Here is a 227,103-nt window from a genome sequence, read left to right as displayed (position 1 = left end):
ACCCCAAGGTCTTTTCCCCTTTCACTGCCAACAAGTTCAGACCCCAGTAGCCTATTCTTGAAGTGGGGATTTTGTGTCCCAACGTGCATCACTTTATACTTACCAACAGTGAACTTCATTTGCCACACTGTCGCCCACTCACCCAGTCTGTGCAGGTCCTCTTGGAGCTCTTCACAGTCAGCCTTGATTTCCTCATCCTGAATAATCTGGTGTCATCTGCAAATTTGGCCACTACACTACTCACCCCAGATCACTGATGAATAAATTAAATAGTACCAGCTCCAGGACTGATCTTTGTGGGATCCCACTACTTCCTTGCCTCCATTACCACCTTTTGGCTGCTCAGCATTCCGGTCTCTTCTTTCACTGTAGTGGTTAAGAACGGCATCTTCTAAGCTGGAGAGCCAGGTTTGATTCCCCACTCTTCCACATGCAGCCAGCTGGGTGACCTTTGGCCAGCCACAGTCCTGTTAGAGCTGTTCTCCCAGAGCACTTTCTCTCAGCTTACTCAGCCTCACCTACCTCACAGGGTGTCTGTTGTGTGGAGAGGAAGGCTATTATAAGCCACACTTTGGGCAGTGAAAAGCATGGTTTAAAAACCAACTCCTCTTCTTGTCATGACCTCATGTTCCTTTGCCTTTAGACTTCTGAGTTGTATCCACAGCCAACTCCCTCTCCCATGGCCATCTCCAATGCATCTCCTCTCCCCAGTACTTCTTCCTCAAACACCTGCCTGTTCCATAGGTCCCTGTTTCTCAGCAGACTGCCTGCTGCGATCCTTCCTTCAGCCATCCTGTAACTGTGCTGTCCACTCTTGTTTCCTCAGTCTTCCAGGACCACCTCCTCCCATTGAGCTGCCCTCTCTTCCTGCTTTGGCCACACTGCTCCTCCTGCCCTGTGCAAAGAAGTTACCCTTCATTTCAGCTCATGAAGCTTGTCATGTACCAATGTTCTAAGACTGTGGGCCTGTTGGTCTTAGAACACCATCTTGGGTTCCCCGTTAGGGATAAGAGTAGGACAAAAATAAAAACATGATAAAAATGGGACTGGGGGACAGATCAGCTAAAAGTGAGCTAGAAGCTTCCTAGGACTGCTTAAGGAATAGGCTGCCTAAGGAGGTGGTGAGCTCCCCCTCACTGGCAGTCTTCAAGCAAAGGTTGGATACACACTTTTCTTGGATGCTTTGGGCTGAACCTGCGTTGAGCAGGGGGTTGGACTAGATGGCCTGTGTGGCCCCTTCCAACTCTATTTCTATGACTGCAGAATCTAATGATTGCTGCCACAAGATCCCATAGAATAGAAGGAGAAAAGCTAGGGTTTTTGTTCTCTTCTTTTTACTACCCAAGGGAGTCTCAAAAGCAGCTTACAATTACCTCCCCCCCCCTTTTCCCCACAACAGACACCCTCTGTGAGGTGAGGCTGAGAGAGCTCTGAAAGAACTGTGACTGGCCCAAGGTCACCCAACCAGCTGCAAGTGGAGGAGGGGGGAATTAAACAATCACTTACAAAATAGTTCTGATGTTATACTACATATAGATACAATACGAAACCTCCTCTCAAAACAACTTTTTAGAAAGCACTCCAGACTTCTGCCTAGACCAGCCTTTCTCAACATTTTTATCCTTGAGAAGCCCCTGAAACATTCTTCAGGCTTCGAGAAACCGCAGAAGAGGTGTGATTGTGCAGAATACGGTTGGGAAGCAGAGCTGTGTATGCATCCACCTGGGGTCTCTCCTCTTCCCCCCCTCCAGGCCTATCATTGGCCAGGAGGGGGGGGGGTCTGACATGACCATATATGGTCATATCACCAGATCAATATTTAACAAATTAAAAAAAACACATTAAAATTAATTGACTCCCACCTATTCAAGAAACTCTTCCAGCGTCATCAAGAATCCCCAGAGTTTCATGAGTCCCTGGTTGAGAAAGCCTGGCCTAAAAGCTGCAATCACTTCTGCAGAATGAGAACGCTGCCTCCCATGCCAGTGCTGGCCAGCATGGATTCTGGTGCAACCTCTCCAGCCCCCACAAACCATCATTCACAAACAGAAAATACATGGGAAAACAAACCGAATGAAAATAGTCATGCAATTTTTGAAGGAAAAGAAGTAGATGCTCCTGTCGGGGAGGGGCGGGAGGGGGCATTCCAGCAGATTTGGCCCTAACAACCTCACCAAAATCCTAATTCTGGGAATCAGGTGCCCTGTTTCAGCACTTCTCTGCTGTCCAGATATATGGATTGCTTGCAGCAAACTTGTTCCCTATCTTGACAGCTTGCTTTGCCCCCGTCTCTGCTAAGCCCTCAATCAAAGCCTTTCTGCAGCATGAGGCTCTTGCTGTTCATCACCTAACAGGCTGCTAAAATCTGCAATTTCAAGCATTTTTATGAGATGTGAAAAACTCCAGATACAGGCGCTGGACTGGTGTCAATCCATCATTCCAGCTCTCTTGGCTGTGTGCCTGTGACAGGGGAGCTCGGGTGCAGATAAGAGGGCACTTCCCACTCACGGCCTGGCAGCCTTTTCATTTCTTTTTGGGTCTCCTTGACCTGCAATTATGCTGTGAGGAAGCAAGTAACTTTACTCGGTGCTAAGTTTTTGCTAAATATTTTAACTCTTGAGGGGACAACGCAAAATGCCCTTATCCCTCTGCTCATGAGATGGCTTTCTCAAACCATTCGGTACATAAGAACGAGCACTGACTGGTATGCTTGCACTTCCTGGTTCTGAACCTTCTTGAAGACACAAGAAGCTGCACCCTTAAGAGCTATCTTAACCAGGCAGAAATTGTTTCGTGGAAGAGGGTGAGCAGCTGAACTGATGCCCCTTTCCCCATTCGAGGAGAGTACGGCTGATCTGCACTTTCGATCTCCATATTGTGCGGCTGCAGCTTTGCTTCAGAGCACTGCTGGGCCCTGCGCTCGACTTCTCTACCTAGCAGGAAAAAAAAGAAAAAGGTTACACATTCTGCTTTGTCTTTCCCCAAGATCCTCAGCTAACATGCTCTAGGGTCTTGTGTGGGATTTCCCTTCGTCTTTCCTTTTCAGTGTCTTGGGAAGAACAGCAGTATCCAGCAGCATCCATCTCTGTGAAAAGAACGCTTTAGGCTCCAGCTACTTGTCCCGTGTGATGGCACGTAAGAAGGTTATGGCCTCATTTCAACATAGAAGAGCGGGAGGAAGGAGGGGCTCCTCCCTCATCCCTTACAGCTCAGTAGCTGCTGCTCCCCTTAAGATTCATGTGCAGGAAAAAGCAGTCTGAGCAGAGGAGCCGCAGTGGAATAGCAAACAAATGGTTAAGCACTTTTGCACCTCCCTGCTGAAAATCACCTCCTCCCGAAAGAAACTCTGTGTTTGTGTGTATGTTGTCTCTTAGATATCCCTTAGTTAACCCTAAGAGGCAGAGACTGGGAATACACCACCACAACCCAGTAGCTAATATAGCCTGTATTCTTCAGATTTCTCAGATATGCCCTTTGGGGCAGAATTTAAAGTCTAAAGTCTCCATTCTCCCCTGCTGACATACCCTCAGGAACATTGCTGGCTGCAGTGCTAGTAAACTGGCGACGGAACTCCTAGCAACACTCTTCTGAGCGCCACAGGATTGTTGTTAAAATGCACAAGTGATGAGGGTGGCCCAGGACATGCAAAGGCACTCATGAACCCCTGCACACCAGTGGGTGCTTGGCCAGGCCCGAATTCAGGCAGCAACTGCAGGGCTTCAGAGCCACTTTGCACATTCATTAGAAGGCAGTGCTGAGTCAGCCCCACCATCCGCAGAGGGATGCAGCTCTCATTCTCAGGGCAAACCGTCCACTACAGATGACAAGATTCTCTCCCTGCTGTGTGGACTCTTATGCAGGCTGAAGCTCTGTCTGTGACCTTGGAGGTGAGAAGGGCAATTCCTCACCTAGCATGTCACAACACTGAGCGCCCTGTCATAAAGCATTCAATATTTAAGGCTGTAAGCGGAAAGTAAGTTACAATGAACAGAGTGTGTGGCTGGGGTTATAAAAGGACAGGAGTAAATTCCTGCTCACTGATTAAGTCGTATTCCATGGATTTACAAGTCGTTCCCAACCTAATCTACCTCAAAGAGAGAATAAGTATTACCCTTTTTAGTATGCAGAAAAGAAATGATAAAAAGAGAAGTTGTATTCGGTATCCCATTGCTAGGGTCTCTAGAAAGAGACCAGGCTGGCGCCTGAAAAAACAACGTTCAAAACAGCAGCTTATGCATTATAAATAAACATGAGGAAAAGCCAACATAGTGAAGCATACATTTAAAAGAAAAAACATGCACAGGCATAACCTCCCAATGAAATAAAATTAAATCTGAGCTGATTGGAGAGACCTTACTCACTGTAATAAATGTAAATTATAAGCTAAATAAACAAAAAAATGAATGACTTTATTGAGATTGAGCAATTCCATGGCCTCCTGCCGAAATTCAAGATAGCAGACTCTTCTCGGTCAGCGCTCGAACTCTTTCATGCCACTGATGGCCTTACGCTATTAACTTTGCCAGTCGGCCAGTCGGCAACCTTCACAGTCTCTGAGGAAGTGAGAACAACCAAGAGGATGAAGATGCCTGGCTCCTGGGACACATCATACAGGTGCAGCTGGAAACGTCTGTCCTTGCGCTGAGTCAGAACAACGACAGGAGGGCCAGCTGTTGGAAGGAGGTGGGAGAGAGAATGCAAAGGGGGCCCTGAAAGCTTAAGCACAAGTTCCAGCACCAGTTCCACAGATGCTTGGCTGCTCTCCTGTCCTGGAGGAAGTTCTGGAGGGTACAACAGACCTTGCTGCCAATCTGAGTGTGGCTGGGAGCGTGGCGTCGGTCAAGGTGGCTTGTGTCTTTCTTACAGGCTGAAGCACTGAACTTGTGGCTTGTTCTGTTGTTTAGAGTTAAACCCTTCACTTCGGAAAAGAAGTGCAAGCAGGAGCTGAAAGAAGCAGAAGAAAAAATGCAGTGAGTGAGGCGCACACGGATGCAAGAGTTTCCCTTCACCTACATACACACCCCTTAATCATCACACCCAGCAGGGTCCTTTGGGACAGTTCTGACAGCAGTCCTTGGAAATGATGCTGCAGTGCTTCTGACCCCAGCTTGTCCAGACTGAAGGACAGAACCTACTAGTCTAGAGGGCTGGCATGGATCAGGATGGCTTTGGAGTCACATGGCTGCTGCCACACACACTAGAGGCCCACGGACAGGGACACCGACAGTTCCCTCCCTATAGCACAGTAAGCTTGTTTCAAGATAGGGGCACAGCAACCAGCGTGCACTGTGGGAAGATGTTGTCTGGACATGTCCTGGAGATAGAACAATATACTAAACCTGCGTGACAAATGCTCCCTGAAATACGGCATGTGACTGCATCTACAACACCTCTTCAACATAAGTGCAACAGTTGTCATAAACAATCCCTCCTTCTTTATACAAAATGTATGCTCTTCCTTGCCCAGCTTCTTGCTTCCTTGGTTGCAGTATAGGTCAATCTGGTCTGCCCCTTTCACTTTGCCTTCTTCTAAATTGAGAAGGTTCAGGGGTGCAGGCACTATTCTTATGCTGTCTTCAGCATAACTCAGATAGATATTTTCTGCAGTTTCAACTATGTTACTCCTGCTACTTTTTATAACAATATTTACTTGTATGGAGAGTATCTTAAATATAAGTCAAAGCTCACTTCATCAGATACAAGTAGGAATGAAATCTCTACTCTTACATCCAGGTCAAGAAGGTGGGAAGATTGATACAAAGAACGTCCAGTTGGAGTGATGATGCAGAGTACATTTTATACATATCAAAATGTAAACAGCTTGATTAGAGCATGGGGATATGCATAGAAGTGGAAAATGAAGAATGTAGATCCCATATCCCTGGCTGAGGCCCTGGAGGAAAGGTTCATTGTCCTAGTTAATGAGTCTTGCCTATTATCCCTTTGAAGCTTCTTTGTAGGAGAACTGCCATGCTTTGGTCAACAGTGGAATGTCCTGGAAGATTAACATCCCAATTTCCTAAGCAACATGATGCGTTTTATGGACAAAATGTGCCCTGTGCATGTAAGAAATCCATGTTTTGTTTTTTAACTGTTGATTTTTGTCCTGAGTAACATTTGCTAAGCGTTGAGTTGTTAAAAATATTAGAAGCAATCTACAAAAACATAACTGCTCTCTCTAAGTGCCAAGCATCACACAAGCATGTGGGATTTGGAATCATGTCTAGGCTGTGATGGTAAAGACACTTATTGGTGAGCAAGTCCTGTGGAATTCAGTAGAACTAGCCTATGCGCTATAATAATTTTTAAAAAACTGAAACCTGGGCCATTCAACAGAAACCTTGGGAAATTAACCCACTACAAAGCTGCCTGCTTTTGAAGGCAGATTCTCATGTTACTCACATTCTCATGTCACCCACATTTATGCTCAAGAAAAACTCTAAACTGTAACCCAAGAAAAACTATGTTTATATTTTGGTCCCAACACTTGCATTAGTAACCCAATCTTACATTACTTTAATATAGATTCAACAAAATAAGTATCTACAACATCTATGTGCAAAGAATGTTAGCAGTTAAGCTGAGAACCTATGGGTTTCTTATTCTTACTGATGAAAAGGGTGTGTGTGTTGAATCTCGCTACATTATTATAACTATGCATCAATGAACATTTGCCTCTCTACAGACTTATTCTATTTGTAGGTTTTGAGAATTCATGACTTTCCTGAGCCCAGAGCTACACCCTACATTGTAAGCTTCACTGGCATACTCTTCAAAGTCACAAACACAACATATGGTAAATACATATATTCATATTTACACAGGAATGAGACAGTGCCTACTCTAAGATGCCACTGGAATATCCCTGACAGTAGTGTGGCACCACTGCTACCCCTGTGCTTGCTCTATAGAGAGAAAATGGGTGACAGAAACACCCCTAGCCAATGTGCCCCCACCACAAAGATGAGAAGCCTGAATGTTTTAAGCAAATATTGACCAGTGACCAATACCATCTTTTTGGACTTGGGCATTTTAATGTATGGTGTAAATGTATGGTGTAGCCAACTGAGGACCGGAATAGATGAAGACTGTGAAAGAGGCATTTATGGATCTCCTTACTGCAACATTTGAGAAATAAACAATGCTCTCTTACTCTGTTAGTGAGTGACAGAGAGAGAGAGAGAGATAGAGATGCAGATTGAGTCTGTCCATTCGAAATAGGAGAATCCAGTGTGAATTAAGAGTGCTGGGACTAGGCTCTGGAAGACCCAGATTCAAAACTCCACTCTGCTATGTAAGCTGGTCACTCTCTCTTTTAGCCTAACTTATGGGCTGTTTATGATTCTATGCAGAGGAAGGAAGAATGCTTTTAGTTACATTGTCCCCACTGGCAATACAGGCAAGACAGAAACATCTAAAGGGGGGAGGGGGTGAATGGATCCTTTTCCCATGCACCATTTTCCCATCTTCAAATGAAATGAAGTAACACGTGGTCAAAAAGAGAACACTGAACATCCACCACTGTGCTAGTTCCTTTGGACATGCAAGGAGATTTTTTTTTAATGGAAGAACTTTTTTTTTAAGGATCCCTGGTATAGCCCAGAATTCTACCCTTCCATTTTTCACAATCTGTAGTGCTAATGTTAGCTCAGGGAGCTGGTCTGTTTCTCTCACACTCTGGTGTTCCACGCATGCTTTCCATACAGGAGAAATGTTCCACAGACTGACTATCCTCTTTGTAACAGGCAACCAGCGGATAACAGGAAACATCTTCTTCCTCTCAGAAAACAAAGACAAAGAGGCTTCCCCAAAGTACTAAAGAGCAGCCTGGCCATTCTCCTATGCGGAGGATTAAGTCTCTGCCCACTACTCTCGAGATGGGAGCACCAACCCTCAGGAGAAGCGGCTGCACAGTTTGTCGTCGTCATTCAGGAAGGGCTTTCAAAGAACGTGGCCTTCAGAAAGCAGCTCCAAAGTCTGCTGGAACTGCAATGCCTCTCTGAAAACCTTAACCGCTGGGCACAGGTCTACCTGTTCTTCAGTTCATCATTAACACACGTCTACTGTTTGTCCTGTGCATATTTAGGTATCATCCAGCCAAGCCCTCCCTCCAAATTGGAGGGCCATAAAATCTAGCAATATGGCCAGTTTATCAAAAATTCTGGGGAATCAGGTTAGAGCTATGGACTGTTTGAGCTTCTGTTGTAAGCTTTGCTTTTGGTGAGCTATCCTATTACTTTTCTTTAGTGGAAGTACACATCTCAGTCCCTCATTCCTTTTATTCGCCTTTTTAAGCATCCAAACAGACCTCTTCTCTTTTCAATGAAGGACAGTGCCTACCAGCGGGTTCTTCTTTCTCTCGGTACACACTATGAAGCTGCTCAACCAAGGCTACAGAAACAAAGCAAGGATTAATGCTTTTCCTACAGACCTCTCTTTTGAAAAGGGCCCATAACTTATTCTCTCCAAGGTTCTGACACAGAGTCCAAGATGTTCCCATGTTCAACATGGGTGTTTGGCAGCATGTCTCCATATCCCCCCCCCCAACTTCTCTGAATCCTCACACACACCCATTTTGCACCTCAGCTCTAGTGTACGACAGATACATTACAGGTTTCCACTCCTTTTTCACTGGACATCTTTCATCAAAGGGCCAAATTAGATGTGGCAGCAGCAGTTGGGCCAACTCATGCCAGTTTAGAGAAAATTCTGCCATTTCAAAATTGCCACAAGGGCCCAACCATGGATCAGCAGCATCAGGCAATCTGTGTGCCCCCCCCCCCATGCCTTTAAAGTCTCAAAACAGCCCATTTTTGCACTTTAAAAAGCCTGGTGTGGGGAACAAGCTACTGAATTGCCACTTGGAGCACAGTACTATAATATCTGTACACCGCCCGTGGCGCCACGGGCACCACGGACTAAATAAAAGAGTAAGGCGTTCTGGGGCGGGATGTGTCCAGGAAGAGGAGGGGTCCGGATTGGACCCTTCCTCATGACAGACAATCGGAGGGACCAATCGGCAGGCGCAAAGCGCCTGCCAATTGGTCCCTCAGATTCCCAGCCCCAGCAACTGCGAGCCGCTTGCAGATGACGATGCTCCCGGCCTGACGCGGCGAGAGGCACGAAGCACCTCTCGCCGCATCAGGCCGCCGCCCGAGGGAGCCCCCGGCAGTCGCGCGGAGCGCGGCTGCCGGGGGCTCCCTGCCCGGCGGCCTGATGCGGCGAGAGGCGCGAAGCGCCTCTCGGTCCGTTAGGCCGCCGCCGAAAGACCAGGACTCCAGCCACTCACTGAAAGACCAGGACTCCAGCCGCTCACCAGCCGCTCGCCGAAAGACCAGGACTCCAGCCGCTCACCAGCCGCTCACCGAAAGACCAGGACTCCAGCCGCTCGCCGAAAGACCAGGACTCCAGCCGCTGTGGACGTGCTGCCAATCCCGTTGCCTGACCTCCAAAGCCACGGCCTCCGAGGCTGTGCAGCCGCACAGGTAGTCCCCCCCCATACCCACTCTCACTCCTGGGGGCTGCTAGAGCCCATTGCATTTTTGCGTGCAATGGGCTTTTTGGCTAGTAGTGAATAAAGCAGTTATTTGGCTACACTTGTAAACTTACCGTGAGTGCCACATTTGTAGCCATCAGAAATCCAAGAAAACACGAGTGTTGTAATAGCCTCGCCGTGTAGTCAGAGGATGGACAGCTTCCCATTTTTAATTTACTTATTTATATACTTGACTGCTTTTCTCTCTGAGACTCAAGACAGATTACGCTACAAGTCATAACGGGGGTGAGGGATAAAGAGGAGGGAGTACAGTTTATCTGTGGCTATCCCCTGGACAACACCAAAAATGCAAGGATCCTCCCCGCATCCTACAGCTGTTACCCAAGTTCACAGGGAGGGTGTTTCAAAGAGGGAAGGAGTCTGGAGAAGGCTTTGGGATTCAGAAAGATAATAGATGGGTTTAGAAAGCTAATTTGGAGGAACAGATGGGAAACAAAATACTCTGTATCCCAGGAAGGCCTCTAAACTTTCACAAAGGGAAGCACAAGAGAAGATATTGTTGCTTCTTCAATGCATTGCCATGCGTCTTTCCATACCCGTGTGACACAGGCAGATCGCATTTCCTGCTCTCACCTTACAACTAAAAGACCACCAGAGCATCAGCAGCAGCAGCTGGCCAGGATGTGGCTCTACTAGAGAACTTACTGTTTATGTGCAGAATGAGAGCTGGAGCATTGGTGTTGCAAGCAGCCTATTGAACTTTCAGATGCCCCTACAGTTCTCTGACAGCCAGCTGGCATAATCCTAACTTCATTTTTTTTAAAACACTGGGACCAGTGAAGTGTCTTCAGAAGTAGCTTCCTGGTGCAATGAGGTATTTCACACCTCTGCAGCAGCCAACAGAAGGGAAGGCAGAGGTCATTTGAGGTGCTATTGGAAGTATCCTTGCATACTGAAGGACACTTGTGCAGTCAACTGGGACAAAGAGGTCCCAGAAGGAAGGAAATTAATGAAATTACTATGAAAGGAGAAGAGATTTAGTAGTATACAAGAAATGAAGGGATTGCTATGCCCAGATGCTCCTGCTTTTATTTCAGAGAGCCAGCTTGGTGTAGGGGTTAGGAGTGTGGACTTCTAATTTGGTGAGCCGGGTTTGATTCCGCACTCCCCCACATGCAACCAGCTGGGTGACCTTGGGCTTGCCACAGCAATGATAAAGCTGTTCTGACCGGGCAGTGATATCAGGGCTCTCTCAGCCTCACCTACCTCACAGGGTGTCTGCAGTGGTGAGAGGAAAGGGAAGGAGATTGTAAGCCACTGTGAGACTCCTTCGGGTAGAGAAAAGCAGCATATAAGAACCAACTCTTCTTCTTCTCTGATGGAAGTCTGCCAGTGATCTGAGTGTCTAGAGACCATTTCTGTACTGGAGGCTTCGTGCCACGCTGCAGGCTGGAGTTTGAGCCAGGGCAGGTTGCCCCACATTTGGCCTGATGCACCTCGTTCGCACTGGATTTGTGCTCCCACACAGGGCAGCAAAGTTCCCAGAGTAGAAACGGTCATCTATGTCTTACCTGATGCCCATTTCTGGCGCACTTGCACTTGAATCCCTTTCCCGTAAGAACAAGTGATGCAGCTCACTTGATATGTTTTTGCCCTGAAAACTCAGACTATTAAAATTGGTTGAATATTTGTGAGATGGTGAACATCTACAGTGCTCTGGTGCCTGTTTTCTAGTAAACTATGACTATAAAGATGTGACATATGCACACCTTTCTTGTATGCACAGCTACTCTGACTTCTGACCCAGTAACACCATTCTTAAACTGAATTATCAAAGCAACAAAACAGGGTTGGCTAAACTGAATAAGTCATCTCTAGGTTATTGCCTACTTAAAAAGTTTCAAAAGAGTTCTGGTTAAGTCTGATGTGATTAATTTTTTGGGAAGAGTAAGATAGAAAAAGATCTTAAGCTATAACAGCCCAGGGAGGAGGGGGCATAAAACAGCCTATTCCACTGCTATGGCAACATAATACTAGAGTGACTTCTAATTTTCAACTATGCTGAGCATCTATTGAAATAAATGGGACCCAGAGGAGAGCAGTATTGCTGACAAGGTAAGTCTATTTATAGTACTCCATACAGAACCTTATTGAATCATAAATCTTATCAAGAAACTGGCTTAATTTTCAATCTATGCACTGACTGGTGCTTGACTTATGTTGCTGCGTTTCCAGCTACATCGAGTGCCCTGAAAATCTGGCTGCAGAATCAGAGACCAAAGACATATAGTAAGCAGTTTTTGCCATTTGTCAGAATTGCTCCTGGCCCAGATGTCCTTCTGGCTAGAATACCTCCTCACTCCAACTGAAGGACAGATTGCTGAGTCATAAGTGCAACTTCCTATGCTGCAGTGGGCACTTGGTTCCAAACTCAAGAGTGATGGCCCATCGAGGATTAAATTTCCTACTTGGAAATCGCTCTCAGGCAGCATGCTAACGCTAGAGGATTTGCTGCAACCCTCCATTTCACACCAAAAATCTCAGGTCTTCACTTACCCCAACAATAGCTCTTTAGCAGGGTTAGTGCAATTGTTGTTAGTGTGGGAGAAGAATGGCTGGAGAGCACAGAAGTACCTGCTGTTACCTTAGTCTGGCCCTGCCTGCACTGTTCTTTTCTTTTTTTGCCCTACAACAATGTCAATGGTGCTGGATCGGCTGGATAAAGGTCTAGATTTGGCGAATATAATCTGGGGACCAGCTTCAAAAGGACCTGGAAAATGGAAACAAGAGCTTAGCCTAGGACTAGTCTCCTTACTTCTTTTTACCAAAACACCATCTTCTCTTTTGACTTGCTATCCACCCATCCCAGAAATGGCAACAAGAGCCCCTAGGAGAGATCAAACGGAGAGGCTGATTCTGTGAAGGTTCAAAGGAGTGGCAGGTTACAGTGGATGAGCGATAGGGTTGTGAGTGTCCTGCATAGTGCAGAAAGTTGGACTAGATGACCCAGGAGGTCCTTCCAGCTCTAAAATTCTATGACTCTAAATATCACCTCCACATAACACTTCAACATACTCACCAGTTCTTAGTACTGGTGTTTTGGCTTTTCAGGACTGAGGAAGACAGTTCCAGTGCTTATGTGGATTCAGCTCTAATACATATGAATGAAGTGATATTATTGGCTGTTTTGATCATTTATCTGCTTAAAATGCAGAAAAAGATCAACTAAACAGAGCAGGAGTGGAGGGAAATATCTTTACAAACACATTCTATGAATCTCTCAAAGAAAGGGGGTAGGTCGACTCCATACTGCAAAAAAAAAAAAAAAAAAAAAAAAAAAGGGAAAAAAAGAGTCCCCTTGACTTAGGGAGTCATTTCAATATCTTGGATTTGACCTGCCTTCTTTCTTTAAGAGATTTCAATTCCAGGATTCTTAGAATTTGTTTAGAAAGATATTTCCCACCACTATTCTGCATGCTAGGGTATACGTATGTTTGGGAGGCAGAGAGGGTGGGCTGGCTTTACAGGTGTTTTTAACAAAAAGAATTCGGAATTGTAGCTGTAGTTTTCCCCATCTCTTGCCTTTCAGCCATATTGCTTTTAGGAAATTAAATCTCCACCAGTAAAACTCTAGCCCTCCTTCCAGTCATGTGGTCCTAACCATGGCAATGACTGCAAAGTGATCTTATCAGGACTTAAATGTGCAAATATGAAATCAAAAATAGTGGTTGACAAAATGCCTCGATGACTTTTTTGAATCTCGTTTTCTCACCTGCAGAGTTCGTTAGTGGCTCCCAAGATGTAGCATTCTTAAGGCTATTCTGGAATCCATTCAGTTGTCCTTCTGTAGAGGTTGCTCTGCCATTCAAAAACAATGAATCAGAAGTTTAGACATGAACACAGAAAACTCAGATTTGGATTAAAAAAGTCATCTCTAAGACCCATTATGCACGGGGGTTTTAGCGCACATTCGGGGTGGAATGGCGGCGACTAAAATCACGGATAACGCACGGAGCCGGCTGCAACCGGCTGCAGCTTCGGTGCATGCCGCCGAAAAAGCCGCGTCAGTGAAACGCGGAAGAAAGCGCAGCTTCCGGGTGAGCGGGGCGCAACCAGAAGCGGCGCCCGGATCGGCGCGTGCATAATCGGTTACTCTGGGTTTTGCCGCCGTGGCGCCCCGCCCCGTGTATAACCGGTATGCGTCGCATCTTCCCCCTCCGCGTTTTCCATGTGACCCGAAATCGCCGTTTCGGCGGCCGTGCATAATGGGCCTAAGAGACAGAACCATTTAAGCTTAACAGGCAGTAGCTTTCTAGAAAATTTATGCATGTCCATTGCTCATTTGTTATGAGCAACAGTTCCTTCAACAGAGTGCTTCTAGTGCACATTTATTGCATTTTGCTGGGACTATTAATTATCAAGCAAGAAATTACTGAAATGGCGGGGCAGTACGAACAGAAGAGGCAACCCTGCTACTTGGGGGGGGGATTTAATTACTTCTGGTGAACCAACTGAGCACCATTTGAGCAGTGCCATACTGAGCACATAAACAAGCCCGCATAATAGATAAAATGGTCACTATCACTTGCACTGGCATCAAAAACACTGCAGTAGGCACCCAGGAACTACAATAATCACACATCACACAACATTTGTGATAACTGAACATGCTACAAGAGGAGCAACTGTATTTGTTTTCAGCAACAATACTGTTCTAGTAGACCACAACAAAAAGAATGTATCTAGTTCCCATTCTACAGTATGTTTATTGTACAGAACTACTAAATTTTCATATTCAATCAAGAAAGGTATATTTTTTCATTATGGGCCAAAGAAATTTACTGGCAACAAAATGATGCATTTGTGTATATGCCAGGCTTCCATATCTTTTCTGCAATCCTTATCAACACTGCATTGCTCCCAACCTTTGGGGACGACTGTGATAAAGCCTGGGCACCTGTGGCATGGTAGGCAGAGCACTTCAGATTTCCCCACCCCCACGGCAGCCATTTCCCCTGACATTGTTCCTACAGCAGCCATTCCCTCGGGAAAGGGGGGGGAGCTTTTTAAAAAATCAGCAATAGAATATCACAACTGGGGGCCCACAAAAATGTACAAGTCCTTACCCATCTGCCTGGCTCCTTGACGTGCCACTGTGAGGATGAGAATAGGCAAAGTTGATTTGGGGCAACCATATGGGAGGGGCCTGGATTGTACTCAAAGTTTTCCTGTGTGGATTAGCTCTCCGTCTGAAGAGATGGCAGCCAACAGAACAAAAGAATATTTCCTGTAGACTCAAGAGCCACAGACTCAGAAATTTTCTAAAGGATGTACTTAAAGGGAGATGTCTCTTGTTTGAGGGGGGAAAAAACTAAGGAAGAAGCTTTTTAGAGAAGGATAGACTTGCGTGAGGAATTCTAGTGATGACTTGAAAACAGAGAAGCCAAGATATGATCTGGCTGAAGTGCCATCATTAGCAGGTCACAAAGGAATGAAAGATTTCCTTCTTTTAAGTGATTGCAATAGATGGGGAAATTTTAGAGCTACAGAGACCAGACAACATTTCTTGCCAATTTTATTGTTTGCATAACTATGCTTTCTTTCTTTCTTTCTTTCTTTCTTTCTTTCTTTCTTTCTTTCTTTCTTTCTTTCTTTCTTTCTTTCTTTCTTTCTTTCTTTCTTTCTTTCTTTCGAACAATTATTACACAACTATGCTTTTGTTTTTAAAATCAGTCAGTACAAATTATTTTTTTTAATCTGAATTGCTCTTTTGGTAATCTGTCATTCCTCACATAGAAGACTACTTTAATCCATGCTTACCAAAGTACAAAGAGAACATGGGGAAACAAAGATCATTTTCCCATGCAACTAAACCTGTCACAAAGATAGGACAGAAATGGGCAGATATGTCATCCAGGAACCCCTGGAGTTCCTGAACCACCACATGCTCTTCACCAGAAGAAGTGAACTGAAGACAATTCAAGCTACATATATCTGACCATGCTTATCCATCATAACTTCACAGCTAGATTACTGTAACATACTCTATGTTGGACTGCCCTTGAAGACAGCCCTGAAATTATAGCTGGTGCAGAAAGCCCAATTATAATCAGGGGTTGGCTGATGAGGACGTATGTTCCTGATTTTGAAACAGATACATTGCTGCCAGTTTATTCCTGAGTCCAATTCCAGGTGCTAATTATGGCCTTCAAAGCCTAGGGCCTATACAACTTGAAGGACCATTTCCTTCCATATGCTCCCAGGTGCCATTTATTGTCTTTTGGTGGTTGCTGTTCTGCCACCCATAGCCTGAGCCTTTTCATAGAATCACAGAATAATAGAGTTGGAAAAGGCTCCATGGGTCAACTAGTCCAACCCTCTGCATTATGCAGGACACTCACAACCCTAACACTCCTCCACTGTAACCTGCCACCCCCTTGAGCCTTCACAAAATCAGCCTCTCCGTCAGATGGCTATCTAGCCTCTGTTTAAAAATTTCCAAAGATGGAGAACCCACCACCTCCAGAAGAAGCCTGTTCCACTGTGAAACCGCTCTGTCAGGAACTTCTTCCTGATGTGTAGACGTAATTTTTTTTTAATTAATTTCATCCCATTGGTTCTGGTCCATCCCTCTGGGGCAAGAGAGAACAACTCTGCTCCATCCTCTATATGGCACCTCTTTTCTGCCAAGACATGTCTCCCCCCCATCCTATATTGGTGTATTTGGTTTTTCCTACCTAAATGCAGAACTTTACATTTGTCCCTATTGAACTTCATTTTATTCAGTTTAGCCCACTTCTCGAGCCTATCAATTACACCAGAGGTTTGCTACCTCTACAGGAGCAACCCCCTGATCAATTCTGTTCTGCATAATTTGTGAAACAGTAGAAGGTGGATACCTTTCTAAGAGCTTCAAGGTAGACTATTCTACAGTGCAGGAGCCACCACAAAGACGGTGTATGAACAAACAATTGCCAATTTTACCTGTTTGCCAAGTAACATCTTTAGAAGGCTTTGCTTGGCAGGGCAGAACTGCCTCAGCTCATTCTACCTTTTAATCACTTTCCTATATGCCTTAACCTCAGATAGTACCTTGTTCCTTTCTTATGACCGTCTCTTCACTGTACACTCCGGTTCCTACTGCCCAATCAGGCTACATCTCCCATTCTAGGACATCTATTCATTCGGTTTCCATTTTCTATTCTGTGAATACAGAAAGAGAATGAACCAGGAGAGGAAGCCGTAACGGTAGCAAGTGTGACTCACACCCAAACTGCGGTCTGAACTCAGGACAGTCAGCAGCTGTAGAGAACCAGTGCCTGTTTGTCTTTGTTGCTCTTGTATGTGATATGTGGCCAGCCAATAGCTTTAGGTCTAGTGATCCCTGCTGTGGCAGGGTGTTAAATCAAGGTGCTTCTCTTGGATGCTCAGAAATTGCTGCCAAAAAATCTCTAAGGGTCAAGCAGACTGATTAACCCAGACACTTATGAGCTTAAAACAACAAACAGGCCTCATGTTAGAATAAGGAGAGAATGAATAGGAAATTTTTGTCTTCTAAATTCCCACTCTTTATCTGCAGGACAGTCTTCATACCCAGGATATCATCTCTGGCTAGTTGGAGCCAGGCCAACTTCTGACTGACTACACCAGGAACACCAGCTCTCTGACTTACCAAACTAGAACTAGATAATGCAAAAGTTAATGAGTAGCGATCAACGGTAGAAACTAAACTATGAAAATGCTTGTGTTAGAGCTAGAGGTGTGCAAAAAAGCTCGCCTTGGTGCTTTTTGAGTTCAAGTATATTGGACCCCCAAAATACTGATATTTTCTGATATCTCCAAAACCCAATGCCAGTATGGAATTTGGTAAATATTTGGGAATGCTGAATTTTTGTGGCTCTATGAATCCAAGGTATTTAAAAGTACAGAGATTTTTTTAAATACAATGGATTCAGAGTTCAGTCCAAGCTGTAACTTCACGGCTTGTAATACAGAAAGCATTTAAAGGGATCTCCAACTGCCTCCAACTCAGATTTCACTCCTCCAAGCCAAGTGGAAAAGGCATTTAAATGAAACTCCAAGGCAGCTCACACAGAGCTATAGCTTTAAAGCTTGATCTTGTGTTTAAGTAACACTTGATCCTCAGAGACTTCCTGCTAAAAGAAATGTGCACAAGTCTTACAGCTCAACTGTTTTTACTCTGAAGCAAGTCTCACTGAACTCAGTGGTACTTACTCCTACATAAGCATGGATAAAGATTACTGCCAAGGAGTCTAAATGAGATCTCTCTTTTCTTCTCCACTCTGCCTGCAAATGGATGACAGTTTCCCTGTCCTCCAGTCTTGTTATTGCAAATGAGGGAGAGGCTGACTGGATTTGCTTTCTTCTTGCACAGTAAGAAATACCAGCCTGGTTACATGCATATTTATCAAGGTGGTTCTCTCCCACATCAGTGTGCATGGGCTTGAGGAAGGCAAAATCTCCTGTTCAGGTTCTTGGCCCACTGTTCGGAGCCACAGACACCAGCTAAGTGCTGGGACTCATCAGTGTGACGGGGAAGGGTGAAGGGTCTATACACTTTAAAAAATGGCTGCAAGCCCTTTGTCTTTCAAGCCATTGTTCATGCCCAAGGGCTGCCAAAGCTCTCCTAATCCCCAGTCCAGAGGCACAACTCAGTCTACTTCAGCAGGAACCCTGAACCAATTTCAAAGCACTTTTTATGGATGTCATTGAACCCCAGAATGGCTGCGGCATCCAGCTGCCTCTCCCAGCCTTCTCTGTGAGGCAATAAACAAGTCAGCCTGCAAGCCAGCTGTTGCTCCTGCTGATAGGTAGGGAAATAATGCACCTGCTGCAGGAGTTGTCCAGGGAAGAACCACTGCTCCTTACAAAGTTTCCACTTTGCTTTGACTAGACAAAAATATCCCCGTTCTCTGCAAGAGTCAGTTTGGAGTGAAGTCTGCATAATGTTTCTTTGTCCCACCCACCCCTTTCACCCTGAAGACTAGTGTTTCCCCCCCCCCCCTGTAAAATAGCTCTAAAATATCAATAGATTGCTTGAGCACTGACAATAAGATTTGAAGGTCCTCTGAATGGCCAGCTTTCATTAAGGAAAAAAGAAAGTCTCTAGCTCTTTCTCTTGCAGAGCTATAAGGGAAAAGATATATGACTATGAACTAAAAGGATAGATTTTTTAATGAAAGCTGGGAATTCAGATAACCAGATCAGCCTATTGTTACATTTTCTATCAGTATTTTAATATTTTAGTGCATTTTTTAAAGAAGAGGGTGGTATAATGCCATCAACGACAACACTAATGACAGCACATGCTCCCTTGAAAATCTTCATTATTGAAGGCATGTGCTGAAGGAAATTAACTGACTCCACAATGGTGAAAATACAGAGAGAGGGCAGATGTGAAGAAGTACCTTACTCAAACCTGTTATAGCACCTGTGGATCAACTGCCAAGAAAATCAGGCAAATGTTGACAAGGCAGAAAATCCCTATGAGAATTTTACACCAGTGGTTAGCTCTTTAAAGCTGTGCTTTTATATGAGTTTGTATATAGAGATGGCAGCCCACAAACAAAGCAAATAATTTTTTTGAAAACTTGCCAAGAAAAGGAAATTGCCACATTACCACAGCTCCACTGGAAAGGTGGGCAGATAGACTTATTGTCCTATTCCTGCTCTGGTCATCCAGCCAAGGAAGGCAGGCAAGATAGAGGATGTTAGTGGATACTGCCCAAGCTGGCACAAGACTCACTGCACAGCCTGCTTCCAGCTATCCATGCATGTTTTGGTCTGTCCGGTCAGTTGAATTGGAATACACACCTGGACTTGTGTGTTTTTGTTGCTATGCTCTCTGCTCCCAGCCAGATGAGTGGGGGAGGGGAGAACAAGCTCTGCAGCTGGCTCCTGGAGCCCCGTGAAAGCTCGAAATGCCTCTAAGGCAGCCAGCTCTAATGCGGTCCTTTCTACATCCCCAAACAGGGGGGGGGGGGGAAGCTACTTCCTGCCTAGAAACATTCTCCAGCAGGAAAAGGCTTTCCTTAAAGAAGAAAAAGGAACCCCAAACAAGCAAAAAGGTACAAGAACCAGAAAGAACAAACTTGAAGGAGGCTCCTAAGAGACCTTGCTTCCTAGGGGCCTGGACTGGGAAGCTAGGGAGTGCTTCCCACTGATGCAGCCCGTCTTCCAGCCAGTGGGAGATGAGCAGGAACTGCTCTCTAGTAAGAGAAATGAGTCCCAATAGCAGCTGAGTATTTGTTCTGCTCCAATGTTCTTTTGGGCATTTTCTTTGGGGTAGGTTATACCCAGCACAAGTCAGATAATTTATTTTTGTCAAAGGGCATTAGTCTGGGAAGAGCAGTATTAAAAACAGAAGAGCAAACATCTGAATTAGCTACCTTTTCAGATTCCTGGTGCTATTTTATTTCAACAAACTGCTTATATTTATGCTCGTTCATCTAAATCCTCTGAATCTGCTCCCATGACCTCTTTCTATCCTGTACATTCTGTTCTTTTGTAAATTAGGAAGACGAGAAATGCAAAAGAAATACATAAAGATACAAGCCTACTTTATCTGGTTCTTGTTACCTTTTAAAGTGGGAAAATGTTGTGTGAGTGGTGGAATGGGGAAAAACCCCATCCATAGGAGTTTCTCAAGCTACTCAAATAGTTTTTGAATTAGTAATATTCATCTTTAAGACGTCTATAATGTATTCAGCAAATGTTTTCTGTCTCTAGTAATCCTTTTCACCTCCTGAAGGTCAGATGTGGTCTCGTTGAGACTGCAACAATGATACAGTTCAGGCAAGCAATAATGATTCTAGGTTTACTCAAAAGGTCCTTTCCAAGAAGAAATTCTCCCAAAAAATTTAAAGAGATTCACTTGCTATGCTAAGAGAATGATGCTAAGCTAAAATGAAGCAATAGAAAGGAAAAGGAATAGAAAGTGGTTTCCAGAAATTAATTGGGGAAGGGGGTCAGCACCAAGTTCTGAGACTGGAATTCCACAAAATGAAGTTAGTTCTCAGGAATTTAGTTTGTCCTCAGCTACAGAATTCAGAACAGACCAAACAAATCTAGAGGCCAATCTCCTTCTCCAACTTTTTGTTGAGAACCTTTTCAGGGGAGGGAAATTATAGGCAGCTTGTTCTGTTCGTAAAACGTTAGTTCTCTGGTTCTTCTTATATCTTTATAGTATAGTTTGCACAGAGGATTTTAGTAGCATGACAAAGGAAAACTTCAAGTCTGTATAGAACTTTTTTTCCTGCTAATGAGGATTTTGCATTGTGGCAATTTTTTTTTAGAAAGAAATACATTAGGGAATATTAAAAAAACACAGAAATCATTCTAATTTAACAGATGAAGACCTGAGACTGAAGGTAGTGAAGCATTTCCTCACATTTTCTACCATGGATCTAATGGAATTTTTGATGGTACAAAGGGGGTGGGGTGCAAAGAATAGTCAGTAGCTGAGATTGAACAGAAAATTTGGACTTTAAACACCTAACAAATATTTTCCACCTGAACTGAGACTTTCAAGAAATCTCTCCTGCCTGTAGAAAACTTGTTCCTCCCTCACTCCCACTTCCATCCTCTTCAAAAGGCAGACTGCACAGGACAGATCAGAAGCACAGATTGGGAAGAAGTTTGGAGGTAGTCAACCCCTGATATCCCAGACTAACTGAAAACTCTTATTTCCATGTCAGCGAGGGAAAATTACTATAAGATACCACAAATGTTAAGAATAGGTTTGGAATCTATTGCTGGAATCTGAACAGCAACTCAGAAAATATTTCCAGAATGACTACTTGCAGCCTTTGATAATTGGACTAGGTTCTGAAATTGTGAAGAAATCTTTTGCTTTCTTCCCCCTTCTGAACATTTTTGATGTTGAGCTTTTTCCGGTTTTCCCACACTCCTGCCTGTCACAGAGCAGAAACCACAAGAACTCAGCAAAGTGAAGTCTGTCCAAGGAGATGCAATTCCATCTCACGAGAATAAACATCCCCCTTGCCAATAAGTGAGCACAGCACACCGGCATCTTCAAATACACATCTTGCTGCTTGGCAGCGGAGCTCAACGAAAAGACTTGTCACCTGAACTAACAGGCACCACCCGCAGTACGGGGAGAAGACTCCCCCCCCCAAAAGAATCAGCAGTGTAGGCCCATCACAATTGCTTCTTCCATATGTACATATTGAGGTGACCACCTCAGACAGTATGAACAGCAGTTCACCTTAGCTTAAGAGTTCATGGTAGGCAAGAGAAAATACAGTTAGATCAAGTAAAAGTAGCTCCTTCTAATATGCCAACAATGTAAAAATTCCTTGAAAATTCAGTGAATAAGGGAACGATAGCCTTGTGCTAGTGTCCCATCACAACCTGATCCACTGTGACACTGTACTAACTAATCAGGGTGACAGAGCACCTGACAGAAATGCTGATTCTGTGAACTTAGGCGGATTGTAAGTGGGTGGGTGGGCAGAAGGGATTGTGTCTGAGCTTATCTCTTGGAGCCCTTACTTGCATGCCCGGGGAAATGCTGACTGCCACTTTGAGGGCAGAATGTGAATTTCCTCCAGAACAGACCATGGATTCGGGGTGGGGGGGTGGGGCATCATCTGAACATGGAATTGAGGTCACCGTGTATGGGCAGGTAGCTGTGAATTTCTCGCATTGTGCAGACGGTTAGATTAGATGACCCTGGAGCTCCCTTCCAACTCTATGATTCTATGAGATGTGGCAGAGAATTCTTCTCACCAAGAGAGCCATCTTGGTGTAGTGGTTAGGAGTGTGGACTTCTAATCTGGTGAGCCAGGTTTGATTCCCTGCTTTTCCACCACATGCAGCCAGCTGGGTGACCTTGGCCTCACCACAGCGCTGATAAAGCTGTTCTGACCGAGAAGTAATATCAGAGCTCTCTCAGCCCCACCTCCCTCACAGGGTGTCTGTTGTGGGGAGAGGAAAGTGAAGGCGACTGTAAGCCACTTTGAGACTCCTTCGGGTAGAGAAAAGCAGTAAATAAGAACCCTCTCTTCTTCAGTAATATCAGGGCTCTCTCGGCCTCACCTCCCTCACAGGGTGTCTGTTGTGGGGAGAAGAAAAGGAAGGCAACTGTAAGCTGCTTTGAGACTCCTTCGGGTAGAGAAAAGCAACATATAAAAACCAACTCTCCTTCTTCATCATCTTCTTACTTCTTCATAATCTTAGTGTGTATAAGGATTTGAAATAGGATTCCTCAATCTACTTGTGTCAACAAATCCTCAACTTTATCCCCAAGTTTTATACCTTTTACTAATTAAACTTTAATTCAATTACTTTTAATTAATTACTGTTGCATTTTACTCAATCGTTATGCAGTATGCTATATCAAGAGATAAATGCTATAAGTACCCTTACTCTTAAAGGGAGTAAAAAACAGAAAGGAACCAAATTCAGAAGATTAAAATGGTACAGAACCAGGAATATTCATAATCTGGTTTAACAAATACAAATATGGATGACAATCTGAAGAAAACCTTAGAAGGTTCCCGTATTGGGAGAGATAGACTGTCCAGTTAACTCAGACAGAAGCTGGAAGAAATATGAGGAAAAGTCACAAACTAGCAAATGGTCACAGGGCTACCAACTATAGTCTATAAGAATTATTTTTCTGGCTCTTTCTTTGGCTTATTAAATATCATCTATACTCTAGCACAGGATGTCTGAATCACATGTTACTTTTTTAACAAATAAGTCAGCTTTTGCTATGTTAATAATGTTCATCATAATATACAGCAGAGATACAGACATCTTCTTTGCCTCTAAAAGGCACATTTGGAAGCTGACACATTAAGTTGCTTCCCAATATATACTGCGAGGGGGTGCATGTAGATGTTAAATAACATTGGTGAGAGTATTGCCCCCAAGTGAGGGCCTGACACTGGGTGGTCCCCCCTAACACCATCCTCTGTCCCTGACCTTCGAGAAAAGATTGCAGCCACTTAAGGGCTGGGGTCCCCATCTGAATTTTTCAACATCAAACTCCTCCTTGAAGAATGAAAACTTACTTGGAAATCCTCTGGGATGCTACCTTTCTGATCATGGCCTGTCTGTGGCTGGCTGGAGGCTTGGGGACCAAGTTTGAAGACGCACTCTGAGATGGCATAACCTTGTACAGGCTGGGTGCCTTTTGGTTGCTAGAGATGGAACTTGATGTTCTGCAGGCACCAGAAACAGATGTCAGGCCTATCGGACTGATGCTGGATGGCGGAAAGTTGGCAAACATTGCCTGGCAAAAGAAAAAAGGGGGGAGGGATGTTGAATTAATGTATTTGCCCTTTATGACAGTCTGTGTGATTAGAAAGTTTAACCAGACTTCTGTCCCAGAAATGTACCGAGATTGTTTCCTATTGCATCATGCATTACAACATGAAGCAGTGCCTGAATTTAAAGTTTTTTTCTCTCACCCCCATTGATAAATCATAAGAATTCTGAAGTGTGCAAGATTGTTGGTTGGTTTTGTCTCTTTATCTTCCTTAATTGCACACAGACAAAGAGTTCTGACACCCAGTGGGAATAGTCAACACAGCCTCTTCTAACAGCATGACTATCAAAGTCTGAAGAAAGGTCAGGACTGTTTTTCTTGGGGGTAGCAAACATCCAAGAGGCTTTTGTTTTTGTGTTGTGCTGTAATATGTTGGCTGCTCTTCACTCTAGCCAAGATATAATAAAGACGAGGAACCAACATTGACCCAGAGCTTCTGGATTCAGCTTCAAAGGAAAGCTATCCCACTGTGAACCCTCTAAGCATATGCTGGGAAGGCAGGAGAAGCTACTGAGCAAACAAGACTGCCACAAGAGAGGTCAGAGAGTTTGACCACACAGAGAAAGGAAGTAAAGCTGGGAAAAGATTTTGACACAGATCTATTCACCGCTCCCTCCCAAAAAGAAAGATTTCATCTGTCCTGGATCAGGTGCAGTGGGGGTAGGAACATAAGTGAAATTCAGATGCTAAACATCCAGATGTGCACACTATTAATAGCCTGCTCAACACTGTTGCAAAATGCCAGAGGTCTATATTGGCTTTTGAGGAGGAAATCTGTGTGGAATAAATATATTATTATTATTTATTATTTATTTGATTTGTATGACCGCCGCTCTCGGAAACCGGCTCGCGGCGGTTCACAACATTTTGATACAAATACAATATATTAACCATTAAAATTCCCCATTAAAACCCCATTAAAACCCCATTAAAACAATGACTAAGTCACAATGATGGCGATTAAAACTATTCCCGTACAGGCCCACTGGATGAGCAGAAGGGAACGGAGGATAATTGGGCATAGGATGGAACACTCTGGGGAACCAGGTCAGTTTAGTACTGGCCTCCCCCCTCCGGGGAGAGGGGTCCGATCTTAGCCCCGGGCCATCACCCGGCCTTAGACAAACGCCTGGCGGAAGAGCTCCGTTTTGCAGGCTCTGCGGAACTCAGAGAGCTCCGACAGGGCCCGCAGCTCTTCAGGGAGCTCATTCCACCAGGTAGGGGCCAGGACCGAAAAGGCCCTGGCCCTTGTCGAGGCCAGGCGTGCCTCCCGGGGTCCTGGGATCATCAGCAGATTCTTACCCGCAGAGCGAAGTGCCCTGCGGGGGGCATAAGGAGATAGGCGGTCCCTCAAGTATGCAGGACCCAAGCCGCGTATAGTCTTAAAGGTTAGTACCAAAACCTTGAACCTGATCCGGAAACAAACTGGCAACCAGTGCAGCTGCTTCAGCAGAGGCTGAACATGGGACCTCCAAGATGATTTAGTGAGGACCCGTGCAGCTGCATTCTGTACCAGCTGTAACTTCCGGGTTAGAGACAAGGGTAGGCCCGCGTAGAGCGAGTTACAGAAGTCTAATCTAGAAGTAACCGTTGCATGGATCACAGTGGCCAGGTGTTCCGGGGGCAGGTAGGGCGCTAGTAGCCGAGCTTGGCGTAGATGGAGAAACGCCGTCCGGGCTACCTTAGTGACCTGGGCCTCCATGGAAAGTGAGGCATCCAGAATCACTCCCAAATTCCTGGCTTGGGGCACAGATGACAATTGTACCCCGTCCAGGCAGGGAAGACGCGCTTCCTGTTCCTGCTCCCTTCGGCCTAGCCAAAGGACCTCCGTCTTAGAGGGGTTGAGTCTCAGGCGGCTCTTCCTGATCCATCCAGCCACTGCTTCCAAACAACTGGCGAATTTTTCTGGGGGGAGATCTGGCCGGCCATCCATCAAGAGATAGAGCTGGGTATCATCAGCGTACTGGTGACACCCAAGCCCATAACTCCGTACCAGCTGAGCCAGGGGACGCATATAGATGTTAAATAACGTGGGGGAGAGCACCGCTCCCTGTGGCACCCCACATGGGAGTGCAAAGGAGTCGGATAACTCCTCCCCCACAGCGACCCTCTGTGATCTGTTCTCTAGAAAGGAGGATAGCCATTTAAGAGCCGCCCTTCCAATCCCAGTATCAGCGAGGCGGTGAACCAAGAGCTCGTGGTCAACCACATCAAATGCGGCTGACAGGTCTAATAGCACGAGAATGGCCGACCCGCCCCGGTCCAACATTATTAAATTGGGAAATCAGAGCCCTAGTTGGCAACTAAGATAAGTAATACACTGGATTTAACGCAGCTAGTCTTCTTTCTCATGTTAAATACCCACGCAACAAAAGTTTCTGATCTATTGCTAATAAATATGCATGTCATGGTATAACAAAGTTTCATACATAAAACTGCAAATTAAGGTTTTGCAGAAAGTCAGCTATTATTGAATGAAACTATTCTGAGTAAGCCTGAATTGTTCAAATGAGTAGCCGTGTTGGTCTGAAGTAGCACAATAAAATCAGAGTCCAGTAGCACCTTTAAGACTAACAAAGATTTATTCAAGGTGCGAGCTTTCGAGTGCAAGCACTCTTCGTCAGACTTGCACTCGAAAGCTCACGCCTTCAATAAATCTTTGTGGGTCTTAAAGATGCTACTGGATCTGATTTTATTGAGCATGAATTGTGTGATCTTTAAAGTAAACCTTTCCAGTAAAGATCAAGTTGCTATAGGATCGGGATGTTATTGCTTTATGTTATTTCTCATGTGAAATGATTTGGGAAACATTCTAACGAGATAGATTCATGCAACTGATACAGTCTATTCAGATGGAATAGGAACTTACATTCGCACAAGAGTCTACCCAGTGGCCAAAAGAACAATTTATTAGTAAATAATTCTGAACAATTATCAGAAGCAGATTATTTATTAATTACAATAATTTGAATTGATATTATTTCTTTTATACCAGATTCTAGGTGGCTAGAACTAACAAGTATGCAGATTACACTGTCAATAATGTGGCCTTTGATTTCATCTTCCCTTCTCAGTTCTAGAACTCCTTTAAAGATCCTCTCAGTGTAACAAAGTTAGTCTTGTCACCAGTGTTAAGTTTAACAGAATTCACCGTTCATTGTCTTCTCTTTTAAAGTCATGTCCTCATCCCAACCCTTCTGCTGTTTCTGAAAGCCCATATCCTACGACTGAATCCACTTAGCGTTGTTCAACATGTCTCACGGCAAATACCAGAAGCTTACCTATAACTCCACAAGTTGGTAGAATTTTAGCAAAAACTAATATGAAGCTGTCATTTACATGTAGAGACATTGTTTCCCCCATCATTCTCAACTGCAGCTTTCAACTGAGAACGTCAAACTCCTTTAGAGCTTGGTAAGCCCCCTGCATATGTGATGTACCATCACCTCTCTTTTCATACCATATGATCCAAGAGGCTATCCTCTACAACTCTCAGAGTTGTACAAGCTGCCCAGAAACTAATGTTGGACTTCAAAAAAAATCAGGCCCTTCCATTTTCCCCATGAACTTGTTGCAACTTATCTAGTCCCTCAGAACATGGACCAGTGTTTTTGATCAAGCTCTAGCTCTCGCTTTTAACAGTGTCAAGCAAGTGCTAATTTTAAATGAAGATGGCGTCAAGAGGGCTTTCTGCAGATTGAAAGCAGATAAAGCCCATGTTAGGACATCCTCTCATTTTTATTTCCAGCAGCAGCAGCAACTTTGGCAATTATTTACACAAACAGCAACTAAGCTACTACGGATAGAAAGCAATATATGAGGAAGGGCACCCCTGCAAGAATGAGGAGTATTTTTATTTATTCATTTATGTTAGTATTTCATATGCCCAGGTTCTGACAAATGGACAAACAGGCTAATTTAAACCATACCTCCCAGCAGAAAGCGATTCCTCTCAACATTGACACTTCTGGACTAGAATGAGCCGTCTCCCTTTCTGTAAGAATCAGCACACCATCAGGGGCCCACCTCCCTGTCGAGTCTCACCCCTGGAATTCCAGAACAGAGGCAATACCAAGGAGGAGCAGTTTTTGCCTGCATTTTATACAATGGCAATGCTGTTACTTGCTCACATGCTGCCGGTGGACAAACAAACAAACCCAAACCACAATTTACATGGAGAACAGGAAGGAACAGCTCATAGTCCAGGGCTTCAAGGCACCTTTCGACATAATGAAATACCAGGGATATTCCCATGAAAGCAACAGCATCTGAGCAGCTGGGGAGGGGGGGGGGAGAGATGAATGCCCCACCAGGGCACTTCCCACTTAATATTTGAACAGGAACACCACCCTCTGCACAATCTCAAGCCAAAGGCATGCCTGTGCTTCGACTTCTATGCTGCCAAAAAAAAGGTCAAATTCTCTGGTATTTGTGCATCTCAAACAACTTTGCCAGGGTAAGCCAATATAAGCTTGGGCAACTAAAATATACAGAGGGGATAAAAACTGTTTAGTAATATTACTGACTCTGTGGGAGAGTCAGAAATAGAAACTTTTTTGCCACAATAAACAGAATCAAATGGAGGATGAGGGCTGCAGGGTTTTTGAGCAAGCGGCTTATGACAGCAACCCTCTCAAGGAAGGGCTCTGACTGTCCTGGGAATAGGGAGATATGGTGGCCTGGATGGATCACCCTGATGGGCCAACTTCATAACTTAAGGTAGTCCTAGACAGAATGATGTTCCTAGAAGACTGGGTGGCATTTAAGGTCCCTGGACTTCAGTATATCCAGGGGCCCAGTGAGTGGTCTGGAAGTACCTGGGAGCAAGGTAAGCAGATGTGAAACTGATCCATAAGGGAGGTCAGAGACCACAGGGCAACTTAAAGTACAATAAATTATGCTTATGCTTTAAGATATGAATTTTAAAAGCCCTTCAAACTGGTGTGCCAGTTGTGTTCTCTCCTGAACAGCACTGAGGTCAGTTTTGTCTGCTGTGATGGGCAGCAACTCTCAGCCACAGGGTCTCAGGCACAGATCTTTCATATTACCTGGTACTTGACCTTTTTAACCGGGGATGCCAGGAGTGAAATCTGGATCCTTCTGTATGTCAAGCGGAATACTCTACCATTGAGTTATAGTCCCTTGACAAAACATCCATTTTTCAGGAAGGCCTCTGAATCTTTCTGTGTATTTTATTTTGTACTACTGAGCAAGAGGCCTATGACGTCACCCGCTACATTTTATTTTGTAGCTATTATAGATTTATTTGAGCATGACTTTGAAAAGGAAAGATTTACGTTGCTAACCTTTTAGAATTCCCAGGAAAGAGACCTTGGAAAGAAATAATGGAAAGCTTGCTGAAAAATGTCAGTTCACTTTATTGCAGTAATGGAAAGGGCCAATTTAATGTTAGGAAACGAACAGCAAGCATCATAATGCCATTATCGAAAAAAAGGTCTTAAACCATGTATAGAATCTGTGCGATTTCAGAAACTGGATAAAGTTCAAAAAGAGATAATTTACTACAGTTGACTAACAAACGATGCAGTGCTGGCCATCAGCTTACATAACTTTTAAAGAATTATTTAATGGAACATCAATCTTTCATCTGTGATACTAAACATGACAGCTAAGTAGAATCCCCATGTTCAAACTTTTGATGATTAGACAGAGAAATCTTTGAACAGCCCTTGTTATTATGTCTTGCTTGTCTATTGGTATCTGGTTGACCATTACTGAAGTAAATGGGTTGGACTAGAAGGATTACTTGCCTTATATTGAATCACACCACTGGTCCATCAAGGAAAGCACTGTCTACTCATACTGGTAGTGGCTCTCAAGGGACCCACGTAGAGATCATTCACATCACCTTCTATAGGGTCCATTTAACTGGAAATGCCAGGGACTGAACCTAGAACCTTCTTCTAGTGTGATGCGGTAGTTAAGACCTGCAGACTCTAAAGAACCGGGTTTGCCTCCACACTTCTCCAAAAGGAGACTGCTGGGTGAACCAGGGCCACTCAATTCTCTCAGAACTGTTTCAGCCCATCTACCTCACAAGGTGCCTGGTGTAGGGAGAGGCAGGGAATGTGATTTGAGGCTCCTTAAGGCAGAGAAAGTGGAGTATAAAAACCTACTCTTCTTCTGCATTCAAAACAGAGGTTCGTCCAGTGGTCTACAGCAGTGGTCCCCAACCTTTTTATCACCGGGGACCATTCAACGCTTGACAATTTTACTGAGGCCCGGTGGGGGGGGGATAGTTTACTCCTCTACTCTCAACCACTACCCTAACGCTCTCTGATCGCTATGGTAATGTTTAAACATCCCTTCAAAATAAGATACAGACAAGCCACAACAACAATGAACATAAGGAACATTTTATTTTCATGGAAATTTTAACTCATGACAATGACAAATCAATGGGAACCCTGAGCTTGTTTCTCTACAACGAGATAGTCCCATCTGGGAGTGATGGGAGACAATGACACCCGAAGTGTGTTGTAAAGGGCTGGGGGGGGGAGGCGTCCTTTGCAGCCCACCTCCAATTAGTCGACGGACCACATGTGGTCTGCGGCCCACAGGTTGGGGATCGCTAGTCTACAGTTCCTCCACAAACACTATCCTTGGAGTTGTACTTTAGTATATGCATCGGCTTATTTTCATGCGATATCCCACTGAAACTGTATTTTAGTTTCCTGTCTGCAACTTGATACTCCTCTTCTACATCTTCTAGCAAATATACTCTCTTTAAAGAGCTAGTCATCTTTTCATGCTGTCCATTCTTTTTGTCTGGACAACTGCAATGGAAAATCATTCACCCTGGCCAAATTTATTTAAAATCTTTATGCACCCTCTTGCTCAGTTGGTGCAGAGGTTCAGGCTGGGATGTCATCAATATGCAGATGACACTCAGCTCTTCCTCCTGATTGATGGCCACCCTGATTATCCTCCAGAAGCCTTAGCCAGATGCCTGGAAGCAGTGACCAGGTGGCTCAAACAGAGTCATCTGTAAATTAATCCTTCAACGACAGAGATCCTATGGCTGGGAAGGAAGGATCCAAGCAAGGAAGTGTGATTGCCCAACCTGGATGGGGTACAGCTACCAGTGGTTCACTCCACCAGGAACCTGGGCGCGATCCTTGATGGCTCCTTCTCTATGGAGACACAGATCACAAGAGTGGCTGGCATTCTATCACCTGCACCAAGCCAAACTACTAAGGCCCCACTTAGCCCCAGAACACCTGGCCCCAGTGATACACATGACGGTCACCTCTAGGCTGAACTTCTGCAACTTGCTCCATGGAAGCCTACCCTTAACCTTAATCCAGAAACTACAGCTGGTCCAGAATGCAGTGGTCAGGGTCTTCACAGGAACACAATGGAGGTCCCACATTTGGCCAGCTCACCAACATCTGTGCTGGTTACAATTTTAATTCCAGATCAGGCTTAAGATCTTGGTAATCCCCTTTAAAGCTATACACGTTCTTGACCCAGTGTATGTCAGGGACCACCTCACTATCTATAACCCCAAAAGAGCTCTTCTGGGTCCTCAGAATCCCCCTCCCCCCTGAATTGAATCCCAAACCAACCAAACTATGGGACCATAGTTCACAGGTTAACATTGTCATCATTAGTACTGGAACCGTTATATGGAAATGTTACCGGAATTGTTATCATTAGTTATGGAAACCACTGTTACTATTGTGTTCTACTTGATGTTACTGAATTACATTTTACTTATATCTGTGTTCCATGTAAACTGTTCTGAGCCACAAGGGAGGGTGGTATATAAATCCAATAACTAAATAAATATAAGTGAATAGGAGTCACTGAGTCTATACTAGGGCTACTCCTCTGATAGGATGGAAACTGAGAGTGGTGGTGCAACAGCATGTATTCACAACAATCTTCCAGGGGGACAGCAGCCTGACCACCTACCCAAGGCTTCCAGTATTAAAATATGGAATTATATCAAATTATCCCAAAAATTTCTGAGATTTGTAAAGAAGCACATCTACCTGTGTACACATCTACACTTTTGTAAGAAAAAGAATCCTAAAATGGAATGAGAGGTGGACAAAGAAGCAAAAAAAGACCAAAAAGAACTCCAATAAAGGAGTGCTGATATCTGGTGCTTTGGTGCCCCTAACTTTCACATTTTTAAAGAGGAAATGTCTTCCCCAGCACTCAACTGGAAATCTCCACCCCTTAGAAAAAGTCCAAAATAAATTTGGCTGGTTATTGTTGGCAGCTCCTCTTTGGCTATGACTAGGTTTGAGCTATCACTGCTCCAAATTATGGTTCTGGCCAATAAGGCAGCCATTAATTATTGGTTAAAAATGATGTTTTGTGAATTCTCAGGGTTTTAATTCTGACATATGGACAGATGAAATCTAACTCATGGCAATGTCTTATACTGAATTTAGTGGCCAAAATGGGATTCTCCAAATAAAAATTGTTGAGAGCCTTGGCTTCTTTACAACTAAACTTGTAGTAAAACAAAGATTATTCATGTACTCGAGATTAGCGATCCCCAACCTGTGGGTGCGGACCACATGTGGTCTGTCGACTAACTGGAGGTGGGCTGCGAAGGACGCCTTCTACTCCCCCCCCCCCCGGCCCTTTACTTCATCCACGATCCGGCAGGCGCACATGGGACTATCTTGTTGCAGAGAAACAAGCTCAGGGTTCCCATTGATTTGTCATTGTCATGAGTTAAAATTTCCATGAAAATAAAATGTTCCTTATGTTCATTGTTGTGGCATGTCTGTATCTTATTTTGAAGGGATGTTTAAACATTACCATAGCGACCAGAGTCAGAGAGCATTAGGGCAGTGGGCCTCAGTAAAGCATTGAGTGATCCCCGGTGATAAAAAGGCTGGGGACCACTGCTCAAGATGATATGGCCCTTTAAGGCACCTTGAGAATAATTCCTTTGTATAAGTACTTCTCTACTCTGCCCTTATCTCTCCCAGCTTATTTCACTGATTTAATAAGCATTGATCCCAGCAAGGCTTTTACTAAGGCACATTTGGATATTTTGCCATTAGCTGTAAAAAGACGAATATAGTTGGATTCCTGATACTGATACTGTGATTATAGGAAGACTGAGGAGCTGATTCATGTGACACTCCAGTGTTCTAGATATGCTCCAGAACATAAACGACTCCTTGAGTCCATTTTATCTCAATTTTATGGAATGCCAGATGAAGCTAAACTAATATCAGAGTTAGCAGACAAACTGACTACTTTTATATGATAAGGTTTATCACATTTGTTATGATGGAAAATAACTGGTCCAAAACACAGTTACTTATTAGACTAATGGTAACCACTTTGGGATGTTTAGTACTTCATACGTGATATTTATATTCAGTATTTGTAATTATTCAATAGCAGATTGATAATTGTTTTTTTTTTAATTCTGCAGTGTGCTATTAGCTAGGTTTTATTTTAATCTTCGTGAATTTTATTTATGATTCAGGCGTGTATGCAATTTCAGTTCTCATTTATGGTGTTGGAACTCTATGGGTTGTTGTGGTTTTTGACCTACTGCAATAAAACATTTGATAATATCCCCTTCTGAGGATGAGGACTATGACTGCCTTGTCTCAATAATATCATCAGAACTCCATAAAAGAACGACAAGAACCCTTATTTCATACTTATCTTCTAGGCGCCACAGAAAATTCAAATGACAAAAAAAAAACCCTGAGAGTCAGTGATCTACTGGGGAGAGAAGCAAGGAGGTAAAGAAATAAGTGAAAAGCAGTGAGGCAGAAAGAGAGAGACAGACTGGAAGGAAGAATCGAACCAGAAGTTCTCAAACTATGAGCCACAGAAGTCAGCTCTCATTACTCCTTCTCAGCTGTTACACTAAAAATACATTAAATACATTCCTGGCATGATTTTTCGATGTGGATGCCTAAAGTCATTTCCAAAATAAGTTGTGGCACAGTGAACAGACAGGCACAAGGACCCTGAATATGGCAGATGAGAAACATCAAAGGAACAGTCAGAAAAAGGAGCAGGGGGTGGACAGCGTGGTTAAGCAAGCACTAAGTGTTAGCATACATGCAGCCCTCACTAAAAGGTATTATGGAATATTATTCAAGCAGTAGTAGCAGCTGTTAATAGATAAAGCCAGATAGATACAGAATTTCTCATATTTTCTAATCAATCAGTGTCAACAACCCTTTCTAGGGCCTCAATCCAAGCAGAAAATGTTACAAGAAATGTGATCTTCTGTTTTAGTGGACTTTTCTGTAGGGCAGTGTTTCTATTTTGTTTGTTATTGAAACATGATTTGAGAAGTCAATATTTGTGGGTACAGCAATGGGTACAAACAGGCACGTTAGAGGGTCAGGAATATTATCTTGACCTGAGATTCATAAAAGGAGCTACTATGATAGACATTTCTTTGTGAACAATTAAGTGACGTGACCAAGGTTGTATTCAAACATCATAAGGAACCAAGACTAAGGACAAATGTGCATAAACCCAGCTTGTTGCAAACTTGTATATGCGCTTCTCTCAGCTCTCCTCTCTCCCTTCTAACGTGAAATTGTGGTAAAATGCTATCCCGCCCTGGTAACCTATGAAGGATATTAAATATTGGTAGACTTGTGATAAATATCCTGAAAGTTAGCAGAGTGCCTTATTTATTTACTATTTATTTATTTATTACTCGGAATAAAGCCCATTTTAAAGGGGAATAAAATGGGTGCTAGGGCGGGCGGGAGAAGGCTGCGCAGCCCCCCCCCCCACCGGCAGGTCTTCCGGAGGCTTCTCCTGGCCGCTGGAGTGGCCTGGCTGGGGAGGGCCGGTGAGGCTTCTGCCGGCCCTGGGCGCTCCTTCGCTGCGGCGAAGGAGCGCCCGGGTCCGGCAGAAGCCAGAGAAAGGCGGCGGTGGGCGGGGGAGGCTTCTGCCGAGCCCGGGCGCTCCTTCACTGCCGCGAAGGAGTGCCTGGGTCCGGCAGAAGCCGGAAAATGGCGGCAGTGGGAAAGGAGCAGGGACGCCGCGTCATCCCTGCTCCTTTCCCTAGTGGGAGGAGGGCGGCTGGAGGACTCACCGGGCAGGCAGTGTCTTCTGTCTGTCTGGTGACTCCCCAGCCAGGGCAAGCGAGGCTCGGGCAAGCGGCCAATGGGGAGCCGCGCGATGGACACTCGGGGGGCCCAATCAGGAGCCACTTTGGGGCTCCTGATTGGGCCCCCCGAGTTTTTATCCCGGACAGGGCCCACCCTAACTCCTCCCCGCATGCCCTTACTCCGGAGCGGGGGGAGGGGTTTAAAGATATTTATATACCGCCCTCCCCGACGGCTCAAGGCAGCTTACAGAAAACAGGAAAAGATGCAGATAACATAGCCTTAGTATGGCTAGTAAGTGTAGCGGGCCGAATGCATGTGGTGAGAAAAACAAAGCAAAGCAAGGTCACAAAGGTGGTACATAATTAATATAGTAACTATTTATTAGAGAACTTAATTCTACATACTCAGAGGTAAAGACAAAGTTCCTATTCTAATCTAAACACCTGGATGGAGAGAGATGCTTGGGGCATCTTTCCACCTTCATGTTGCAGACTTGAGGAATGGAGGAGAAGAGAAGGAAGGACTCATGAAACAGGACATCTAGGGCAGCGGTCCTCAACCCTTTTTGGCCTGGGGACCAGGGAGGGGAGAGGAGGGACCGGGGGAGAGAGGGAGGCACAGGTGCTGGCGCCCACAAACCAGCAGGCAAGCCTCCCTCCAGTGGGCGGGCGAGCGAATGAGCAAGCGGCGAGCCGGGGAGAGGCGCCAGCACCTCCCCCCAGCTTGCTTGCCTACCTGCTCACAAACCAGCAGGCGCGCCTCCCTCCAGCGGACAGCGAGTGAGCGAACGGGCGGGTGAGCCGGCGCGCGCAAACGCACAGGCGCCCATCCGCCTGCCCACGCCTCCCCCCCAGCTCACCCACCCACCCGCTCCCCGCGCTTCCCCCTCGCCACGGCCCAGTGGTTGGGGACCACCGCTCAAGGGGACTGGTCAATGAGATCACAATGTGAGAGGTCAGTATCCCTATTTATCTCAAGTGGGTACCCATGTTGGCCTGAAGTAGCCCAAAATAACAGAGTCCAATAGCCCTTTTAACAACAACAAAGATTTATTCAAGGCTTGAGCTTTCAAGTTACTTTCCTCAGATTAAATTATGATGGTTGTTCATTTAGTCTGAGGAAGAGTGCTTGCACTTGAAAGCTCATGCCTTGAATAAAACTTTGTTGGTCTTAAAGGTGCTACTGGAGTGTATTTTTGTTGTCCTATCTATCTCACTAACTGTATGGTGAAGAGAGTTCTTGTTTGAGTCTCAAGCTAGGAGACATCGCACAACCTGTAACATACATATGCAGTTATACTGGTCAACTGCAGTTAGCGTCCCGCCTCTCCAGATTAAACAGAATTCTAAACCTGAATTAAGCCTTGGTTTAGAATTCCAGTTAATGGAAGGAAAAACAAATTCAGTTTATCTGCATGCCTACTAGTGTCACAAATAATTTGAGCTGATGTTTGTGAGAGAAAGAAAGGAGGGAGGTAAATGAACAATCCCACCAACAAGCCAGGATCATGAATCTTCTTCTTTAACCCAAGTTATGCTGGGCCAACTAAAGCATGGCTGCCATGAGGATGCTGCCGTGTTTACTGTGGCCCATTAACCTGAGTGCAGCCCATGAGGAATGGAGCACTGAATTCAGTCACAATCCATGCAAATGAGGGGGTGTATAGCATTTGTTAGCAAAATAATTTACAAACTTGATGTCCATCCCCCCCAAGATGATTACCACCATTTGTTTTAATGCTCCGTGTCAGCATGTCAGCATGTAGAGCCTTTACTTGCCATAGAGGACAAAAACGGCACTAACTGTGTTGTGTTTAATTCTGGAAAAAAATTGTCCCTTAATTTAATCCACAGTGCACGCAGGGAGAGCCTTTGCATTAAGCAGCCCTCTCTGTTCACTAATGGAAACTTCAGTACTGCCTGAGCCTGCGGCATGGCAAGGATCTCTCTGTAACGACAACCCTGAATGGCTTGGCTCAGAGGGGGTGGGGGGAGGGAGTGCGGGGGATGCAAGGGAAGGTTTAACAAAGAATCACTTTAACAGAAACTCCTGAGTAATGGCTTTGCCCTAAGCCAAGAACAACATCATCTCAATGTCGGCAATTAGAAGAGGGCTCAGCCAGGCAGCTCTACCCCCCTCCCACAGGCAAAGCTTTGCTCACAGGGCTGCCCTGATCTTAGTGTGCTCATCGCAGCACGGCCTTCTGCATGGAGATTAAAAATCTGTCTGCTCTTTTGGCTTGGCCAGAAGAGAAAGGAGGACAGCGTGCCGTGCAGAAAGGGCCCACATAAACAAGCAAGGGAAGCTGAGCTGCGAGTGACCTTTTCTATATGTTTCCTTTCCAAAATGAGAGAGAGGGAACTGGGCCATGAGTTATTCTTATGCTTTCATTTGCATCTGATGCTTAATGTCACATTCTACAATTTTAGAACTCAGGCCTTAGGGGTTTTGTTTGTTTTTTTAGTTTCTTTCATTTTTAAAAGAAAAACACGCATAACCAAAATAAAGAGGTCCAAGGCTGCTAATAAAAGGGAAACAGATACAAAACAGGTAACAAGAGAACATCCATTATTTTAGTACAGAAACGTATGAGCTTTTGAACCCATAAGACCAAGTCAAACCCCTGTGAAGTGCTTCTGAACCAGATTAACTGCAAAGGCAACTTTTCGTGACTGCCTTTCCCTAGTACAACTGCCTTTAGGAGGGAAAAGCAGGAAAAGCAATCTCTGCGCTATAGTCTGCAGGATCCAATTTCATTATATAAACTAGTTACAGGATGGTTAGAAATATGCAGGGCTGTAATTATGACACAATCAAAAGAAAATCCTGGTGAGTCTGAGTGTCCCCCCCCCCCCCCATTACATCATGAACCTCTTCTGATAGACTTTTTTCACTAACAATTCAGAGGAGGATTTGGAAATCAGACTGACGTTTTGATCAGAAAAGCTCAGACTGCCACACTGCCTTCTCCCTAGCTTGTTTGCTTTTTTTCTGAAAACTGGCAGCTCTGGTCCAGCCTCCTCCATTCCTTCAGATCCTCAATATGTTGCATTAAGGAAAGAGCTACCTTTTTTGCAAGTTTATGTGAATTGTGTAATAGAATAGTGGTTGTGGTTGTTTTCAGAGTCAGGGCTTTTTGCATATGTGTTTTTATTTTTCAAGAGCATTTGGCTATATGTTTCATGCAGGTCTCCTGGCCCATGCAGGGAATCCAACAATGCTTCTCCTAATGCACCCCCATTCATCTTAATCACCTGGTGCCGGGCTCGGCTCTGATCCAAGAGCTGTCGAGACTGGAGCTTCTGTTGCTGGAGCTGTTGCAGGGCAAAATGGAGCTGATAGCTGCCAGCAGTTGGTTGGAGTTTGGGATGCAGTGGTTGGCTTCCTATAAACTTGCTGCTCTCTGCATCCCTTTCCCAGGCAAGGTTGTCCGTCTCCAGAGTCCTGCAGTGAGAAAGATCAACTGCTATGTAAGGAGCCTAAATATAAAGAGTATTTCCTCAGGACTCCCTTGCTGCTGCTCAAGAGGTTTCACAAGCTCTGGCCAGCAAAGGGTCTTGCAATAAGACCAGCTGCACCCCTTGTGTTATATGCCCACTGCCAGCAAGGTGAAAGTGTTTTAAGTTTCAGCCATATTGAGATTTACAAAAACAGAAGGAATTTATGTTTGATACCGTCTTCCTCCTAATGCTAGCACAGCCCAATACACGTGAAACACCCCCACAGCTCCAGGTCAAATAGAGCAAGGAGTATCCTAGATGGAGGGACAACAGCCTTCCCACAACAGGTTTTACTTTGTCTTGTATTTTTATGTGTGGAGGTGTATATAAAACCAATCTATTACAAATAAACTTGCTGTAAAAGATTGAAATATTATAACTTAACATACAATATATACCACCGCCTGATTCAGGATAACTTATTCAGTTAACAACCCAACTGATAAAAATCTTGAGCATGTTGTAAAGCAGTGATAGTTACCAAAACATAGGATTTCTGGACATTCCCCAACCTCTATTCATTTGTTTTTATTCCAAAACCTGACAAAAGCCCAATGAGTTATTGTTAGTGCATTAAGCACTATAGTTTGGAGTTTGTTCAGTTTCAGTGCTCCCAAATTTACAAGAAAGGTTTCAGAAGACTCAGAGAGCTTTTGAGATACAAATAGGTCTGTGCCCTAAAACAGTGCCAGGAAAGGTAGGAAAAGAAGAATTGCATCAACAAGATAGCTCCCAGGCGTCCTCTCTGTTCCCATCTCAAGTGGGCCCCTTGGTACATCAAGGAGCTCCGCAAGAAGAAACAAGAACTGAGATGACTAGAGTGAGTCTGGAGGAAGAATCATGGCGAGGTGGCAAGAACATCTGACAGAATGCAGTTAAGAACCTATGAGATGGCAGTGAAATTGGTAAAATGCAAGTTCTACTTGCCTGAAATCACATCTGCTAACTCATGCCCGGCACAATTATTTAGGGTAGTTCAATCCCTTACAGCCCTGGAGGAAGGGCACCAAAATAATAACCAATTGGACATCAGCTGAGAGGCCTTTGTGAGTCACTTTGCAGATAAAATCTCGTCACTCTGCCATGACCTTCCTCCTACTTTAGACACAGAATGTGAACTAGTAGAGGCCCCTTGGCCATCCTTTGAGAATGCATTGAGTAACTTCAGACGACTCATGGTGACCAAAGTAGACAAGATGCTAAAGACAGTGAAACCAACCACTTGCCCTCTAGACCCATGTCCAGCATGGCTATTAAAAACATCTGTCATAAGAGTACTGGCCCCACTCCGGGAGATACTCAACCTCTCACTTTCAACAGGAGAATTCCCAGAGGAACTAAAAGAGGCAGTGGTTCACCCGCTATTTAAAAAAAACATCTTTGGACCCATGACAAGCTTCCAACTACCACCCCGTTTAGCACTTAGCATTTCTGTGGAAGATGCTTGAAAAGGCTGTCAGAGACCAACTAGCAGCATACTTGGAAGAAATTTCAATCCTAGACCCATCTCAGTCAGGTTTCCAGCCTGTCCATGGGCGGGTTGGCACTGCTTATATTACTAGACCTCTCAGCAGTATTTGACACAGTCGACCATGAAGAAGAAGAAGAGTTGGTTCTTATATGCTGCTTTTCTCTACCCGAAGGAGTGTCAAAGGGGCTTACAGTCACCTTCCCTTTCCTCTCCACACAACAGACACCCTTGTGAGGTGGGTGAGGCTGAGAGAGCCCTGATATCACTGCTCGGTGAGAACAGTATTATCAGTGTCATGGCAAGCCCAAGGTCACCCAGCCGGCTGCATGTGGGGGAGTACAGAATCAAACCCGGCATGCCAGATTAGAAGTCCACACTCCTAACCACTACAGCAAACTGGCTTCTAGCTCACCACCTCGCCAATGCCAGGATCAGAGGGATTGCCCTTCAGTGGCTGATCTCCTTTCTCCTGGGATCACTGGTAGAGGGTAGCACGAGCTCATCATGCAGCCACCAACTGGCTTGCGGAGTCCCTCAGGGAGCAGTTCTCTCTCTAATCTTATTCAATATTTGTATGCGCCCTTTTGCTCAACTGTTGTGGAGGTTTGGACTAGGTTGCCACCAATATGCCAATGACACCCAGTTCTTCTTCCTGATGAATGGCCACCCTGACTCTCCTCCAGAAACATTAGCCAGCTGCCTGAAAACAGTGCAGTCAGTATCGTCTGAAGCTCAACCCTTCAAAGACGGAGGTCCTGTGGCTGGGCAGGAAATGTCCAAGCTAGGAAGCCTGCCTACCCAACCTGGATGGAACATGGCTATCACCTGGGGGTGAATCTTGATTCATCCCTCCCTATGGAGACACAGATAATGGTGGTTGCATGGCTGGCATTTTACCTCCTTCACCAAGCCAAACTACTAGTGCCCTACTTGGCCCCAGAATATCTAGCCACAGTGATGCATGCAAAAGTCAACTCTAGGCTGGACTTCTGCAACTGGCTCTACGCTGGCCTGCCCTTATCCTTGATCCAGAAACTACAACCGGTCCAGAACGCAGCTGCCAGGGTCCTCACAGCAATACCTCAGAGGTCCCACATCCAGCCCATCTCCAGCAACTGTGCTGGCTTCTGGTGGAATTCCAGATCAGGCTTAAGGTTTTGGTTATCACCTTTAAGGCCACGTGCGGTCTGGGCCTAGTGTATCCGAGGGATCGCCTCTCTGCCTACACCCCCTAAAGAGCCTTATGCTCCACCACTTCCAACTTCCTGGTGATTCCTGGCCTCAAGGAAGCCTGTTTGACCACAACCAGGGCCAGAGCTTTCTCTGTCCTCCCCCCCCCCACCTGGTGGAACAAGCTCCCAGAGGAGATCAGGGCCCTGACGGAACTTGAACAGTTTAGCAGGGTCTGCAAAATGGAGCTCCTCCGCCAGGCATTTGGTTGAGGTCAATCAGAACCACCACTTCCAATCGCCCCCCATGTTTAGACGTATTTTCTTTTGGATTAATTTCATCTCATTGGTTCTGGTGCATCCCTCTGGGGCAAGAGAGAACAACTCGGCTCCATCCTCAATATGGCAGCCTTATAAATACTTGAAGATGGAGATCAAATCCCCTCTCAGTTGTCTCCTCTCCAGGCTAAACAGACCAAGCTCCCCCAACCTTTCTTCATACATCTTCAACTGGGGTGCCCAAAACTGAACACAGTACTCCAAGTGAGGCTGAACCAGAGCAGAGTAAAGCAGTACTCGAAGGAGGCTCAAAGTGTGATCTGGACACGATACTCAGTTTGATACAGCCCAAAATCTCATTTGCCTTTTTAGCCACCGAGTCACACTGTTGTCTCATATTCAATGTATGGTCTACTAGGACTCCTAGATCCTTTTTGTACATGTTAAAACGTTAAACATTAAAACAGTTAAAACGTTATTAAAAACGAATGGGGCTCCGTTACATGGGCTCGATTCATCGATCCACCCCCAGTCCTTTTCACAGACAGTATGGCCTTTGAATTGGGTTCTATCTCAGTATGGCCTTTGAATTGGGTTCTATCTCAGTGAAGGGAAACATGGAGATGAATTTTATTGGGTGCTAGTGTGTCTGGCCTCAACTAAAGGCCTGGTGCAAAGCACTGTTTTGCAGGCCCTGCAGAACTTGGGTAGTTCTGTTAAGAGTCTGGGTCTTGACTAGCAAGCTCATTTCACCAGGCTGAGGCCACAGTTGAAGACATGCTGGCCAACATGTTGGTATTAAAAAATCTTAACTTTCTTCTGAGGGCATAATGGGAGAGGCAGTCCCTTAGATATGCAGAACTATATCATGCTCTCTATATCAGCCCTGAGCTGCATAACCCAGGCTAAATCTGTTATCTGTACCTGTTTCTTGTTCCCTGTAAACCGCCCTGAGCCTTCGGGGGAGGGCGGTATATATACAAACAAACAAACAAACAAACAAACAAATAAATAAATAAATCTCATTAGCTCTCAGCAGCTAAGCAGGGTTGACCCTGGCTAGTATTTGGATGGGAGCCACCCAAGAAACACTAGGATCATGACACAGAGGCAGGCAATAGCAAATCACCTCCAAACATCTCTTGCCTGGCTGCCAGACAATCCTAGGAACTCCTGCCTATGCTACAAACATGCCACATGATAAATATATCACAGAGGCAAGGCTCCCTCCTAAAAGGGCTCTGTCAAGCATTCTGGCATGCCCAGATGTAAGTATCCAAACCATTCTGATATATGAGACTGTGAGTGTACACTGAGGGAAGGCAAACAAGATGCACAAGTATAGTCAGACCCATAAGGAAGGTAAGAAAACTTGATTAGCAAATACATACATGCAAGTGGACTGTGACACTCTCTTCAAAAGGAACTGCAGTTGACTAGTCTCATTTATTGGGCATTATAATTCACAAGAGAGGAAAACTCTCTAAAGAAGCAAAGGCCTTTAGAGAAGAGGAAGGCTTTTTAACTGCCCTGCCTTTCAGAGTGGGAGCTCAGCTGTGAAGCGCAATGTGATAGATGCCAGCAGAAGCTTGAGCATTTGCTTTGAAGTTTGAGTTCATGGGCCTTGTTGCAGCGCCGCACTCTCCTCGGCCCAGCACACTTGCTTTGCAAACAACAGGTGACAGACTGACAAGGCCTGGAATGTGAAGTCACTTAAAGCGCATTACTTGACTCAACCACTGCTGGAACTTGCCATAATTAAAACACTTCAGGCCCCCCAGTGCTTAGTCCAAGGCTCATGGGAACTGTAGTTCATGGACACCTGGAGGGCCGCAGTTTGACTACCCCTGGCTTAGTCTGCTGTATGTTCCCAACTTCAGATGCTTCTTGAGCAGGATCCTTTGCACTGTAATCTGCAGACACTTGTTTTTTTGAAAACAGACACATTCATACAGCATTATTACTATTCTTCAGGGCCATAGTTGAAGGCCATGCATACTCAGTCATGAACCACAGAGAGACAGGTCACCAATATGTGCTATATCAATGGGTCATTCATCCACCGAACCTCCAAATCATACCACATAACACAAACAGGGGTTTTACAATACTGCTGCTCAGTACACTCTGTGGCCTTGATACCATCCATTTAAATATCCAAGCATGGTAGGGAAATTTAAGGCTGGCTGCAACATAGCTGGCCCTTCTTGGTGCCAACAGTGAACTCAAGTTTCTCCAGGATCAATTTATTTACTAGATTTATATTTTGAGTTTATTTCCAGTGAGGACCCAAAATTTACATTTTGAGTTTATTTCCAATGGCTGACATGTTTCTCCTTTTCTCTGTTTTACCTCGCAGGCATGTGACATAAGTTAGGCCAAGGATGTGTGAATGGCCCAATGTGCCATGAGACTCGCAAGAATTCTCTTTCAGTCTGGTGATCTAAGCTGGTGACTTAGAACCTCTGATTTAGAACCCAAGCTTCAAGTCAGTTACCTGCCTAGCCCAATCCAGCTATAATTGACCATCTCCTTTGATCCCTGGCATACTACAGCATAACCTGGGTCTGTTCCAAAGTCAGTCCTGCTGCACTGCATGTACCTTACCACTGAGACAGATTTTACTGAGCCTATGTAACCTCAAAATTCTCCTCCCCATTACCCTGATTGAGACTACAATTCATTTTTCTAGTGAGGAGCTTCTATATGCAGCAGCTTCTAGAACTACCTATTATTTAGGAAAACGTAACATTTATGATGGTGGTATCCATGGCTTTTGACACGGCACTTCTTTTTATGTTATGGTTGAGTCCTGCTGCTCATATTCTGAACACTGAGAGCAGTTAAACCTTTGCAGCACATTGTTAGTTCAACATATTACTCCCGCTGTCCCAACAATATCTGAGCACCTTGTATCAACACACTTAGGCCCCTACTGAACTGGATTCCTCTACTCAAATGCATCCTGCCTAAGGAACTAAGAGTGAAGTTTCTCAGTTTTTCAGGGATGAGAGTCATAGCAAGAGGTAGGTTAGCTGTAGACAAAAGGAGAAGGGAAAGAAAAAATATACGGGAAATAGCAGCAGGGTTCATTTCTTGACATGACAGAACATCCATCAATAATGGTTTCACTTCTTAATGGTACCTGGAGTCTCCTGGCTAGACCAACAGAGCACATCAGGTACCATGAAGCAGTGAAGATTGCAATGCAGAATTCTGTTTAGTGTATGGGTTCCCAAAGTGGGCGGTTCCCCCTTCCAAGGCAGTAGAAGGATGCAGGGAGGGCGGGAAGGAATTTTGGAGCACAAGGGGAGCAGAAGATGGGCAGTGATGAATTTGGAAGCAGAAGTGGGGTGTGCTTTCTTTCTTCTTCTTTCTTCTTATGGCTGTGCTTTCTTAGCAAGGGGCATTCCAATGTGGCTTGCTGTCACCTGCCTCTGAGTAGTGCCCCTGGACTTCCTTGTTGGTCTCCCATCCCATGCTGACTGGGACCAACACTGCTTGGATTCCTGAAGAAAACAACAGCTTCAGAAGGGGGGCTGGGTGGGATCCTGTTTCTTAGCCCAGGGTTGGGAACCTTTCCCCAAAGTTTCCATCTTTGGGAGGCTGGAAAATCAGTCTCCTGCTTGCTCGTATGTGGAGGGGGCCACTACATCTGCCCCAAACCATTTGGGAACCACTGGTTTAGTGGACTATGTCCCAGACTGCCAATTACTCATATTTAGACACATGTGACATTTTACTTAGCAGAGTCCATACTTCCCCTATCCCATACAATGTATTCTGGCAAGCTGCTAGGGAAGAATAATAACAAGTCAAGACAAAATTCCAGCTCAGTCTCAGGAGACTCCCTGTCCCTCAGAATGTTGCATCACAAACGTTAAGTTGATGTGCCTTATAAAAACAGCACCAAAGGGTTGGTCCCTGCAATGTCCAAGAAATCTGACAAACTGAGCTTAGCTACATACACTGTACAATTCTGCACAGCTTACATTAATCTTTCCCCTGTGAACATGCTGGAAGCAGATACCAGTCTCCAAAACCCAAAGTAGAACAAATCAGTTGTAGCTACTGTAATCAGTAGGTTAGCACTGTGGCACTAGTAACTCTCTCTAGAGAAGGGAGCTGTCCAGGGACTGCTCTCTTGAGTGCCACTGTATACACATGGCAAAAGGACACAGTGCACAGGGGAAGCAGACAACAGAGGAGTCTATCACTTGCCATTCAATCCTCCTGAGTGCATGATGAGATGCCAAGGAAAATCTTTTCAAAATAATTATCCAGCTGTTCTGGTCAGGTTGGCAAGTCTTTAGCAGTATGAGTCGCATCGAGCACATTTATTCTTCAGACAGCAATCTTGATACACCAGTAAGGGCTAACATGGGCTATTTCAGTAAGCAGAGTTACAGTTAACTAGGACTGTGGGCACAGCCATGGTGTAAAACCTTCTTGGTTTTGTTTAAATCTGGCTTTGGTTTCACCTATATTTCAGGCCCACCTACCATTTCTTCAAAAAGCACCAACAAGGACAAGTAATGTCCAGAATTCATCCAGTACAAAACAAGCATTTGTAGGCTACAATAAATAGGCAAGGCAGAGATTACACATTTGCAGACCAGTCCCAAGCACTGCCTCAGCAAGTCCTTCCCTTTCAATAGTTGCCAATTGTATGCGCAGTGCAGAAAAGAGGGAGGCGCTTGCAGATATGCCAGCAGTATGTTATCAGGCTGTGTGTCTGCGGGTAGTATACCTGCCTTAAAGGGGAGGACGCAAGGATGCTGACTAATCTAGTCCTGGATGATTGACCACTACACCACAATGGTAATTACTTCTGCAAGCGACAGAAATGCCTCAGCATTACAATGCGGCTTCCAACAAGGAATGGCTATGGGGCCACACTTCATCCCCTAATAACGGTTTCCTACCATGTCAGAGTCCAAAAAGGGGGGAAGCGGGGATGAGAGTGAGAGAGTGCTGCTGTTTCAAGGGCAAGCCACAGCTAGGGAGGTTGGGAAACAATGACTGCTGGTTTTAATATTGTTTAAATTATGTACTGTTGAGTGAAGATGAAACTCAAATACTTTGGCCACCTCATGAGAAGGAAGGACTCCCTGGAGAAGAGCCTAATGCTGGGAGCGATCGAGGGCAAAAGAAGAAGGGGACGACAGAGAATGAGGTGGCTGGATGGAGTCACTGAAGCAGTAGGTGCAAACTTAAATGGACTCCGGGGAATGGTGGAGGACAGGAAGGCCTGGAGGATCATTGTCCATGGGGTCGCGATGGGTCGGACACGACTTCGCACATAACAACAACAACAACTGTTGAGGTTTTTGTTCGAGTTCTCGATATTGTTTAATTATTTACTTCACTTATATCCCCAACCAATTAAAATACTCACTGTATTTTATTAATCAGAAAACACACATTGGTGGCATCTGACTGCTGCAAATTTTGTCCTTTCAGATTCAGCCCTGCTTTTCTATTTCATGGCTAGCACAACACATTCTCATAACAGAGGCTGACCCGGCTGGCAGTGAAGCCTAAGCCAACTGGTCAAAGGGTCTAGGGCAGGGGTAGTCAACTTGTGGTCCTCCAGATGTCCATGGGCTACAATTCCCATGAGCTCCTGTCAGCAAATGCAGGGGCTCATGGGAATTGTAGTCCACAGACATCAGGAAAACCACAGGTTGACTACCCCCTGGTCTAGGGTACGGGGATGCAGGGCAGGCATACTGCCTTACTGGATGCAGGTCTGCCAATATGAACACTGGTCAAGCCAGATGCCATGGACAGCCTGTAAGAAAAATCTAAAGAGAATCTGATTATTTCGGGATTCAACTAACATTACCCACACTATCATGTTCAGATGAACTAAATTTACCAGATATTAAATATGTAGGTTTTGGCAGACCAGCTTCTCATTCCATCCATCTCTGGACTTCTGCCTGAAGTAGCGTAACACCGGCCTCACTGGGCTGAGAAATACTTGGCTAACGAGCAACTTCCCTCCCCCCCCCCACTTCCCTCTTTCCAAGCCATGAAAACAAATGGGGGAGAACACACAGGGAACTAAGTCAAGGCAAAAGTAAGGGGTCACCTGGCTAAGAGGTTTGGTGCCTCATTCACATCACTATTCATCAAGTCAGAGGGGAAACATTAGCAATTATGGTTATCCCCTCTGCATGATTTGGATTAGCAAAAATCATTGAGCATGCAGCAGCCTTCTTTTCAATTAGCACAAACCAAAACATGAAGTGGTCCTGGCTCATAGATGGGTCCATAATGCTTCCACACCTGCACCAGGTCCACCCTACTGGAACATTTTAATCATGCATACATGTGATGAGATTAGTGTGATTGGATGAGCGTCTGCTGCCTTTTCTCTTGCTTTAGGAAAGAGGGTATAGCTTGTTCTCTGTAAAACAGTGTGCAATTTCAAGTTCAAAAGTACTAAAATAAATACAAAGAACAGTGACAGCTGACCATATAGAGAGCATGAATACAATTCATTTTTAGTACTGCTGTACAATTTCCATCTAAATAAATGGAAACTATTCAGCAAAAGTTCTTGAGTTAATTGCTCCCAAAGTTGCCATGAGTTGTGTACAATACACAGTTCAATTTTGCCTTTGCATGAAAGCGACAGTACTCAGCTAAAGTACTTAGTCTGAGACCAATATACTCCTTTTTTCATACCGCAATGATTTCCAAACAGGAGGATATGATGCACCAATATACTGCAAGGTGGCCTCAAGTGTGTCTTGAAAAATTAAGAACAAAGTTTGAGTCCCATGGCACCTCTAAGACCAGCAAAGTTTTATTCAACATATATAACCTTTCACGTGCATGCATGCTTAGTCAGACATCAAACTTTGTTCTGCTGCTTTAGACCAACACAGCTACTCACATGAATCGATCTTCTTGAAAAATTAAGCTACATTGAATGGATGTATATACTGCTATATGCCTGTCAGTAGAGAGATTCAAGTGGTTCAAAGTAATCTGATTTAAAATTAAACTAAATTTAATACAAACAACCATGTTGAAGTGTATACTCAATTTCTTAAAAGAAGTGACAAGCTATAAACCACTTTTCCTGTTTAAAACTATATCTGACTTTTCTAGGTCAAGCATTACAAATGTGACAATATGATATAAACTATATGCATTAGGGCTAACAAATCCACCCCTTGATTCTCTTTGTTTTCAGATAAGTCATCTTGCAGTGTCCTTGCACATAAAACAGTAGCCAAACAGAATTTCTAAATTATATAATATTCACTTATTTACAATACATATTCTGTATGGCAAAGAGTATGTGATCCGAGATTTTTCATTTTCAAATATTTATCTTTCAGCCTATAAGGCTCTCAGTGGGATTTAGACAAGGTAATAATAAATAAAGCCATGACATAAAATTGTAAAGTTAAACTAAAGGGAATGCCTTTAAGAACATAAGTTTAAATACGTGTCAAGGCTCCAAAGGTTCCAGTACATAGGGCCTGACAGATCTCACTTGTAAGGAAGTTATGGCCACGTGATAAGGGGGGGGGATTCTAATTCTAAATTTGACTATCCCACCATGGGCTACACAAGACTAATTTGAAGAATGTCCAGAAATGCCAACCAAGGAGCCAGCTTGGTTTAGTGGTTAGGAGAGTGGACTTCTAATCTGGCAAGCCGGCTTTGATTCCGCATTGTCCCACATGCAACCAGCTGGGTGACCTTCGGCTTGCTAGAGCACTGATAAAGCTGTTCTAACTTAGCAGTAATATCAGGGCTCTCTCAGCCTCACCCCCCTCACAGAGTGTCTGCTGTGGGGAGAGAAAGGGAAGGCAACTGTAAGCCGCTTTGAGACTCCTTCAGGTAGAGAAAAGCAGCATATAAGAACCAACTCTTCTTCTTCTTCTTCAATTCAAAATCAATCTGCAAGGGTTCCAGCTGTGAGATGGCTCCTTTTACCCTCAGGGAATGTGAGAGGTTAACATTGGCAAAGGTATTTGGATTTTTGGGGGGGGGGGGGGCGGGGACACAGAGTATTAGAACACTGCCCTGACAACTCTAAGCTTCAGAACAGGGAAGGCATTGAGAATGTTATTTAAAAATACGGTGAGTATTATTAAATAGAAAAAGATTTAGGATGAGTCACATGAGAGGTACTTCATAGAAAGAAGGAGCGAGGGAGAGCTTGTGCCAAAAGAAACTTAAACGATGTCATAAGCTAGGTGAAAGCCTTTCACACTCTTAGCTAAGCATTTGCTTCCCTTCCCCCATCCATGAAAACTGGCATGTGCAGTGAAGAATGCAGCATTCAAAGGCGGTGCAGAAACACTGCACAGGGCTGAGGCAAAAATACCTGGCAGCTGCTAAAACGAAACTTCAAAGTCTCGGCTCGCTTTGAAAACCCATCAGGCGGGAGCCACTCTTCCCTCCTCAGCTTGCCTATGAGCCAGTGGGAGACTTAACCACTTCAGCATGTTTGGCAGCCTTCAGCCTCTTCCAAGCAGGTGATAGGACAACCAAACTGCGCACGCATTCTCTTCTCAGCAAGCAGGAAGCAGTGTGCAAGCCAAACAGGTACAGGCCTGCAATTCACAGCAACAACTACTGCCCCAAATTCAGTAAGTCTGCCACCATAAAGAGGCATAAGCGTAAAGAGATGCATCCCTTATTAATATAGCACAGACAGCTATGCCTCTCCCCTCTTTCTCCATTTTAGGGTTATTTGGACAAGAACCTATCGTGACCCACCCAAAATCACTAAAAGTGAAAGAAACTTCAATCCTACAAATGTGTATTAGTTTGGAGAAAGAGCCAATAGGAGGGCAACGGCTCACTGGCAGAGCTTCTGCTTTGCATGGTTAGCAAAACTGGCTAAAAGGATTAGTGGTCGATGATATGAAAAAGCTTTACCTAAGTTCTTGGAGAGCAACCGTGCAGAGTCAGACAACACTAACCTTGATAGGCCAGTGGCTTGACCCAGTACAAAGCAGCTTCAAGTGTTCAGTACCTAAAACACTGTAGTTCTTGAAAATGTTGATTCAAATCCCAGCTGAATTGTATACTTGCCAAACGTCCTCTAGGTAAAGTATCCAATATTGGTTTCAGTTTAAATGGAGGGGGAGGGTACCGATCTGTCAGAAAGGATGTTGTGAGGACAGATTAATTTTGCAAATAGCCTATCACTTCACATTTGATCAGTGCTGTGCTATCTTTAAGTATTTCATAATTAGCACTCAAGAAGACAGGTAATAGCAGGGATTCTGAAGGGAATGGAATTGTTTGATATCACTGAAGCTTGGAGCTCAAAAGAAGAAGAAGAAGAAGAGTTGGTTCTTATATGCCGCTTTTCCCTACCCGAAGGAGGCTCAAAGCGGCTTACAGTCGCCTTCCCATTCCTCTCCCCACAACAGACACCCTGTGGGGTGGGTGAGGCTGAGAGAGCCCTGATATCACTGCTCGGTCAGAACAATTTTATCAGTGCCGTGGCGAGCCCAAGGTCACCCAGCTGGTTGCATGTGGGGGAGTGCAGAATCGAACCTGGCATGCCAGATTAGAAGTCCGCACTCCTAACCACTACACCAAACTGGCTCTCCAAAAGAACATGGACAGCTGATGCTCAGGCTGCCATGCATCAAGTGACTGAGAAAACACTGTTTCCCCAGGACTGCGTCACAGAATCATTACATGATCTTCCCGTTACTGTTCAAGTGATATTTCTGATTTATTGATACTGACTGAGGGTTGCTGAAGAATAAATGAGGCAGGTGAGAGTAAAACAACAGATTAGCTTCTGCAACAAAGATCCCAGTAACAAATTTTACATTTGTCTCTTTTTAGAAATCTGCCTACCATACAGGCAGTAAATGAATAAAGGCAGGAAAGGAGAATTTGAGTTACAATAAGTTACCTAGTGTACTGTATACAGCATATGTGCCATACAGCTGCCTGTTCCAAGATCAAATGAGATGTTCATTGGCCAGGTGCAAACACCAGAGATTTGAGATCCAAGTGCAACAACTCAAGTCTGAGGTTATGAAATTAGAGTACAGAGTCTTATAGTAAAAGCAGCTGAGGGTATTCCCGAGAGGGAAACATACAGATGGCTAGAACAGGCTTTTGTTCTGCAAGAAGAGAGGTCGGAGTTTGTGAAGCTGAATCTGAAACTTCAAATACTAAAGCAGCCATTATCACAAAACATATTTGACTGATTGGAGTACCTGAGGACACATGTCTCACAGAAACATTGACAAAATAGGAATGGACATCCTCTGAAGAATACAAGCTTCCAGTTTGCAAATACGAAGATGACTGACTGTTCACAAAAACGCAAAGCCGAAATATTTATAACTACTAGGATAGGGCTAGGATTTTCATTCGGCTAAAGAACACTCACAATTCGTCAACGGTTTGCTTAAAGTAGTAGCCCTATTCATGGCTAAAGATGGAGAGAGGATCATTTTAAAAGAATTATGTTTGGAGCATCAGCTGTTTCAAATATAGGACTCAAATAATGCAATAAGAAAACCTGTGCACAGTACCAGAGTCTGATTCTGTAACTAAGTAGATGGAAATTTTGCTATGGCAAGGTACAGTATCAATCTGCCTAAAATTTATATAGCTTATTTACAGGGTGCCTTTCTGATTGAGACTTAAGGTGGATTACCAAGCACAGAAAGTGGGTTGTGAAAGATAAGTAATCATACAATATAGGAACATTGTTCATTCAACTAACAGGACTAGTATTACAAAATTGAACGATAATATCAGCAACAATGTGAACATACAGTGTAAGATATACAATGAACTATGCCAATGCACACAGACTAGAAATACAAAATTAAATGACAACATGAACAGCAAACTGCCTATGCCAGCATAGCACAAGCAGTGCCAAATGTAGGATTACTGCAATACAGTATTCACGCTCCACTCCCATAGGAAGGTGTCTTCCTTTATTCTATCCCACTACTGATCAATTCCATTACAAATATGTCCTCCTCAACACTTTTGGTTTGTGCATTTGACAAAAGACAGTACTCTTGGAGCCTTCCTGACCTCCTCTAGGATATATGTGAGTAGGAGGGTGCTAATCTCACCAGTTTGTATGAAGGAAACTTCAGAAGATTCTACTTAGATTACCAAAGCTGCCACAGAGAAAGACAGTAGGAGACAGTGGGGCCTAGGCCATGAGGGGTCTTGTGGGTTATAACAAATACCTTTATTGATTGATTGATTGATTACCCACCACTACCTGGCCGACTCGTGGCATCTTATACATCTTATAAAATCCCCATTAAATCATCCATTAAAAGACATAAAAGAACCCAACATGGCGGAAAACCCACTCCCAACCCCCACTAGTAGAGGGGTGGAGAAGGAGGTCTAACAATGTACTACTCAAACCCTGGGGGGGCATCCTTCTACCTTGCCAACCCCAGCCTCAACTATAGACCTGGTGGAAGAGCTCCATTTTATTTATTTATATGCCGCCCTCAGTATCCAATGCAGCAACTGTAAGATGAGTCTGCCACACATGTTTTGCCTGACATCTTGGGTTGCTGCATTCCTTATCAGTTGGAACTATTCAGTATGGTCAATGTGCGAAAAGAAGACTCATGGAGGATGACATCTACCCTTCACCTTGTGGCGGGGCCTCCTGAGTGGGACTGAGAAAGGACCACATAACCAGAACACATTAATTCAGTCAGATAGACCCCATCATTTTCATGTAACCAGGTTTCAACCATACAATCTAGGAAATAAGCTTGAGAAAGAACATGTATGGAGCTCTGCAGCATTATTATACAACAGTATTCATACAAATTGAAGCCAATGAATAATCTCTGACAAATCCGTCCATCTCCTACTCAGGAGGATACAGAAGAGGTAGGACATACTGAGCTACAGTTGTTTTGTGTTACCAGAAGGTTGGAGCACAGCCCTGGTACTTGACTCTTCACCTTCTCTCCTTCGAATTAAAGACTGAATAGAAAGGCCCACAGTATAAACTGGACTGTGACCTTCTGGTATCTCCGCACAACTAGACCTGGGGGCTAAATTAGAGGTGATTAAGGTATCCCTTCATGTGATGGGTTGCATGGGAGAGACTGGCCTCTTACTCTCCCTGCAGTCAGTTTCTCCAGCCTTCCCATCTCTACTACCCAAACAATGAAAAGGATTGGAATAGTGGCCTGAAGGGATGTTGGGGATGAGGAACTATTTAACCTCATCCCTATTTAATATGCTAACTGGATTTAATATGCAAATTGTAGTATCTAGTTTGGTCACTGCTTCTTCTCTCTATTTTACCTTCTCTAACAGAAGACAGTTGGCGAATAGTGTTGCTGCAGTCTTCTGGAAATCAGTCAAGAACACATGAACCAGACCACCCTTGCTTTTTTCCTTTACTGCTCCTCCAAAGTGGTAGCTAGTTTGCATTAACTTTTCATATGACTTTCATGCATAGTTGCTGTAAAAGCACTGAAATAAATCTCTAGGGCAAGGTGTTGCCATCTATAAATAGAAAGACTGACATTCCCTCTTGCCCTCCACCTCCCTCTAACCCTCGCACCAGAAGCTTTTGTTCTATGATAGAACTCTGGTGGGAAAGCTGCTTATCTATACCAGAGACCCATAGAAACCCTGGAGTGCAAATGCTTTGTTACTATAGGGATATGCACTGAGGAAAAATGTTATTTTGGGGATTTCAGGACGAGACTAAATACTGCTGTTCACAGGTAACTGGTTGCCCAACACTAATTCAAGATTCAGGTTTGGATGCCCCCTCCCCCAATGATTCCAGAATTATTTGGGTGCCATTATTCCCCAAGGGGCATGGGGTTGGGTAGATTGGCTGTTTTCCAAGCAAACGACACCAATATTAGTTTGGTCTGTGCACTAAACGACATTCACAAGGTGCCCCCTGTCATCCTACTTGTCTCCATTGTCTCCTTTGGGGAGAAATCAAAGCCAATAGGCAAACACACAAGAGCAACCACTGGCCAAAAGCCTCCAAGCACAAACAACCCCAACAAACCAACACCAAACCAGAGGATCTCAGCAGAACCAGAGGCAAGTCCAACAAAACCAGCAGCCATTCATCACTGCTACACCTGTACCCTCTAAGCAGGGGTAGTCAAACTGTGGCCCTCCAGATGTCCATGGACTACAATTCCCATGAGCCCCTGCCAGCGAACAGATGCATGAGATTCCTTTAGGTAGCTTTATGGAATCCACTTGTGCTTGTTTGAAACTGAGATACTACTTTCCTAAAATCTCTTGCTCCAAAATTATTTGAAGGACTTTTCTTCTGAGAGTTGCAAAAACATTTATGACACCAAATTTATTTTTTGCAAACAAGTGTTTTCCCCCTACACTTGATCCCATTGCCTGGGAGAGTTGCCTCCCTGTCCCCTCCCCATTTGTTGTAAAAAAAAAAAACCTTGTAATACTCTGGGAGCATTAAAAGGTGACAGCCAACTTGGTGTAGTGGTTAGGAGTGCGGACGTCTAAACTAGCATGCCGTGTTTGATTTCGCGCTCCCCCACATGCAACCAGCTGGGTGACCTTGGGCTCGTCACAGCACTGATAAAACTGTTCTGACCGAGCAGTAATATCAGGGCTCTCTCAGCCTCACCTACCTCACAGGGTGCCTGTTGTGGGGACAGGAAAGGCAATTGTAAGCTGCTTTGAGACTCCTTCAGATAGAGAAAAGCACCATATAAGAACCAACTCTTTGTCTTCAAAATGCCATCCCCTAATGTTGTCCCATAGATTTCCAGAAATCCTGAGAATACTGAACATCACACAGATTTCTTCCATCACAGTTGAAAGTAGTAGCAATAATAGTCTACTGCCATCCCCCTCTCCTACTTATGCTGTGCCCTTTAACATTCTGCACACATGCCCAAGATTATCTCCTGTATTGCAACAGACTCTTCCACTCTCTTCCAAAGAAGGGCTGATTATTAATATCACCATTATCTTAAAAAATTAAAAGCACAATATGGCTCAACAGCATCTGGAAAGTAGATGCTACAGGGCTAGGCCTCAGACTACCAAGGCATAGGCCAGGGGTAGTCAAACTGCGGCCCTCCAGATGTCCATGGACTACAATTCCCATGAGCCCCTGCCAGCCTTTGCAGTCTGAGGCCTAGCCCTCCAATTCCCATGAGCCCCTGCCAGTATTTGCTGGCATGGGCTCGTGGGAATTGTAGTCCATGGACATCTGGAGGGCCGCAGTTTGACTGCCCCTGGCATTTTTTTCCAGGCACTTGGTAGGGAAATGTAAGATTTAAATGCAGAGATACTTTCTCATTGAGGATTTATTATTTTATTTATTTATTATATTTATATACCACCCTCCCCGGAGGCTCAGATTGTGGTTCACCCTACAATGATGGGCTCAGAATTACTTCAAATGCATGTGAAGTGTTGTCAAGTCACTTCTGACTAACAGCAATCCTGTGAATTAACATTCTCCCAAATGACTTATCTTTAACAGCCTTGCTCAGGTCTTCCAAACTGAGGGTCATGGCATCCTTAGGATCATGGCATCCTTTACCCTTTAAAGATAAGTCATTTGGGAGGATGTTAATTAATAATAGAGTCAATTAATAGAGTCAATCCATACTTCAAACTTTGACTGTTGTTGCATAACAAAACCACTGCATAGACAGTCAAGCTACTTTAATTGCAAGAAACCTGACTTAACACTGCTATCAGCAAGGCTGCCATTATTTCTCCCTCCTTGGAATTCTGGCCAGGGGACATGTTACTATTTGATACCTAAAGTAAGCAGGTATCTACAAAGCTATCAGCACTGGTGAACTCAGATAACCTTGGAATTTTGGACAGCACAAAGGAGCTACGAAGAATTCAAGCTGTCTGTTTTTATCCATCCTGTCCCTTAGAGCAATGGATCTATCCTCTTCTGTGGCACAGTAACGGCTTTCCCCATAACCCTGCTGAAGAATTCTTTTGGGAAAAGAGTTACAGATATCTTGTACTGTGAGGCCACTCACATGAGTGTAAGTGTAATCCAGTGTTTACAGGAACCTTTCTTTTGAGACAATCCACATTCACTGGAATAAGACTGGCACCAAACAACACAGCAAATAGCGGACAACACATGGGTGCGATCCTAGCATAGGGAACTACAGCCCACCAAAATTATAGCTACCGGAACCCCAGGAACTCCACAGAAAAAAAAGTCATGTCCTCTTTTGTTGTGTTTTAATAAAAGGGAGAGCTTATTAAAGAACCTTTCAAGCTTATTAAAGAATCTTTCTGCTTCTTCCACACCATGATTCTTCCAGCCGATCAGAAGAGTTAGCAGCTGCACTGCCTGCCGTGTTGAGCACATGCAGCTGAACAACAGAAATCACAAGGCTAATGGAAACAGTGAGCCACAGTACCTCAGCAACAACCTGATGAAGGAGGCTGCATAATTTAAATTCAGAGGGATAAAAAGGGTGAGGCTGCTGCTCATAATCCTCCAAGCAGGGGGGCAAAGATGCCTTATAAACTGTTTGAAGCTCTTATTTATACAACAGAGAAACTCTTCAATTCTACTTTCTGGTCTTATTCAATATCTAAATAGACTTTTTGTTAGAACTTGCCATCTTACTCCTAATTGCCAAAGAAATCTAAAACATGAAGAGAGAACATGATAGCAGGAACAGCTAGCAAGATTTCTATATTTGCAATGCCCTCATCACTAGAAAACAGGCATGTAAATCCATGCCTCTATCACAATGAAATGGCTTCAATATTTGGGGGCTGCTTAATCCTCCAAAGCCTGAATCTCATTGTCTGCATTGGATTCATGCTTGTGTCAGGCAAACATCCAACAACAGCCCAGTACAAAGCACTCATTAATGTTCTACATGTAGTTTAAAGCGATTACTGTGGGCCCTGTCCCCTGCTGCCAACAGGAACCAGTCCTTGCCCTCCTCGAAGTGACTACTTTTCAAGAGCTCCTCGATTTCTGCAAGAGTTTTTCTCTAGATATATGATGGGGGCTCACTTGATTTTGGAGTAACCTAAGAGAGTACAGCCCTGAATTAGCCACTGCGGTCTAACAGATCCTACTCTAAATAGCTACTACACCACACTGGCTTTTACAGAATAGCTTCTGTTGAACATGAGCAACTGGTGAGGCCTTATTGAGTCATCCAATTTGGGTAGTGTAAGTCACATAGAAGCTGCTGGCAGGTCTAGGGCTGCCATCCTCCAGATGGGACCCAGAGATTTCCCAGAATTACAACTGAACTCCAGATGACAGATCTGTCCCCCCTGGATCAAATGACTGCTTTAGAGGGTTGATGGTATGACATTATATTTGGCTCTATCCCCTCTCAAAATCCTGCCCTCCTCCCAACTCCACCACATTTCCAGGAAACTTTCCAGCTAGCAACCCTGCTCAGGTCTGGCACCAAGAACTCCCTCAAAGGCAAAACAGGGGTAGAAAGGCATCTGCTCATGTGCAGACAACACACTTACCATAGGAGTGGGGGGGGGGGACTGTGTCAGGGAATCACTATGGGCCTTGCTTCTTGCTCAGTGGTAATAGAAACTAGGAGTGGTTTCTTGCCCAGCTGTAGTGGCAGCAGACACCAGGAAAGGCTCTAGGCTGAAGAGGAGTAGTTTAGAAGCTGCTCTGAGCCCAAATGTATGGCAGAAGAATCTCAGAAAAGTTCCAGGGCCACCCATTGCAACAGAAGGTGCCAGGAGCTGCTTCAGGCTCAGAGTGGCTCCTAGGCATTGTTGCTACCAAGAATAAGATGGATGCTGCTGCCTAGAACAGATGCCAGCATTCTCCATTACCAGCATTCTCCCCATACATATGGAGGTGTTCCACAGGAAAGGCCAGAGAGGGCTTGCCCACCCTGTTATCTGGACTTGAATCCAATGTAGCGTCAGAACCATCAGATTCAATAGCAGCATCCTCTCCCCTCACAGCAAATATAGGACAGAAAAGCCTATGTGAAACCGTTGCTCAAGGCAGATATGAGGAAGCCCAACAAGGGTAGGGATATAAATTTGTATCCTAGGATGAGCAAAAGTTGCCACCCCACTCTACCAGATAACCTGGATACAGCATGTGTCAATGCAATGGCCATTGCAGGCCTGCTCATGAGCACTGCAGAAAAGATTGAGGAACTGCAGAAAAGACTGATGTATTTTATGTAAACAATTAATTGAAAATATTGGCTTCAATTGCAAACTTAAATGGACTCCGGGGAATGGTAGAGGACAGGAAGGCCTGGAGGATAATTGTCCATGGGGTCGCGATGGGTCGGACACAACTTCGCACCTAACAACAATAAGAATTGGCTTCAATAAATTTCATGACACCTCGTACATATAATGTGCTACTGGTGAGTTAAAACTGAAAGCTTAATCATGTCGCTTGGATGTTGAATAAACAGCAGTGTGCAAAAACAAATCTAAAGGTCACATATTACAAGTTAAATAGGAGAGTCTGTAATAATTATTGCAAAAATGCACATACCACCCTATTTTGCACTGCTATGGAATGAAGCAACCAAACTGGCAAGACCTCATTAAAGCCAGCAAACCCCTCATTAATGCCAAGGAAAGCAGTGGAAAGTACTTCCTGCAGACATCAGCCTATTTTTCCTCTCCCACCTCAATTTCCCATCATCTTCCCTGAAATTAGATTCTGTTCTGACAATTACAAAAAGTCATCAAGTTGAAAAAGAATGAAATATTATTAAAAGGCTGAGGACTATGATATATGAAATGAGATAAATCCGAGGAAGCTCAGGTCACTTAGCCCACAGAAGACCAAAGAGTCCTCAACAACCATCTTCTGATCTCAGCAGTTTACTGTGTTACAATTACCAGGGAGAGTATCAAGGGAGGGGACTTCCTCCCAGCCCACCTGGGTTAACTTCTCTATACATTCTTATAGGGGAAAAAAGATTGTATGTTGTCTAATACACTCCCAGGAGCACAAGATAAATCTGTTTGCATTCTCAGAGACAGATTCAAATGAGTAGCTGTGTTGGTCTTAAAGGTGTTACTGGATTCTGATTTTATTCTCAGAGACAAATCATCCAGAGATAAGACAGCCTCATTCCCTCCTAACTCCAGCCCATCAATTCTGTCTCCAGCCCATCAATTCTGGGGGGCACAGGGACAGGTTTGGGAACATGCACTTCCTCCCTTACTTGTGGCAGCAGCTACAGACAGCACAGGCCCAGATCTGGATGCTCAACCCCATTATGTAGGCCACCACTGGAAGTGCCTAGGAACTAGGTCATCCCTTGGCCTCTCTTGCTGTCACTGGCATAAAACAGGAGCATCCACTGGGAGATGCCATGCAGTCCAGAATAGCTTCTGGGTCTTTAAATGCTAGGCAGGCAAGAAAAAAATAAAGTTCTAAAGTTAGGATCTGTCAGGGCAAGTCAGGTTTGAGTAACTGGCTGAGAGCCAAATCTTGGTTTCACAAATTACCCTGTTAAAATAGGCCAAAGCTTTGTGTTATATCTGAACTGAACCACAATACCTGCACTGAGCAAACATCTCTTCAAGTTTCACAGTGGAAGGAAGGAAAAGAGTTTCACCTATCACCATCTCCACTATCTGTCATTTTCCAGTGATCCTGTGAATAAAGAATGCTCAGAGGTGCTACTAAGTGCCTTTTTAGCCCTGTGAGTCCAAAGTCAAAACTTACCTCAGAGCCAAAGATACAGGTCTGTAGTCAGTTGTATGTGTGTCTGTTTGAAAGGCCCAAAATGAACCTCCTGGGATGAATGGCGGCCGATAACTGGAAGGAGAGGCTGCATTTGCTCTGTTTATAGCTCCGCTCATCAGATTTAAGTTCGTTAGCTGAAAATTTTAAAAAAGACAAGAAGATGGCAAATACTTCATTTTTAGAAACAAGAAAGTCTAGAATAGATGTGAGTCAAGGTATTTTCCATATCTAACGGATCCTGCCTGTATTTAGAGAGGCAGTATGGCATAGGATACTGCAGGGAAAAGTGTATGTGGACTAGTCTCAGCTCCCAAAATCTACTGGGTCACCATGGATTAGTCACTCTCTTTCTCCCTAGACTTTTCCATGAGGTTGTTGTGAGGGAGAGGCATATGCAATGTCCTAAGCTCCTTGGAGGAAAGGCAGGAGAGAAGAATATAGTAATATTAAAAGCAAAATATTTATAACATGACTGCAAAACTCTTTGGAGATTGGCCCTATCCTTCTGTCACTGCAGTGGTAAAATGAACTCTATGAGCAAAATAGCATTTGCAGGGATTTTTATCCAACTCCACCCTGTCCCAAGAGTTCTGGGTTGCAACATATTTTACACTAGAACATAAGCAATAAAAACAAAAGAGATAGCTTACAAACACTGACACAATAAGATAGCCACCTCAGTGTAACCTCAGCCCAACATAACATCTGGTAGCACCTCTGTGAGTCTCAAAAAAAATCTCCAGGGGAAAGATGTTCTGTAAGAGCAGAGGAGTCGTGGAATTGCTATAACAAAGGTATGCTCAGAAGCTACAACAGTAGAATTAACAGAACATTCTCTTAGCTGATGAGATAACAACTGCAAACAGAAATAGTCTGTTCTTAAGATATCTGCAAGTGCTCCAAGGATTGTTGTTGTTAGTTGCAAAGTCATGTCCAACCCATTGCGACCCCATGGACAATGATCCTCCAGGCCTTCCTGTCCTCTACCATTCCCCGGAGGAAATGGCAAACCACTCCAGTATCTTTGCCATGGACAGTACCAAAAGGCAACATAATATGATGCCGGAAGATGAGCTCCAAGGATTGTAATGCAATATCAAAAAATTAGTTCTTCTGAGAGAACAACAGGAAGCTCTCCTTGTATTTCACATTTCATCTTCTGATGAAGCAAGCCTTCTGCCCTCTATTATGCAATTCTTGAACCAACAATACAAATAAAATGGTGTTTCATCAGACTGGAGGGAGGTGAGTAGCGGGGTACCTCAGGGCTAGGTGCTCAGCCCGGTACTTTTTAACATATTTATTAATGATCTAGATGAGGGGGTGGAGGGACTAATCATCAAGTTTGCAGATGACACCAAATTGGGAGGACTGGCAAATACACCGGAAGATAGAGACAAGAGTTCAACGAGATCTGAACACAATGGAAAAATGGGCAAATGAGAACAAGATGCAATTTAATAAAGATAAGTGTAAAGTTCTGCATCTGGGTCAGAAAAATGAAAAGCATGCCTACTGGATGGGGGATACGCTTTTAGGTAACACTGTGTGTGAACGAGACCTTGGGGTGCTAAACATGAGCAGGCAGTGTGATGCAGCGGTAAAAAAAGGCAAATGCCATTTTGGGCTGTATCAACAGGGGCATCACATCAAAATCACAAGATGTCATAGTCCCATTGTATATGGCACAGGTCAGACCACACCTGGAGTATTGTGTGCAGTTCTGGAGGCCTCACTTCAAGAAGGACGTAGATAAAATTGAAAGGGTATAGAGTCAGAGTAGTTCAGCAGTGGAATAGGCTGCCTGAGGAGGTGGTGAGCTCCCCCTTACTGGCAGTCTTCAAGCAAAGGTTGGATACACACTTTTCTTGGATGCTTTAGGATGCTTAGGGCTGATCCAGCGTTGAGCAGGGGGTTGGACTAGATGGCCTGTATGGCCCCTTCCAAATCTATGATTCTATGATTCTATTCTATGATTCTAAAAGTTGTCAATCTGAAGGAAAACCCAGTGGGCTATTGTGACAAGAATGCTGGTCTGAGTGTGGGAAACTAAAAATTCCAATCAAAATGGGGAAAGCCTATTTCCCTGGATAACAGCGGGCAAGACACTATCTCAACCCCACCTATTTATCTGATACATTTTTATTCAGCTTTTTCCAACCATTGTCTTATCAAAGTGGCTTCCATCAATAAAGAAACAGGGCTGCCCTCAGGTTTGCAATTCCCTCCCCAAACAAAAATAGACAAGACAGGGGACAGGACATAAAGGTGAAAAGATAGATGAGAGAGATCAGTTTACAGTTTATTTGCTTCATAGGCTTGCTGAAAAGACAGGATGGAATAAGCCTACATACCCCACACTGCTTTTCCTAGTGGAACAGCAGGATAAATGTGACAATAATGCTGTCAATATGTATCAATGCGCAGGACATCTAGCATAAACTGAAATATAGCAAACTGAGCATGTCATTTAAGATAAAAGGTTCCCCCTCCTAGACCTGTGCAAGGACTGTTAAATACATGGCGTAAACATGATGAAAAATCTTACATATCTTCCCACCACCTTGCCCCTGCCTGTCAACAAATTCCAAGCTGCTTGGGGGGAAATGAACAGTTACAAGATGCCTAATACAAATTACATGTAACTGAGCTTACTTTGGAAAATTTAGCCTGAATGAAAATCTACATTTCTTTTATAAAGTATTTGTGCATGCTGCTGGTTCTAAGGAGACTGACTTCCAATCAGAAACCTCTCAGCTGCAATTCTGTTTTTTCCTCCTAGAACCAAGGTGCACTGAAGCCAGCTGTTTCACTCTCCCATCTCATCTTTTCAGCTCTTCCCACTATCCACCTTGGTGCATTTCTCCTCCAATAACAAAATGCTGTTTATTTTAAAGCCCTCTTTCCAAGGCAGGCAGGTGTGTAAACAGTTGAATGTGGCAGGTAAGGACATTTCACACATTCCACATAGACAGGTGTTTAAATTACAGCAGGATTAAATACAGGCAATAGATTCAAATGTGAGCACACACACACACAGAAAGCTTATTCGAGCCAGCCCACCAGCTTGGTTCATTTTGATAGTTATTCCTCTGTGCACTGATTTGTTTCAGCTGTTATAATTAGCTTGCCAGATTGGTAGATTCCTTGGACACTCCTGTAATACACTACACCTCTACACAGCAGCTCTGTTTTGAATTACTTGATAGCCATAGTCTTGCAGAGATAAATTTTTAAGCTGGCACACACACACAAATATATATGCTTACATGCATCAACTTTTAACAGTTGAATTATGGAGACCCCACAGGGTTTTCAAGAAGACACATTCAGAGGTGGGTTGACTTTGCTTGTCTCTGTATCATGACCTTGGTATCCCTTGGTGGTCTCCCATCCAATTACTCACAAGGGCCTACCCTGCTTACCTTCTGAGACCTGATAAGATTGGGCCAGTTTAGGCTAGCTTAGGTTAAAATAAAGAATTTAAAGAAACAGGATATAAACAAAACATGGAATCTATAAAACGCTAAGGGGTGTGGGGGGAGGGCTCAGTCCGGGATGGGGGGGGGAATGATTGGCCCCTTGCCCCCAGACTGACAAGCGGAGGGCCAAGCCAATTGGGCCCTCCGCTTGTCCAACCCACCCACCTCCCAACCTGGCCCACCTTCGGCTGACAGCCACCATTTCCCAGCTGTCTGCTGACAAGGCAGGTAGGCAGCCGCCCGCCCTACTATGCGGACCTTGGAGGATGGGGGTGGGTGGGCTCACTCTCCAATGGACCCTTGCCTCCCCCCACCCTCCTTCCCCCCCCGGCCACCGCACTCTGCTGCCGCTGCTTTGTTCCCACCCTCCGCCACTGCTTTTCCGCCCCCCCTTCTCCACCGTGCACGCTTCCCAGCCCGCCTCCCCATTGCTGCTCACCTACGCCACCACTTTTTGGCCCCCCCTTCTCCCCTGTGCACACTTCCCAGCCCGCCCCCCATCGCCGCTCACATACGCCCCCACTTTTCCGCCCCCACCCAACCCAGCCACCCACCTTTCTCAACCCCCCACTCATCGCTACTTGGCCCTCCCCCAACAGATCCTTCCCCCCTTCCTCCCACCCCTGCCCTTTCCCATTTCATCCTCTCTCTCTGCCTCTTTCTCTCCCTCTTGTTTGCTCTTTTTGTCTTCCTCCCTTTCTTTCTTTCTCCCTTTTTTCCTTCTGCCCATCCATCCACCCACCCCGTTAGCGCCCGCTGTATTTCGGGTACAGCGGGCTTAATATCTAGTTAACATAATAAGTTGCTGGAAGAAATGGGATTTGCTGACACAAAGAACATTGGATCAGATTGTGCCAGATGTATATTGAAGATGACTTTATTCAAAACAGCCCGAGTAGTGTACTGGTTAGAATGTGACTATAGCAGTAAAGACACTGGGCTTAAATCCACACTTTGCCATGAAATCACTGGATATTGTTAGCCAAAGATATGCACACATATTTTCTCTATCAGCCTAACCTACTTCACAGAGGTTTTATAACAATAAAAACCACTATGAGTTCCTTGGAAGAAGGGTAGAATAAAGCATTTAAATATGTAAAAGAATTAAGATAAATTCACCCTGACAGTCACAAGAAAAATGGAGATCAACCCAGCTCTACTTATGTCCAGGATGCTTCAACTGCACTTTACCTACTCCAGCATTGCACAAGAATTTATCTTTATCTTTATCTTAAAGCCGCAATTAGGAGAGCTGGAAGAAATTAGCCAAGTTCTGCGTACATCCCAACTAGACAAATAAAAATGATCTAAAAACAAAATCTGATGATCATTAGTAAATCAGCTTTCAAGAGTGCCTTTTAAAAAATACCCCGGTTTAAAATGGAATCTGAACAATACAAAATTATAGTCTCCAAACTTACCTCTCTTAACAGGTTCTTACATATTTCCTTTCTTTATTAAAAACATTATGCAAAATATTTTTCATAATCACAATATATTTCTATAAAGAGCATGAGGCTGCAGTTTAATGAAACACAGAGTGCTTTTATAAAGAAAACAAGATTGTAGTGTATTTCACTGTTTATTGTATGTATTATCTTGTTCTTGTTTCTGCTATGACAGTTTTTATTTTTTGTCGGATTTTGCACTGTTTCTAATTTTTGTAATCCTAGTCTATTGGAGAAGAAGAAGAGTTGGTTCTTATATGCCGCTTTTCTCTACCAGAAGGAGTCTCAACGCAGTTCACAATCGCCTTCCCTTTCCTCTCCCCACTACACACATCCAATGAGGTAGGTGAGGCTGAGAGAGCCCTGATATTACTGTTTGGTCAAAACAGCTTTATCAGTGTTGTAGCAAGCCCAAGGTCACCCAGCAGAGCTGGCTGCATGTGCAGGAGGAACAGGGAATCAAATCCAGCTCACCAGATTAGAAGTCCACGCTCCTAACCACTACAGCAAGCTGGCTCTCTTGCATTGTTAATTTCCCATGTTATTTGACTGCAATGTCTTACTACCATGTTACCTGTTTTAAGTCTCAAAGAGAAAAGCAAGCTGTATGTACCAGATGAGCTGACATGCCCCCATCAATTTAGTAAACATGCCTATGACCACTTATGGGGGAAGGGATAAGGTTAACATACTGGTGACATGCACTTGCAATAATCGGTTTCTATAGAAGGTTGGGGATGGGTCATGACTTAAAATGCCATTCTGCTCATAACTGAGGTTGATTTTCAACCACACCCATACAGTACAAATCTGCCCCGAGGCAAGCTCATTTCAGGCATGCATTTGAATTTGCAAATAAAAGCCAAAAGAAAACAGAAAGCAAGGACTAATAGGTTTGAGAGGTGTGAAATCTGTGCGTGTACCAAAGCTGATCTGGCTAAAGGCCCATGACATTCCTCCCAGCTTGCTGAGATTACCAGCTTACAGGATATGCACATGCATGAAAAAAGCATAGAAGTGTTCTAGTCTCCAGAAAATGTTCCAGACAAAGACCTGCCAGAGACATTCCTGGGAAACCTGACAAACTTGCAGATTCGTTTGTACTGTATCCAGCGTATGCATTCATTTAACTGGGGGGGTGGGGGGAGGGGGCGGAGAGAGAGATCAGGCTGCAACGGATGGCTGAACTGCCTCTTGCTGTTACTGAGTCAAGCTCTGAATTAAGTACTCTCTGCTTCAAAACCTTCTCAGTGGGAGCTATTTCAATAAGGCATGGAGATGCCAAATGTTTGATGATCAGGGATAAACCTTCCCACAACAAAAGTTCATTGAAGTTCAGCCTGGTTCAGCTGGCAGCCTCCTGCAAATCACAAGGTCCAAGAGCACACAGGCCTCAACAGCTGGAGAACAGCAGGAATGGTCCTGCTCCAAAGGCACCTTTAGTCTATTAACACGTTAGTCTTCAACTAGCAGTCATGGACCACACCCACTACTATTTTCATTTTAAGTAAACAGGGCAAGGAAGACTGATGGGAAAGACAGTGAAAAAGAAGGTGAAAGGCTGGGATAGATGGTTAAAAGTTAAAAATTCATCCCAGGTTGCAAGCTAGGGTTAAAGACGGGAGTCCGGCCAGAAAGGCTGAAGAAGACTATCTTAAAAGATTTTTCTAAGCTTGGTCGTCTTAATGAGGATGATACGTCAGCAGTACTGGAAGAGCACACATTAGTATGCGATTCTTCCAGGGAATCTGAACTGAACACAGGGAGCAACAGAGTCCTTCTAAGATTATGTTTATGTCAATTAACACAATCCAGAAGGCTACTCCAAATTATGATTCTCCACTGCTCTGGAAAGCAAAAAGGCATTTTAAAAGATCTAGTAGTAAAGATTGTGGTAAGAAAGGAGAAGTTTTGGAGGTCCTTAAAAAGGCTTGCCACTTGAGAAAATTAAATCCTGTTAGCGTAAATACTATTGTTCACCTGCCTCTTCAGTTTTGCGCACATCGTTGCTGGTTTACCCTGGTCAAACTAAACCCAGATGGGAGGAGCAGGCTGTAGTCACATGCAGTTTTCTCTGACAAGACTGTCAACAAGGAGACGTTGACTGCATAATAAAGTGGCACCTTTAAGACCAGTAAAGTTCAATTTACTGGGTATAAGCTTTCATGTGCATATACCCAGGTTTAAACTTGTTGGTCTAAAGATGTGTGCATGCTCACAAAAACTTATATCCAGAATTAAACTTTTGCTGGACTTAAAGGTGTCACTGGACTCAAACTTAGTTCAATTGTTTCAAGCCAACATGGCTACCCACCTGAATCTGACTGCATAACAGTCACATACTGTGAAGCAGTTGAGGGACTTGCAACACTGGAGTTCAGCAGAAAACTGTTACTATAAAAACCCTGCAGGGGGGTATTTGCCATTTTCCACTGTAGGTCAATAGGACTGCTCAGGTTTTCTAATCATTATCTTTCTGTCCAAATGAAAACACGAAAGCCTCCATGGAATATATCAGCACATTTACGGAAAACCTGGCTGCAAGATTTAAGCACTGCCTGGCTCAGCTGAGATAGTTTATTTCAGCCTGGGTGGTCTGATGTTATCCCTGTGATCAGACTCCCTGGATGGAAGAACTGGAGCAGTTCCTAGTGATAGCCAGCCTCTGAATTCTCACACATTCGTTCACCGAGAAGGACAGCAAGCTCGTACTGTGGTTTCCCCTCCTCCTTATCAAGTTACGCTAATTCAACACATTCTTCTGTTCCCTATCATAAATAACCCCAAAGGGCTGCAGGCTAGAAGAACACATCAGTACTGGCTGGCCCTACCCTTACACCACTAGTAGAAATCTTGTGCAGATCCAGTACCACTTCAAAGTACACTGCACAGAAGGGATTTGGGGGGATGAATAGGCTATCAATGTTTGCTTTTGAGAGGTATCTTGCATTGAGCATACCAATAACGACTTTCTGCTTTCAGTTTTCGGAGCATGTCTGAAATCCAAGAGGATCTACAGAAAGCTTTTTCAACCAGTGTTTTGTGAAAACCTGGGGTTTCCCGAAAGGACGGGAGTTATTAATTTCTTAATATATTTTTTTAAAAATTATTGGGCTGATCCTGCGTTGAGCAGGGGTTTGGACTAGATGGCCTGTATGGCCCCTTCCAACTCTATGATTCTATGATTGCGTGATATGACCATATATGGTCATGTCGACCCTTCAAAATGGCCAAATATGGGCTTGGAGGGGGTGGGAAGGGGAGGGGCCCGGGCTGGGTGTGTACACAGCTATGTTGCCGAACCATATTCTGCATGATCGTACCACTTCTGGTTTCTCGAAGCCTGAAGAATGTTTCAGGAGTTTCTCAACGGTAAAAGGCTTATCTATAGGCTTCAATATGCCCAGTGTGATGTTTTAAAATTCAGATTTCTTTCCCATGTTACAAAAAGGTCCCTAAGGTGATGGGAGGTAATCTAGCCCCTACTTACAGGGTGGCACAAATCCAAAGCCTTCTTGGGAATGTGGACTAAGATGAATAATTACATGACTTATGGCCATGGACAGCTCCACATATTGAGTCAGACCCAAGGGGTTATCTAGCCAAATACTTTCAGTCCTTCTAGAAACAGCTTTCCAGGATTTCAGGCAGTGGTTGTCTCAAGCCCACTGCTGAGATCCTGCTGCTAGAGATGCCAGGAACTGAATGCTAAACCACAACACATACAAATTCCTTTTGCCTTAAACTGCTGTGTTAATAAAATGTCATTATAATGCACTAGAATCCAATGGAAATGTTTTCTTGGCTAACTCTTCCTATACTTCCCATGGAAATACAAATAAAACTGCAGTGATAAGTCGGCTTCCCAAAAGTAGGAAACAGCAGAACTGCAGGATGAGACTCAACATGGTATTTACTTTAGCAGAATGCCAGAACAAGACCTGCATTTCAAACTGGGCAAGGCTCAGGTTCACCATACAGCCAACACCTCTAACAGGAAAACGTAGAATACGAGCAACTGTGATATCATATGCTGCGATGGGGCTGCAGCCAATCCCCTTAAGTCTCAGTCAGACGAATAATTTATTTCAGCCAACTGAAGGACCAAAAGGCAAGCACAATTTTAATGCCAAGACAACGATGGGAGTGATCAAATGCTAGAGTACAGAGCTTCCAAAATGACCTAAGTATTTCATCACAACCACTTCAGCAGCCTCATACCATACCAATGCTACTTTGTTTAAAATGTTTAAAATATATATGAAATGAAAAGATAGTGGGAGGAAGGGTGGGTGCTAGCTTAGGAATGTAACATAAATAGGACTTCCAGACACAATTTAGTCATCTTCAATAGTATCTAATTAAACCATTCCAGGCAAATTTGGAGAGGAATATCAGGCTTCCTGTTCACTTATTCTGTCCATTTCTATTTCTTTCTTTCTTACATTTTTACATAATGCTATACATCCTTATCCATGGTTCCTCTATATATATGTGAAACAGCCTGGAGGGTGGGATGTGGCCGGCTGCCCGAGGCGGAATAGGACCAATCAGGGTCCTGATTGGCCCTGCCCCTACAGCTCCTGCCCTCCCTCCCTGGTTGCTAGCCAAGTTCCTCTAAGACGCACCAGAGACAGAGAGAGACACACAGAGCCCTGCCAGACCGAACACAAGCCCTCATTCCCTCCTATCGCTCCTGCTGCGAGTGAGGTAGAGACACAGAGAGCGCTGCCCCAAGCTGCTTCCTTCCTAAGCACGAGCCCTAATTACCTGCTATGGCTCCTGCTGCCACAAAGAGAGACAGAGAGAGCCGCCCCTGCTGTGACGGAGGGAGAGAGAGACAGAGAGCTGCCCCAAACTGCACACCAGCCCTGCTTCCCTCCTAAGAATGAACCCTAATTACCTGCTCTGCCTCCTGCTGCGAGGCAGAGAGAGAGAGAGATGCAGCAAGAGGGAGAGATAGAGACACGAAGCACCTCCCGGTGTCCCTTGGGTCCTAGCGCCCATTGCATTCCTCGTTGCAATGGCCTTTCTTGCCAGTAGTTGCATATTTTTGTGGGCCCCTTATGTTCCATATAGTCATTACTGAATAGCAGAATAATGTTCATGGTACCTATTCTTCTTGATCTCATAAATGCTTATGTTGCAGTTCATGTCTAATTTTACAAAGCAATCACTTTTGACAGTTACAAGAATTTGACCATGCTAGAGATAAGCACTGCAGTAGCAAAGCTCTTTGCTGTTTTACCATGGGTGGTAAGTAAGCATCTTACAGTGATAGCACAGTTTACACCCTTATAGTAAATGGGCTTAGAAGGATGTGATTTCACTTACAAAGGCCCTGCTAGTCACAGAAACATTAACTGGGGCAAATATAACTAGCAATGACAGCTAACATGATCCCACAGTACCTTTCACCAGCCTTCAGACCAGCCAGCATTGTTTTAAGAGCTGCTTTAACACTTCTGCACTTTGTGAGAGAAGAGAAAGGCACTGTATATAAATATAATAAATAAATAAATAAATAAAATTAATTAATTAAAAAAAAAGCCATCACTGCTGATGCACAGCACCTTTTCCTCCTCAGCCACTCTGCATTCATCTCCTTAAAACAAAAGCTCCTAATTTGTTCCAGGATCAGTTTTTGCTTAGACAGAGAAGACTAGCATCTACTGTGGCAAGTGAGCTGCAGCTTTAAGATGGCAGATGCACCTGCTATGGACAGCAGATTAACAGCTGTGATTGCTTCTCCAAGAGTTTGAGTAAGGCAACCAGAAGAAACAAGCTCCTCAAAGCCTCTCCCCTTTTTAAAAATTCCAGACAGATGGAACACAACCCACCCACACAATCACAAGTTCCTTTGGTGTTAACCACTTTCACTGCAAATTGCTCTCATTATGCTAATTGTGGGGGTCATGAATCTTGGGAGCCTGGAATCATAGTCTACTCTGTTCTTTTTGGTACCTTTGTCTCTTTTACCAAGGGGAAAACTAGGTTCCAACAGCAATTCCTTAAATTTTCTCTGACATCATTTCCCTCCCACCCCTCCCCCCCAAAAAAGATTTTCCTGAAATTTCTCATCCTGCATAACAACCTCTGTGGAGCCAGAAGAACATTTAGAATGACTCACACCCATCATTAAGCACTGTCCAAAACCCAATAAAGAGAATTAACCCTGTTCAAATTGGCCTCAGTTATTCACAGACCATTTCCTGTTTCTGCTGTCTTGTGAAATTCTTCTACCACTGAACCCAATTATGTTTCCAAGTGGAGAGAGTAAGGCGGCTTTGCATACCTGCTGAGTAAGGAGGCTGATGTGGCTGGGGGGAGAGTACTGCCTGGCTGCCTGCTTCTCTGCCAGCCGCTGCAGTTCTGCAGCAACGATGGTGTGATTGTAACGTCTGCTTAAGGAAGAGCTATCATCTCCATCTTTCATCATCCTGGCAGATCCACCACGCTGTCTGCTTGGGCTTCGACTGGTTGAACCTGCTAAAAATGGCAAAGAAGTTTACTCTACAAACAATTACTCGCTACCTAGTGAAAAATGAGCCTTATTCTTCTGAACATGACAAAAGGCAAACATACGCATGGGGAGGGGGGAAACTAAGTCATGGTGTCTTTTATAGAACTCAGGCACAACTAAATGAAATACAAGAGATCTGTGATTGAATTTACCAATGTGTAACTATTTAAAAGCAGCAATAGGAGGTCTAGATGCTATGGACAAAGGCACTGGCTCTGGAGCAGGGTGGTAGTCTAACCCTTACCTGTGTTTGAGAGAGAAAATGTCACACACATATGCACACATCCCTGGTCAGGCTGCCTGTCTCTTTCCCTTCCAGAATTAAAATTAAGTTTGAGTGGCCAAATCTTCCTCTCTCCCCCTTCATTATAATTATCCTCCTTTCACTGAACACAAAGTTTTAAAGCTGTCATTTTTACTTTCTATCCAAAGTAACTTTCATAAGAAATACTGCTTCCTGCTTATAAAGCATAAGAAATACAAACAGGGAAAATTAATCATATTTGAAAAGTAATTCAGAAAGCCATAAAGACAGAGGAATAATGAAATCTAGAGGGAATTGCTTAAGAGCTACCTATTCAACAATTATTAAATATATATATACCTTAGATACCACATTAATGAGATCTGTTTTTACATTTAAAATAAAACAATGCATTATAGTTGGATTTAGAAGCGGTGCCACTTAAGGAAAAATAGTCAAGAACTATGAAAAAGAAGCTAACATTTAAAAAGTCAGGTCAGAAATTGAGGAAGTATGAAAATTAGTGAAGGGTTCGACATATTACAGGGGCAGGCATGGATTCAACTCACTTCTGTGGACTACCAGTGAGCTTCTCATGAATTACAGCACCAGTGCCATCTGAGCAAATTTAACTAGTAGTGCTCAAATTGGGGACCTACACCTAAGGACAGCAAACCAACTACAGGTACATCTTGTTTACGCAAACCTTGTGCTCCTTCCAGAGTTGGGGCTACTAAAAGTTATGTATACAGTAGCAAGAAAGTCCATTGCAACCAGGAATGCAATGGGCGCTAGGATCCAGGGGACACCGGCAGGCTCAGATCTCTCTCTCTCTTTCCTCTGCCCCCCCCCCAGGAGCAGGAGCCATAGCAAGTAATCAGGGCTCGTTAGCAGTTTGGCAGGGCTCTCTTTGTCTCTCTCAGCATCTGAGAGCAAAGTGGCTGCACCCTGATTGGCCCTATTCCAACTCGGATACTCCGGACATGTTCCACCCCCCAGGCTGCTTCACAAATATTAAGAGGAATAATGGATAACTGGGCAATATAACTAGACATGACCATTCACTTCATTTTCTAAAAGCTCTTTCAAAAGTAGGACTGTTCATTTCCCATTTATATTTTGACAGATTATTTTCTGCTGCCCTACTCTTGGCCCTAAGCAGTTTCACACGGGTAAACTTTAATCATCGCTTCCTGGAACTATCAGGAACCACTGCCAAACTGCGCCACATGCCAACATCAGCTAGGCTGAAAATGCAAAATTATTCTATTTTCTATTTCTGGAACCTGCCAGAATTCTCTTACATACATATTATTAATTTAGGACTTCAATGGAGGTCAGTTTCTAAAGGTGACCAGCTATAATTGTCATCTAAGCTAGACTCTAGTAGAAAACAGGAAAGAAATCCTTAAGCAAGATACACAGCTCCAAAGCAAACATGCTACAAACTTTCTAACCAGTGAAACAGCCCATAAGCCTCCAACTGACCTGCTTTTGCCGAGGACGGCCGAGACAATCTCTGGCTGTAGATCTGCATGGCACTTTGAAAAGAAGAGAAGGGGGCAGAAGTGTAGGTACCAGACCGACAACGGGGTAAGCCTGCATTGTTTGACGTCAGGCGGGGTGCATTTTTTGCCAAGTTAGACCAGGTGTCAGGTGCTGAACTTTGGAAAGAAGGGAAAGGAATCAGTCTAGACCCAGATGATAGAGAGAGAGCGGAGTGATGATCCAGCACGTCTGTATTTTCCAAGGGAGCCGTCTGAGAGGACAACTGGAAGCTGAAGCTTGGTGGGGGGATGGCACCAGGAACACAGGAAGCTGTAGTAGATGGGAAAAGTTGTGGTGTGTTCTTTTCATCTTCTTTTGTTAAAGAGGGGACCCCTGGTTGTTGTTGTTGTTTTTAGAAAAGACATAATCAAATCAATTAGGATATGTCATATTTTTAACATTTACTTAAACTGTTATTTCCTAACAAAACAAAATCAGAGTCCAGTGGCATCTTTAAGACCAACAAAGATTTATTCAAGTTGCACTCGAAAGCTCACACCTTGAATAAATCTTTGTTGGTCTTAAAGGTGCCACAGGACTCTGATTTTGTTTTGTTGTGCTGCTTCAGACCAACACGGATACCCACTTGAATCTATGTTATTTCTTAGCTCAGTATTTTCTGAAAAGTTTTTTTGCTTGAAATTTTCTATGTAGGCCTGATTCAGGTGGTTCAGCACCCCTCGGACTCTCTGTGTATTGGATTTACAACAAAGTATAGTGTGATGCCTAAACTCGGCATCACAGAGTTTCTCCAGTTCAAACATCATGGCAAACTGTAGCTCACAAGGGAGATGTGAAAGGAGAAAGAGAATGGAAACTGAAGATACAGCTCTATCAACCCAGCCATCGCCTGTTAACCAGCTACCATTAAATTACCTATTACCTCTTGTTACACTACTATGGGCCAAGCCTTTGTATTCAGGAATACAACAGGCACTAGATCGGGGAGGAGGGGTGGCAGAACTCTGCGGATGGCCTCCCGCTCCCCCCAGGACCTGGAAAGGCTGCAGGCAGCTGTTATGGAACTTAATGGCAGGGGCAGCTCTCACGCAGCAGGGATCTGCAACCTCCAAGCCTCAGAGGGAAGTGAAAGGAGGAGGGGGTGGTCAGGGGTGTGGAACGGAAGGCGACTGGCTGGCTACTGGACAGACAGGCAAGCCAGTCAGAGGAGGAGGCACTCAGAGGTGGGACAGCTGTCCTCAGCGGGTGTTAAGCACTGAGTGGCATTTAAGCCATGAGACCACACTCCTCCTCCAAGCTCTTACCAAAAATATTAAATGGAACAGATTTGGTTATTAGAGAGACCTTCTTAGATATTCATTTATAATCAACTATCATCTATGGTGTGAGAAGCATATTGGCAATGAAGTGCTCATTCAGCTTTTACATATTGCATGTACCAATGTTTAGTGTAACTACAGAACCAGCTGTATATACAATTAGAGTTATCCACACAACCTGTGAAGTAGTTTAGGCTGAAAGTCTGTGTCGTCCCCCCCCCCCCCCCCCGCCAAGAAAAATACCAGCAGAATTGGCCAAAGACTTAGGTCAGAAATAAGAGTAAACTGGGGAGCAATGGAATGATAGTTTTAAATTTATTATTTATAACACTGAATTTGCTATGTTTATATTAAATTTAATTTTAAAATGTTGTGCACCACCCCGAGTCTTAATAGGGAAGGGAGGTTTATAAATACAAGAATAATAATAGAATTAGAATAAGGAGGAGGAGGACATCCAGCAAGCTTTCATGGTGGAGTGGACATATGAACCTGGGTCTCCCAGATCTTAGTCTGCACCACACTGGCCGTTAACTCCCTTGGACCTCTTGATGGCTTCTGATACTGTCAATATTGGTATCCCTCTGGACTACCTTTCAGGGTGGGGACTAGAAGGAAATACTATGTGGTGGTTTATGTCCTATCGCAAAGTGTTGTGTTGGTGCCTCTGGCTTACAGGGCCCTGCTAGGTTCCATCTTGTCTACTATGTTTGTTAACATGTACATGAAGCTATGGGCCTGGCAGTCCAGATAACTGGGCTGACCTGCCATCACTATGAGCAAGGCACTCAGCTCTACTTTGTGCTTCCAGCAGATCCAAGGGAGTCTGTGGAAACCATGAACTGCCTTGGGGGCAGTTTTAGTATGGATCGGGGCAAACAAAGTGAAGCTCAACCACAACAAAGCAAAGGTGTATTGTTAGAAAGAAGACTGACCCAAGAACTAGGATGTCTCCTGTTCTGGATAGGGTTGCATTAAAGGTGCAGGTTTATAGCCTGGGGTGCTGTTGTGCCCAGGCCCCCAATGGATAAGCAAGTGACAGTTGTGCCTTTCACCAGCTTCAGTGGGTGAGCCAGCAGCAGCTTTTCCTAGGCAAGAAGGATCTTCCCCTGTAACATCTAGATTTTATTACTGCAATGTGCTTCACATAAAGCTGCCCTTGAAAGCTGTTTGGAAGCCACAGCTACTGCAGAATGAATTTGTTTCTCAAAAGGTGCTGTTTCTATCATTTGGGGGGGGGGCAGGTTTAACCTCCCCATTTTTTATTTCAGATTTTTATACAAACCTGGGTTTTTTCTCAAGTTTGTAGAAAGATCTGTCTTGCCTGTCTATGCTTCAGTTTCTGGACTGTCTAGAAATGGAGCCATATTGATAATTAGAGATATTGATGACACATTATTTAAAATAATTACACATTGAAAATCACTTTTAGAACAATAATCAACATAAAACCTATGATATTCTATGCCAGCCAAATATCTGTGGAAGATGTCTGACAACTGCTATGTTCAAAACATATGTCTTGAATGACCACCCACTTTATGAGCAAGGATTTATATGACCTATGGAGTAACTGAGCAGGTTCAAAGGAAACAGGCAACCCTTACATATTACACTAGTCGAAGCATAATGGAATCACTGCAATGAACCTGAATACATTTTTTCTTTTAACTGAATACCAGATTGACTGTTCTACTATAAATATTTAATTGACAATGAAAGATCTGCTAAGAAATGTCACTTACTATATTCTTTCAGATGCTAATACCCTGCAAACTGTTCCCAGTGTCATATATTGTGAAACCTAGGATTTTTCCAAATCTATTTGGATTTTCACTCACTGTATGGTTTGGCTTCTGTGGGTTTTTCACTTCTCAGCTCGTCTACCACATTCTCCTTACCAGCTGGTGTTTCGAGGTGCTGTTTTTCAGCTTCTTCCCTGATTCCTGAATGATGTTAAAAATGTAGTTTGAAAATAGATTAAAACATAGTTCTAATTACTACCATGCTGCGGGAAAGCTTGAAGGACTGCTATCCAATTACCATTTTTATACAGTTTTATACTGTCTTTTCACCAAAGAGTTCAGAGCAGCATATATTGAATTTCATTCTTACATCCACCATGTGAGATTGGTAATGCAGAGAGAGAAGCAACTAGCCAATACTGATCGGCCTATTTTCCTATCACTATTTGCTAATGTCATAACTTCATACTGACAATTAGCTAAGCATAGAATCCCACCCCAGCCCTGAATACACTAAATTACTCAATCTTGGTTTTCCCAAATAACCCATGGAGGGAGGGGGGAGAATCCAGCTAGATACTGCCTATAACTATCAGAGACCTGGAGATGCTACTTATTCCACCAGGTAATTTGTATATCCCTACCAGTTGGGGGAAATAGCAGCTGGAAGGGAGGGCATGCATCAGGTCAGGAAAAGCATGGGGGGACAGTTAACGCACTAGGAGCCCACTCTGAATGGAAGTTCTCTAGGTTTGCTATTCAGACACAAAAATATTCATGGATCTTCCAACATCTTGTCTGGTTTAACCTGATGTTTCTATGCATCTCGATGGGAGGACACTGTTGACATCAAACAAATGCTTACCTCCCTTGGCCTTGCACTCCACCTGGCTGTTGCTGTGCTTTGACACTCCAGGATTCGTTCCTAGGAAGACACTTGCTGACTTATTCTTGTGCGTGTAAAATGTCAACACTTCTTCCAAATCACTTTCACTAAGATGAGAAGAGAGTAAAAAACAATAAGGAACTGGAGTGGCAAGACTTTACTATGTGGTGACATCACAATGGCAATAAGAAACAGGGGAAGGACAAAAGGAAGGGAGTAGACTGATTCTGGCTTTGAGGAAACTTGTTCAGAAAAACTGCTGCTGAAATTCTACATTTCTTTCCATGACTAAGTAATATAGCTCTTTTATGTGTTCATTTCAGTTCCTGAGCAACAAAAAAGATCTAGCTAGGCAACAACTGCAGTTCAGCAGGGGAATAGGCTGCCTAAGAAGGTGGTAATTCCCCCTCACTAGCAGTCTTCAAGCAAAGGTTGGATACACACTTTTCTTGGATGCTTTGGGATGCTTTGGGCTGACTAGATGGCCTATGTGGCCCCTTCCAACTCTATGATTCTATTCTATGAACTGCAGTCTTCACAGAATCATTTGTTTAAATCTAATCTAAGAGGCTATTCAGATTATAGGGCCTGTCAGATTGATCTTTCTCAATTACTCCAAATGTTCGGGCCAAAAGTGATGTATTGTTCTAGAGAAGATTTTTTTCACAGGTCTTAAAGAAATCGTGCATCATGCATCCATTGACTGACATATTAAAAATTCTACCCCAAAGACCAAGGTCCCTTAACACTGATCACTGCCAAATGTTCAAACTATACTTCAACATCTTTGTCATAGAATGAGAATTTACAAATGTGAGAAATCGTTTTTTAAAAGGAGACAAAACCAAGAATAAATTTTTCATATCTACAGTATACCAGGTAGTATTTGCTTCTACAGAAACACAAATATTCATGGTGGTAAGGCTAATATTAATTATGAGCAGAACTTGGAACCAAGCAGTATACTAAATATCTTGAGCCCAAGAACCAGAGATTCTTGCCCAGCAAGAAAGGGTATATGTAGTACTCTTGAAATATGTGCAATTTAAAGAGCAGTAACCCTGCCCTCCCGTCCACACACACTGAGAAAGAGATTGGAACTACTCACTAAGAGGTACACCAGAAAATTTCAACTTTAAACTTTCCTGAAAACCTCAAGTAGCAATTTGCTAGGTCAAGCAGCTACAGCCAAACACTCCATGACATGGCACATCTGATTTTTTTGCTGTCAAATTCAAATGCATTTAGACCCATTTCCAAATAACAGAACTTTAAAAAAGGAGCAAAAAAGGTCATGACTTCCTTTACAGTACAAACAAGTGTCATCCTAAACAGAGTTACACCCTACTAAGCCCATAGATTTCAATGGGCTTAGGAGGGTGTAACTACTTCATAAGCCCCTGGAGAAATTGAAAGGAGAAGGCAGAGCATGCTGTGAAGAACACAAGAGTTCAAATTTTGTGGACGAAGTATAACTGATACATTTGGATGTAAGAAACCAAGATTAAAAATGTCAGACCGCCACAAACCTCATAAAGAATGTGTCATACAAATGCAAAACTGTATTTGGTGAGGACACACATGATGGGACTATAGCAAACATTTAAATGGGGAAAAGAACAACTTGCCAGGAAAAAGGATAATTTTCAATTTAATCTACCTCAAAAGGTTATTTATTACTAAATATATTCCCATTGGGATCTCAAAGCAGCTCATACGGTTCTTCTGTTCTCCATTTCATCCTCACAACAACCCTCTGATGTGGGTTACACTGTGTGTGCATGACTGGCCCAACACCACCCAGCAAGCTGGATAGAGTGGGGATTCGAACATGGGTCTCACAGACCCTAGTTCAGCATACAAACCACAACCCCACACTGGTTATGAAATTAAAATACTCTTTCAACACAAAATGCAGGATGCAAAGTACAGAAATATGATTCCTTGTGGCAGACAGAGGACTGTCTCATACCCGATTACAGTCCAGTGAGGCAATGAAAAGACATTTTTGCTTTGCAATTATCATCAAAGTTCAATAACAGGTCTAATATCCTAGAAAATACAGTCATGTTAGCTAGTTTGCTAGTGCCAAGCACACAGATACTTAGTAAGGTAGGGAAGGGCTACAGGAAACAATCCCCAGTAAGTTATTCAGCAGCTTACAACACTTAATAGAATTCTGACTCTCACAGACAATACTTCTCTGCCCTTTCATGGGGGTAAAAATATGGTTGAAACAAAGTGACAAAGGACCAGACAGGGGAAAGATCAAACATATTAGCTAGCCAGCATAATTGCCAAACTTGTGCTTTTCAAGATTTTTCTCCCCAAGTAATGGTATGGATTTAAGGGTAATGATTTTTGAAAACCATTATAGAAAAGCGCAATATGTCTAACTGTAGTTATCACTAATGCATTTGCGATAATCATGTTAAATTTAATATTTGGATATTTTCCCACAGTGGTCCCCTTGCTGCTGTCCAAGCTGGATAAGGGGAATTATTGTACCAATTCTGTTTTGCCCACAGCCAGTCAATCCACATAGAAGAGGGAGAAAATACATACTACTTGCTAGTGTTTTATCTGAATTTAACTAAATACATTAGTATCAGAATACCAGCCAAGAAAGCAGTGGAACTCTTGGATGAACAAGGGGTAAAAGGATTGCTAAAAGAGGAAAAGGACATGTCAGAGAAGCTCAATGCATTTTTTGCCTCTGTCCTCACTGTCGAAGAAGGAAGGGGTTTGCCCACTGCCCACTCCAGAACCGCTGATTTCAGGAGAAATGAAAGACCTGATTTGGATTGAGGTAACAAGACATGAAGTCCTACGACTGATGAAGAAATTAAAAACTGAGAAATCACCCGGCCCAGATGGCATACATCCAAGAGTTCTGAAATAATTCAAATGGGTACATGTGGATTTCCTGACATAAAATATGCAATCTTTCACTATAACCTGCCTCCACTCCTGAGGACTGGAAGGTAGCTAATGTAACCCCAATTTTTCAAAAAAAGTTCAGTGTAGACCCAGGAAATTACAGGCTAGTCAGTCTAACATTGGTAAGCTGGTGGAATCCATTATTAAAGATAGAATTAGTAAACACACTGATGAACAAATACTATTGAGGATGTATTAACGTGGATTCTGTAAGGGAAGATCTTGTCTCACTAACTTTTACAGTTCTTTGACAAGGTGAACAAACATGTGGTGACCCAGAAGATCAGCCTTTCTCAACTTTTTTACCATTGAGAAACCCCTGAAATATTCTTCAGGCTTCGAGAAACCCTAGAAGTGGCATGATAGTGCGGAATATGTCTGGGAAGCACAGCTGTGCACATGCCCACTCAAGGCCCCTCCCCTTCTCATTCCCTCCAGGCTCATCATTGGCCATTTTGGGAGAAGGTGGGTGGGTCAACATGACTATATATGGTCAATATCACCTGATAAAGGTTTAATAAATTTTAACAATATATTTAAAAATTAGTGAGCCCCCACCTATTCAGGGAACCCAGTACCATCAAGAAACCCCAGGGTTTCCTGAAACTGGTTGAGAAAGTGTGCAGTAGATATCGTTTACCTAAACTTCCAGAAAGCTTTTGATAAAGCTCCTTATCAAAGGCTCCTAAGTCAACTCAACAGTCATGGGATAAGAGAACCAGTCCTCTTGTGGATTAAAAACTGGGTTAATAAATGGGCAGTTGTCATGGTAGAAGGTGGTAAGCAGTGGGGTACTGCGGGGTTCAGTACTAGGTCCAATGTTAACTTGCTCATCAATGGTTAGGAATAGGGAGTAAGCAGTGATGTGATTAAGTCTGTAGATGTCACTAAGTTGTTCATGGCGATGAAACCAGGACGCTCCAGAGGGATCTGTCAAGGCTGAACATGAATATCAATGAGGTAAAGGTTCAACAAGGGCAAGTCCAAAGTAATGCACATTGGCACCAAAAATCCCAACTATAAATACACATTGATGGGGTCCAAACTGGCGGTAACTGACCAGGAGAGAGATTTGGGAAAGTAAATAACTCACTGAAAATCTCAACTCAGTGTGCGACTGCAATAAAAAAGGCAAAAGCTATGCTGGGGATTATGAGGAAGGGAACTGAACACAAATCAGCCAGTATCATCATATCGTAGTCCCAGCATGAATCTATGGTGCAGCCTCATTTGGAATATTGTGTACAGTACCGTACCTCAAAAAATATTATAGCACTGGAAAAAGTGCAATAGAAAGCCAACTAAAATGATGAAGGGGTTGGAACACTTTTCCTATGAAGAAAAGTTAAAGAACTTAGAGTTCTTTAGCATGGAGAAATGATGACTGAGAGGTGACCTGATAAAAGCTTAACAGAATTATGCATGTACTAGGGAAGGTAAAGAAAGAAGTATTTTTCTCCATTTCTCACAGTATAAGAACTGAATGAAATTGATAAGCAGTAAGTATAGAACAGATTAAAGGAAGTACTTCTTCACCCAAAGAGTAATTAATACGTGCTGCATGAGGTAGTGGCAGCTACAAGCATAGAGAGCTTCAAGAGGGGACTGGATAAACAAAGGGAGCAGAGGTCCATCAGTGGCCATTAGCCACAAGGTACAAATAGAATACTATGTCTGGGACAGCAATGTTCTGCATTCTTGATGCCTGGCATGCAACTGTGGGTAGGATTCTGATCCCACTGGTTGACGTTCTGATGACAACTGGGTTTTGGCCACTATCTGACAGCATATTGCACTGGATGGGCCACTGGCCTGACCAAACATGGCTTTTCTTGTTATTTTTGTAATGTATTAAACCTGTTTTCTGCAGTTGTGTTTCATCTTCTCTTCCATGCGTATCGCCAGTGTTGTCAATTCAGCTCATTTTAGTGAGCTGAAGAAAATTCAGTTTCAAACCTAAGGCCTCTCACAGGTTTGAGATCACTAGTTCCAAAAGCTCTAGTCTGTATCTTAAATAGCAATCAATCAGGAAAGTTCATAAACAAGAAACAGGTGAGATATTATTTTGTTTGAAGAGGTAATAAGGTTCATTTATACCTTGCATTGGTAATGAATTCCTGAAAACCTTCAGCATCTACTCCCTCTTCCTCCTCTTCCTCCTGTTTTTTCATTATTTTTGCCTGAGACATTTGGTCAGTTTCCTGCAAAAAAGTAACATTACAGTAACTCCACAAAAACAGCCTTTTTACATGTGTGGTCATACCCTTAGGTTCCTTCCCCATTCTGTACCACAGAGAACCATCAAGTATACTTGGTGATGAAAAACAAAAACAAAAAATTGCAGTGAAGACTAGAAAATTTGCCCTTTAAATGAAACCTTGGGGTATTGGAATTCCATTGTCTTCTAAAGGCTTTCTAAAGCTTAAAATGTTCAGCAATTTAAAGTCTTGTTCCTAGAAATTCTAACAGCATTGCAGTAAACAGGAAGGTGATACATACAATAATCACTGTGATAAAGAACTGACCTAATTCAGCAAATTATGAAGATCCAAAAAAATGTGTGGCTTCTCAACCACTTTTTTTTAAAAAGCTGATCACTGAAAAATAGGCAAGAACTATAAAATGATACATGCCACACAAACAGTGGCGATTTTATCATGCACATCTAAATAAGGAGCTCAAGTTCCTTAACATTTTAGGTGCAACTCTAGGCATACAGCTTTTGTATTAATTAAAGAGTCAACTGCATTCCAAATTTTAGAATATTTCCCCCTGCAAAATATTCCCTCTCAAAAAGTTAGCTTCTATGTAATTGGCCACAAGAGCAAGTCATGTCAGACCAACCTTATCTCTTCTTTCGAGAAAGTGACTACCTCGCTGGATCAGGGGAATGCTGTGGCATAGTTTATCTGGAATTCAGTAAAGCTTTTGATAAGGTTCCACATGATATTCTTATTCACAAGTTTGTAAAATGCGGTATGAATCTTAATTCTGTCAGGTGGATCGATAACTGGTTGACAGATCATACCCAGAGGGTACTTGTAAATGGTTCAGCATCCTCTTGGAGAAGAGTGACAAGTGGAGTACCCCAGGGATGCGTCCTGGGGCACAGGATGTGTCCTGTGTTGTTCAACATATTTATAAATGATTTGGATGAGGGATTAGAGGGGGTACTTATTAAATTTCCAGACAATATTAAACTGGAAGGGGTAGCAAACACAACAGAAGACAGAATCAGAATACAGGATGATATTGATAGGCTTGAGAAGTGGGCTAAACTGAATAAAATGAAATTCAAGTATTTAAAAGGGTGCTATTATAGAGGATGGAGCAGAGTTGTTCTCTCTTGCTAAACTGAATAAAATGAAGTTCAATAGGGACAAATGTAAAGTTCTGCATTTAGGTAGGAAAACAAAATACAGGTGGGGGAGACTTGTCTTGGCAGTAGCATGTGCGAAAAGGATCTAGGAGTCTTAGTAGACCATAGATTGAACATGTCAGCAGTGTGATGGTGGCTAAAAAGGCAAATGGGATTTTGGGCTGTATCAAACGGAGTATCGTGTCCAGATAATGAGAGGTGATGGTACCACTGTACTCTACTCTGGTTCGGCCTCAACTTGGAGTACTGTGTTCAGTTTTGGGCACTCCCAGTTGAAGAGGGATGTAGACAAACTGGAACATGTCCAGAGGAGGGCAACAAAGAGGGTGAGGGGTTTGGAGACCAAGACATATGAAGAAAGGTTGGGGGAGCTTGTTCTGTTTAACCTAAGGAGGAGACAACTGAGAGGGGATCTGATAACTATCTTCAAGTATTTAAAAGGCTGCCATATAGAGCAGGGGTAGTCAACCTGTGGTCCTCCAGCGTTTTCTGGCAGGGGCTCATGGGAATTGTAGTCCATGATCATCTGGAGGATCACAGGTTGACTACCCCTGATATAGAGGATGGAGCAGAGTTGTTCTCTCTTGCCCCAGAGGGGCAGACCAGAACCAATGGGATTAAATTAATTCAAAATAAATTCCATCTAAACATCTGGGAGAACTTCCTGACATTTATAGCAGTTTCTCAGTAGAACAGGCTTCCTTGGGAGGTAGTGGGTTCTTCATCTTTGGAAATTATTAAACAGAGGCTGGATAGCCATCTGACAGAGAGGCTGATTCTGTGAAGGTTCAGGGAGGTATCAGGTAACCGTGGATGAGCGATTGGGTTGTGAGTGTCCTGCATAGTGCAGGGGATTGGACTAGATGACCCATTAAGTCCTTTCCAACTCTATGATTCTATGACATTTTAAGAAGAAAAACAACAAAGATACCAGAACTAAAATACAAGACACCCTTGTTTGAGTTTAAAGACTGGCCCTTGCCATTAGAAATCCTATATGGAATGTGCTCTCAGTGAGTTGGTCTGCCCACTTTTCAATAGGATACTTGCAAAGCTTGCAGAAATAAGCACTACAAACATATGAGAACGGCAACTTGGGAAGCCATCAGTTCAGCTATTCATCTAGTTCAATACTGTTGCCAGTACAAACCTTCTTCCAAAATTAAAATTGTAGACATTTGCCTGCAGCTCTTTGGGTGGCTTATTTAGAGCTCAGGGACATCATAAATTCAAAGCATAAATCCCAAAGCCTGATGTGAATTGGGGTTTCACAAAGTAGAAGGAAAGCAGAAGGTTGTGCTTATCTTACAGTATCTGAAATAGTATTGCCGTGTCTCATATGATCTGTAATGTTTAGGCTCATAGATCATCCGCAGGTTACATGCAAAATCTCAACTTCATTTGTTACAGTAGAAAGTTGGAAAGCAATTGCATGAATGGCCTGTATTTCCTCAGTTCTTTGCAACATCTGAATTTACACTGGGAACAGTAAGCAGACAGCAACAGAAGGGCCCTACACTGGAAACAGTAAAAGCAAAACAGGGTGTTATGTTCTGAGAAAGATCACCTGCATTTATCTGGCACAACTCACCCTGTTGTAACAGATGATAAATTCACCCAGCTGGTGAGCCAAAATGCGTCTACGGTCATACAGGGCAAGACGTCTACTTGGGAGTAACATCCTCAAAGACTGCTGAAGATTACTGGCTGCTCGTTTCAAAAAGCGAACCACCAGCTCCTGTCATCAAAACAAGGTTAAAGAGTGGATTCAACTCTAACTTTCCTCCTATACTTTATTTAAAACATTTTAATTCTGCTTTGGGGGCAAAGTTAGCTCATAAAGTGGCTTGCTATTGAAATATTCAGCATTGCACAATCAGTATAACCAACAGAAATAACCTCATCAAATTAGCATCAGAATCAAGGACAGAAAGAAACCCTCTCTTTAAAATGTTGTAATAAGGAAGAAGACAACTGCCAGGACCAGAAATATCATGCTCAATAAAATTCAATAACTAAAAGCCCAAACATGTTACATTAGATCTATGAGATAAGATCTCCCAACATATATCTTACAATGAAAAAACAGCCACAGAGGAAACCTTGGTCAGTCATCTAGGAATGGTATGCATGTGTAGCGGGGAGGTCTTAAATTCTTCAGGTGGTACAATCCCCCCCCCCCCCAAAGGCTACCACAGCTGCAACAAAAATAGACAGGCTTGTCTCTTCTCTCTTCTGGGGATGGCTGTAGCATGATCTGTTGTCTAAAGCAGCGGTCCGCAATCTTTTTCTGGTTACGGACCGCTGCCAAAGGGTGGGGGGAGAGGGTGACACGCTGCCGCAAGCAGCAGCACCGCACATGAGCGTTTGCGCCCAGTGGGGGTGCAAACATGCACACGCAACAGTTTCATGCATGTGCACATGCAGAGGCTGCCACGCATGCACATCTGCGCTCCTGGTGGGAACGCAAATGTGCATGCGCGAAACTACCGCACATGCACGTTTGCGCCTGCGTCGAGCACAAACGTGCATATGTGGCAGGTCCGCACATGTGTTTGCGCTGCTGGCTGCTCTTCCCTATCCCCCCCTCCCTCAGCAAGAAGCTCTCCAGGCCGCAAGCTAATTGACCACTTTGGCAGCCAATTTGCTCGCGGCCTGGCGAGCTTCTCGCTGCAGGGGGGTGGTGAGGGAGCCACGGCCCGCTGCCGAAGCTCTCGTGGCCCGGCACTGGGCCGCTGACCAGGGGTTGGGGACCACTGGTCTAAAGTACATTATCAAGTTATGGATCTAATAAAATAAATAAATAAAATAATTAAATACTGTGCACTTTAGCCATAAGAGTGAACTTACAGACAAAAGATTCCAGGCATGAGGCTCATGAGTTCTAAAACAACCCATGACTACTTAAGACAGGCAATGTGTAAGCTCACCTTCGAATGGAGGCTCTGCAGCCTTCTACTGAACACTAGCCAAGCCCATCCTCCCTCCAGTCACCATCATGCATCTCTGGCATCAACAGTCATATTCTCCCTGGCCCATGCCTTGGAGCAACTCCGCCTAGAAAACTGTACCATACCCCTTCCACTGCATCATCAGTCAACGGCAGTTTTGGAATTGGAAAACTGCCTTCCCTGAAAATTGAGCACTCAATCAAGGCGCCTGCTGTGGGTGTTCAGCTTCAAACACTCTGTCTCCACTCTGGATTTACTTTTGGTCAGATGCCCTGCTAGCATGCAAATGAACTGCTCCATAGCCAAAGCATTGAATTTCACAGCTCGCCTCTCACTAGCATTATATTAGGTTGGTTTGATCTGTTATTTTAAACATTATTTTTCACAGCACAGCAGACAAAGCAGCTCTCAGAAAGCCAGTTTCAATTTTCCACTTGGAAAGAGCAGGGGTAACATTTTCCACTGAGGCAAACTGATTATTCCCAATTCCTGACACAAGACTTTTAATCTATGAGCTACACAGGCTCTTTACCCATAGGCTGTTTTCACAGAGTCTCCATTCGAGCTAAGAAAACTGCCACCTTGAAGGCAAGGCCTACAAATCTGAACTGAAGTCATTAAAGTGCTGTCAGCCCACTGCTGCAGATAGAACAGCTCCGTTTCCATCACTGGAAGTTGGCACACAACCCAGAGCAGATTCATATGAGGTGCAGAAGAAGAGAAGGCTGTAGAAAAGTCTGAGGTGTAGCCCCTCAAGCATGTGCCATTCATGTCCCATAGGGTACCCTACCCCCATTCCCAATCCAAACACCCTTTGTCTGCAGGCTCTCTGTACCAACAGTTTATACCCATTTAAAGTGAGGCATTCAGACAATTTCCTTAACAGCAGCAGAGTGAGCTAGCCCTGTGGTGGTTAATAGCATACCCGCTCAACCTTAGGTGACAGGAACCTGCTTCATCCTGCCTGTGATTTAGGGAAGCTAGGTAGGATCAGCTTAGTTCCTCTCTAAAAAGATCAGCACGTTCACCCTTTCTTACCATTTGTTCATCCTCCTTGGCAGCCCAAGCAGCATTCTGGACCTGATCTCCAGCCTCTTTCTTCAGGCGCAGCTGAACACGCTGCAGGTAGGCAGAGAAAGCCCTGCGAGCCTGAACTTTGCTGTAGAAGCAGAAGGGGACAGGTGGCAGTCAAGTGTGCAACCAAAATGTCTTTGCTTTGAGATATAAAGCACAGTGCACAGCAATTGCTGCTAAAGCAGAGAAAGAACGCTCTGTACAATGGAACAGTGAGAAGGCTCCTGGGTTATATTTGCCTCCCCTGTCAACTACAAGGCAAATGGGTATGAATAAAGTAGCATGTGGCCAGAGAACATAATGATTCAGGGGAAGAATCAAAGCCCAAATTCCCTTCTCAAAAGTTTTAAAAATTGGTTTGCATAATTCTGCACTGAGATGCCAAAGGATGCAACAGAATATTGGTTCCCAACCTTCTTGGTATGGTGACCCACAAGTCACTATAGGTTTCACGACCAAAAAGTTGGGAAACACTGCAATGAAAGATATTGTGTGAGTACATTCGCAGGGCTACTCAAACTGTGGCCCTCCAGATGTCCATGGACTACAATTCTCATGAGCCCTGCCAGCACGTACATTCACTGGCAGGGGCTCATGGGAATTGCAGTCCATAGACATCTGGAAGGCCACAGTTTGACTACCCCTGCTTCAGGTAAACAAGAGGCCTCCTATATAAGTCTCAAGCAGGCACGTCTTCTAAAAAACAGACCTCTAGGAAATTAAAGTTCAATATCTGAAGGTCTGTTTGCCCAGCAGTTTAGAAAACATTTCACAAAACATGTCAATCAACCCCAGAAAACTAAATATTCCCCTGGTCAGGCTGTGGAACTACAAGAGCAATTCAAAATGAGCATATGGGACAAATTCCCACCTTAACTGTTTTCACTATTCTTGTTTTACAACACATTCAGTCAAGAAATGTTACACAAGTAACTGCCTTATAAAACACAGAACTCCTTTTTGATCCTCTTTATCCCATCTTTTCACAGTACCTTAAAAAGTGAGCTGTTTCTGTAGGAAGAGTTAGATAAGAAGTCAGAAACAGATGCTGATTGTACGATGCCCATTTTGTGTTACCAAAATTCTCTGATTATTATTATACCACATAAAAGGGAACTTGTGATCAAGAACGGCTCAGCATGCCCAGGAGTCCACGGGATCTGTACAGCAACTGCTGATGAAACTGAACTGCTTTTTTCCTATTGGTAGAATATCCCCCACTCAGGGTCCATTGCAGGTCTTGCTAAGTATTTCACACAGCCCCTTCAGACCTGCTGTGAAGGAAGCTTCTAACACAGCGGTTCTCAACCGCTCTGAGTTGGCAACCCCAACTGTGGCAGCGGTGGGATCGGCTTGCGCACGGGCAGCGTATGCACATGTGCAGGCTCACAACGGTCAGGCAGCATGGAAGTGGCCATTGCCATGGCTCCTCCTCCGCCGGCCACCGCCACTGCCTGCCACCGCTTGTTTTTTTCTCATCATTGGATATAATGGAGAGAGGATGGGGAGCTCCTAGAATCTGGTCCAATCTTCTTGAAACTTGGGGGGGGGGGGGGAGTGAGGGAAGAGGCTCCCGGAGCTACCCTGAAAGCGATCTGAAGCACACATGCCTAGTATGAACCCCAGAGGCAGCCTTTCAAGAGATACAGTGGGCTGGAGCAGAGGTGGGGGGGGTGGAACTCCATCTGTCATACTTTGGATTCAACCCAGCGTTTAACACGAATTGGGTCAGGAATATTCCTTTTATCCCACAAGTAAAAGCACAATAATGAAAGAGTTTGCTAGTACATGAAAGGGTAACACTACTTTTTTCTTTCCCAGGAAATGCTGGACAAGCTTAATGTATTTTTTAAAAGGAACTGCCAGCAAGAAATGAAAAATTAGGTATTTCAGACTAACAACTGATGCTTTTCTTTTTGAAGCTACAATCACAGATAAAATGTAAGAGCAGTCCCCATGGAATCAGACCAAGGATTCCTTTAATCCAGCATTCAGTTTGCAACAGAGTCCAGTCAGCTGTTTCTGGGAACTTTACAGCATGGAAACAGCCCTCCCTTGTTGTTTATCCCTTGCATCTGGTATTGAGCTGTGAATGTGAAAGTTTAGTTACCATGGCTAGTAGTCACTGATATGCCACAAATGTTTAACTCCTTCTTTAAACCACCATAGCTACCAAATCTTAAAACAATGGATTACACAAATTAATTATGAATATTCCATATTCACAAGATTTGGATCTGGCAGTAATTAATGAGTCGCTCTTAATGACAATCATATATGCTACCGCAAGGATCCCCAATGGGGCACCCGTGGCCCCTATGGTGCCCGCCAAGTATGTTTTAGAAAATGGGCTTGTGTCCAGCTGAACTTCCAATCAGTTGCTAGAGATCTGACTGCAGAATCAAAAGGACATTGCTGCAGCAGCAGCTGCCACCACAGTATAAGGATCTTCACTGCATGACTGAAGATAAGCTATGTGAATGCAAAAAATATGTTCAAACAATATGTTCATTTAAATAGGCAACCTGTTAAGCAGAGCATCTGTCTGAAATATCGAAGACTTACTATTAGAGCTGGTTATGTATAAACTCACTCCCTGAGATTGTTTGATTGGCTTCGTCTCTTATGGCGGCCATTTCGTGGTTGTGCCCATTACCTCGCGTCAGAATTCCAACAGTGCCTTCAGGCTCAGAAAGGCTGAGTACCCTAGCACCAGTACAATTCAAGGATACGTTTCTAAGCATATTTTGGTTTCTCTACAGTTCGTATAAAGCTTTAGAGTAGGATTCCAAGAAGACACATGAAGTCTTATCCTTACCATAAGTGGCTCTTATATAGTTGAAAGAGCCATGGGTCCCAAAGGTTCACCCTATATGGGTGATGTCCGGGTCAGCGGGACAATCCGGAGGCGCCCAACAAAGCTGGGTGCGTCCAGATTGAGCCGGCCCCTGGAGCGCCCGCCTCAAGGAGCCGACTGAGGGGGCCAATCTGGATGCGCCCAGCAAAGCTGGGTGCTTCCGGATTCGCATGGCCCCTGAAGCAGGGGCCTGCAGCACCCGCTCCTCTGGGGCCTGCTCAGCCTCACAGACCCACACTTCCAGCGGGCATGGGCCTCTCGCTGCACCTAAAGGCCTCCGTGGACCCAGGGGCGGCTCTCCGCCAGTGTGCACTTCCAGTGGGCATGGGCCTCTCGCTGCACCTAAAGGCCTCCGTGGACCCAGTGTGCCTGGCAGGGAGAGGCTTCTCGGCTGCCCCTGGGCCCGCGGAGGCCTCTCACTGTGGTGAGAGGCCTCTGCGGGCCCAGAGGAGTCTTGGCACCGCAGCCTGGGGCCTCTCCACCTCCACAAGCCCGGGACACTGGACTCAGGTAAGGTGCGGGGGGTGGGGGGCTCCCTCCCTTCTCCGTCCATGCCCCTTACCCCTTCTTCCCTTTCAAAGCCCATTTTTTTTAAATGGGCTTTGAAGGTAGTCTCACATATTAACTGCTATAACAACCAAAGTCCTTTCATGAGAATTCTTACCTTAGATTCCTATTCTCTTGCAGAATCTGTAGCAGATTAAAAGGTGGTTCGGCATCCTTAGGTAATGGTTCCATGTTGTTCTGAGGCGTTATCTCTTCAGGTTTGTGTTCAGGATCCTTTGGCAACTTTCCTTGCCCTTTCTCTGACAACTGAGACTTCAGATTCACCTTCACGTTCTTAAGTGAGCCAGCTGTTTCACTCCGAGACATTTCCAGTTCATCATCCTCCTCTGCTAGCTCCTCTTCCTCTTCACTCTCCATGTCTGACTTGAGGACAATATCAGCTGACTTGGAGGTCACTGTTAAAGGCAATATATTCTCTAGATCTCAACTTTTTACTAACGTTAAGGCAGAGAAATTCATGTTCTTGTACACACCTTCATTCAATACTAACAACACTGACTTTGTATCAGTGATTACTCATTAGGGAAGTGAAAAAGCAAAACACATGCAACCTTCTACTTTTGTCCCATAAGGTGGTCGTCTGCATATGCAAGACAGGTTCTTTACTCTCCAAACCACAGGATTCATGTTTTCATAAGGAAAAACAGTTCAGACTGACATGTACCTGACAACCTTGTGCGTCCTGATCTCAGCCTGCCAAAACGTCTTCTTCGTTTCCGTACCTCTAGCGACAGGAGTTTCCGTTCATATAGGGTGGCATGAAGCTGAGCATTACAGTCCACAGCCTCTAGACCCTGTTCACCAGCAACACCTATTCTGCAAAAGCACAAGAACAGAAGTAAGTTCAGCATCCTTGCTCGGTTGCTACATCCGTTACTAAACCTATATGCTGGCCTTCCTAGTAAGTATACACTTTGCCTACACCAGCTTTTAAAAGATTCAGCTAACTGGCATAAGTTTAATGAAGGTTATAAGCTGCCCCATGTTTCATTTAAAGAATATGAAGACTGTGTTATTAAGCTAAAACATTTACAAGTGGACCGCTGCTTTCAAGAACAATTCAGTCAGATGAAATACAATCAAAACAACTACCCATCTTGGAAACATCATTTTTGAGTGGTCCACAATCACAACAAAGAAAGTGACAAAGAAGAAGAAGAGTTGGTTCTTATATGCCGCTTTTCCCTACCCAAAGGAGGCTCAAAGCGGCTTACAGTCGCCTTCCCATTCCTCCCCCCACAACAGACACCCTGTGGGGTGGGTGAGGCTGAGAGAGCACTGATATCACTGCCCGGTCAGAACAGTTTTATCAGTGCCGTGGCGAGCCCAAGGTCACCCAGCTGGTTGCATGTGGGGGAGCGCAGAATCGAACCTGGCATGCCAGATTACAAGTCCGCACTCCTAACCACTATACCAAACTGGTAAGCAGCCTGTCAGATTTTAAAGCAACATATGGCTGCTGAGACTCAAGGGTGAAGGATATCTCCCAACCACTAGGCTTTAGTGACCAGAAAAATGTTCCTTCCTCCTGTGGCTGAAGATCCTAACAGGTAGTAACAAGCAAGATTTATTACTGGGAAATGGAGAGAAAGGACTGATAAAGAGCAAATAGGGTGGTATATAAATATGAATAAATAAAATAAATAAATACACAGAGCATTTCACTTATCTGAAAACAGCTTTTACAGTTATACAAAACAAAGATTAAGGCCTGAAATGTCTTATAATAAGTTATATACGGTTTGCCTAAGAGAACTCCTCCAGATCTCCATTTTAAGTGATGCATAATCCATTTCCTCCCTGGTCAACATTAATATTCACCTCACAATATGAAAGATTTGGGAGTTCCTTAACAGTAGCAAATTATAATGGTCTACCTTTAGCTATAAGTGAGTAGAGAAAAATCTGTTACTTGGTTTCTCATAATTAAAAAAATATATAGAGAAAAAAGGGGAATCCATCTGCCTATTAATAATAAATCAATATTGTCCTTGGGCTAAAAGGATCCTGAAGAACAGAGGCTATGCAGTAAAACAGATATTAACTTAGGAGTGGGATGCCCTCTCCTAGCTATGCAGAATACTGCCATAGAAGAAGACCATTGTCTGCAAGAGGACCTATCCATGTTCCATTGGTAACAACTTCTGAGAAAAGTTCAAAATCTGCTGAGACCATTACTCCTATAATTGAAAGCCTCAACAAGTTTCAGTGATCTCTAGAATACTGAGGATCCAGTGACTCCTTCCAACTAAGAACCCCTTCATCAGAAAAGGAAAAGGTCCAGGGAAAGGGAGTTGCTGTATTCAGCCCAGTACAAGTCACCTAAATGCTGTTATTAGTCTTGTGAAAGGATAGACCCGCCCCTATTTCTTCTCTGGAAGGTGGAAAAGCCCTGTGGCTGCCCCAGGATTCTGCTTGGTGCTGCCACTCTTTTCCCTCCTAGGAGGTACCAAAAACAAATGGCGGGGGGGGGGGATATCAGGACCACCAAGTCAATGAAGGATCAGTTTCAAACATCCACGATAAGTATTTGTCCAGTTGCTGTTTAAAAATTGCCTGTGAGGGGAAGCTTACCACCTATTTAGGCAGCCTATTCCACTGCTTAACTACTTTGACTGTGAAAAACTTTTTCCTGATCCCTAGCTGGTACTATTCTCATTACTGTAGGTCATATCATCTGCTGCCAATAGGAACCAGTCCCTGCCCTCTTCCAAGTGACAACCTTTGAGACATGAGGGCTGAAACATGATGGCTTCTTTCCCATGTCCTAGGAAAGTATAATAACTCCCCCAGTTGTTCAGATATTCTTGACTCAAAAAAGAAAAGTTTCTAGGCATCTGGCTCCCCATGTCTCTGTCTCTTTTGGATGTTACATTCTGGCAAGGTGTATAAGCCATTGTCTTAGTTCACCTGCATCCATTTGCATATGTCAGTACTAAAGTACACTGGGCCGGGGGGGGGGGGGGCTTTGATGGCTCATCTCCTGGCCTCCTCTTTTCTGCCAGCTATGAGTCTGAGCTGGGTTCCAACTCAAACAGAGGGGGGTGGGGTCTCAAACATTGCACTATTGGAGTGAATTCTAGACAGAAGGCCATTTCTCTACCAGATTAATAGTAACAGCTCAAGTACTCTCACTTTCAGAAACATTTCATATTTACTTAACGGAGAATATAAGTTCATATGTAAAAGATGAGAAATCTTCTTTCCAAAGGAAATCTACTTACAAATAGCTAATAAAATTCTTTCATTATGATAATCATCATCATGAATATAATCTAGGCAGGTTTTAGTTTATCCTTGAGTGTTTTACTCATCAAAGAGGAAGAAAAACTATGAAAAAAGCTCAGTCTAGTTCTTTAAACTGGAAATGTGAATAGAACAACTTTGTATGGCAAGAAGAGTTATACTGAGTTTTAATAAAATGAAGTGTTATGTCTTTAATGGAAAACCCCATACCCTTTTTTTTAATTTCATAACCTAAGCTACTTACCGAGTTCGTCTAGGAAGAGGCCCTCTTCTTGTCCCTACCCTGCAGAGAAGAGAAAAAATAAAAAGGCATATTTTGAAGAAGAAGTGGGCATAATCAGGGGGGGAAGTGCTGGGGGGGGGGGACTCCGCTTCTCCCCACCCTGCCCTGGGCAGCCCAACCAAAGCCTGGCAAGGCCACAGCTGGAGCAGTTCAGGGTGGCAGGAACACTGGGAGGAGCACTGGCAGGGGCTCCCTCCCTCTTCTACCCATCCCCACTTCCCCCAGCCACAGACCCTGGCCCTCTGTTCCCCCCTCCCAGCTCCCTATCTTACCGGTGGCTGGCACTTCTTCCACATGGAAGAAGTTGGAGGGGAATGCGGCCAGGGTCGGGTCTTCCTTCCTGATTGGCTGTTCGTTAGACGGACAAGGCAATCAGAGATGGGACAGCCAAGACAGCCTCCCTGATTGGTGGGTAGGCAAACAGTCCCAGCTCCTCCCAGCACCCTCTTACCCTTTTATTAAGAGGAACAGTTATCACCCGGTTTGTTTATAACATTTATATACTGCCCTTCCCTGAAGTTCAGGGTGGCTTATATTGCAACTTGTGGTGTGGTACAAGGAACGTCATTTTGAACATATAATAATTGGAAACACATAATACTTCTAAACATACAACAAATTGAGAACACATAAATCCTCTAATGGTAAAGTACATAACCATAATGTTCAGCATTCAATATCATATTCAACAATTATCTGTTGATTTCACAGGTTCGTTGATGTTTCTGTACTGTGGCTTGGCATGGTTATCTTTGAGAAGCAGTTGGTGGTGGGAGAGGTCCCTGGGCCTCTGGGACTGCTTCATTGGCCCATCCTAAAGCCTGGTGGAAGAGCTCCACTTTGCAGGCCCTGAGGAACTGTTTTAGTTCAGACAGAGCCCTGATCTCTTCCGGGAGCTCATTCCACCAATTGCGGGTCAAGATGGAAAAAGCTCTGGCGCTGGTCAAGGCCAAACGAGCCTCCTTGGGGACAGGGATCACCAACTTGTTGATACCTGTAAAAAGTAGTGCTCTTTAGGAGACATAGGAGAAGCAGTTCCTCAGGTACTCAAGGCCCAGACCAGGTAAGGCCTTGAAGATGATTACCAGAACCTTAAGCCTTATCAGGTATTCAACTGATAACCAGTGTAGTTGTTTGGAGTGTGGGCTGGATGTGAGCCCTCCAAGATGTTATCATGAGAACCCTGGCTCCTGCTACCATGGGTCCAGGGTTGGTTTCTTCAGCAGAGGCCAAGCCACTGCCTCCTTCAGTCCCTCCAGGAATTCTCCGGTTGAAAGGGAGAGGTTGATTATCTCCCAGAGGAGAGTGATTGAACAGATTTTAAAAATATATAAAAATTAATTAACTCCCACCCATTCAGAAAATCCCTCCAGGGCCATCCAGAAGCCCCAGAGTTTTACAGAACCCTGGTTGAACTAAATTATTGTAAAAAGATGTCACTTATTGAAGAGGACACTAAGAATAAAATCTTCAAATTAAATAGCAGGTAATAATGTAAAGAATTGCTTTCTGGATCAGACAAAGCTCTATCTATTCCAGGCCTTCTGTTTTGAACATCAGCTTGCCAGATGTCAGTGGGAAGCTCACAAAGAATTATCATCACTACCTATTTTGTTCCCAGAATCTGGCATTCTGAAGTTCAAACCTTGTGGACATGAACATTTTACTACATTATCAAAGTGAATCATTTGACAGCCTGATTGCAATGCTCTTGGGTTCATAAACACATATAGGGGGGCAAGCTTCAGTGGAAGAGTATCTGCTTTGCATGCAGAAGGTCCCCTTATTCAATCACCAACATCTCCGGTTAAAAGAATCAGGTAGTAGATGTTGGGAACACCTCTGCTTGAGACACTAGCAAGTTACTGCCAGTCTGAGCAGACAGTGTTGATCTTGACAGAACAATCGTGTGACTCAGTATAAGGCAGCTACATAAGAAACGAAGACTTTAATCAGAGCAGTTTAGAAAAAACTGCAGTCAAAGGGATTGGCAATGGCTCAGAGACAGTGGTTAAACTTTGCATGGAGAAGGTCCCAGATTCAGTTCTTAACCACCTTCAGTTAAATGTTCTTAGGTTAGAGAAAGCCTCTGTTTGCATATTTGGAGAACTGTATCTACCAGTTGCAGGAGACAATATTGTGTGAACAGACCAATTATTCACCTTCATGTAAAACAGCTTCAAATATTCCAGTTCCTAGAAAGCCTTAAACAGTTCTCAAGAAGAAAAAGGAAAATAAACTGCTGCAGCCTTTCCAACAGCAGAATGCCAGAGAAAATGAATTCACAGGATAGAATATTTGCTTTATGCTACTATCGTAAATAGATACCTGAAGCAGTTACTTACTGGCACTATATTCAGAACAAGTCAAAAACACTGAATTCCTCCATGACAACAGAAACATATCTAACCAGAAAGGTCGTTTTAGCTGCCTTTACAACAGTTTTCTTCTCTGCTTACATGGTGGATTATTCTAAGGCACAAAGTGTTTCACATACTACCCAGAAGGACTCGATTTATGCTTTATGGTTCATAGGAGTCTTTCTAATGTGATACAGAGAAGACATACTGAATTTATGTTCCATCACATCAGTAACAGGAGATATGGCTCACAAAAGTATCCCAAACTGATTCAGCCTACAAAATTCTCCTGCCACATATTGCTCCTTAAAGGACAATGACCAATTTTTGGCTATAACCCAGGAAATTCTGAGAGAGGTTCTGGTTCGCATTATGTGTACGGATCTATGCATTCGTATTTAATTTGTTCAGACTACCAATGGACATAACAATGATTATGAGTACAGATAGAAGGGAGTTACATGGATTCAGAGGAGAGGTTCACCAGTGGTTACTGACCAAGGGAGCCTCCATCCACAGATGCTGGGAGGCAGCAGCAGGGGAGGCTTCTATGCCCTGTTGTTTGGCTCTCCAGGACAACTAGTTGGCCACTGCGTGAAACAGCATACTGGATTAGATGTACTACTGGTCTGATCCAGCAGGCTCTTCTTGTACTCTTAAATAAGATCGAGTTTAGATAAGCACAAAACAAAGAGAACTTGCAGAGATGTCCAGCTGGCTACTTTTGAAAAACTGGATCTTGGTTTAAACCTCTAAGATAATTCTTATGGTCTCGATATTGTTCTCCTTTTTTATGCCAATGGGTTATTCGGTTTCTTGCTAATATTTCCACTGGAGTAGAAAAACAATCCTGAGCAACAGTGATTCAAAAGTTAAATGGTATCATTCAGGCAACTGCCTAACACTTCTGCTACTTTTGCTTTAGGCAATTCCTTATCTATATTTGGTTTCATTTACTCTTTCTTACAATTCCACCACCTGCAGACTTTCCATAGATTCTTCCCACCACTTCCCTACCTTTCACTGAAAAGGCGTGCAGCCAGCATATAGTTCATTGTTGTCTTGTGTTCCAAATAGGATCTGAAAAGCCAAGAGTAGTAGATTAGTACAATTCTTAAAAAATTGTCATCTAGCACCGCAGATCAGAAAAGGTAGAAGACTAATAAAGAAAGCACAGCACTAGGATGGTAAGAAGCTGGTGGAGTATAGGAATAACACAAGATAAAGGCAATGAGACAGTTTTTGTTATCTCAAGAGTTCAGAACGTAGCCCAGAATATTAAGTTTACAGCCAGACACCTCCTAAACAGTAGCAAGGTAATAGTCACAATGCTGAACTTCTGCTCACCCATAAAGATCCCAAGTTATTGGTGTAGGGAATATGCGAATGAAGCCCCCTCTTCGCTCATATTCATCCTTCACTCGACGCAGAACTTTTATCTGCAATCAGAATGACCAACGGAAGCCACTTGAAGAATTCTAATTTAGAAATGTTAAGTTTTAGAATAGTATCTGGCTTCACAGAATGCACCAAGATAGCCAAGTTTATTTAGGGTATGTAGTGTTGTCCCCTCTAAGCTGTGCACATGAGCTGCCACTCATCCACACAGGAAGCGCCACTCAGCAGCAACTGGGAACTGTGCAGGGTCATGTACTGCTCATTGTCCCACTTTAAGATTACAGCAGTTTGCTCAGGATGTGAACAGCTCCAGTCAGTAGCGGTAAAATGGAGGGAACATTTAGTATATACACAGAATATTTTTTAAATTCAGGCTCTTCTAGTTTAAACACTTTGTTCTTTACAAGCTAGCCTTTTTCTTATCACTTTATTTCCTTCTTATCCCAACAAGACGCCATTCATAGTCTGTTGAAGCCACAGAGAATTATTGGGTGGTAGCAAAATTAACTCATCCAAGCTACACTGGTCCTGTCATTGGCACATGTCCCCAGACCAGCCACTGAAAAGTGCATGTGACTCTTTCTTACCTCCTCCATTGAGAGGCCCAGCATGGAGCCAACTTGCCTTCCTGCCACTTTCTCCCTTGATGAGGACATCAGGTTCTTAATCTCAGCATCACTGGCAGAAAGAGGCCGAGAGCGCTGAAGAACCACAATGGGAAACCATATTTTAGGCTTTTCTTCTAATTTTATTCCAGTTGCTATTTTAATAAGAGTTCAAATGCCAATCCATTTGCCCAGCAAAAGCCATACACTCCAGACACCAGAGCCAAAAGTCATACTCAACGGCAGAAAGTTCCAAGGGCACCCATGCCAGGACTCACACTCCCTGTCTCCAACTATAGCAAGATCCACACCCCACTGAATACTAAGGCCAAGCTTCACATTCTCAGTGTTTGACCACAGAACCACACCCCAAAGCAGTAAGAGCCAGCATTCACAGCTTCCACTTCTATGGGCAGGACAAGACATATGTTCCTGGCTCTGGTGCCTGTGGGGGGTTACAGTCACAACTACCAAATGCTAAACAACCGTCGTTTTGTAATCCATTGGGAAAATGAAGCTACCATACACAAGAGCAACTTTACCAACTCCTAAGTGATGAGATTATTACAATCTTTACTGAGGAGGGAAGTTGCATTTTCTGCACCCATTTTCTGTTTTGGTCACAAGGTCTGCATTAGTCACAGGCAAGGGGGGGGGGAAGAAAGCCTGAATTTCTGGCAAGACAATTTCGACCTAGCTGTACTGCCAAGGTTGGAGTCTAAGGTATTTAAAGACTTTGAGACAATAAGTTCCCTAAAGAAATTTTTTAAAACCCTGAGATCAGGGTAGCTGAAGTTAAAACGAGGTTCAGCTGTACAGCAGATTAAGAGCTCAGATTGGTTGCATTTCTTAAAAAGATATTTAAAAGAACTGATAACTGCACACCCCATTCTTTTATATAGTTTTTATTCTCCTTAACACAAAAATGTGTGTGTGGAGGGTGGAACATCTGGATAAGCCTTAGAAGAGAAAAGGTACAAATCTCAACAAATGAAGATGACTGCAGAATATAGCCAGGATTAATCTCAGTTTTAAAAAAACGTATTTTATTTAAAATATGTATATCTCACATCCTCAGGAAAAATTTTTGTGGCTGCTTAAAACATCTGCTCAAATATGAGTAAAACAAAATGCAACCTAATAATCCACAACAGTACAAAATAAAAGCCATGACTCAACCATCTTCCAATTTTTAAAACAGAAGAGATAAAAGAATCTAGGAAAGGAAAATTAGTAAGATCAAGGTAGAGAGAAATAACTTGTTTGGAAAAAATAGATGTGTTTTTGCATGACACCCATACAGACAGCTGCCTTTTTGGTACCAGAAGAATTTCTGTGGGATGGGAGTCAGACATGAACATGGATGAAGTTGCCTTATACTGGAATCAGACCATCTGCGTACTCAGTTCAGCAGAATCTCAGATGGAGTTCTTTTACATCTCCTTTTAAGTGGAGATGCCACAAATTGAACCTGGAGCCTTCTGATTGCCAAGCAGAGGCTCTTCCACTGAGCCATGGCCCCTCCCCCACAAGGTTCCAGTGTCTCAGCACCACCATGGAAAAAGCCCAGTTTCTGGGGCTTACTTCTGAAAGTGGGGGCACCCAGAGCAGGACTGCTGAAGATTAATACAGATCTTGTGTGAGAAGAGACAGTGCTTCTACCACCTTGAGCCCCATGACTACATAGGGATTTAAAGAACTTTTGAATAGTCGGGAGTATTCTCCTATAACTTGGGTTAGCTTGAGAGTGACTGACCATCCAGAGTAAAGAGTATGGTAAATATAATAAATAGTCTTCTTAAAAATGATATCCACTCATAATTTGACATCTCACGCAAATATTCATACTTCACATGTTTTTTTCTACATTACTTTTACACGTCATGTTTATATCCATGATGAACAGCTCAAAGTTATGAACACAAAAGAGACTTGCTGGATTAGCCTTGTGGTCCGGCTTTCTTTTCTAATAAATATAATCCAGCCCCCTCTGTCCATGGCTTTTAAAAGGTATCTAAATAAAACCAAGTTGCTGCTCTTCTCTTTGGCAAGAGACTTTCACAATACTTAGACCGCAACTCTCCTTTGAACTGAAGACTTTTACACATTTTTTTTTTACACAGAAACACCAAAGGGAGTTACTGGTGGCAGCAGCAACACAAATAATCAAGATTAATGTTGCCAAGGTTTCTCTTATCTCTTCACAATCTTCCCTGACACTTCCATTTTTCCTACAATAGTATTTTCTACATTTCATGGGATGCTCATGTTCTCTACCAAAATTATCAAAAATCTGGCATTCTAATAAAATATTTAACAATAGTTAAAACTGCCTTGAGCCAGGGGAAGATATGATTAAAATGTTCTAATAAATAAAAGGGCAAATTTGTAATGATACAAGTTTTGTTGAGCATGCATGACTTTGTTGAATACGCATTTTCTATTCAGAACAAAAAAATGTGATTTAGGGGAAGCAAATAAACACATTAAGGAAAGTCTAAGCGAAGAACAGATAAGCATATTAAGGATATATAGGTAAGGAACGCACCTACAAAAATATGTGACACTGCCAACCATTCTTACATTTAACACAACCATCAAGTCAAGAATGCCTCTCACACATACTTGTGGCAAGGGAGTCAAAGAAATCTGAATTCTGTATGAAATGCTATTTTCTTGACAAATTCGAGAAGATAAGCAGCCTTGCATAGTTAAGCATTTGCCTGCATCTCCCACCAATTAGAACAAATTCATTCCTTCCATTTAACTTCTTCAATGCAAATAGTGGCAGTAGACGCAGAAGACAATGTAAATATTATTAATACATCATTCAAGATAGGAAATCTGAAATTGCTAAATGGCTGATTAAACAATATATAGATCATAAAACCTACCAGTTTGGCATTTGTTGTTCGGGACTGTGCAGACACAGGGCGCTACAAGAGACATATGAAAGGAGTAAAAATGTAATGTTCCCCTAATGTCACAGCCATGGTGCCCTCCCTGTGCAACACCACTGAAATGCAGTGCATGAACCCATTGTTGTGGATCTGTTTAAAAATCTGCCCTAGCTCCTTTCCCAGCAGGTAAACTTTAAATAAGCAGACCATATAGGATTTAAACATACATGAAACAAATAATAGTGCAGAATATGGGATGTTTAAAAGAAACTTTTTTGAACTGATAACACATCAATAACTTTGAGGGATGAATAACCTAGTTCAGCGGTAGTCAAACTGCGACCCTCCAGATGTCCACGGACTACAATTCCCAGGAGCCCCTGCCAGCGAATGCTGGCAGGGGCTCCTGGGAATTGTAGACCATGGACATCTGGAGGCCCACAGTTTGACTACCCCTGACCTAGGCTCTATTGTGAATTCAACTACAAAAGATGCTGTTTTAATTAAAGCCAGCAATTATTCTAACAGTTGTGGAGAAAAGACATGCTTCCCATTTCCTTGCAGGTACAGTTTACCACCTCCCCTCCCAGGATGACCTCCCAGCTAAGCCCTCCTGCTGAGCTGTCCAGTCAACAACAGCTGAGAACCCTGTCCTTTTCTGAGGGCAGCCATGTTGGTTTGCAGTAAGTAGCACTGCTAGATTCAAGACCAGGAACATCATAGGAAACCAGCAAGATTTTCAGGTATGAGCTTACAGCTGATGAAGGGAGCGTTGGCTTGCAAAAACTCATGCCCCGAAAGTCTTGTTAGTCTCTGAGTGATACCTGACTTGAACCTAGCTCTCCTTTCCAGTGGCAGCTCTGGCTTCATGAAGCATCCTTTCCTGAGGGCCCCTATGCAACCCCTTTTCCATAAAAAACGTAAAGCCATTCTTTCCAGGCAGCACTCAGTAATCAGTTAAAATCTGAAACCTATGAAGCTGTTTTTCCCTCTTGCCTGCCAGTGAAGTTTTCTATAAGCTGCCTTGAGCAGCTATAAATAGAGCAAGAAGTGGCATGTAAATAAACAAAATAAGCAGAGAGCAGTCTGAAATAATTACGTTCGTGATACTAGATTAGTTTGCAGGGTTGGTGAATGAGGCTTTTGTGTTCAGGGATTCTGTCACTTGAGACACATCAATATAGCAAAGATCTAGAAGGGTTTTTGCATTTAGAGACCCATTTCATTTCCAGCATTATAGATATTATTTATTTATCCTATCACACATTTGTAATGTAGCCAGGAGATTCTAAAATTGTTTGGCTGCCAAGTAAGAGACATTTGGGGGTGGTATGCCATTGCCTGCCTCGACGTCACACCCTGGTATTCCTTGGAGTGCCTTCGAAGTGCTAGCCAGGGCTCACCCTGCTTAGCTTCCAAGATCTGACAAGATTGGGCAGCATTACAGAGACCACCCAACAGTAATAAGCTACCAAAAAACAATGCAACGAAACTAGTCAAAGAAGGCCAAGAAAAGGGAATGGTTGCAATCATCCTAAATCATTAAAACAATCTTCAGAATTTATTAGCAAAAAAAGCTACTAATTAGGATTTTAAAAAGCTACTTTTCCTGCTTTTCTCCTTACTTGAACTTTCTGGTAGGGATTTCTCCTTGCCTCAGATGAATAATAAGATGTCCGGCTCAACCGCTGACCTGGATCCTGACAAACAAAGCCTAGGGGAGTGATAACACATTTTTATTTCTGAACAATTTTGGAATTTGGCATTAACAAGCTTCAATAGCATAATTAATGCACCAAAAAGGAATGGACCCACTAAAGTGGGTATACTCCCAAACCACTACTTAATTAACAGTGACTACAAGGTAATAAAGGAGCTCCCTCTAAACAGAATATAGACTCGACACCCTAGTTGTACTTCAGTTGAGTAAAGCATCCTTAAGTTACTCCAGAATGTCCACACGAGCAATCAAATAATTACTTGTCAATGTCATATGGAGCTTTTTTATAGTACAGAGCCCAGTATAACCATCTCATCACAAACTGCATGATTCCGCTCAGCTTTTCTATATCCCACCCCCCCATGCAAGTTATGATGTATCTACTGCTTTATTACAATAAAGCTTTTTGATATATCACACACCTACGGAACGGAAACAATGGTTCACCCGATTCTCCCACTTGCAACAGTATCAGCCAAGTGTGCAAAAGGATGGACTAGAATTAGCAGAATCCTGCACTCACCTACAAGAGTAAACATGTCTGAAATCATGCTAGCTTTAATCTTCAAGTCCAAAGGAGCATCACTATCCAACATGAAACGAAAGGAAGCAATCAGTTAATGGCATCACCAACTTATCCCATGTGTTTTGGGACAATTTAAAGAAATTCACATCCTGCAGACAAAGCATCTTAGACATGCATTCCTTTCTCCACCAGAGTTTTAAGTAAGTGAAGAAAAGTTGTGATTTTAGGGTTCCCTTTGCCAAATGTAGTGCTTAACTGAATCTCTCTTCTTCAATACATAATTTGTTAAGTTGCTTCTGCTGGACAAATGTTATACACTAAAAGTTAATTCAACAGGAATATTCAACCGTTATCACCCAATTTATGCAAGAGGTCAAGGGAATCAGAAGATTCGCTAGGGGCCTCACAAAGACAGAGCCATTAAGTCTGAATAAATCCTCTTGCTGTTAAGACCATAAAACCAAATGAAGTGAAGACAGCAGCGAATTAATTTGAAGCAAAGCCTCAATACAGGCAAAGCACAGGTAAGAGGAAAACAGCTGCCAGGAATTATGGACTGTGAATTATGGAGCAATGTGCAATACATACTGGATATAATTCAGAATGTGTCAAAAGAGAGCCAGAGGAAGTTGTAAGTTCCCAAGACAAGACATAAATAAGATATAGGATGCAAAGATAGGGAAGACTGCAGGATTCTATGGAGAAAAATAAACCTTCAGAAATTCCACAAAGAACAAGATATTAGTAAGGTATTAAAGAAATATAATTGATACAACAACACTCACTTTCCTGAATTATAGCTTCTCATAGTGCATTAGGAGGCAGTCATAGCTCTCATCTCTGTTATCACGATAGGCATGAGGCTACCGATGATATTCTAGAATTGACTGTCCTACCTGCACAGAAGGCAGGGCCAGCTTGTTACCTGAGTCTTCTATGGAGGAGGGTCTCCAAATCTTCCAGACCAAAGCAAGTAGGAACCCCTCAATCCCCTAACTGATTAATAGAATTTTGTAAAGTTAAGTGCTGCTTTAAGCAAAACGAGAAATGCAGCAAAAATTAAATGGGCAAATCCCGTCATGTCTATCCACAATTACAAGCCAACTCAACTTGATCAAATGCTGGAGTTAGCACATTCTCCCCCTGCCCTAGGAACTTATCGTACAACCCCACCCCTAGAAAATATGGAGGCAATCTCAATCCCTTGGGATACAGAAACACGCTGGAACAAGAATCCCTGTTAAACCCAGATTCTCTTCAAAATTCCTCAATCTACTGCAGCACCAACGAAGGATAAAGTCTACTTTGCAGTGCACCGAGTCCTAAATTGTCCAAAGTAAAGCTATCTATAGATGCAGAAAATTTAGCCACTCCCACAGGGAATGGGCCATAACGTGACAGCATCCTACCTAAAATGTAGCACATCAGCTATACACAAAGCCTATGCCACTTGAGCTGAGTTGTGTTTTGACACCTTCTTTCACAAGAATGCTTAGTGGAACTATATGGATAGGGTTTCAATTTTTTTTTCTTATCTGAATTTTCTCTAGGTAGATTTCCTAATATCAAGCCCATGCTAGTTATTTTCTTGAGGCTGAAAAGGATATTGCCGCAAGGTAAGAAGCACAACTATCTTAGAACATAGAACATCAAATGTATCTGTGGTATAAAGGAGATCACTGGCCTATCTTGTCTATTCAGGAAAACCATAGTTTTGGGTTAAAGGAAAATACCTTCAATTCTGGGACTCTCAAGAGCACAATAATAGTCACAAGAAGAACTGTCCTCTGAATATCAAGCTATCAGACTGCTGTCTTGTCCTGCTCCAGTGCTGGCTTAGTTGATGATTGTGTTAGCATGATCTTTTAAGCAACTTGGCTTCTGTCTTGGAGAAAGTAAAGTATAGCTGACAGCAGAGTGTTTTTTGCTATGGTCAAACTTCCCTGCGCCCTTAAGGGCTGCAGCCAGATGACTTGGGCCTCCCAAAAATTGTCCCCCAGGCCCCCTCTATCAGTGACCCTGCGTGCAAGTGATCTGCTGTCCTACAAATGTGTGACCCACAAATCATGTATGAAGAATAAAGATTTCTCTCTAGGCTCTTGGATTTCGGTGAAACCATACCCTTACCCCTCAAGCTTTTGGCAAACTCTAAGATGTAAGTGAAATAGTATATCGCATCCAGGCATCTGCAGTGATGAGCCCTAATGGGAATATAAAGGGAAGGAGACAGCTGACGAAAGGAATGGGTTTATATGGCAGCCTAACATTAGGTGGAACAGTGGCTCTTTTCCATGCTGGTAGATTCTTTAAGAGTCGTGCCACTGTTTGAATTCCAAAAAGGACTCCTATAGTTGGAAGAACCCAAGTCAATGAAAACTTCCAGAATTTCTCTGAAGCACACGATACTCATGAAAGGTATATCACATTAGGCATGAGGGGATCAGTTCCTACTATAACTGCTGTAATCTCAAAATGGGCACAGTGCAAGACCTTGGGTGGCTCCAAACTGCTGCTGAGCTGGGCTTCCTGTGTTAATGAGCGGCCACTCATGCATGCTGCTTAGAGGGAATACGGTATGAGGGCTAACCAGGATCAATGACTCAGCTGCACAGTTATAAACATCTTACTGCCATAACAACAGAAAACCTCACCATGTAACTAAGCTGAACTCATCCAGGGATGAGCCTGCCAAAAGCAAGCTGATAAAGAGATGCATTTAGGCCCTCCTTGGGACTACTAGACAAATCTGGATCCCAAGAGTCACATTTTTCTGTCAACAAGAAAGTTATTTGCACACAGATTAAATTGGTGACTGTCTACAGCAATACAGTAAGTAGATGCTTCAAAGCCTTTCCTCAGAGCTGTTTCTATACACATTGCAGGGCCCCTCTTACCCTTGTCTGGAATTGTGTTAATGGATAAGATGGCCAGTGGCACATCCACAATTGGAATATGAGGTTTATCTCGAGAAAAGAACACAGCATATCAGCTGAATGCACCGTATCAGCCTTGGGTGGGCTGGTTCATTCTACTTTGAGACTCCTATCAAGAAATTCTGAAAAAGAAACATGAGAGACAGCCAAAGCTCTTCCCAGGAAGCTGCCCCAACTCCCCTTAGGCAGGGAATAAAATTTGAGTCTTCTTTTGAGTCTTCAGTGACTGTAAAGTTGAAACTTAGTCAGCAAGGAGATAAAGAAAAATATTCTACAGGGAACACTTGGCAGTAATATGAGTCAAATGAATTGACTGCCTTTGATTGTGATGTTTCCTCTTTTCTTACAAAAACAAGGCTACCCTCAAGCATAGCTGGAGAGAATAGTCCAAGTGGATTATCATGAGCCTAATGGTCAAACTTGAGCAACCATAAAACTATGGCAAACTATGTCAAAGAGATTTCTAGAGAACCAAGATGATTAAGAGGGCTGTGCTCCTTTCCTATTTATTTAACTGATTTGTCTTCCTCCTTTCTTCTCAATGGGGACCCCAAAGCAGCTTACACCATTCTCCTCCTTATCCTCACATCAACTCTGTGATGTAGGGGAAGTTGAGAGAGAGAATATGACTGGCCAAAGGCCACTGAGCTTTCACGTCACAAGTGGGAATTCAAATCACCATGCCACACTGGCTCTCAGCCTTTCCTATGAAGAAAGACTGGGGTATGGAACTCTCCCCTTTAGAAAAAAAAATGACTGGGCATGGTAAAGGTTTATATTACTAGAACTTGGAGGCACCCTACAAAGTTGACAGGCAATAGATTTAGGAAAGCTAAAAGGAAATGGCCATGAGCATAGATGACTTTAAAAGGGGATCAGCCAAATTCATGGAGGATAGGTCCATCAACGACCAACAGCCAGGGTAGTTAAAGGGACCTTCCATATTCAGAAGCAGCAAATCTCTGAATACCAGTGCTAGGGGGCCCCACCAAGGAAGGACTTAGCCTCTATTTCCTGTTTGCTGATGCTCCAAACCACCTGGCTGGCCACCGTGAGAAATGGGATGCTGAACTAGATGGACTTCTGCTCTGATCCAGCGGGGCTTTTATGTTCTTATAGTAATCTTGTTAGAAAGTAGTCCCAATCCCACCCACAGGATGAGCCTGGAAGGGGGCGGGGGAGTATGACTGGGAAAAGAAGGAATACTAGTGTGATGCAGTAACTATGACATAACAGTGGGCTGCATAAATTGGGCCATCAAACTGATTGCTGCTGTGGTTGAGTTAATTCTACTCTCATCCTTCCCTGCATGAACAAGAGAAAAGGATAGGTAGCAGGGGTAAATGGAAGAATATGGCCTTCTACACTTTGTGCTGTTCAACCTTATTATATCCTGTCTTCAGACAGCCAGAGTATCAGAAACAGTGGGAGAGAAAGGGGGAGGCATAGTATGAAAGCCTCACTGGAGGTCCTGCGGAAGACACCTTGAACCAAAGTATATAAAACAAACCACCTTCACTCATGTGTGACCCCATTCCATGAAAGTGACACTTTGTGAAAGAGAAAAGAATATCTAGTTTTAAACTAAGCAACAAGGGTGAGCTTCAGAAAGAATATCTAACATTGTGAGATTGGCAGCCCCTACTCCATACAGGAATTAATAGCAAGCTGGCTTTGCCTCCTGTCTGGATGGGATGGGCCATTCAAAGACTGAAGAAACCCATTCTTTTGCCATCCTTCTAAAACATACTAAATAGTTACTCCACCATAGCCACAAATCTTGTTTATCAAGAATTCCTTACCAGGCCAGGGAAGGGGACAGGTTCACCTCGAGCAGCCAAGGCTTCAGAGTAGAATCAATGAGGACATCAAAACCATATAGCTCTGAAACATAAATACACAGACAAATTTCTAGTGATGATGCATCTTTCTTTCCAGGAACTTAAATCACTACTACACAAGCCTCGGCAAAGGGGATTTGTCAGAAGAAACTTGACTGTCAGCAAAGCTGTAAGCTCAGGAAAAGTCCCAGTAAGATAAAAATCTAAATGGTAAGTAGAAGGAAAAGGGAGAACAATAATAGAGAAACAGAAAAGCTACAAGCAGCTATCTTCCAGCATCCCAGTTATCCAGATATGCCAATCTGCAGATTTCCTAAACACTGCTTCTTTAGGAACCAGTGAACCTACCACCTTGTCCTCAAATATCTGATCTGCTTCACCAGCAAAGAAGGATGAAAGGAAAAATCAGGTTGGCAAAATTGCATAGGGAAGGAAGGGTTTATTCTCCACATAAAACTTAGTGATATCAGCTCTTTTGCTTCTGAAGCCCATCATTGGTTCTGTTTTGTTCTCAGGACTGTAAAAGTTATTTCCAAATTTCTAGATACCAGATTAACAATTTTATCTTAAAAGGTAAAGGTAAAGGTATCCCCTGTGCAAGCACCGGGTCATGTCTGACCTTTGGGGTCATGCCCTCCAGCGTTTTCATGGCAGACTCAATACGGGGTGGTTTGCCAGTGCCCTCCCCAGTCATTACCGTTTACCCCCCAGCAAGCTGGGTACTCATTTTACTGACCTTGGAAGGATAGAAGGCTGAGTCAACCTTGAACTTCCAGCCTCATGGGCAGAGCTTCAGACTGCATGTCTGCTGCCTTACCACTCTGCACCACAAGAGGCTCCAATTTTATCTTAGCCTCTACTATTTGGACACTCATCAGGAATTCCTCTTCCATGGACATCTTGCATCATGCTTGCTGTCAAAGTACAAACATACTTCCAGAACAAAGTACCAAAATGTGGCCACCAACATTCATTGTCATTCCTTCTAGAAAAATCCCTGTACCTTCCCTTTAGACTGATAAATTTCCCTTCAAAGAATGCTAGGAAAAAAATTTTCTTTGCTTCTAATTAACACATCCATTCCCTGAGGCTCCTTTAACACACGCATGTGTCCACACTATTCTCTCATTTACACAGAGAGTAACACAATTTTTTTGCAGAAGAGTTGGTTCTTATATGCCGCTTTTTCTCTACCCGAAAGTGTCTCAAAGCAGCTTCCTCTCCCCACAACAGAGGTGGGTGAGGCTGAGAGAGCCCTGATATTACTGCTCGGTCAGAACAGTTTTATCAGTGCCGTGGTGAGCTCAAGGTCACCCAGCTGGCTGCATGTGGGGGAGCAGGAAACAAACCCGGCTCATCAGATTAGAAATCCACACTAACCGCTACATCAAGCTGCAGTAGAAAAGAGCAAGAGTCCAGTGACTCTTTAAAGACTAACAAAATTTATGGCAGGTTATGAGCTTTTATGAGTTATTGTCTATGTCTATTCTTCATAGTGAGCAGTGACTCACAAAAGCTCATACCCTGATACAAATTTTGTTAGTCTTTAAGGTGCTACTGAACTTGCTCTTTTCTACTGCTACAGACAGACTAACATTTATCTCCATGGAAGACAATTTTTGACACATTCATTGTTCCCACAGAGGAAAGCACATGTAGAAGCTCTTAGACTTATAGATTGATTGCATTGATTGTTCCTTCTTTTTCTAGGCAATGTAGTAAGATGCTTTCAAGTTGCCCCTCTGTACTATGAATACTTCCTCCATATGCGTTACACAGATCCAAAAGCCCAGGTTTCACACATGCCAAAAGTTACACTTTTAATACGTATTCAATGCAATCTGCAAATGGATTTTACCGTGTGAAATGGCATGCAAACCATCCCAAAAGAAAGTGGACTGAAAGTGCAACTTTCTGCGTGTGTGAAAGCCTCCTATGAGTGAGAAGCACATAAACCACAAAAGGTAGTTTGAATACTTGGCAGCAACATCCAACAAGAACATCTATAAGCGCTCAGTTTGTCAGAACTGTCAATAACCTTGGAGGTCGCCCTTCCAAGTGCTAGCCAGCGCTGACCCTGCATAACTTTTGAGATGACAGGAACGAGCTTTGTATAGACTAACCCGGTCAGGCTAGGCCTCCGGTAACACAACTGTAGACTCTAGAAAGAGGTTTCCACTTAGATACCAATGTATAAAGGCTTTATATGGAACAGTTCAATGCCGGCTGCTGTTTTGGAGAATGTACAGGCAGAGCTCCTGGAGTCCAGAGAAAATGGATAACTCATGAGCTGTGTGAGCAACTCCCGTGGCGTCTACTCTACAGCTGCTTGACACAGCCAGGCTTCCTGGTGTCGTTTCCCCTTTGTAAAGGGATTAGAGAACGCAGATTGATTAAAGGAGGGTAGTGCTCTGGGATATCTCCTCTTGGCATGCATGCATTCGGCAGTAGGCCTGACAGCTCATATTGCACCATTAGGGTTAAGGGTAAAATAGGAGGAAACTGAAGATCGGATTTCCTAACTTTCCACCCACACTGGCTTCTGCGAACAACAAATGGCTATTTCATCTTCACAGCCCTTCCTTAGCATTTGATACGAGTTCAGAAGGCCACCTCTACTGACAGGATTCAGAAATGTGTACTCCCTCCTTATAACAGAGATTTGTGAATAAGCCTCCCCAAGATTCTTATAGCCAGGAAAGCTTAGAGGAGATCCCCTTCCAACATAACAAAAAACAGCAGCTTGTCCTGAATGGCTCAAGTAATAATACCAGGAAACAACTTCTGTCCCACACAAACAGACAGAATCCAAATTTGAGATTACTCAAGGATAGTTAAAAACTGTGCATCTCCACAATGCCACCTATTTCAGTCTTTATTACCCAGATGGTGATGATGTCACAACAGGTCAGTGGGGGGAAAATGGAAATAATCCAATTACAGGGAAAATTGGGTAGCCCAGTAAGACAGACTTTTTGCTCTGGACCACTAGCACTTCAGCCTGAACAGGATACAAGAAAAAAAGATAACATGATAACTGATGTTGGGGACGAGTAGAGTGAACCCTGCCACATGGTGAACATTCACTGCACAGGACAAGGAAGCCCAAGAGGGATGCAGCAAGGCACTCCAATCAGAAGGCTGCCAAGCTTGAATTACCAGTAGCGACATCATTAAGGTATGGCCTGGCTATAAGCAAGCATTCCTGGTTCGGTCTGAAGCAGCCTTCTAGAGAAAGGTGAGACAGAGAAGCAACCCAAGAGCCTTTACTGAATATACTCCTCCTAGCCAACCAGTTTTCTAAGCCAAAGGAGGCCTTCACAGCTAACAGTGCTGCATTACGCAAGAGATCGAGGCTCTCATGTGTAAGACAAAGCTCCCCCCACCCATCATCATCTGACAAAATCTTCTGGGGTTCCAGCTGCAGTTCAAGGAACTGTTGCCTCATAACTGCTTTCTCTCATCTCAGATAGACCTGTAGGCCTTCCAAGTGCTGGGGCATTGTTCAGGAGATTCAGAGCAAGAAGGACAACAAATCAGGCCCTAGAGTAGGAGACAACGTGCACCTGAAGGCCAACCCCCTCCCTGCCTGTCACAGACAATGGTATTTAAATTTCTATGCAATCATTAGTTTTACCCTCTACCAAAAGTACCCATTTTACTTGAATGCTTTCAGCAGCATGACAACAGCACAATTTCACATGCAGTTCATTCACTGAAACACAGATGTTCAGAAAATAGTCATGTTGCACCTCGCCCCCTCAATCTTCCCCTTGTTCATCTTACTTGAGTCACAACTGGATTCCCTCTGCTATATGGTAAAACTACTAAACCTCATGGCTGCAATACAGCCCCCAAACAAGGCATTGCTGATACAGTCCCATGGTTTTAACATTTTGTTTGGGATATATGTGTTAATGCTTTCATTCTACAGCATATTCACAAAAAGTTACAAGTCTGCTAAATGTATATGTTTCAGTAAAGCAACTTCGTTTGTATTATCTCACCTAGACTGTGAGAATGACCTAGTCATGTCTCAAAAAATATACTGCCTACATCACAGTTCCACAAGTGGTGATATGGAACTCAATTATACCCTTTCTCTAGATTCATATTTCACTGAGAGGAGAGGTATGGGTGCAATGGTAAAGTATGAGTCAGAAAATTAAATTTGTACCGCTCACAAGCTTCTCTCTCACCCCAGGGAAAGGTTTCACAGTGCTTCAAAGCAGGGCTTACTGTGCCATAATGGGGCTTTTCTCTGCCCACCCAGAAGCAGACTCCAGGAGTCAAAACAATGAAACCTTTAATAGGCTTGGGCCAGAATACACCAGTCTCCTCCCTCCTCCTCCTGCTGAATCACCTCTGCAATGGTCTGCTTGGAGTGCTGAAAGCTCCCACTCTCTCATTTAACCCTGTATCACCCTCCTTGGTTTTCTGCAAATGGTGATAAGCCTGCTTAAGTTTTCTCAGTATGAATATTATGATCACCCTCTCGCTTCCTAAACTACACTTATTATCCAGTCTGTTAAAGAGTTTAATCCTGTGTGAAGCTGGCTTATCACAATTCCCCTTTCCTGTCAAAGGAGACTTGCCAATTTTGTCCATTTTCTTCAAAGAGCAGAACCCCCACTAACCTCCACCCCCTACAGATACTGTACAGAGCTCACATAAGAACTAACAGTGGCATTTTCCAGACTACCTGCCAAATCAATGCCTAGTCAGGATGTATACATAATACCTGCAGTCTCCAGAGAGGCTACAGCCAGACCACCTAGGCCTGCAATTTAGTCATATCTCCCAATGTCAAACCAACTAGCTCTTACAAGAGAAGAAAACTGTCCACATTGAAGATAGAAAACACATTATACCCATGAAGCTTATACTTTACTTTCTCCCTCTTGTTCAAATCTTAACCCCCATATTCAACCCAAGAGTCAAGGGCCAGCTGTCATAGATTCCATAGCAGTTAAAGAGGAAAAATGGACACATACCCTGTTGACTACATAAACTGAAATATTTTACCCCTTCATTTTTCTTTGCAGATATGAACAAATGCCAGTCTCTTTATTGTTCATTCAAAATTGTTGTGCAGCTTTCACAGCACTCTACATACCTTACGTTGAAGGATAGTGTAAACAAAGTAAGTTCTATATCGCTCCAATGTAAGTACAATTTAGAAGAAGAAGAAGAAGAGTTGGTTCTTATATGCCGCTTTTCCCTACCCGAAGGAGGCTCAAAGCGGCTTACAGTCGCCTTCCCATTCCTCTCCCCACAACAGTCACCCTGTGGGGTGGGTGAGGCTGAGAGAGCCCTGATATCACTGCCCGATCAGAACAGTTTTATCAGTGCCGTGGCGAGCCCAAGGTCACCCAGCTGGTTGCATGTGGGGGAGCACAGAATCGAACCTGGCATACCAGATTAGAAGTCCGCACTCCTAACCACTACACCAAACTGGCTTTAGATGTTAAGCAGCATTACACAAACCTGGTTGATGAGAAACACTGAATGCAAATGTAATAGTGGAAAAGACTCAAAGGGAACAACATCCCAATTATTTACACTCTAAACAGATTACAAAAGGTTTTTATGAAATCCAACAGTTCCTCATTCCCCCCTACCCCAACAACTGGGGGGGGGATTATCATGAGGAAAAGCATAAAAACAGAATAGCACCATGTTTGAAAGGTTCAATCTCTAGAATGTAACAAGGGAAAAAATGGTACATTTCTTGTTCAGAGAACTTGGAACAGAGGATAAAAAATCATATGAGTAGTCTCAACAGTCAAAACGGAGACTGAGTAAGAGTTCTCAGTAGACAGACTGGAAATTCTCATGGACAGATTTCTGCCCATGGAGTGTGACTTTCTTGCCTCCCCCCTCTCACTGCAGTCCAAAATGTCTCCTGAAATGTCACAGAAGGTGGGAGGGTTGAGGTTTTGTAGCAAGGAGTGAAAACTGCATTCTTCCCTGCCTGTGTAAGTCTTCTGTGGGATCCCAGCCAGTGAGTGGGACTTCAGTTCCTGCAACGATCTTCTTTGCGGCTAGTAGAAGCAGAAGCTTACACAGGGATGGGATTTAGATTACCTTTCAAATGCTGAATCTGGACCCAATGGAGGAGTTGAACATTCTGTACTTCTACTGCAAAAGGATACTGCACAAGTCAGCTGGCTCTACAATGTTGGCGCAAACCATATTTGTGATAACTATAAGCATTCTGTACTTACTTACCAAGCTGGTCTTTTTTAGCAAAGAGTCATCTGAAGAACTAGATACATCACAATTTGACTTCACTTGTCAGCCCAACTATCTACATCTACTGCATTTTTGAAGAGAGCAGTAGGCATTCAACCAAAAAGAAAGAAAAACCTATCCCAAGGCTACTAGGAATGTTTGCAAACTTTATACAGAAGAAAATAAAATAAAAGGTCTCTTCTTTCTGTATGGCTTTATTGCAAGATCCAACCAAAACGGATTTCTAGATATCTCCCATTTTCAAGGTAAATTTTCCTCAGTGGTTGTTCCTCTCACTTGTAAATGAATTGGTACTTCAATACCTCTATGAAATGAAATTGTTTAAAGTATACCCTGGCCTTTGGCTCTGCAGTGTAGGGATGCTAGTAATATGCATTGAACTCAGAAACAATGAGCCAACCAATATTTTAAAATAGGCAAAATAGGTCCTGTCTGCTAACACCTGTCAATAATCAGGCTGCTGTATTATGAAGCACCTGTAGCTTTTGGTTTTCAAGGGCAGATCACATTACAGTAAACCAGCCATGAGATTACAAAAGCATGGATTAGCAAAGCCAAGGAGAGAGTTGGCAAAACACAAATGCAGTTTACAGAAGGCACCCTTGGCCACCACACCAACTTGTTTGTCACACAACAAGGCTGGCTCACAAGTACCCCCAGGCTTTTAGCTGGTCTGCAAATCCAAACTATCTACCACCAACAGATCCAAACACTCCAAATCATAATCAGCCTTTCCAACCAGCATGCCATGACAATGCCTGAATCCAGGATTGAGCACCCTTAACCCTGCCTCTTCAAAAGCCTGCGTTTAGCCATTACGATGCCATATAAACGTCCAGTTTTAATGACTCTGATAATTACACTGCTGCCCAATTCCAGGCTTGTGTGATCCATTTCCTGAGCTAAAGCAGGCATTCAACTCTTATTCCCTTCGGCCTGTGGCACAGGGCAGCCTTGATAAACCCTCAGTACAACCTAGGCCACGGGAGCGAAATGTTTCTAGACTCCGCAATACCAAACTCTGCCGTTTCTATCCGGTGTTTGCACACAGGGCTGCAGGAAGCAGTAGGTAGCTGCCAAAAGGCAGGCAGAGGGGCAAGTGCTGGAAAGTGGGAGAAAGCACACACTGGTACCAGCCGCTGTTTTCTGGAACTATTCCCAGCTTCCTTGCCAATGAGCTCTTCAATCTTGCCAGCACATACTTTTGTATAAAACTTATGCCAGATGTAAACTCTACCGCCGCCATGTGGTATAATTGCCCAACACATAAATCCAGAAGATACTACCAAGCCAGTGCAACACACTTTACCCCTAAAGCTCTGTTTTAAATAATCAACACATTTCCAATTTTTTTTTTAAAGGAGTCACTCTTGTAATGGCCTGAAAATGCTCCGAATTATCTTTTCAAATCAAGAACCAGTATTTCCCCTAGGACAGCATCCTTATGAATAAAAAGTATTTGAATTTACAGTTTCCTGAAAGATACTAGCGGTTTATCCCAGCCCAATGGGATAAGTATTCTATTACAATAAATGAGTGAACACTGTCTTCATTAGGACTGCTACCTGAGTATTCTAGACATTCTGTGTCAAAAAATAAATTTGCGTCAGGACATAGGTAATTTATTCAAGTTTCAAAATTAAGGTCTGGTAGAGATGAGAAGTCAGAGGAGGGGAGAAATCTATTCTTCCAAGACATTTTTTCCCATGGAAAAACTGGAAATTTTTGGGAGTACTAAAAAACCTCTTATTAAATAATTTCTCTTTTAGAATGCTTTTAAAGACAAGGTGGGTATGCTATCGACACATTCAGATCTTAAATCCAAGATGCATTTCTGCAGCGAGAGGGCCAGGTATGCAACAGTGTGGTGGATTCCAAAACACTATCTCCAATTAGAAGACTGACCAATATGGTAGCCTTTAGTTGTAAAAAGCAATGGATTCTAGGATTTTTTTTTTAACCCTATCTTCACATATACACCAGGAGACCTTAGTGGCCATTACTACACAAGAAAATCAGGAGAAAACCCACTGAACTCACAGTTTCAATGTGCTACCTCACTAAGCTTTGTGGCTTATTCTGAAAACCTCCACTTACACATACTGATGAGTATCTTTCACTTAGTGCCCTGGGAACAAAGCACATCGAGATCCAAGACCCACCACCAATTTACTAGTGTTATCTCCACAGGGCAACTGCTTCAGTGGATAGGGCAGGTGATCAATGCCTCAATAGAACTAGATCTCCAAAAATGGTTCTCTTCTTCTCACTTACCGTTTAATATCTCCATAAAACCGATAAGAACAGTCACCTAGAGCAGTGGTCCCCAACCTTTTTATCACCGGGGACCACTCAACGTCTTTTACTGACACCCGGTGGGGGGGGGGGTAGTTTACTCCTCTACTCTCAACCACTGCCGTAGCGCTCTCTGATCGCTATGGTAATGTTTAAACATCCCTTCAAAATAAGATACAGACACGCCACAACAATGAACATAAGGAACATTTTATTTTCATGGAAATTTTAACTCATGACAATGACAAATCAATGGGAACCCTGAGCTTGTTCTTTGCAACGAGATAGTCCCATCTGGGAGTGATGGGAGACAATGACACCCGAAGTGTGTTGTAAAGGGCCGGGGGGGGGGTTAAGTAAAGGGCCGGGGGAGGCATCCTTCGGGGCCCACCTCCAATTAGTTGAAGGACCACATGTGGTCCGCAGCCCACAGGTTGGGGATCGCTAACCTAGAGTTTCTTGGACAAGTGCCATAAATATGGCATTGTATTTTTCCATTGAGTTTTAGGGAGGTGGTTGAATATGCAGCCTCACTGAAAACAGAAGCAGCCCAGGTAAAGTAACTGTGGAGAGAGCTGCTGTTGGTAAAGAAGTCAAGCAAGTCTTCTCTAGTATCGCAATGAAAGGCAGTCACAGAGGAAAAAAGAGACCAGTTATGGGAGGCAAAAATCTCTTCTGTTGCTTGCAAAAATGCCTTTATTGTGCAGACTGGAAACATACCATGACAGTTCCATGATCTCTTGACTTGCCTCACTCCTTACAGTCAAAGTTTAAACTCTCTAATACTAAATTCCAGAACAACCTATTTAATAACATCACCAATTTCTTTCTGTTATAACCACCACCAAGGGGACTTCTTTCATTTCATGTGTTATTTGTTAACAAAGAAGTACATGTCTCTAGTCCCCAGATTACAGTTTCTCTATTAATGACATGGTATGGAAAGCAAATTCCACTCCCTCACACAGCACCACTGGGCAGGAAGAAACATGAAATGTACTCAGAGAGCCCACAATAATGCTTGTTAAAACAATAATGCTTGGTAAGTCTCCTTACCAAAACAAACACCACGATGAGGGACGAAAGCTTTACAGGCTGTAGCAATGGCCAGCTCCGCAGAAATTATTGTCTTAATGATCAGGTCCTCCACACTTGCCATCAAAGCTGGAAAGAGAAAAGGGGGAGGAACAAAAAGATAGATGAGGATATTAAAATAAGAACAGTTTATATATATATTACTAAATGGACAGTTCACATGAACTTGGGCATCACCAGCAGTCAGTAAGGTAAATTCCCATGTTCATGTACAGGTAATATGAATGCATCTAATAATTGTTTTTATCCCATCCTTCCTCTAAGAAGCTCAACACAGCATATAATGGTTCTCTCTTCCCTGTCCTTTTATTTATGTATTTCTTAAATTAATATACCACCCCCCGCCCCTCGAGCCAGTCATCTCAGGGCAGCTTATACCAACACTGTCTTAGGCTAGAGACAAAGAAAATGTGAGCACAAAGAGTTTCCATGACAATGTGGGGACTGAATTCAGGCCCTCTGGATCCTAGTACGAAACTTTAACCATTACACATCACTAGCTGTACTGTGGGAAGGAACATGCCTGTAATATACTATCAAAATATACCTCCAATGTCAAAGAACAAGACCAACTGGTCTGCTCATGCTCTTGCAAAGGTTCTTCAAAGATTACCAAGTGACAGGACCTGACAGGTGGATCACCTCCCCTTCCCCAGTAATTTGCCCACTGTTTTATTCACACTTTTTGCAAGTTCTTTTTGTCTTCCAGAGAAAAGTCTTCCATACCTTAATGTTTTCCCTGAATTACTGCAACTTTACAAATGTGCCTAAAAGCCTATGCTACATAACTGAACACCATTATCATCAAAGGGATCAGCAGACCCAGCAATACATGTCCCAGGCAATCAGGATAAAAGGTGTGCCCACCTGTTCTAGACCACCCTGTCATTTTCAGGATTGCATGTGCACCCACCTAGATATGCCAAGATGACCACTGGCTTTGATCGATGTAAGCAACCTGATTATGCCAGTAACCTCATTTAAAGCTGTACTGTGGAAGACAACCTAATTTAAGCAGTACATTGTACTTCTGGCATTTCACAATTGTTTCTTCACCAGTATTTCAAGGTTCAATCCCAACTGAATGCATGTGTAAACAAGAAGACATGTAGGTCATTCTATACTCTGCACTAAAATGCATTTATGGCACAAAATAAGACAAACCCACTCCTCCAAAAACAAAAACAAAAAAACAGAAGAATCATGCAGAAGCACTTTCCTCTCCAACCAAGCTCTGAGAACTCTGGGCCTGAAAGAGATCGGTGCTTAAAAAAAGGAAAGCTTCTCAATCAGACATAATGAAATTTGCATTGTTCATTCATTGTGCAACCAGTGGATGCAAAAAGACACAGTATGGAATTCCAAGACGAAATAATAAGGATGCATATGTATCTCCCCCATCCCCAACACGCACGTCACTAATAAAGTCATTCACAATTCCAAGGAAGAGATGCTAAACAGGAGGGAGGGAACAGTAAGATGGCATAAACACTCATCCCAACAAGAATTAGATGCTGGATTCTTCTCTTCTGCTGTCTAATTCCATCAATAGAATGGGGAGAGTCATCAACGTAGAGGAGCAGAACTGTGGGACCATTTCCGTACAAGAGCAAACCCCTCTACTGGCATTCTTAAAGTATTGAAAAATGCAAACATTTCTGCAGATGACTTTGCCTCCTCAAGGGTAGATCCAAATTCCACACCCCTGTACCTCACATTTTTCAAATCTTCCCTTGCTTCCCCTCCTCCCTTCAGATCTTGACTCAGTTTCCTAGTAAGGAATTCTCAGATACAAATTTACTTTCCCACCGCACTGCCATTTTGTGTTGCTATTTTTTGTTGTCATTGTCCTGCGTTAACCCTGCCTACTGCCCTCCCTGTCCCACCAAAGTTGTCCCTGAGCCATTCACCTTAAAAAAACACACGATTACATTAAGACATAGTTTTTAACAATAATATTAAAAAGAAGCAGCCTATCTGCCCAACAGAGCCTGTGAAGGAAAACTCTCTCTAACAGAGCCTGTGAAGGAAAACTCCACAGTTTCCTGTGGAAGGGGAGTCAGACTTTCCCTATTGAAAAGTGCACTTTTTTTGCTACTGCAAGTATGTTGCAACGTTGCTGTTTATTGCAGTGGGGGGGGGGGGAGTGAACCCAGTTCATGGGTGAAAACTGGAGGCAAGTAGCTGTTTTAGTGGACTTTGAAATGGACAATAGGAAAGAACCACCGGTAGCAGGAATCACCAGTCAGACTCTCCCCATTAGAAAGCAAGATAGTTTGTTTTACGTTCAAGCAGCTGATCTGTCCAGTATCCTGCAAAGAAGCCATTCCTGCAAGGAGAACTCTCCCTACACAGAATCAGCTCTATTGTTACCCTAATTAAAACACAGTTCCCTTTAAGGGGGAGAGTGTAGGTCAGACTTTCCCTCCTGCAAACCAAGCCTTTTTTTTGACAATACAAGTTAAAAATGCACATACAAGAAAGACTCTGTCAATGACTAAGTGCATGACAGGAGGCAGCACGGATCCTGTTCAAAGTAAATGCAGAATTCATTAAGCGGGTCTAATCTTTGCTTGCCCTACTGCAGAATGAATACTTTAGACTGGAAGCATAAGATGGGTATATGCCAATTAAGATTTACTGACTGACATGCATACGATGGGGCTTCAACTCAACATTAAAATGAAGTAGGATTAGTACTATGGAAATGGTCTAGGCAACAATCCTAAAGGAGAATAAGACTTAATGCAGCGGCTGATATAATCTATTCTTAAGAGTCATTAGGGCAAATAGTTAAGGAAAGAATAATAGACTTACCCGTTGTATCTTTCCCTTCTTGTTTCAGATACCTCAGCATTGCACTCATACTCCACTTGTTCCCATAATCCTCTACTTCAGGGTCATCACAACTAAAAAAACAACAACTGAATTTATATGCTAGCCTTAAAAATGTTAGGTGTAAAATTGCCACCAGTTCCTATGCTAAAAATTCTCAAGACTTGGGATTCCCAAGCAACTTCAAGTACCTGACATAGTCACCACTCTTCTTGTTGACACTGTAGTTGGTTAGGTGCATGAATTGGTTCTTAATGTTCTTTGCTCCCTGATCGTATCTCACAGTGGCAAACCTACAAAGGAAGAATCAAGACTAAAACATTCAAGACAATGTGGGCCAACTGTTCGATCTTTTGTTCAGGAAGAAGGGCAAAGATGCTCCAGGATTACTTAATCTCTAGGACGTGAGATGAGGAGCAAATTCTGGCCTTTCTGCATCGTCTCCTACATACCTCTTTCCCTCACCACATACAGATGTAAACACTCATTCTGGGAAACCCATAGGAATGTGAAATGTACCTCTGGTTTGGATAAGAAACCTGCTTAACTTAGCAGATCCACTATCCAGAAGCAAAGTATACCAGTGTTGGAAACAAACATGAATGCTTCTATTCAGGCATTCTCCTCTATAAGCATCAAGATATACATTGGGAGCAAGAAGGAAAGGCATGAACATGCACACCATGCTCAGTCTCATTGTACATGAAGGCATATAAAGGTAAATGTCTGAATAGCTTCAGGGTAAATCTAATAAATTAATACAATTTTTCCAAGGAACAATTTCCTCCTCTCCCTTACATTCAATCAGACCTTACAATGCTAGGATTCAGTCATTCTCTTGGAATCAAAGCTCAAGTACTCCTATAGTTATTTGCACGCCTCATTCTTGTGTGTCAATCATATTTGTTTAAATGAGCTTCATAAGAAAATGCCATATTCCTACTGAAACAAATAAATAAAAACCAAGTGTCCTAACATGGACAGCATCATATTCACATTAAATTAGACTTAGAGCTACCCCAGAGTAATGACTATTTTAACTTGTGGCAGGGAACAGCAACTGGCCAGTGGATAGCAACTTCTACAGACTGCCAATGCAAACAAAAACGCTTTATAAGTAAGATACTTATCCCGATCACTGTGGAAAGTGGATATGTTATCTACATCTCTCTACCCAGAGGGGCTATCAAGGGTTTCTTTCAAAATCCTGGCTCTAGGAACATTATGTAAGATACAGTCTGTAATATCTTCAATTTCCCCCTAGCTTCAGATATAAAAACATCGCGCAGCAGGGATTTTAGATTACTTTACATCTTGGTAAGCTGAAAGCATGATCTGAAATCTGACTCTTGTTAAAGTTTTTCAGAGTGGGTAAAAAGTTTAATCTTACAGCCACATCTGTGGGGCTTGATTAATCACTACCATCTCTCTAAAAAAGAAGAAATATGAACATTCCCTGAATGCTAAGTGGCTACAGAATTATTTTTTCTTCTAACTATCCTATTATAGGTAGAGGTTCTAATTTTGCAAGTCTTTCTACAGACGAACTATAAACAGGTAGCAAGTTTTCAACTATGTTCACTGTAATTGCCACCCATTAAAGCAGAGTATTAAAACTCTCTTCTACTTCTACAAGCTGATCATGGGTAAGGTGAGGTGTCTGAAGAATCTGAGAATATTGACACTCTCACACAGGTGTGTGTGCACGTGTGAACTAATCTGGTTCACATGCTACTCATCATCCTGTCTGAGTACTCACGGTCACTGACCAGCTCTCCCCCCCCCTCCCCCGGATGGATGAAGGGGATGCAGGAGAAAAGTTATGACGACTGGCATTCGTAGCAAGCACTGAGCAATTTTAACTGTTTTAACTGTATTTTATTATTTTACAGTTGTTTATTATCTTTTTGGACAAATGTGTGAACCGCCCCAAGCCGGCAATGCTGGGAGGGACAGTCACAGAAATCAATCAAATAAATTCTGTCTATTCTTGGGATTTTTAATAAACATTTAAAATATTAGAACAAGAGTTGGTTCTTATATGCCGCTTTTCTCTACCTCTCTCTTTGAGGAGTCTCAAAGCGGCTTACATTCGCCCTCCCTTTCCTCTCCCCACAACAGACACCCTGTGAGGTGTGTGGGGCTGAGAGAGCCCTGATATCACTGCTTGGTCAGCTTTATCAGTGCTGTGGAGAGCCCGAGGTCACCCAGCTAGTTGCATGTAGGGGAGTGCAGAATCACACCCGGCTCACCAAATTAGGAGTCCGCGCTCCTAACCGCTCTGCAGGGCCTGCAAGACAGAGCTCTTCCACCGAGCATTTGGTTGAGGCCAGGAAGGGGTTGACCGGAGTTCAATCAGGGATCCCACCCTAGCTGAGCATCCCTGTAATATATAACAACTAATATTGATTGTCTGGCTGAACTGAGTAAATTATGTTGGGTGATAGTTTGTTCCGCCATCTTGTGGGTTTTTATGTGTACTGCCATTGTACACATAACGGGGTTTTATGGGGAAATTATTATGGTTTTAATTGTTAGCCACCTCAAGGCAACAAAGTCGTGAGAGGTGGGATATAAATCCAAGAAATAAATAAATAAAACCACTGCACCACGCTGGCTCTTGACTCTCTATTCTCAACTAACACATCTCGTGGCATTGGAAGTGTCAGTCTTGGACCCATTCCAATCCAGTTCCCAGTCAGGACATGTCAGTCCTCTCAACTTATCCCCCCACCCTTTTATTCTTGCATCGTATATATTACCGCTTATAGACAACTTTGCAGGCCAGATTGAAGATGGCCGGGGAGGTGGGAGCTTTCTTAGTTTTTATGTTGTTTTAATGGTTTATACATTGTTGTAAGCTATTGCTGTAAACTGTCATGAGCCTGCAGAATATCTTTCTCTCTATATTGAGCAAGCTGGTTCAGGAGACCCTCTCCAGCCCTTTCAGTCAATGAAGATAAAAAGTGGGTTATGTGGAGCACTGGAGCATCACTCTGGTGACAGAACTACTCTGGTTATAGAACTAACTCCAAGACAACTATTCTAATGAAACTCCTCCTCAGAGATCTGCCCTTCGCCAAACAAAAGAAAGCCTCCTACTCCGACTGCCATATTCCTTCACATTCAGGTCCGTATCATCTTCCACTGCCCTGAAATCCCTCTTCCAAAGTCCAACTACCATCTTCAGCTTTTCTTAAAGGAGATCCACAAAGCAAACTCTCATGCCCTCCTCAACAAGCCTGATTCTCTAATCGAGTAGATAAGCTATGGCAGCTAGTTTCATCCAGGCCTAATTGATCAAGGACCTGCCAGCAGTACAATATGCTGCAATTCAAAACCGATACGCTAGTTAGGAAAATGGGGAAAGGAGGTGGGTCAAGAGACCAACAGCGATTTGGGCATGCCAGGCAGGGGTTACTGAGCGGGGGGACTGGGCTGCTGTAACAGGCTCTGGCCACAGACACAGCCTATGAGGTAATGTGAATTCCTTGGCTCACAGTAAGTACCTGAATTCTTTGGAAACCACAGGAATCCAGCAGAGAAAAGGTAAATATCTCCACGGAGCCAGTGCTAATTAGCAAGCAGGACTATCAGAGGAGGGGGCACCAGGGGGCTTGTGGAACAGGAAGGCAGCACACTGTCAGACATTACGAGGCTCTGATGCCTGCTCTTTCGCTTTGGAACTCACACGGCTCTACAGCCGCATTCATTTCCAGTCCCCCTCTCCTTCTCGGGCCCCTCAGAAGCACATTTGGTTTTCTGTTCAATCCATTGTGCCTTCACAAAACAACCCTTTCTTTCCCACTGCTTCAGCATTTCTCTAACTACCAAGGAGTGCTCAGAAGAGTTTCAGATCAAAAATACATCTCTTTAAAAATCTGAAGTTTTATTTTAAAACAGTTTTTCCCCTCCTTTTGACTTCCAAACAAAGAAAAATTAATATGGGGGGGGGAGAGACCCCAAACCTGTCCAGGAGTGCCCCCTGCTGGCAAATCATGTTTGTCAAACCATTACAAAACCACGTAATACCTTTCGTTTTTTTAACATTTAGACTCCGGGAAAAGCCAGCAAGTATGAAAGGCTGTGGCTTTTAAGCAAGAGAAAGGGAGACAGGGAACAATGGTATACTCATTTCCCAATAATATTTCACAGGAAATAAGTATTATACTTACACCTCATGTTTGACTTTGACTATAAGTAACTGACTGTTCTAAAATAAACCACAAATGTACTATTTTGTCAAGTATGAACTTGCTTTTTCAATACTAACTTCTAGTACCAATGTGATTTATTAAGCCAGTAGTCTGCTTCTATACGAGACCCTAATTTTGGCAAGGGGGATGTGTTAGAAGGGCTTATTATAAAGACACCATCCTCTTCACATGGTCAGTCATCAGCAGAGGAGAACAAGGCCTAGCACGGCTGGTCCTAAAAACAGCGCTGCCTGAGGCTGATGCATGCTGCTGCTGGCACCCTCCACTGCAGAGTAGCTAACCCTTCTTTCCCCCACCCATCTGGCAACAAGCCACCCCAAATGCTGCCAGAACTCCACCAGTTCAAGAAGCCCCATAGGGACTATGTGGCTTGGGACAAACAAAGAGGGAGGTGTTCTGGCTCCTAGCTGGAGCCAACAGGGAGGGAGAACATACAGGTGACAGTGACCTGAGATCGCCACTGTAGTTGAACAGCTGCATTTGAGGGCCAGCATGGTTACTTGCTGTGGATCAAATCAACATACACAAGTGACAACCCCCAATCCTTAGCTGATCAATGCAGTGTCACTGTTCTAGACATCCTATATGCGAAGGACCAGTGTCAGTTCATACAATTTAAATTCTAGATACTTGGACTAACACTGTACATCTGCTCCACATTACTTCCATCACGTAAAAGTACTCCCTTTCCAATTCCAGTGAGCTGTTCAATAGTGCTTTGACTACTAAATGCTTCTTCTGCAGCAAAAAGTCATGAAAATCTTGTGTTCAAATGGAAAATAGTGACCGTTGAAGTACACAGAGAGGTCTCTTGGCAGAGACCAAAGTGTAAAGGGACAAAAAAATTGAAACCTGGTGGCGCCAGGATCTTGAAAGCTTTCCCTTGTGCCTACGCACACAAATCTAGGAAGACAAAAACATTAGCATGCTATAAAAGCCTCAAAGCCTACTACTGCCATCTGAAGGCTAAAAGTAAGAAGATACATATTTGATATTTTCCCTGTTGTTATAGAGTCCTGAATTTTAACCCGTGTCTAAATGTTGTGCAGTTCGCAATAATCAACTGCACCCTAACCTTCTGGGCCTGAGAACAGCGGAAAGACAAGGACCAGAGCCTCACTAAAAGTGAGAAAGGAAAACATTAACTGAGCCACTCCAAAAGCTCTGCAGTGCCTCCATGGGTCAGCTGATCCAGCCATCCCAAGAAAGCCCTATTAAAATGGACCGCAGCCATGCAAGGTAGGAATCCAGCAAAAGCTGCCTTCCCCTTCCACAAATGGAAGTAATTTGCTCAAAATAAAAGGGTATAATTCTGCTGGGGCACAAGGTTCATCATGAAACACAAAAGGTGCTGCCTACCTGGCCAAACCTTCCTCATAGAGGTAAACGACAAGAGGGTCATAGGATGTCACCAGAACATACAGCCGCACATCAAATTTGAAGTCTAGGGGTGGGGGAGAGAAGGAACAGTGATCAATGTCGGCAAGTTTTTCAGCTGATTCTAAGGGTAGGGTATGAATATTACTGAATAGTTATACTCCCCATGCGAGGATGGCACAGCTGTAAATACTTACCACATTAAACAGCAATAGAAACAAAACAGAAGCGTTCTGCCACAGCCCAGTAGCCAATCCAAAACCAAAACTGTCAGTGCAGCAAACACTTGTATAAACTCACCGTCTATGAGGAGGGGGTTGCTGATATAGCGGGAGACCAGAATGTTTTCTTCCGGAGAAATCTGATTTGGCTACAGGGGGCATAAAGCACATTAAATGCGCACTAAAGACCAACATTCAGAATGCCCAGTTTCATTATTTTACCACTTCCCACTGAAAAAAAATTCTTACTGATCGCCATATGCCATTTAATACTTCCCTGGCTTCTTGGGAAATCAAACCTTCTGGTGAACCATTCAATACAAACATTTTAAAGTGTTTGGGAACACTCAAAGTACTAATAACAGGACTAGGGAAAAAAAACACAGTAGGACCTGGTACAGCCTGATCACAGATCACTATGGTTGAAGTCTGCACATGGACTAGAATGGTACAGAGCTTACTCATCAAGCTATCAGTTTAATTTATGACAAAAGGAAGAACAAAAAATTAGGCAAAAAATTAAGAAGAGACAAATTAGAGTCTATGACACAGACTCTAATCTGGAGAGCTGGGATTCCTCACTCCTCCACATGCAGCCAGCTGGATGACTTTGTGTCAGTGACAGTTCTCTAAGAGCTTTTCTCAGAGCAGTTCTCTAAGAGCCTTCAGCCCCACCTACCTCACAGGGTGTCTGTTGTTGGGAGAGGAAGGGAAGGAAATTGTAAACCATCTTGGGACTCCTTTGGGTAGTGAAAAGCAGCATATAAATACCAATTTTTTCCTTCTAAGCAGCAGAAAACAATAACAGGCTAGGGTTTTAGTCAGGTTTTCAGAGTAAGAACTAGTATAAAATTGCTAAGTCAAATCACATCTGTTAACCCATTAGTCTTTCTGTAGGTTATCAACAGCTACGGTTAACAGGGCTACTGTTCTCCTGAACACAGAGAAAAATATGCAAAGATCAGAAGGCCCAAGTTCAAGACCTGTATGCATATGATAATCTCTACAGCAATTATCTTATTTCCAACTTCCTGAAATACCAGCACGGCATACACAGAGAGAGGGTGGGAGGGAGGGAGAGTTTATTTATGACAACCAAAACCGCCATGCTTCCTCCTATGTCAACATCAGATGCAGAACTAAGCGGCTGCTTCAACTTTTCAAGAGTCTACTATTAAACTATGTTTCCAGCAACAACTCAGAAGGAAAAGCCAATCTGCATCTTGAGCAAAGGGATAATAATAAACATACTAAACACTACAATATGACTCCTATAGACACCTACTTTGGAGAGCGCCCTAATGAACTCAGTGGGCCTTTCTATCAAGGCAATTTCACACCACTAGCAGTGGGAAGCAGCCTCATTAAACACTATCTGCAGCGGAACTCTAGCCAGATTGCCAAGATGAGCTTCCCTGTTCAAAGCTTTGAGCTATCGTGACAACTGTGATACCAATCACATTCCTCACATGTAAAAAGCAACTGCTGTACAGACTAGGTGAACTCTTCACAGTAAGAATAGGCCACCAACTGCTAATAATTGAAAGCAAGGGCTGTAACACTTTCAGGAAGTTTTAATCTTCACTATCCCCTAAGATCTAATATGAAAATGACATCAAAGCAGCCTTTTGGAGAGTATCTAGTTAAATTGTCACCACAAGAACGTGAACAACTTAGGTTAGTTACAGAACTGGAAAGACAATAATCATCCCTTAGTATTTGTCACAGATACTACATAGCAGACTTTGGACAGAGTAAACTTGAGAGATTTGTAGATTTAACAGGTTTATAGTGCCTTTTTCAAGTTCTGACCCTTTGTTCATGCCTTCCCCTGAAGCAGAGCGCAAGACCTTGTGTGGCTCTGGAAAGAGTTGCTTCATACAAGTTGGCTAGCAGCTCCTAGATTCCATGGGAAAAAAGCCAGGCTGCGAACAGATGAGACAAGCTGGCCCTTTCAACATGGAGGGAAGATATGAGTGAAAAATGACTCATTGTCCAGTTTTATAGAATGCCAGGAATACTTCTCTTATTAACATTAACACAGAGAGAGAGAGAGACAGAAAGAGAACCTTCTTCCATTTCATGGTTCCAGCCCAGAATCTTGCATAACTGGTTGCAGGCAAGGTACCTGAAGCAGCCAACCATGGATCAACATGGTCTCCTTTTTACCTACTGTCACTCTATCACAATGAGCATAGGATCTCTACCATATTAAATCCTTGATTAGGTAAAGATACATAAAACTCTCCTCAACATGTAGAATGATACTGCCAACAACCAGCTCATCATATGGTTGTATTCCCACCACAGCCCATCTAGCAAATAATTACCTCTGTCATACATTTCCTAATTATTTCTATTATAAATTTCAAGATACTTGCCAGAAGGCTTTTTGGTTATCAGGGAGTTTTAGGAACTCAGTGGCAGCGGTCAGAAAGCATAGAGATCAAGCTTCCCATTACAAGGCAGAAAGTCACCCGACATTTTTGCTCCTATTGTTTTTCCCAAGGCCCTATTTTACTGGTTTCTTTGTTGTATATTCCTACAGCCTCAAGGAGGACAGATTTCCATCCTGACTCTACAGCATTCACACAGAGGCCCGAAGTCCTCCACTTACATGGCGATCTTTTTTGACTGTAATGTAACTAAGAACCAGACACGCTGCACATGTGGAATGAAAGCCAACGTGGCAGGGTCCATTCTACTTGCTGGGCCAAGGTTCTCTCCTTGCATTTCACTTAGGTCAAAATAACAACAACAGACTATCATATCAATTAGTTGATAACATTCCCTTATGGAAATCATACATAACAGGAAAGTGTTCTCTGCTGCTAATTGAAAACCTATGTGTTGGGGGGGGGGGTGTATGTTATCACAAGCTTGCTAGAAGATATAATAAAATCAGAGTCCAGTAGCACCTTTAAGACCAACAAAGATTTATTCAGGGCGTGAGCTTTTGAGTGCAAGTACTCTTTGTCAGAGTGCTTGCACTCGAAAGCTCATGCCCTGAATAAATCTTTGTTGGTCTTAAAGGTGCTACTGGACTCTGATTTTATTGTGCTACTTCAGACCAACACGGCTACTCATTTGTTGCTAGAAGATGTCAGGGAATCTGTGCTTGGTATAGTTTCAAACACTTACACTGTTTATCAAATAGACACCTCGACCTCTAGAAGATGCCACAGGCTTCACTATCCATGGTCCCCTGTCCTTTGTGTAGGAATCTGATTAAGTTTGAAAGAAAAAAATATATAAACAAACATGACAGGAACAAATACTTTGCCAAGGTTAGCAGGATATGAACACACTAGATGTTCACATATTGCACAAAGGGATTGTTTAACATTGACAGGTATCTTTCAGTCTGTCTTTATAAGTGCTCAGAACAGGCATAAGTATTTCTGATTATTCTCTACTTTTTCTGACCCACAGATTATTGTAAAAGGAGCAAAAAGCAGACATTATAATGAGATAAGGAGTTCCTAGATGTCCTCTTGGATGTTCTCCTTCTCATTTAGACTATCAGGACGATCAAAGCTAAGGCCTGGATCCTAGGAACAATTTCCATGTGCACGTCTCTCTGCTGACAAGAGTGCTTTACTGTTAAAACAACTATTTGCACAAGATTGCTGGTTTCAGCAGAAAAGGAAGCATGCCACAGACTATCTAAGGTACACAGGATTAATTCATGGGATCCCAGCCAACCTCTTTAATTAGTCTACCTTGGCATGCATGGAAAAAGCAACACATTATAGGACACCTTTTTGTTTTCTAGTTTTGCCCAAAATGCAATTCAGATCTCAATTATAAGATAGGTCAAGAGGATTCAAGCCAGGAGTTCAACAGAAATATCTTCCCAAAGGGGTTTTACTAGTGTCCTTTCTCTAAAACATCACAAACAATTTACATTTGGAGGCAAGAGTTGGAACACTAGTCAAGAATGATTGGCCCATATTTACACTGCAGCTGACTTAATCACACAGAGTCAGTTACTTACTACAAAATTCTTGGTATTCAGCTGGGAGGATGAAGGTCTGAGGCAGGACATGGAAAGTCTTGAATCCATAGGTCTGCTGCATTCGATTGATATTCTTGTACAGTCTGTCCTTTCGAGTTAATTCATAGGACCTGAAACCATGAATGGATAGTTTTCTGATGCCATTTCTTTGTGACAGTTTTCAGGAATCCATCATTACTTTAATGTCCATGGGCTTGACAAGTATAAGCAACCTAGGCTCATACAGGCTCAAAGCTACAATCTAGCACTTCATTGTTTTTCTGTTCTCACCCTAAGTATACAAGCAATTTGGTTTACCACTGTAATTTCTCATTGCCTATCCACTTTGTTTCTATTGAGGGAACCTTGAAGGATTAGAACTTGTCTGCCCAGCCTGAACAACATGGGCATGCAGAGATGGGATTTGGTGGGGACTCCTCAGATTCTGAATTCTATTCCCCTAAAAGTTCACCAAACACTAGCCAAAAACATTCCTTTGTGCAAGCGGTTACACAATAATTTAGCAATTGTGTTAGGCATCTGTTTCTTAAAGCCATATTCTCATAAAGGTTGTTACTCAGTCTGAGCTCTTGGGAAATGGCCAGTATTAAATCTAAACAAATTTTATTTGCTTCAAACTGCTACATAATCTACAAGACAAGACAAGCCATAAACTCACGGAAATGACCAAAATCTTAACACAGTGGAATCTGAAAGTTGCACTACCTTCCCAACCTTCCACAGAGCACTCATATCCATTATACACCTCTTCTTACCTGGGAAAGTGATTAACTTTTTGAATATCTGTGAGTGTCCGTAAAACGTAGGGCTTCAAGTGGGATCCTGTCCACATTAGGTTATATTCATTGCTGCTGGGATGCACCTGAGGAAATAAAAGATAAGAAAGCAACACGTAAAGAGGACATGTTCATGACCATGTAAAACGTAGCACTGTATGCCTTTCTGTTCAGATGCCTAGGTAATTACTCAGAGAGATCTATTTTCCACCTACAGCCTTAGTTTCAGGAAATCCCACTCCTCAACAAATTCTGCTGCAACCCATTGATAGTCTACATATGTTTAGTCTAAAGGGCTCTTTCCAAATAAAGCAACTTTTCAAATAAAGAACCAAATCAGTTAGCTGGTTTCAAGGGTTTAAAAACTGGACGAATTGCACATGAATGCATCCCAGATGAAATGGCTATTTTATTAGATTCTGTAACAATCCTGCTTGAAAGGAAGTCACAGCTGACTTCTGCAAAGCCAACTTCCTGGTCACAGGTATCTATCATAGTATCTTTTGCTCTTCTTGCTGTCCACTGACTCCTATAAACTCCTATGATAGACTGGGAGTTGGCAGAATCATGGAATACAAGAACTAAATGAAGAAGGCCAGGAGTCCCCTACACAGTGCCCATGGATATCATGATGTCCACTGACACTTCTCCTCGTGACCAGCCACTGGAGATATGATTGGCTGTACAAATTTTGAAAAGCATTGCTTTGGCAGCAGCTGCCACCACAACACACAGATCTTCACTATGTGCCTGAAAGTAAGTTGCAGCAGTCATTTTGTGACTGGCTCCACCATATATGGCAGCGCCCATCACACTGTGTCAGAATCCCATGGGCAAAACCCAGTGACGACAACAAGGAAGGGGAACACACACTATCGTAAGAACATTAGACCAAAATTCAAACCACATAATTTTCAGAAGATACAGCTTTGTAGTGTTTTTGTTTGATGGCTGAAGCTTAAAGACATCCCAGGCCCTGATCTGTAATTGTCTCTCAGCTTGAAAATCAGTTCACATTATATTTAGATGTTCATTCTATTCATATTGAAGAGATCAGATGTACAAACCTCACGGAATCCATGAGCCGTCAGAAGGCTGCGCACCAAACGACTGTCTGTTCGAACAATTTTGTAAGACAAACGATAGCGCTCTGGGAATACAACAACAAAAATGAGTCACAGCACCCCAAGATTAGCCCAGCTGAACTGACCCCAAATGAAAGATACTGTCAGAGAACACTTATTCTAGACTGTCCCATAAATAATGTAGAGCACAGCAAGGCAACACACATAGTAATCGCAAATCACTACTCAACAAAAAGGGACAACATGTATATTGCACAGGGTTAAATTACACAATATTTCATCATCCTGGTATTTTTCTTCATTCAGCATACTTACTATTGGGAAACAAAAGGGACCAGTCATAAGTATATTTATATATCACTTCAGGTATTTAATCTACAGGTACACTCCAGTACTTGGAACTTCTTTAAGTTTTTGTTGCCGTATTTAGTGCAAAAATAAATTGAAGTATAACATTTTTCTAGCTTAAGATACAAATTTTATTAACATTCTGTCATCCTATTCACTCATTAGATCCCATAGTTCCTGAAACTTAACTAATTTCTGTCCGTAATTATTTTGCCCACTTATTTGGAAATGCACCACTTGTTTATCCATCTCAGATCATTTTACCTCCATCTACTCCCTCATGTAGCTGAAATGCCTCTAGAGAAGAATAAAAGAGGCCAAGTACATTTCCTCTTCACTTGCCAACTGATTATGCCACACTAACTCATATCCCTTATCCATGCCAATTCAGAATCCTCAGTACCTTTTCCCCACCTCTGATACTCTCAGATCAGCTACATCAACCTTCTCCGTGTGTTCTTCATTCAAGTGTTTGTCCTTTTTCTCCAACAATACAACTGAAACCATCAGCCTCTCTCCCTGCCACCACTTTCCTCTTCTTTCAGCTCTCCCTATACTTTCTTCAATCCCTTCCTCATACTCATCTCAATTCTTGTCTTTTAAAACCCCATTACAAGACATAAAAGTACTCCCAACATGGTGGAAAAAGATAAGTAAAAACCCGACTCCCACCCCCACTACTAGCGGGGAGGAGAAGGAGGTCCCGACAATGTTTGCTTCAAGACCCGGGGGGGGGGGGGGTTGATCTATCTTGCCAACCCTGGCCTCAACCATATACCTGGCAGAAGAGCTCCGTTTTACAGGCCCTGCAGAACGTTGAAAGATCCCGCAGGGCCCGCAGCTCTCCTAGAAGCTCATTCCATCAGGTAGGCTCCAGGACTGAGAAGGTCCTGGCCCTAGTCAAGGCCAGACGCGTTTCCCTGGGGCCGGGAACATGTTGCTGATGTTATGGTAATAAATAATTCTTACAAAAGTTTACATGCTTCTGCATATTCCAGTTAAAATTAAGCAGCAGATGGCAATATGCACATGCTTTATTCAACCCCATTAAAATAAAAAATAGAACCCACGATCTATCCAATTATTCATGGTCCCTGGAGTAGAATTTTCCCGCTCTCCTCTGCCACTGCATCCCACTTAACCCCATGAAGTTTTGTTCCTGGGTCAGGAGACCCTCCCCCAGGAATAGCCCAGGGGGCAAAGCACAGGCATCTGCTGGGAAGGGGGAATTGACAGAAACAGATGACCCCTCTTTTTTTTTTTATAATTTTATTATTTATTATTATATGAAGCATTTACAGAAAGTAAAGAGAAAAAAGCGACCAGCTGATATGGTTTGCCATCCTCTTTTAACATACATATTCACTTCACATCACATATTAATCCTAATCTAGAAGTTTTTACCATCTTTCTTAGCAAAATGATTGTTAATACATATGAGAGTATGATCTGTTATAAGAATATATTCTATTATTATCTTAAGTGATATAAGGTCAGTCGCCTTCATAAATTGGCCCTGACCTAAGAGTTACTGCTGCTGTCTTGTTAATACATTTGAAATATAATTTGCCATCCTCTTTTAACATACATACTGGCATACATATTCAGTTCCCATCACATATTAATCCTGATCTAAAAATTATTACCATCTTTCTTAGCAGAGTAATTGTTGATACATATGAGAGTATAGTCTATTATAAGAATATATTCTATTATTGTCTTAGATGATATAAAGTCAGTTCCCTTCATATATTGGTCCTGTCCTAAAAGTTACTGCTGCTGTCTTCCCTACAGGAAACCAGGAGATTGTTCCACTGTTCATTACATCCTTCAGGTGGTCGCAGAAAATGAAATTGTGTTTTTTTCCATAGTAGAATATTTTCAGGGCCAAAGAAGTCTCTTACTTGATTCTTGCTTGCAGTCGCCTTTAAATAGGCTCTGTATACTTTGTCGATCCGGATCTCTTCCTCTGGTCTCACAGAGTTATCTCCTGATAGCTTCCTGCGTGCTGTCGCCTTTGAATAGACTCTATTTATTTTGTTGATCCAAATCACTTCCTGCTCTAAATAGACTTCCAGGTTTTCGGTGCTTTCCTTCCTTAAATCTGTTTTCCCAAGTTCTTCCAAGGTGCTTTTGATTTTTACGTCTCTAGCTCTCTCCCCCTCCTGTTGATTAACTTCCAGACATTGAATTCTCGTTTGAAGTTTTGTTGGCTGAATTGTGTCGGTTCTGTCTAAAAGCTCTTTCTTAGTCTTTTGGATTTCATTTTCCAGCTTGTTAACTGCTTTCAGTATCTTTGAGCTCCCTTCGCATAACAAATGGAGAAGCTGTGTCTTAGTTAATTCTTCCATAGTTCTAGGCAGTCACAGATTATAAACAGAAAGTCTCGTGAGGTCTCGCGGGAGCTCGAGCAATCCAAAATTATCAGTTTGTCGATCTCCGTATCAAGTCAGCTTCCCCCACTGAGCTCTCTCCAGCAAAACTTTAAAGTCTCTCTTTTCTTGAGCTCTCTCTTTGTTTGGTTAGTGGGTATAATTAGCTGGGAGCCTCTCACTTGACGAAAGAAGGAATTCACTTGTAAATTGGTTGAGGAGAGGGGAGGAAGAGCTTGTGGGGAAAGAAAAAGAAAAGCCAGAAAGCTTTCAATCCTTACTGTTGTAGGCTTCAGCTCCTGTCAGTCTGGTAAAAGATGGTCTGGGAAGAATGTAGGGTCAGCTGGTCGTTTCAGGCTTAGAAAGTTATTTACGACAAGGGCGCCATCTTGACCATGCCGCGGTTGATCCGGAATGCTCAGTCTCTCCCTCCCTCTCCACGGATCTGTAGGACCCTCAGGATGCCGTTCCCGGTTCCTGGGGCGACCGGCGAGCAGATTTGCGTATCTGTTCAGGTCTGCCAGGTGCGGTTGCTCCTGACCCTCAGCATGGCTTAAGAGCCGGCCAGAAATCCGGCTGCTACGGCACCATCTTCAGTCGTCTCCCAGATGACCCCTCTTAAATGCTCTTAAACCTTCCAAACTGCATGGCTGAATATATGCTACCATCTGGAGCTCACTTACATTTTTCATATGGCAAAAAGGAGACTAAGCTTCCAGATAATTGTTCACCTTCAGCCATTTCTCTTTGTACATTCTGGGTGAGATAGCTGCACAGAAATGACTGCACTTACCACCAATCAAGCGGATGTAGCTATCCTTTGTTAGGATAGCTTCTGCATGAAACACCAGGATTGGGATCCTTCTATATCCACCTGTCCACATGATGCATGGATGATCTCTGGAACAACAAGAACCATTACAAAAGAAATTGCTAATTATGAAGGAAACCCGCTTGTCTTTAACTACCTATTCCATATAGACACTTTTCCTATGAGAACTAAGAAACTCAATATGCACAAAGAATACGGATTTCAGGATTCAGAAACCCAAAATAACAGGTCACATTGCCCAAAGAAAATCTATCGCTCTGGCAAAGACAACAGCTGAAGGATTCAATCCCATTTTGGCATAATCTAGCCAATCAGCTAAAGAACAGTGGGGGTATCAACAATCTGGATGAAAATAAGTCTTATGGCACTCTTTTATAATACCTGACCTAACATTTAGAGAAAAGTCACTGAAAATTCTTGTCTGGGGAGGGGAATAATGCAACTGCTGTGCTCTGCACAGTCATGTGTATTGGTTGTTCCAGTCTTCTCTCTCACCAAGGAATACGATTTCGAGGGGCATTTCAGGCAGCCATGTTGGGGGGGGGGTGTATGTAAAGACAATGGCAATCTGTTGGCAGACGTCCTTGGGCTTAAGACAATGCTGCACTCCAGCCAACACTGACTCCCTTCCTCTAAGTTGGATTCTATTATTCTCTTCCACTGAGCAGTTAACAGAGAGAGCTTCCTGTATTATAGAATGTCTTTTTCTGATAGAGAAAAGCTTATTCTTTTGGGGGGAAAATCTTTCTTTGTTCAAGGAAACCTTGGTGGAAGGGAATCATAGGATCCAATCTGCTGTACTTGATTAGATTCACAGCAGTTATACGCTGGACAAAAGAATTACTTTTTAAGTGAATGGTGCCTTTGCCGAGACAAGCAAGATTTGTTTCCTCAAAGAAATATGTACCTGAATTGACAAGTGGACAAAAAAAACGATTATGTTCTCAAACGTATAAACACTATGAATAATACATCTCCCAGCAACATGAAGTTTCTTCTGACCAGTGCAAAGAATCAATCCTAAGAGTTTGTTTATTTTGCTTAAGAGACTTCCGTCTCTCATAGTGACAGAATAAACTAGAAGTGATGGCAGGAAATTCAAAACCAAGCTGCAAGTAAATCTGAACGAGCACAAACTTCCAGTTCCATCAGTATAATAAAACGCAAGCACTTTTCCACAACTATCACTGAATATTCAAACTAAAATTGGTGTATAACATAATAATACAGGTTCATAAATATGACATGCAAAATACCAATTAACAGCATCAACATGATATTCAGTGTTGAACAAGGTATCACACAATGTGTGCTGTGACTACACCCTTCAATGAGAACCCCATCTGTCTTAGGACCTGTCAGTTAAACATTGCAGGTAACACCACAGTTATGACTAGATTCAGTGGAGACTTCCACAAACAGAAGAGCAATTGCTGACAATTCCTGACAATGACTTCCCCCTCATGCTGATTCTCGGGGATCTGTGTCCTATAGGAATAATATTTGAGAGGAGCATTTTCAACTGCAAAGGGAGAGAGATGGAAGTCGTTCTCCACAGATGAAAATCTTTTTCATCTGTGGGAATTAGGAATTGATCTAGTCCTTTATTTCTCCTTTGCATATACAGAATGCTTCTGTGCTTAAAATCCTGTGTCTCTCTATCTCTCTCTGTGTTGCACTCTTTCCAAGATTACCCTGACCCACTCAGCTATTCAGTCAGGAGCCTGAGGTAGCAAGTTAAGAATGAGAGGATTTTAGTGTCTAGCCATAAATGGTATCAAAGCTGAGGCTGCAGGAAGAGGCTTTAGGCTAAGCCCTGTCCTGAGGATTTACAGCAAGGACAGTGAGGTTCAGACAAGTTTCCAAGTGACTGAGACATTCATCCTCAGAGCGACTGTAACTAACATACTGGACAGCAATTCATGCCAGGAGAATAATCCAGTCATGCACATACTGCGGGAAGCTCTACACTGCTTGAAGCACAATGAGACATCTCTATGGATGTACAGGCTGGGAAACCACGTTGATCTGTATCATACTTTGATGAGAACAGCATTTCAGGGAATAATAAATAACTGCCAAAGCAGATTTAATTGCACTATCAAATAAAGATTTTTGCCCTCAACAAAGGAAAAAAATATACACAGTTTTAAACAAAGCACAACCAAGAAAAAAGCACAAGAAAATGTTGTGGACAATGCACTCCAATATGAGGTGCAATCCACATCCTGCTTAAATCAATGGCAATTTCTGTGAATGAGTTAAAATTGCGCCGTTAGTGAAAGAGATGAGGATCTCATTGATACATCAAGCATCAAAGGAAAGACAAATGAGAGGGCAAGAGGGTTCAGTTCAGCTCCATTGAGAACACCAGGAGTTCACACTGTTGCCAAATAGCTGAAAAGCGAAACAGCTGCCAATAATTTTTGATTTTATCCTATCTCTATGGTTAAAAGGTGAAAAAAAATCAGAAAATGGAAAATGTTACATTGTAACATATGAAAGAAAAAAAATAATATCCTCCTAATAAAACTAAAATAAAACTAAAAAACCTCTCAATTCCTGGCAAATAGATGGGGAAGAAATGGAGATAGTGACAGATTTTATTTTCCTGGGCTCCAAGATCACTGCAGATGGGGACTGCAGCAAAGAAATTAAAAGACGCTTGCTCCTGGGGAGGAAAGCTATGGCAAATCTAGACAGCATCCTAAAAAGCAGAGACATCACCTTGCCAACAAAAGTGCGTTTAGTCAAGGCTATGGTATTCCCAGTTGCAATGTATGGCTGCGAAAGTTGGACCATAAGGAAGGCCAAGCGTCAAAGAATTGAGGCTTTTGAACTCTCGTGCTGGAGAAGACTCTTGCGAGTCCCTTGGACTGCAAGGCGAACAAACCGGTCAGTCCTAGAGGACTGCTCTTTAGAAGCCCTGACTGCTCTTTAGAAGGCCAGATCCTGAAGATGAAACTCAAATACTTTGGCCACCTCATGAGAAGGAAGGACTCCCTGGAGAAGAGCCTAATGCTGGGAGCGATCAAGGGCAAAAGAAGAAGGGGACGGCAGAGAATGAGGTGGCTGGATGGAGTCACTGAAGCAGTAGGTGCAAGCTTAAATGGACTCCGGGGAATGGTAGAGGACAGGAAGGCCTGGAGGATCATTGTCCATGGGGTCGCGATGGGTTGGACATGACTTTGCACATAACAACAACAACAACAAAAACTAAAATCCCATTTAACCATGCCCTTCACAGAGCCCAATATTACCTAATAGTCATTTTCAGGCATCCATAAATCCATTCACCAAAAATGTCCCAGGACCTTTGGCAAGAAAATGCCCAGCAGCATTGCACTTACCCCCACCCCCAAGCTCACAGGTAGACCCTGATGTGGTCCTTAGGGCTGTCCTTGCAGAACAGTCCTATCAGAGTTCTCTCAGCCCTACCTACCTCACAGGGTGTCTGTTGTGGGGAAAAGAAGAGAAAGCAACATATCCTCATACAGTATCATTTTCTCTGTGCCAGTTAGGCAGCTGCATTTCTCCTTCAAGCTCTTTGGGCACATGCAGAGTATTCAAGAGAATGACAGGCATTTATCTCATTTGCACCACGGCATGGTGGTTATAAAAGACTCTCACTATCATCCTTTCAAAAAAAAATCAGCAAAAGTAAGAGCAGATTCTGCTTGTCTTGTATTTGTACAACAAAGGATATGCAGGAGGGGTTGACAGAAAGCAGAAGTAGATTGATAAGCCAATCAATATTTATGGGCCCTTTTTGTATCCCATATCCTATTAACGGAACAAAAAATGTGGAAGATAAATGGCATTGCCAATCAGAAAAGGAAGAAGGTCATGATGACATTGGTCTTGGATCCCATTTCCCACATCCACAATTATTTTTTAAAAAATGGCTTTGCAAGATCCCACAGATAAGCAGCAACCAAAATTAATCCTGGAAAAGTCATTAGTTCAACAACAGAGCTATTTGCTTTTACTTACTCTTGCCCTTCCACCACCTCATCTTCCTCTGATGATGATCCCGTTTCTTCCAAATCCCGAGCCATCCCAGCTGGCATTGCCTGTACACGTTTTCATAGAGCCCAAAAACAGCGGCCTCTCAAATACTTCCCTGCAGAATTGGTAGATCTAGCCAGTGCAGTTTTCTATGGACAAAAAGAAAAATGAACAAAGCAACTTGACATGTATAGCAACCCTGCAATGCTTCTGTCTAACAGAGAGACATCAGTTTGTTTACTAGAACAAGAATCTTGAATTTGAGCATAGAACATCCAATTACACATCCTCTATCAATCCTGCCACTTACTGGGTGACCTTGGTCAAATTATTCTCTCAAGATCTGTACAAGGAAAAACTGAAATCATCCTGTGCAAGAAGGGTAGGATACACACGTGAATAAACCATGGCCTTTAACCAGCTTGGTTAGGAATGTGGACTTCTAATCCGGCGAGCCGGGTTTGATTCCACGCTGCCCCACATGCAACCAAGCTGGGTGACCTTGAGCTCGCCACAGCACTGATAAAGCTGTTCTCACTGAGCAGTAATATCATGGCTCTCTCAGCCTCACCTACCTTACAGGGTGTCTGTTGTGGAGAGAGGAAAGGGAAGGCGAACGTAAGCCGCTTTGAGACTCCTTCAGGTAGAGAAAAGCAGCATATAAGAACCAACTTTTCTTCTTAGGCCACATTTGCACAGGAGTTCCTTGCACAAACGGGAGCAGCAATGGATTCCCGTTCTCCAAATCAGCACACACTGTGCACTGCTATAGTGTAGTTGCCAGACATCACCAATCTGGGGCTAATTAGACACAACAGAAAGGCTATGGTTCAATGGAACAGCCTCTGCTTTGAATGCAAAAGGTTTCAGGCTCAATCTCCAGCATCTCCAGTTAAAAGGACAAGGTAGTGATTGATATGAAAAAACTCTACCTGAGAACTAGGTGAACTGCTGCCAGCCTGACTGGGCAATACTGATCTTAGTGGACCAGTATAAGGCAGCTTCACACGTGCACCAGAATGCAAACTATATCAAACAGATATAAAAATCAGCATGTGCAATGCACAATTAAAGTAGAGGAACAACCGGCAGTGGCACTTTTATTATGCCCAGTCTTTCTTCTGAATAACGTCTTCCACTCCAAATTGCCTCATCTTTGCCATTTTTTTCCTTGCATAATTTATTTCTATTCTCTGAGCCCAACCAGGACAAAAGTAGTTGAGGGAAGGGCATTCTAGGTGAAGAGAGACCAGAAAGAGAAAGGGCCCAGCCCCTTCTTCATGTGCATGTCCTCTCTACAATAAGCAGCCCTCACTCCCCATCTGTTCAGTAGTATCTCACTTTCTAAAACACTTGATAGCAGCAGTTGCCTTTCTGGCATATATCTAACCATCCATTGATTTCACAGAGCAGGATTTTTCCATGTCCCTCTCCTTCTGAACCCCCTGACAAGTTCCTGCAAGTCAGCAGATTTTTAGGACAGCACAGGGGGCAGAAAGAGGGACTTGCAGCAGGAAGGAATAATAGACACAAATCACCACCCCCTCTTCTGCAAAGTGAAATGCCATTGTTGGAGGAATTTCACAATTGGTTGCAGGTATCTATGCCTAACCCAGCCAATAACTTGGCAGTCAAGCATGTCCTTATTGGATTTATTACATAATGTGCCTTTCCACATGAACTTGTCCCATATGCTGAAGTGTATCCCATTCACCAAATGCAGCCTACTGCATGACATCCGATTACACGCAATAACATAATGTCTTAATAAAATCAGGGGGGAAATACGGTAAAAACTTTGAGGGAGTCTTCCTCCCACCAAGGGAAAAAAAAACAATAAGTCAAGACTTCAACTCAGTCACAGGCTGCATTCGCAGACATATTACTGCATACTGCACCGCCCTTGCTCGACATAAATTATTTGCTACAGGTACTGCCTTATCCACAGAGAAAAATCGGCTGTGGATTACTGCTGTAGCACAAGGAAAAGTCAATACGCAGCAACATGTGGAAGCAACCACGATCCGTATTCTCCCTCCACTTGAAGTCTCCCCTCCTCTTGAGAACCAATCAGTCCACAATCATAGAATCAGAGTTGGAAGGAAGCTCCAGGGTCATCTAGTCCAACCCCCTGCACAATGCAGGAAATCAAAGCCCTTCTGCGCAACGAGATACCTACTGATTACTTCAAGGCACTGTTACGCCGCTCACCTTCCCTAAAAGGGCTTCCTGGAAATTCCAAAAACGAAACGGCCAATCAGTTTAAGTTACAGCAGGCAGCCTTGGGCTAGCCATCCAGAAGCGCAGGAAGGGAGACAGAGCAGCAATGCCCCCTAAACCCCAGGACCAGGCGGCTACCAGCCTCCCCCAGGACACGCTTCCCCATGCACGGGAGCCCCCCCCCCCCGGACTGAGAAGGAGGGCTGTTAAGGGCAACTTGGTCTGTCCTGGTCTCCTGTCCGCACGGGCACTTGGGAAACACCACGTCGGCTCCCCTAGCCAGGCCTCGCGCGCCTGCAAGGGGCCGTGGCCGGACCGAAAAAGCCGGCTGGAGAGCTTGACCAGTCCCGGGGAGCGAGGCCGGGAAGACGCGCCTGAGGAGGCGGCTTCGCCAAAGCCCTTCTCCCTGCCTGGCGAGACCTGGAGCTCTTCCGACGCCCGCGCTTCTCGGCCCCCAGGCGCCCTACCTGCTGCCTCATCTCCTTTGGGGGCCCTCCCGGCGGCCGCGGCTCCTGCCGGCGCTTCTCCTGTTACTACAACAACCAGCAAGCAACCGCCCCTCCCTCCTCCAAGACGCCTCTACGCAAGCGCCGCCGCTCCCGCCCGAAGCGCAGCTCTCCGCGCGTGCGCGGCTACCGCCCGCTCGTTCTCAGTTTGCCACCTTTTGCCTCTCCTAGCATGGCGGCCGATACAGGCTCCTCCTAATTCGCTCTCCCGCTTCCAGGCTGACGTCACAACGCCTCAGACAGGTTTAGAGCGCTTGATTGGCACAAGCGGCTATCCAGCCAGGTGGGGCGCAGGGGAGGACTACGGATGGGCGTCCAATCAGAAGAGAGAGCGAGTCTGACAGAGGACCACTGGGCTACGAGGGGCGGGGTTGCTGCGCCCGGGGCTGGAGGCGAGGTACAGAAGCTGCTGCGGCTGAGGATCAGGTAGGGCGATGCAGGATCGGGTCCCTCTCGATAGGGGAGGTCGGGGGAAGGAAGTGGCCCGGTCCGGCCATGCAGGGTGCGGGGTGATTCTGGAGGCATGCAGTTGGTGGCTGCGGTGCAGGAGCCGGACGGGTGATACGTCGTTTGCAAAGGATGCAATTATTCAAGCAGGTATTACCTGTAAGGACATTCATATAAATGTAATTATAAATAAATAGAATAATAAAAATGCCACCGAAGAACAGTGGAGAAATCCATCTCCTCTCCTTTCTCTAATTGTTTCCGCTGTAGGTTTCGGGGTGTAGGATGTGAACTGATTGATCCGGGTAGGCGTGTAACCAGACCTTACTCAGCAGTACGCCCGGTGAGGCTTACTCCCCAGTTGATTTGGTAACAGGATTGCAGCCAATGATGGTTTAGTACTCGTCGTCTTTGCAAGAATAGTTCTATTATGCCAATATCTTTCTGGATATTGTGTGGGGTTTCTACCCTTGCCTTCATTAAGGGGTGACATAGGATGAACTGGGGGTCCCTAAAGGCAAGCTGTGCCCTGTGGGAAAATGTTTTAAGGGGAAAGAGGGTGCACGTGGATTATGATGTATGATAGCACAAATTGTAGACACTACCTTTGTTCCCATGAGCAGGTTTTGTGGTGCCGCTGCAAGATGAGCCGATTTCTGAATGTGCTCCGTAGCTGGCTAGTGATGGTGTCCATCATTGCCATGGGAAACACAGTGCAAAGCTTCAGAGATCACAGCTTCCTCTCTGAGAAACTGTACACTGGCAAACCAAGCCTTGGTAAGGTGCACAGGTTGTCATATTTGCTGGAAGCTTCGTAATCTTTACTCTGTGTTTGTATCTTGCCTGCTCTCTAGAAATGCTTATTTACATATCAAATGTCATTTCCAATGTTGCTATTCTCTTTTTGCCTGACACCTACCACCGAAACACATAAGGTAGCCAGCATTATTTCTCCTTCACCAGTGACAAGTAAAGGCCACATCATGTGTTACAGCTTACAACCCAGGTCACCTCTGTGCTATGACTTTCTTGAGCTGCTGAAAGATTTGCTCAGTTGGTTTGAATAGGAGAGTTCCGCATCTCACTTAATGTAACACTATGTTGCCCATAGTCATCAGCAAGATCCTACTATAGTAGCACATTCTGTCAAGCAAAAATAAACTCAAGTTTTGTAGCCTTTTGAAAGCTATTGCATTTTAGTATTAGCACAAGCTGTTCACCAAATGTCTCATTTCTTCCAGAAATGATTTTCTGAATTTGTTGCTTCTGCTGCTCCATGTGTAATTATTTCCTTTTCATTCTCCAGGGCAATTCCTGAATTAATCCCTAATCAGTTCCTTTTCTGGGCTGTGGAGAAATCTTTAATCTTTATTTTTCCCTTTGCAGCCAAACTGATTGTTCACTAACTTTATTTTTTGAACTGCCATAATTGTACATTTATAATAATAAAAGTGAATAGTCTGTAAAAAAAAAGCCATAGTTAAAGCCCAAGGGCTAATTACACTTCTATGGAGTAAACAGGAAGTAGTTAATTAGGGTAAGAAATGGAGGCAGGTTTTTTAAAAAAGGAAATTTTAAAGAAACAAAAGACCTGATTGTGTCAATCTACATCTGCTGTTGCAACAACTTTTAAAATGGGGGGGGGGAGCTGCTGGGGTACATTAGGTTGACATCATCTAGAGCAGTGGTTCTCAACCTTCCTAATCCTGCGACCCTTTAATGCAGTTCCTCATGTTGTGTTGACCCCCAACCATAAAATTATATAAGTGTTCTTTCACAGAAATTAAACCAAAACTGACCAATGGCATGAAGATCCATTGTACATGATTGTATATAAATTGGATTTCCCCCAGGGTTTCTCAGTTCAGTTCTGCCTCTTGTCCCACCATGCCGATCTCGCTCTTTTCCGCTGCTCCAGACAGACAAACACTCTATCTCGATCTACCCCACAATGCTATTGTGTGGATGACGCCTCCCCTGGCCAAGCTACTTGCCCTGCTGAGACCCCTGTGAAATGGCCGTTCAACCCCCAAAGGGGTCTCGGCCCCCAGGTTGAGAACCACTGATCTAAATTCATTATGACAATGAAAACAAATTATTTCTATTCTAGACTCAATGGCCAGTGTGTAACTAAGCCATGTGTATATCTCTGGTAAACCCCCCCCCCACATGAAACAGTTGTATTTATTTCCTCATCTGTGTATGAGGTGGGCCTTGATCTGGATGTCCCAGGCTAGGCCAGTCTCATCAGATCTTGAAAGCTAAGCAGGGTTGGCCCTGGTTAGTATTTGGATGGGAGACCACCAAGGAAGTTCAGGGTCTCTACACAGAGAGAGGCAATACAAAACCACCCCTGAATATCTCTTGCCTTGAAAAATCTGTGGGGATGCCATAAATTGGCTTTCCACTGCATATGAGCTGGAGATCAGGAATCCACTGTTACTGCTCAGAGTATGCACATGTCGTACATCCACCTCAAGCAGAAAACGGTTCAATCAGACCTTGTTTCCCCCTGTATTTTACAGTGCCCTTCTAGAGCCTCCAGGCTTTGAAGCCAATTTGTAGGGACTGATACTGAATCCAAAGACAGAAGAAGAGTTGGTTCTTATATGCCGCTTTTCCCTACCGGAAGGAGGCTCAAAGTGGCTTACAGTCACCTTCCCATTCCTCTCCCCACAACAGACACCCTGTGGGGTGGGTGAGGCTGAGAGAGCCCTGATATTACTGCTCGGTCAGAACAGTTTTATCAGTGCCGTGGCAAGCCCAAGGTCACCCAGCTGGCTGCATGTGGGGGAGCGCAGAATCGAACCTGGCATACCAGATTAGAAGTCCGCACCCCTAACCACTACACCAAACTGGCTCTCTACTTAGAAGATTTGTTCTAAGTAGATGTACACCTGTGTGAATATCTTCATTCAGCTATCTTTTTCCATTCAAGAAATCTTATGTGGGAGCAAATGTGTCAACTAAGAGTCTGACAAATCCTGCTGTATCAGAAGCTTAATTGCAGGACCTTCGGCCACTATAGTTAGAGGACAGGGCAGCTGTCGCTGAACAGCCCAGATTGATCTCATTTCCACAAGAGTTTCCAATGAAGGGAATCACTCCTTCACAATATCCAAGCCACATTCCAGAACCAATAAGGAACTGCAGTTCCTTCCCTGTGTTTGGGATTTTTCCCAAGAAAATGAACCCTGCCATAGATAGCTATGGGATGCTTCACAAGCCCCTGCTTAGCATTTTTAGTCTCCAGCCAGCTCTTCCTGTTCCTCCCCCAAAGGTTGTACACTCATCCCCATGCTATGATCAAATACTGTAATACCTATAAAATCAGAGGCCAGCAGCAAGTAGTGCCTTTAAGACCAACAAAGATTTATTCAGGGTGTGAGCTTTCAAGTGCTTGCACTCGAAAGCTCATGCCCTGAATAAATCTTTGTTGGTCTTAAAGGTGCTACTGGACTCTGATTTTATTGTGCTACTTCAGACCAACGTAGCTACCCATTGTAATACCCATGTTGATGTTTTTGGAATGCCACTCTCCCGTCTCCTAACTCCCCTCAATCTTGCTGGTTTTGCTAAGCACCCGGGAACTACCAGGGCCTGTGGGAAACTGGAACTGTCCTGTGGGGAGCCTTCAAAACTCATTGATTTTAAAGACTTGCCTTGTTCATGCATGCAATCTGGCTTCCCCCCCCCCCCTTTCCTTTCTTCCCCCTCTTTTTTGTGAAGAGGAAAGAGACCAGAAAAGAAGGTGCTCATATTCAATATTTGTTTTCTCTGCGCAGTAAATGGCCTCCAGGCTCGGACCTTTGGTATCTGGACCCTGCTGTCATCTGTGATTCGCTGCTACTGTGCCATTGATATCCGCAACAAGACGTATGTAAAAGGCATGCTGAATTGGAGCAGAGCCTTATACACACACACACGCATATCCCAAATGTGAATAGAAACCTGCTGTACCGTTTCTTTAAAATTCCCTATAGAGAAACATAGGCCACCAAATCAAGTGGCTTCTGGGAACAGGAATAACTATTGCTTTGTTAACAAGGGGAGGGGGAATATACATGATTTATACCCCACTTTTCCCCCCATGGGGACCCAATGTAGCTTATGTCATTTCCCCCTCTGTCATTTAACCCTCACAGCAACAACCTTGTGAAGTAGGTTAGGCTGAGAGTGACTGGCTCAAGGTCGCCCAGAGAACTTCCCTGGTAGTGATGTAACAGGATATTTTAAATGATGTTATATGTTTGATCTGAGGATTGTTGGGGATTTTCCTGCTCTATCAGATAGCAAGCCAGATAACAATTTTCCCGCAAGTTCTTTTACAAGGCTTATGGAATATGGATCCCATTCATGGGTTTTGTGTCCTCGGCAACCATTTCTAAGAAAAATGCAAATGAGCTGACAAGACTTGAATATTCATTTAAATAGGCTACTTTGAAAGAGGGCAGTCTAGGGATATGCAGAGAGAAAACAATGCAGTACTTTTCGCTTTTGAACCAAATCTATTTGGCCAAATCCAAATCAATAGAACCACTGGTTTGGATTCAGAGTTTCAGATGCAGGTTCAGCCAAATCAATTCAGCACCTTTATAACCTATGGTGGCATTAAGGTCAATGGGAAATGTTGCCTTTTTGTCTATTCTGTGGTCTGGAGAGGTGGGGGTCTGAGGTAGAGGTGCTAAATTTGTAGTATAGCTCAAAAGTACCCCCAGGTTTCAAAAAGATTTCAAATATATGCAAAAATGTATTAGTTGTGACTGAGTGGCAGCGTCTAGGCTTCTTTTGATCTCAAATTTGGATGGGAAGGGAACTGGGACCATCCAAGGGATATTTTTAATATAATTTTTATTTAAAACCATCATTCGTTAAATTATACATTTTAAAATACAACCTTAAATTTTATTGCTTGACAGAGAAAAAGGATGTCAAAAGAACAGGTTATGCTTTCAGAATGCCAGCTGCTGGCTTAGACTTTATTCACAATCCAATGTTTCCACCAGTTTTAAGTAGAACGTAGCTATTTCAGTAGTATTTGCAACACCTTCAAAAGCATTGTGCTGCCCGCATTACCCTCTGTGCATTTGGAGAGGCACAACTGACGGGAGCTTAGTTCAGGATTCTGTCCCAGACCCATCAGCCAATTCATCCTCCCTCAGCTCTGCTGGCTCAACAGGAGTGATGCGTGAAAAGCCACAAACGGCTTTTTTAATGACTGAAATTGGCAGCATCAATTCCATTGCCCACAGTGGCAAGAAGCTGCATGCTGAGAAGGGGCTATTTGTACAGCCATCCTGCAAAGGTGAACTACTCTTTTAAAGGCAAACCAGAAGTCCAAATAATCGGCTTCCTTCCCCAGAGCTTTGCAGTGAGAAATGGCAAATTGACAGGCCTAACAAGGACACTTTGAGCCCATAAAGATTTATTAAAGACTATAATAGGCTGTAAGTACTGCACATAATCAAGTATCTTTACAAATAAAAATGCAGAAATAATAAAGAATAATAATTTTATTTAGCTGGTCAGACAGGGGTAGTCAAACTGCGGCCCTCCAGATGTCCATGGACTACAATTCCCATGAGCCCCTGCCAGCAAATGCTGGCAGGGGCTCATGGGAATTGTAGTCCATGGACATCTGGAGGGCCGCAGTTTGACTACCCCTGGACAATCATAAAAGCCCTTAGAAAGTAGCAGGTAAAGAAAGGTAAAATGAACAGATTATATGGAACTAAAGAAAGCCCTCTTTTTGCCTTTTCTGTAGTTGTCGAGTTTCTTTTCCCAAATGAGGAACTTGGATAAATGTCAATATTACCATAGAGGTTTTCAGGTTCTTCCCACATAAGGACTGGTGCTCAGCAAACTAACTAAAGTGGGTAGGGGAATCTTTGTTCTCAGTTCTCAGATTTGTTCTTAAATCACCAGGAAGGGGTGGGGCGGGGGAGAGATTAATTTAAATAGTTTCTGATTTTGTAATTTGGATATTTCTTACACAAAAAGAGCATGTTAACTAGTTAAATATATATACATAGTCTTCTATGTTATCCAACACCTTTGCTTCAGCTATTCACATGCCTTTTGTAGACAAAGATGGATAATTTAATTTAGTGGATTTTAATTTCCCCCATGTATAGAATTATTACAAACACTGTACAACATCCTTTACATTAAAGGTGCATTCTTATAAAACACAAGTAAATGCCATAGGATTCAGAGGGACTTACTTCTGAGTAAACGTTCTTAGGATTGGGGCTGTAAAATCAGAATTGTCTAGAAACAAGAGCCTATAAATATTGTTGTTTGCTTAAATTATGTTTATAAATGAAGTAGATCTTGTAGAGAAGGTACAGGCCATTAAGCCATCCAGCTGGAGAAGAACTATGGCTCAGTGGCGGAGTATGTGCTTTGAATACAGAAGGCTCCAAGTTCAATGAATGTCAGCTGCCATTGCAGATTTTGGGGAAGACCTTTTTCTGCCCAAGAACCTGGACAGGTGCTGCCAGTTGAAGCAGACAATACTGAGCCTAACAGACTAATAGTGACTTAACACAGTCTCATGGTCATATATCATTAAATGTGCAGGGTACTTATGACAATGTGCTGGCCCTATGATTAGCCCTTGGGGGAGGGCCCTCTATCTGAGGGCTGATCAGGGGGCTTGTGAACCACTGAGGGCACACCTGCCTCCTCGTGGCTGCTGCAGCCTCAGAAAGCTGCCTTCTTGCCGCTACTTAGAGCACTGCCTGCCTTCTCTGCGATGTCTACATTGTAGGCAGTGGTTCTCTCAACACTGCCGGGAACTGGGAGGCCCACCTTCCTTCTCGCCACTACCAGTGGCTGGGAACGTCCTCTCCACCCTCTTGTTAGGCAGTGCTTCTCTAAATATTAAACTGATGTGTTCAGATTTTGATACAATTGAAGCACAGTATGGCAGGGGCAGGATTCCAATGGCTGGCTAGTCAAATCCGAGCCATTTAGTAAACCCTTAATAAATCTATTAGATTACCTAATATATCATATTTATGATTTATCTTAACAGTTCATTTCTCATGGTTCTCTCTTTATGTGGCTTCAGTTAAGAGATCATGAATATAGGGTTTTAAATGCTCAAATTAATTTCAGCTTTCAATTTAAACTATTTTTGAAATTTTTAAGACAATTCAGTGCCCAAACTTATACTAATTGCCGTTTTAGGAGACAGCTGATAGTTACGCTGTTCAACACATCCAGCTCTTATCTATTTTCAACTCATTAAGACTTTGCTCTTAATATCCTGCATAAGATTCCGAGGCTGCAGTCCTACACTCTTGTAAGTGAGACTTCTGAGCATACATGCTTAGGATTGCAGTGCTTAGCATGCGCAGTGGAATTTAGCTATGTTTGTATTAGAAGAAGAGTTGGTTCTTATATGCCACTTTTCTCTACCCGAAGGAGAATCAAAGTAGCTTACAATCTCCTTCTCTATCCTCTCCCCACAACAGACACCCTGTGAGGTGGGTGAGGCTGAGAGAGCCCTGATATTACTGCTTGTCAGAACAGCTTTATCAGCCTGAGGTCACCCAGCTGGCTGCATGTGGGGGAGCGCAGAATCAAACCCGGCTCTCCAGATTATAAGTCCGCACTCCTAACCGCTACACCAAGATGGCTCTTTGCTTATTCTCTCTGCTGTGCTAATAATGATGTTCTCTTATTTCGCATTTTCCCTCAGGCATTTTAATGTGCATTTGAGGTATCTAATATTGTTTTTATTTGCATTTTAAAAGCAGATAACAAATTATCAAAAAAATTAAAAATACATTTGGATGAGCAGTCTGATCTGGGGGCTGATCTGGCCTCCCCGCAGCTTGTGTATGGCATGAGCCTGGGTCCTAAACATCTGAAGTACCCTGTGAGCAAGAAAAGCTCTCTGTGGTTTCCAGGAGGAGCATAAGCCAGTCCAGGATTTGGCTTTACCATTGATGGCAAAGATGGGCTGGCTGGCTTTCTGGCTTTGCTTTCTATTCTCTGCATGTCCCTGATGCGCAGTAATTCTCTCTTCCTGTGTTCTCTGGCAGCCTCTATAACATCACACTTCTGACCTTCTTCATTGCTCTGGGCCACTTCCTCTCTGAAGTCTTTATCTATGGCACAGCAGCTGCAACAATTGGTGTCCTGGCACCACTCATGGTGGCAAGTAAGTACAGCTTTAAAAGCCTGTCCACCTTTGGTGTTTTAGTCTTTACATTTATAGATTGCTGTTTCCCCAAGGAGCTCCCCAAACCATTTTATTCTGCAGTCATAAGCAGCTACCTCTTTCTAAGCCTTAGAAGGGTTTAACTCTGTTTACAGTTGCATTTTTAGCCTCTCAATGGCCCTGTGAGTTAGGCTGTAGAGAATGACATTGTAGTTAAGCTACAGTGATTTGCTCAAGATCTCTAGGAAGGAACTGAGCCCAGGTTTCCCCCATGTCCCAGTGCAACTGACACCTTTTAGCCAGTATTACAGCAGCAGCACCACACTAAGGAGAATGTTCTCTGCTGCTCCCTTACATTTTCTGTCTCTCTCAGGTTTCTCCATCCTAGGCATGCTTATTGGGCTGCAGTACCTGGAAGTGGAAGCGACATCACAGAATAAGAAAAGGAACTGAAGCTACGGCTCCTGCACACGTTGCGCATCTGCCTTCTGGACATCTTCAAGAGTCCGGGATATTCAAGTGTTACATTCCTGACCTTTTCTCCTCACTCTGTAGTCTAATAATCAGTCAGATCATTTTTGGTTTCGGACTTTTCCACCAGTCATCTCGTCATTTTCTGCTGATTTTGATCTGAGCAACACTTGATCTGTGACCATTGGCTGAAGCCCAGCCCTGAACAGCTGTTCCAAGCTACATAAGGGTTTCCCCAATGTAGTCCACTGTTTTAAAGCATCTTCGGCTTCAGTGGTGGAAAAGGGACCTCACTGTAATCGTGCCAAGCATTGGTAATAGAGTCTCTCTCAGGCATCCAGAAGAGAAGAAAAGTAATACTGCCAAAGATCCACTGGAGATGGTTTTAGAAAGAGAACACTAACTGTACTTTTTGGTGGCACATGGTACATCTGTGCATTTGTCCATAAACATGATTTGTAATAAACAAGGGGAAATTATGCAAAGACGCAGCTTCTTTTCACGTGCTGGGGGAGAGTGCAAAATACTGGATTCTCTCTCTCTCCTGGATTTCACACAGTGACATTTTGGAATTGCAAAGAAAAAGCCATTCTTTGCATTGGCATACACCAAGAGCTGGAGGAACTTATTATCCCTTAGCTGTCTTTTCTGGCTCCAGTTCTCCTTTTCTACTAGCATAATGTTTTCCCTGCAGTCTCTCCTTAACACACCAAATTCAGGCATCAATATAAGCATTGCGGTGTTCCCAAATACAGATGTGAAGTGGGCACGACTCAGCGTAGGGGGAAGAATATTCCATAGACTGCTAATCTGGGGGTGAGTGAAGAAGTTCTGTTGAAGGGGAAACTGAAGCAAAAAGTAAGAGGAACACTACATCTTCCCCTGGCCCTACAGACAGAGAATGTTACTTCCCTAATGTGTCTTACTCACTTTAGGAGCAAGAAATATTGCTTAGTCAAATAGTTCATCTCTTACATAGCACCACAGCTAACTGAAGTTTTCTCTTACTACAGGCCAATGCAGGGCTGGCTGTAGCACAGAGACAAAATACCACACACACTTGCCTCCACTCTGTGTAACTATTTTGGAGAAAGAAGTATTGGCTTTACTGTGGAGGAAGGCCTAGATCAGGGGCGGGCAAACTGCGGCCCTCCAGATGTCAATGGACTACAATTCCCATGAGCCCCTGCCAGTTTGCCCACCTCTGCCCTATAGGCTACTTTAACTTTCATGAGCTGACTGAGCTTTCCCATATTCCAAGTTCTCATCCCCAGCCTGATGCTTTGTGGTTTGGTACTCTGCAGTTCTTTCTGGTACAGAGTTAGTGGTGAAATGGAGATCTTAATATGTTAGTGATGGCTCCCGGGAATCTTGAAATGGTATTATAGCTCCCAGGAATCTTGAAGCCGGATTAATTAATATGCAGCAAAATAATGTGATAGTTAAACAACTCATAAGGAAAACAAAAAAAAATTAGAAAATAGTATCCCAGTTCAGTTCTTAGATATTTAATGTCATAGTGTTAAAACAATTCAGCACACACACACACAAGCAAGAAACGAGGAGCTTAACAGTGCAATCCTATGCAGAATTACTCCAACCTGAGCCCATGAAATAGCTCTGTGTAGGATTGTACTTCGTAAATAAGGGCAACAAAATGGCCAGCCTTGGGATAGTGTAGCTGGCCAGCATGTAGGTTATCAAAGTGGAAATATGGGAATACCATTGGAAACAGCATAGCTCTGAGAAAGCTGTACTCAAAGAAGGTTCTTCGGTAACGTCAGCATTAAGGATGCCATCTTCCAGAGAGAGCTTAGCATTGACTTGGGCCACAGTAGAAACTGTCAGTGAAACACCCCTTGATGGCGCTCATGTTCTCTCTCAGTTCTCCCTGGTCCCACAGGCAATAAAACATCACATTCCCCAGAAAAGCTAAGAGATAATAAAAGCAACTGGAAGATTCAGAAACTGTTCCATCATTTTTCATACATCAGAGATACTGACGAATGAGGCATATTGGACACCTGAAACTGGAGCTACTAAGCCAACCATCAGAATACAAATGCCCAAAGCATTGGGATAACAGAGTCAGAGGTCAGGGGGACTTCAGATAGAACTCACTTGCATTTGTAGAATACGAAACAACAATTGTATAGTTTAGGAACACTAGTTGACAAAATGTTTTATGAAAAAAAAAATTAATGATGGCCAGGTGCCATTTATAGCTATCATTGAGCTTAACTAGCTCACTGGATCTAGCTCCTATTTACAACTAAGTAAACAAGACTGGGCCATTTAGTTTGAGATCAAGCAAGATGGAAAGTCACAGCCTTTCAAGCTGCACCCAAACTTTTCAACTTAAGGATGAGTTATTTCTATCTTCCCACAAGAGTCTGATCTATTTTCCTTCCCATCACCAGAATGCTCAGAAGAAAGACTTCCACAGAAAACTAGAATAAGAGCTCCTGTAAAGAAAGACAATTCTTAACTTTCATGCTCTTAAAAAACATGCCGGGATGGGGGAAGTGTGCCTGATATATCTGGAAATTGGGCAACATTACAATGTAATCCTGTGGCCACTTTCCTGGGAATAAAACCCACTGAACAGACCTGAAGTCAGAGTACATGTGCTTAGGATAGTGCCCATGGTTCTCGAACATATCTTCAACAGAGGACTTGAACTTTCATTACAAGCCAATGAGGCAGGAAATGCCAGAAGCTTGTTAAGCAATTTGTTCTGGTGCTTGAGTAGACAGTTTTCTTAATATTCAGTTTCACCTCTACAATTTAACTGTGTACAGAAAATACACCTAGGCAGAGGTTATTTTTACATCATATTATCACACTGAAAAACACAGCAAGAAAATGCTAGTTTGGTAAGGGGAAATAACAATCTCATTCTTAAAGATCAACAAGTATACTATCTGTATCTGTACCATCTAAATAAAACAGGAATAGGGTGGTGGGAGGCCAATCAGGATGTCTTACCCTTGGCTACATCCCCCTCCAACTTCTTCCATGTGGAAGAAGTACCAACCCATGATAAGCTAGGCAGCCAGTGGGAACGGGAGGGGGGGAGGGGGAGGGCCTGGGACTGCAGGCCCAGTGGGGGGGAAGGAGGTAGGGAGCCCCCGCCAGCACTCCCCCCCGCCCCAAGCATCCCCAGCTGTGGCCTTGCGGGGGGGGGGGGAGAGGGAAGGCTAACACCCATTGTATTTTTTATTACAGTGGGCTTTATTGCTAGTTTGCAATAAAGCAATGTTTTTCAAACAACAGCTACTCTGCTGCCTGAAAGCCACAAATTATTTAAATCAGGCACAGTGAATACTATCCAGACATTTTTCTGAGCATTTTGCTACCTCTCCAAACATACAAGAAGATTAAGAGAGGAGCAATACAGTGTGATCTCTGGGAATCATTCATCTTTAGAAATCCTGCCAACAGACCAGTAAAGACAGGGTACCAAGGGGTAATCTGGTAGGTCTGCTGGATAGGTCTAAGCATTGTTTGGCCACACTGAAAGATGAATCTGGGTGTAGCAGGTAGAAGACCAGCAGTGGTCAGACTTCTGGGGCAAAGGGCAACGGATGGCACAGGGGAGGGTCAAGATTCAAGTATGCATTAATTTCTGTGGTGAAGAATATTCCTAGAAAACCTAGCATTACTATGGCAAACCTTCACAGCTAATCGATTTGGAAGTCCTAATAATGGTATTCTGCACTGATAATTTCTGAGAAAGCGGGTGCTTAGCCAGGAGCCTTGCAAAGAGTAGTTAACTGAGATATCTGCTGCTCAAGCTCCAAATTAGGTTCCATGCAATGGGAGAACGAAATGTTCAATTTATGTCTATCCCATTCTTCCTCCAAGCAGTTCCATGGCATTATTCATACATCTTTTCTACAACAACTCTGAAGGAGCCCAAGGAGGCACTCCGAGTTCCATGGCTGAGCAGATTTGAACTTGGGACTCCTCCGTCTTAACCCAGTACTTTGTTTCCTACACCGCTCTGGCTCTCTCCAGCAAGTCACAGTGAGACAGCTTGGGCAGCTGATTATGAATGCGGAAAAAACTGTAAAGTGCTTTGTAAAACTGGAAAGTGCTGTAGAAAGGTTTATTCTTGTTTGTACTAGATTCTGAAAATGCAGGTGGCCTCTCACATGATTCTGTTTCACACACAAAATTGCAGCTTTCATCATACAGGGTTTCTGAACTAAAGTGCTACTCGTCTTTGCCTAAAGGACTCATAATTCAGATCCAAACTTACATTGGATTTCATAAATACCAGGCACAATTCTTTATATTGCACTTGTTCAGCAGTCTGACAAAAGGAGTTGTGTAATAGAACTTCTGTGCATTTCATTCAAAAAAGGGAACGATTATCCTTATTCTCATTGGAAACTAACCTAGTATTTCTTAAAGAGCAGGATGTATGTGCACATGTGCATATTTTTAATGTGTATTTGCCTTACACAATTTTTAAAATGCAAACACTTCCATTTTTTTGGTCCACAAATTCAGCTTGGTTTCTTTTCCTCCCATGATAGAGCAAATTTCCATAATCTGTCCCATTCCCCCCCCCCCCTCTGCCTATAAGCATCTACCAGGCCACAACATACCCAGCTTTACAAGTCATACATGCTGGTGCTTCTCAAATACTTGTTTAAAAATTATTTACCATGAAAACATTTCAAGAATATAACCACAATTGTTCTAAAAGATTCCTGCTGTAAAACTATTTTCCATTAATTTTTTAAAAAAATCTTGATTGAGGTTATAAAAATAAATATTCTCCTAGCTGGAAGTTTGGAAAAGGCCTGAAGCCTTGGGCAGCTTCCCCATACTCTCAGTGGTTGGGTCTGATGCCCCATAAACGCAAGGCAAGCTCACTTGCCACTCAAGGGCTCGAAGAATGGCTGCTCACAGAGCAAGTGCTTCTCTAGCTCTCCCTAAGGAGCAAGGATCTTCCTCTGGATCCAGATGATGTCTCATCCTTTAGATTTACTTTTCCAGCAGATCAAGTACAAGGATGCACAGATCGTAGTCCTGATTCCATGCTGAATATAATGGAAGACGGAAAGGCAACGGCTTCCATCAATTCTTTTCCAACAAGCCATGATCCCTAATCCAGAGCAAAGAGATGAAGCTGGCTCAGGTGAAGGTTCCATCAGCAACATGAGCAGCTTGCTGGATTGGTTCCGAGTGCCGGGTCACTTAGTACGTATGGTGGAAAATACAGCTGTAAATGAGAATGGAAGGTGAGGGCAACCACATCTCCTGTGCTCAGCTGTTTAGAGTTTTGATTCCTTAGTTAGTGGTACAGTGCTGGTCTGAGGTGCCTCTTCCAGAGTCTTCTGAAAATCAGAGGGAAAAAGAGGCACAGTTAGAGGTTACAAATGACAATGGGGTTGACTGAAGAAGGTAGCATGAAGTGTGATAGTCTATGCTCCTGGGAAAGGCCCTGCTTAGTGTTCAATTACATCTCTAAAGGAAGATTCAAGTGAATAGCCGTGTTGGTCTGAAGTAGTACAACAAAATTTGAGTCCAATGGCATCTTCAAGACCAACAAAGATTTATTCCAGGCAGGGTTCACGCACACAAAAGCTCACGTCTTTGTTGGTCTTAAAGGTGCCATTGGACCAATCTCAAAAGGAAAGCAGAAAAAATACAGAACAAATACATTAATTGCAGAACAAATTAATGTACAGACCAATACAGAACAAATACATTAATACAGAAATACAGAACGAATACATTAATTGCTGCTAAAGAAGAGAAATTATAAAGCAAGGTCAATAGAAGCCAAAAGTTTTAAACCCATCTTAACTTGGCCCCAGTTCTAAGAACTTTATGTTAGATCCTTAGCCCCACCCCTGTCTCCCAAGAACTAATACTCTAGGGATCCCTGAGAACAGGGTATACATTATTAAGTCTGATGGGAAGGCATGTTCTAAGGTAACTGCTGTCCTATGGCCAATAGAACACAGAACACTGGGCACAGCACAGGGCCAAAGAAGTGCTGCTGTGATCATCCTTGCATTTTTGATGTGCCAGAAACAGATGCCATTTCAAATTTAGCCTATGTGGCAACCCTGATACATCCTATCCACAGACAGAATTCTTTCAGAATGCAGCAAGTCTTTCCATTCCTCCTAGACATGTCTGATTGGCAAGTGAGTTCAAGAACCCAAAGGTGAACAAAAAATAGAATAATACACCTCTATTTATTACCTATAGTGTGCATAAGTAGGATTAAAAAATGCATACAACAAAAACTTAAATCCAAGTTTACAGCTATCAAGAAGATGTTTCATGTCCAATTTTGAAGGATCGCATTAATTAGATGCAACACATGTTGCATCAAAAGCATAGTTAAAACTCCCAGTGTGTGTTCTCATGTATAAGCAAAGATCTTTGGTCTGGGAGTTTAACTTCGGCCTAGAACCGAATGGTGTTTCTTTGCAACTATGCTTGAAGAATGTGAGATTTATGAGATTTGTTTACATCCATTATTAGGGGCTTTAATTTGGTGACTCATAAACTACTCCCCTGGTTTTAAAAAGATATTTTATGTTGGAATAATTATAGTTTATATACATGTAGTATAATTGTGACCTCTGAAGAAGACCCTCAGGGACAAATCACAATGGATCTTCTGATGTGACATATGTTAATGTGGTCCTTTGGACTTGTACATGCCACATTTTCTTGGTTGCTAATAGTATGCAGTTTTAAGTCTAATTATGTACACTAGGTAATAAACAGTTGTATTTTGTTCTTTGTTTGCTCAGTCTTTGGATTCCTAACTTGATTTTCATACTGCTATGGTATGATTTTGTTGGTCTAAACCAGTGATCCCCAACCCCCGGTCCGTGGACCATTCGGTAACGGGCTGCAGCTCCTCCTCGTCCTCCTCCCGGTTGCTGCCTCAGGGGCTGCCCTGCCACTCTGCCGCCAGCTCACCTTTGGTGCTCTCCAGCGGCTTCCATGGCTGGGGCTCCCCCTCATCACGGCACTGCACAGCTGCTGCTGGCAGCACCCCCAGCAGGTGGCGGGAAGTCAGGGGTACCAGCAGGAAAGCAAGTGGAGCAGGGGCTCAGGCAGCCGCCGCAACGTCCCTCAGCAAAAGCCTACCACCCCCGGGCCTCAGTAAATTGTCAAGCGTTGACCGGTCCCCGGTGATAAAATGGTTGGAGACCACTGGTCTAAACCAGGGGTAGTCAACCTGTGGTCCTCCAGATGTTCATAGACTACAATTCCCATGAGCCCATGCCAGCAAATGCTACCCCTGGTTTAAACAACTAACAATAAACTTCGACAAAGTTCCTCAGGCTGGTTTTTTGTTCCCTTTTGGTTTCTCTAAAAAACAAGTGGCACGCAAAGTTGTTCATGAATAGACATGAACCAAGTTGTCATGTTCACTTGCTCACTCATGGATGAAGCATGACAGAAGGCTTCTTAGTTTTCAAAAACTTCACTGAAACTTCCCATTTTATGGGACTTGTAAATGTATATGCCCTGGGGTTTAAATAATAGCCTCATTTTGTGGAGAATAAATAAACTATATGAATACATGGAGCTGGAGACAACAAGGCTGAACTGGAGACTTTATGACAGCAAAACCTGCTTCCCGTCACTAAGCCACAGCTCCACAAACTGGTCCAGGCTCCCATATGCAAGGTTCACAGCCTTTCGAATTTTAAGGCTTCCAAATCCAAGAAGTGTGCAATCATATTCTGTGCATAAAGGACACGTGCATGTCACAAGCCTCCGTTTGATCATGAGGTCTGAAACGCAGTCACCGATGGCTGACAAAATTGCTCATGAGCATAAGGACTTTCTTCCCTCCCAAAACAAGAATCATAAGGGCATGGATAAATACTTTAAAAAGAAGATTATTCATAGCAATAAAAAATATATAGAATAGTGTACAGTGTCTGTTTTAGAGCCTGAAGGGGACTATGCTTAGCTGAGCAGAATAATCTCCATCTGTCCCCTCACAAGTCAGGATTTGGGGATCCAAGCATTACTTCATCTCATGATCATCGAATTTTCACAACTGTGACAGAATAAGTGCCAAAACTGCCTGTGGACCAACAGGCACCAGCTGAGAAACACTGCCTAGGTGCTGAAACTCTGTCCAAGCTTCAAAAGGCTAGTGCATGCTCTCTCTTATTGCCTCTTGCCTGGCTCCTGTTGGGGTCTTCCTTGTTATGAAAATAATGATGCTTTGTTGCGTTATCATATCTCTGCCATTAAGATGCATCATTTATGACACAGTGCTCAGTCAAGAAGAAGAAATATAGCATTACTACTGACATTTAATGGCTTGCAGCACATGACCAATGACCCAGACAGTAACTAGCAGTAGAAGGTACAATGGCAATTGCTCAGGGACAAGACCAATTACTGATTTATTCTGCATAGCAACTCATGCTTAAAGAGACATCGTTGTCCCATTGGAAATGGCAGCTCTGTCAAGTGAAGCAGACGGAAAGGATCTTGCCCAGGAGGTGTTTTGGAACAGAAAGGCTTAGAAGCAAATCTGTTTAGAGATAACACAGCAGAGATAACAGGCTGGCTAGAATGCCAATGGGGTGGGGTTGTTTTTTTAAGACTGCTGAATATTGCATGTATTTACATTTATTTATGTCCTGCTTTTCTTCCCAGTTGAGACTCAAAACAATTTTGAACATTATTCTCCCCTCTTCCACCTTCTCACAACAACCCTGTGATGTTGATCAGGCTGAGAGTTTGTGACGAGCCCATGGTCACCTAGAGAGCTTCCGTGGTACACATGGGGATTCAAAGTCAGGTCACCCTTGTTCCTAGTCCTCTACTCCATCCACTACTCCATGCTGGCTGTCAATATTATTTAGATTTTTATAGCCCACCTTCCTGGTTGTCCTGTTCCATAAATGAGCAAGGCATTGATGACGTCCAAATTTATTTACCTTACATTTTACTAGGGCGAAGAGGGAGGTTAAAACTAGAAATCCATCAAGATATATTTCCAGAAATGGAAGGGCAGGTAATACCAACCAATCACAAACATGCATTAAGCTCATACAGGCAAACCAGCCACCTCATTCTGTGCCAGTATCCCACTGTACATTATAAAAGCTGAAAACATTATAAATAAGGGTTCCCTATATGGAGAATACCACCTCGTATTGAGTCTGCCATGAAAACGCTAGAGGGCGTCACCCCAAGGGTCAGACATGACTCAGTGCTTGCACAGGGGATACCTTTACCTTTATATGGAGAAGTACTTGTTTTCTGGAAGTAATAAAAATATATATTTTTAGCCCACTCTTCCAAAATTGCTTAGGGTGAGTAAGAGCATTCAAGAAGAAGAGTTGGTTCTTATATGCCACTTTTCTCTACCCAAAGGAGGCTCAAAGCAGCTTACAGTAACCTTCCCATTCCTCTCCCCACAACAGACACCCTGTGGGGTGGGTGAGGCTTAGAGAGCGCTGATATCACTGCTCGGTCAGAACAGTTTTTTCAGTGCCGTGGCGAGCCCAAGGTCACCCAGCTGGCTGCATGTGGGGGAGCGCAGAATCGAACCTGGCATGCCAGATTAGAAGTCCGCACTCCTAGCCACTCCACCAAACTGGCTCTCATAAAAACTGGCTCTTTATAAAAACATCATACAAAATAGTATATATCCCAAACTGATCATGGAGGAAAAATTAGCAGCTTGACTCCTTTTGTCTTGGGAAGATGTAAAACTGCCTATTTTAAGTAGAGTTGGTGCCTTTTTCTACCTTATCAAAGCTCCTATGCTATTCAAAGTTCTATTCAATATTTTATTGAAAATTCAAAATAGTGATACAGGAACACATAAAGTTGTAGTCCGTTGAATTTCTGCATGCAGTACAACAAACTGCAGTCCCTGAAGTTGACCTGGGAACCACCATTGAAAATTAAATAGTGGTTTACCAAGTTAAGCACTTTGAGAATTTGCATAATTCTAATTGGAAGAAATGTAAACATGAATCCCGAAAGCCAGTTTACATATCTTTGTCACTGTCTAACTCTGGCATTTTCAGATACCGAACATTTAATCTATGTCCATTCCATGAGGTTTTTCATTTATCTTAACCATTTGATAAGTGATTAAAATTAAAATTCATTAAATGCTATGTTTGGTACATATAGAATGACTAATTCAGTCCACCTTGCTCTGGGGCTCTGAAGTCATGGCTATATACTCCAGCAATGAACTGGACACTGCTGGTCCACAAACATAGGCTTACAACTTTAACGGGCGATTAACCTAATTAAGAATTTGTACATGGTGGTGTGCTCAGAACTTGTGCCCTTTTTCTGACAGGGGGCCACCAAGAGGAAGGACAGCTAAACTTTGGAGGGTTTTGAACAAGCAACCCTTTTAGCCCCAACTGACATAACACGGAGTTCCAACTTTTCACAGTAGAATGTTACTACCTAAATACAGAATCATTGTTACTGAAGTCATCAATGAAACGAATGTGACTTAGGGATCCAGGGAGTCATTTTTCCAGTCCACTGAGCAATGTGTTTGCAGACAGATCTTTGAAAAAAAGGCCAAAAAAAAAAACCCGCTTGTGGAAATAAGACACACAGCAAAAGCATCGACAACAAGACAGCAGCAAGCGACAGCCAAAGAGGCTTCAACAGGCAAGAGCAGGGGTAGTCAAACTGCGGCCCTCCAGATGTCCATGGACTACAATTCCCAGAAGCCCCTGCCAGCATTCTCTGGCAGGGGCTCCTGGGAATTGTAGTCCATGGACATCTGGAGGGCCGCAGTTTGACTACCCCTGGGCAAGAGGGTGAAATTGCTGTTCATTTCAGCACCGTGTTAGGCTACCACCAGGTGTTTGCAACAGGGCAGTTTACCCCGCCTCTTCCCAGGTCCAGACAGGTGAGCGTTGTTCCCACCAGACCTGGTCCACCCCAGATTTGTGCCTCCAGACAAGTCAGCTGGGGCAGAGAGTCTCTGCCGTGCTGCATGGCAGCGCAGGGCATTTTTGGTCATTTATAAGAAGGTGGGATTGCGTTACAATGCAATCCCACCTTCTTAAATATGAGAAAAATGCGACAGGCAGCTCCATGGCACAGCACAGCACCACAGAGCTGACTGGGGCATTTTTTTTGTCACTTCCAGGATGCTGTAGTTGGGGGAGGAGCCGGGACTGGATGGCCTGACTCTTCCCCTTCCACATGGGCCTACCCAGACACAAGGCCTGTTGGCACCCAGGGAAGAATAGGGAATGTGGAGATATCCATGTTCCCTTGCCAAGGGGAACCAGAGGGCCTGCGATCATCTGGCAGCAGGCATTAGCATGCAGAATCAGTCCCAGTGGCTATTTTAACTGAAAGACAACACTCCTTTTGACTAGAGGGGGAGTTTTTAAGCTCTACATCAAGAGCAAATCCAGTAAAAGTGCAACGTTCACTGCCAGACACTTGCCCCACTCCCTACAGATCTTGCCTATATCCAACATCCCCCACACCCTAGTTGCATTTTCTGCTGGGCATGCTAGGAGCCTAGGATAAAGATCAGCCGTGGATTTCCTTCTTGGTTTTCCCTTTGCTTTGTATTTGCTTTTCTGTTTTTTACCCCTCATTTATTACATTTGATTAATCTGTGATTATGTGTATTTTTATTTAATTTTTTATCCATTTAAGAGGTAGGACAAGAGAATATTTGCCAACACTTTGCCCAGACACATTCTACAAAAGCAGAAAAACTATCTGGTCCAGAAACAATTGCTCTGTAACTACTCTATTCTCAATTGCCAATTGCTCTCTAACATTGCTCTCTAACTTCTAAATGTTGACACACCCTAGGCTTAGAAGTGTAACAAAATGAATTCCTCTACACTTCACAGTTTATTGGAAGACACGACATTAATCTCTGAAGAAAACACATCTCTCCTGGAAGAAATGTTTCAACATGCATACCTTGTGCAGAAGGCATTGGTCCTCTCTTTTCAGTATCAACATTTTTCAATAACCATTTTCCCATCAATCCTATTGAAGTCCCGAAGCACCCTGACATTTTAAAATTCTGCATAGCATTTCTTCCACCCTTACTGCTTACATCACCCCAGCAGCCCCAAAACTACTGATTCGGTACAGGTAAAGCCTCAAACCAGATGTTGGGTAAGCAGGTTAGTTTGATTATCCTACCTTTCCTTGAAAATTACTGAGGAGGGATGGGAAATGGTGGTAATTAGGTACATACGCCATAATTCATTATCTGATTGTTACTGCCCTGGAGCCTCTGTAGAACAGCCACATGTCAATTCCAGAAAAGGGAGAGAACACAAAGTAAAGAAAAAGTCATTCATAGTTGGAGGAAAGTAGTGACTCTTAACAGAACAAAAGGCAAGTGGGCTTCTTCTGGCATGGAGTTTTCAATTAACTTTTCTGAGGTGGTTAGAAAACTCCCACAGCACTTTACGGCCTGCAATGCTAAATTAGACTGCATCAAATGTTTGCATGCAAGCAGTTTCAGAGGTGCATAAAATGTTCCCCCCTCACAAAAAAACTTTTCATAATTGTTTGTAGATATTTATAGCTGCTTCTGCCTTTCTCTGCTGCCACTTCCTATTTTGTTTTACTGTTTGATCCCAGCCAATCGGTCTAATCTAATTACTTTTTTGACATCACAGTGCTACCGGTCCAAACAAGAAAGTAGTTCACAGTGAGCATGAAGCTCCTTTATTGCAATGATTCCACAGTATGAGGGGAACGAGAAGCCAGGATGGAACTGCTGCTGCCAAGGTAGGTGCCCCCCCACCACCACTGCTGCTCTGCACCAACTTCTCCTGCCTGTTCTACCTCCCAGTGCTATCCCATGAACACCTCTGCCCAGTTATGAGACTTCGCCTAAAAATATGCAAAGGCTGAAGACTTTATTCTGGATATGAAAGTGTCCATGAAAAACATATTTCATCTCAGCCTCCTTTGCAACTCTTTCAGTTGCAGCTAAAAGCCAACCTCTTTCCAAAATGCTAGGCTCTGGAGTGGAATCTTTCGTCTCTCTGCTCACTGTGCCTTAGCTCAGTTGAGGTTGCTATGGGGGAGGAGATTTCCTGCGTTTACAACAAGGCAAACGAATCAGCAGAAGCATTTCCCTTATGATCTCCCCAAAGATTCCACTACAAAAGTTCTATTTCTCATGCAGCTATTATTAATAAGAATAAGAATAAGAAATTGGGAACCTTAGCCAAGAAGCAGGTAACGTAGGAAGTATTGCTCCTTTGCCTTTTACAGAAGAGAATCACATAACTGAAAAAGCTTTTGGCCAAGCAGGTGAAATTCTCTAGTCTGAACCTAATCTCAGATTTTAAGCCATTCAAGAGTTCTCACTATTCTTCCCTCCAGGCTTAGTGTGTTTCTTAAGAGTGGCCTCCTTCATGGGCAATTACAAAGAAAGTTAAGGACAAGGAAGGAAAAGAGGTTATCAGTGTCTTTTTAAAAGCTGAAATTTGACATTCCAGTTTTCAGTTTCCCGATTCTGAACTTAAAATCTACACCCAACGACTTAAAATTTCCCACGACTTTTAAAATTTTATTTCTTTTAATTGGCTGCTTACAAAAAGACACATTCATTAAATTAATCAATGAGTGAAATTTGTTCAAGAATCAGGATCTAGTGGATACAATTGCATGCTGGCTGTCAAGCAGAGAACATGACTTGCATACCCATGCCCAAATATCAAACATCAGTATCAAACTGAATACTGAAATCAAAGAAAATATTGACATAAAGTATTGTTGGAATATATATGGAATTGTGGATGATTAATTAAGTTAAAATTAAGCAGAGCAGAAATTCCAGTATGTTTCTTACTATTCACTAAGAACAAAGTACACTTCTTAACTTGATCGTCTTCTCCAGACCTGTACCTGAGGGTCAAACCAGGTATCCTCTGGGAGTTCAGTGTTCAGAAACATTCCTCCCTGAACTTTACCTGGCCTGGAATAGCCTTGAGATGCCACTACTTTCCTCACTGGGGAAATTTATGTGTACTGATAAGGGTACAAATAAGTGTCCTCAAGGAGGCAAATACTGACCCACAGGCCATTTCAGAGAAATGGCAGAGTTTGAGGGGGATTCCCAACACATAGTGCAGTCCCAGTCCAAACTAGGCTTCAGCAAACCTGAGAATTAACTTTTTTGTAATGATGTGAGCACCACAAATGGAACTCATAGTGCCCTAAACTAGGACCGCTCACTCATCATCCACCACAGACAAATCCACACCATCCAGACTACAGCAAGCAACACGACGGAGGACAAGTATGTGTCCGAAAAATACCATCAGAACAAATCGTCCTCATGTGTATTTTAAACCCACTCAATTCTGAGCATTCTCTCTCCAGGGAGGTTATTGAAAATCTAACTGAAACAAGACTAGGGCTAGAACTGGAAAATATCAACGTTATTTTCAACACCCACGTGTAGGACTGCTATGTGGCCTTTGTTTCCCTTGCATGTTTTATACCAATTATTACAAGCATGCCAGAACTTTGTCACAATATTGTATTTGGAAAGCCGCTTCCCAGGCTGCAAGAGGAAACAGATCTGGTGTCAGGTAACTGCTGCCCCCCCTCCAAGAACAGAGTGCTGCCTTCCAAAAGAGTCTAGCCAGCAGCAACTTGAACTGAAGCCTGCCACTAGCCACCTCACCTTTTGACTTAGCCTGGATTACTAAGCAGAGTTCACTGCCCAGGTCCAGGAAAAAGAGCCCCAAGCTAGAGAAATTACTTGCAAAGGTAGCTAGCAACTCCTTCCTTTCTCATTAACGGTTTCCTTGGCATAGGAGTAGGCAAGGGACACTGGTAGACTTAGCAAACTTTATAGACTTTTTCTATATGATTTTATACCTATTCTGCACAACATGGAAATGTGGGCTTGTATTCTATGCAGTGTGAGTGGAGTGGCATCACATAAACACCAATGCCCCAACTTCTCCCTTCTGCTGCAGTCTTTTGTGTGTCCCTAGGATTATGCCCCCATGGCCAATAACCCCCCGGATCATCACAGGGCTCAAAGTGCAAAGAATGGCCGCTAGAAAGTAGAAGTCAGCAAAAATGAGATTCTCCCTCTTCCATAGATGTGAGTGTCTCCTGTGAATTTAATGGGAGGGCAGGAGCCACACTGTGATATGCAGCGTTTCCAGTTGCTTACACTGGGCATCAATTTTTCAATGAAATGAATGAACAAATGTTCAGAGTGTAAGCTATGCCTATGCTACTAGAGCAGCTTTGTTGCCCCATATGAGAGTCTGACCCAGAAATATCTTTTGAAGATTGTTGTTGTTAGGTGTGAAGTCGTGTCCGACCCATCGCAACCGCATGGACAATGATCCTCCAGGCCTTCCTGTCCTCTACCATTTCCCAGAGTCCAATTAAATTTGCACCAACTGCTTCGGCAACTCCATCCAGCCACCTCGTTTTCTGTCATCCCCTTCTTTTGCCCTCAATCGCTCCCAGCATTAGGCTCTTCTCCAGGGAGTCCTTCCTTCTCGTGAGGTGGCCAAAGTATTTGAGTTTTGAAGATACTGAACTGCTAAACTTCATAGAGATTTTTGAGTCAGTGCTTTGGGATCTCTGTGTGCGCAGCGCTACCGGAATGTGTCTCACGGATCCTCCTTGTGTGTCATGCTCTGTTGCCTCCTGCAGGAGAACATCTAGCAGCACCCAAACTTTTTAACAGCTCACCATACCTAGCACAGCTGATCCAAAGCAAAAATCCCTCATGCGGGCCCAATTATTCATCACAAAAACAGAAGAATCACAGGTGGAGAGAACAGCCTTAAACTACTGGCAGAAGTGCATTGTTTACTTACAATCTGTTCACTATTCAGATTGGCATTTTGTCTCCGGAGATCAGCTTTGATGAACACTAGCACATAGTTGGAAGAAAAATCAGAATAAGAAATTCACCATGGGGGTCTGAGGTAGTTATTACAGAGTGGCATCTAATTGAGGGGCCATAAAAGAATACAGTAAGAGCCTCCTGTGGCGCAGAGTGGTAAGGCAGCCGCCTGAAAGCTTTGCCCATGAGGCTGGGAGTTCGATCCCAGCAGCCGGCTCAAGGTTGACTCAGCCTTCCATCCTTCCGAGGTCGGTAAAATGAGTACCCAGCTTGCTGGGGGGTAAATGGTAATGACTGGGGAAGGCACTGGCAAACCACCCCGTATTGAGTCTGCCATGAAAACGCTGGAGGGCGTCACCCCAAGGGTCAGACATGACTCGGTGCTTGCACAGGGGATACCTTTACCTTTACCTTTAAAAGAATACAATTTGGCACGGACAACTGATTGGGGGGGGGGAATAGACCCTTCTTATAAATTCCTAGTTTCTTTCAGCATATCCTTACTAAAATATTGTTAACCTCAAGAGGCTTTTCCACCTGACCATTAGTCAAGACTCAGCCTTTCAGTCAGAAAGAAGAAAGGAATAAGCAACTTGTCTTGAGGGATTGACACTACTGCAACCCTAGTTGGCAAGTAATGAATGCTACAACTGAAAAAAGGAATGATGGGACAGCATCGTTGACTCTGCCTTTCACATGAGTCAAAACAGTGGCAAACGGCTCTTTAACCCATGGGAAGAAGAAGAAGATAAGCTTCCCTTAGGGGCTGTGGCTCAGTGGTAGAGCATCTGCCCCGGGTTCAATCCCCCAACATCTCCAGTTGAAAGGACCAGGTAGTAGGTGATGGGAAATACATCTGCCTGAGACCCTGGAGAGAAGCCGCAAGCAATACTGACCTTGATGGACCAATGGTCTCATTCAGTCTAAGGTCGCTTCATGTATGGATTTCAGCCACTGAACTGCTATTCCCTTGGTCTTATGCACAGGAAAGTGAAAGTGATGGCCTTGCTAAAGAGAGGCTTCTGCCAAAGGCTCTCTCACAGCTCACAAGATGGGAGAGGAGATTAAAAAGCCTGTGCTCCAGCTTGGAAGAAAATGATGGAAATGTACAACAGTGAGAGTAGGCAGGTAGGATCAGGGACTCCATGGGAGATCAGATGGAAAGCTATCAGGCATTGAATATGGCCCCAGGGCTTCATGAACTAACATGCATTAAGCTGAAGCACCAATATAAATACTGTATCAACAAGCCCAGAGAAAACATGGATAATTTTGGGTGGGCATAGTTACCAGTTATGATAGAACCAAGGAATAGGAAGGCACAGAGGAAGAGGTTTCCGGCACGAGTCCCAAATTTATCAATGATCTGCCCTTGGCTGATGGTGAAAATGATTCCAAAGATCTAGCAGTAAAAAAGACAGAATTGGCAGAAACTGAGCAGAAGAGAACAGAAATAAATATGCACTTAGCTACACCGAAACATTGGTCATCTTAACACAAGCCCGCGGCGCCGCGAACTAAATAAAACAGTAAGCCCTCGGAAGGCGGGATGTGTCCGGGATGAGGAAGGGTGCCGATTGGCCCCTTCCTCCGGACAGACTATCGGAGGGACCAATCGGCAGGCGCGAAGCGCCTGCTGATTGTTCCCTTCAATTCCCCGCCCAAGCAACTGCGAGCCGCGCTATGCGCGGCTCGCAGTTGCTCCTTGGCCGGCGACCTGACACGTCAGGAGGCGCAAAGCGCCTCCGACGCGTCAGGCCGCCGCCAAGGGAGCTCCCCCGCCAGCCTCAATGAAGACACCGGGAGAGAGAATCAGGGCTGGGCTGCACAATCGCATGGGCGCAGCCTGATGCGGGGCGCGGCCCACGGGCGCGGGCACGGCCCATGGGCGCGGCCCGCGAGGCGCGGCCCGCTATGCAGCCGTGGTCCGTGTGAGCGCGGCCCGCTATGCGGGTGTGGTCCGCGCGGCCGCGCCCCGATGCCCTGCCGGAAGAAGTAGAGCCAGCCTCCACGAAGACACCGACGAAAACAAAAATGGCCGCCGGCGAGAAGACGCCGCCAAGGAGCCGCCCGCCCTCGCACAAGGCCTCTAACTGGTAAGCCACCTTTACTCACCCTCCCCTCGCCAGTCCCTCGCTCTGCCCCCGCCTGCTAGCGCCCATTGTATTTGTTATACAATGGGCTTGATTACTAGTCCAGTTATATTGCAGGTCACCACCACTTAATGCGAAGGCCATATTGCCTAGCTTTGCACCGCCAGATCACAGGAGAATGCTCCATGCACACTGAAGAAGCCCGGCTGAAGGCCCCAGGAAGTCACATCCAACCACAACCTTTGCAGGCAGTCAGCCCTGCCAGGAACGTGCAGACTTTCTGCAAAGCTGAACCTGCCGTCCACTGCCCACCCGCCTATTTGCTGTGATTCAGGGTCTCCCCCACCATGCCCAAGAAGCAGGTGGCGAAGGTGCCCCTGGGGCCCAGCTGTAGTGGGAAGTGAGGGGTGCATGCTCAGCAACACCACAGCTCTGAGAGTGGCTCTCAGTCTGTCCCTCCAGGCCTGGCGGGCAGACTCAAAGTGAGCCAAGTTTGGTTCCAAGAGTGGGCAGGGAAATGGGCAGGCAGGGCAGGCACTGCCCCCTCCTGCCTGCCCATGCCTACAGCCCTGGAAAGGAGGACTATGAATGAAAATAATAAAATGAAATACAAATAAAATGATTGTGGTGGGGGAGTGCTGTCAAGTTGCAGCTATAGAGTTCTGAAGGCAAGAGACATTCAGAAGGGATTTGCCTTTGCTGCTCTCTCCGTAGCAACCCGGATGGCCTCCCATGCCAGTCCTAACCAAGGGCAACCCTGCCTAGCTTCCAAGATCTGATGAGATTGGGCTAGCCTGGGCCATCCAGGCCAGGGGAACCATAATGTCGTCATTACTCTTGTTATATTCTCTTTGCTAAGAAGACTGCAACTTGTAGGTATGTCTCTCCATCACCGAGAAGGGGCTTTTGGGTGCTGCCGTTAGAAAACCAAGGAGCTCTAGCAACCCAAAGATTTGTTTGGAAAACAGCCAAAGGCAGTGTGGCTAAAGACTACATTCCGGTATCTGATTGTGACATGTTTTCTGGGAGAGTGCTGAACTGGTCCAAAGATTGAGCTGCCTTCCTGTGAGCACATTCTCCTCTTACATTTATTGAACAAACACTCACTTGTGCAGATACATTAAGGAGGCCTGAGGATGTCCCTTCTGACTCTGGATACGTTAACTCTGCAGCAAATTCAAAGCCCAACGGTAAGTAACCCGTCATGAAAAACCTGCCAGGCAAGATCAGAAAACGGAAGCGTCAGTAGCTGCTATGTCGAACCACGTCTCCCACCTGGTGATTCCAGAATGACCAGGAGTCTAGTTTTTTTTTTTTTAATGGTACCATTCCATGTCCTGTTTTGCTCAAGCCTCAGAAAAAGAAAGCCCCATCTGCTTAATATGGGCATTTCCTTAATTCACTCTCTCCAATGCAAGATGTTCAGATTAAGCAGGAATACGACTGCTATCGATGTTTCATAGCTCTCACTAGGCCCAAGGATTCACTGCTCTCAAAGTCTCCTTCCTTTTCACTTGAGTGGAGAGAGGAGAGGTTTACCTCCCATAACTTTTCCATATGGGGAATTAGGGCCAGCACACGTATGGTTGTGGGGCTAATCCCCACTTCCAGATGACAGCGGCACAGGCCTTGGTACAGCCTGAGGCTGGCCTGACTCAGGTCCTTGGTTGCCCCACAACAAGGGAATGTGAATTCTTCCCATGTTCCCTTCCATGCCACAGGCACCATTGGGGCTATGTCGGGCCAGGCCCATCTGGCAGGGAAGACTCTGGCTGTCCAGCTCCAGATCCTCCTCCCACCCTGGGCTGACTATGGTGTCCTAGAAGGGACACAAATTGCCCTAAGTGGCTCCATGGTGCTGTGCAGTGCCACCAAGATGCCTAGGGCAATTTTTTTGTTTAGGAACATGGTATTGCTATCACCACCCCTGCACACAGTGGAATCTTTCCACCCCGGTGACAGAAATCTGGGGCAGACAGGGTGCACCAGCGAAAACAGTCCCCCGTGAGGACACAGGAAGTGGTGGGATAAACTGCCCATCGCAAATACCCGCCAGCAGCCTAGCACAGCGCCACCAGTGCAGAATAGGTGACAGTGTCAGAGAACATAGGAGAATGCTTGCTGAGGGTAACTCCCTCCTAAGAAAGGAGAACATGGACAAGAAAAGAAACCTGAACTTACCCCAGTGTGCCTGCAGTCACAAAGACCACCCAGATGTAGCCAAGGTCCAGGGTAAACGTATAAATCACCATGCCCACAAATGACATGATGTAAACAAACAATGTTGTCTGCCTGTAACAAAGTAACATCAGGATTAATTACCTTGTACTTCCACACAACAATCAGATCCAGTCCTTCCCAAACTGAATGTGAACACCAAAATAAGTAACATGGAGAAGAGAAAAAAGGAAGCAGCTCAGAATCTATGACTAACCCACAATTGTGAGGATTTTTTTCCTGTGGCATAACACAAATTAAAGAAGAAAACCTTTCAAAACAAGCTCTTTGTTGTGCTGGAAAAAGTACAATTTTGACATTCATGTGGTTAATTTTTCAAAATGTTCTCTTTAAGGTCATGCACAAAAGTTGTGCTTATGTGCAAAGACAACAAAAATAAATATTTTTTCTACTGGTAAAGCCCTTTATAATATATTTATAAATATCTCACAGGAATAAGTCATTTCTCTTCCATTATTTACTTCTTTCCATTCTCCTTTATTGCTGGAAGACTACCAGAACAAGACCCAAGTCCTAACAGGATGAGATGTTGCAGGACATAGAAAGGGGCAGGCATGTGAACTGGGACGAGGGTGTCAGTGCAGAAGGAATAAAGGTGGCATGGCATAGCCCTAGCATATCAGATTTTAGAAGCTAAAGCAGAGTCAGTACTTGAACAGGAGTCCAGCTAAGGGCAGTACTGCAGAGGAGGCAATGGCAAACCAACTCCGCTTCCTACTCCCCTTGAAAACCTCTTGCTGGCATTACCAAAAGTTGGTGGCATAAACACAAGCACACATATCTCAGAGTAGCTGGAGAATATAGACACCAGGAAGGGGCACAGGAATTAGGTGGCTTCTTGTGCCTGCACCCACAGTTTTCATGATTTCAATATCCTCTTAAATACTGTGAACCAACCACAGACTGATTAGTTTATAATCTTCTAGGTAGTCGGAACATGATACATCTGGGGATTTTGCAGGTACTCGGTAAGCACTTAAGATTTCTTATTACCAGGCTTCGGGGGGGGGGGGGGGGGAGAACCAAGAACTGGGACGAAACTGCTAAATTCTCAGCTTTTAACAGAACCCTGCCTGCAAAGATAAGGAAGACAAATAACCGTCTGGCTTTGCTACGGAACCTCATTCTCAACCTAAATTGCCTCACAAGGTTTTTGTGAGGATAAAAGTGGAGAAAAGGAAAATGATATTATAAACCACTTTGGATCCATATTGAGGAGAAAGATGGGGTATGAATGGAGTGCATGAATACACTTGACACTTGACGTTGTATACACTTGACACTTGCACACACAAGCTCATACCTTGAATAAAACTTTGTTGATCTTAAAGGTGCCAACGGACTCTAAATTCATTCAATGCTCTAGTCACTGCCCCAGACTGGCTCTCGTTTCCAGCTGCACAAGCAGTCATAACGTGCTTCTGTTCCTTGTTTGCACACCCTGCCCGCTCCTCTTGAGAGGATTAAAGGTTTCGCACAATGAGCCCTGGGAAAAGGGAGCCCTCCCTGAAAAAGCCAGCCAGAGACAGCGCCACAGGGAAGCACCGCAGAACGGAAGACACAGGCCCTATTCTCAGGATGCTGTCTGCGGGTGGGAGGGGGACAAAGAAGAGCACAGTTCTATTCAGCCACAAGGAAGGCTAAGTTTCCTTCAGGCAAGGCTGGCACAATCTCTCACAAGCCAAGAAAGCCTCCCAGCACTGTTAGTCAGAGGTTTACTGCCTCTGAATATGGAGGTTCCCTTTAGTCATTGTGGCTCGTAGCTGTCTATGCTCAGGCCATTGCTTCAACCACAAGCAGTGATTTCCATAGTTCAATTACACACTGAGTAAATAATGTTTCCTTTGGTGTTTCCTGAATCTAGCACCCGCAAACGTTATTAGTGTCCTCAACTATCAAGTGCTGTGTGATGACTGTTGCTAGTTTGGTAACGCAGGGAGGAGCTGCAGGGCTGGCTCACCATTTAAGAAGGACCTGTAAAGCTCCTGTAGGATCTGAGGGTTATCAGCGGTTATATTTTATGAACAGACTTCCTTGGTGGGTCTCCCTCCACTTCCCCTTCTGGGCAACACTTGTTCTCAATGAAGCACATACCCTCTCTCTTTTCCCTCTCTTTTCTTCTCATGTAATCCCAATGACATGGGGGTAGACTAAAAATGTGGCTGATTTCCTGAGTCCAGGGCCCAAACCAGATGTGCTAGGAAAAGATCTGTAAATATGACCTCCAATGGTTCAGTGGTGAAATACCTGCTTCACACAGAAAAGGTCCCACGCTCAATCTCTCGTAACTACAGTTTGAAAAAGGTTCAGGGAGTAGGTAATGTGAAAGCCCTATCCTAATGACCCTTATACTTATACCAACTTATACCAACCATCTGACTCAGTGTAAGGCAGCTTCATATGCCTACGTGACCTCAGTAGTGATGGTGTGCATTCATCCATTTCCTCCTTGAGGATTCCTCCTTCTGTCATGTCAACAAAAAACAGCTGCCTTTCCCCATGTAGATCATGAATTGCTTGAAGGCCAAAAGTAAGACCCTCTGAAATTTCACTTCCCCTTATGATACATCCAAGTTCCTTATGCAGCCTTCAATGCCCTGCAGCTGTTCTTCCCTTGCCAAACTGCCAACCGGGTCCTCCTCACCTCCTTGCATGAGAACCACAGCTATTTAGCCTCTTGTGTTGCACTACAAAGCAAAATCAGAGTCCTGTGGCACCAACAAAGATTTATTCAAGGCATGACCTTTCGAGTGCAACTTGGACTCGAAAGCTCGCGTCTTGAATAAATCTTTGTTGGTCTTAAAGGTGCCACTGGACTCTGATTTTATTGTGCTACTTTCCATTTGAATCTAAAGCTACCTGTGTTGATGGCCATCACCATTTCCACTGGCAATAAATTCCACAGTTTAATTACTGACTGAAAGTATTTTCTTTCCAATGAGTACCCACTCCTACTTTTAAAGTGCGAAGAGGCCTTCCCATCTCCCTAAAACAAGGGCCAATTTCTACAAGCCTCACTCCAGAATATTATTCCTTGATCAACACTACATGTGAAGAACCTCTGATAAAAGGGTCAATAAGGGGCTTCTTCTCACTCATTGGCGTGGCCACTTGTTGTTTGAACTGTCTCGTGCAAGAAATACTAAACAAAAAACATCATTCACCCACCTGGGGAACCACGATCCAATAAAACTTTGATTTCCAGTGAGAAATCTGCATCTGAGCCAAAATCATAGTCTCAGAGAATGGCACCAATGAACTGTCCTTGAGGACTAATGGCTAGCCAGCCAGCTAGCTGTTTTCAAAGCAAGCATGGATCTGTATTGCAAGGTTATTCACATATTTTTATAGACTGTTTTATGTATTGTTCTTTGTTCTTATGTAAACCGCCCTGAGCCTCCGGGGAAGGCGGTATATAAATATAATAAATAAAAATAAAAATAATATTAAAAAAAATAAAGACACTGCCAAGTTTCGTGTCAGTGGTATTTCAGGTACCATCATCCATAAAACTGATGCTATCTGTCCTGAACTGAAAAGACCTTTTGTTTACAGGCTAGAGACGAACCCTTTGAGGCCGCTCATCCTTTCCAGAAACACAAAGCATTGTTCAGCAGCAGTTCAGCTTCTCGCCTCTCTCCCAATCAGGCAAAAAGAGGGAAAAATCTTAGGCACTCAGTTTCTCCCAAAGAAGAATGACAGAGCCTTCCTTATTCAGACAACATCATTTCTCATGAAGATTTGGAAGAAGACTGGGAAATGAAGTTATTGTTCCTTCCATTGCATTAACAATTAAAGAATGTTGGGCTATCTATACAATCCGCAAAAATACATTCATGGTTAAACTTTTCTTAAAAATGCAGACAACACATGCGAATCTTGTAAAAGTGTCAAAAGGCTGAATTGCATGAAAGGGAGGGCATTTTGGAGGAAGGAGTCCACAATTTTGTTGAGCCTCTGGTTGCTTTTGAATTCTGAGATGGAGTGGGCACCAACATAAAAGGACTGCAACAGTGAGACAGGGGAGCCAATAACTATAGAATGGCTGCCACAGGGGCACAAAATGCAGGGAGATTCTAAGGCTTAAGCCAAGAAGCTTCCTATGTTGGAAGCTGGTGTTTCTGAATGGGCGTTATCAACACATTCTTATCCCATAGAGGACTTTGAGTGAAGGTCAAGAACAAAATGCAAAGAAAAAAAGGGGGGGAGTGAATCCACACTGGCCAGCATAATAAGATCCTCTACTCTAACCCTCAGCCGAGAGACTAAAGGACCAAGTCTCCAGCCCTATTGGGTGTTATTCAAGAAGTCAGCCCTGCAAGGTAGGAACCAGCATGTTGAGTTCCACAAACAATTACTTGGTAGCTGTAGTCAAAAAGGGCCAAGGTATTAGGGTTCACATTGAAGCTCCAAAATCCAAATAACATCTCAGGAATATAATAATGTGGAAGAATAAAAACAGTGCACAGAGGGGGAGAATATCATCAAATTAAATCCTAGAATTATGATTCTAATTACTTCTTCAGGCTTTAGTCCTTTGACCCAGATGTTCCTGGAGCAGACTGATGGTATGAAGTCCAGAGAAAGTCCTAAATCCAAGAAGCAGGTGTTGCAGCCACACAGGCCAAACCTAACATCAAAAGGATGGTTGGGAGGGATGGAAGCACGATCCAACTAGAATGGTCTTATGCTGAGTCAGACTTCTCACAGCTACCCTGATCCTGTTGGGCCAATGAGGTGTGTTGATAATTCTGCACATCATTCTGCACAATCAGGCAATTTACCCACACTTAGAGTGTTTCATGTTAATTACATGAAATGTGCATTTGAAACTCCCTCTGGGTCTCAGACCTTGAAACTCTCACTTGCATTTATGCCTGACTCCATTTCATCCCTCTTGAAACTGCAAGTCCTTGTGGCATTAACTTCCCATACAGGAGCTTTCAGTAATTTAACTAGGCCCAAAATCCTAAACGACATGGACTAGAGGAGGCCATTTTCTTGACAGGTACTCCCTGAAGGCACAAGCTTATGCCACCTGGGGTTTTCTTAAGTATTTGCTTTGGGGAAAAGATAACTTTGAAAAGAAAGTAGTGAGAGCCAGGAAACACATGGGTACTACAGGGTGGGATCACTAATAACCATTGAGTTATTAATATAAAATTATTCAATTTTCATCAACAGGATACCAGTGCTATACCTCTGAGCTCAAGATGAGCACCAGGAAGTCTACCACAATGAGGAACTAGATGCAGGTCACAGGAATGAATCCTGTCCATTGATGAGAGATCTCTGTCAACTCGCCATCCTTGGGGCTTCCACACACAGAGAGGCAGGAGACGCCGAATCCTTGCTCTATGTGCATGCACTATTAAAAGCAGCTCTTCCCCCCAAAAAAGAAAGCTCTACAGGGGTCTGTAACTTACTAGGTAAGACTCTGCACCCATCTGAGCATCCTGACTGATAGGCTGAAGATCTCTGCTTCAGAAATTTGGTATAAAGCATTATATTGGCATGATTACATCTTAAATTACCAGCAGCTGTTCGGCAAGGCAGAGAGCTCCATACAATGCCTTGTGTAGAAAACAGCAAAAGCCCAATGAGTCATGAATGCTCCTATCCTGCCACAAAATGTTTTAGTCATTAAGGTGCTACTGGATTCTTGTTTCTACTGCTACAGGCAAACAAACACAGCTACCCGTCTTGAATGTATGTGGAATGAATCATGCCACCAGGGTTATCACACTGTGAAGGTTTTCAAAGTACAGCCACAGTGTGGTAATGGAAGGATGTATCCCTGTGTCCTGAGGTCATAACAATGCCAATCTTGCAAATGAGAAATAAAAGAAAGAACAGATTCGCTAACAACCTTCAACTTCCTGCAAATTTTCACTTTCCTGCTTTCCCATCACCCTCTAGCTATCCAGTCCCAGCCTTTCCTGTCTCATGGAGAACAAGGATCTGCATCAGCCATCTGTTCTTCTGGCAATACTTTGTGTGTGTTCTCGCTGATCCTCAGACACCTGTGATTGCTGGCACTTTCTGTCTGACAATTCCTCACCACAAGGGGGCATCAATGCACAGCCGTGAAGAAGTGTCAAAGATGAAATGCTGTTACCTTGGGCCCCTCTTATTTGCGAGACTGCCTCTCTCCCTGTGCTCTGCCATGACAAATTAGCTCAAGTCAGCAAAGGCTTCTGTGAGTGCCAGTCTGCAAATGGGCAAAATCAACAAATGCCCATACAGGTGCTTTCTCTACTGGGGCTCCAACACTTTGGCATGACCTGCCTAAGGAGGTCAGGGAAATACAACCATACTGCAGCTGAACAACCCCATGGCAATTTGTAAGTAAAAAGCACAGAGAGGCTTCATTCTGATTGGGAAAGCAGTGCAGGGGCAAAGGGACTCCTCTGTACTCCCACAGACACACACCCCATTTTCAGCCCCTGTTGGTTGGATAGCCAGATCTAGCACATACCTGAATTCTACTCACCCACCCCTGTATTGCTATGCCCATGGTCCTGTCCCTTCTCCAAACCAAAAACAGAAAAGCAAGGAGGCAGTGCAAAGGACCTACTTGTATGTTTTCGTTCTGTCCAACCAGATGCCAGAAATCAAAGCTCCAACCATGCCAGCGACTATAAGTGTCAGGCCAATTCTGCCAGCATTCAAATCTTCTCCCTGTAGTGGCACAAAGAGAGAGAAAGAGAGTGGCTAATCTTAATCCGCAAGAGAACTGCCTCATCATATTAAGGACAGGCTGCAGTTTCTAGTAATGGATAGTTCTCTTAATGGAGGAGAGCAAGCAGTGGGGCCCCACAGGGTTCAGTATTGCACCAGGACTAGTGAATTTGTTCATAAACCATTTGGAATTGGGGTAAACAGTGAAGTAGCTGGAAGGCCCAAGTAGTCCGGAGTTGTCTGAACTTGTCAGAGCTCAGAAGGAGGGTTGTTACTTGGACAGGAATCCACCAAGGAAGGCTAGGGCTGCTCATCTCTTGCCTTGAAAATGCCATGGGGTAAACCTTAATTGGGTTGCTATGGGTCCCTTGCAGCTCAGTGACCCATTATGCACGGGGGGAATAACGCACATTCGGGGTGGAATGGCGGCGACTAAAATCACCGATAACGCACGGAGCCTGCTGCAACCGGCCACAGCTTCGGTGCATGCTGCTGAAAAAGCCACGTCAGTGAAACGCGGAAGAAAGGGGGGGCGCAACCAGAAGTGGCGCCGGGATCGCCGCATGCATAATCGGTTACTCTGGGTTTTGCCGCCGTCACGCCCCGTCCCGTGCATAACCGGTGTGCTTCGCGTCTTCCCCCTCCGCATTTTCCATGTGACCCGAAATCGCCGTTTCGGCGGCCGTGCATAATGGGCCAGTGGCACACTTTACTGTAGTGAAGTGATCAAGTTTGCAGATGATGTCAAATTGTTCATGGTGATGGCAAAGAAGGTGAACTGGGAAGAGCTGCATGAGGATGTGTCTGAATTGGGTAAGCGGGCAACAACACAGCAAACCAAGTTCAAAGTGTAAAGTGATGATGCACCAGAAACCAAAACATCTGAACTAAGTCTATGGTGGTGAGGTCTGAGCTAGCTGAGAGTAAAAGAAATCTTGGGGTTGTAGGGGATAGCTCAATGAAAATGTCAACTCAGTATGTAGCAGCAGTGAAAAGGGCAAACTCTGTGCTGTAGATTGTTAGGAAAATAAATGAAAAATAAAAATAAACAACAGTGTTGTTCTTTGTATAGATTTGTGCTATGGCCTCATTTCAAGTACTGTGTGCATTTTGGGTTATTGTGTCTCAGAAAGGATACTGCAGAACTGTAAAAAGTATAGAACAGGGTTATGATTAAAGGGCTGGAGCCCTTTATGAGGAAAGATTGAAGAGCCTAGGATTGTTAAATTCATAAGAAAGACTGCTGAGGAGGGACATGATAGAGGTCTATAAAGTAATGCATGAAGATAGTTTCGGGTGGGTAGCTGTGTTGTTCCAGTGGCACTTTTAAGATCAACCAAGTTTTATTCTGGGTATAAGCTTTTATGTGCACGTACACATCTTCAGATACTGTGAAACAGAATTTCCACAACCATTACTTATATAAGTAATAATTTACTGCCATTCACAGATCTTGACAATTGCCTTAATCCAATTTCAGCTATAATCGTCCAGTTACTCATGCATCTTGACTCTCCCTAGCCCTCCCTGGCAATTTAACCCCACCACCACCACCACCACCACCTCTCTCTACCTACATTTAATGGTTGAGGAAATTCTGTTTCACATTATCTGAAGATAACTTTGTTGGTCTTAAAGGCGGCACTGGACTCAAAAGTTATGCATGAGGCAGAGAAAAGGAAACACTTGTTCACTCGTGAGTAATTGAATTGTGGAATTCATTGGCACCAGTGGCTACAATGAGGGCCATAACCTGCCTAGTCTGAAAAAAGGGATAGACAGATTCATGGAGGATACATCCATCAAGGTTTGCTAGCTATTACTAAAGTGAACCTACATATTCACACTCTGCAAACTTATCAATACTAGTGCTTAGAGGCAGCATCAGAGAAAGATCTTGTCCCCCTATGCCATTTGTTGGTCCTCAAGAGTAAAGTGTGGGCCACTGTGTGAAACTAGATGGACCACTAGTCTGATCTTGTTGGACTCTTCTTATGTTCAGCAGAAAAACAGTGGGCAGGAGAAGAGGGGCTGGAATGCCTACTGTGGAGGCAAGCAGCTTGGGACCGAGAAGCTGCAGACAGAAACCATGAAGGGTGAAGAAGCTTCCTGTGGCTTTTCTGCAAATCATAATGTCTTTGCAAGTGACAATTACGAGACTGGGCTTTGAAGGCCCTGGATGGAGATGGGAAGTGTGACCTGCCCCCCAGAAGAAAATACTAATTCATATGACAGATGCCTCTTGGCCACCTCGAAAATGATCCGACACTTCCACCCTTTTTCATTTTATTAATGGTATAAGATTTTATTTACTAGTGTTCCTGTCAGATTTTTTCTGCCATATTGAAAAAAAATCAAAAATACAGTGGGAGAGGCTCAAAGGCAGCTTTAAGCCTCAAATGTGAATGCATTCTTAGATGTGCACCTTAATGCTTTCTTCTCTTCCCTGTTAGGAGTTGCCAGAGCAGCACATCACAGACGTCTATCATCTTGCCAGGACAAATATTTTGAAAGGCATTGTATCAGTGCTACAGAATGGAAAGTCAGTACCACATTTTTCAACAGAATGACTTACTGGGTAATGCGTAATCACCATGCGGTTTAACAGAGTTGAAAGAGCATAGAAGCAGCCTGTATTCAAGCCTGGAAGACAGGAAAGACAGCAAAATTATAGCATGCACTGAAATATAGGACCAAAATATTATAACCACCCTCCTTTGTGGCTTAGGCAGTTTACATAGAACATGGGAGAACATAGGAAAAGTACAGTATAACTCAGTAACAACATTGAATATGACAACACTAATAACAGAGGTTATAATAGCATTTCAGTAACTGATTGGACAACCTTAACATGTTGACTATCCCATGGTTGGTCAGTTCAGAATTCAGTTCTTGGGAAGGGGTTCTGGGGGGCCCAGTAGATGTTGGTGGTTCAGTCAACCTCAACCGAATGCCTGGTGGAAGAGCTCCATTTTGGAGGCCCCTGCAGAACTATGCTAGCTCCGGAAAGAGCTTCACAAAATTTAGTTTTTATCTAAAAACTTGTTGCTTGGCACTGGTCAGCCAGTGAGTGTGGAGCAGAATTGGCCCTTGAAACCTTCTCAGAGGTGAGTAGTACCCTTAGACCAGTATTATTGTCTTATTTTGGTTTTGTTCCTTACCATTTTGATATCATATTTTGCATATTTTTCTACATACATACAAACACAAACCAATCCTCTTCCTGCAATTGTGTACCTGGCTTATTTAAGGGACAAATCTTAATAAACACTAAATGAAGACACAATGGGACACTGTATGCTTTCTTTTTTCTTTTTTTCACCGAACGTCTTAAAGGCAGAGCATGGCACTAACTATCCTACAACTTCACAATATTTATGCCTATGGGAGATGGCACAAATTAACCAGACACTCCCTAATGTTCCATCTCACAAAGCTATACAATTTAATCCAGCACTCTTATTACAGAACAAACATCTCCCTTTTATATACCATGCTGATAAGTAGGAGTAGAGATGGCAATCATACCAAGTGACTAAGAGATGCCTCAGCCATGTATTCATGTCAGGGTCAAAAAGCACTCACAGCTGCTGAGTTGTTCTTGACCCAGAGTGCACTTACAACCTATTTCCCCCACCTAGAGGCAACAGAGATTATTAGTAACTAATAATTAGTTAAGCACTGAGATCACAGAAGCCTAGAGTTGCCAGTCTCCAGATGGGGGTTATATGATGCATCGACTTCTTCATCAGAAATTTTTAAGACCAAGCTTTGCTGGTCTTAAAGATACCAATGGACTCAAACGTTGTTCTGCTGCTTTAAATCAACACAGCTATCTACCTGAATCCAGCAGAGGTTTTCTGACCCCTCTGCCTTTTGTGGAGAAACACTTTTCAGGAGAAGAGGGATAACTGCCTTGCAGAACATCTTTTTATAAAGATGCTTCAAAAAATCCAGTCAAGGATATATCTGGGTGCTAGTTTGGCCCAAGGCAATATGCCTGCAGCCTTAGCTAGTGTTGCCTCTTGGTAAATTTCAATTTCCCTGTGTAAGGAAAAGGAAGTGGTACGAAAACTGCGAATAGTCAGATGACCTGCAATTGCAATTAATATAACTTCCCCCTTCAAATTATCTCTACAGCTATCCTTACCTCCTGTCTCAATCACTATTGTTTGTTAAGGTTAGGAATTACTTCCCCCCCCCCCCCTTTTGCCTGTTACAGAGGATCTAAACCAGCAGCAACAGTCCCCCTCCCCACTGTTCGTCTGGGACAGTTAGAATAATACCGCATATTCTGATGGCATTGGAGAAGAATCCAAAGCTGATGTGGGCTCACTCTTCCTCAAAAGTGCAAAGGCAGAGAATGCATTACACAGCTTTTTTAACACGCTGTCACAACTTGCAGAATGGAGAGCAAGACATTACAAAAGAGAGGTATTAACATGGGGGGAATGTTATGGAAAAGGCAAGTAGCACCCAGAGGAAGAGAAAGCATGCCTAACCCAGAGACATCCCAGCAAGTTCCTAATGTTTTTGTTTTCTCAAGCAAGAAAGATGATTACATCCTCCTAAGCAATCAGGAAGTCAGTGACCAAGAGAATGATAACATGGCCAGGAAGCTGACAGAACACATTCCAGCAGACCTGTGCAGAACGTAAACAGGAGCAGTGTACCTTGCCCTTGACAACATATTCTTTTAGAAGGCCTTCATCTCACAGGAAAGGGGAGGCACTGAAGAACAGCCTCAATGCCAAACCTTGGGCGAGAAACTGGAATGGTCAGATATCTCCTGTTCCTGTCTCTTGTATATGTCATTCCTGTAAATCTGCATCTCACCCTCACCCCACCCCAATCATAAGTAACTATAATAAGCAGAAGACTGTGTATGTATAAAATGCCATCAACTTGCAGGCAGGGGTTTATGGGAATTTAAGTTCATGGACATCTGGAGAACCACAGGCCACCTCTGTTGTGGGGTTTGCAGAGCAAGAGATTGACATTACCTTCTGCTGCCCAGTGACCCTGGAATTCCATGGTAGCCTCCCATCCAAATACTAACCAGGGTTGACCCTGCTTGGCTTCCATGATCTGACAAAAGCCTAATAAATAAATATCCCATCATAATCTGTTCCACATAATATATTTCTGGTAAGGGCTAGAAGGAGGAGCATGTCTCATTGCTTAAATGCCACTCAGCGCTTAACACCCACTCAGGCTGGTTTCCCCACCCCTGAATGCCTCCTCCTCCAACCAGCTTGCCTGTCTGTCCAGCGGCCAGCCAATCACCTTCCATCCCCCACCCCTGACCGCCCCCTCCTCCTTCCACTTTCTTCTGAGGCTTGGAGGCTGCAGATCCCTGCTGGGTAAGAGCTGCCCCTGCCAGGGAGTTCCCTGCCCGCATCCTTTCCAGGTCCTGAAGGGGGGAGAGTTCTGCAGAGTTCTTTCACACACACAACCTATCTAGCGCCTGTTGTAATCCTGAATGCAATGGGCTTGACCCTTAGTTTAAGATTAAACAATCATTTCTCTGAAACTTACCTAGCCTAATAAAATCTAATTAAGCCACAACACTACATGGCTAAAAACCTCTTAATACAGATTTATCATCTTTTAAAATGTACCTCCTTCCTTCTTCATCATAGACTAACATGAAATTAGTCTGACAAGAAATGGTCGGTTGTTTTCAACTGCTTGGCACACCACAGGCCCGTATCTATGTTACAAAATGGGAAATCAAGGACAACTGGGGAAAGAGATTACAAGGAGCTTTTTTCAAGTCCAGGAACTGAAAAAGACTAAACATGTTCTGATACAATCAGCTAGCATTTAATTAAATGCCTCAGAAAAAGTGAGAAATTCTCTCAGGAAGGTCTATTTTCATTCCCTTGGGGACTGCTTATTTTAATTAGTAACCAAACCCTGCACCTTTTTTCCAAATCCTATTCCACCAAACTATGGGGTAAAAAGCAAGGCTTCTCTCTGAAAGTCGTGCTTCTCCATTTTCTCAAAAGAATTCAGAAGTAGAACAATGCTAGGGCTGTCTCTAGCAACTAATTGTAATGCTCAAAGCAACAGAGACGGCTGGTCATATAAAGGAAAAGACTCCATGATACCAAATCTGAAAGGACAAAGAAATGCTAAAACATCCTGTAAAACAAGATTCAAATGAGTAGCCGTGTTGGTCTGAAGTAGCAAAATAAAATCAGTGTCCAGTAGCACCTTTAAGACCAACAAAGGTTTATTCAAGGCATGAGCCTGTAAAACAAGCTTTACCTCAAGAAGATTACTAGACTGCACATAGGAAAAGAGTCAAAAGGAATCACAACAGCCCTACCCAGTTTGAGTGCTTCGGCAGAACTAAAGTCTTATCTCAAAAACAACATGAAGGCTCTCTTAAGAAAACTGTTTACTGCTATTCTTCAAATGAGATTATTATTACAGCCGGATAAAACCCCAAAAAAACAAGAAGTTAATCACTTATTTTCTCTCCTGAGCTTGTAGCACATAAAGTGAGAACTAAAGTGGGGAGAATACATTCTACTGGGCAAACTCGGTTAGCCTTTCTCCCATTTGTCCTTCCAGATGTTGTTCAAGACTGACATCCCATGGAACATTTCATGATCTGCCTTTTAAATGTTCTTTTAAGTTTTTTGGTATATTTTAGATATACTGATGAAGCAACTTTGAAACAGCTGTTTGCTCAGTGACGGTTGCTTAATGAAATAAGAACAAAGAAAGATTCTGCACTGCTTTGGTTGATCTCCATTCAGTTCCTTTTGCCTACACGGTTTTTCCCCTTTGACACAGCTGTGGTTGTGGCCTAGGAACATCATCAGCTAACAGTCTGATGCCCCAAACAGCCACCTGTTGACCAGCAAAGATGTCCTTTACGTGCTCCTCTCTCTTTAAAGAGGCAGCCCTTTTTCAAACTATTGTTTTTTAATTGTTAATTTTAATCAATTAAATCAGGTTGTGTATGTTTATTTTATTAAGTAATTATCACATTGTGAGCTGCCCTGAGCCCCCAAGGGAAGAGCGGCATGTATAAATGGAAACATAAATACAATGCTGACAAACTGGTGATGTTAAGGTTTATACTGAATTTTGAATTGGCTGCTGTTTGATTAATTTCCCCAATTACAATGATCAGATTTTTATTGTTTTACTTCTTATCTGTTTTCATCATATTGCTGCGATCCATTCTCTCATTTAATAAGGGGGGAATCAAGCTGCAAAAACTCAAAAAAGCAGTAAGTCTGTAGGTGCTGCTAAAAACACCAAGCTATGTCAATGATTCGTGGCATTCCAGAAATATAAGAACTATTTAATAGCTCATTCAGAAATATTTTTCCCACTGCCAAGTGCACACAAAGGACAGCTGTCTAATGCCAGAGATGAAATTTGGGGCTCAGGAAATTAAAATATACCAGTAGAAGCCTCAAAAAGAGTGAAGCATCATCAAAATGGAGGAGAAAGAGAATACAAACATTTAAAAGAAAAACTGAGTTGTTTAAGATGAGTGCCAGTCAAGAAAAAGAAGCAAAGAAGTGGCAATAATAGCAGGGAGAGATGAGAAAAACAAAGGAAAGGAAGGAAAAAAGCACTGTCCAGTAGATATATCCCATGTATATGATACAGAGCACGGATTCAGATAGTCCAGGGAAAACTGATCTTGGAAGCTAAATAGGAGTGGCCCCAGCAAGTATTCGGATGGGATACCTCCAAAGAACATGAGGGGTGATGAGGCAGAGGCAAGGCAATGGCAAACCACCATCATATGTTTCTTACTTGGCTGCCAGACAATCCTAGGATCTCCTGGCTATACTACACATATGTCAATAAATAAATAAATAAATAAATAAATAAATGAATGAATGAATGAATGAATGAATGAATGAATGAATGAATGAATGAATAGAGCAGGCAGCACAAGACGTGTCCTTTCCCCATGATGATTTTTCAACTCTGAAATATACTCCCTGTCACTACTTGGCAGCTCCGGCAATCTATGAGGTTTTCAAGTGCATTTTTTCCCCATTATAACAAAATCTTGGAGAAACTGGCAATCTGTCTTTTTTGTTTAAATAAAATATCAACATGTGAATTGTAGACAACTACTGCTGTTATTCTGCAATACTGTTTTATCGTTTTTAGCATGCAGCAGTTTTATAACACAATATAAATACAATGTAAGTGCCATTAATGTTTTTTTCATGTGTTTCTTTTACTGCTCCTGCTTTTAAACTTCTTGCATTTTGAATCCCACTGTTTAACAGTTGGCTGGATATGGGTTTTAGTAAGTTTTTGTAAACCCACACTGTTGCCTTCAGTACAGCCTAGAAACAGACTGGCCAACTAAATAAAGTAACAAGAGAGCCAGTTTGGTGTAGTGGTTAGGAGTGCAGACTTCTAATCTGGCATGCCAGGTTCAATTCTGCGCTCCCCCACATGCTTAGAATCAAACTCTGTTGATCGTCAAGAGAGCCAGCTTAGTGTAGTGGTTAGGAGTGCGGACTTCTAATCTGTTGAGCCGGGTTTCATTCCGTGCTCCCCCACATGCAGCCAGCTGGGTGGCCTTGGGCTCCCCACAGCACTGATAAAACTGTTCTGACCAAGCAGTGATATCAGGGCTCTCTCAGCCTCACCCACCCCACAGGGTGTCTGTTGTGGGGAGAGGAATGGGAAGGCGACTGTAAGCCGCTTTGAGCCTCCTTCAGGTAGGGAAAAGCGGCATATAAGAACCAACTCTTCTTCTTCTACAAGCAAGAAATAGGAAAACCAAGAACACTGAAGTAATCATGCTAATCTAAACGGAATAAAATGAACTTCAATAGGGACAAATGTAAAGTTCTGCATTTAGGTAGGAAAAACCAAATGCACCAATATAGGATGGGGGAGACTTGTCTTAGCAGTAGTATGTGTGAAAAGGATCTAGGAGTCTTAGTAGACCATACAATCAACATGAGTCAGCAGAGTGACTTGGTGGCTAAAGAGGCAAATGGGATTTTGGGCTGTAACAGAGTATCGTGTCCAGATCACGGGAGGTGATGGTTACACTGGTCTGGTTCAACCTCACCTGGAGTACTATGTTCAGTTTTGGCCACCACAGTTGAAGAGGGATGTAGACAAACTGGAGCGTATCCAGAGGAGGGCAACAAAGATGGTGAGGGGTTTGGAGACCAAGACGTATGAAGAAAGGTTGGGGGAGCTTGGTCTGTTTAGCCTGGAGAGGAGACGACTGAGAGGGGATTTGATAACTATCTTCAAGTATTTAAAAGGCTGCCATATAGAGGATGGAGCAGAGTTGTTCTCTCTTGCCCCGGAGAGACCGGCCAGAACCAATGGGATGGAATTAATTCAAAAGAAATTCCATCCAAACATCCGGAGGAAGTTCCTGACAGTCAGAACGGTTTCTCAGTGGAACAGGTTTCCTTGGGAAGTGTTGGGTTCTCCACCGTTGGACATTTTTAAACAAAGGCTGGATAGCCATCTGACGGAGAGACTGATTCTGTGAAGATTCAAGGGGGTGGCAGGTTACAGTGGATGAGCGATAGGGTTGTGAGTGTCCCGCATAGTGTGGGGGGATGGACTAGATGACCCAGGAGGTACCTTCCAACTCTATGATTCTATGCTTAGAAAAAAAATAGGGAAGTGAATCAGTACTTTTTCTGCGTCTTCAGAAAGAAATGAATGTTTGAAATATGAACAGTCTAAACTAAGAAGGTCTATAACTAACAAGGACAAAAAGAAAGCGCAGACTCAAATATGTCCCCATCCTGGGGCAAGGGAAAGATATGAGAAAGAATAATAATTTTAAAAAGACAAGAAAGGGATGACTGGTTGCTGAGTGTAATGTGGGCAGTGTATGTTTTCGAGTGTGATGTAGTAGTCAAATAGATTCAAGTGGGTAGCCGTGTTGGTCTGAAGCAGCAGAACAAATTTAGAGCCCAGTGGCACCGTGGCAGACAAGGATCTGAGACACCCGGATTCAAATCCCTGCTCTGCCAGGGAACCTTACTAAATGACCTTGGGCCAGTCACACACAAAGCCTAGCCCACAGGCTTGCTGTGAGAATAAAACGGAGACAAGGAGAACAATATAAGCCATTTTGGGTTCCCACTGGAGATAAAGGCAGGGTATTAATGATATCAAGAATTATAAACAATTAGATTGTTTTGGGTTTTTTTTAATAACATCTAGTTATACTTTTAGTTTGGTGAGAATGCCTGTGCTTTTATTCAGGAACATGTTATAAAATCACTGATTTTATTTTCATCACTTAAAAGCTGGCTTTGTTTGTTTGTTTGTTTGTCTGGCAATTTATTTCCCGCCACTCCCTGGCCGGCTCATAGCGGGTTACAGCGTCTTGTAAAATCCCCATTAAAACACCCATTAAAAGACAAAAAACTCCAAGATGGCAGAAAACCCACTCCCAACCCCCACTACTAGCAGGTGGAGAAGGAGGTCTGATGATGTACTACTCAAACCCCGGGGGGGGGGGGGGGTCAGTCTACCTTGCCACAAAGCACTAAGGCAGGCAAAGCCTGCTTATAAATAAAATAATAAATTAAGGAAGAACAGTCATTTTGAACTCTCTTTCTGAAAAGAGAAGGGAACCTCACCATAACTGGCTACCAAGAGCACAAAGTTGGTATTGCAAAACAGACGCCCAATAGATCGCAGATAAGCATTGTCTTCAGGGGCTGCTGTGTGGATCAAGGCCTGGGCCCGACTCGGAGGGTACCGTGGCTTTTCCCGGAACACTGAAAGGAAGCACAGGAGCAGAGGTCAGTATCAGAGCAATAACTGCGATGCTCGACAATTGTGGCAACACAAGCAGAAAACCCTGTGGAACAAATCTTCATTTCCTCTCCAATTTTAAAGGTTCACAGTCCCAGTCTTCCCATCCACCACATGGGTGCTGATTGCATAAGAGAACCTATGGAATATCAAAATGTATAAGAAGAGGGTACAGTAGTTATCCAGCCATGTGTTTTAAAACCAGGGAGGAACTCATTCCTCTGTAATTCGCCTCATCTGCTTTGGAATCCTTATGGACCACAAGAAGATCCTGAATCTGGGGCAGAGGTAGTCAAACTGCGGCCCCCCAGATGTCCATGGACTACAGTTCCCATGAGCCCCCATGAGCCCCTGCCAGCGCTCGCCATGGACATCTGGAGGGCCGCAGTTTGACTGGGGGATGATTCAAGTCTTTTAAGGGTACTGGTCAAATCTTGTGAGGCCTAAGGAAGCCAACCACCAGATGGGACCTAGAGTTCTCCCAGGGATACACCTGATCTCCCAACTACACAGATCAGTCCTTCTAGAGAAAATGGCAGCTTCAGAGAACATTCTATGGCAGGGATGGCCAAACGGTGGCTCGCCACGTGACCATGGACTACAATCCCCATGAGCCCCTGCCATCTTTTGTTGGCAGGGGCTCATGGGAATTGTAGTCTGTGGACATCTGGAGAGCCACAGTTGGCCACCCCTATTCTATGGTATTGTATTCCTGCTAAGCTCCTTCCTCTCCTAAACTCCTCCCTCCTCCCCAGACACAGTCCCCTAATCTCCCAAATCAAAGTTGAGAGCTTTAGGCCTAGCTGTTGTTACTCATAAAAAGAATCATACAAGAGTCTAAGAAGGACGGTCTGATAATTAAACCAAACAGAGGGAAACAGACCTATCCACTGGCAATATAATAAATATAGTCATAAGAGAAAGAAAAGTGTCTTATTTTTGTAGTTTTTCTTGTTTCTTTATTCTGTAGGACTTCTGTCAAAATGGAATCCAGGTAATATCCGTTTTCAGTGAGATTCTTTCATCAGTGACAAGTCCTTATATATATATATATATATATATATATATCTCCCCACAACAGACACCCCACAACAGACTATTTATATATATATAAATAGTATAATACTGGCCACAGGCTCACATAGGTATGGGGATACCGGCCTGTATTGACACGTTCCCCTCATAAAAGGAAAACATTCCCTAGACTTTGTCCGGCACTCCTGAGCAGCCACACCCACCCAGGGAGAGTCCGCCCCTCATAGCCCTCCAAAGAAGAGACAGTTTGAAGAAACTGGCAAGTCCTGACTATCACACCACTTAGAGTACTGGGGACTCAAATGCTCCTTTTTCTGGCCTTCTTACTCCAGCTCGTCGAAACCTGTGTCCTGAGAAGTTTCTATCATGCCGATGACACTACTGTTCTTTCCAGTCATCTCATGCACATGGCTGAGTAGCACATGCACCATTTTCTTGAGTGTAGATCCCAGCCACCATTATAACTATCTTTGCCTAGGAACCAGACATGCCAGGATCTTCTGTGGCTCTGTTATGCAGCAGATAGCACAACACGGCAGATTAGCATCATCCACCCAGTCATGTGTGGAGTCAGTCAGATGTAACACTGCTGTTATGCAATCAGAAGCGGCCTTTGGGATTGGTCACATGTACTCTCTTTTTTTCAAAGCAAGCCTTAGCTGTGCCCCAGTGTAGAAGAAATTCATTTGGCCAATGCTAGCTTTGGTCACTTAAGGCAGCTAAAGGCTGAACACATTCCTGGCATTTTATTGCACCATACTATCCTTTCCTGCTTTGCACTGACCAAAGCATTAATAGTTACAGGAGTGCAAATCAATACAAAATTGTTATTGTGACTAACTGTTCATATATGTTTTACAGACATGTAATAATGTATGCGATGCCCCCTCCCTTTTTAGGTGCATTCATTTCATGCCTATTATTATTGTTGTAAAAAATTCTAGGTCTAACAAGGATTTGAAACTAGGACTGAAGCAGAAGCGTAGTTAAGACTCGACATGGTTAACGGCAGCCCGATGCATACTTGTCTTTAGCTCTCAGTTATTCGTGTCAAAATAGAACAGAAGTTTTTTTTAAAGCATCATGACATGCTTTGAATATTCACTATTCTCATGTTCTCAGGACTTTGAATACATTTTAAGAGATCAAATTTTATTTATTTTATTTATATTTAAATTTATATCCCGCCACTCCCAGTAACCAGCCCATGGTGAGTAACAATTGACAATAACAATAAAATTCTAAAATTCCCATAACAATAAAATTCTATTAAAATACCAATAAAACATTCCAAAACAATTACTTAAAAACACATGGCAGTAAAAATCTCAGCCTCCCCATACCGGGACACCTGCTCCTGGGGTAATACTGGGCTATGTCAACAAAGACGCTTTCTAAGGGTAATTCAGATCTCCGTTTGTAGCCTTACATATTCTTGCAACTACAACTAAGGCACTGACTAGGTCTATGTTGTCTGTTCCCACACAATTTTTAAGACAGCCTAACAATACCGCTTTGAGGTCTCTTAATATTCCATATCTTTTAATTTCTATTCTTGTAGCAGAGATCTGGTTCCAAAAGGGAATTATTGCTTTTAGCTTTTGATAGCACCAGCATTTAGCGGTGGCTAATCCATAAATATTTTTAAACTGAAAGGTGTGCTCTGAGTGCCAATGGGACCTGTGCTGAGGCAGGCCTGTGTTGGCAGGTAGGGCTCAGCTCCTCCCCTGCCCTGGGCTGACTATGGTATCCTGGAAGGGACACAAAATGTCCTAGGCAGCTCCACAGTACTGCACAGTGCCGCCAAGCCACCTGGGGCATTTTGTTTGTTTAGGAACACAGTATCGCTACCACATTCCTAAACAGGAAAAAAATGGCCCCTACTACCCTCCCCCCCACCGCAAGGCAGAGCCTCTCTGCCCTGGCTGCCTCATGTAGAGGCAGAAATCTAAGGCGGATGGGGTGCACCACCCAAAACAGTCCCCTGTGAGGACACAGGAAGTGGCAAGGCAAACTGCCCCATCAAAAACACCCGGTGACAGCCCAGCATGGCACCACCAGTACAGAAAAGGTAAGAGGCCTTTTCGAATTTCCTCATCTCTTACCATGATACCATATGATGTCATTAAGATTTCAGGCTGCACCCTGATTGGCCCGCGAAACATGTTTGACACTCTCCAGGCCCCGGACACAGTCCACCCACTAGCCCTTTTCCCAATTATTATAGGGCCACTAATGGTTAGGTTAAGTATTACATACTTGCATCACAATATCCAAGCAAACTGCTCTGCTACAGAGCCTGTGGGTCGTATGTGGAGAGTCCTTAAATAAATTCTTTCAAATCTCTGGATCTTGCAGTCTTGTAAACTCAAAGGTACGCACATAGAGAGGCAGACACATAGGCTGCCATTAACCATGTTGAGTCTCCAAAACCAAACCCAGAGGGTAGCAGTGAGGAATGAGCAGTCGTGCCGCTATCGGCTTCCTTGTGGAGTACCTCAGTGGGCGGTGCTCTCCTCCACTCTTTTTAACATCTTAATGCACCCTTTGGCACAGCTGGTCCAGACCTTTGTAAGATGGAGCTCTTCCACCAGGCCTACAGATGAGGTCAGTACAGGGTATCGATCGGATGCCCCCCACAGAAGACACTCGTCAACAATTTGTACATCATCGGTGGCAGCCAGCTGATACATTACAGATGCCCTTCTGGCAGGTGTACCATTATAGGATGGGTAGATTCCAATGAGTAGCCGTGTTGGTCTGAAGTAGCACAATAAAATGAGAGTCCAGTAGCACCTTTAAGACCAACAAAGATTTATTCAAGGCGTGAGCTTTTGAGTGCAAGCACCCTTCGTCAGACACCCTTTGTCTGACGAAGGGTGCTTGCACTCGAAAGCTCACGCCTTGAATAAATCTTTGTTGGTCTTAAAGGTGTTACTGGACTCTCATTTTATCATAATAGGATGGGGTTTTATTTTTACAACGTTTGTTTGAGCTGCTTGTGTTTTTAATGGGGTCTTGAGCACTGTGATTTATTTTTTACTTACCCAAGATAACCAAGATGAAGAGTGCTGATGCCACAGCTGCAGTCAGAAAGAACATTATGCTTATGTGGTAGGCTAGCTTCTCCTTATCCTTCACATTGGGAACCAAAACTGGAGGGAGGAGGAACCCCACAGCAATACCAAGCTGAACACAGAAAACAACATTAAGTGGCATTTATCATCCCTCACAAACAGTTCTCTTTTGCTAGATAATGTAGAAGGAAACTGCTTAAATCTACCTCATTTCAAAGTTTAGCAGAAGATATACAAATAACGTTGTAGAGTTGTCCCTTTTACTCAAGACAGCAAAATCAGTATATCCTATATGTGCTCTGGGCTCCACCGTTATCCAATTTATTCCATCTTCTTCCAGCTGCCACTGTTTAAGCCTATGCAAATATATACACTGTTTCGGTTGTTCAGGCTACAACCCTAAAAAACACTTTCCTGGAATAAGCCCCACTGGGATTTAATGTGAGTAGATCTACTTAGGGCAGGATTCGGAAAGCTATATAGCCCAATCTTGTCAAATCTCAGAAGCTAACTAGGGTTGGTTCTTGGATGGGAGACCACCAAAGGAGGCTTCACAGAGGAAGGCAATGGCAAGACACCTCTGCTTCATCGCTTGTTTAGGAAGCCCTTTGGGGTTGCTATAACTTGGCTGCAACTTGACCGCACTTTACATACACACACAGATCTACTTAGGACTGGTCAACCAGAAGACCAGACACATGCTAAATCTACTGACAGGTTCGCATCTGTCGCAGGAAGGGTCAGTTGCTTTGAATACTGTCCATAAATAATTTGAAATTCCATTCATACCCACCCTTCACCACATTGCAGAAATAGTGATAAAGTATCAACAACTGTAGTTTAAACATGATTTTCCATTTGATTCAAGGCTGTTAAGCTTCATGTTCTGGAAGATCTTTGTGTTCAAAGTAAGAGAACTAGGTGACTAGAAGTGCCATCTTAAGCAGAATTATACCCTTCTAAGTACAATGGCTGCAATCTTCTCTCTCTCTCTCTCTCTCTCTCTCTCTCTCTCTCTCTCAACCACAGATTCCCAACCTGGGGTCCATGGACCACTCGGGGCCCGTGGGAGCTCCGGAAGGGGTCTGTGGCCTTCCCCCTCCTACATAAATTGACTTGGACACAAGTTAAGGAGCTAGTTGTCAATCCCCAGAGGGCTCAGTGGTTAGATCATGGGTGTAAAAATCATAGCGGGGGAGTTGGTTGTGACGTGGTATGGTGGGGTTCTGGACTATCTTAGCTCCTGCCCTTCTTTCCAGCCTATATGTTGTGGAGTCAGCGTAGTAGTAAGGGGGGGCAGGTGAAAGGAGGTCAAAGGGCGCAGATGGTGATATCACTTCTGGTAATGTGTCACTTTAGGTGTGCATGGCAGGGAGGCGTAACCAGCTGACATCATTTCTAGGGGTCCTCGAATCCTGAACATTTATTTCAGAGGCTCCTCCACAGTCAAAAGGTTGAAAATGGCTGTTCTAAAGGTATAACTCTGTAAAGGGTTTGGGCAGCATCTAAGAAAAGGCAGCATCTACTCTCTCATGTTTACCAGTACCCTCAGTCCCCTGGTTATAAAGAACTGTTTTGGTCATGGCAGTGTAACCTTTATGTTGACCAATGAATTGAGACTCTGCTGATAGCCTGTGCTGGAGAGTCTATATCAGGGGTAGTCAAACTGCAGCTCTCCAGATGTCCATGGGCTACAATTCCCAGTGAATGCTGGCAGGGGCTCATGGGAATTGTAGTCCATGGACATCTGGAGGGCTGCAGTTTGACTACCCCTGGTCTATATCACGGTGATACTGTTTTTTCAGCTGCACAAGTGGTTTCGTAATAGCAGCAAAATAGGAGGATGGCTGAGAATCCATAACCAAAATATAGGATAGGCTGCAAAATATGAATGGAATTATTATTATTTTAATTAGGAACACAAAATTAGTTCCCACCCTTGCATTCAGATGGGGGGGAAACTCAAATTCCGGGATTAACTGTGTGTAACATTTGATCTTTTGGGTATGAGCTAATGTCCATACTACAGCCAAGAATACCATCTAACCCATAAATCATTAACTATCACAATGTTTGTCAAGAGTTCTTCATCAGCTAGGCACTGTCCTGAAACTCTTCTTTATCTCACAAGTGGGTGGCTTTGAAGTTCACCATTATCACAGTGTTACACACACTTGAGAGGGTCTCAAAGGGATCGGATCTGTCTGCTAACATGGATCCACAATGACACTACATTGTGTTAAAAGTTAAATCCCCGATGTTAGCATACAGACCAACTTCTAGACCACAGGAAGCTTCCAAGAACTTTATACAGTGCTCTCAAATTGAAAAGTTCTTCAAACAGCTATTGTGTTAATCTTCAACAACCAATCCTGTGAGTGGGTAACCATTATCATTTTGTAGACTGGGAACAGACTCAGGTATTAGTACCTTGCCCAAAGATACCAAATATATATCCAACTAAAGAAGGGATTTGAACTGGAATTGTTTCAAAATGCTACAGTCCAACCCTGAGAAACAGAAACAGTTTCCCCCTGTGAGGCAACCAGGAAATTGATTGGGGGGGGGGGGCTTGATTCTGTAGGTAGATATGCTCTTCCTACTCAGTAAAGGCAAGACTGGCATTATGCTTATGTCTAAATCATACTCCACAAGAAATTATTAAGTGGTATGTAATAGAAGAGCAAGATGCAAATCCAGTAGCACAAAACTCAAATCCAGTAGCTAGAGGACTCGAATCTTGCTCAAGAAATTAACACTGGCACAGATGGCCTATCATTTTAAACAGTAATTAGACACATTCATGCATGATGGCTCCATCTGTTGCTAGAAATCATGATAGCTAAATGGTGCTTCCTTGTTCAGTGGCAGCATACCTCTGAAAAAACAGGGGATGGCTTTGTCTTCCACAACTGGGTTGTAAACCTTCTGAGGACCTCTATTTAACATGTGGTTGGCCCTTATGGAAACAGGATGCTAGCCCACTATTCTTGTTCTTAAAGTCCTTCGCATCAATTATAGCTAAGGTTTTCAGGGATGTTATTTTCTTTTTGTATACATATACTGATCCAACAAGTAAAAACAGTTAGTATAGTGGCAAGTCACAGGTATTATATCTACTCTGATAAGTAGTCCATTGCTCACAGAACAGAATCCTACACATCCCACAAAAACTTCAGGGGTTACCATATTTAAAAGACAGACCATTCCCAGGCCCCTCTATGTTCTTGATTTGATTTCTTATTCTTTTTCATGTGCCCATCACTTCTGTTCATTCTGTAGCAACAAAATGATGGCATCCTTAGGACTGCAGCACTGATAGATGCTTGGCCCAACAGATGCCAATGTCATGTCATTTCTGGAATGCATCTTTAAGATTACTGGAGTCTTGTGAATGCATTCCACTTTAAGACCGATTCCAAATGAGGAGTTTGCCCCTGGACAGCCTCTCACTGCCCGCGGGTGTTAGTGCTGCTTCCACATGACGTCGGCAGTAACTTGGAGCTCTCCAGTGGCTGGTGCGAGTTTTCATCAGATTTGCTCTGTGATGAGGGAAATCGCCAAAAAACGATTTCCCACTTCTTGTCATGCTGCAAATCAGGGCGCAAACAGGAGCAAGCCTGTCCTGAAAGAGAAGTATGCGACAGCCTTGGTAGCATTTTGCCCGCCCTCCCCTCTCCATTTCCTGATCAAAATATTTAAAAAATGGTGTGGTCTGCATTGCTATGGGACTGCAAAGCGACATGCCCTCACTTCAAATAAAATGTTTTCTTAGTTGTGCACGGTAATATTAGGATCAGGCAACTAAAACACATTTCTGTTAGTGTTTTCTGGCAGTGGGGTATGAACGGGAAAGGGGGGGGGACTTGTGATCCAGAAGCCTTCTGTCTATTAGCTTGGTGTACATATTCTTTGTTTTAAATCTTTATAATGAACTCACACAATCATGGGGGTCCAGTTACTATGGCCAGCCTATCACAAATCTACCCAAACATAAAGAGAGACCATTATACAAAGAGACCTAAGAAAATGTTTTATTGTTGTGGCATGATCCTGAAGCGACGTGAAATGCATGTTTTTTAAAATAAAGGTTTTACTGTTGTGGTGTTTCCACATAGCGATGCAGAAGTGGGCTTTTTATTATTAATTTCAGGACTCGGGGGAGAAGGAAGTTTGAGTCCCCAAAATAACCGCTGTGAAGGGATTGGTGGCTTGTGTTGACTGACAACTCGAGGAGTGGGGGGAGAAGTTTGAGTTGTCTACGCTTCCTGCTTCTCTGCCACTTCAACGGGTGGCAAAAAACCCTGATGAGGCAGCAGGATAATACAGGAGGGGTCTCCTGTCAGAAAGCACGCAAACATGCAGTTTCCTGTTGTGCATATGAAATCATTTTATGCCTCCATGTAGAATCGGTCTAAGTAAAAGCCAACAGTGATTAAGACAAACAGAGGTCAAAGGACACTGTTAAGATTAACCAGTTTATTCCAATATATGCTTTCAAGAGTCAGACTTCAATTCTTCAGCAAAAGCATCCTTGTTTACATCCTAATCTTGTGACACAGTTGCATGCAAAATCCATTCACATCCCATCTTCATGTATGTGAGTGGAAAAACATCTAATCATTGATGCTGCTCATTTCTCCAAACTATACAATGCTCCCAGGCAGTTACTTTGATGGCATTTAGTGGGCTATGTACTTGAAAATATACTGTTGGAGCAAACTGTACACAGGTATGCTACAGGCCAGGGCAGTCCCACAGCAACAACAGTCTTCAAACCAAAAATAGCATCTAGTCACAAAAAGAACTCTGCCAGGTGAACTATTGTGCACCAAATGAAATACCAAGGCCTGACCAAAAAGACTTGCGGAGGGAAGAATGTGGCACCCTACAACCTGATAGTCTGCTGGGCATTAGCCTGACAGCTTATACAGCGGGTCTGTCTGCAGCAAACTCTGGATCTTATGCTAGCTCCTTTTGTTCCAGAAACTTGGGTGCCGGCACAGAGCAGATCAGAGCAAACCTGGAGTTTCAATATCCCTCCTGCTATCTCTTCTGTTGACAAGTTCTTGACTTTCAAACACAAGCATTTGGCTGTGTTTAGCGGTGCATTCACCACTAGATAAAGGTGACCCAGTCACAACTCTGTAATATTATGATGGGCAAATCTGCACTTGCACCCAGTTCACAGCCTTTGCTGGCTCTTGTCAGAACAGCAAACCATTTAAACACTTCAAAACACAGGGCATTTTCACCAGTGGTCTTGGAACACCGTTTTACTTTGGATTGAGATCTTTGTGAACACTGTTAGAATATTGCTTTTAAAAAGATAGGAACCTAAAAACACCCTCTTGTCAGGATTGGTTTAGCTTTCAGTGGAGACACCAGAAATACAAAGCCTGTTGATAGCATCACCTCTGAAAACCAACAAAAGTCTCCCAGACTAGCAGCCATTTTACCTTAAAGTTGTGACCCCAAAAGGGATAGCCATGTAGCCCTTGGGGAAACACTTTGCCATAATTAAAATTAGCCTGAAATGTCTGTTTAAGGGAAAGGAATAGACATGATTTGCCAAGACCTTCAGATTTTTAGAAAACCAGCACAAAGGCAACAGACCATCTCCTTGTGTAAGATGTGCATATAAACTTGCCTGATGTAATCCTTATTGATTTGCCTCTTGTTCTGATTTTCCCACTTTTCCAATATGTTCAGATCTCGTTGAACTCTATCTTCTGTGGTGTTTGTTACTCCTCCCAATTTGGTATCATCCACAAATTTAATGAGTTCCTCTACCCCCTCATCCAGGTCATTGAAAAAATGTTGAAATGTGCGGGACCCAGTACCGAGCCATTATTTATCTATGCATCTATTTATCTATTTATCTATTTATATACCGCCCTCCCCGGAGGCTGAGGGCAGTTTATATGGAACATAAGAACAGTACATGAAACAGTCTATAACATATGAATAACCGTACAATAATATTAATAACTAATAATTGTAACCATTTAACAATATAGCATAAACAATATAAACAATGCAACAGTTCAACAATGCAAACAGGTCCAGAGTATTCTGGTGGCACTCCACTGTTCATCTCCCTCCACTCTGCTAAAATACCACTGACAACCCCTCTTTGTGTGTGGTTTTCTAGCCAGTTTCCTATCCACTTAACCATCTAAAATCCAGCCTACAGTCTTCCAGTGTATCCATCAGAACATCATGGGGAACCTTATCAAAAACCTTACTGAAATCTAGGTAAACAACATCCACCGAGTCAAATCTGTGCTGACTTCCCTGGATCAATAAATTGTTCTCCAGATGATTGCATAGTGCCCCTTTTAAAATCTGCTCCATTATCTTCCGTGCAATTGAGGTCAGACTCACTGGCCTGTAGTTTCCCAGGTCATGTCTCCTCCCTGTTTTGAAGATTGGGCTAACATTTATATGTTTTACTGCCAGTTGCTTTATTTTGCAAGTATCTAATGTAACACACTTAGTCCTAACCATCCCCATGCTTACCATGGGCGTTATCTTCACAATTTGTAGGCTCAAAATCTATTTTGTAACAGGTCTTGTAGCTTGGAAGGTTTAGGGCATTCCACTGTGTTCCTTTGGGAATACTTCCTGCTGAACTTTACAAATCTGCAATTACTTTAAAAAGTGGTTCTGCTGATAACAAATGCTTTGGAGAACATTTCAGGTGAAGAGGGAGGCAAAGATTGCTGGCGTGTTTTCAGAGTTCCCAGGCTATATAATAATAATCTTTATTTTTATAAACTGCACTTCCTATGCTCAGGGCAGGTAACAACAATTGATAACAATACAATCTTAAAAATCATCATAAATACAATTAAAACCTTCTGCTTATATAATCCCCATCTAAATTTTGGTTTTGATTGGAGGAGCGGTTCAAATCTTTTTTAATCCAGTCTCAGCATTTCTTGGAGGTTTGTCAGGGCCCCCACCATATGCCTGGTGGAACAGCCCTGTCTTGCAGACCCTGCAGAACTTATAGATATCTAGCCTATATCGTTGTACTTGAAGTTTAAACCCATTACTGCACGTCCTTTTCCCTTCAGCCAATGGGAACAGCATCCTGCTCTCCTCCAAGTGACAACCTTTCAAATACTTAAAGAGGGCTATCATGTCCCCTCTCAACCTCCTTTTCTCCAAGCTGAACATTCCCAAGTCCCTCAACCTATCTTCATAGGGTTTGGTCCCTTGGCCCCAGATCATCCTTGTCGCTCTCCTCTGTACCCTTTCAATTTTATCTACGTCCTTCTTGAAGTGAGGTCTCCAGAACTGCACACAGTAAGGTCCCGCAGGACCCCGATTTCTACTGGCAGAGCGTTCCATCAGACCAGGACCAGGACCAAAAAAGTCAAGGCCAATTTCATCTCGTTCAGGCCAGGTATCCTCAGCAAGTTTTGATCCAATTATCTTAATGACCTTTGGGGGATGTAGTGGGAAGTCATCAGTTTGCATACTAAGAAATGAAGCTGGGAATTTGATGGAGCTATGAAAAAACTATATTTATGGAGGATAGTCACCACACCCAGGTATGAAGTCCTGGATAAACTCTTGGAAGAGCAAGCCTCCTTTTTCCTAGAAAAGAATGTACAAAGTGCAATAGCCGCTTCCTCACTCTCCCCAATTCCCCACACCCAGTTTCCTACACTTTTCAGGGATACAAACACATCACAATCCACATGCTTGACTTCATCTTCACCTGGACAAATATTTCATACTTCCCGTTGCATAGAAAACAACACAACCAGTGCTGAAAGTACAATGATGTAAAAAAAATGCAATAGAGAGAACATTAGCGGCCATTCTGCACTTCTAAAAATTGTGTTAAGCCAGCGCAATTGCTTATGGCTATTAAAAATCGCACCCCCTGCCATTTCTTACCTCCTCGCTCTCTCACATTCTTCTTCCGCTTTCCCATTCTTCCAGGCACTCCGCACGGCTGATTAAAATGGCTGCAGAGAGGGACTCGCAATACCAGCGGGTCTCCCCTGCCTGTCAGTCATGGCAGCCAGCCATATTTTTATCCTGAAGCCATTTTCCCCCTAGAATTCTATCATATCCCTAATGACAACTGTAGACGAAGAGACTCAGTAACAGAACAGGAAGGCAACAAGTGTGATGAAAACACTATTGTTACACAAGCAAACATTGTCTAGTTTTAAAGGACCTGGAAAAGCCAGGCAAGAAAAGCCAGGCACTGTCAGTAGAAGTGAACGAAGCATACTATCTATTCAATTAAATTTCACAAATACGGCTCTTGCCTACAATTGTCTGCTATGCAAAACCTTGCTGACATTAACAACTCTGAAAATATTTTTCAACTAAAATAAAGAAGAAAACAGAAACACCTACCAATCTAGTGCTGCCAGCTCTGGCCCAGGAAATACCTAGAGACTTTTGGGGTGGTGCCGGGAGTGAGCAGGATTTGGAGCATGGAGGGATTTCAGTGGAGTACAATGCTATAAAATCCAAAGCAGCCATTTTCTCCAGGGAAACTGGTCTCTTTAGTCTGGAGATGAGCTATAATACCAGGGGATTGGCATCCCTATGATAATTACCATTAAGCAGCATAATACAAAATGCAAGAATATAGGAAACAGTTCCCTCACACACATCCCTCTCTGCTATAACAACAGAACCCTCAGAAACTGAAATTCTGTGAAATTTTGATGAAGCTACAGAACAGGGCTTATTCCGCAACCCTCAGCCACGTGGAAGCACGGGAAACTGGAGTAGGTTGGAATGACTTGTACGTGTGGGTTGCAGAGCCTGGATGTGCTGTCATAAAAGCAAGATCCCCAAAATAAGCCCAGTGCAGATAAGCTTAAAGTAAGACCTTAGAGCTGCTGTTCAGAAACTGGAATGTAGGCTGGAGCTATTTATGATTTGCTGTTGCTCAACTGGTCCTCAGACTGGTATCTGGTTTTACAAACGCAGTTATTTCTGAGTCCAACACACCCTTGCAGTTTGGCCCTGGAACCTCAGCATCTGTCAGAGATCAAAGGCCAGGCTGCAATGAGTAGAGTCCGTCTCCTGTAATTAGAATATCCCGTTCATTCACAGACGCACTGAAACTAGAAGGAGAAACTGTTAGTGGGGAACTGTGAGCAACCTGTGAAGCAAACCCAAGTAGTCCAGTATCATGTCTTGCCTGCTCTTAAGAGAAATCACTTGCAGGTGCATATGGTGGAGAATGCAAGAATGCACCCTGGAGAACTCTCTGTTTCCCAAACACTCCTATTCCATTTCCACACTTATATATGGGAAAGAAGCGAAGAGGAATCAGGTTTTGCAGGAACTTCATCCTCCATTCACAATTCATTGTGCAGCACCAGCAAATTAAGACTAGACATCCATACCTGACCTCTCTCTCAGATCAACTTGAGCCAACTCCTTTTCACTCTTCACCTAAGCATTAAGATGCTGCGGTCGGCCACCAGAAGCTGGCTCCTTTCAACCAGCTCTCCTTCTCTTTATCAAGATGCCAAAGCAACCCCTGCCTGAACGCAGAGCCCTTTGACTTGAAGAGAAAGTTGGTAGTAGTGTTTGGTACACAGGAAAATCCAAAAACAAACCCCATTTAATACCTTTAATCAAGACTAACCAAAGTAACACAGCACACTGCAGAGGCTTTAAAGAAATCTTCATCAGACTAGATACTCAATAAAATAAAGGGAAGAGGGGATATTTGGAGAACTCAAAGGCTTGCACAAGGAGCTGTGCTATTTTGGCTGCTTCTAATTAAAGGTATTATGCTCAGTTCTTATCGGATCCAGCTAGAATAAGATCTGTAGCTTTCAGGAAGGCAATGTCTCAGAGATGACCAATAGGGCTGCCAGCATTTGGTTGGGAAATTCTTGGAGTTTTGAGTCCAGTGGCAGGTACCTTTAAGGCCAACCAAGTTTAATTCTGGGTGTAAATTTTCATGAGCATGCACACTTTCATCATGAATGCTTAGAATCAAACTCTGTTGATCTTCAAGAGAGCCAGCTTAGTGTAGTGGTTAGGAGTGCAGACTTCTAATCTGGTGAGCTGGGTTTCATTCCATGCTCCCCCACATGCAGCCAGCTAGGTGATCTTGGGCTCTCCGCTGCACTGATAAAGCTGTTCTGACCGAGCAGTGATATCAGGGCTCTCTCAGCCTCACCCACCCCACAGGGTGTCTGTTGTGGGGAAAGAAATGGGAAGGCGACTGTAAGCCTTTTTGAGACTCCTTCGGGTAGAGAAAAGAGGCATATGAGAACCAACTCTTCTTCTTCAGTAATATTTATTTATTTATATACCGCCCTCCCCGAAGGCTCTCTCAGCCTCATCTACTCCACAGGGTCCCTGTTATAGGGAGAAGAAAGGGAAGGAGATTGTAAGCAACTTTGAGACTCCTTCGGGTAGGGAAAAGAGGCATAAAAGAACCCACTCTTCCTCATCTTCTTCATTCGATTTATTCAGACCAACATGACTACCCACCTGAATCTATTATATTATAGTTAGTGATTCTGAATGGTAGATTTCGTTTGTTTATTGATAACCTACTCTTCTTACTGAGGCTTAAGGCAGATTACACAATCTAAAACAATGCAATCAAGTAAAATCAAACTCTAATACACAGTGCAAGGTGACTGGGACTACAAAAATTACAGAAACTATAGAAACATCAAGTGCAAAAATATATCCACAGAATAAAGAGCAAAGCTGCAGAGCAAAACGTAGTTTCCAATGGACACTTTAAACTAATCCTTGGATAAATATTCTCTGGTGCCAGCCACCAAAGCTTCTGTGTCCTTGGTGAATGACTATGCTTTTATATAGGGCTTTGCATTTAAACCTAGCAACCAATCTCCTTTGTTTTAATGCATTCCAAAGGCTATACAGATATTCAACATATTTCTACAGCCGCTAGAAAGGAACCCACCCATGCAATCTAATGAGTGATTCTGTGTATTTTTGTTGTAGCAAAGCTTCTCTGACTAAAACCTGTCAGTGGCATCTCTTCATTTGATATCCACAGATATCCACATTTGATATCCCTTTGTGACTTGGCCAACTACACTTTCTTGGAAAATAGTTCTGCCCAAGTCTCATCCCAGATCAAAATACACATCTAGGTCTATTAATTAATTTACTGTTTATTTAGAAGATATTTATGCCAGCTCTACAGGAACATACTCTAGGAGGTTTGCAAAACAAAAATAACAAAATAAACATGATATGAATTAAAATCCATCATTTAAAAGCCTCCACACAACACTGAAATATTATTTTATCCATTTGGTGCCTTTTAATAATTGAGAAGTGGCTGGATGGAGTCACTGAAGCAGTAGGTGCAAACTTAAATGGACTCCGGGGAATGGTAGAGGACAAGAAGGCCTGGAGGATCATTGTCCATGGAGTCGCGATGGGTCAGACATGACTTCGCACCTAACAACAACAACAACAATAATTGTGAAACAGCCTTGGGGAACGGACTGTCCAGCCTCTCCAGGGCCAATCAGGGTGCAGCCAGCTGATTGGCCCTGCCCCTACAGCTCCTGCCCTCCGTGTCCGAGTTGGAACAGGGCCAATCAAGGTGCAGCCAGCTGCACCCTGATGGCCCTGCCCCTACAGCTCCTGCCCTCCCTCAGCAAACCCTTACCCCTTACCCCTAGATCATTTACAGTGAACCTCTGCCACCATGCTGGCTCTCTCATAAAGAAAAAAATGTTTTGCAGCTACTGTAGATCTTTGCTGCTTTCTTCCTTCAGTCGCAGTTTTTATGTTCATTTTTCATCCTTCCCTTTCTCCAGGCATCTCAGGGAGGCTTACACTTTTCCTCCATTTTGTCCTCACAGCAATCTCACACATTAAGTCAGACTGAGGAAAAGTGATGGGTCCCAAGTCACTCACTGAGTTTCATGGCACGGTAGAGATGTGAAACAGCTCAAGACTTCCTAGTTCCTAGGGTACCACTCTGACCAAAACAATACCCTGCGTCTAGTTAAAAGTGATACCAAAAATTACTTGAGGCAACCATCTGATTACAATATATATATGCTGGGTCATAACAACTAACCTAAAATAAACTAGCCAGGAACTCATACAAAGCACAGAACTATAACATCTGATGAAATATTCTTCTATACATAGAATGACAACTCAGCCAGAGGGAGGAGTTGTACAGATAAGCAGAAACATGCCCACATCAAAGCTTTCATTAAAAGGGCTCTGCCTGGACTTTTATTACCTAAGAAATAGTTACTCTTGTCACTGAAGTTCCCTTAAACCACGCTATCAAACATGTTTCAAAGAAGAAGCATGCTCTTGGACAATCCCTGTTTAAACAATTTAAGAAGCAAAAGTGGGAAATAGCCAGCACTGGGAAAATAAGATATATGAACTGCCTTTAGAATGTTGTTGTTAGGTGCGAAGTCGTGTCCGACCCATTATGACCCCATGGACAATGATCCTCCAGGCCTTCCTGTCCTCTACCATTCCCCGGAGTCCATTTAAGTTTGCACCTACTGCTTCAGTGACTCCATCCATCCACCTCATTCTCTGTCGTCCCCTTCTTCTTTTGCCCTCAATCGCTCCCAGCATTAGGCTCTTCTCCAGGGAGTCCTTCCTTCTCTTGAGGTGGCCAAAGTATTTGAGTTTCATCTTCAGGATCTAGCCTTCTAAGGAGCAGTCAGGGCTGATCTCCTCTAGGACTGACCAGTTTGTTCGCCTTGCAGTCCAAGGGACTCGCAAGAGTCTTCTCCAGCATGAGAGTTCAAAAGCCTTTAAGAATAATAATATCTTCTGTCTGACCATTGAGAATCCTTAAGTCTGAAAATAAGTTTTTTTTAATCAGTTCTTGCAACAAGAGAGTCCAAGCACACCTCATTCCCCAAATGGTCACCATACAGAGGTGCTCATGTAACACATGCAGTTCCCACAGACCCCATGCTCCCCATAAGCACTGATCTCCTGTCCAGTCAGACAGCTGTAGAGTCAACTGAGGTAGTACTGAGTGCAAGGGAATGTCCTATCATTGCTTTTTGGCTTCTATTGGGGGGGGGGAGGGGGAGAAAAGAGGTCAGCCTTTTGAATGGAACACATTTTGTGCAATACCTTTTAATATTGTTAATTAGTACATACATTTTGTTTTGAGTTTTTTTCCCCTCTTTGGTGGGGATTTTACTTTTTGACCAACATAGATGTAAATACGTTCTTTAATAAAGAGTTTGTTTTTATACCCCACTTTTCACTGCCTGAAGAAGTCTCAAGATGGCTTACAATTGCCTTCCCTTCCTCTCCCCACAATTGACACCTTTTGAGGTAGGTAAGGCTAAGAGAGAGCTCTGATAGAAACTGTTCGGTGAGAACAGAGTGTAACAGGATTGTGACTAGCTCACCCAGCTGGCTGCATGTAGAGGAGTGGGGAATCAAACCTGGCTTGCCTTGCTGGCTCTCTTGGGAAAGCTCCTAAAACTTTCATTTTTCTCAAAATATCAGTCTCTTTGCCATCAATTAAACAATCTTTCCCATGGCTCCAAAATTTCTGGAAATTTTTCAGCTCTATCTAGAAACAATTTTGATGGAAGAACTATTCAGCAGCATGAAACTTTCAAATCACCTTCAGTGGATCTTGCACAGTTATGTGCCTTTTTCTAAGAAGAGCCACTTCAAACACTTTCAAAGAGCTCTTGCAACAGCCCCTCTTTCTTAGGCTCAAGCAGCCCATTTCATTTCATGAGAGCAGCACACTTGACTTCCCTCCAGTGTTCCCAGCCCCACGGTCCTCACAGCTGCCTTCATGCAGCAAGTGTTTGCTCTACTTGGTACTTCTGTTTGCTACAGTCGTCATTGTGCATACCGCACATGAAAGGTCGGGACCTGAGAGAAGCCCTGAAACTAACGTTACGATCTTATTGGACAACAACAGCACCACACACCTTCCTCTTGCCTCACTGAGGCAAGAGGACACCAAGTTCTATATTTCAGCATATTGACTCTGAGCCGTATTTTTCAGAAACGAGCCTCAACCGCAAGCAACCCCATACTTATGGTCAGGGAAGTCTGATCGCTGAGCATTCCCTGAAAGTCCCGAGGAACTATGAGCAGGGCAAAAATAGCATTTTATTTCAGTTCACACAAGTCAGCTCAGAAACCCCTGCAAAAATCTGACAGTAAGAAGAAAAATGGTGGTGATGATGCACCCAGAACAGAGCAGCTAGTGTAATAACTGGAATGTAGCATGTTTGGTAAGGGAGGGATCCCAATTTTGCTAGAATGTTAGTATAACCTCTAGACCGGCCATCCATGACAAAGAACCGTTGCTCCAAAGACAAGTTATAGATTAGTGTGTCTTTCCCTACCTGATAAACACTGGCATACTTGCATGAAAACAAGTCTCACTTCAGTTAGTGGCACTTAAATTCTTCTTAATCTTTAAGAGCTAAAGCAGAAGAATCAAGAGGAAAGTGGCAAATTTGTATGGGGATTCCTTTTAATTCAGTACAATCAGAGTTTAGGGAGTACCAAAAAGGGGAAGAGAATACATGAAACACTTCCGCTAACTGTGTAAACAATGAATCAAGGCAATTGTACTCTGATGTATGCTTATATTTCCCCTACCCAACAAGCTATAACTGCTGCATCTTAAAGGTGCCACTGGACTCTGATTTTGTTTTGTTGTGCTGCACCTCTGATAGTGAGGCTGACCTCAGAGGGGAAATACAAAGTTCAGACATGTGTCAAGATCATAGCAACTATTTCATTGCAAAAAGAACATATAGAGCTTTATTCAGAGTTTATGTCACTGGCGAAGAAAGCCAAAAAAGTACCGTAAAGTATAACCCAACATGCCTGCCTTGAACCTACTGGCTCCAGAACACATTGTTTTCTTCACCTTCCAAAGCACAGTAAGATAAAAGAGCAAAGTAAGAGTATCATAGGCCTAATTCAATACTTCACCCACTCCTGAGCATGAAGCCAAAATAATACCCACATTTAAACAAAACTTTTCAGACTAGCACATGTTCAGGAGCAAGTGATCCTGTAAAATGCTGCAAACCTCCACAACAAGATGTTCACAGCCTTTCCATTCCAGAGTTGCCATTAAGTGTGTGTTCGGCACTTCCTTTTCTTCTACACAGTTCTCATCCCTACATCCGATGCCTACTGTCATGTTTAATATAATCACATCCACATTCCTGAATAACTTTCCCTGTTCCTTTCCATCCTCTCCCTCACACACAAAATGCCTCACATTGCAGGTAAAAAGACACGCTTTGTAACATCTGCACAGACGGCCATCCCATTTGAAACATTCCTATTTCCTGAGAATATTACCAACTAACAGGTTACAAGTGCGTCATTTCCCTAGCATGATGTCAACCCCTAGGTGTGCTCAGATGCTTCATAGATTCACAGAATCATGAGTTGGAAGGGACCTCCAGGGTCATCTAGTCTAACCCCTGGCACAATGCAGGAACTCACAACTACCTGCCCACCCATGGTGACCCCAATTTCATGTCCAAGTGACCCCCTCCACCAACAGTCTCTAGAATCCAGCCTGATGGAAATTCACCTACCATCCCACAGCAGCAATTAGCAATTCTCTGGGTATGCAAGGAAGGGCCACAAGAGACAAACACTGGCACATCCCTTCCTGCCCATCCATGCACAATCTGCCTAAGTTCATAAAATCAGCATTTCTATGAGATGACTATCTAGCCTCTGCTTAAAAACTTCCAAAGAAGAACTCACCATCTCCCGAGGAAGTCTGTTCCACTGAGGAACTGTCCTAACTATCAGGAACTTCTTCCAGATGTTTCTATCGTGCCCACTTCACAAACATCACTCTTCTACCATATCAGGGCTTTGTATTATGGTGAAATGACCAATGCCTTGGTATTTTCTTACCAAACTGTTCACGCTGCTGAATTGGTGCCTTTCTGGAGACCATGCTGTCATCCTGCCCTCCCCACCCCTAATACTTACAATTGCCTCTCAGTCCTAGCCTCTTTGTATCTACCTTAATCTATGAAACCGAACAGACATTCTTTAACTAAGTCATCTGCTACCTACCTGGTTGCCAAAGACCGCAATTGAGCATGCACTGGAGACCTCGCTGGATCCAAACCACACAGAAGCAATGCGGGAGGGCATGCCCAGGATGAAAACTTGGGCCAAAGAGCAGATGACTTGGCCGGTCACAGTGACCGGGAAGAGGTGGGGCTGCCTACTGCCTACCTTCACCCAGGCCCCCAGGCAATTAAGGGCCGAGCCAGCCAGGGCAATGAGGCGCAGACCCTTCTTGTCAAGGAGCCACGCGACCGGGAAAAGGAAGGGGATGTAGACGATCATGTAGCACATGGAGAGCCAGTCAATAGCAAAAGGAGTCACGCCATAAAAATCGGCAAAGATTAAATTGATGCTGCCGTACTGGATCCACTGGAAGGAATTGCAGAAGGAATAGGAGCTAAAGAGGAATACAATGACCCAGCGGCGCCAGGTCAGGCGCACCTCTGGGTCCGACCCTGGGGCAGACCCATTGGGGGTCTCTGGCGGCACCAATTCGGGCTTCACCTCCTGCAGGAGGTCGGGCTCTTCTCGGTACCCCATTTCTTTCTCCCCTACTTCCAGACCCCCAATCACCATGGCCTCTGAAAGGAAGGGGCCAGCCGCTCTAGGTCCTGCACGAGTGCGCGGGGATCTCGCAGGCAAGCCGGACCCAAGGCGGGCACAGGAACTTTGCGCTCGCTGGTCGCTGCCTCCCTTCCACCCGTCCGCTAGGCTTCGTCCTCCTCAGCCGTCCGCTCTCCTCCCTCCTTCCCTCCCTTCCTTCTGCCAGGGCCGCTCCCCGCCCAGCTCCCCCTTTGCCTTCCCGGGCAGCCCCAATCTCTCTTGCCCACCTTTCGCAACAAATGCCCGTTTCAAGAACTAGAGCCCGCCACGTGACTCCCCACTCGGCCCACCCAGCTCGTCGTCCACAAGACGCTCCGCCCTCCCTGCCGGATTAGCTACCTGGCCATCCCGACCGCGCCCCGCGGCCGCTGATTGGCCCCACCGAGCTCCATGGAAACGCTTTCCCCGCCTAATCTGCAAAGGCGACAGCGTGGCTTGCTGTCTATAGAGCGGAAAGGACTTGAAAGCTCCGTCTCCGCACCGCTACTGCCCCGCTCTCCCGGGGGAGGTTGGCATCAGGACGCTCTCACCCCTTCCGGACTGAACCGAGAGCTCGGAGCTCCTTTCTCCGGGAAAAGGGGGGGGGGGGTTGTATTCGCGTCATTCGTATTCGGAGGGAATGGCCAGGGTCTGCAGGCTCCTTCCAGCACATTGCGGGACGGAAGCAGCGCTCAGTGAAGCGACATTTGAAGCCCCACCCCCAATAACAGAACTGCAAAAAGAGGCGTGTAGGGGAGAGCCAATTCCCAATTGGAACCTTGCAAAGCCCGTCCCTTCCAAAAACTGAGCCACGGCAAAGAGGGCAAAAGTTGCTTAAATCCACGACTAGTTCACGAGGACTCTGGATTGAAAGCGGGTCACAGGCCAGCCCTCCCTAGCAGCCGCTCCGGCCCTTCCCATCCTTTTCTTTCTCTCCTCTTTGCTTGCTAGCCTCTCAGGGACTCTTCCTTGGGGGGGGGGGGGAGAGCTGTCCAGCAGCTAACTTCAAGGGAGTAGCTGAAAGAAAGGCTGGACAGTAGGTGGGAGCACGTAAAAAAACCAGAGGACAGAAATACAGGCATCTGCATGGGTGCTGCTCTGTCTTGGTGCTGCTCCTTCAGCAGGCCAGCCTCTTGCCCAGACTCCAGTGGGGCCTCTTTGCCCTCTAACTGCTGTGGGAAATGCCCGCCTTTTCACTGCCATCTTTGCATATCCTCAACCCAGTGCCCCCCTCCCCCGCCAAGTGCACATTCTCAAACTCCAGTTCTGACCAGCTAGCAGAGGAAGAGGAAATGAACTCCTATATACTTGGGGACAGCTGAGAGCTTGGTTTTGTGGTTAAGAACAGTGGCCTCTAATATGGAAAACCGAGTTTAATTCCCCACTCCTTCACACGCAGCCAAGAGGGTGAGTATGACTGGGTCACAGTTCTCTTAGAACTGTTCTTGCAGAGCAGTTCTGTTAGAATTCTCTCATCCCCATCTACCTCACAGGATATCTGTTGTGGGGAGAGGAAAGGAAGGCAATTGTTTGAGATTCTTTCTGGTAGAGAAAAGCAGAATATAAAAACCAGCTCTTCTTCTTTGTCTGATGTTTATTGGCTTTTCAAAAACACTTTGTTGTCCACTACAGAACATGGAATGCTGAAATAGATGTGTGCCACGAATATAGTTTCTCTAGGGCACCAAAAAACGTTCGGCCAACCCTGAGAGCCAGGATGACAGCTTCTAATCTGGAGAGCCAGGTTTGTTTCCCTGCTCCTCTACATGCAGCCAGCTGGGTGACCTTGGGCTCGTCACAGCCCTGATAGTGGTGTTCTGACTGTGCACTCCTGTTATCACCTCACAGGGTGTCTGTTGTGGGGAGAGGAAGGGAAGGCAATTGTAAGCCACTTTGAGACTCCTTCAGAGTATAATGGGCCATCAAACAAAGTAAGCCAGGAATCACCATACCCCAAAAAGTATGCATTATGGGATTGAAATGGCAGCCCCTGAGTGGAATGATGGTCCCTGGGACTAGATAAACTGCTCTGGGACTAGAAAGCTCCCAGAGTACATGACAGGCCTTAAAACTGGAATTAGTGCTTTGGGATTGGAATGAAAAAGTGTCTGCTGGGATGATTACTAGCTGATGACAAAGGACCAAACTAAATGTGACAGAGGCTTTCGTTCAAGTCCTAGAGCAGTATATAGTATCCCAGGGACCATCATTCCACACTGAGGCTGTGACAGACAGAGCTTTGAAAGTCAGGTTCCACATGCTGAAATAACAGCAACAGTGAAGAGTTGAAAATCTTCACTAGGCAGAGAGAGCCAGAACAACAGGCTGCCCTGAGCCTGATTGGCCCACAACCACTGAGAGGGTATTAATGTGTTTTAGCTGTGTGCTGAAAGAGGGTCAGTCTGACTGGATTTGGATGTTGATTCAGAGGGCAGTTTGACAGATCATTAGCTAACCATCCACTCTGAAGGGAAATTCTGGTTACAGAACTGAGTTTCCTGCTGACAGCTAATCCACATAGTGTCTGAGAAACTAGGGCAGATATTTGGCAGTGGGAATTTGGGTAGTGAGGTGTTAACTCCCAGTCTGGGCCAAACTGGAAGGAGAAATCTTCTCAGGAGAGAAGGAGGATCCTTGTCAAGTTAGAAAGAGGAAATCAGGAGTGTGCATGTTCCTCAGACTCATGTGTGAGGAAGACCTTCAGACTCCTCAGTAGGCAGTAGAAGACTGGTACCTCCAGGAATGAAAAGTGGAGGTACTAGGGAAACATGCCCACTTTTTAGGAGCCAGAGGAGTTCAGTGGAACTCAAGTATAAACAGGTGTGTTTTGAGTAACAAAACTTCTCAGTTTAAAAGTAATCTCAACTTCTGAAAGAAAAGCCTATGAATATCTAGAAAGCCTGTAACTAAGAACTTGAATCTGTAAAATAACTGATTTGCATGAAAGAACTTGATTCCTCACCCCAACTACCCTTTCCTTCTTTGTAAAATAAAATCTTTTATTGGTTTGTTATTGAAAATGCCTCAGTGCCATTCTGACAAAAGGGTTATAAGAAAAAGGGCTCAACAGGGCTGAGTAAAGCCAAAAAGATCTAACAGTGACAGAGTGAGATAGTGATCTTCATTTTTTAAACCAAGGAACCAAGGATGCTACAAGGATCTCATGCAACTCAATTTACATTCCAGTTTTCAGTGGTGACTCCTGTCATTTACTTTAGTCCATCCCTCATTTAACATATAAAGACTAGCAAGATCTTTCTGTGACACTCACTAATTTTGTAAAATCAGAGTAACTTTGCATTGTGTCAGCGTTTCTAAACAGGAGTTAAATGAACTGCAAACATTTTCAATTCAGGGAGACGTGATCTTTGCAAATAGGGAACAGTCAACATCAGCTTCATCAGAGAACTGGGTCAGCTCTCCATCCCAAACAGACCATTTGGCTTTTGATGCTAATGTAAACAACAGAACTTGCACTCCCGCCGGCACTTGGAGGGGGTAATGTTGCCCAGATGTAGACATCTGTTATTAGGATGCACATTATACGTGCAGTGCACTCTTAAGCATGTTTACTCTGAAATTAGTCCTACTGAGTTCGGTGGGGCTTGTACTCTAGTAAATGTATGTAGAACTGCAGCTTTCATTAAAGTGGTTTTACAGCTATCTGAACCCCCTTCTTTGTTTATTTCTATTATTTTTATTTAAAAATATAAATAAATAAACAAACAAACTGTTTTTACAGCTCTCTGAATCACCCTCCTTTTTTGTTCCTGGTGCCTGTTAAATCACTGATGTGGGGAACAGTTTATAGAATCATAGAGTTGTAAGGGACCTCCAGGGTCATCTAGTCAAACCCGGCACAATGCAGGAACTAAAGGTAATTCCCCCCCCCCTAAATTTAAGAATATTTTGCAGCAATGTCCAATGAACAATAAGAGCTGTAAAACAGATAGTTGCCTCAGTATAAAACACAGGAGGATTTGGTTAGCAGTTTAGAGTTTTTCAGCCCAGAACCCGATTGCCAGTGTCTGGAATGAGCCCAGGACGTTCACTGCACGAGAGGCTCCCTGCAGGGTTGCCTCCTGGTGTTTGAGACCGGGCAAGTTGCCCCGCCTCCTCTCATTCCTGCGCAAGGGAGCAATTTGCCTGTTATATTAAATCTGGGAAGCAGGGCAGTGAGGTTCAGCCACACTGCAGGGTGTTTGTTTAAGAATATGATATTGCATTGGTATGCAATACCACATTCCTAAACAAAAGAAATGCCCCAGATGGCTCCGCCGTGCTGCACAGCATTGCAGAGATGCCTGGGGCATTTTTGTCTCTTCTGGGATGCTTTTTGTTGGGCAAGGGTGGGAGGAGCCAGGCCTGGATGGACCGATGCTTGTGCAGGCACACTGTCCAGGCCCAACATAGGCCCTGTTGCCATCTGTAGCAAAAAAGGGAACAGTGATTTATCCATATTCCCTTGCCCCAGGGCAACTGAGGGCGTGAGTTGGGCCAGGCCTGGGACAGCCCCTGGGCGCCAACGTCATGTGGAATTGGGAATTTGTCCTGCCACCGGACAAGCTGTGATTCAGGGCAAATTCTTGGTGCCAAAAAGCTCCAGGAGTGCCTCTTTTCAACCATCACTAGTTACCATGAGCCCTTGTATATTTGGTTTCTACGTGACAAAGTATAAATGGACCTTTATAAATGAGATGACAAATTATGTCTTCAAAGTAGCATGCTCTGCCCCAGTGCCAAAGTGTCCCAGCTCTAGTCACAAAGTGTCTGAAGCAAGGCAACAAACAGGTGAATTTAGCAAACGTGAGTTCAGCTGCAGGGTGATGTAGCCAGGGTACTAGTCTTTCCATGCCCCTAAAACAGAAAGCACGCTTCCCACAAGCAGATCAACATAAATAAGGAATTTATAAAAGGGGGGAAACTTATGAAGGTAGAATGCCAGCAGGGGTTTGGGGCTATCCAGTGTAGTGCACTGTGTACAACATGTATGACAATCTGCCAGATGCACAGAAGTCAAGGGAGTGTGCTCAGTGCAAGGAGCTCCTGGTTCTCAGGGAATGAGTTCACATCCTTAAGGACCAAGTGGCTGACCTGGAGAAGCAGAAACAGGCACACAGATAAGACTTTCGGGGTCTCATTAGATGTGTCCCATTCTGAGAATGGCAGCCCCACTGCTATGAGGGAGCATGAGGGTCAAGAGGAAACAGGGCACCATGCTGAAGAAAGAGGGAATGTTCCTTCAGAAGGGACTCCTATAGTTAGCAAACAGGTATCCTTTTGCACCAAGGAACCATCCCTGGGCAGGGAGGAAGTGGGGCGGGGGGGGATAATTGGTGATCTGATCCTTAAGCATGTAAATAGATGGGTTACAAATTCATGTACTAATTGTATGGTGACTTGCTTGCCTGGTGCAATAGGCTGGTAGACAGTGCTGGGGATGCACCAGTGGTTGTGGTACATGTTGGCACCAATGATGTGGGGAAATGTAATCATGTGGTCCTGGAGGAAAAATGTAGGCTGCTAGGCAGTACGCTCAAGGCCAGGACCACCAAGGTAGCCTTCTCAAAGGTGCTGCCTGTTCCATCTGCAAGACCAGCTAGACAGGCACAAATTAGGAGTCTCAACGCATGGATGAGATGATGGTGTAGGGAGAGTTTCAGTTTGTTAGACACTGGAATGCTTTTTGGATCAAGCAGAATCTGTACAAAAGAGATAGCTTCCACTTGTCCCAAGAACATGGAGATGAAACGTCAAAAAGGAGATGAAATATCTCTGGTTTGGGGTGATTCATCTCTTACAGATGACAAGTGGACTAGGACCGGCCGTTGCGAGGGTGACAAACAATATTGACAGCCTGGCAAGGTCTAGGGGCCACAGGAGAAAGGGTGCAGGTCTAGCATACCTGGGGAATGATAGACGTTTATATGCAAGTGCTAGAAGTGTCTGAGATAAAATAGCAGAGCTGGAATGCTTAGTGTCAGACGAGAACATAGACATTGTAGGCATTTCAGTCACTGGCCCAAGGGAATTCAATGAAGCTTGTGGCTGAGCTCGGATTTGAACCCAGACTCCAGTCCAACTACTGCCCCACAATGGTTCTCTTGTGTTGGTTTCTGGAGAGGACATCCTCGGTAAAGTGGGAACAGCCAACATCTTTGAAATTCCTTTTATGTGACAGATGCCTGTTTCAGTTAGGCATTTGTGGGAGACTTCAGGCCCTGCAAGTTTGTTCTGCTAATCCTTGTGCAAAGAAATTGGCAGACAAGCAAAGAATTAACCCTTCAGAAGAAAAACTGGGCAAGCCTTTCGGTTGCCTATGTCAGCACAAAGGGTCAGTCCTCTTTTTTTTTTTTTTTAAGTTGATGTGTCAGCAGCAAGCACTGACCATAAAGTGACTTCGCAGACACCATTCTGCGGTTTGATGAATTTTCTCTTTGTAGCTCATTTATGGGTTATAGCTAATTTTAAAAGGCATTTTACTAGCCGGATTATATAACCATTATACAGAGTATACTTTACATGCAAGCAAGGTCAATTACCCTTCCAGCATTAAACTCGCAGTTCAAACTTCATGTGTTGTGTCACAGTTAAGAATATGATAGATTTATGAGCTGTAAACGTATAAAATGTCATATTGTAAGAGGTCTATGAAACTATTTATATCTTTAATACATTTTATGATGTATTTATGATGTATTTCAGGTTGCAGCCTGAAACTGACACACAGTATTGCATTTTTCAGCTGCAAAGGTAGTCCCTTCTATTTGTAAAAGTTCACTTTTAGGTATGCACAGGAAAATTGTCAGTATCTGTAGACTTCCTTTCTTAGTTCTCTGTTTGGAAATGATTTTTTAGTATAGTGGCTAAGAGTGGCAGCCTGTAATCTGATTCCCTACTCCTCCACATGCAGCCAGCAGGGTGACCTTGGTCTAGGCACAGTCCTGTTAGATCTGTTCTCACAGATCTGTCAGAACTCTCTTAGCCCCACCTACCTCACAGGGTGTCTGTTTTTGGGAGAGGAAAGGAAGGTGATTATAAGCTATGTTGAGACTCCTTTGGACACTGAAAAGTGGCATATAAAAACCAGCTATTCTTCTAATATATATTAATTTCCCCCGCTGCATACCAAAGTTTGGACCCCCTCACATTCAGACATGCACACAATGGTTAATTAGAACAGATGAGTTCCTACAGTCCTCTAGCAGCACCTTGTCCAGCTCACGTGGTCACCTGGGCCCTTGAAATCTTGAGGCCAATCCCTCCCCCTTACCAGCCTAGAACTCAATTGTTCAGACTATTGACCTTCTGTAAGTCTACTTTACAGCTGGCGAACAGAGGCCCAGACATGAATTATGCTCATAGCCTCCCCTTCCAGACTAGGGGTGTCAGCCTCCAAGTAGGATTCCCTGGAATTACAGTTCCTCTCCAGATTACAGCTCCCCTGGGTAATAATGGATGATTTGGAAGGTGGATTCATTGAGGTAGATTCATTGAGGTCCCTGCCCTCCCCTGGCTCCATCCCCAAATTTCCAGGATCTTCTCAACCTGGATCTTCTCAACCTGACAGCCCTATTGCAGACCAATGGGCTTTGAGTGGATAAATTTTATTTTCTGCCTTATGGGTGAATATTTCAGGGCATTGCATAGCAAAGCAAAATGTGCCTGTCAGATACATGAGTGTCTATCTGCTGAACACTTTAGGAGAATGCATTTGGTTTGCTCTGTCTCTTAAGCCTTGTCTGTTAAGGCCTCATGTGTTTACACTCTTTGGTTGTTATTATTCAGTTTTCACCTCAAATATTTGAACTTATAAACAAGGCTTAAGAGTTTGAGGACAAATAATACTACCAAGAGCCAAGAGGATAGAGCATAAGGCCGTCCAGCAGGGCCAATGCTGCTCACTCTTGGCCTGAAGATCAGCTGAGATCAAGGTACACATTCACCCACTTGTGCTTACAAAAAAGAGGAGGAAACATAATTTTCAGTGTCTCTAAATTGTGCTGGATGCTGAACACAGGAGAAGAACTTAAGGGTGACAATTTTAAGTGGTAGGAAGGGATGTGCCAGTGTTTGTCTTTTGTGGCCCTTCTTTGCATACCCAGCAAACTGCTAATTGTCACTGTGGGATAGTAGATGAATTTCCAACAGGCCAGGCTGGATTCTGGAGATTGGTGGTGGAGGGATCACTTGGGCATGAAATTGGGGTCACCACGGGTGGGCAAGAAGTTGTGAGTGTTCTGCATTGTGCAGGGGGCTGTTCTAGATGACCCTGGAGGTCCCTTCCAACTCTATGATTTTATGGTACAATGCCATTTGCAGTATCTAAGAGCCATATTGTGTAGCGTATGAAGCATCCCAGCCAAACATAATATGGTAAATGGGCAGAAGACAAGAATGCAACGCCTGGTCTAGGAAGCAACAGAGCTGGAAAAACAAGCAATGCAAATGAATGTAAAAACTGATTCAAACCACACTGGTGATCACCACTAAACCAGGACCCGAATAACCCACTGATCTTGTCAGACCTCAGCTGCTAAGGAAAGTTGGCCCTGGTTAGTATTTGGAGGGGAACTACCACAAAGGCAGCCAATGACAAGCAACCTCTGAACATCCCTGGCCTTGAAAACCTAAAGGGTCAGCGTAAGTCAGTTGCCACTTGATAGCCAAAAAAAAGTTTAAAGTTTGTTCAAAGGATGAACAAACTTTGAACAGAAAGTATTCAGAAACAGAACACCTTGAAACACACAGGAGCAAAACAATCTTTGGTACAAAATGACCATTTAAATCCAAGTAATTGTGTTTATGGGTCTTGACGATACCATAGAGAAAAGCAAAAGGGGATGGTGCAAAATTGGAGTGCAAATCTTTATGCCTTTGAAACTCCTATCCACTGCAATTAAGCCTATGCCCAGTTACAAGTCCCAATTAACTCCTTGGGATTTACTTTCAAATAAAAGCTACACTTGAATCCAGACAAGTTCTACTATAGACCAACATGGCTACCCTCCTGAAACGTTCAAATAAATATGCAGGGTATCACATTGAGTTACTACAACTGATTTCTTAGTGAGAGTGATCCATTCCCCTGGAGAAAATGACTGCTCTGAAAGGTGAACTCTCTGGTATTAGACTCCATTGAAGTCCCTCCCCAAACAGGCTCCATCTCTCAGATTTCTCAACCTGGAGCTTGCAGCCCCAAAAGACATGGGCCACTTCTAGGAAGGACTTGGGGCTTCCCCCATTTATCTCATTTAAATTGCTTCACCACAATTGTACTGTTTTTTTCTGTGCCAAGCAACTTCAGAGGAAATTTGTGAGGCTTCTTCTGGCTTCCTTCAGAGTCTACTACCTAACTGACTAACCACCTCGTAGAATGCTGGAATCAGCTTATTCCTGGGCCTTGCGCCAACCTCATGGAATTAAGCTAAAGTCACATGTGCTGCTTGAAGTACATGTCAGCCCTTTTGGCACAGTTGGCATGTATGTAAAACAGGAAGGCAGTTTTAAACATGCTTGTGTAACCCATGTCATGTCCCTTTAAGATCTTGGGGGGTTTTGCTGTTAAAAGGTTTATAATTTAGACCCCATGGAGCAAATGGTCATAGAGCATGGGCAGTTAGTCTGGCTGTTCCTCCAATGGTGATTCTTTTGCCAGTAGCCAAGTGTGAGCTGGCAATTCTAGGATCCTAAATGTCTCTAAAGAACCATCAAATGTTGGCTCGCTGGGGCAATCGGCTGGCTGCTGCGTAAAACTAATTGCTGGACTAGATGGACTATTTGTTTGCTCCAGTAGGGCTCTTCTTCTAATAAGTAGGGGATGATGCAAATACAGACATCATGGGGAGACGCTCGCTGTTCCCCTCCTAAATAGAAAACATCATCGCAATTGATCTTTTAAATAAGGGAAACAGCTCTTTGATTGTGATGGGCCATGTCAAAATGGATCACATGCCCCTTCCAGTGAAACCATTTTCATATACAAGGTAATGGATGGGTAAGAGCTATAAATGCTGGCCACGTGGCAGAATTTGGTGGAACAAGGATAAAGGTTACAGGGAGACAGTCAGGAATCAGAACAAAGTTTGACCAACACGGCTACCCACATGAATCTACAGCTATGAATCAGTCAGTTTATTCAGTTGCTTTGGATAGATCAACACAATGATTCATGCATAAGACAAGAGGACGGGCCTTACCTTGCTGGACCAGGGCAAGGTCCATCTAGTCCAGCATTCTGTCTACAGTAGCTAACACAATGCTTCAGGTTGCTCATAAGCACATTGTAAAGGTGACAGACATTTTCTGTTCATTCCCAGTTTCTGGAAATCAGAGATATACACTTGAATATGGAAACTTCACTACACTGTTATTATTATTTTTTTAATCCAATCCAGTTTGTCCAGATTAAGTTCAATGGTACTTACTTTTTGGGGTGCATAAAAACTTCTTGAACTAAGGACTGAGGATCTGAGTCCAGCAACCTGATAATGACTACCTAATTAACCATTATTACATTAGCTCTCTAATGATAAGGCCAAGAGTTAAAGTCTGGGTTTTGGTGAGAGAGTTCTGAAGTGGAAGAGCCCTTGATTGTATGAGAAGCATGTTCATAGGGTCTGCTGTTTTAGGATTTACCCAGAGAAAGTTAGGTGCATTGTCCCACAGGCCTCTTTCGACCACTTCCTCTGTCTTCTCTTCTTTCCCCAATGGTCTTTTCAGCATTACTCACTCCTTGAATGTCATTTTGAGCCTCATGGTTGGTGTTCTATATCACTGATGTATTTATTTCATTTCTTTTTCACCTCTTATTGGACTGGAAACCTACCAACATGTGCCAGACACTAATCAACCAACCCTGTGCTAACTGACTCAGAAATAAGTCTAGCAGCCCAGAAGTACGCTTGTTCCAGGAAAAGGAGAATCATCCAGCTTGTTGTGTCTCTCAACCACAAATTGCTGCAGAACATTCCACAATCACATAGCAGCATACAGGTGTTCTTCTAAAGTGTTTTTTTGGACCCAAGATACAATGAGTTAAGGTTGATGAAGGCTGTGTAATCCTTCCACCACAGAGATAAGCACAAGTGATACCACTTAAGATCCTCCTCACAAGCCCTGCTCTCTTAGCTTCGTGTAAGGTTGCCAGGTCCCTCCTGGCATTACTGACTGGAATGGACCAACGGCCTGATTCAATATGGCAGTTTTATGGATGTTCATATGCGAAGCTGCTTTGTACTTAGCAAGATCTTTGGCCTATAACGGTCAGAACTGTGACTGACAGCAACTGTCCATAACCTCAGCTCAAGGACTTTCATGCCACCAATTTCCTGATCCCTTTTTAACTAGAGATACTGAGAACTTAACACGAAACCCTCTGGGTACGAAGCCAATGCTCTACCTCTGAACCATAGCCACTTTAACTTTTCTGTTGTGAGCTGGCTCTAGCAGATTTCTAAATAACTAAACAATGCAAGCATGTCAACCAGATAGCCAGATAGCAAGGAACTTAAGATTTTAATTTTATTTTAATACTTTATTGTCTCACAGGCAAGCAAATGCTATCCTTAGGCAAGCATCACAATATAACAACACCTGAAGAGGCTCCATATGTGCATTGCAGTATGTATCACATTGTTTGACTGGTTGTATATCCCCAGGGTGTTTCCGCACAAGGATCAATGTTGCCAATTGGTTCCACAAAGTGGAAACGCTATTTTTAAAAGTGCAATCTCGGTGTTACGCATACCTGCCTTTGTAGTGGAATCCAGTAGCGTTTCATTCGTTTCCCACAGGTTTCTGGTCTCGGAAAAATCGGTAGAAAGGAAGCGATTTTTTCTGTGCTTGGTCCCGCCCCTGGCCGTCAATCAAACGAACAGCCAATGGGCGGTTGTTATCATGCTCCGAAAAAGCCCCTTTCCCTTTAAACACAGGTTTTTTTAAAAAAAGAAAAACACAAGTTGCAACAAATATGCCTTGATTCCTCCTAACGTAGAGACCCATCTAGCTGGCGTGTGAGCTGGCGAGTCATCATTACCACGCTCCCCCGAGTGAAAAAAAAATCCCCCCCGCACGGGCACGATTTTCGGCCGAAAATAAAGGGAACTTGCAAACGGGGTTGTGTTGTGCTTGGGGACTTAGGGGAGCTTTAAAGCAGTTCTGTGGAGGGACTGTAGCCAGAGAAGCCTTGCTGGGTGAATGAAGCCTCGCTGGTTCGTTGCTTTCCGCTCGCTCTGAGGGAATAAAAATGGCGATCACTTCACCGGAAGTTCGAAGGAGAGAGCGAGGGGGAGGGACTTTGTTGGAACCGCAACAATGGGAACGCACAGGTCTTTTTTGCTAGTGTTGCAGATTGTTCGCAAGAGTGTAGTGCTTTTCGGAGGGTGAATCCACTTTTCCCGATTTTCCTAGAAGCGCTACAACGAATCGCTTTTCACGGAACTGTTGCAGGAGTGTTGCAGATTGTGTGCAACGTCTTGCGGAACTGCAAATTAGTAGCGTTTACAATTTGTAAGCCTTCTGCTACATTAAAGTCGTACAGCATGTTGGTCGGAGCTTATTAGGACTGTGTATTTGCATCAAGCTTCAGAATAGAAAGATGTGAGACAGCAGAAAAGCTGAAAAAGTGCAAGAATATTAACTTATGGAATATAGAATTCTATGTCAAGAAATAAGTCCAGTTACAAACTTATCAAGAAGTAAGTCAAAGAGCCAGCTTGGTGTAGTGGTTAGGAGCGCGGACTTCTAATCTTGTGAGCCGGGTTTCATTCCCCACTCTTCCACCACGTGCAGCCAGTTGGGTGACCTTGAGCTAGTCACAGCCTTGATAAAACTGTTCTGATTGTGGAGTAATATCAGGGCTCTTTCAGCCTCACCTACTTTACAGGGCTCCTCTTGTGGGAAAAGGAAAGCTTTGAGACTCCTTTTGTTAGAGGAAAGCAGCATATAAGAAACAACTCTTCTTCCTCTCCTTCTACCTCACAGGGTGTCTGTTGTGGGGAGAGGAAAAGGTAAGCAGCTTTGAGACTCCTTCCAATAGAGAAAAGCGGCATATAAGAACCAACTCTTCTTCCTCTCCTTCTACCTCACAGGGTGTCTGTTGTGGGAAGAGGAAAGGTAAGGTGAATGTAAGCAGCTTTGAGACTCCTTCCAATAGAGAAAAGCGGCATATAAGAACCAACTCTTTTTCTTCTTGTTCTTCTTAAAGAAGGAACTTGCTTCCAAGTAGACATAAGATCAATACATGCATATAAAGCAAGCTAAATGATGCTCTTTGGTGTACAAGCACTCAGCAGGCTTTCATTGAAACCAGAGATAATTTGACATTCACAATAAATGTATTCAGCAATTGAATCTCACTTGTTCTCAGCTGCCCATTTGATAAGTAGTTCAAATCAGGTGCCGTTTCTGACAACTCTACTCCAGCACAACTGAAGGCATTTAGCATGTTCACTGTCTGGGTACCTACTTCGTATTATTTTTCCTAGATTATGTTTGCTCCAGAGTTGTGGTCAGAGCTCTCTGGCTGAACCGTGCAAGCACACATTCCTGCATTTTGAGCAGAGATGAGCCATAACTTCACCTTTGCAGGTACAGTCAGTATGTATATTTAAATGTCCTATGTTCTGAGCTTATGCACTGGGGGTTGGGGGAGGATTTTTTCTTGCACTCATGGCATTCATTCTGTCAATCCATACTCTGAACTGATAGCTTAATTTAGCCATGCTCAGAGTAATGGGTGGACAATGCTAATTTATTAAAAGAACTCTCCTAGATTCTAGTAACCAATTTATAGCCAATCAATCGCTTTTAAAATCCATTTATTCCACCCATAATAACCACCAATGAAATGCTAGGGGTGGAGGGGGTCATGCATTAAGACTTTAAAAATCCCAGAGATGGAGAAAATGAAGAGAGAACTTTTTCTCCCTGATCCATAATAACGTGGGGGCACTCAATGAAATTGGTGGGCAGTAGGGTCAAGATGAGGAAAAGATTCTTGTTATTTTCTTGTGTTATGACTGCCCAGCAGTGACAGGTGACTGCATCAGCTGCCCCTTCCAATGGCAACCACAACTGACCCATCCTCCTATTCTCTCTTGCTGGCAGTCTCCTCTAGTTCCATGATAAGAAACAAAGATGGTTTTGCGTGTGAAGGGAGCTAATCAAAGAGCACAATGTGATGTGTGATGTAGGAAGAAAGATGTTGCCCTGTGGAAAGCAGGGTTGCAAGATCTTCCCTGGCAAACAGTGTGAAAATTGTGCATGTTTAAATGTTTCCTGATCTGGGCAGTTCAGCTGCCTTTCTCATTACTGAACAATGACTTAGATAGGTATAAGCCATGCAATGTGACAGGCCTGTACATTATTTTTATTTTTAAAAACTATTTCATGGACTTTATGAATCTGCTGTGCAGCAGCCAGAGAAGCAGCAAAAGGAACCATAGGATGACATTGTAAGAAAAACATGTGCATATAAATTCTTCTTGCAAAACGTAGAATTGTTAATGTCCAGATAAAAGCAGCTTTTTAGGTGTTCTCACTGTTTGCAATTTGCAATCAACGTGAGATCCAAATTAAGCGGCAAGCATCATGTAGAAACTGCCTGAGATTAATTGGGGGCTTTTTCCTAATAAAGATGAAATGTTCCTCCTTGTCATGCCCTGCCCATCTCTGTCTGTATGAGGTGTAATTTACGACAGCATTTACCAGATTTTGGTAAATATCATTCCATCAAACCTGACCATTTTCTTGTCATCTGGGGCCAGATGGATCTCTGCCCTGGCAAGCAACCCCCTGGCAGTACTGCTGGGGCGAATGAGGTGGAAGAAGGCAGTCAAATGTAATCCTAGTTTGACTTCCAAACAGAGGCCTAGTTTGTTGTTATAATATTTTGAGATTGGAGTCTGTGGATGGCTCTGTCCTGTGACCTAAAGCAGCAAGTGAGTGTGTGCTTGCAATGAAAGAATGGACAATTTCTGAATTATTTTAGCTATTTCCTCAATGGGCCCTTATTGTCAGAAAATGGTTCTCTGAGTGGAGCTCCTTATGGCATGTGTGATGTAGCCAGGCAAGGGATGTTCAGAGGTGGTTTGCCATGGCCTGTCTCAGCACCATGACTCCTAGCGTTCCTTGGAGGAACTACCACCCAAATCCTTGGAGGTCTCCCATTGAAATGCTAGCCCTGGGAACCCAGAGGTCTCAAAGCAACTTACAATTATCTTCCTCTCCCCACAAAAGACACCCTGAGAGGTAAGTGGGGCTGAGAGAGCTCTGAGAGAACTGTGACCGACCCAAGATCATTGAGCTGGCTGCATGTGGAGAAATGGGGAATCGGACCTGTTTCTCCAAATTAGAGGCTACTGCTCTTAACCACTACACGAAGCTGGCTCTCCTAGGCCAATAGGGTGCCACAACAACTGAACATATATTATAGTCCATATATGAGATGGCTTAATATGTGTTATTTCCCCCATCCCCCTAAATAGCATGTCCCTTTTTCATATAAAACCAGATAATGGAATTAAAACAAAAAGCAAAGAATCTTCCATCAGTAGAGCGATGACAGAGTGAGACGTCAGCTAGAGAAAAAGGTAATTATTTCTTATTGTTGAGAACTAAACAGAAATACTCATAATCCAATCATCACCTTCTATTTTTAAATATGAGGCTATTATTTTATCGTTAAATCAGGCACAGACTTTTCAAAATTCACCCGAAAATTATTTTGTGCTGCAGCTTTGCTTAGGACCAGTAGAAGGCAGCACATGCAAAAATGGATGATTTCTTGTCAAACCAGCTGAACATTCAGACGTTTTAAATGTGAACACAAAATAGCCTGTCATGCCCAGGTGTTTTCCATCACTTTCACCATGCATGTCCATCAGGGGTATTTTCTCTTCTGCATTGATTGGTTTCCCCCCCCTTCAGCACTTAAGTCACTTTCTGGTCACTGTCCCCCCCAGGTTTTCTGAGTGTGGTTTTGTGCCAGTTTCTCCCTTGTTTCACTTTCTGAGCCAAAGGTAAATCATAACCATACAGATTCACTTGGATCCCCCCCCCTTTGCTGCCCCTCAAGGGTCACTCCCTGCTCATATCAAATCATTCCACCTACTCTATACCTTCCATCATTAATTGGCGTAAAGTTAGAAAGACTTTAGGGGTGGGGAGTGAGCAGACTTATTGGATAGAAACGGGAATACATCAAATTAAAGTAAGGAGAAAGGGACATGGTCTTGTGAACCTGCCAAGGATTTGCAAACAGGGACAAATAGAAACACAGATTTGGGGAGGTACCTGGGGAGAGC

At 43.6% G+C, this 227,103-nt stretch overlaps 3 protein-coding genes and 1 long non-coding RNA gene across 25 annotated transcripts; 2 read left to right on the top strand and 2 right to left on the bottom strand.

The window, feature by feature from the left end:
• Positions 1 to 4,388: 4,388 nt before the first annotated feature.
• Positions 4,389 to 143,372, bottom strand: TTLL5 (tubulin tyrosine ligase like 5). Of its 8 annotated transcripts, none has more exons than XM_077323273.1 (35): positions 143,207 to 143,372; positions 140,505 to 140,668; positions 136,473 to 136,579; positions 132,942 to 133,024; positions 131,854 to 131,960; positions 131,078 to 131,208; positions 130,222 to 130,304; positions 127,160 to 127,229; positions 126,842 to 126,926; positions 121,457 to 121,558; positions 121,248 to 121,339; positions 118,392 to 118,499; positions 108,747 to 108,828; positions 104,009 to 104,070; positions 103,391 to 103,479; positions 101,760 to 101,801; positions 98,848 to 98,961; positions 98,210 to 98,301; positions 97,880 to 97,942; positions 94,464 to 94,502; positions 91,638 to 91,789; positions 91,071 to 91,368; positions 87,514 to 87,634; positions 85,116 to 85,262; positions 82,243 to 82,346; positions 77,185 to 77,312; positions 76,416 to 76,520; positions 73,235 to 73,627; positions 71,275 to 71,465; positions 60,026 to 60,180; positions 38,155 to 38,344; positions 23,557 to 23,777; positions 13,269 to 13,354; positions 12,141 to 12,266; positions 4,389 to 4,944 (listed from the first exon to the last, which is right to left on the bottom strand). In XM_077323273.1, the coding sequence occupies exons 2-34, from the start codon at positions 140,579 to 140,581 to the stop codon at positions 12,142 to 12,144; spliced, it is 4,044 nt and encodes a 1,347-aa protein (XP_077179388.1). In that variant the 5' UTR covers positions 140,582 to 140,668; positions 143,207 to 143,372; the 3' UTR covers positions 4,389 to 4,944; position 12,141. The 8 variants fall into 8 exon arrangements, 7 of the variants coding, with proteins under 7 accessions (XP_077179388.1, XP_077179389.1, XP_077179386.1 ...); XM_077323274.1 differs by having other exon boundaries at positions 71,275 to 71,468; positions 73,235 to 73,564; XM_077323271.1 differs by having other exon boundaries at positions 12,131 to 12,266; positions 71,275 to 71,468; positions 143,207 to 143,370.
• Positions 107,997 to 115,338, top strand: LOC143830588 (uncharacterized). Of its 5 annotated transcripts, XR_013228539.1 has the most exons (6): positions 107,997 to 108,283; positions 108,883 to 108,995; positions 111,778 to 111,963; positions 112,255 to 112,389; positions 113,831 to 113,928; positions 115,035 to 115,338. It is a non-coding gene; the product is annotated as an uncharacterized LOC143830588 (long non-coding RNA). The 5 variants fall into 5 exon arrangements; XR_013228540.1 differs by lacking the exons at positions 107,997 to 108,283; positions 108,883 to 108,995 and having other exon boundaries at positions 111,673 to 111,963; positions 112,259 to 112,389; XR_013228537.1 differs by lacking the exons at positions 107,997 to 108,283; positions 108,883 to 108,995 and having other exon boundaries at positions 111,674 to 112,150.
• A 192-nt stretch (positions 143,373 to 143,564) lies between the features above and the next one.
• On the top strand, positions 143,565 to 152,815 carry ERG28 (ergosterol biosynthesis 28 homolog). Of its 8 annotated transcripts, none has more exons than XM_077323282.1 (6): positions 143,591 to 143,671; positions 143,963 to 144,035; positions 144,316 to 144,469; positions 147,478 to 147,568; positions 151,747 to 151,865; positions 152,239 to 152,815. In XM_077323282.1, the coding sequence occupies exons 3-6, from the start codon at positions 144,337 to 144,339 to the stop codon at positions 152,316 to 152,318; spliced, it is 423 nt and encodes a 140-aa protein (XP_077179397.1). In that variant the 5' UTR covers positions 143,591 to 143,671; positions 143,963 to 144,035; positions 144,316 to 144,336; the 3' UTR covers positions 152,319 to 152,815. The 8 variants fall into 8 exon arrangements, with proteins under 8 accessions (XP_077179401.1, XP_077179397.1, XP_077179404.1 ...); XM_077323289.1 differs by having other exon boundaries at positions 143,656 to 143,671; positions 143,963 to 143,997; XM_077323284.1 differs by lacking the exon at positions 143,591 to 143,671 and adding an exon at positions 143,714 to 143,842.
• A 1,013-nt stretch (positions 152,816 to 153,828) lies between these two features.
• Positions 153,829 to 211,031, bottom strand: FLVCR2 (FLVCR choline and putative heme transporter 2). 4 transcript variants are annotated; one of them, XM_077323280.1, is made up of 11 exons: positions 210,218 to 211,031; positions 194,111 to 194,252; positions 189,851 to 189,991; positions 181,801 to 181,868; positions 179,122 to 179,225; positions 172,488 to 172,598; positions 171,414 to 171,519; positions 169,504 to 169,615; positions 168,185 to 168,240; positions 164,514 to 164,607; positions 153,829 to 157,687 (listed from the first exon to the last, which is right to left on the bottom strand). In XM_077323280.1, exons 1-10 carry the CDS (start codon positions 210,788 to 210,790, stop codon positions 164,557 to 164,559), a joined length of 1,464 nt encoding a protein of 487 aa, XP_077179395.1. In that variant the 5' UTR covers positions 210,791 to 211,031; the 3' UTR covers positions 153,829 to 157,687; positions 164,514 to 164,556. The 4 variants fall into 4 exon arrangements, with proteins under 4 accessions (XP_077179395.1, XP_077179396.1, XP_077179393.1 ...); XM_077323281.1 differs by having other exon boundaries at positions 153,829 to 157,684; XM_077323278.1 differs by lacking the exon at positions 164,514 to 164,607 and having other exon boundaries at positions 153,829 to 157,684.
• Between the last annotated feature and the right edge of the window lie 16,072 nt (positions 211,032 to 227,103).

Source organism: Paroedura picta, chromosome 2 (genome assembly GCF_049243985.1).
Source record: "Paroedura picta isolate Pp20150507F chromosome 2, Ppicta_v3.0, whole genome shotgun sequence".
In the NCBI taxonomy this organism is placed as follows: Eukaryota; Metazoa; Chordata; class Lepidosauria; order Squamata; family Gekkonidae; genus Paroedura; species Paroedura picta.
Note: the sequence above shows the minus strand (reverse complement) of the source record. Positions and strands in the feature narration are given on the sequence as shown.

Coding starts and splice junctions, on each gene's coding strand:
- TTLL5 (XM_077323271.1), bottom strand. CDS start 140,581: ATGCCAGCTGGGATGGCTCGGGATTTGGAAGAAACGGGATCATCATCA. Junction 136,580..140,504: donor GAGGTGGTGGAAGGGCAAGA/GTAAGTAAAAGC, acceptor TTGTTGTTCCAG/AGATCATCCATGCATCATGT. Junction 103,480..104,008: donor AGACATGTTTACTCTTGTAG/GTGAGTGCAGGA, acceptor TCACTCCCCTAG/GCTTTGTTTGTCAGGATCCA.
- ERG28 (XM_077323283.1), top strand. CDS start 143,680: ATGCAGGATCGGGTCCCTCTCGATAGGGGAGGTCGGGGGAAGGAAGTG. Junction 147,569..151,746: donor ATTGATATCCGCAACAAGAC/GTATGTAAAAGG, acceptor GTTCTCTGGCAG/CCTCTATAACATCACACTTC. Junction 151,866..152,238: donor GGCACCACTCATGGTGGCAA/GTAAGTACAGCT, acceptor TGTCTCTCTCAG/GTTTCTCCATCCTAGGCATG.
- FLVCR2 (XM_077323277.1), bottom strand. CDS start 210,790: ATGGTGATTGGGGGTCTGGAAGTAGGGGAGAAAGAAATGGGGTACCGA. Junction 181,869..189,850: donor GCTCTTGGTAGCCAGTTATG/GTGAGGTTCCCT, acceptor CCTGTCTTCCAG/GCTTGAATACAGGCTGCTTC. Junction 157,688..168,184: donor ATCTGAATAGTGAACAGATT/GTAAGTAAACAA, acceptor TCTGATTTTCAG/AAGACTCTGGAAGAGGCACC.